At 40.6% G+C, this 278,632-nt stretch overlaps 2 protein-coding genes and 2 long non-coding RNA genes across 9 annotated transcripts; 1 reads left to right on the top strand and 3 right to left on the bottom strand.

Annotated features, from left to right (window-relative positions):
* Positions 1-45,673: 45,673 nt before the first annotated feature.
* C1H5orf47 (chromosome 1 C5orf47 homolog) lies at positions 45,674-94,231 on the bottom strand. The gene is made up of 5 exons (XM_036995121.2): positions 93,924-94,231; positions 69,423-69,508; positions 67,920-68,019; positions 66,563-66,598; positions 45,674-46,004 (listed from the first exon to the last, which is right to left on the bottom strand). The coding sequence occupies exons 1-4, from the start codon at positions 94,213-94,215 to the stop codon at positions 66,579-66,581; spliced, it is 498 nt and encodes a 165-aa protein (XP_036851016.2). The 5' UTR covers positions 94,216-94,231; the 3' UTR covers positions 45,674-46,004; positions 66,563-66,578.
* A 22,067-nt stretch (positions 94,232-116,298) lies between these two features.
* On the bottom strand, positions 116,299-192,100 carry CPEB4 (cytoplasmic polyadenylation element binding protein 4). Of its 3 annotated transcripts, XM_036995079.2 has the most exons (10): positions 189,577-192,100; positions 165,817-165,898; positions 147,891-147,941; positions 132,992-133,015; positions 131,092-131,265; positions 126,695-126,784; positions 126,218-126,336; positions 124,660-124,774; positions 123,404-123,585; positions 116,299-120,678 (listed from the first exon to the last, which is right to left on the bottom strand). In XM_036995079.2, the coding sequence occupies exons 1-10, from the start codon at positions 190,699-190,701 to the stop codon at positions 120,451-120,453; spliced, it is 2,190 nt and encodes a 729-aa protein (XP_036850974.1). In that variant the 5' UTR covers positions 190,702-192,100; the 3' UTR covers positions 116,299-120,450. The 3 variants fall into 3 exon arrangements, with proteins under 3 accessions (XP_036850974.1, XP_036850975.1, XP_036850976.1); XM_036995080.2 differs by lacking the exon at positions 132,992-133,015; XM_036995081.2 differs by lacking the exons at positions 132,992-133,015; positions 147,891-147,941.
* A 146-nt stretch (positions 192,101-192,246) lies between these two features.
* LOC108406392 (uncharacterized) lies at positions 192,247-248,730 on the top strand. 4 transcript variants are annotated; one of them, XR_012129518.1, is made up of 5 exons: positions 192,247-192,530; positions 197,073-197,251; positions 209,186-209,318; positions 242,537-242,595; positions 248,617-248,724. It is a non-coding gene; the product is annotated as an uncharacterized lncRNA (long non-coding RNA). The 4 variants fall into 4 exon arrangements; XR_012129523.1 differs by lacking the exon at positions 209,186-209,318; XR_012129520.1 differs by lacking the exon at positions 242,537-242,595 and having other exon boundaries at positions 248,617-248,703.
* On the bottom strand, positions 238,539-269,891 carry LOC140848507 (uncharacterized). The gene is made up of 4 exons (XR_012129528.1): positions 269,464-269,891; positions 269,058-269,122; positions 241,401-241,557; positions 238,539-239,994 (listed from the first exon to the last, which is right to left on the bottom strand). It is a non-coding gene; the product is annotated as an uncharacterized lncRNA (long non-coding RNA).
* Between the last annotated feature and the right edge of the window lie 8,741 nt (positions 269,892-278,632).

Genomic DNA, 278,632 nt, shown 5'->3' with positions numbered 1-278,632 from the left:
AAAATTCTAGATTGGCAGTTAATTTTTTTTTTTTTTTTTTTTTTTTTTTGAGAGGGCATCTCTCATATTTATTGATCAAATGGTTGTTAACAACAATAAAATTCAGTATAGGGGGGTCAATGCTCAATGTACAATCATTAATCCATCTCAAGCCTAATTCTCGTCAGTCTCCAATCTTCTGAAGCATAACGAACAAGTTCTTACATGGTGAACGAATTCTTACAGAGTGAATAAATTCTTACATGGTGAACAGTACAAGGGCATTCATCACAGAAACTTTCGGTTTTGATCATGCAATATGACCTATAAACCATCAGGTCAAATATGAATATTCATTTGATTTTTGTACTTGATTTATATGTTGATCCCACATTTCTCCTATTATTATTATTATTTTTCTTTTTAATAAAATGCTGAAGTGGTAGGTAGATGCAAGATAAAGGTAGAAAACATAGTTTAGTGCTGTAAGAAGGCAAATATAGATGATCAGATGATCAGGTGTGTGCCTATGGACTAAGTATTAATCCAGGCTAGACAAGGGCAGCAAGACATCCACGGATGCAGAAGATTTCTCTCAAAGCAGGGGGGGTGAGGTTCTGAGCCTCACCTCTGTTGATCCCCAAATTCTCACCTGATGGCCCCCCTGCGACTGTGCCTGTCTTAGGTTGTTCCTCCCTTGAGGAATCTTACCCGTCTCTGGCTAACCAGTCATCTTCCGGGGCCATACAGGGAAATGTAAAGTTGGTAAGTGAGAGAGAAGCCATATTGTTTGCAAAGGTTAGCTTTTTACTTCTTTGCAGATTTATGCCCTGTGGCTTCTATGCCCAGCACTTGTCTCGAGGTATCTTTACCACCTGGAGGAATTATGATACTCGGTAAATTCGATATGAGGCACGAATTCTATTTAAGGTTTGTAATTAGGAAGGAAGAAGAAAAGCTATAGATGTAGCATATGAAGGAAACTTGGGAGGATTGATTATTTCTTTGACATATCTTCTTGTATAGTACCTTAAGTATGTATAGGTTTTAAACTACTAACTAATTTGCACACACATATTAACATAATAGGAATACGGTGACATAAACAAAGCAAATCTATAATTACCAGCCATCTCCAGTGAAGCCAAGAAAACCATTTAGGCACCCTAGGCATTTGTGAAAATTTATCTATGATATGATGGATATTGTCCAACTGTACTTGAACCATCAGACAAATTAAAGCAGCCCATTTCTGGGATCTGTTCACATCCCATATGTTCTTTTAACCATAGATAGTCTATAGTCATGAGATTTTGGGGTGCTACAACTTGCACCCCTCCCAACTCTTGGTTGAGTTCCAACAGTACAGATCCAGTCAAATTCGTTGTCTCACTGTATGCACATGCCAGCCTAGACATCTCCTTCCTCCTTCTTATGGCAAGTCCAGGAGACGGTGGGCTGGATGCAGCCACAACCGCAGCATCGTCCGGATCCCTGTGGAGGCTTTTTGATGATCATCCCCCGGCACGAGTCCTCCAGAGAGTGCTGATGCCGGAAGCTCCTCCTCATATCGTATCTTAGTTCATTTTCTGGGTATCCAAGCTAGGCCTTGATCTTCTGCGTAGAAACAAACAGACCCTTTGCCCACACTTTGACATGCCCTCTATACCACTGTGCAGAACTCATTGGAGGTCAGCACACAGTAACTGCTTTTTTTTTTTTTTTTTTTTAATTAAGAGAAAGGAATATTATCAGAAAAGAGTACCTCCATAGCTGATCATCTGACACCCTTTAAGTGATCAACATTAAGGATATTTAAAGCATGCGTTGATCTTTGATTTACCAATAGTTTTATCCTGTTAAGGAGTAATCCCTCTTTTCTTTCTTTCTTTCTTTTTTTTTTTAAAATTTTTAATCTACACTTACCTGAAGAATACTATGTTTACTATGCTCTCCCCTATATCAGGTCCCCCCTAACAACCACATTACGGTTACTGTCCATCAGCTTAGCAAAATGTGGTAGAGTCACTACTTGTCCTCTCTGTGTTGTGCAGCCCACCCTCCCCTTTCTCCCTCCCCCCCATGCATGCTAATCTTAATACCCCCCTTCTTCTTCCCCCCCCCTTATCCCTCCCTGCCCACCCATCCTCCCCAGTTCCTTTCCCTTTGGTACCTGTTAGTCCATTTTTGGGTTCTGTAATTCTGCTGCTGTTTTGTTCCTTCAGTTTTTCCTTTGTTCCTATACTCCTCAGATGAGTGAAATCATTTGGTATTTCTCTTTCTCCGCTTGGCTTATTTCACTGAGCATAATACTCTCCAGCTCCATCCATGTTGCTGCAAATGGTTGGATTTTTCCACTTCTTATGGCTGAGTAGTATTCCATTGTGTATATGTACCACATCTTCTTTATCCATTCATCTACAGATGGACATTTAGGTTGCTTCCAATTCTTGGCTATTGTAAATAGTGCTGCGATAAACATAGGAGTGCATCTGTCTTTCTCAAACTTGATTGCTGCGTTCTTAGGGTAAATTCCTAGGAGTGGAATTCCTGGGTCAAATGGTAGGTCTGTTTTGAGCATTTTGATGCACCTCCATACTGCTTTCCACAATGGTTGAACTAATTTACATTCCCACCAGCAGTGTAGGAGGGTTCCCCTTTCTCCACAGCCTCGCCAACATTTGTTGTTGTTTGTCTTTTGGATGGCAGCTATCCTTACTGGTGTGAGGTGATACCTCATTGTAGTTTTAATTTGCATTTCTCTGATAATTAGCGATGTGGAGCATCTTTTCATGTGTCTCTTGGCCATCTGTATTTCTTTTTTGGAGAACTGTCTGTTCAGTTCCTCTGCCCATTTTTTAATTGGGTTATTTTTTGTTTGTTTGTTGAGGCGTGTGAGCTCTTTATATATTCTGGACGTCAAGCCTTTATCAGATCTGTCATTTTCAAATATGTTCTCCCATACTGTAGGGTTCCTTTTTGTTCTATTGATGGTGTCTTTCGCTGTACAGAAGCTTTTCAGCTTAATGTAGTCCCACTTGCTCATTTTTGCTGTTGTTTTCCTTGCCCGGGGAGATATGTTCAAGAAGAGATCACTCATGTTTACATCTAAGAGGTTTTTGCCTATGTTTTTTTCCAAGAGTTTAATGGTTTCGTGACTTACATTCAGGTCTTTGATCCATTTTGAGTTTACCTTTGTATATGGGGTTAGACAATGGTCCAGTTTCATTCTTCTACATGTAGCTGTCCAGTTTTGCCAGCACCATCTGTTGAAGAGACTGTCATTTTGCCATTGTATGTCCATGGCTCCTTTATCAAATATTAATTGACCATATATGTTTGGGTTAATTTCTGGGGTCTCTAATCTGTTCCACTGGTCTGTGGCTCTGTTCTTGTGCCAGTACCAAATTGTCTTGATTACTATGGCTTTGTAGTAGAGCTTGAAGTTGGGGAGTGAGATCCCCCCTACTTTATTCTTCTTTTTCAGGATTGCTTTGGCTATTCGGGGTCTTTGGTGTTTCCATATGAATTTTTGAATTATTTGTTCCAATTCATTGAAGAATGTTGCTGGTAATTTGAGAGGGATTGCATCAAATCTGTATATTGCTTTGGGCAGGATGGCCATTTTGACGATATTAATTCTTCCTAGCCATGAGCATGGGATGAGTTTCCATTTATTAGTGTCCCCTTTAATTTCTCTTAAGAGTGACTTGTAGTTTTCAGAGTATAAGTCTTTCACTTCCTTGGTTAGGTTTATTCCTAGGTATTTTATTCTTTTTGATGCAATGGTGAATGGAATTGTTTTCCTGATTTCTCTTTCTATTGATTCGTTGTTAGTGTATAGGAAAGCTACAGATTTCTGTGTGTTGATTTTGTATCTTGCAACTTTGCTGTATTCCGATATCAGTTCTAGTAGTTTTGGAGTGGAGTCTTTAGGGTTTTTTATGTACAGTATCATATCATCTGCAAATAGTGACAGTTTAACTTCTTCTTTACCAATCTGGATTCCTTGTATTTCTTTGTTTTGTCTGATTGCCGTGGCTAGGACCTCCAGTACTATGTTAAATAACAGTGGGGAGAGTGGGCATCCCTGTCTGGTTCCCGATCTCAGTGGAAATGCTTTCAGCTTCTCGCTGTTCAGTATAATGCTGGCTGTGGGTTTATCATATATGGCCTTTATTATGTTGAGGTACTTGCCCTCTATTCCCATTTTGCTGAGAGTTTTTATCATGAATGGATGTTGAATTTTGTCAAATGCTTTTTCAGCATCTATGGAGATGATCATGTGGTTTTTGTCTTTCTTTTTGTTGATGTGGTGGATGATGTTGATGGATTTTCGAATGTTGTACCATCCTTGCATCCCTGGGATGAACCCCACTTGGTCATGGTGTATGATCCTTTTGATATACTGTTGAATTCTGTTTGCTAATATTTTATTGAGTATTTTTGCATCTACATTCATCAGGGATATTGGTCTGTAATTTTCTTTTTTGGTGGGGTCTTTGCCTGGTTTTGGTATTAGGGTGATGTTGGCTTCATAGAATGAGTTTGGGAGTATTCCCTCTTCTTCTATTTTGTGGAACGCTTTAAGGAGAATGGGTATTATGTCTTCTCTGTGTGTCTGATAAAATTCCGAGGTAAATCCGTCCGGCCCCGGGGTTTTGTTCTTGGGTAGTTTTTTGATTACTGTTTCAATTTCTTTGCTTGTAATTGGTTTGTTTAACTTTTGTGTTTCTTCCTTGGTCAGTCTTGGGAGGTTGTATTTTTCTAGGAAGTTGTCCATTTCTTCTAGGTTTTCCAGCTTGTTGGCATATAGGTTTTCATAGTAGTCTTTAATAATTCTTTGTATTTCTGTGGAGTCTGTCGTGATTTTTCCATTCTCATTTCTGATTATGTTGATTTGTGTTGACTCTCTTTTTCTCTTAATAAGTTGGGCTAGAGGCTTATCTATTTTGTTTATTTTCTCAAAGAACCAGCTCTTGGTTTCGTTGATTTTTGCTATTGTTTTATTCTTCTCAATTTTGTTTATTTCTTCTCTGATCTTTATTATGTCCCTCCTTCTGCTGACTTTAGGCCTCATTTGTTCTTCTTTTTCCAGTTTTAATAGTTGTGATGTTAGACTATTCATTTGGGATTGTTCTTCCTTCTTCAAGTGTGCCTGGATTGCTATATACTTTCCTCTTAAGACTGCTTTCGCTGCATCCCACAGAAGTTGGGGCTTAGTGTTGTTGTTGTCATTTGTTTCTATATATTCCTTGATCTCTATTTTGATTTGTTCATTGATCCATTGATTATTTAGTAGCATGTTGTTAAGCCTCCATGTGTTTGTGAGCCTTTTTGTTTTCTTTGTAGAATTTATTTCTACTTTCATACCTTTGTGGTCTGAAAAATTGGTTGGTAGAATTTCAATATTGTGGAATTTACTGAGGCTCTTTTTGTGAGCTAGTATGTGGTCTATTCTGGAGAATGTTCCATGTGCACTTGAGAAGAATGTATATCCTGTTGCTTTTGGATGTAAAGTTCTATAGATGTCTATTAGGTCCATCTGTTCTAGTGTGTTGTTCAGTGCCTGTGTGTCTTTACTTATTTTCTGCCCGGTGGATCTATCCTTTGGGGTGAGTGGTGTGTTGAAGTCTCCTACAATGAATGCATTGCAGTCTATTTCCCTCTTTAGTTCTGTTAGTATTTGCTTCACATATGCTGGTGCTCCTGTATTGGGTGCATATATATTTAGAATGGTTATATCCTCTTGTTGGACTAAGCCCTTTATCATTATGTAGTGGCCTTCTTTATCTCTTGTTACTTTCTTTGTTTTGAAGTCTATTTTGTCTGATATTAGTACTGCAACCCCTGCTTTCTTCTCACTGTTGTTTGCCTGAAATATGTTTTTCCATCCCTTGACTTTTAGTCTATGCTTATCTTTGGGTTTAAGGTGAGTTTCTTGTAAGCAGCATATAGATGGGTCTTGCTTTTTTATCCATTCTATTACTCTATGTCTTTTGATTGGTGCATTAAGTCCATTTACATTTAGGGTGACTATTGAAAGATATGTACTTATTGCCATTGCAGGCTTTAGATTCGTGGTTACCAAAGGTTCAAGGTTAGCTTCTTTAGTATCTTACTGCCTAACTTAGCTCGCTTATTGAGCTGTTATATACACTGTCTGGAGAGTCTTTTCTTCTCTCCCTTCTTATTCCTCCTCCTCCTTTCTTCATATGTTGTGTGTTTTGTTCTGTGCTCTTTTTAGGGGTGCTCCCATCTAGAGCAGTCCCTGTAGGATGCCCTGTAGAGGTGGTTTGTGGGAAGCAAATTCCCTCAGCTTTTGCTTGTCTGGGAATTGTTTGATCCCACCATCATATTTAAATGATAGTCGTGCTGGATACAGTATCCTTGGTTCAAGGCCCTTCTGTTTCATTGCATTAAGTATATCATGCCATTCTCTTCTGGCCTGTAGGGTTTCTGTTGAGAAGTCTGATGTTAGCCTGATTGGTTTTCCTTTATAGGTGACCTTTTTCTCTCTAGCTGCCTTTAAAACTCTTTCCTTGTCCTTGATCCTTGCCATTTTAATTATTATGTGTCTTGGTGTTGTCCTCCTTGGATCCTTTCTGTTGGGGGTTCTGTATAATTCCATGGTCTGTTCGATTATTTCCTCCCCCAGTTTGGGGAAGTTTTCAGCAATTATTTCTTCAAAGACACTTTCTATCCCTTTTCCTCCTTCTTCCTCTTCTGGTATCCCTATAATACGAATGTTTTTCCTTTTGTATTGGTCACATATTTCTCTTAGTGTTGTTTCATTCCTGGAGATCCTTTTATCTCTCTCTATGTCAGCTTCTATACGTTCCTGTTCTCTGGCTTCTATTCCTTCAATGGTCTCTTGCATCTTATCCATTCTGCTTATAAATCCTTCCAGGGATTGTTTCACTTCAGTGATCTCTTTCCTGACATCTGTGATCTCCTTCCGGACTTCATCCCACTGCTCTTGCATTTTTCTCTGCATCTCATCCCATTGCTCTTGCATTTTTTTCTGCATCTCTGTCAGCATGTTCATGATTTTTATTTTGAATTCTTTTTCAGGAAGACTAGTTAGGTCTGTCTCCTTCTCAGGTGTTGTCTCTGTGATCTTTGTCTGCCTGTAGTTTTGCCTTTTCATGGTGATAGAGATAGTTTGCAGAGCTGGTACAAGTGACCGCTGGAAGAGCTTCCCTTCTTGTTGGTTTGTAGCCTTTTCCTGGGAGAATAGCGACCTCTAGTGGCTTGTGCTGGGCAGCTGTGCGCAGACAGGGCTTCTGCTTCCTGCCCAGTTGCTTTGGGGTTTATCTCCGCTGTTGCTGTGGGCTTGGCCTGGCTGGGGCTGTTCCTCCAAAATGGTGGAGCCCCGTTGGAGGGGGAGCAGCCAGGAGACTATTTATCTCCGTAAGGGGCCTCTGTGCTCCCTGCTGCCCAGGGGGTTAGAGTGCCCAGAGATCCCCAGATTCCCTGCTTCTGGTCTAAGTGACCTGTCCTGCCCCTTTAAGGTTTCCAAAAAGCACTCTCCAAACCAAAACAACAGCAGCAACAATGAGAGAGGGAACAGAAACAAAGAGAAAAAAAAAAGGAAAAAAAAGGAAAAAAACAAGCGATTTTTTTTTTTTTTTTTTTTTTTTTGTCCTCAGGTGCCGGTCCCAGGCACCCGCTCACTGGTCCTGCTGCCCTGTCTCCCTAGCACCAGGGTCCCTGTCCTTTCAAGGCTTCCAAAAAGCACCCACCCACCGGTCCCGCAGGGAAGGAATGCTCAATATTCTTTGTCCTCAGGCACTGGTCCCACGCACCCGCTCACCAGTCCCGCCGCCCTGCCTCCCTAGCACCGGGGTCCCTGTCCCTTCAAGGCTTCCAAAAAGCACTCGGCAAAAAGAGAGAAAAAAAAGGGGAAAAATGCGCGATTTCTTCCGTCCTCAGGTGCTGGTCTCAGGCACCCACCCACCGGTCCCACAGGGAAAAATGCGGGATATTCTTTGTCCTCAGGTGCCGGTCCCAGGCACCCGCTCACCAGTCCCGCCGCCCTGCCTCCCTAGCACCGGGGTCCCTGTCCCTTTTAGGCTTCCAAAAAGCACTCGCAGAAAAGAGAAAAAAAAAAGGGTAAAAACGCGCGATTTCCTCTGTCCTCAAGTGCCGGTCTCAGGCACCCGCCCACCGGTCCCGCAGGGAAAAACGGGGGATATTCTTTGTCCTCAGGCGCCGGTCCCAGCCACCCGCTCACCAGTCCCGCCACCGTGCCTCCCTAGCACTGGGGTCCCCGTCCCTTCAAGGCTTCCAAAAAGCGCTCGCCAAAAAGAGAAAAAAAAAAAAAAAGGGGAAAAACGCGCGACCTCCTCCGTCCTCAGGCACCGGTCTCAGGCACCCGCCCCCAGGTCTCGCAGGGAGAAACGCGGGATATTCTTTGTCCTCCGGCGCCGTTCCCAGGCACCTCCTCACCGGTCCCGCCACCCTGCCTCCCCAGCAACGGGGGCCCGTCCCTCTAAGGCTTCCAAAAAGCGCTCGCCAAAAAAAAAAAAAAAAAAAAAAAAACCGCTCCGGTTTCTCTCCACCCGCCGGGAGCCAGGGGGAGGGGCGCTCGGGTCCCGCCGGGCTGGGGCTTGTATCTTACCCCCTTCACAAGGCGCTGGGTTCTTGCAGGTGTGGATGTGGTCTGGATGTTGTCCTGTGTCCTGTGGTCTCTATTTTAGGAAGATTTTTCTTTGTTATATTTTCATAGCTCTATGTGTTTTTGGGAGGAGATTTCCACTGCTCTACTCACGCCGCCATCTTGGCTCCTGCCGATTGGCAGTTAATTTTACTTATCAGCACTTTAAAAGATGGCATACACTATTTTTATGTTTCTTGAAAAATCTTTTCACCGTTTCCATAGGTCTGCCTTTTCTGGAATATCATATAGTTGGAATCATATATATGTAACCTTTGTGATAGGTTCTTCTATTTTTTTCAAAATTTTCCACACATTTATTTTATTTCTTATACAATTTTTTATTAAGGTATTATTGATACACACTCTTATGAAGGTTTCACATGAAAAACAATGAATGTGCTTACTACATTCACTCCCTCAAAACCCCATTGCAGTCACTGTCCATCAGTGTAGAAAGATGCCAGTCACTACTTGTCTTCTCTGTGCTACACTGTCTTCCCCATGACTCCCCCCACACCATGTGTAATAATCATAATACCCTTCAATCCCCTTCTTCCTCCCTCCCCACCCAACCTCCCCCTCACCTCCTTTGCTAACTGCTAGTCCCTTCTTGGAGTTTGTAAGTCTGCTGCTGTTCTGTTCCTTCAGTTTTGCTTCATTGTTATATTCCACAAATAGGGGAAATAATTTGGTACTTGTCTTTCTCTGCCTGGCTTATTTCACTGAGCATAATACCCTCCAGCTCCATCCATTTTGTTGCAAATGGTAGAATTTGTTTCTTCCTTCTGGCTTTCTGGCTGAATAGTATTCCACTGTGCATATGTACCACATCTTTTTTATCCATTCATCTACTGATAAGACACTTAGGTTGCTTCCCTATCTTTGCTATTGTAAATAGTGCTGCAATAAACATAGGAGTTCATATGTCTTTTTTTTTTTTAAACTCCAAATACATCAGACATTTAATATAAAATATGACAACATACCGGTTCAAAAAAGGTAAATTTTTACATAACCTGTGTGTATGGAAACGCTTTCTAAATATGAGTAAAACGTCCTGAATCAACAAAAAACCTAACTAATTTAACAGTATCAGAAAATCTTTTTTACATGGCTAAATCATAGTTAAGTGGGGTCTAATACCAATTAACAAGTGGTAGGAAAAATTTTATAACATACATCCAACATAAAGGACTACTACTCCTAATATTTTTAAAAATCTATTAAAATTGAGGAATGAAGCTATGGACATGCACACACAGGAAGAGCAGGCAGCTATAAGATGCGATGAGCAAGACAACTACAAACTAATCTTTAGTGAATACTGATATTACTAAGTAAATAGAGCAAAGTACATAGCATGCTGACTTTTTTTTTTTTTTTTGAGAGGGCATCTCTCATATTTATTGATCAAATGGTTGTTAACAACAATAAAATTCAGTATAGGGGGGGCCAACGCTCAATGTACAATCATTAATCCATCTCAAGCCTAAATCTCGTCAGTCTCCAATCTTCTGAAGCATAACGAACAAGTTCTTACATGGTGAACGAATTCTTACATAGTGAATAAGTTCTTACATGGTGAACAGTGCAAGGGCAATCATCACAGAAACTTTCGGTTTTGATCACGCATTATGACCTATAAACCATCAGGTCAAATATGAATATTCGTTTGATTTTTGTACTTGATTTATATGTTGATCCCACATTTCTCCTATTATTATTATTATTTTTATTTTTAATAAAATGCTGAAGTGGTAGGTAGATGCAAGATAAAGGTAGAAAACATAGTTTAGTGCTGTAAGAGGGCAAATGTAGATGATCAGATGATCAGGTGTGTGCCTATGGACTAAGTATTAATCCAGGCTAGACAAGGGCAGCAAGACATCCGCGGATGCAGAAGATTTCTCTCAAAGCAGGGGGGATGAGGTTCTGAGCCTCACCTATGTTGATCCCCAAATTCTCACCTGATGGCCTCCCTGTGACTGTGCCTGTCTTAGGTTGTTCCTCCCTTGAGGAATCTTACCCGTCTCTGGCTAACCAGTCATCTTCCGGGGCCATACAGGGAAATGTAAAGTTGGTAAGTGAGAGAGAAGCCATATTGATTGCAAAGGTTAGCTTTTCACTTCTTGGCAGATTTATGCCCTGTGGCTTCTATGCCCAGCACTTGTCTCGAGGTATCTTTACCACCTGGAGGAATTATGATACTCGGTAAATTTGATATGAGGCACGAATTCTATTTAAGGGTTGTAATTAGGAAGGAAGAAGAAAAGCTATAGAGTAGCATATGAAGGAAACATGGGAGGATTGATTATTTCTTTGACATATCTTCTTGTAGAGTACCTTAAGTATGTATAGGTTTTAAACTACTAACTACTTTGCACACACATATTAACATAATAGGAATACCGTGACATAAACAAAGCAAATCTATAATTACCATCCATCTCCAGTGAAGCCAAGAAAACCATTTAGGCACCCTAGGCATTTGTGAAAATTTATCTATGATATGATGGATATTGTCCAACTGTACTTGAACCATCAGACAAATTAAAGCAGCCCATTTCTGGGATCTGTTCACATCCCATATGTTCTTTTAACCATAGATAGTCTATAGTCATGAGATTTTGGAGTGCTACAACTTGCACCCCTCCCAACTCCTGGTTGAGTTCCAATAGTACAGATCTGGTCAAATTCGTTGTCTCACTGTATGCACATGCCAGCCTAGACATCTCCCTCCTCATTCCTATGGCAAGTCCAGGAGACGGTGGGCTGGATGCAGCCACAACCTCAGCATCGTCCCGATGCCTGTGGAGGCTTTTTGATGATCATCCCCCGGCACAAGTCCTCCAGAGAGTGCTGATGCCGGAAGCTCCTCCTCATATCCTATCTTAGTTCATTTTCTGGGTATCCAAGCTAGGCCTTGATCTTCTGCATAGAAACAAACAGACCCTTTGCCCACACTTTGACATGCCCTCTATACCACTGTGCAGAACTCATTGGAGGTCAGCACACAGTAACTGCTTTTATTTTTTATTTATTTATTTTTTAATTAAGAGAAAGGAATATTATCAGAAAAGAGTACCTCCATAGCTGATCATCTGACACCCTTTAAGTGATCAACATTAAGGATATTTAAAGCATGCGTTGATCTTTGATTTACCAATAGTTTTATCCTGTCAAGGAGTAATCCCCCTTTTCTTTCTTTCTTTCTTTCTTTCTTTTTTTTAATTTTTAATCTACACTTACATGAAGAATAATATGTTTACTATGCTCTCCCCTATATCAGGTCTCCCTTAACAACCACATTACGGTTACTGTCCATCAGCTTAGCAAAATGTTGTAGAGTCACTACTTGTCCTCTCTGTGTTGTGCAGCCCACCCTCCCCTTTCTCCCTCGCTCCCATGCATGCTAATCTTAATACCCCCCTTCTTCTTACCCCCCCTATCCCTCCCTGCCCGCCCATCCTCCCCAGTTCCTTTCCCTTTGGTACCTGTTAGTCCATTTTTGGGTTCTGTAATTCCACTGCTGTTTTGTTCCTTCAGTTTTTCCTTTGTTCCTATACTCCTCAGATGAGTGAAATCATTTGGTATTTCTCTTTCTCCGCTTGGCTTATTTCACTGAGCATAATACTCTCCAGCTCCATCCATGTTGCTGCAAATGGTTGGATTTTTCCACTTCTTATGGCTGAGTAGTATTCCATTGTGTATATGTACCACATCTTCTTTATCCATTCATCTACCGATGGACATTTAGGTTGCTTCCAATTCTTGGCTATTGTAAATAGTGCTGCGATAAACATAGGGGTGCATCTGTCTTTCTCAAACTTGATTGCTGCGTTCTTAGGGTAAATTCCTAGGAGTGGAATTCCTGGGTCAAATGGTAGGTCTGTTTTGAGCATTTTGATGAACCTCCATACTGCTTTCCACAATGGTTGAACTAATTTACATTCCCACCAGCAGTGTAGGAGGGTTCCCCTTTCTCCACAGCCTCGCCAACATTTGTTGTTGTTTGTCTTTTGGATGGCAGCTATCCTTACTGGTGTGAGGTGATATCTCATTGTAGTTTTAATTTGCATTTCTCTGATAATTAGCGATGTGGAGCATCTTTTCATGTGTCTCTTGGCCATCTGTATTTCTTTTTTGGAGAACTGTCTGTTCAGTTCCTCGACCCATTTTTTAATTGGGTTATTTGTTTTTTGTTTGTTGAGGCGTGTGAGCTCTTTATATATTCTGGATGTCAAGCCCTTATCGGATCTGTCATTTTCAAATATATTCTCCCATACTGTAGGGTTCCTTTTTGTTCTATTGATGGTGTCTTTCGCTGTACAGAAGCTTTTCAGCTTAATGTGGTCCCACTTGCTAATTTTTGCTGTTGTTTTCCTTGCCCGGGGAGATATGTTCAAGAAGAGGTCACTCATGTCTATGTCTAAGAGGTTTTTCCCTATGTTTTTTTCCAAGAGTTTAATGGTTTCATGACTTATATTCAGGTCTTTGATCCATTTTGAGTTTACGTTTGTATATGGGGTTGGACAATGGTCCAGTTTCATTCCCCTACATGTAGCTGTCCAGTTTTGCCAGCACCATCTGTTGAAGAGACTGTCATTTTGCCATTGTATGTCCATGGCTCCTTTATCAAATATTAATTGACCATATATGTTTGGGTTAATGTCTGGGGTCTCTAATCTGTTTCACTGGTCTGTGGCTCTGTTCTTGTGCCAGTACCAAATTGTCTTGATTACTATGGCTTTGTAGTAGAGCTTGAAGTTGGGGAGTGCGATCCCCCCTACTTTATTCTTCTTTTTCAGGATTGCTTTGGCTATTCGGGGTCTTTGGTGTTTCCATATGAATTTTTGAATTATTTGTTCCAATTCATTGAAGAATGTTGCTGGTAATTTGAGAGGGATTGCATCAAATCTGTATATTGCTTTGGGCAGGATGGCCATTTTGACGATATTAATTCTTCCTAGCCATGAGCATGGGATGAGTTTCCATTTATTAGTGTCCCCTTTAATTTCTCTTAAGAGTGACTTGTAGTTTTCAGAGTATAAGTCTTTCACTTCTTTGGTTAGGTTTATTCCTAGGTATTTTATTCTTTTTGATGCAATGGTGAATGGAATTGTTTTCCTGATTTCTCTTTCTATTGATTCGTTGTTACTGTATAGGAAAGCTACAGATTTCTGTGTGTTAATTTTGTATCTTGCAACTTTGCTGTATTCCGATATCAGTTCTAGTAGTTTTGGAGTGGAGTCTTTAGGGTTTTTTATGTACAGTATCATATCATCTGCAAATAGTGACAGTTTAACTTCTTCTTTACCAATCTGGATTCCTTGTATTTCTTTGTTTTGTCTGATTGCCGTGGCTAGGACCTCCAGTACTATGTTAAATAACACTGGGGAGAGTGGGCATCCCTGTCTAGTTCCCGATCTCAGAGGAAATGCTTTCAGCTTCTCGCTGTTCAGTATAATGTTGGCTGTGGGTTTATCATATATGGCCTTTATTATGTTGAGGTACCTCTATTCCCATTTTGCTGAGAGTTTTTATCATGAATGGATGTTGAATTTTGTCAAATGCTTTTTCAGCATCTATGGAGATGATCATGTGGTTTTTGTCTTTCTTTTTGTTGATGTGGTGGATGATGTTGGTGGATTTTCAAATGTACCATCCTTGCATCCCTGGGATTAACCCCACTTGGTCATGGTGTATGATTCTTTTGATATGCTGTTGAATTCTGTTTGCCAATATTTTATTGAGTATTTTTGCATCTACATTCATCAGGGATATTGGTCTGTAATTTTCTTTTTTGGTGGGGTCTTTGCCTGGTTTTGGTATTAGGGTGATGTTGGCTTCATAGAATGAGTTTGGGAGTATTCCCTCCTCTTCTATTTTGTGGAAAACTTTAAGGAGAATGGGTATTTTGTCTTCTCTGTGTGTGTGATAAAATTCCGAGGTAAATCCGTCCGGCCCCGGGGTTTTGTTCTTGGGTAGTTTTTTGATTACTGTTTCAATTTCTTTGCTTGTAATTGGTTTGTTTAACTTTTGTGTTTCTTCCTTGGTCAGTCTTGGGAGGTTGTATTTTTCTAGGAAGTTGTCCATTTCTTCTAGGTTTTCCAGCTTGTTGGCATATAGGTTTTCATAGTAGTCTTTAAGAATTCTTTGTATTTCTGTGGAGTCTGTCGTGATTTTTCCATTCTCATTTCTGATTATGTTGATTTGTGTTGACTCTCTTTTTCTCTTAATAAGTTGGGCTAGAGGCTTATCTATTTTGTTTATTTTCTCAAAGAACCAGCTCTTGGTTTCATTGATTTTTGCTATTGTTTTATTCTTCTCAATTTTGTTTATTTCTTCTCTGATCTTCATTATGTCCCTCCTTCTGCTGACTTTAGGCCTCATTTGTTCTTCTTTTTCCAGTTTTAATAATTGTGATGTTAGATTATTCACTTGGGATTGTTCTTCCTTCTTCAAGTGTGCCTGGATTGCTATATACTGTCCTCTTAAGACTGCTTTCGCTGCATCCCACAGAAGTTGGGGCTTAGTGTTGTTGTTGTCATTTGTTTCTATATATTCCTTGATCTCTATTTTGATTTGTTCATTGATCCATTGATTATTTAGTAGCATGTTGTTAAGCCTCCATGTGTTTGTGAGCCTTTTTGTTTTCTTTGTAGAATTTACATCTAGTTTTATACCTTTGTGGTCTGAAAAATTGGTTGGTAGAATTTCAATATTTTGGAATTTACTGAGGCTCTTTTTGTGAGCTAGTATGTGGTCTATTCTGGAGAATGTTCCATGTGCACTTGAGAAGAATGTATATCCTGTTGCTTTTGGATGTAGAGTTCTATAGATGTCTATTAGGTCCATCTGTTCTAGTGTGTTGTTCAGTGCCTGTGTGTCTTTACTTATTTTCTGCCCGGTGGATCTATCCTTTGGGGTGAGTGGTGTGTTGAAGTCTCCTACAATGAATGCATTGCAGTCTATTTCCCTCTTAAGTTCTGTTAGTATTTGCTTCACATATGCTGGTGCTCCTGTATTGGGTGCATATATATTTAGAATGGTTATATCCTCTTGTTGGACTGAGCCCTTTATCATTATGTAGTATCCTTCTTTATCTCTTGTTACTTTCTGTGTTTTGAAGTCTATTTTGTCTGATATTAGTACTGCAACCCCTGCTTTCTTCTCACTGTTGTTTGCCTGAAATATGTTTTTCCATCCCTTGACTTTTAGTCTATGCTTATCTTTGGGTTTAAGGTGAGTTTCTTGTAAGCAGCATATAGATGGGTCTTGCTTTTTTATCCATTCTATTACTCTATGTCTTTTGATTGGTGCATTAAGTCCATTTACATTTAGGGTGACTATTGAAAGATATGTACTTATTGCCATTGCAGGCTTTAGATTCGTGGTTACCAAAGGTTCAAGGTTAGCTTCTTTAGTATCTTACTGCCTAACTTAGTTCACTTATTGAGCTGTTATATACACTGACTGGAGCTTCTTTTCTTCTCTCCCTTCTTACTCCTCCTCCTCCATTCTTCATATGTTGTGTGTTTTGTTCTGTGCTCTTTTTAGGGGTGCTCCCATCTAGAGCAGTCCCTGTAGGATGCCCTGTAGAGGTGGTTTGTGGGAAGCAAATTCCCTCAGCTTTTGCTTGTCTGGGAATTGTTTAATCCCTCCATCATATTTAAATGATAGTCGTGCTGGATACAGTATCCTTGGTTCAAGGCCCTTCTGTTTCATTGCATTAAGTATACCATGCCATTCTCTTCTGGACTGTAGGGTTTCTGTCGAGAAGTCTGATGTTAGCCTGATGGGTTTTCCTTTATAGGTGACCTTTTTCTCTCTAGCTGCCTTTAAAACTCTTTCCTTGTCCTTCATCCTTGCCATTTTAATTACTATGTGTCTTGGTGTTGTCCTCCTTGGATCCTTTCTGTTGGGAGTTCTGTTTAATTCCATGGTCTGTTTGATTATTTCCTCCCCCAGTTTGGGGAAGTTTTCAGCAATTATTTCTTCAAAGAGACTTTCTATCCCTTTTTCTCTTTCTTCTTCTTCTGGTATCCCTATAATACGAATATTATTCCTTTGACTTGGTCACATATTTCTCTTAGTGTTGTTTCATTCCTGGAGATCCTTTTATCTCTCTCTATGTCAGCTTCTATACGTTCCTGTTCTCTGGCTTCTATTCCTTCAATGGCCTCTTGCATCTTATCCATTCTGCTTATAAATCCTTCCAGGGATTGTTTCACTTCAGTGATCTCTTTCCTGACATCTGTGATCTCCTTCCGGACTTCATCCCACTGCTCTTGCATTTTTCTCTGCATCTCATCCCATTGCTCTTGCATATTTCTCTGCATCTCTGTCAGCATGTTCATGATTTTTATTTTGAATTCTTTTTCAGGAGGACTAGTTAGGTCTGTCTCCCTCTCAGGTGTTGTCTCTGTGATCTTTTTCTGCCTGTAGTTTTGCCTTTTCATGGTGATAGAGATTGTTTGCAGAGCTGTTACAAGTGACCACTGGAAGAGCTTCCCTTCTTGTTGGTTTGTGGCCTTCTCCTGGGAGAATAGCGACCTCTAGTGGCTTGTGCTGGGCAGCTGTGTGCAGACAGGGCTTCTGCTTCCTGCCCAGTTGCTATGGGGTTTATCTCCACTGTTGCTGTGGGCTTGGCCTGGCTGGGGCTGTTCCTCCAAAATGGTGGAGCCCCGTTGGAGGGGGAGCGGCTGGGAGGCTATTTATCTCCGTAAGGGGCCTCTGTGCTCCCTGCTGTCCAGGGGGTTAGGTGCCCAGAGATCCCCAGATTCCCTGCCTCTGGTCTAAGTGACCTGTCCTGCCCCTTTAAGACTTCCAAAAAGCACTCTCCAAACCAAAACAACAACAGCAACAATGAGAGAGGGAACAGAAAGAAAAAAAAAAGGAAAAAACACGCGATTTTTTTTTTGTCCTCAGGTGCCGGTCCCAGGCACCCACTCACTGGTCCTGCTGCCCTGTCTCCCTAGCACCAGGGTCCCTGTCCTTTCAAGGCTTCCAAAAAGCACCCACCCACTGGTCCCGCAGGGAAAGAACGCTCGATATTCTTTGTCCTCAGGCGCTGGTCCCAGGCACCCGCTCACCAGTCCCGCCACCCTGCCTCCCTAGCACTGGGGTCCCTGTCCCTTTAAGGCTTCCAAAAAGCACTCGCCAAAAAGAGAAAAAAAAAAGGGGAAAAATGCGCGATTTCCTCCGTCCTCAGGCGCCGGTCTCAGGCACCCGCCCGCCAGTCCCGCAGGGAGAAACGCTGGATATTCTTTGTCCTCAGGCGCCAGTCCCAGGCACCTGCTCACTGGTCCCACCACCCTGCCTCCCTAGCAACGGGGGCCCGTCCCTTTAAGGCTTCCAAAAAGCACTCGCCAAAAAAAACCCGCTCCGGTTTCTTTCCACCCGCCGGGAGTACAGGGGGAGGGGCGCTCAGGTCCCGCCGGGCCGGGGCTTGTATCTTACCCCCTTCGCAAGGCGCTGGGTTCTTGCAGGTGTGGATGTGGTCTGGATGTTGTCCTGTGTCCTGTGGTCTCTATTTTAGGAAGATTTTTCTTTGTTATATTTTCATAGCTCTATGTGTTTTGGGGAGGAGATTTCCACTGCTCTACTCATGCTGCCATCCTGGCTCCGCCCCCCCATATGTCTTTTTGAATCTGATAAATTATATTCTTTGGGCAAATTCCTAGGAGTGGAATTCTGGGGTCAATGGTATTTCTATTTTTAGTTTTGTGAGGAACCTCCATAATGCTTTCCACAATGGTTGAACTAGTTTACATTCCTAGCAGCAGTGTAGAAAGGTTCCCCTTTCTCCACATCTTCTCCAGCATTTGTTGTTCAGTCTTTTCGATGCTGGCCACCCTAACTGGTATGAGGTGATATCTCATTGTGGTTTTTATTTGCATTTCCCAGATAATTAGGATGTGGAAGATCTTTTCTTGTGCCTGTTGGCCATCTGAATTTCTTCTTTGGAGAATTGTCTGTTCATATCCTCCACCCATTTTTTAATAGGGTTATTTGTTTTTTGGTTGTTGAGGCATGTGAGTTCTTTATATATTTTGGATGTTAACCCCTTATCAGATATGTCATTTACAAATATATTCTCCCATACTGTAGGATGCCTTTTTGTTCTGCTGATGTTGTCCTATGCTGTACAGAAGCTTTTTAGCTTGATGTAGTCCCATTTGTTCATTTTTGCTTTTGTTTCCCCTGAGGAGATGCATTCAGGAAAAAGTTGCTCATGTTTATATTCAGGAGATTCTTACCTATGTTGTCTTCTAAGAGTTTTATGCTTTCATGACTTACATTCAGGTCTTGATCCATTTCAAGTTTACTTTTGTGTATGGGGTTAGACAATATATGATTGGTTCTTTCACATAGTAATGTGCATTGAAATGTCTTTTCATGGCTTGATAGCTCATCTCTTTTTAGTGTTCAATATTTCATTATCTAGATATACCACAGTTTATCCAAAGGGCATCTTGGTTGTTTCCAAGTTTTGGCAATTATGAATGAAGCTCTATAAATATCTATTTTTGTGTAGACATGTTTTCAGCTCCTTTGAGGAAATACAAAGGAATGCAATTGCTGGATCATATGATACAAGTATGTTGTTTTGTAAGATACTGCCAAACTGCCTTCCAAAGTGTTTGTACTATTTTGCATTCCCAGGAGCAGTGAGTGAGTGTTCTTATTACTCCATTTTTTTGTTTGTTTTCTTATGGTTCAGTTTTAGGAATTCTTTGTATATTTTGGATAACAGTCCTTATCATATATGTCTTTTGAAAGTACTTTCTCCCATTCTGTGGCTTATCTTTCCATTCTCTTAACATTGTCTTTTGCAGAGCAGGAATTTTTAGTTTTGATGGATTTCAGCTATCAATTCTTTCTCTCATGGGTCATGCTTTTGATGTTGTATCTAAAATGTCACCACCAATCCCAAGATCATCGAGGTTTTCTCCTATGTTATCTTCTAGGAGTTTTATAGTTTTGCATTTTACATTTAGGTCTACAATCCATTTGAGGTAATCTTTGTGAAGAATGTTAGGCCTGTGTCTAGATAAAATTTTTAGCATATGGATGTCTAGTTGTTCCAGCACTTGTTGAAAAAACTACTTTTATCCATTACATCACCTTTGCTCCTTTATCAAAGATTAGTTGGTTATATTTATATAGGCCTATTTCTGGGCTCTCTGTTCCATTGATCTATTTGGCTGTTCTTTCACCAGTACTATACTGTCATGATTATCACATCTTTATACTAAGTCTTGAAGTCAGGTAGTGTCAGTCCTCCAACTTAGATCTCTTATTGTGTTGGCTGTTCTGGGTCTTTTGTTTCTCCATATAAACATTACATTAAATTTGTTGATATCCACAAAATATCATTTTGTGACATTTTGACTGGGGTTGCATTGAATCTATAGACCAATAGATTTGATATCTTGGGAAGAAGTAACATATTTATAATATTGAGTCTTCCTACACATGAACATGGAATCTCTCTCCATTTATTTGGATACCTTAATTTCTTTAATCATATTTTTATCACTTTCTTCACATAGATCTTGTACATATTTTGTTACTTTATACCTAAGCATTTGGTTTTTTTTGGTGATACTGTAAATGGCATTGCATTTTTTATTTCAAATTATGCTTGTTCATTGATAGTGTATAGGAAAACAATTGACTTTTGTATATTAGCCTTGCATCCTGCAATCTTGCTATACTTGCTTATTAGTTACAGGAGTTGTTATTGTTGCTGTTGATTTTTTCAGATTTTCTACATAGAGTATCATGTCATCTATGAACAAAAAGTTTTATTATTTCCCAGTCTATATACTTCTATTTACTTTTCATATCTTGTTGCATTTTCTAGGACTTCCAGTATGATGTTGAATGGCAGTGATGAGAAAAGACATCTTTGCCTTGTTCCTGATCTTAGTGGGCAAGCTTCAATTTTCTCACCATTAAGGATGGTGGTAGCTGTAGGTTACTTGAAGATGTTCTTAATCAAGCTAAGGAAGTCCCCTTCTATCCCTAGTTTACTGAGAATTTTTATTATGAATGGATTTTGTATCTTTTCAAATTCTTTTTCTGCACCTATTGAAATGAACATGTAATTTTTCTTCTGTAACCGATTGATATGATGGACTACTTTAAGTGATTTCCAAATGTTGAACTAGCCTTGCATACCCAGGATAAATCCTACATGGTTGCATGTATAATTATTTTTACACATGGTTGAATTGTTTGCAAATATTTTGTTGAGGATTTTTGCATCTGTGAGAGATATTCTGTAGTTTTTCTTCCTTTTTTTTTTAAATGTCTTTGTGTGACTTTGGTATTAGGGTAACACTGGACTCATAAAATGAGGATGTATTCCCTCTGTTTCTATCTTCTGATAGAGATTATAGATAATTGGTATTTTTTTCTTCTGATATATGGTAGAAAGCACCAGAAAGCATCTGGCGCTGGTGTTTCTGTTTTGAAAGGTTGTTAATTATTGATTTAACTGCTTTAAGAGATATGGGCTTATTCATATTGTTTATTTCTTCTTGTATGAATTTTGGCAGATTGTCTTTCTAGGAACTGACCCATTTCATTTATGTAATCAAATCTGTGGCATAGACTTGTTCATAGTATGCCTTTATTATTCTTTTAATGTCTATGGGATTGTAATGATGTCTTCTTCTTCATTTCTGATATTAATAATTTGTGTCCTCCTTTTTTTTTTGTTTGTCAAAGACTTAACAAGTTTACTAATCTTTTCAAAGAACTGGCTCTTGGTTTTATTGATTTCCTATTACTTTATTTCAGATATTCATTGGCCCCTGTATTCTCTTTTCTCTTCTTTGGGGATGCTAATCCCATGTATGTCAGATCTTGCCCCAACATCACTTATGGCCTTTTTTGTATTGTCCACATATTTTTCTTTTTCCTTTCCATGCTTTACTGTATGTATTTCCTATTTTATCTATCTTCCACTTCTCTAATCTGATCATCTGTTTAATCTTTATGGGGTTTTTAAAATTTGTATGTTTAATGGTAAATTGTCTATTAAATTTTAAGTTTAATTATTTTCTTTAATTTCGTAGATAACCTTTATAGTTCTTTTTATAGATTTCAGGACATTGTGCATTTGTTATCTGTTTTCTTCTACCATTCACAGATACTTTGAAGTTCATGTTTGATTATTCTAATACCTTGGTCACATGTAGATCTGGGTCTATTATCCTTTTTTTTCTTCCATGGTTTTTAGCGATTTGATTCTGGCATGCCTGTTGATTTTTTATTGACTATTTTACATTGCTTATGAAAAAAATTTAGACACTCTAAATAACGTTATCTGCCTACAAAGATAATATACTTTTATTGTGTCAGGCAGTTAAATAGTAGCAGATTCACCTTAATCCAATTAGGGATTGAGATAATTACAGGCCAGGCTTCAGTCCTTGTATGATCCATTGGGGGTCTCAAATGTAAGCCAAGAGTATTTACCAGGACCCCTACTCCATGGCAGATACTGAACTCCAACTTTGTTTCTTTGTAGCACCTTGAGACTTCAAAAATTCTGTTTAGGTTTCTTAGCCTCTTCATATCCATTTTCTATTTGGGTCATCAGACTCAGGTACTGATTAGGAATCAGAAAACATCTCAAAGGGTAAAATGGTAGAGAAAGTTGGGCTTACTTCTCAGCAGTTCCCTTTTCTCTGGGATCTTGTCCCTTCCATTCCTAGATATCATGTCCCTTTTAGTCCTGGATATCTTGGTAGCAGTTAACTCCAGTGTTTGTCTCCACAGCCCCAGTAGACTACTGAAAGCTTTGAGCCACTGCTTTCTGCTCAGCTTGTAGGTCTACCATGAAGACTTCACAGTGTGAAGGGGAAAATCAGTGGACAATTTGAGGCTTGCCCCAATCCATTATTAACTAGTCTCCAGAACTGTAGCTCCTTAAGTGTTTGCTTCATTGTTCCTGACTGTCAAACACCTGTTTGTTTGTTTTTTAATTAACAAAATTTTTAGAGAATTTGTAGGTCTGTGGCATATTTCAGAGGAAAAGTACAGAGTTTCCATATACCTGCTCTATTGCCACGACTGGCCCCAAGCCCTTCAAACATGCACAGTTTCTTCTGTTATTAATATCTGACATTAGTGTGGTACATTTGTTACAATTGATACATGATTAATTAAAATCCACAGTTTACATTATAATTTACTTTGTGCTGTACATTCTATGAGTTTTGGCAAATGTATAATATATCCACCATTACATGTATGTAGTATTTCCATCATTATAGTATCACACAGATTTCACTGCCGTAAAAATCCTTTATATTCTATCTATTCATCCTTCTTTCCCTCCAAACCTCTGGCAACCAATGATTATAAATTTGCCTTTTTCAGTATGTCATATAATTAGAATCATATAGTAGTAGCCTTTTCAGATTGGCTTCTTTCACTTAGCCATATGCATTTGGGGTTCCTCCATGTCTTTTCATGACTTGATAGCTCATTTGTTTTGCCACTGAATAATAGTCCATTGTCTGAATGTACCACAGTATTCCATTGTCTGGACATAGCATATTTATTTATCCATTCACCCCATGAAAGATATCTTAGTTGCTTCCAAGTTTTGGCAATTACAATTCACATTTACTCTTCCTAGCCTTCAGAATTGGACTTATTTCTTGACTAAGTCATTGTAAGTAACCTTTTAAATATGGGAATTAAACTCTTTAAAATTAATTCTTATGATGACATATACTGTCCTATATTTGTCATAATTTTATGACTCCTTGCTATTTCCTTCATTTCCTTCACTTTTTTCCATGTAAATTTTTCCACTAATAATTTGGAATGCACACAGATGTTTTAAAACTACATCTTCAATCAATTTTTAATATGTCAGAAACATATTTTAATCACTATTCATCTCCTAGCCTCAGAATAGAACAAACTCTTTTTACCGCCTACCATGTAAAATGAAATAATTAGAACACATTTCTTTCTCCTCCTTTTCCTTCCTCTCATTTCTCCCATATTTATCAGATGTCAAACCCAAGTCTTTATTTTCACTGATGCACATTTTCATGTGTTACTTCCATTCCCTGAGACACTTTTATCAGAACTGGCAGTGGGAGAAAAGTAAACACAATATGAGTATTTTTCCAAAGCACTCAATGATGCTTTACCTGAAAGAAATTACTTTACATACGTAAGTTTCCTTAAGATCTGTGATGCTTCTGTGATTGATTTCCATTACATCTTAACATTTAATGTTTTGTTTTGTTGCCATGCATATATAGATAAACCTCCAATGAAAGAGATGATAAAAGCATGTTAAATGTCTTATTATAAATCTTATTGTCAGTTTTAAAATGTTATTCAAAATGTAATGGCATGATAGGAATACAAGCTTTTCTGAAACCTGTTCTCAGAATCTCCCAGTGGCAGGCATAAAAGAAGCTATGTTCATACTTTTGCTAAGTGCTCTATATTTAAATTTCAAATAATAGTAGTCAGAAAGTTATGAAAAGCATGACATTCTCTTTCTTCTTAAAAAGGGAAGAGGGCTTTGCCCATATTTGATTTAAAAGAAAAAAAGGACAATAGAGAGTCAGAAAGGCAAGGCCAAATTTCTCCTCTGATTGGCTAGAAATAGATAAAGAAAGAGACTCTAAATAAAGAAGGCAAGTCCTGGGGGTGAAACTGACATCAGCTTAATCCAAGCAGGATGATTTACAAAGAACCCCTCCAATGAAGGTCTGGGGATCCACTTAGAAAGAAATAAGCTGATATAAATAAAGACTTGGAGAAAGTTTTTAATTTTTGCCTAGAAATTTGTTGTTTTTTTCACAATTCCGACCAGATTTTATTTATTTATTTATTTTTCCTGTAGATTATCTTTTTCTTTTCCTCTTTTTAAAAAAATTTTGGTATCATTAATATACAGTTACATGAGCAACACTGTGGTTACGAGATTCCCCCCACTATCAAGTCCCCACCACGTACCTCATTATAGTCACTGTCTATCAGCGTAGTAAGATGCTATAGAAACACTATTTGTCTTCTCTGTGCTATACTGCCTTTCCCGTGCCCCCACGCTACATATGTGTGCCAATCATAATGTCCATTATTCCCCTTCTCCCTCCATTCCCACTCACACCACCAGTCCCTTTACCTTTGGCAACTGTCAATCCATTCTCAGGTTCTTTGAGTCTGCTGCTGTTTTGTTCCTTCAGTTTTTGCTTTGCTCTTATGCTCCACAGATGAGTGAAATCATTTGGTACTTGTCTTTCTCTGCCTGGCTTATTTCACTGAGCATAATACCCTCCAGCTCCATCCATGTTGTTGCAAATGGTGGGATTTGTTTTCTTCTTATGGCTGAATAATACTCCATTGTGTATATGTACCACATCTTCTTTATCCATTCACCTACTGATGGACACTTAGGTTGCTTCCATTTCTTGGCTATTGTATATAGTGCTACAATAAACATAGGGCTGCTTATGTCTTTTTGAGACTGGGAAACTGCATTCTTAGGGTAAATTTCTAGGAGTGGAATTCCTGGGTCAAATGGTATTTCTAGTTTTAGTTTTTTGAGGAACCTCCATATGACTTTCCACAATGGTTAAACTAATTTACATTCCCAACACGCAGTGTAGGAGGGTTCCCCTTTCTCCACATCCTCACAAACATTTGTTGTTGTTTGTCTTTTGGATGTTGGCCATCCTAACTGGTGTGAGGTGATATCTCATTGTGGCTTTAATTGCATTTCCCTGATAATTAGGATGTGGAGCATCTTTTCTTGTGCCTGTTGGCCATCTGAATTTCTTCTTTGGAGAATTGTCTGTTCATATCCTCTACCCATTTTTTAATAGGGTTATTTGCTTTTTGAGTGTTGAGGCATATGAGTTCTTTATACATTTTGGATGTTAACCCCTTGTCAGATATGTCATTTACAAATATATTCTCCCATACTGTAGGATGCCTTTTTGTTCTGCTGATTGTGTCCTTTGTTGTACAGAAACTTTTTAGCATGATGTAGTCCCATTTGTTCATTTTTTATTTTGTTTCCCTTGCCTGAGGAGATGCATTCAGGAAAAAGTTGCTCATGTTTATATTCAAGAGATTTGTGCCTATGTTTTCTTCTAAGAGTTTTATGGTTTCATGACTTACATTCAAGTCTTTGATCCATTTTGTTTTTTTGTAGAAATTTGTTTTTAAAACACATTCCAAGGGACTATTTTCCTGTTAAGTGATCCATTCATCTAACTCTCCTAACAAAAGATCTCCCAGTCCATGTTGTAAAGTAAGCCACAATTGAGTGGAAATTTTCAGTTGTAGGAAGGAGAATTAGTTCTCCTCCATACTATTTTCCATAATGGCTCTATCAATTTACATTCCCATCAACAGTGTGCAAGGGTTCCCTTTTCTCCATATGCTCACCAATACTTGTTATCTTTTGTCTTTTTGATGGCAGCCTAACAGGTGTGAGGTGATATCTCATTGTGGTTCTGATTTGCATGTCCCTGATTATTAGTAATGTTTAGTATTTTTCATATACCTTTTGTTCTCAAACAAAGTACAACAAGGATATGAGTGTGCCTTCCCAGAAGATGGACTATACGTCTCTGCCAAGGAATGAGAAATTACCGTATTAGCAAATTTCCTGTGAGAAATCCCTTTTTGTAGAGAATTTTCACTTACTTGATTTTTTATGTTAATATTAAAGAGTGGGGTGTGGGAAACATCCTTCACTGACTCATATAAAGTAAGAAGACGCTTGCCTCCTTTCAATGCATTCTCAGAACAGTCGCCAAAGTAGTTCTGTTAAGTTTAAGTTGGTTCGTGTCAATCCTCTGCTCAAAAACCTCTACCAGTTTCCCATCTAACTCTGAAGAAAAGAATCCTCCTCGAAGTAGCATAATATAATCTGGTCACTGATACCCTCTCACCTCAACTCCTGCTACTCTGTTACTCACTCCACTGGATCTTTTTTTTTCTTTTTCCGGTTATCCAGCCTCAGGACCCTGACTTCTACCCAGAATATTATTGTGCCCTTTCTTCATATATCTGTGCATTTGGCTTCCTACTTGAAGTTTTCATATAAATGTCACCTTCTGTGTGAGGCCTTCCCTTCACCAGCCTACTTAACACTGCATCCTTTGACATATCCTCATCTCCTTTATTTTTCTCCCTAGCATTTCTTTTCAAACATACTGTATATTTTAGTTATTTATTTCATTATCTCTCTTTTTTGAGGAAAGGGGTTTTTGCATATTTTGTTCACTTTTGTACCCCTAGTACTTAGAACCAAATCTAGAACATATGTACTCAATAAATGTTCTGTAATCTCTCACTAGAATCCAACTCACACAAGGTGAGAGACTTGTAACTGGATATTACCACTCCTCCACAATCTCTGCCTTAAAAGACTTATATAACTGAAGACTTCCACCTTCAGGCAGAAGTAGGTAGAACATGTATGCTAACTACTTGGCATTGCCTTTTGTTAGGGTAATTTCTATTTTAATTTGGTCTCTGTCCTTTGGAGTCCAAAATATTCTAATTCATAGTGATTGTTACAAAAGGAAATACAAGGTCAGACTCAAAGAGGATATTTCTTCTCTGATAAACACTAGATTACATAATACATATACTACAATGACATATACTAAAATACTGGGACTAATGAAGTCACCCACAGTCAACTAAGCTATTTATCATTGTTTGAAACATTCCTCTCAACTTTACCAGATTCCTGCAATGACAGGTTCCAATGAAGACACATTAGGTTCACAGGAAGACCAACAAGACAACTGACAACTAAATGGACTCATTTGAGATCATATTGGAACACTTCCAGAAATATGAAAAATATCCCTCTCAAATTCTTAGGAAGCATAAAACATGGATAAATGAGGATATTTCATGAAGCCATGAGTCAGGGCCTTCAACTAGGAGTCTACAGATAAATTTGATTCATACTGTAACTTTTCTAGGAACACAAAATATTTCTGTACACACAATCAGATTTCTAAAAGTCTAAGGATCAGAGGACTCATTTAGGATTATTATCACTTATTGTTAATAAAATTAAACAGATTAAGCAAGTGATTAATGAGTTTGCTATGAGGAAAAGTGGAGTAATCTGGGCTCAAACTGTGTTATTCCCAGGAATGTGGATATTTCCCCATACTTTACTTGACTTTCAGGAAGTACATAAAACATATGAATCACAATGACAGTCAACAATATGCATGAATTTTAGCAATGTAATATTTAAAAAATAATGTTAATGTAATGTTAAAAGTTCAAAAAGATTATATGCAACATAAATCCTTGTTAGAAGTTAAATACCTTAGTTTTATAATGCTTTAGGAAGACATCTATCTGTAATAAAACTGTACATAAAGGAAAGTAAAAATCATATGCATGAACTAAAAATAGAAGTACCATTTGACCCAGGAATTCCACTCCTAGGCATTTACCCAAAGAAAACAACTTCTCAGATTCAAAAAGACATATGCACCCCTATGTTTATCACAGCATTATTTACAATAGCCAAGATAGGGAAGCAACCCAAGTGTCCATCAGTAGATGAATGGATAAAGAAGATGTGGTGCATAGACACAATGGAATATTATTCAGCCATAAGAAAGAAACAAATCCTACCATTTGCAACAACATGGATGGAGCTAGAGGGTATTATGCTCAGTGAAATAAGTCAGGCAGAGAAAGACAAATACCAAATAATTTCCCTCATTTGTGGAGTATAACAACAAAGCAAAACTGAAGGAACAGAACAGCAGCAGACTTAGAGACTCCAAGAAGGGACTAGTGGTTACCAAAGGGGAGGGGTGGGGGAAGGTGGGTCGAGAAGGAAAAGGGGATTGTGGGGTATCATGATTGGTGCACCATGGGGACACAGGGAAGACATTGTAGCTCAGAGAAGACAAATAGGGACTCTGTGGCATCTTACTATACTGATGGGCAGTGACTGCAATGGGGTATGGTGGGGGGACTCAATAATAAGTGTGAACATAATAACCACATTGTTTTTCTTGTGAAACCTTCATAAGAGTGTATATCAATGATAGCTTAATAAGAAAATCATATGCATGGATTCAGTATGATGGCTATCTTGAGAAGAAAGTCAGGGAGGAAAGGTTGGGAATTTTTAAGCAATATAATTAGGTATAATTTATTTTTAAGATACTGTACTGGGAGTAGGTTCATAGTTGCTTATTGCATTATTTAAAATAACTAAATAAAATCAGATCAATGAGAATGTCATGAACCAAGGTTGAATGCTTAATCCAATCTCTATACTTAGATACATAAATTTGATGGGGGACAGACATGATGGTCATAATTTCACAATGACATGAAATTAATTATAGTCAATGGGTCAAATTTCTGGATTCACCTTAGTATGTACCAAACTGGAAAGAGTCTCACTCCCACCCTAACAAAAAGAAAGCTGGATATCTACAAAATCACAACTTTTCTTTAATTTGTCAGAATGCTGAGGTCACAGTACAACCAACTTAAGTGAAATCTAAGGAAAGACAGGCACCTCCAAAGACAGACAGGATGCCAGCACTTGCTTACCTAGGATAGATGGCAGACACTGTACAAGTTGGTGAGAATAAGTCAGCTAAAACTTGAATGGATTGCTAAAAGCTGAATGTGAGCCTGTGTGAGAGTACAGAATTCCCAGGAACCACAAACATGAGAATTTTCACCTATTCACAGGTCTTCTTCACAAATCTCTAAGGCACCCATAAGAAAAACTACAGACAGAGCAATACTAGAGAAAGTCTTTCTCATGGTGTAGAACTTGATAGAAAAATAACCCTGCAGGAAAGGCACAAAGTTCTGTTCAGATTCTTTTTCCCTATCTCCCTTACAAATAAAAAAGTTAAGTACTGGTGGGTTGAAAATTAAGACACACAAAGAAGCCAAAAAAAAAAAGTCAGTGTGAAAAGCAATTGACAACATGCATGACAAGACAGGAATTTCAACAAAGGAATAAAAAATAATCAAGTGGAGATGCTAGGAATAAAAAATACTAGAATAAAAAAATTTTTCAATTCTAATAATAGAGGTGAAGAAAGCCTTCCAAAGGCTCAACAGTAGATGTGAGAAAGAATAAATGGACTTGAAGATAAGTCAATAGAAATTGCCCAGACTGAAGAAAAAAATATACAAAAGAATAGAAAAAACTAAAACAGAGCATATGCAGTTGTGGGACGATATCAAATTTCTAACATATGTGTAAATGGAATACCAAAAGGAGAAGAAAGAATGGAATGGAAGAAATATTTGAAGGGCCCACAGCCAGAAGTTTCCAAAAGTAATAAAAGACACCAAACCAAATATTCAAAAAGTTCAGAGGATACTAAGAAGGATAAAAACAAAATAAATTACCACCAACTAGACATACCATATTCAACCTACTGAAAGCCAAAAACAGAGGGAAATTCTTAAAAGCAGCCAAAGACAACAGAAATTTTACATATAAAGGACTTAAGACAGAAATAATAGCAGACTTCCCATTTACAACTAAGCAAGATAGGAGACAATAGAATGTCATCCCTGATGTCCTTATAAAGTTAACCCAGAGATAGACGCAGGGAAAATACTCTCCAAAAATGAAAAGAAATTTTCAGGGAATTTTTCAGAGAAACAGAAGAGTAATAATTACCAGTGCACAAGCACTACAAGAAATGTTAAAGGAAGTTCTTGAGTCAGGATGATAGCAGACACTTCAGCTTACACAGATAAATGAAGATCACTACAAATAACATAAATGAAAGTAAATATATAATTCATTTGCTATTTTTAAAAACTGCTGGAGATCATTTGAGGGTAGACTGAACAATTTTAAATGTATATGGAAACCCTAAGGAGACCACTCATTTTTTCTAAAGGGGTAAATAATAAGCTGTGGTAGGTAGACTTCAAAGATGACTTGCAATGAACCCTTCTGCTAGCAGTCACATCCTTATGTAATTGCTTCCTCTTGAATATGGGCGGAACCTAGTGACTTGCTTCAGACTAATTTGACCAAAGCAATGTAATATCACTTCTGTGATTAGATTATAAAAGATGATGACTTTCGTGTTGCTAGACTTCCTATTTTTGAGGAGACCCAGATGGCAAGAAATTAAGGGTGGCCACAAGCCAACAACTAGCAAGGAACCAAATGCTGCCAATAACCAATGAGTAAACTTGAAAGTAGATCTTTCTCCAGTTGAGTCTTCAGATAAGACTACAGATGCTGAGCTGATACTCTGCAGCCTTGGGAAAGACTAGGAAGCAGAGGACTCAGTTCAGAAGTGTCTGTATTCCTGACCCATAGAAACTGTAAGATAATAAATGTGTGTGATTTTTAAGCCACTATGTTTTGGAATTCTTTTCTATGTAGCAATAGATAACTAATACTTAAGCCAATAGTTGAGATAAAATGGAATAATTAAAAAGTCCAATCCAAAGGAAGAGAAAAAGAAAACCAGAAGACACAATCAATAGAAAATAGCTACCAAGGTGGTAGACTTTACTCCAACCATATCAGTAGCTGTATTTTTTGTAAATTACCTAAACATAGCTTTCAAAAGACAAAATTGGTCAAATTGGATTGAAAAAACAACTGTAGGCTTTCTATAAGAAATAGACTTAAAAATATAAACACAAACATGTTAGAGGTAATTACATGATAAAATATTTATCATTGAAGTAGGGAGCCAAGATGGCAGTGTGAGTAGAGCAGCAGAAATCTCCTCCCAAAACCACATATATCTATGAAAATATAACAAAGACAACTCTTCCTAAAATACAGACGAGAGGACACAGGAAAACATCCAGACCACATCCACACCTGCGAGAACCCAGCACCTCACGAAGGGGGTAAGATACAAGCCCCAGCCCGGTGGGTCCCGAGCGCCCCTCCCCCCAACTCCCAGCAGCTGGAAAAGAGTCAGCAGGGAGGGAGAGGGAGCCCAGGACTGCTGAACACCCAGCCCCAGCCATCCGGACCAGAGCACAGACACAGTGCATGCGTGGACTACTGGATACTAGGGAAACAGGGCAGCAGGACTGGTGAGCGGGTGCCTGAGGCTGATGCTGGAGAAGAAAGAAACGGGAGCAGCCATTTTTTTTTTCTTTTTTTTTTTTGGCGAGTGCTTTTTTGGGAGTCTTAAAGGGACAGGGACCCCAATACTAAGGAAACAGGGAAGCAAGATTGGTGAGCGGGTGCCTGAGACCGGCACCTGAGGACAAAGAAAATCGTGCATTTTTCTTTATTTCTTTCTTTTTTTTTTTTTTAATAATTTATATAAATTTTTTTTCTTTTGTTGTTCCTGTTGTTGTTTTGGCTTGGAGAGTGCTTTTTGGAAGTCTTAAAGGGGCAGGGCAGGACACTTAGTCCAGAGGCAGGGAATCTGGGGATCTCTGGGCATGCTAACCCCCTGGGCAGCAGGAAGCCCACAGGCCCCTTACAGAGATAAATAGCCTCCCGGCCGCTCCCCCTCCAACGGGGCTCCACCATTTTGGAGCAGCAGCCCGAGCCAGGCCACACCCATAGCAACAGCAGAGATAAACTCCATAGCACCCAGGCAGGAAGCAGAAGCCCTGTCTGTGCACAGCTGCCCAGTACAAGCCACTAGAGGTCGCTATTCTCCCAGGAGAGGAAGGCCACATACCAACAAGAAGGAAAGCTCTTCCAGCTGTCACTCGTGCCAGCTCAGCAAACTATCTCTATCGCCATGAAAAGGTAAAACTACAGGCAGACAAAGATCACAGAGACAACACCTGAGAAGGAGACAGACCTAACCAGTCTTCCTGAAAAAGAATTCAAAATAAAAATCATAAACATGCTGACGGAGATGCAGAGAAATATACGAGAGCTAAGAGATGAAGTCCAGAGGGAGATCACAGATGCCAGGAAGGAGATCACAGAAGTGAAAAAACCCTGGAAGGATTTATAAGCAGAATGGATAAGATGCAAGAGGCCATTGAAGGAATAGAAACCAGAGAACAGGAACGTATAGAAGATGACATAGAGAGAGATAAAAGGATCTCCAGGAACAAAACAATACTAAGAGAACTATGTGACCAATCCAAAAGGAACAATATACGTATTATAGGGGTACAAGAAGAAGAAGAGAAATAAAAAGGGATAGAAAGTCTCTTTGAAGAAATAATTGCTGAAAACTTCCCCAAACTGGGGGAGGAAATAATCAAACAGACCACGGAAATACACAGAACTCCCAACAGAAAGGATCCAAGGAGGACAACACCAAGACACATAATAATTAAAATGGCAAGGATCAAGGACAAGGAAAGAGTTTTAAAGGCAGCTAGAGAGAAAAAGGTCACCTATAAAGGAAAACCCATCAGGCTAACATCAGACTTCTCGACAGAAACCCTACAGGCCAGAAGAGAATGGCATGATATATTCAATGCAATGAAACAGAAGGGCCTTGAACCAAGGATACTGTATCCAGCACGATTATCATTTAAATATGATGGCGGGATTAAACAATTCCCAGACAAGCAAAAGCTGAGGGAATTTGCTTCCCACAAACCACCTCTACAGGGCATCCTACAGGGACTGCTCTAGATGGGAGCACCCCTAAAAAGAGCACAGAACAAAACACACAACATATGAAGAATGGAGGAGGAGGAGTAAGAAGGGAGAGAAGAAAAGAATCTCCAGACAGTGTATATAATAGCTCAATAAGCAAGCTAAGTTAGGCAGTAAGATACTAAAGAGGCTAACCTTGAACCTTTGGTAACCACGAATTTAAAGCCTGCAATGGCAATAAGTACATATCTCTCAATAGTCACCCTAAATGTAAATGGACTGAATGCACCAACCAAAAGACATAGAGTAATAGAATGGATAAAAAAGCAAGACCCATCTATATGCTGCTTACAAGAAACTCACCTTAAACCCAAAGACAAGCACAGACTAAAAGTCAAGGGATGGAAAAACATATTTCAGGCAAACAACAGTGAGAAGAAAGCAGGGGTTGCAGTACTAATATCAGACAAATAGACTTCAAAAGTAAGAAAGTAACAAGAGATAAAGAAGGACACTACATAATGATAAAGGGCTCAGTCCAACAAGAGGATATAACCATTCTAAATATATATGCACCTAACACAGGAGCACCAGCATATGTGAAACAAATACTAACAGAACTAAAGAGGGAAATAGACTGCAATGTATTCATTTTAGGAGACTTCAACACACCACTCACCACAAAGGATAGATCCACCGGGCAGAAAATAAGTAAGGACACACAGGCACTGAACAACACACTAGAACAGATGGACCTAATAGACATCTATAGAACTCTACATCCAAAAGAAACAGGATATACATTCTTCTCAAGTGCACATGGAACAGTCTCAAGAATAGACCACATACTAGCTCACAAAAAGAGCCTCAGTAAATTCCAAAATATTGAAATTCTACCAACCAATTTTTCAGACCACACAGGTATAAAACTAGATGTAAATTCTACAAAGAAAACAAAAAGGCTCACAAACACATGGAGGCTTAACAACATGCCTCTAAATAATCAATGGATCAATGAACAAATCAAAATAGAGATCAAGGAATATACAGAAACAAATGACAACAACAACACTAAGCCCCAACTTCTGTGGGATGCAGCAAAAGCAGTCTTAAGAGGAAAGTATATAGCGATCCAGGCACATTTGAAGAAGGAAGAACAATCCCAAATGAATAGTCTAATATCACAATAATCGAAACTGGAAAAAGAAGAACAAATGAGGCCTAAAGTCAGCAGAAGGAGGGACATAATAAAGATCAGAGAAGAAATAAACAAAATTGAGAAGAATAAAACAATAGCAAAAATCAACAAAACCAAGAGCTGGTTCTTTGAGAAAATAAACAAAATAGAGAAACCTCTAGCCAAACTTATTAAGAGAAAAAGAGAATCAACACAAATCAACAGAATCAGAAATGAGAATGGAAAAATCACGACAGACTCCACAGAAATACAAAGAATTATTAAAGAATACTATGAAAACCTATATGCCAACAAGCTGGAAAACCTCGAAGAAATGGACAACTTCCTAGAAAAATACAACCTCCCAAGACTGACCAAGGAATAAACACAAAAGTTAAACAAACCAATTACCAGCAAAGAAATTGAAACGGTAATCAAAAAACTACCCAAGAACAAAACCCCGGGGCCGGATAGATTTACCTCGGAATTTTATCAGACACACAGAGAAGACATAATACCCATTCTCCTTAAAGTTTTCCACAAAATAGAAGAGGAGGGAATACTCCCAAACTCATTCTATGAAGCCAACATCACCCTAATACCAAAACCAGGCAAAGACCCCACCAAAAAAGAAAATTACAGACCAATATCCCTGATGAATGTAGATGCAAAAATACTCAATAAAATATTGGCAAACAGAATTCAACAGTATATCAAAAGGATCATACACCATGACCAAGTGGGGTTCATCCCAGGGGTGCAAGGATGGTACAACATTCGAAAATCCATCAACATCATCCACCACATCAACAAAAAGAAAGACAAAAACCACATGATCATCTCCATAGATGCTGAAAAAGCATTTGACAAAATTCAACATCCATTCATGATAAAAACTCTCGGCAAAATGGGAATAGAGGATAAGTACCTCAACATAATAAAGGCCATATATGATAAACCCACAGCCAACATTATACTGAACAGCGAGAAGCTGAAAGCATTTCCTCTGAGTTCAGGAACTAGACAGGGATGCCCACTCTCCCCAGTGTTATTTAACATAGTACTAGAGGTCCTAGCCATGGCAATCAGACAAAACAAAGAAATACAAGGAATCCAGATTGGTAAAGAAGAAGTTAAACTGTCACTATTTGCAGATGACATGATACTGTACATAAAAAACCCTAAAGACTCCACTCCAAAACTACTAGAACTGATATCGGAATACAGCAAAGTTGCAGGATACAAAATTAACACACAGAAATCTGTGGCTTTCCTATACACTAACAATGAACCAATAGAAAGAGAAATCAGGAAAACAACTCCGTTCACAATTGCATCAAAAAGAATAAAATACCTAGGAATAAACCTAACCAAAGAAGTGAAAGACCTATACCCTGAAAACTACAAGTCACTCTTAAGAGAAATTAAAGGGGACACTAACAAATGGAAACTCATCCCATGCTCATGGCTAGGAAGAATTAATATCGTCAAAATGGCCATCCTGCCCAAAGCAATATACAGATTTGATGCAATCCCTATCAAATTACCAGCAACATTCTTCAATGAACTGGAGCAAATAATTCAAAACTTCATATGGAAACACCAAAGACCCTGAATAGCCAAAGCAATCCTGAAAAAGAAGAATAAAGTAGGGGGGGTTCTCACTCCCCAACTTCAAGCTCTACTACAAAGCCATAGTAATCAAGATAATTTTGTACTGGCACAAGAACAGAGCCACAGACCAATGGAACAGAATAGAGACTCCAGACATTAACCCAAACATATACGGTCAATTAATATTTGATAAAGGAGCCATGGACATACAATGGCAAAATGACAGTCTCTTCAACAGATGGTGCTGGCAAAACTGGACAGCTACATGTAGGAGAATGAAACTGGACCATTGTCTAACCCCATACACAAAAGTAAATTCAAAATGGATCAAAGACCTGAATTAAGTCATGAAACCATAAAACTCTTGGAAAAAAACATAGGCAAAAACATTTCAGACATAAACATGAGTGACTTCTTCAACATATCTCCCTGGGCAAGGAAAACAACAGCAAAAATGAACAAGTGGGACTATATTAAGCTGAAAAGCTTCTGTACAGCAAAAGACACCATCAATAGAATAAAAAGGAACCCTACAGTATGGGAGAATATATTTGTAAACGACAGATCCGATAAAGGCTTGACATCCAAAATATATAAAGAGCTCATACGCCTCAACAAACAAAAAACAAATAATCCAATTAAAAAATGGGCAGAGGAACTGAACAGACAGTTCTCCAAAAAAGAAATACAGATGGCCAACAGACACATGAAAAGATGCTCCACATAGCTAATTATCTGAGAAATGCAAATTAAAACTACAATGAGATATCACCTCACACCAGTAAGGATGGCTGCCATCCAAAAGACAAACAACAACAAATGTTGGCGAGGCTGTGGAGAAAGAGGAACCCTCCTACACTGCTGGTGGGAATGTAAATTAGTTCAACCATTGTGGAAAGCAGTATGGAGGTTCATCAAAATGCTCAAAACAGACCTACCATTTGACCCAGGAATTCCACTCTTAGGAATTTACCCTAAGAACACAGCAATCAAGTTTGAGAAAGACAGATGCACCCCTATGTTTATCGCAGCACTATTTACAATAGCCAAGAATTGGACGCAACCTAAATGTCCATCGGTAGATGAATGGATAAAGAAGATGTGGTACATACACACAATGGAATACTACTCAGCCATAAGAAGTGGAAAAATCCTACCATTTGCAGCAACATGGATGGAGCTGGAGGGTATTATGCTCAGTGAAATAAGCCAAGTGGAGAAAGAGAAATACCAAATGATTTCACTCATCTGTGGAGTATAAGAACAAAGGAAAAACTGAAGGAACAAAACAGCAGCGGAATTACAGAACCCAAAAATGGACTAACAGGTACCAAAGGGAAAGGGACTGGGGAGGATGGGTGGGTAGGGAGGGATAAGGGGGGGAAAGAAGAAAGGGGGTATTAAGATAGCATGCATAGGGGGGGAGGGAGAAAGGGGAGGGCTGTACAACACAGAGAGGACAAGTAGTGATTCTACAACATTTTGCTACGCTGATGGACAGTGACTGTAAAGGGGTATATAGGGGGGACCTGGTATAGGGGAGAGCCTAGTAAACATAATATTCTTCATGTAAGTGTAGATTAAAGAATAAAAAAAAAGAGATAGAAAGAAAAGGGGGATTACTCCTTGATAGGATAAAACTAATGGTAAATCAATGATTAATGCATGCTTTAAATTTCCTTAATTTTGATCACTTAAAGGGTGTCAGATATCAGCTATGGAGGTACACTTTTCTGATAATATTCCTTTCTTTTAAAAAAAAAAAAGCAGTTCTTGTGCGGTGACCTCCAATGAGTTCTACACAATGGTATAAAGGGCATATCAAAGTGTGGGCAAAGGGTCTGGTTGTGTTTATACAGAGGATCAAAGCCTAATTTGGCTACCCAGAAAATGAACTAAGATACGATATGAAGAAGAATTTCCAACATCAGCACTCTCTGGAAGATTCATACCAGAAGATGATCATCAAAAAACATCAACAAAGATCCAGGCGATGCTGCAGTTGTAGCTGCATCCATCCCACTGGTTCCTGGACTTGCCATTGGAATGAAGAAGGAGATATCTAAGCTGGCCTGTGCATACAGTAAAACAACAAATTTGACTGGATCTATACTGTTGGAACTCAAACAAGAATTAGGAGAAGTGCAAGTTGCAGCACTCCAAAATCTTACAACTACAGACTGTCTACTGTTAAAAGAACATATGGGATGTAAACAGTTCCCAGAAATGGGTTGTTTTAATTTGTCTGATTTCTCTCAGACTGTTCAAGTACAGTTGGACAATATCCTTCATATCATAGACAAATTTTCACAAATGCCTAGGGTGCCTAACTGGTTTTCTTGTCTTCACTGGAGATGGCTGGTAATTATAGATCTGCTTTGGTTATGTAACTGTATTCCTATTATGTTAATGTGTGTACGCAATTTAGTTAGTAGTTTTAAACCTATACATGCGTAAGTTACTCTACAAGAAGATATGTCAAAGAAATAATCAATCTTCCCATGTTTTCTTCCATCTGCTACCTCTATAGCTTTTCTTCTTCCTTCCTAATTACAACCCTTATATAGAATTCGTGCCTCATATCGAATTTACCAAGTATCATAATTCCTCCAAGTGGTAAAGATACCTCAAGACAAATGCTGGGCATAGAAGTCACAGGGCATAAATCTGCAAAGAAGTAAAAAGCTAACCTTTTCAAACAATATGGCTTCTCTCTCACTTACAAACTTTACATCTCCCTGTATGGCCCCGGAAGATGACTGGTTAGCCAGTCGGGTAAGATTCCTCAAGGGAGGAACAACCTAAGACAGGCACAGTCGCAGGGAGGCCATCAGGTGAGAAATTGGGGATCAACAGAGGTGAGACTTAGAACCTCACCTCCCCTGTTTTGAGAGAAATCTTCTGCATCCGTGGATGTTTTAATGCCCTTGTCTAGCGTGGATTAGCACATAGTCTACAGGCACACACCTGATCATCTACAATTGCTCTCTTACAACACTAAACTATGTTTTCTACCTTTATCTTGCATCTACCTACCACTTCAGCATTTTATTAAAAATAAAAATAATAATAAAAATAAGGGAGAAATGTGGGATCCACATATAAAGCAAGTATAAAAATCAAACGAATATTCATATTTGACCTGATTGTTTATAGTTCATAATGCGTGATCAAAACCGAAAGTTTCTGTGATGAATGCCCTTGTACTGTTCACCATGTAAGAACTTATTCACTATGTAAGAATTTGTTCACCATGTAAGAACTTGTTTGTTATGCTTCAGAAGATTGGAGACTGACAAGAATTAGGTTTGAAATGGAGTAATGATTGTGCATTGAGCATTGACTCCCCTATACAGAATTTTATTGTTGTTAACAACCATTTGGTAAATAAATATGAGAGATGCCCTCTCAAAAAAATAAATAAATAAATAAAAAGTACAGACTTCCAATTGTAAAATAAATAATAACTGGGATGTAAAGTATAGCATAAGGAATATAGGCAAAATATTGTAACAACTTTGTATGGTGATAGCTGGTAGCTAGAATTATCATGTATATAAATGTTGAATCCCTGTGTTGTACACCTGAAACTAATGTAATACTGTGTGTCAACTATCCCTCAATAAAAAATAATTATATACAAAAAAAAAGATTTATCATTGAAATGCTAATCAAAAGAAGGTTGATGTAGCTATGTTAATATCAAAATAGACTTCAGAACAGGGAATTCTACCAGGAATAATGAAAGACATTATCTAATAATAAAGTTATAAATTGACCTTTGTCATAGGTCCTAATTATTCTAAATGTGTATGTACCTAATAATATTACATGAAAACAGCATTACCCTAATACCCAAACAAGACAAAACATTACAATAAAAAAAACCTATAGACCAATGTGTTGGCAAAAATCCTCAAAAGAATAATTGCAAATCAATTCCAGTAATATAAAAAAGGATACAACATCATAACCAAGCAAGGTTTATCTCAGGAATGCAAAGCTTGCTCAAAATTTGAAGACGAATGTACTTCCCTTTATTATAGCTGCATGAACTTCTCTCAAGTCCCCATCCCCTCCGTAATTCCTGGAAACCACTAATCTGTTCTTCATTTATATAATTTTCCCATTTCAAAATGTTATGTAAATGAAATAATACACTACATATCCTTTTTTTTAACTCAGCATAATTTCTGCAGATTCATCCAAGTTGTTTTAGTTATCAGTAGTTTGTTTCTTTTTAATTGCTGAATAGTATTCTATGGTATGGAGACCACAGTTTAATTATTCATGCACTGAAAGACATATGGATCATTTTCAGTTTTTGGCTATTACAAATAAAGCTTCTATATATATCCAGGTACTATTTTTTTAAATTTGATGGTATCAGACTTACCCACTTTGAACTCTTTGCTTAATCCTATGTCATAAAGACTTTCTCTTATGTTTTCTTCTAAATATTTTATGGTTTTACATTTTACATTTAGATCTCTGATCCATTTTGAGTTATTCTTTTATATAAGATATGAGGTTTAGGTAGGGGTTCATATTTTTGTACATGGCTACCCAGTTGTTTCAGTACCATTTATTGAGAGAATATCCTTTCTTCACTGAACTGCCTTTGCACATTTCCTTCATAAATTATCAATTGAGATATACTTCCAGGAAGATGAAATAGATATAATTTTCCCTGTTTGTCCCATTAAGTATTAAAAACTAAAAACTTTAGCTATTCTATATTAAAAGCAAAAGTAAGAAGACTCTTAAAGATGTAAAGAAAAGCCAGTGAAGGACAACAGAGTCGTAAGTTCCTTAGGTTTTCTTTTTGCCTCATATATTCCAGACTTGCAGCTGAAGAAGTCAGCACCCTGGAAATGCAGGTGGGCACAAACAAAAAATCCCAATAAAAGTGTTTTTCACTACGGGTATCGCCAACACCATAGGGCCTTCCAACTAATATGAACCAAGCAGCAGGACTGTTTACACTATATATTGGACCTACTGCAGCGCTTTTTCACTCAAAGCTGGCAACTTTCTATGTCACCTAATATATGAGCCTGGTCAATATTTCTAATGAGGAATGTATTGTCTCTAGTATGAAAAAGATCTACTATGCATATGCTTCAGTTTTTGTGGTAAGGGATTAAGGATGCATGTACTTTTTTTTCCACTTTGAAGGGAATATCCTGGCATACCCTTGACCACTGGACCCTAAAACACCACAACGTTTTCTTCATCGGACTCCTAAAATTGTCACTAAAATTTCAAGCAGGTCCTTGAAACTTTGTAGGCTTTATTTCCCATCCTCTGGGGCACAGATGTATTATCAAGGCCTCCAGTATACTATCTACCTCTTGCTTGACCTGCCTGATCAGCATTATTAATGTAATAGATCATTATGGTGTTCTATGGGATAGCCAAGTAGTTTAGATCTCTCTGGACCATATTATGGGGAAAGGCAGGAGAGCTGACATAGCCCAAAAGCAAAATTAAATGAATACTGTCTGCCCCACATGAATGCAACTTGTCCTGATCTTTTTCTGATTGGATTGGGAAAGAAGCATTGTGACATCAATGGCTGCATATCATGTTCCTGCTCTACCAGTGAATCTCATCTAGCATAACAGCTGCAAGCAGGGCTACTACTTAGTTAAGTCTGTGACAGTCTACAATCATTCTTAAGGATCCATCCAGTTTCTTCACGGACAAGACTGGCAAATTTAATGGAGGTATGATAGGGACCACCATCCTTGGATCCTTTAAGTCTTTAATAGTGGCACTAATCTCTGCCACTCTACCCCAGTCCCACAGAACATGATCATGTTTTTTTATTTAGTATCTTGGCTTAGAGAAGGGGTAAGTTTCAGACATTTCTGCTTGTCCTTCCCCACTACAAAAACCCTAACTCCACAGGAAAAGTGTCCAATGTAGGAGTTACTCCAACTACCAGGTATATCAGTTGTATACCTGGAGACTGAGGCAATGACTACTGGGTAGTTTGCAGATGCAGTGGCCCACTGCAAGACAGACTTTAACCAGGATTCCCTTTATTACTTGGTCCCAAGAAGGCCCCACTCTAATAGGAGTGCAGTGAAGATGCTGCGGGGCTCCGGGTATCAATGTAGACTCAGAACCTGTGTCCAGTAATCCTGGGTGTTCCTCTTTTCCCATGTATCCCATGACAGTGTGCCCAAGACTATGAATTCTTGATTATCTACAGTCTTATATTTCAGTTCTTTTGATTAAGCACTCTCAAAATCCAATCCCTGGGGTACGTTCCTTACTCATGAAAATACATGTTAGCTAAGAACTCTAAAGAGTTCTTTCTGTGTATAACCTTTCTCCTCCTTATCTGGCCTACCACTTTCTCAGCTGGGTTACACTAGGATTTCACCTTGTGGCCCCAGAGCTGGGAGAGATGGGGAGGCAGAGGCCCAAGGAGGGTACCTGTTGCCCTGAAGCAGAGGGGTTTCGGCAGTGCTTTCAGCAGAGGAGAAGAATGGGCCACCTCTGGAGACTCCAAGTTTATGAGGGAATCTGCAGAGCCAGTACTTTGAGAGAAATTCATCCACATATTGTCATTACACATTCCAACGTCTCAGCTTTTCCCATCCTGGGCCTTGACTTTGTCATGCAACCTCCCCTGGCTGACCATCTACACATCTCTGGAGCTCTGCAACTTTAGCTGTTAGATCTATTTGCCACTTGCCTGGGTCTGTTCTTCCACTGCAACAGAGAAGGGCCTTTTTAATTTTACTACCAGAGAGACCTTCTGCTCCTCATACTTATTCTTTAACTGCCTATGTACATCAGTTTCGTACTGTCTTCTCTGTAGGGTGTTAATACAACTTGGCAGTAATCAACCAGCTGAACTATCTTTGAAAGTGCTGCTTGCCCCACATCTTTAAAGTCCTCGATTATCACACCTGCAAGAGCCTTCCACTCCACTGGGAAGTTTCCCAAGAGACCTCAAGTGAGCTCTTTAAGAATATAACACAACCATGTGTCAGGGACTGTCTATACCACATGTGCCACTCAAAAAGGCATCTAATTGCTTGATGGATGGTGAATGAACATCTCCAGTGTCCCATCTTACTGCCTGCTTTATCAAACCATTTCTGACATCATTTGCGACAGTTTGAGTCCTCTCAGAAGCAGAAACCAAGGCAGAGTTAGATATGCAAGGTATTTAATGGGGAAATACCTATGAGGGAAAACAGAGAAAGAGCCAGGGGCATATAGGACAGGCATCCCACAATGAAGGACTGCTCTCTGTAGGGGTGAGAGGTAAGGAATGAAGGTTGGGTAGAAAAAGCCTTACCCTCTGTCTCTGGTGTAGTTCTAAGGAAGTTTCAACAAAGCAAATGGGAAGTCTTTGAGTTGTGTCTCAACAGAATTGTGCCTGCCTTAATATCCCTACCATGCTTAATCATAGGCTAGAAGCAACTAGCTGGGAAGTAGGGCCTCATACAAATGCAGTAATCAATTCACAATGCAGCACAGGTGGGCCATCAGTCAATTATGTTCCCTGTGGTAGGAAATCTGAGAAGCATTTTTATGTAGCTGACTTAGGAACTTGGGGTACTGTGGTAATATGCCGCTGCCTAGCTAAGCATTCTCCCTATAACAAAATCATGCATAGCGCTGTTTCCATATCCACTCCCAGCATTTTTAGCCTCCCTCTTCCCAAAGACCTGGCTCCCAAACTGAAAACTAGTATCTCACCATTTTATTACAATCTGACTCCCAAAGACTCCTAAGTTACCCAATACAAGACTTTTCCCAAATTAACCTTTCTTCAGTTTACACTAGGTGTGAAAATATCCTGAATTTTGGTTAGTAAGTTTGCTAAAGATCCCATTGGTTTTTCATCACAATTCCAAAGCTCACCTGAAATCTTCCTGAATAATATTTTGAGATACTGACATATTTCTCCTCTATTCTACACTCACCCAAATCCTTACTTTGAACCCCTAGAAGATCTCTTCCCTCCCTGTCCTGCACCTCTTAGAACACCCATTGCAGACCCCAAAACAGAAGTTGTAAATACTAGACTATTAGGCTAAAATATAATGCCTTTGGTCTAACCAGAGAAAAGGAGGAGTCAGGAATATATTTGGTGAGTGAGTGTTTCTACTCATGGAGACTAGAGAAAAGACCCTCTGGACTGGAGATCAGGGAAGACAGGACATCATAGTAGTCTGAGGTCATTTAATGTAGAGGTCATTAACCCCCTCTGGAATTACAGAACCAAAAATAAATCACTGTAGCATAGCTAATATTCAGTGCTAATGTGTCAGCAAAGAAAAGCTGTATTATGTTTATTTAACAAGACAGCAATTTAATGTTTTCTCCAGAATTATTAAATAAAAATTAGAAGATTTAAAGGCAAACACCTAGAGCATTCATTTCAGTAAGAGTATTCATTACTCCACGGTTCTAGAACAGTGAAACAAACTAAGTTTGTACCCAGCATTAGACTCATATTTTAAATCTAATAAATATTTCACACTTGATAAATTGAAACAGACTGGTTTACTATGTCAAGTAATATAAGTCACACAAACATAAACCTATATTGAAGTGAACCTAGCATCCTTATTCATATTCACTACAAAACTTTACGCAGCATAAATTACAGTTAAAGAAGTACATGTCTCATTTTACAGTGACTGAAGTTGTATAAGCTAAAATTTGAAGCTTTACTCAAGAATTAAGCAGCCTGAAAACTTACCCAGTACACTCCAAAGACACTGCATGACCCTCCCTGCTGCCAGAGGAACCTTTGGACACTGCTTGGTGGGCAAGGCCTAAGCCATTTTACCAGGCAATGTGTCCTTCAACTGGAAACAGGTGTATATGGTAAACTGTCACTAGAAGAACATTACCACAAATCCTAGGTTGTTCTAGTCTCATGAAGTAATTAACTTTTAAATAGAGGAAGAAACAAAACTATGAGTTATTGTACAATCCTTACATCTTGGACTATTTCATGAGAAATTTGTATTACTGCCACTTTGTAATGCCATTATAAGAGAAAAGAAGAATCCCACATTCTCAATGTCCCCCACCCACCAGCCAAAAACAGATGTCATCACTGTTATCATCCTGGAGAAAAGAGGACCTTCCATCTCAAGGGATCAAGCAAGGAGTATACATGGAGTTTTATCACAAGCAAACCTTTTTGACTTTCCCTCCTAAGTTTTCAGTTCTACCTAGGCCTTTGATACACTTTAAGGGAGAATGATCAACAAAAAGCAGAAAACTGGTATGGCTAATAGTTAATTACTACTTAATACTCAGTAGAAAATGAGGGGACTATACTGAAAAACACCTCTAAATTATTTTCAGAGCTCTAAAACTCTCATTCATTGACTTAAAAACAATGTACATGCTAATTAGGGGCCTGGACAGAAGAATATCTCTGATATTTTCCTAGAATACTCCATACTATAATATAGGTTTTACATTACTAAATTTCCTTAGGATGAAAAGGTTGCTTGAATAACCATTAGTTTTAATACCCAAAATAACTGTTACTGTGCAAACTGTATGTTTTTTATTATAAAATAGTTGACAAAAATGAGGGAGCCAAAAATAATTTAAATGAAGCCAAGTTTAATTTAGAAGTTACAGCTAAATGAAGGGATGAATAAATGACAGTTGTAGAATTAATAAATAAAAATGTCATCAATTTGAAATACATGCAGTGTACTGACATAATTTTATGTATAAGATTAATTTATAAGAACATGGAATAAGTATTCTGAAAATAATGTATACATATTATAACAATATTTAACTAAAATTTTTATCAATTTGCAAAGAAATACTATTAATTTATAAAGAATGGAGTTTTTCTATTCAACTCAGTCTCAATTCCAACAAAGCACACCAAAATTAACATATAATTATCATTCAAAGTTCCATCTTTACACTCTTCATAATCTTCTTTAGTAAACAGATCCAAAGATAGGTTAATCCTAAATAAAAGATGAAAAAATTGAATCTTACTAATATAAAATGTCATAATCAGTAGTCACTGAAAAATTTACATTTCTAAGACCGTAAAGTAACACTTAGCCACTTGCTGTATTTATTCTGTTGATAACTTCTTCTTTCTCTAGTTGGCCATAAAAAGCTTCTGATGGGCTCAATGTGTACCTCTTACTTTTATGTATTCCAATTCCTGCCAATAACCGTGGTGACTTCAACAGCCCCATCTACAGGAGCTGTGCCATAAAAACAACATATCACAGGCCTTTTTCTCCAGGCCACTTCAGCTACTCATAAGCAAGTCATTGCTTGGACACTGTCACTACTTAGAACTTCTGCTTTACTTCTAGGTCCAGGAATTAAAAGTATTCCTCACTGACATTTCTATACTCCTACTTTTTGTATGCCTCAACCCTACACTCTCACATTGCTCTCCTTTGAACTGTCAGTCTCCTGCAAACTTCATTTGTATGTCCCTCAGCCCTACAATCATGACTCTCATTTAGTCCTGATTAAGTCCCTAAAACCCCTTTTTGAAATTGAGAATTCCTTTTCATCCTGGCAATTGCCCAACATTCAGTTTTCAGTCCTCTCCTCTCCCTTCATCCTCCATTGAGGTTTTCATCTACATCTGCTTCTAGAACTGCATATGACCTTTATGCAGCACAGATATCACACTGGCTTCAATATACTTCCAAATGCTTGCTCAGAATTTTCACCTGAGTACCTCACTATCACCTAAAAGTCAACTTGCTGCAATAAAACTCAATAGCTTCACAAAATCAGTTCTTTCTCTTGACTTATTTCTTATCTACTCATTCTCAAAACTCAGGAACATCTCATTCCCTACATCTAATCATTTCTTTCCTCACCACCCCCTCTGCTACTCTCATTTAAGTGTATTTCACTTCTGACTTGAACTGTTGTTACAATCCACAGATTTTCTTTTTTACCTCCTGTCTTGCCTCCATTCCAAACCTTTCCAAATGAGATCAGATTCTTTCTAAAATGCACATCTGATTAATCCACTGTTTTAAAATGTTCTATACTGATGATGTACAAGATATCTGCATAGTCTCTTATTATCTTTCCTTAAAACAGTAATTACAGAGGCGGAGCCAAGATGTTGGCGTGAGTAGAGCAGTGGAAATCTCCTCCCAAAAACACATAGAGCTATGAAAATATAACAAAGAAAAATCTTCCTAAAATAGAGACCACAGGACACAGGACAACATCCAGACCACATCCACACCTGCAAGAACCCAGCGCCTTGCGAAGGGGGTAAGATACAAGCCCCGGCCCGGCGGGACCCGAGCGCCCCTCCCCCCGGCTCCCGGCGGGTGGAAAGAAACCAGAGCGGTTTTTTTTTTTTTTTTTGGTGAGTACTTTTTGGAAGCCTTAAAGGTACAGGGACCCCGGTGCTAGGGAGGCAGGGCAGCGGGACTGGTGAGCGGGTGCCTGGGACCTGCGCCTGAGGACAAAGAATATCCCGTGTTTTCCCCTGCGGGACCGGTGGGCGGGTGCCTGAGACCGGCACCTGAGGACGAAGGAAATCGCATGTTTTTCCCCCTTTTTTTTTTTTTTCTCTTTTTGGCGAGTGCTTTTTGGAAGCCTTAAAGGGACAGGGACCCTGGTGCTAGGGAGGCAGAACAGCAGGACCGGTGAGCGGGTGCCTGGGACCGGCGCCTGAGGAGAAAGAATATCGCGCGTTTTTCCCTGTGGGACCGGTGGGCGGGTGCCTGAGACCGGCACCTGAGGACGGAGGAAATCGCGCGTTTTTCCCCTTTTTTTTCTCTTTTTGGTGAGTGCTTTTTGGAAGCCTTAAAGGGACAGGGACCCCGGTGCTAGGGAGGCAGGGCGGTGGGACTGCTGAGCGGGTGCCTGGGAGCGGCGCCTCAGGACAAAGAATATCACGTGTTTTTCCCTGCGGGACCAGTGGGCGGGTGCTTTTTGGAAGCCTTGAAGGGACAGGGACCCTGGTGCTAGGGACGCAGGGCAGCAGGACCAGTGAGCAGGTGCCTGGGACCGGCACCTGAGGACAAAAAAAAACGCGTGTTTTTTCCTTTTTTTTTTTCTGTTCCCTCTCTCATTGTTGCTGTTGTTGTTTTGGTTTGGAGAGTGCTTTTTGGAAGTCTTAAAGGGGCAGGACAGGTCACTTAGACCAGAGGCAGGGAATCTGGGGATCTCTGGGCACTCTAACCCCCTAGGCAGCAGGGAGCACAGAGGCCCCTTACGGAGATAAATAGCCTCCCAGCCGCTCCACCTCCAACGGGGCTCCACCACTTTGGAGGAGCAGCCCCAGCGAGGCCACGCCCACAGCAACATCGGAGATAAACCCCATAGCAACCGGGCAGGAAGCAGAAACCCTGTCTGCAAACAGCTGCCCAGAACAAGCCACTAGAGGTCGCTATTCTCCCAGGAGAGGAAGGCCACAAACCAAGAGGAAGGGAAGCTCTTCCAGCGGTTACTTGTACCAGCTCTGCAAACTATCTCTATCACCATGAAAAGACAAAACTACAGGCAGACAAAGATCACAGAGACAACACCTGAGAAGGAGACAGACCTAACCAGTCCTACTGAAAAAGAATTCAAAATAAAAATCATGAACATGCTGACAGAGATGCAGAGAAAAATGCAAGAGCAATGGGATGAGATGCAGAGAAAAATGCAAGAGCAGTGGGATGAAGTCCAGAGGGAGATCACAGATGTCAGGAAGGAGATCACAGAAGTGAAAAAATCCCTGGAAGGATTTATAAGCAGAATGGATAAGATGCAAGAGGCCATTGAAGGAATAGAAGCCAGAGAACAGGAACATATAGAAGCTGACATAGAGAGAGATAAAAGGATCTCCAGGAATGAAACAACACTAAGAGAACTATGTGACCAAGCCAAAAGGAATAATATTGGTATTATAGGGATACCAGAAGAAGAAGAAAGAGAAAAAGGGATAGAAAGTCTCTTTGAAGAAATAATTGCTGAAAACTTCCCCAAACTGGGGGAGGAAATAATCGAACAGACCATGGAATTACACAGAACTCCCAACAGAAAGGATCCAAGGAGGACAACACCAAGACACATAGTAATTAAAATGGCAAGGATCAAGGACAAGGAAAGAGTTTCAAAGGCAACTAGAAAGAAAAAGGTCACCTATAAAGGAAAACCCATCAGGCTAACATCAGACTTCTCGACAGAAACCCTACAGGCCAGAAGAGAATGGCATGGTATACTTAAAGCAATGAAACAGAAGGGCCTTGAACCAAGGATACTGTATCCAGCACGATTATCATTTAAATATGATGGCGGGATTAAACAATTCCCAGACAAGCAAAAGCTGAGGGAATTTGCTTCCCACAAACCACCTCTACAGGGCATCCTACAGGGACTGCTCTAGATGGGAGCACCCCTAAAAAGAGCACAGAACAAAACACACAACATATGAAGAATGGAGGAGGAGGAATAAGAAGGGAGAGAAGAAAAGAATCTCCAGACAGTGTATATAACAGCTCAATAAGCGAGCTAAGTTAGGCAGTAAGATACTAAAGAAGCTAACCTTGAACCTTTGGTAACCACGAATCTAAAGCCTGCAATGGCAATAAGTACATATCTCTCAATAGTCACCCTAAAAGTAAATGGACTGAATGCACCAACCAAAAGACACAGAGTAACAGAATGGATAAAAAAGCAAGACCCATCTATATGCTACTTACAAGAAACTCACCTTAAACCCAAAGACAAGCACAGAATAAAGTCAAGGGATGGAAAAACATATTTCAGGCAAACAACAGTGAGAAGAAAGCAGGGGTTGCAGTACTAATATCAGACAAAATAGACTTCAAAACACAGAAAGTAACAAGAGATAAAGAAGGATACTACATAATGATAAAGGGCTCAGTCCAACAAGAGGATATAACCATTCTAAATATATATGCACCCAATACAGAAGCACCAGCATATGGGAAGCAAATACTAACAGAACTAAAGAGGGAAATAGACTGCAATGCATTCATTTTAGGAGACTTCAACACACCACTCACCCCGAAGGATAGATCCACCAGGTAGAAAATCAGTAAGGACACACAGGCACTGAACAACACACTAGAACAGATGGACCTAATAGACATCTATAGAACTCTACATCCAAAAGCAACAGGATATACATTCTTCTCAAGTGCACATGGAACATTCTCCAGAATAGACCACATACTAGCTCACAAAAAGAGCCTCAGTAAACTCTAAAATATTGAAATTCTACCAACCAATTTTTCAGACCACAAAGGTATAAAAGTAGAAATAAATTCTACAAAGAAAACAAAAAGGCTCACAAACACATGGAGGCTTAACAACATGCTACTAAATAATCAATGGATCAATGAACAAATCAAAATAGAGATCAAGGAATATAAGGAAACAAATGACAACAACAACACTAAGCCCCAACTTCTGTGGGACGCAGCGAAAGCAGTCTTAAGAAGAAAGTATATAGCAATCCAGGCACAATTGAAGAAGGAAGAACAATCCCAAATGAATAGTCTAACATCACGATTATCAAAACTGGAAAAAGAAGAACAAATGAGGCCTAAAGTCAGCATAAGGAGGGACATAATAAAGATCAGAGAAGAAATAAACAAAATTGAGAAGAATAAAACAATAGCAAAAATCAACAAAACCAAGAACTGGTTCTTCGAGAAAATAAACAAAATAGATAAGCCTCTAGCCCAACTTATTAAGAGAAAAAGAGAATCAACCCAAATCAACATAATCAGAAATGAGAATGGAAAAATCACGACAGACTCCACAGAAATACAAAGAATTCTTAAAGACTACTATGAAAACCTATATGCCAACAAGCTGGAAAACCTAGAAGAAATGGACAACTTCCTAGAAAAATACAACCTCCCAAGACTGACCAAGGAAGAAACACAAAAGTTAAACAAACCAATTACCAGCAAAGAAATTGAAACAGTAATCAAAAAACTACCCAAGAACAAAACCCCGGGGCCGGACGGATTTACCTCGGAATTTTATCAGACACACAGAGAAGACATAATACCCATTCTCCTTAAAGTGTTCCACAAAATAGAAGAAGAGGGAATACTCCCAAACTCATTCTATGAAGCCAACATCACCCTAATACCAAAACCAGGCAAAGACCGCACCAAAAAAGAAAATTACAGACCAATATCCCTGATGAATGTAGATGCAAAAATACTCAATAAAATATTGGCAAACAGAATTCAACAGTATATCAAAAGGATCATACACCATGACCAAGTGGGGTTCATCCCAGGGGTGCAAGGATGGTACAACATTCGAAAATCCATCAACATCATCCACCACATCAACAAAAAGAAAGACAAAAACCACATGATCATCTCCATAGATGCTGAAAAAGCATTTGACAAAATTCAACATCCATTCATGATAAAAACTCTCGGCAAAATGGGAATAGAGGATAAGTACCTCAACATAATAAAGGCCATATATGATAAACCCACAGCCAACATTATACTGAACAGCGAGAAGCTGAAAGCATTTCCTCTGAGATCGGGAACTAGACAGGGATGCCCACTCTCCCCACTGTTATTTAACATAGTACTGGAGGTCCTAGCCACGGCAATCAGACAAAACAAAGAAATACAAGGAATCCAGATTGGTAAAGAAGAAGTTAAACTGTCACTATTTGCAGATGATATGATACTGTACATAAAAAAACCCTAAAGACTCCACTCCAAAATTACTAGAACTGATATCGGAATACAGCAAAGTTGCAGGATACAAAATTGACACAGAAATCTGTAGCTTTCCTATACACTAACAATGAATCAATAGAAAGAGAAATCAGGAAAACAATTCTATTCACCATTGCATCAAAAAGAATAAAATACCTAGGAATAAACCTAACCAAAGAAGTGAAAGACTTATACTCTGAAAACTACAAGTCACTCTTAAGAGAAATTAAAGGGGACACTAATAAATGGAAACTCATCCCATGCTCATGGCTAGGAAGAATTAATATCGTCAAAATGGCCATCCTGCCCAAAGCAATATACAGATTTGATGCAATCCCTATCAAATTACCAGCAACATTCTTCAATGAACTGGAGCAAATAATTCAAAAATTCATATGGAAACACCAAAGACCCTGAATAGCCAAAGCAATCCTGAAAAAGAAGAATAAAGTAGGGGGGATCTCACTCCCCAACTTCAAGCTCTACTACAAAGCCATAGTAACCAAGACAATTTTGTACTGGCACAAGAACAGAGCCACAGACCAGTGGAACAGATTTAATAAAAAAGAGACTCCAGAGGGGAGCCAAGATGGCGGCGTGAGTAGAGCAGTGGAAATCTCCTCCCAAAAACACATAGAGCTATGAAAATATAACAAAGAAAAATCTTCCTAAAATAGAGACCACAGGACACAGGACAACATCCAGACCACATCCACACCTGCAAGAACCCAGCGCCTTGTGAAGGGGGTAAGATACAAGCCCCAGCCCGGCGGGACCCGAGCGCCCCTCCCCCCGGCTCCCGGCGGGTGGAGAGAAACCGGAGCAGTTTTTTTTTTGGCGAGCGCTTTTTGGAAGCCTTAGAGGGACGGGCCCCCGTTGCTGGGGAGGCAGGGTGGCGGGACCGGTGAGGAGGTGCCTGGGAACAGCGCCGGAGGACAAAGAATATCCCGCGTTTCTCCCTGCGAGACCTGGGGGCCGGTGCCTGAGACCGGTGCCTGAGGACGGAGGAGGTCGCGCGTTTTTCCCCTTTTTTTTTTTCTCTTTATGGCAAGCGCTTTTTGGAAGCCTTGAAGGGACGGGGACCCCAGTGCTAGGGAGGCACGGTGGCGGGACTGGTGAGCGGGTGGCTGGGACCGGCGCCTGAGGACAAAGAATATCCCCCGTTTTTCCCTGCGGGACCGGTGGGCGGGTGCCTGAGACCGGCACTTGAGGACAGAGGAAATCGCGCGTTTTTCCCCTTTTTTTTTTCTCTTTTCTGCGAGTGCTTTTTGGAAGCCTAAAAGGGACAGGGACCCCGGTGCTAGGGAGGCAGGGCGGCGGGACTGGTGAGCGGGTGCCTGGGACCGGCACCTGAGGACAAAGAATATCCCGCATTTTTCCCTGTGGGACCGGTGGGTGGGTGCCTGAGACCAGCACCTGAGGACGGAAGAAATCGCGCGTTTTTCCCCTTTTTTTTCTCTCTTTTTGCCAAGTGCTTTTTGGAAGCCTTGAAGGGACAGGGACCCCGGTGCTAGGGAGGCAGGGCGGCAGGACTGGTGAGCGGGTGCGTGGGACCAGTGCCTGAGGACAAAGAATATTGAGCGTTCCTTCCCTGCGGGACCGGTGGGTGGGTGCTTTTTGGAAGCCTTGAAAGGACAGGGACCCTGGTGCTAGGGAGACAGGGCAGCAGGACCAGTGCGCGGGTGCCTGGGACCGGCACCTGAGGAAAAAAAAAAAAAAAAATCGCGTGTTTTTTCTTTTTTTTTTCCTTTCTGTTCCCTCTCTCATTGTTGCTGTTGTTGTTTTGGTTTGGAGAGTGCTTTTTGGAAATCTTAAAGGGGCAGGACAGGTCACTTAGACCAGAAGCAGGGAATCTGGGGATCTCTGGGCACTCTAACCCCCTGGGCAGCAGGGAGCACAGAGGCCCCTTACGGAGATAAATAGTCTCCTGGCTGCTCCCCCTCTAACGGGGCTCCACCATTTTGGAGGAACAGCCCCAGCCAGGCCAAGCCCACAGCAACAGTGGAGATAAACCCCAAAGCAACTGGGCAGGAAGCAGAAGCCCTGTCTGCGCACAGCTGCCCAGCACAAGCCACTAGAGGTCGCTATTCTCCCAGGAAAAGGCTACAAACCAACAAGAAGGGAAGCTCTTCCAGCGGTCACTTGTACCAGCTCTGCAGACTATCTCTATCACCATGAAAAGGCAAAACTACAGGCAGACAAAGATCACAGAGACAACACCTGAGAAGGAGACAGACCTAACTAGTCCTCCTGAAAAAGAATTCAAAATAAAAATCATGAACATGCTGACAGAGATGCAGAAAAAAATGCAAGAGCAATGGGATGAGATGCAGAGAAAAATGCAAGAGCAGTGGGATGAGATGCAGAGAAAAATGCAAGAGCAGTGGGATGAAGTCCGGAAGGAGATCACAGATGTCAGGAAAGAGATCACAGAAGTGAAACAATCCCTGGAAGGATTTATAAGCAGAATGGATAAGATGCAAGAGGCCATTGAAGGAATAGAAGCCAGAGAACAGGAACGTATAGAAGCTGACATAGAGAGAGATAAAAGGATCTCCAGGAATGAAACAACACTAAGAGAAATATGTGACCAATACAAAAGGAAAAACATTCGTATTATAGGGATACCAGAAGAGGAAGAAAGAGGAAAAGGGATAGAAAGGGTCTTTGAAGAAATAATTGCTGAAAACTTCCCCAAACTGGGGGAGGAAATAATCGAACAGACCATGGAATTATACAGAACCCCCAACAGAAAGGATCCAAGGAGGACAACACCAAGACACATAATAATTAAAATGGCAAGGATCAAGGACAAGGAAAGAGTTTTAAAGGCAGCTAGAGAGAAAAAGGTCACCTATAAAGGAAAACCAATCAGGCTAACATCAGACTTCTCAACAGAAACCCTACAGGCCAGAAGAGAATGGCATGATATACTTAATGCAATGAAACAGAAGGGCCTTGAACCAAGGATACTGTATCCAGCACGACTATCATTTAAATATGATGGTGGGATCAAACAATTCCCAGACAAGCAAAAGCTGAGGGAATTTGCTTCCCACAAACCACCTCTACAGGGCATCCTACAGGGACTGCTCTAGATGGGAGCACCCCTAAAAAGAGCACAGAACAAAACACACAACATATGAAGAAGGGAGGAGGAGGAATAAGAAGGGAGAGAAGAAAAGACTCTCCAGACAGTGTATATAACAGCTCAATAAGCGAGCTAAGTTAGGCAGTAAGATACTAAAGAAGCTAACCTTGAACCTTTGGTAACCACGAATCTAAAGCCTGCAATGGCAATAAGTACATATCTTTCAATAGTCACCCTAAATGTAAACGGACTTAATGCACCAATCAAAAGACATAGAGTAATAGAATGGATAAAAAAGCAAGACCCATCTATATGCTGCTTACAAGAAACTCACCTTAAACCCAAAGATAAGCATAAGTCAAGGGATGGAAAAACATATTTCAGGCAAACAACAGTGAGAAGAAAGCAGGGGTTGCAGTACTAATATCAGACAAAATAGACTTCAAAACAAAGAAAGTAACAAGAGATAAACAAGGCCACTACATAATGATAAAGGGCTTAGTCCAACAAGAGGATATAACCATTCTAAATATATATGCACCCAATACAGGAGCACCAGCATATGTGAAGCAAATACTAACAGAACTAAAGAGGGAAATAGACTGCAATGCATTCATTGTAGGAGACTTCAACACACCACTCACCCCAAAGGATAGATCCACCGGGCAGAAAATAAGTAAAGACACACAGGCACTGAACAACACACTAGAACAGATGGACCTAATAGACATCTATAGAACTTTACATCCAAAAGCAACAGGATATACATTCTTCTCAAGTGCACATGGAACATTCTCCAGAATAGACCACATACTAGCTCACAAAAAGAGCCTCAGTAAATTCCACAATATTGAAATTCTACCAACCAATTTTTCAGACCACAAAGGTATGAAAGTAGAAATAAATTCTACAAAGAAAACAAAAAGGCTCACAAACACATGGAGGCTTAACAACATGCTACTAAATAATCAATGGATCAATGAACAAATCAAAATAGAGATCAAGGAATATATAGAAACAAATGACAACAACAACACTAAGCCCCAACTTCTGTGGGATGCAGCGAAAGCAGTCTTAAGAGGAAAGTATATAGCAATCCAGGCACACTTGAAGAAGGAAGAACAATCCCAAATGAATAGTCTAACATCACAATTATTAAAACTGGAAAAAGAAGAACAAATGAGGCCTAAAGTCAGCAGAAGGAGGGACATAATAAAGATCAGAGAAGAAATAAACAAAATTGAGAAGAATAAAACAATAGCAAAAATCAACGAAACCAAGAGCTGGTTCTTTGAGAAAATAAACAAAATAGATAAGCCTCTAGCCCAACTTATTAAGAGAAAAAGAGAGTCAACACAAATCAACATAATCAGAAATGAGAATGGAAAAATCACGACAGACTCCACAGAAATACAAAGAATTATTAAAGACTACTATGAAAACCTATATGCCAACAAGCTGGAAAACCTAGAAGAAATGGACAACTTCCTAGAAAAATACAACCTCCCAAGACTGACCAAGGAAGAAACACAAAAGTTAAACAAACCAATTACAAGCAAAGAAATTGAAACAGTAATCAAAAAACTACCCAAGAACAAAACCCCGGGGCCGGACGGATTTACCTCGGAATTTTATCAGACACACAGAGAAGACATAATACCCATTCTCCTTAAAGTGTTCCACAAAATAGAAGAGGGAATACTCCCAAACTCATTCTATGAAGCCAACATCACCCTAATACCAAAACCAGGCAAAGACCCCACCAAAAAAGAAAATTACAGACCAATATCCCTGATGAACGTAGATGCAAAAATACTCAATAAAATATTAGCAAACAGAATTCAACAGTATATCAAAAGGATCATACACCATGACCAAGTGGGGTTCATCCCAGGGATGCAAGGATGGTACAACATTCGAAAATCCATCAACATCATCCACCACATCAACAAAAAGAAAGACAAAAACCACATGATCATCTCCATAGATGCTGAAAAAGCATTTGACAAAATTCAACATCCATTCATGATAAAAACTCTCAGCAAAATGGGAATAGAGGGCAAGTACCTCAACATAATAAAGGCCATATATGATAAACCCACAGCCAACATTATACTGAACAGCGAGAAGCTGAAAGCATTTCCTCTGAGATCGGGAACTAGACAGGGATGCCCACTCTCCCCACTGTTATTTAACATAGTACTGGAGGTCCTAGCCACGGCAATCAGACAAAACAAAGAAATACAAGGAATCCAGATTGGTAAAGAAGAAGTTAAACTGTCACTATTTGCAGATGATATGATACTGTACATAAAAAACCCTAAAGACTCCACTCCAAAACTACTAGAACTGATATCGGAATACAGCAAAGTTGCAGGATACAAAATCAACACACAGAAATCTGTAGCTTTCCTATACACTAACAACGAATCAATAGAAAGAGAAATCAGGAAAACAATTCCATTCACCATTGCATCAAAAAGAATAAAATACCTAGGAATAAACCTAACCAAGGAAGTGAAAGACTTATACTCTGAAAACTACAAGTCACTCTTAAGAGAAATTAAAGGGGACACTAATAAATGGAAACTCATCCCATGCTCATGGCTAGGAAGAATTAATATCGTCAAAATGGCCATCCTGCCCAAAGCAATATACAAATTTGATGCAATCCCTCTCAAATTACCAGCAACATTCTTCAATGAATTGGAACAAATAATTCAAAAATTCATATGGAAACACCAAAGACCCCGAATAGCCAAAGCAATCCTGAAAAAGAAGAATAAAGTAGGGGGGATCTCACTCCCCAACTTCAAGCTCTACTACAAAGCCATAGTAATCAAGACAATTTGGTACTGGCACAAGAACAGAGCCACAGACCAGTGGAACAGATTAGAGACCCCAGAAATTAACCCAAACATATATGGTCAATTAATATTTGATAAAGGAGCCATGGACATACAATGGCAAAATGACAGTCTCTTCAACAGATGGTGCTGGCAAAACTGGACAGCTACATGTAGGAGAATGAAACTGGACCATTGTCTAACCCCATATACAAAGGTAAACTCAAAATGGATCAAAGACCTGAATGTAAGTCACGAAACCATTAAACTCTTGGAAAAAAACATAGGCAAAAACCTCTTAGACATAAACATGAGTGATCTCTTCTTGAACATATCTCCCCGGGCAAGGAAAACAACAGCAAAAATGAGCAAGTGGGACTACATTAAGCTGAAAAGCTTCTGTACAGCGAAAGACACCATCAATAGAACAAAAAGGAACCCTACAGTATGGGAGAATATATTTGAAAATGACAGATCTGATAAAGGCTTGACGTCCAGAATATATAAAGAGCTCACACGCCTCAACAAACAAAAAACAAATAACCCAATTAAAAAATGGGCAGAGGAACTGAACACAGTTCTCCAAAAAAGAAATACAGATGGCCAAGAGACACATGAAAAGATGCTCCACATCGCTAATTATCAGAGAAATGCAAATTAAAACTACAATGAGGTATCACCTCACACCAGTAAGGATAGCTGCCATCCAAAAGACAAACAACAACAAATGTTGGCGAGGCTGTGGAGAAAGGGGAACCCTCCTACACTGCTGGTGGGAATGTAAATTAGTTCAACCATTGTGGAAAGCAGTATGGAGGTGCATCAAAATGCTCAAAACAGACCTACCATTTGACCCAGGAATTCCACTCCTAGGAATTTACCCTAAGAACGCAGCAATCAAGTTTGAGAAAGACAGATGCACTCCTATGTTTATCGCAGCACTATTTACAATAGCCAAGAATTGGAAGCAACCTAAATGTCCATCTGTAGATGAATGGATAAAGAAGATGTGGTACATATACACAATGGAATACTACTCAGCCATAAGAAGTGGAAAAATCCAACCATTTGCAGCAACATGGATGGAGCTGGAGAGTATTATGCTCAGTGAAATAAGCCAAGCGGAGAAAGAGAAATACCAAATGATTTCACTCATCTGAGGAGTATAGGAACAAAGGAAAAACTGAAGGAACAAAACAGCAGCAGAATTACAGAACCCAAAAATGGACTAACAGGTACCAAAGGGAAAGGAACTGGGGAGGATGGGTGGGCAGGGAGGGATAAGGGGGGGGAAGAAGAAGGGGGGTATTAAGATTAGCATGCATGGGGGGGAGGGAGAAAGGGGAGGGTGGGCTGCACAACACAGAGAGGACAAGTAGTGACTCTACAACATTTTGCTAAGCTGATGGACAGTAACCGTAATGTGGTTGTTAGGGGGGACCTGATATAGGGGAGAGCATAGTAAACATAGTATTCTTCAGGTAAGTGTAGATTAAAAATTTAAAAAAAAAAAAAAAGAAAGAAAGAAAGAAAAGGGGGATTACTCCTTAACAGGATAAAACTATTGGTAAATCAAAGATCAACGCATGCTTTAAATATCCTTAATGTTGATCACTTAAAGGGTGTCAGATGATCAGCTATGGAGGTACTCTTTTCTGATAATATTCCTTTCTCTTAATTAAAAAAAAAAAAAAAAAGCAGTTACTGTGTGCTGACCTCCAATGAGTTCTGCACAGTGGTATAGAGGGCATGTCAAAGTGTGGGCAAAGGGTCTGTTTGTTTCTACGCAGAAGATCAAGGCCTAGCTTGGATACCCAGAAAATGAACTAAGATACGATATGAGGAGGAGCTTCCGGCATCAGCACTCTCTGGAGGACTCGTGCCGGGGGATGATCATCAAAAAGCCTCCACAGGGATCCGGACGATGCTGCGGTTGTGGCTGCATCCAGCCCACCATCTCCTGGACTTGCCATGAGAAGGAGGAGGGAGATGTCTAGGCTGGCATGTGCATACAGTGAGACAACGAATTTGACCGGATCTGTCTGTTGGAACTCAACCAGGAGTTGGGAGGGGTGCAAGTTGTAGCACCCCAAAATCTCATGACTATAGACTATCTATGGTTAAAAGAACATATGGGATGTGAACAGATCCCAGAAATGGGCTGCTTTAATTTGTCTGATGGTTCAAGTACAGTTGGAAAATATCCATCATATCATAGATAAATTTTCACAAATGCCTAGGGTGCCTAAATGGTTTTCTTGGCTTCACTGGAGATGGCTGGTAATTATAGATTTGCTTTGTTTATGTCACCGTATTCCTATTATGTCAATATGTGTGTGCAAATTAGTTAGTAGTTTAAAACCTATACATACTTAAGGTACTATACAAGAAGATATGTCAAAGAAATAATCAATCCTCCCAAGTTTCCTTCATATGCTACATCTATAGCTTTTCTTCTTCCTTCCTAATTACAAACTTTAAATAGAATTCGTGCCTCATATCGAATTTACCGAGTATCATAATTCCTCCAGGTGGTAAAGATACCTCGAGACAAGTGCTGGGCATAGAAGCCACAGGGCATAAATCTGCAAAGAAGTAAAAAGCTAACCTTTGCAAACAATATGGCTTCTCTCTCACTTACCAACTTTACATTTCCCTCTATGGCCCCGGAAGATGACTGGTTAGCCAGAGACGGGTAAGATTCCTCAAGGGAGGAACAACCTAAGACAGGCACAGTCGCAGGGGGGCCATCAGGTGAGAATTTGGGGATCAACAGAGGTGAGGCTCAGAACCTCACCCCCCCTGTTTTGAGAGAAATCTTCTGCATCCGTGGATGTTTTGCTGCCCTTGTCTAGCCTGGATTAATACTTAGTCCATAGGCACACACCTGATCATCTGATCATCTACATTTGCCTTCTTACAGCACTAAACTATGTTTTCTACCTTTATCTTGCATCTACCTACCACTTCAGCATTTTATTAAAAAGAAAAATAATAATAATAATAGGAGAAATGTGGGATCAACATATAAATCAAGTACAAAAATCAAATGAATATTCATATTTGACCTGATGGTTTATAGGTCATATTGCATGATCAAAACCGAAAGTTTCTGTGATGACTGCCCTTGTACTGTTCACCATGTAAGAATTTATTCACTCTGTAAGAATTCGTTCACCATGTAAGAACTTGTTCGTTATGCTTCAGAAGATTGGAGACTGACGAGAATTAGGCTTGAGATGGATTAATGATTGTACATTGAGCATTGACCCCCCTATACTGAATTTTATTGTTGTTAACAACCATTTGATCAATAAATATGAGAGATGCCCTCTCAAAAAAAAAAAAAAAAAAAAATTGGAATTCTAAAAAAAAAAAAAAAAAAAAAAAAAAAAGAGACTCCAGAAATGAACCCAAACATATATGGTCAATTAATATTTGATAAAGGAGCCATGGACATACAATGGCAAAATGACAGTCTCTTCAACAGATGGTGCTGGCAAAACTGGACAGCTACATGTAGGGGAATGAAACTGGACCATTGTCTAACCCCATATACAAAGGTAAACTCAAAATGGATCAAAGACCTGAATATAAGTCATGAAACCATTAAACTCTTGGAAAAAAACATAGGGAAAAACCTCTTAGACATAAACATGAGTGACCTCTTCTTGAACATATCTCCCCGGGGCAAGGAAAACAACAGCAAAAATTAGCAAGTGGGACCACATTAAGCTGAAAAGCTTCTGTACAGCGAAAGACACCATCAATAGAACAAAAAGGAACCCTACAGTATGGGAGAATATATTTGAAAATGACAGATCTGATAAAGGCTTGACGTCCAGAATATATAAAGAGCTCACACGCCTCAACAAACAAAAAACAAATAACCCAATTAAAAAATGGGCAGAGGAACTGAACAGACAGTTCTCTAAAAAAGAAATACAGATGGCCAACAGACACATGAAAAGATGCTACACATCGCTAATTATCAGAGAAATGCAAATTAAAACTACAATGAGGTATCACCTCACACCAGTAAGGATAGCTGCCATCCAAAAGACAAACAACAACAAATGTTGGCGAGGCTGTGGAGAAAGGGGAATCCTCCTACACTGCTGGTCGGAATGTAAATTAGTTCAACCATTGTGGAAAGCAGTATGGAGGTTCATCAATATGCTCAAAACAGACCTACCATTTGACCCAGGAATTCCACTCCTAGGAATTTACCCTAAGAACGTAGCAATCAAGTTTGAGAAAGACAGATGCACCCCTATGTTTATCGCAGCACTATTTACAATAGCCAAGAATTGGAAGCAACCTAAATGTCCATCATTAGATGAATGGATAAAGATGTGGTACATATACACAATGGAATACTACTCAGCCATAAGAAGTGGAAAAATCCAACCATTTGCAGCAACATGGATGGAGCTGGAGAGTATTATGCTCAGTGAAATAAGCCAAGCGGAGAAAGAGAAATACCAAATGATTTCACTCATCTGAGGAGTATAGGAACAAAGGAAAAACTGAAGGAACAAAACAGCAGTGGAATTACAGAACCCAAAAATGGACTAACAGGTACCAAAGGGAAAGGAACTGGGGAGGATGGGTGGGCAGGGAGGGATAAGGGCGGGAAGAAGAAGGGGGGTATTAAGATTAGCATTCATGGGGGGGAGTGAGAAAGGGGAGGGTGGGCTGCACAACACAGAGAGGACAAGTAGTGACTCTACAACATTTTGCTAAGCTGATGGACAGTAACCGTAATGTGGTTGTTAGGGGGGACCTGATATAGGGGAGAGCATAGTAAACATAGTATTCTTCATGTACGTGTAGATTAAAAATTTGAAAAAAAAAGAAAGAAAGAAAGAAAGAAAAGGGGGATTACTCCTTGATAGGATAAAACTATTGGTAAATCAAAGATCAACGCATGCTTTAAATATCCTTAATGTTGATCACTTAAAGGGTGTCAGATGATCAGCTATGGAGGTACTCTTTTCTGATAATATTCCTTTCTCTTAATAAAATTTAAAAAAAAAAGCAGTTACTGTGTGCTGACCTCCAATGAGTTCTGCACAGTGGTATAGAGGGCATGTCAAAGTGTGGGCAAAGGGTCTGTTTGTTTCTATGCAGAAGATCAAGGCCTAGCTTGGATACCCAGAAAATGAACTAAGATACGATATGAGGAGGAGCTTCCGGCATCAGCACTCTCTGGAGGACTTGTGCCGGGGGATGATCATCAAAAAGCCTCCACAGGGATCCGGACGATGCTGCGGTTGTGGCTGCATCCAGCCCACCGTCTCCTGGACTTGCCATAGGAAATGAGGAGGGAGATGTCTAGGCTGGCATGTGCATACAGTGAGACAACGAATTTGACCGGATCTGTACTGTTGGAACTCAACCAGGAGTTGGGAGGGGTGCAAGTTGTAGCACTTCAAAATCTTATGACTATAGACTATCTATGGTTAAAAGAACATATGGGATGTGAACAGATCCCAGAAATGGGCTGCTTTAATTTGTCTGATTTCTCTCAGACTGTTCAAGTACAGTTGGACAATAGCCATCATATCGTAGACAAATTTTCACAAATGCCTAGGGTGCCTAAATGGTTTTCTTGGCTTCACTGGAGATGGATGGTAATTATAGATTTGCTTTGTTAATGTCAGCCTATTCCTATTATGTTAATATGTGTGTGCAAATTAGTTAGTAGTTTAAAACCTATACATACTTAAGGTACTCTACAAGAAGATATGTCAAAGAAATAATCAATCCTCCCATATGCTACATCTATAGCTTTTCTTCTTTCTTCCTAATTACAACCCTTAAATAGAATTCGTGCCTCATATCGAATTTACCAATTATCATAATTCCTCCAGGTGGTAAAGATACCTCGAGACAAGTGCTGGGCATAGAAGCCACAGGGCATAAATCTGCAAAGAAGTAAAAAGCTAACCTTTTCAAACAATATGGCTTCTCTCTCACTTACCAACTTTACATTTCCCTCTATGGCCCCGGAAGATGACTGGTTAGCCAGAGACGGGTAAGATTCCTCAAGGGAGGAACAACCTAAGACAGGCACAGTCGCAGGGGGGCCATCAGGTGAGAATTTGGGGATCAACAGAGGTGAGGCTCAGAACCTCACCCTCCCCCCCGCTTTGAGAGAAATCTTCTGCATCCATGGATGTTTTGCTGCCCTTGTCTAGCCTGGATTAATACTTAGTCCATAGGCACACACCTGATCATCTGATCATCTACATTTGCCCTCTTACAGCACTAAACTATGTTTTCTACCTTTATCTTGCATCTACCTACCATTTCAGCATTTTATTAAAAATAAAAATAATAATAATAATAAAGGGAGAAATGTGGGATCAACATATAAATCAAGTACAAAAATCAAATGAATATTCATATTTGACCTGATTGTTTATAGGTCATAATGCGTGATCAAAACCGAAAGTTTCTGTGATGAATGCCCTTGTACTGTTCACCATGTAAGAATTTATTCACTATGTAAGAATTCGTTCACCATGTAAGAACTTGTTTGTTATGCTTCAGAAGATTGGAGACTGACGAGAATTAGGCTTGAGATGGATTAATGATTGTACATTGAGCATTGACCCCCCCCTATACTGAATTTTATGGTTGTTAACAACCATGTGAACAATAAATATGAGAGATGCCCTCTCAAAAAAAAAAAAAACAGTAATTACAAAAGGAAAAATAGTGACTAGTGGAGAAATGGACAATTTAACTAAAAGATCCAAGTTACCGTAATCAATAAGGGATAAATGAAGATCTCATGACTCCAGATGCGATCCTCTAAGAAAGAAGCAACATTACTTTTATAGTTTTCCCGCCAAAAATGCAAAATATGGATCAAATCATGAGAAGGTACAGCAAGTTCACAGAAATAGGGGTGGTCTGAAAAATAATTGGCATGTATTCTTCAAAAATGTCAATATCATAAAAGACAAAGAAAGATTAAAGAAGACTAAAGAGACATGACAACTAAATGCAATATCCTGGACTGGCCCTGGTAACAGGAAAAAAAACTCCTCTCAAAGACATTATGGGACAACTGAAAAAAAATTGGACTGTAGACTTTAGATCATAGAAAAGTTTTACAGGTATCCCTCACTTTTCAAAAGTCCACATGCCACTTTGCTTTTAGGAAAGACCTACATAGTACCTGTTTTAGCTCACCAAAAGAAATCTGAAGAGGATTTTCACTTTTGAAAAAAAAAACATAAAGAGCAAAAACCTTGGCAGCATTTGTCTGAGCGAGCCATTACAGAGGTACGTGCACCCTGAGCAGTGGGAGTGGCACCACCAAGCTCCTTCCCCAGAAACTACACTCAGCCTCTCAGCATCAAACTACCAGAGCTTTAAACTGTGCCTGTGAGCATCTGTGCTTTATGTCAATTTATTTTGTGCCTCCATTAGCAAGATGTGTCCTAAGGTATCAGAAAAGCCTGAGAGAGGTTATTTTGGGGTCTGGGAATAGTCAAAATCTTTTCCATATAAATTACTGGTAGCTTCCTCCCAGCTCTGTAACACTTCAGTTTATAGAAGTTTTCACAGGAACACTACTTTCAGAAAGAGGGAAATACTTGTATATCAATGTTAAATTTCCTGAACATGATAACTGTAATATGGTTATATAAAAGATACACTTCCTCACATACACATTAATGTATTTAGGGGTAATACTTTATACACATACACTTATACATGGAGAGAGAGTATGAAAATGGTGAAGGAAATGTGACAAGATGTTAAAAATCAGTGAATGTAGGTAGGTAAAGGGTGTTCTGGAGTTCTTTGTGTTATTCTTGCAACTTTTCTATATATTTGAAATAATTTAGAATAATAGTTAAGACACGTTCCATGTTTTCTCATTGCCTACTGAATGTACAAATCCTTGACTCAGTATTCACATGAGATCACTTGAAATACAGTCTCAGGATACTTTTGTACCTTTCTTCACTGTGACTACAAGCTTTAATCAAACTGTACATTCTTAAACATTTTCTTGGACTCCATGAACTTGCCCACAACCATGTCTAAAATATATTCCCCTCTTCTACATTCCCACTTATAAAAGTCTAATTTCTCTTTTCCAATACCTATCTTCCTTACTTTTTCTATTACCTGGATGTAATCTTTCCTTAAGAATTTAACGAATCCAGATGATTAGCAAATCAGGCCACAATTTAAAAGAAGAGGAAGGCTGATATGCTCAGTATAAAACATGTAGCATTTAAAAGTAACTGCAGAATAGTCTAAAAAAATTCAGAGGTATATGACCAGAGATCAGGGAGAGAATAGAGATGTAAGGGTCATATACTCAGAAAGAGTAACTGAAGCTATAAAAATGGGTGAGTTACCTCAGAATAAATATGTAAAGAGAGAGTAGGAACAACAATTGCACCTAGGAGAACATTTGTTATTAAGGATAGCAAGAGGGACAAAGAAAAATACACAGAAAATATGGTCAGAGAGGCAGAAAGAGAACCATGACATAGCCTCCAGGACACTAGGAAAGAGGAAAACTTGAAGCAGTGGTAGTAAGGTAATACTGCATGTGATAGCATATTCAAAGAGAAAAGAGAACTAAGAAGAGATATGAACAAAAAGAAAAAGGAAAAAATGAGCCATGCAGGGAGTAGTTTCAATGACATTGTGAAGATAAGGCCCAATGAAGTTTATTAAAATTTAACGAATATTTAATGAATGTCTACTATGTGCCAAACACTGGATTTAAGGAAAGAAACAGACTGGGATTAGCAATGGATATACATTAAAGGTTGGAGAAAGCAGAATGTAAAAGGGAAGGAAAAAAAGTCTATATAATTGTTATCTAAATGGATTCTTACCGGAAGATGATAAGATTCATCCTGTGTAATTTGAGTCTAAGAACAACATAAAATGTAAGGAAAATTCAAGTTGCCTGTAGCACTGGTTTTTCTATTAATAAATGTATATTAAGTAATAAGAATTATAATACATTTTTAAAACATAATTGTTAGTTTTTATAAGTTGGTTTAAAACTGTAATCAAAATAATAAATTGTAAGGAAACCTTTTGTTTATAAGAGGCTATTTATAACACAGCATGTTATTTTAAATTGTTAAATAATTGTTACAAGATTACTTGATGTCTAGTAGAAGGACTCTTGCTGAGCACAAGAAAATCTGGCAAATTTAAGATTCTGGCCAGAGCAAAATTAAACATAATCTAGTATGTTTATTAAAGTGATTGGATCTAGATTAACACTCAGAACTGCGTCCAGGTTTTTTGCACACTGCTCTGCTTATTCAAATATTCTTTTCACCTAAGAAACCACTGACTACTTTTTCCTCCTAATCCCCTTTGCTGCCATATTCTTCTTAATTGGGTAAGTAAAATAGAGTATCACTAATCTGAACATTGGTTTATATGTCATTATTACAAACAATTTATGCTATTACTATTGCAATATTACATGAACAGTAATGAGTTTCCAATGTTACACTGCATGTTAATATATATTGGGACATGCATGTGAAGGAAAAAAACAACTATTACGATTTATCAATTCATGTGGCATTGTTAGTTACATAAATTTTACTTAACTTAATTGTTGGAGAATCCAGAACTTCCAATTATTTTAATATTTAAAACATTAAATTACATCTAATTTTGCTCTGGTCACAATATCAACTCAGTGTTGATGCAGCTTGAGAACATGGTTTAATTTATGAGTTGTTTTCCAGGAATGAAATAATGACATCAAGGCCATAACTCAAAGCAGATTTTGTTAAATACACTAAATTGGACTAGCATCCATAGAATGGAGGTGACTATATGAAGTAACAAAGAATGTATAATTTTATATTGCAGTTAAAATGATTATCTTCATAAGTATGGATGAGTTCTGTAATCTGCATTAAAAAGTTGGCATTAAAGTGCAGATTTAACAGACAACTGTAATCCCTTTGCTCAGTAAATTTCAGTCAACATTCACCTTCTGCACTCCTCCACTCATCCCTACACCTGTGGTTTACTCTACACACTATTTTAAGGTATTTTGTACTTTTAATTATGACAAACAGTTATAGCATGGTAGCCTCATTTCTATAGCTCTGTACATTTAATGTGACAGTAAAACTAGTGGTCTAATATGATCCTAGGGTAACTAAATTGTTAGGGAAGCCAGTCTTTTTTAATAAAACAAAAACTGTGTTAACTTACTTTTACTAGGTAATTGTTGGCATTTCAGCCTGAGTCTGTATTTTTCATTTTCTTCAAGCATTTTAGAAATGACTTTGTATACTTTATTCCATACTGAAACCTTAAAAAGATAAGCACAGTTAAGGAACACTGAGCAGAAAACCAGGAATATATTAAAACGGAGGCAACTGGGATGACAACTACATAGCATGTCAATTGATATTGTTATGAAGCAATATTAGCAGTAAATGTTATTGTTTTCCCATGATCACTGAATTCCCTGATATTTCTCTCAACTTCCTATCATTTTCTCTCTGTATTATTTGAATTAACTGCCCTGGATGAAGTTTCCTTTCAAAGACAATGTCTATGAAGTCCTACCTAAAATGAATTCCAACACACTCAATTTTGTTCTGAAAGGTGATAATAGTGAATTTCTATTCCTATGTCTAAACCACAGGGCAATAATTTGACTTGTTAATGTATTTTATTCTAGCTAAGAATTAAGCATTCCTTCTAGAACATACCAAAGTGAAATTACTAGAAAGCATGATTATACTAGAATAGAAAGAATGAGGACTATGAAAGCAAACAGATAGATGTAGGCTCAAATTCTGGCTTTGCCACATACCAGCTGCCTGACACTGGGAAAATGTTTAAATCTCATCTAAGAATAACATACATTGGATCATCAGAATTATGTAAGGCACTTACCCCAGTGTCTGGCACACTGTAGTTATAAGTAAATATTAACTGTTGCTCTTTTCTTCCCACCCAAGAGAAATTGGTTTTTAGGAGAAATATGTCTTAGTAAAGTGGGAAGATGAGATGCACATTCAAAATCATTTGCTGCAAGTCTTAGTCATCTTGAATGCTATCTTATACTATACATGATTATAAATCAAACAAACTTAAAGCTCAGAAACTATACAATTTTATGTGTCATCAATTAACAATTTCTTTGAACTGAACCGTAAAATATGCGGTGGAAAACAAAGGTTAGTAGAGCAACTGATTTTGAATATGTTAAAACACTTAAGTTACCATGACATTTGGACAACCAGAGATGAAAATGGCAGTAAAGGTTCGTCTTTGTCAGCTTTCCCACTAGAAAATTTAATGTACATTCCTTGTCTTTAAAAGAGCAGTATGACACTAATATAGATACATTATTCTTTTCTGCGAAATCCATGGTTTTCTTCTTATATTACACTATCTGCCAGAGCTTGTTATATTCTATGGAGCATATATTTTCACGGCTTGAAAAAATCTCCCAGTGGGTTATATTTTGCTAAAAATGTGTTTTGTACTTTGAAACACTAAAAGGACTATTCCATATGGTTACCAAATATTTCCAAACCCAGTTCCATTTCTGCTACATTAATTCTATTTTCTCATTTCAGTAAATTAAATTTTTCAAAAGATGAAACTATTTTTACTCTCTTGAGTATCCTCACACATTTGTATTTAAAAAGGGTTAATCTAAAAATACAAATATTGTTATTCCCCATTACAATAATATACCTTTTTCTTTTTCTTCATTATTTTGGAAGCCTCATTCAAAGGAATGGGAAAGTCATACTTCTTAGCTAAATTCTCCTTGGCTAAACCTAATTTTTAAAAAAGAGAATGAGAAGGTAAAATATCAAGGCAAGTGCATATTTTAAATGATTCACTATCCTGAGAATAGTGACAATTATCAATGTCTCTTGAGCTCTCTCTGGGGACTTTTATACTTCTTGTTATATTTCTGATCACTAGACAATACCAGTTTACCGATTAGCTTATATTATGAAGAAAGAAAACTAGAGATAAAGTACCTTGGAAGAGTCTAGGAAATCTCATTCCTTTTCTAATTCAAAAAGCAAGTTCCCAAATGGTTAGCAATAGAGTAAACAAATACCAGAAACTACAGTTTGCCCCAGTGTATCTCTATCATCTCCTTTCTTCCTCGTTCAACTCCAGATATGCATTATGCTTCCAGCTACACAAAATAGCATGTGGGTCCTCAAATAGGACCCAGAGCCTTTGCGCATGCTGTTCCATCTGGCTAGAACACTGTTTTCTCTGGAATACCATCTTACCTGAGCCTTTCTCCATCTCATTTCTGCTCTACCACCAATCTATACCTGTCTCTCTTCTACTCATTTAACATTTAACTTTCCCGTTGCCTTCTCTGCTATCACAAAGCACCCTATACTCAGTTGTCATAGGATTTATCCCACTGTTTATTTGAGAAGTGTTTTATTCTCCATTAGAAATCTAGTATCTAATATAATACTAGATATCATAGATATTAGATACTCAAAAAGTATTCCATTTGTTAGTGAATTAGAGCATGTTCTCAAATGGCATTTCCCAATTTGTGAGAAGGATGCCATTGATTCTGGGAGGTGTACAGATATAGCACTAAAGAACATTAACTCACATGGTAAGAAACTCATTTCTTCTACAATTATTTTCAGTCTTCTGATGCATCAATAAGAAAGTTGGAGTTTGGAACTAGTATATTATTAAGACTTCTCTAAGACTTACTTATGACCATAGACAATCTATGACCACAGGCAACCTTCAGTAGACAACCTATTTGGCTAGAATTTAATAATATTATTTTGCCTTTATTAGATTTCTTAAATTAATTTCTATTTATGACAAATGGTACAGATTTTCCACTGAGGTGATGATGTAAAGTTCTTTAAAAAGAAAGTCAAGAGGAAGAACTGCACCTATTTAAACAAATACACTAAGTAAATATAGTACAGATGCTAGGCAGATATGGCATAGAAAACTAACTCAAATTTGGAGAACTCTGCTTTTCATATAACCATATGTATCTTTACCTCCAAATGCCTACAATCAATACTACACTTGCATCATTCCCAAATGTTTTCTGTAAGTCTTACCTAACCTAGACATATACTCCTTGAGGTCAGGATAGGAGCCAACAAATTTATATGTGATTAGTTGGAAATATATAATATGTCCAGGAATACAAAAGATGTGTAAAAGAAGAAAGACAAAATTTATTCTTCCACTTACTTTGTGTACCTCACTGAGGCAAGAGACAGTGCATACCATAGACTTTGTCCCAATGTGTATTTCAAATCTTTCTCTAGTCCTCTTTCTACGTAGTCTCACCCAGTCAAAATCTCCTTCTGGTTCTTCCCTAACCACTGTCCATCACTGATCCATACTTGGGGCTTTGCTCACAAACTTTTCCATCTATAATTCCTGCCTATCTCAGCAACATGTAAATCTCAAGGAGCTCCCACCACCATCAAGCCTTCCCTGATTTCCTCATCCCCAAAATAGTCAGCACTTCCAAAGCATTATTTGTACCTCACAATAGCATTCACCATCCTCTATTACATACAAATCACAAATATATCTGTGAGAACAGTTCTGTGAGAACAGGGAGCCAGCCTGACTTATTAGTCTTGTTTGAGATGTTAAAAGGGTTACCTGATTTGCCTGCCCTTGAATTTCTTAACTTCATAGCATCTTACAAACAGCTTACAAATTGATCTTCCCAAAGTGGCCCTTGCTCTGATAACTTCACTCCACCATTCAAAATCTTCAATGACCACAAAATGATAGTCTCCTACACATTCCATAATCTGGTCCAAAACTTATTTTTTATTCACTCAGTAAATATTTAGTGCATACCCACCATCCACTGGAATAAGCACCCCCTCCCTTCAAGCCATCTCTGCTGAATGTGCCAACATTTACTGGGTATTTATTCTATACCAAACACTGTGCAAAGCACTCTGGATTCATTACCTCACTTAATCTTCACAGCAACTTGTAAAGGTAGGAACTATTATCCCCATTTTTCAGATAAGGAAACTGAGAAAAAGATTCATTAACTACCATGGCCAACATTATACTGCTAATAAATGATGAGCCAAGATTATGTCTTTCTGACCCTTGATAATCTCTACTGTCCCAGTCATAATTTCTCCATTCATGTCTCTTGACTTCCTGCCTCTAGGCCTCTCCTTTCCCTGAACTATCAAGGAAGGCACTTACAAGGTGCTTCTTTTACAGCATTCATGCCCACCAGCTTATATTCCCATTATTCATGGATAAGTCCCTTGAGAGCAGGATATCTTGTCCATCTGTGTCACTAGCACCTAATCTAGTGCCCACAAGGTGGTGAATGTTAAACAAATGCTGTTGTATGGATAAATAACTCACCTTTGTTCCCCATAGAGAACCAGGCATGAGCATTTAATGAATGTCCACTTAATATTAATATTAAATACACCTAAAACTGGGTAAACCTTTAACACTTTTGGCTTGATTTAAATATAAGTCTATTCTATCCCAGGACATCCTCCCATTGACTCTATGCCTGGTTTCGCAAGCACAGCAGGGTGTACATTGGGGTTAATGGCTCTATCATCTGCCCAGTTGCCTAGCATACAGACTTCAAACCTGGCTTCAACCCTTCCTTCTCCCTCTTTTAGTCATTCATTTATCCTGTCCATTCTGTCTCCACTGTCATTGCCTTAGTTCAAGCCCTTTATCTTTCCACTGGACTAATACAACTGTCTGGTAACTGGCCTCCGGCCTCCAATCTCTCCCATCCTGACTCCCTTCCAGTTCTCCTTCATCCAGATCTGATCATGTCACCTCTGACACAAAGGAATAGCAAAAAATTACAAAATTTCAAAACTAAACCTCAGAACAAACTCATTATTGTCATTTCCTACCCCAACGAAGTAGCCAACTAGGAGAAAACCACCATAGGTCAGCACAGCCTAAAGTTTCAACAACAAAATGCTGGTTTCATAATCTCAGCTCTTTGCTACCCAGTAATTTCTACCTGCCATGTGTGGGAATCTCCAGTAGTAATTCTTCCATCCTGTCAGTTCCCCCTATTAGCTTCTTCAATTGTTTTTCAGTGTTCTTCACTTCCTGTCCACTACCTTAGTGCTGGACTGTTATGTGTCTCTTTGACCTGTGGTGCTAAAGCAATAGAGGCTCTCTATCTGATCCATTTAATCCTTCCCTCGATTCCTGCTCTCTTGCGTTTCTTTAAGGCTGAAGAGCTCCCCACCACCACCCCACCACTATCACCATTATTCCTAGAATAAACCTTTTAACTTGTTTTTATTATTGAAAGAAGCTGGAAAGCCAGGGTAAAGTGTCTTCTACTATTTCTGGATATTTTAATCTCCAGCACAGGGTCCAGAAATAAAACCTGAGTGCCTTTTAACAATGGGACACTCAGAGGGACATGGAATCCAAAATAATGCCCCTGCTTGAGAATTTCTGAAGGCTTCCCACTACAGATCATTCTCAGGAGTCAACCAACTTGTACAGGATTCTAGGAAGACGGTGGAGTAGAGAGAGCCTGAATCCTCCTTCTCCCACCTAGACACTGAATCTACACCTACACACAGAGCACTTCACCCAGAAGAAGATCAGAGACTGAAAACAACACTTCCTATACAAGGAGGAACAAAAGGATCACCAAAAAAAAAAAAAAAAAAGAAATCAAAATGGCAGAAGAGATGGTAACCACAGGAACCCCACCCCACCAGCAGAGGGGAGGAGGACAGATAGCATTGAGAGAACCAGGCATGGACTCCCTGCCCTGAGGAGTAGGAAGAAGCCTTGCAGTTTAAAGCATGACTAGACCATAGTGAAAGAACCCAAGTTTCAGAACTAAACATCCACCACTTGGCAAGGAAACCATTGGAGGTAATCCAGGATTGGAGGAGCTGGCCAGAGCCACTGTTTGTGCTCCTTCAACACATCTTAGTGCAGCTAAGAGCAGGATCTTGGTGCACACACCAATCTCAGACTTTGTCTATGCAAGACCCCTGTGCCCATACCTGGGTGTGCCTGCAGGAAATCCAGCAGTCCTACATTGCTGCCTGTTGCCATTCACTACCCAGCGCCCATCAGCAGTACCAGTAAGTTCCCCAGCACACAAGGAGGGTGTATGAATCTGCTGGTTCCACCAACTCCCCAGTGCACTGTGGGAGAACACACATTCAGGGATGACCCCTGGCCACCAGTGTGATCCAGCGGACACTGAAGCAGGAATTCCCCAGAGCAGCCCAGAGTGCACAGGTGCCTCAGGGAAATACACATACCAGTGTCTGATTCTGGCTTCCAGCAGACTGGGAGGTGCCAATGCAGAAATTTCCTAGCATAACCCAGAGTGCAAGGAGGCTGCAGGAAACATGTGCATGCATGGTGTCTGATCCTGGCCACCAATGGGATTGATGGGCACCAACGTGAGAATTTCCCAGAACAATCCAGAGTACATAAGGGCCAAGGGAGAATGCATACACACAGTGCCTGATCCTAGCTGCCACCAGGACTGTGGACACCAAAGCAGAAATACCTGGGAGCAGCCTAGAACTGCAGAGTCTAAGGGAGAACATACACAGAGCCTAACTCCACATAGCCAGCAGGATCTGGTATGTGCCCAACACAGGAATCAGGAATCTTCTGGAGTGGTCCCAGAGTATGCATGGGTATATGGGTGAGAATGCACAGGGGACTCAGGTGGCACCAATCTAGGAGTTACCTTCAGTGCACTCCTGGCATCCTACTGGCCCACCACACTCCCCCAACCAATGCAGAATCCACAGATGTCCACCCAGGATCTTCTCCAACTGCCCCCAAGGCCACACCTCCAAGAACATGCCCTGTGAGCCTCAGTACCATGAAAAGCCTGTCTCATACTTGCTCAGCCTCCAGCTTGCCAAACCATGAGTCACATGTAGTCTACACAGGGGACTTTCCCACACAAGGCCAATTCCTCAAGACTGGGAGAGTGAGCCCTTTCAAACTATTCATAGAACCAAGCACAGAAAATCATAAAAATGAAGAAACAGAGGAATATGCTGCAAATAACAGAACAAGAAAAAAAAAAGGAAAAAACCCTAAATTAAAGAGAATTAATCAATCTACCTGATAAAGAGTTTAAAGCAGTTAGAAAGATACTGGACTTAAGAAAACAATAGCAGAACTCAAGGCAGACCTTAACAGAGAGATAGAAAACCTAAAAGGGAACCAGTCAGAGATGAATTCAATACATGAAATAAAAAATGCACTGGAGGGGATGAACAGCAGACAAGAGGATGCAGAAGAACAGATCAGTGACTTGGAATATAGAGTAATAGAAAGCTCTCAAGCTGAAAAGCAGAAGGAAGAAAGAATTAAAAGAAATGAGAATAGGGTAGCTTTGGGACAGCAACCAACATCCTAGCATGCATATTATAGCAGTCACAGAAGGAGAAGAGAAAGAGTAGAACGGAAACTTTATTTGAAGAGAAAACAGCTGAAAACTTCCCTAACCTGGGGAAGGAAACAGTCTATCAGGTCTAGGAAGTGCAGAAAGCTCCAAACAAGATGAACCCAAGGAGGTTCACACCAAGACACATCATAATCAAAATATCAAAGATCAAAGACAAAGATAGAATATTAAGAACAGCAAGAGAAAAGTAATGAATTTTAAGGGAAACCTCATAAGATTATCTGCTGATTTTTCCATAGAAACTCTACAGGCCATAAGGGCATGTAGTACATGATATATTTAAAGTGCTGAACAGAATAATCTACAACCAAGAATACTGTACCCAAAAAAAGTTATCATTCAGTATTGGAGGAGAGACAAAGAGCTTCACAGATAAACACAAGTTAAAAGAATTCACCACTCCACCACTAAACCAGCCTTATAAAATAGAAGCAAGAAATTTAAGAAAGGGAAAAAATTCCACTAGTAAAACAAACATATAGCAGAGGTAGTAGATCAATTACTTAAAAGCTATCATGAAGGTAAAAAAGAAAGTAGCAAAAGCAATTACACAATTATAAAAGTAGTGAAAAAAATTAGTTAAGGGAATCACTTAAAAAGGTGTAAAAGAAGATATACATAAAACAATGAGGAGGGCAATTAAGAAATGTAGTGCTTTTAGAATGCATTCAAACTTAAATGACCATCACTTTATTATAAATTGTTATATTCATAGGGTATCATTTAAGAACCCTTTGGTAACCACAAACCAAAAGCTTATAATAGTTACATAAGAAAGAGTAGGGAACCCAACCATAACACTAAAGAAAGTGATAAAACACAAGAGAAGAGAGCAAGAGAGGAAGAAAGGATCAGAGAAGAGCAACAACAACAACAAAACAGGAAACATTTAACAAAATGGCAATAAGTACATATATATCAATAATTACTTCAAATGTTAATGGTCTAAATGCTCCAACCAAATGACACAGGGTGACTGAATGGATAAAAAAATCAAGACCCATCTATTTGCTGCCCACAAGAGGCTCACTTCACACCTAAAGACACACAAAGACTAATACTGAAGGGATGGAAAAAGATATACCATGCAAACAGGGATTTTAAATAGCTGGAATTTCAATACTTATATCAAACAAAATAGTCTACAATACAAAGAAAGTAACAGGAGACAAAGAAGTACACTACATAATGATAAAGACATAAGTCCAACAAGTGGATGTAATAGCACCCAACATAGAAGCACCTAAATATATAAACCAAATACCAACAAACCTAAAGGGAGAAACTGACAGTTAACACAATAATAGCAGGGACTTTAATACTCCACTTATATCAATGGATAGATCATCCAGATAGAAAATAAAAATAGAAATAGAGATGTTGAATTACACATTAGACCAGATGGAGTTAACAGATATATACAGAACATTTTACCCCAAAGCAATGGAACACACATTTTTCTCAAGTGCACATGGGATGTTCACCAAAACAGATCACATATCAGGACACAAAACAAGTCTCAACAAATTTAAGAAAGTCGAAATTGCATCAAGCATCTTCTCAGACCACCATGGTATGAAACCAGAAATCAATTATAAGAAAAAACAAGAAAAAACACAAACATATGGAGGCTAAACAACACGCTTCTAAGTAATCAATGGATCAAGGAACAGTCAAAGAGGAAATCAAACAATATATGTAAACAAATGAAAACAAACACAACAGTTCAAAATATGTGGGATGCAGCAAAATCAGTTCTAAGAGGGACATTTATAGCAATATAGGTCTACCTGAAGAAACAAGAACAATCTCAAACAATTTAACCCTATGACTAAAGTAACTGGAGAAAGAAGAACAAATAAAACCCAAAATTGGTAGAAGAAGGGATATAATAAAGATCCAAGTGAAAATAAATAAAATAGAGACAATAGAAAAATCAATGAAACCAAGAGCTGGTTCGTCGAGAAGATGAATACAGCACAAAACACTTAGCCAGACTTATCATGAAAAGAAGAGAGAGGACACAAACAAAATCAGAATGAAAAGGAGACGTTACAACTAACACCACAGAAATTCAAAGAATGTATGAGAATTCTATGAAAAATTATATGCCAACAAACTGGACAACCTAGAAGAGATGGATATACTCCTAGAAACATACAATCTCCCAAGACTGACCCAGGAAGAAACAGATAATCTGATCAGATCAATTACTAGTAATGAAATTGAATCAATAATCAAAAATCTCCCAACAAACAAAATTCCAGGACCAGGTGGCTTCATGGGTGAATTTTATGAAACATTCAAAGACAAGCTAATACCTTTCCTTAGAGTCTTTCAAAAAATAGAAGAGGAGGGAATACTTCCAAACTCATTCTATAAGGCCAGTATTACTTTAATACAAAACCAAAGACACTACAAAAAAAGAAAACTACAAATATCCCTGGTGAACACAGACACAAAAATCCTCAACAAAATACTAGCAAATCAAATTAAAAAAAAATAAAAAGGATCATTCATCATGACCAAATGGGATTTATTCTAGTAATACAAGGGTATAATATCGGCAAATCAGTCAATGTGATACACCACATTGACAAAAGGAAGGATAAAAACCGTATGATCATATTAAAAGATGCTGAAAAAGCATGTGACAAAATTCAACATCCATTCATGATAAAAACTCTCAATAAAGTGGATACAGAGGGAACATACCTCAACATAATAAAGGCCACACATGGCAAACCCACAGCCAATATCATACTCAACTGTGAAAAGCTGAAAGCTTTTCTTCTAAGATCAGGAATAAAACAAGGATGCTCACTCTCACCACTTTAATTCAACATAAGTACTGAAGGTCCTAGCCCTATCAATCAGACAAGAAAAAGAAATAAAAGACATCCAAATAAGTAAGGAAGAAGTAAAACTGTCACTGTTTGGAGATGACATGACACTACATATAGAACACCCTACAGATCCCATAAAAAAAAACTATTAGAACTAATAAATTGATTCAGCCAAGTTGCAGGATACAAAATCCACTTACAGAAATCTGTTGTATTCCTATATATTAACAATAAACTAGCAGAAAGAGAAATCAAGAAAACAATTCCATTTAAAATTGCATCAAAAAGAATAAAATACCTGGGGATAAACCTAATGGAGGAGCTGAAACACCTGTACGCTCTGAAAACTGTAAAACACTGAAAAAAGAAACTGAAAAAGACACAAATAAATGGACATCTATTCCATGCTCATGAAAAGGAAGAATCAATACTGTCAAAATGGCCATCCTGCCTAAAGCGATTTACAGATTCAGTGCAATCCCTATCAAAATACTAATGGCATTTCTTGTGAAGTAGAGCAGAAAATCCTAAAAATTCATATGGAATTAAAAAGGACCCTGAATAGCCAAAGCAATTTTGAGAAAGAAGAATGAAACTGGGGGTATTTTGCTCCCTGATTTCAAGCTATACCTCAAAGCTACAGATTAAAACAGCATGGTTCTGACACAAGAACAGACCAATAAATCAAGGAACAGAATAGAGAGACCAGAAATAAACCCACACACATATGGTCAATTAATATATGACAAAGGAGCCATGAATATACAATGGAGAAAAAACAGTAAATGGTGTTGGGAAAACTAGACAGCTATATGTAAGAGAATGAAACTAGATCACTGTCTTGCATAACACCATACTCAAAGTACACATACACAAAAGTAAATACCATACAAAAAAGTAAACTCTAAATGGATTAAAGAACTAAATGTTAGAAATGAAACCATAAAACTCTAAGAAGAGAACACAGGCAAGAATCTCATGAACATCAATATGAGAAATTTCTTTTTGGATAAGTCTCCACAGGCAAGGGAAACAAAAGCAAAAATAAACAAGTGGGACTTCATCAAACTAAAAAGTTTCTGTACAACAAAGAAAACCCTCAACAAAACAAAAAGGCAACCTACCGTATGGAAGAATATATTTGCAAGTAATATACCTAATGATAAGAGGCTAATATCCAAAATATATAAAGAACTCATACAACTCAACACCAAGAAAAATAATCCAATTAAAAAATGGGCAGAGGACCTGAAGAGGCATTTTTCCAAACAAAACATACAGACAGCCAACATATAAAAAGATGCTCCACATCACTAATCACCAGGGAAATGCAAATCAAAACCACAAAGAGATACCACCTCATACCAGTCAGAATGGCTAGTATCCAAAATATAAGAAATAACAAGTATTGACAAGGATGTAGAGAGAAGGGAACCCTCTTACACTGTTGGTGGGAATGTAAATTGGTCCAGCCACTGTAGAAAACAATATGGAGGTTCCTTAAAAAACTAAAAATAGAAATACCATACAACCCAGAAGTTCCACTTCAGGGAATTTACCCAAAGAAAACAAAATCCTTGACTTGAAAAGATATATGCATCCCTATGTTTATTGCCCCATTATTTATAATAGCCAAGATATGGAAGCAACCAAAGTGCTCATCAATAGATGAATACATAAAGAAGATGTGGCATATATATACAGTGAAATATTACTCAGCCATAAAAGGGTATCTTGCCATTTGGGACAACATGGATGGACCTAGAAGGTATTATGCTAAGTGAAATAAGCCAGGCAGAGAAAGACAAATACCATATGATTTCACTTATATGTGGAATCTAAAAAACAAAACAAACAACAAAAAAGAAATAGACTTTGGTTACCAAAGGGAGAAGGGGTGGGAGAATGGGTGAAATAGGTGAAGGGAATAAAGAGGTACAAATTGCAAATTGTAAAATAAGTTAGCCATAGGAATAGAAATACAAGAAAAAGAATATAACCAATAATATTGTAGTATCTTGGTCTATAACAGGGGGAACTACACTCACTGTGGTAAGTAAGCATCTAGTAATGCAGATAATTATCGAGTCACTATGTTGTAGATCTGAAACCAATATGATTTTGTATCTCAATCGACCCAATAAAAACACAGCTTATGCAAAGTACCATTTTATATGTTTAAATATCAAAGCAAATTTAGTTCTGGAAGGATACCAAACAAATCATTTATATATTTTTTAACTTGAGCATTAGTCTTGCCTGCCTCCAATTCAATCTCCACTATACAGCATGACCGATGTAAATCTGACCCTATTGTTTTTCTTGTTCAAAACCTGTCAATGCAGGACTTGAGGAGCTGAAGACAACGCTGGGTATGCAGTAATCAACTTCCCAAAATTTCACCCCAAACAACTTCACATTACAAAATTTGTACACAAAACCACACCCTCAGCATTACTTTAAGACAAAGAATGCTGAAATTACAAAATAACTGTAAGTAAAATAAGAAAAGTCATTAAATCATGGTGCTATGATCCTATATGCTCCAGCCCCACTGCAGGCAGGCTTTGTGGCCAGTGGGGAAGAAAAAGAAAGAACACTAGAAAAGATACCTTCAGGAAAGATGGAGTGACCAATACAAAGATTAATCAATCCTAAATCTAAAAACACTAAAACATAACCAAAGCCATCTTAGTACAAATTCTGTGTTCAATGTAGGGAAGGGATTCCAATGTGCAATTTAAAGGGTCAGGCACACATAAAAAACCAAGCATGCAATTTAATGGGACTAACTCGTTTTAAGAGGCTAGCATGATTTAAAGGGACAGTCTACCAATCACATGGCTTCTGGTGTAGAAAAAGAACATAACAAAAAGGAAAACTCCTAAGTTAGGTCACAAAGAAAATATCAGTAACATCCATAAAGTGGAGATGTTACAAACAGCACTGATTACAGTGCCATAAAAAGAGTTTACTAACAAAAACAAAATAGAAAAGTCCTCGAAATTAAAATTTTTTAATCTATTAAGCAACTATAGGATGAGAGAGGTAATAAAAATTGAAATTACAGAATTAAAAAAAAATAGTGACAATGAACACACTACATATTAGAATCTATGGGATTTAAAGTAGTGGTTACTTACAAGAAAATTCACTGCTCTAAACACTTTTATGAATAAAAAGGAAGAATAAAAATAAGTGCATGAAATACTCCTCAATATAAAGTATAAAAAGAACAAAGTAAATCAAAAGAAAGGACAATAAAGTTTCTTTATCATTCATCTTTTTTAATAAGGAATAAACTAAAAAACTAACATGTCTCACTCATAAATCAAAACCCTGTTTTAAAAAAACTTTCATAAAATAGGCACTGGCTAACTTGATCAAGAAAAAGGGAGAAAGGGAGCATTTCATAATGCTCATGCTTATGAAAAAAGGAAAGATCAAGGGAGAAATTACCATTGAAACACAAGAAATTTTCAAAAAATCATAAGACAACACTTTGCAGACCTCTGCAGATAAATTTGGAAATCTAGATGAAATGGATAATTTCCTAGGGAAATGCAGATTACTAAAATTGACCCATTAGAGTTAGAAAGCTTAAAGAGACAATTTCCATAGGAGATACAAAGTTATTATGGAATTATCCCACAAAAAAATACTAGACCCAGATAGTTTCACAGAAGAATTCTATCAAACCTTCAAACACCAGTCTCAGTGGTCTATAAATTATTCCAGAGCACTGAAAAGGAAGGAAAGGTTCCTAATTTCTTTCATGCAGTATTAACTCTGATACCTAAACTACGTGAAAAAGGACAAAGAGAAAAACTACAGATCACTATCTCTCACAACTACTGATGTAAAAATTCTTAACAAATTATTAGCAGAGTCCAATACTACTTTAAGAAAGTAATATATCATAACAAAGCAGGATTTATTTCAGGAATGAAAGGTTGGTTTGATATTAGGAAATCCATTATATCATATGTCATATTAATAGCTCTAAGGAAAAAATCTTATATTTCCATGGATCTGAGAAAGTCTGAAAAAATTCAACACCTAATTATGATAAAAACACTGAAGAAAATAAAAATTGAGAAATACTTTTTAATATTTTATATAATATAGCTGACCCTTGAATGCAATGGATTTGAACTGTACAGGTCCACTTCAATGCATATATTTTTCAATAAGTATTTTGGAAGTTGAAGATTTGTGACAATTTTCTTTTCTCAGTGTACTTTATTGCAAGAGTACAGTATATAGTACATATAACATACAAAATAGGTGTTATTCAACTGTGGTTATCAGTAAGATTCCCAGTCAATAGCAGGCTATTAGCAGTTAAATTTTGTGGGAGTAAAAGTTATATACAGATTTTTCTACTGCAGTGCAGTGTGTGCCTCTAATCCTGGCATTATTCAAAGGTCACCTGCATATACCTTAGCCCTAAAGCCAGGACCTTACACAATGACAAACACTAGAAGCATTTCTCCTAAGATCAGGAAAAAGGCAAAGATACCCACAATCTCCAAAGCTGTTCAACATTGTACTCCAGGTATTAGCCAGTGCAATAAGAGATAATAAATTTATTACAAGCATAAGAATGGATAAAAAAGAAATAAAATTATCTCTCCTTACAATAGGACATCTGGAGAACAGTGAATATCAATGATAAAACTAACAATAAGGTGATGCCAGGATGGCGGTGTGAGTAGAGCAGTGGAAATCTCCTCCCAAAAACACATAGAGCTATGAAAATATAACAAAGAAAAATCTTCCTAAAATAGAGACCACAGGGCACAGGACAACATCCAGACCACATCCACACCTGCAAGAACACAGCGCCTTGCGAAGGGGGTAAGATACAAGCCCCGGCCCGGCGGGACCCGAGCGCCCCTCCCCCCGGCTCCCGGCAGGTGGAAAGAAACCGGTGCAGGTTTTTTTTGGCGAGTGCTTTTTGGAAGCCTTAAAGGGACGGGCCCCCGTTGCTAGGGAGGCAGGGTGGCGGACCGGTGAGCAGGTGCCTGGGACCGGCGCCTGAGGACAAAGAATATCCCGCGTTTCTCCCTGCGGGACCGGCGGGCAGGTGCCTGAGACCGGCGCCTGAGGACGGAGGAAATCGCGCGTTTTTCCCCTTTTTTTTCCTCTCTTTTTGGCGAGTGCTTTTTGGAAGCCTTAAAGGGACAGGGACCCCAGTGCTAGGGAGGCAGGGTGGCGGGACTGGTGAGCGGGTGCCTGGGACCGGCGCCTGAGGACAAAGAATATCCCACGTTTTTCCCTGCGGGACCGGGGGGCGGGTGCCTGAGACCGGCACTTGAGGACAGAGGAAATCGCGTGTTTTTCCCCTTTTTTTTTTCTTTTTTGCGAGTGCTTTTTGGAAGCCTAAAAGGGACAGGGACCCCGGTGCTAGGGAGGCAGGGCAGCGGGACTGGTGAGCGGGTGCCTGGGACCGGTGCCTGAGGACAAAGAATATCCCACGTTTTTCCCTGCGGGACCGGGGGTCAGGTGCCTGAGACCGGCACTTGAGGACAGAGGAAATCGCGCGTTTTTCCCCTTTTTTTTTCCTCTTTTTTGCGAGTGCTTTTTGGAAGCCTAAAAGGGACAGGGACCCCGGTGCTAGGGAGGCAGGGCGGTGGGACTGGTGAGCGGGTGCCTGGGACCAGCACCTGAGGACAAAGAATATCGAGCGTTCCTTCGTGCGGGACCGGTGGGTGGGTGCTTTTTGGAAGCCTTGAAAAGACAGGCACCCTGGTGCTAGGGAGACAGGGCAGCAGGACCAGTGAGCGGGTGCCTGGGACCGGCACTGAGGACAAAAAAAAAAAAAAAAAAATCGCATGTTTTTTCCTTTTTTTTTTCCTTTCTGTTCCCTCTCTCATTGTTGCTGTTGTTGTTTTGGTTTGGAGAGTGTTTTTTGGAAGTCTTAAAGGGGCAGGACAGGTCACTTAGACAAGAGGCAGGGAATTTGGGGATCTCTGGGCATTCTAACCCCCTGGGCAGCAGGGAGCACAGAGGCCCCTTATGGGGATAAATAGCCTCCCGGCCGCTCCCCCTCCAACGGGGCTCCACCATTTTGGAGGAACAGCCCCAGCCAGGCCAAGCCCACAGCAACAGCGGAGATAAACCCCAAAGCAACTGGGCAGGAAGCAGAAGCCCTGTCTGCGCACAGCTGCCCATCACAAGCCACTAGAGGTCGCTATTCTCCCAGGAAAAGGCCACAAACCAACAAGAAGGGAAGCTCTTCCAGCGGTCACTTGTACCAGCTCTGCAAACTATCTCTATCACCATGAAAAGGCAAAACTACAGGTAGACAAAGATCACAGAGACAACACCTGAGAGGGAGACAGACCTAACCAGTCCTCCTGAAAAAGAATTCAAAATAAAAATCATGAACATGCTGACAGAGATGCAGAGAAAAATGCAAGAGCAATGGGATGAGATGCAGAGAAAAATGCAACAGCAGTGGGATGAGATGCAGAGAAAAATGCAAGAGCAGTGGGATGAAGTCCGGAAGGAGATCACAGATGTCAGGAAGGAGATCACAGAGTGAAACAATCCCTGAAAGGATTTATAAGCAGAATGGATAAGATGCAAGAGGCCATTGAAGGAATAGAAGCCAGAGAACAGGAATGTATAGAAGCTGACATAGAGAGAGATAAAGGATCTCCAGGATTGAAACAACACTAAGAGAAATATGTGACCAATACAAAAGGAATAATATTCGTATTATACGGATACCAGAAGAGGAAGAAAGAGGAAAAGGGATAGAAAGTCTCTTTGAAGAAATAATTGCTGAAAACTTCCCCAAACTGGGGGAGGAAATAATCGAACAGACCATGGAATTACACAGAGCTCCCAACAGAAAGGATCCAAGGAGGACAACACCAAGACACATAGTAATTAAAATGGCAAGGATCAAGGACAAGGAAAGAGTTTTAAAGGCAGCTAGAGAGAAAAAGGTCACCTATAAAGGAAAACCCATCAGGCTAACATCAGACTTCTCGACAGAAACCCTACAGGCCAGAAGAGAATGGCATGATATACTTAATGCAATGAAACAGAAGGGCCTTGAACCAAGGATACTGTATCCAGCACGATTATCATTTAAATATGATGGCGGGATTAAACAATTCCCAGACAAGCAAAAGCTGAGGGAATTTGCTTCTCACAAACCACCTCTACAGGGCATCCTACAGGGACTGCTCTAGATGGGAGCACCCCTAAAAAGAGCACAGAACAAAACACACAACATATGAAGAATGGAGGAGGAGGAATAAGAAGGGAGAGAACAGAATCTCCAGACAGTGTATATAAGAGCTCAATAAGCAAGCTAAATTAGGCAGTAATATACTAAAGAAGCTAACCTTGAACCTCTGGTAACCACTAATCTAAAGCCTGCAATGGCAATAAGTACATATCTCTCAATAGTCACCCTAAATGTAAATGGACTGAATGCACCAACCAAAAGACACAGAGTAATAGAATGGATAAAAAAGCAAGACCCATCTATATGCTGCTTACAAGAAACTCACCTTAAACCCAAAGACAAGCACAGACTAAAAGTCAAGGGATGGAAAAACATATTTCAGGCAAACAACAGTGAGAAGAAAGCAGGGGTTACAGTACTAATATCAGACAAAATAGACTTCAAAACACAGAAAGTAACAAGAGATAAAGAAGGATACTACATAATGATAAAGGGCTCAGTCCAACAAGAGGATATAACCATTCTAAATATATATGCACCCAATACAGGAGCACAAGCATATGTGAAGCAAATACTAACAGAACTTAAGAGGGAAATAGACTGCAATGCATTCATTTTAGGAGACTTCAACACACCACTCACCCCAAAGGATAGATCCACCGGGCAGAAAATAAGTAAAGACACACAGGCACTGAACAACACACTAGAACAGATGGACCTAATAGACATCTATAGAACTCTACATCCAAAAGCAACAGGATATACATTCTTCTCAAGTGCACATGGAACATTCTCCAGAATCGACCACATACTAGCTCACAAAAAGAGCCTCAGGAAATTCCAAAATATTGAAATTCTACCAACCAATTTTTCAGACCACAAAGGTATGAAAGTAGAAATAAATTCTACAAAGAAAACAAAAAGGCTCACAAACACATGGAGGCTTAACAACATGCTACTAAATAATCAATGGATCAATGAACAAATCAAAATATAGATCAAGGAATATAAAGAAACAAATGACAACAACAACACTAAGCCCCAACTTCTGTGGGATGCAGCGAGAGCAGTCTTAAGAGGAAAGTATATAGCAATCCAGGCACACTTGAAGAAGGAAGAACAATCCCAAATGAATAGTCTAACATCACAATTATTAAAACTGGAAAAAGAAGAACAAATGAGGCCTAAAGTCAGCAGAAGGAGGGACATAATGAAGATCAGAGAAGAAATAAACAAAATTGAGAAGAATAAAACAATAGCAAAAATCAACGAAACCAAGAGCTGGTTCTTTGAGAAAATAAACAAAATAGATAAGCCTCTAGCCCAACTTATTAAGAGAAAAAGAGAGTCAACACAAATCAACATAATCAGAAATGAGAATGGAAAAATCACAACAGACTCCACAGAAATACAAAGAATTCTTAAAGACTACTATGAAAACCTATATGCCAACAAGCTGGAAACCCTAGAAGAAATGGACAACTTCCTAGAAAAATACAACCTCCCAAGACTGACCAAGGAAGAAACACAAAAGTTAAACAAACCAATTACAAGCAAAGAAATTGAAACAGTAATCAAAAAACTACCCAAGAACAAAACCCCGGGGCCGGACGGATTTACCTCGGAATTTTATCAGACACACAGAGAAGACATAATACCCATTCCCCTTAAAGTGTTCCACAAAATAGAAGAAGAGGGAATACTCCCAAACTCATTCTATGAAGTCAACATCACCCTAATACCAAAACCAGGCAAAGACCCCACCAAAAAAGAAAATTACAGACCAATATCCCTGATGAATGTAGATGCAAAAATACTCAATAAAATATTGGCAAACAGAATTCAACAGTATATCAAAAGGATCATACACCATGACCAAGTGGGGTTCATCCCAGGGATGCAAGGATGGTACAACATTCGAAAATCCATCAACATCATCCACCACATCAACAAAAAGAAAGACAAAAACCACATGATCATCTCCATAGATGCTGAAAAAGCATTCGACAAAATTCAACATCCATTCATGATAAAAACTCTCAGCAAAATGGGAATAGAGGGCAAGTACCTCAACATAATAAAGGCCATATATGATAAACCCACAGCCAGCATTATACTGAACAGTGAGAAGCTGAAAGCATTTCCTCTGAGATCGGGAACTAGACAGGGATGCCCACTCTCCCCACTGTTATTTAACATAGTACTGGAGGTCCTAGCCACGGCAATCAGACAAAACAAAGAAATACAAGGAATCCAGATTGGTAAAGAAGAAGTTAAACTGTCACTATTTGCAGATTATATGATACTGTACATAAAAAACCCTAAAGACTCCACTCCAAAACTACTAGAACTGATATCGGAATACAGCAAAGTTGCAGGATACAAAATTAACACACAGAAATCTGTAGCTTTCCTATACACTAACAACGAATCAATAGAAAGAGAAATCAGGAAAACAATTCCATTCACCATTGCATCAAAAAGAATAAAATACCTAGGAATAAACCTAACCAAAGAAGTGAAAGACTTATACTCTGAAAACTACAAGTCACTCTTAAGAGAAATTAAAGGGGACACTAATAAATGGAAACTCATTCCATGCTCATGGCTAGGAAGAATTAATATCGTCAAAATGGCCATCCTGCCCAAAGCAATATACAGATTTGATGCAATCCCTCTCAAATTACCAGCAACATTCTTCAATGAATTGGAACAAATAATTCAAAAATTCATATGGAAACACCAAAGACCCCGAATAGCCAAAGCAATCCTGAAAAAGAAGAATAAAGTAGGGGGGATCTCACTCCCCAACTTCAAGCTCTACTACAAAGCCATAGTAATCAAGACAATTTGGTACTGGCACAAGAACAGAGCCACAGACCAGTGGAACAGATTAGAGACCCCAGAAATTAACCCAAACATAGATGGTCAATTAATATTTGATAAAGGAGCCATGGACATACAATGGCAAAATGACAGTCTCTTCAACAGATGGTGCTGGCAAAACTGGACAGCTACATTCAGGAGAATGAAACTGGACCATTGTCTAACCCCATATACAAAGGTAAACTCAAAATGGATCAAAGACCTGAATGTAAGTCATGAAACCATTAAACTCTTGGAAAAAATCATAGGCAAAAACCTCTTAGACATAAACATGAGTGATCTCTTCTTGAACATATCTCCCCAGGCAAGGATAACAACAGCAAAAATTAGCAAGTGGGACCACATTAAGCTGAAAAACTTCTGTACAGTGAAAGACACCATCAATAGAACAAAAAGGAACCCTACAGTATGGGAGAATATATTTGAAAATGACAGATCCGATAAAGGCTTGACGTCCAGAATATATAAAGAGCTCACTCACATGCCTCAACAAACAAAAAACAAATAACCCAATTAAAAAATGGGCACAGGAACTGAACAGACAGTTCTCCAAAAAAGAAATACAGATGGCCAAGAGACACATGAAAAGATGCTCCACATCGCTAATTATCAGAGAAATGCAAATTAAAACTACAATGAAGTATCACCTCACACCAGTAAGGACAGCTGCCATCCAAAAGACAAACTACAACAAATGTTGGCAAGGCTGTGGAGAAAGGGGAACCCTCCTACACTGCTGGTGGGAATGTAAATTAGTTCAACCATTGTGGAAAGCAGTACGGAGGTGCATCAAAATGCTCAAAACAGACCTACCATTTGACCCAGGAATTCCACTCCTAGGAATTTACCCTAAGAACGCAGCAATCAAGTTTAAGAAAGATAGATGCACTCCTATGTTTATCGCAGCACTATTTACAATAGCCAAGAATTGGAAGCAACCTAAATGTCCATCGGTAGATGAATGGATAAAGAAGATGTGGTACATATACACAATGGAATACTACTCAGCCATAAGAAGTGGAAAAATCCAACCATTTGCAGCAACATGGATGGAGCTGGAGAGTATTATGCTCAGTGAAATAAGCCAAGCGGAGAAAGAGAAATACCAAATGATTTCACTCATCTGAGGAGTATAGGAACAAAGGAAAAACTGAAGGAACAAAACAGCAGTGGAATTACAGAACCCAAAAATGGACTAACAGGTACCAAAGGGAAAGGAACTGGGGAGGATGGGTGGGCAGGGAGGGATAAGGGGGGGGAAGAAGAAGGGGGGTATTAAGATTAGCATGCATGGGGGGGAGGGAGAAAGGGGAGGGTGGGCTGCACAACACAGAGAGGACAAGTAGTGACTCTACAACATTTTGCTAAGCTGATGGACAGTAACCGTAATGTGGTTGTTAGGGGGGACCTGATATAGGGGAGAGCATAGTAAACATAGTATTCTTCATGTAAGTGTAGATTAAAAATTAAAAAAAAAAAAGAAAGAAAGAAAGAAAAGGGGGATTACTCCTTGACAGGATAAAACTATTGGTAAATCAAAGATCAACGCATGCTTTAAATATCCTTAATGTTGATCACTTAAAGGGTGTCAGATGATCAGCTATGGAGGTACTCTTTTCTGATAATATTCCTTTCTCTTAATTAAAAAAAAAAAAAAAAGCAGTTACTGTGTGCTGACCTCCAATGAGTTCTGCACAGTGGTATAGAGGGCATGTCAAAGTGTGGGCAAAGGGTCTGTTTGTTTCTATGCAGAAGATCAAGGCCTAGCTTGGATTCCCAGAAAATGAACTAAGACAGGATATGAGGAGGAGCTTCCGGCATCAGCACTCTCTGGAGGACTTGTGCCGGGGGATGATCATCAAAAAGCCTCCACAGGGATCCGGACGATGCTGCGGTTGTGGCTGCATCCAGCCCACCGTCTCCTGGACTTGCCATAGGAATGAGGAGGGAGATGTCTAGGCTGGCATGTGCATACAGTGAGACAACGAATTTGACCAGATCTGTACTGTTGGAACTCAACCAGGAGTTGGGAGGGGTGCAAGTTGTAGCACTCCAAAATCTCATGACTATAGACTATCTATGGTTAAAAGAACATATGGGATGTGAACAGATCCCAGAAATGGGCTGCTTTAATTTGTCTGATGGTTCAAGTACAGTTGGACAATATCCATCATATCATAGATAAATTTTCACAAATGCCTAGGGTGCCTAAATGGTTTTCTTGGCTTCACTGGAGATGGATGGTAATTATAGATTTGCTTTGTTTATGTCACCATATTCCTATTATGTTAATACGTGTGGGCAAATTAGTAGTTTAAAACCTATACATACTTAAGGTACTATACAAGAAGATATGTCAAAGAAATAATCAATCCTCCCATGTTTCCTTCATATGCTACTCTATAGCTTTTCTTCTTCCTTCCTAATTACAACCCTTAAATAGAATTCATGCCTCATATCGAATTTACCGAGTATCATAATTCCTCCAGGTGGTAAAGATACCTCGAGACAAGTGCTGGGCTTAGAAGCCACAGGGCATAAATCTGCAAAGAAGTAAAAAGCTAACCTTTGCAAACAATATGGCTTCTCTCTCACTTACCAACTTTACATTTCCCTGTATGGCCCCGGAAGATGACTGGTTAGCCAGAGACGGGTAAGATTCCTCAAGGGAGGAACAACCTAAGACAGGCACAGTCGCAGGGGGGCCATCAGGTGAGAATTTAGGGATCAACAGAGGTGAGGCTCAGAACCTCACCCCCCCTGCTTTGAGAGAAATCTTCTGCATCCGTGGATGTCTTGCTGCCCTTGTCTAGCCTGGATTAATACTTAGTCCATAGGCACACACCTGATCATCTGATCATCTACATTTGCCTTCTTACAGCACTAAACTATGTTTTCTACCTTTATCTTGCATCTACCTACCACTTCAGCATTTTATTAAAAATAAAAATAATAATAATAATAGGAGAAATGTGGGATCAACATATAAACCAAGTACAAAAATCAAACGAATATTCATATTTGACCTGATTGTTTATAGGTCATAATGCATGATCAAAACCGAAAGTTTCTGTGATGAATGCCCTTGTACTGTTCACCATGTAAGAATTTATTCACTATGTAAGAATTCGTTCACCATGTAAGAACTTGTTTGTTATGCTTCAGAAGATTGGAGACTGACGAGAATTAGGCTTGAGATGGATTAATGATTGTACATTGAGCGTTGACCCCCCTATACTGAATTTTATTGTTGTTAACAACCATTTGATCAATAAATATGAGAGATGCCCTCTCAAAAAAAAAAAAAACTAACAATAAAAGAGTTCAGGAAAGTAAGAGGATCTAACATTAACATACAAAAACCCACAGGCTAAGTGAAAGATGCCAATCAGGAAAGCTCACATATTGTATGATATCATTTATATGAAATACCCACAATACGCAAATAAATGGAGACAGAAAACAGTCTGGTGCTGGCTTAAAGCTAGAGTTAGGGGTAGGACAGGGCAGTAAGGGAAGAATAGTGAGCACTGGCAAGTAGAGAGTTTCGCTATGGAGTAATAAAAATGTTCCAAAATTTATTGTGAAGATTGCAGAAGTCTGTAGAAACACTGAACTGTGCACTTGAAAGAGGTGATTTACACAGAGTATGATTATATCCCAATAAAGCTAAAAAAGACAGCAAAACTTTCTTGAATATAAACATGAGCAACTTTTTCATGAACATATCTCCTTGGGCAAGGGAAACAAAATGGGACTACGTCAAGCTAAAAAGCTTCGGTGCAGCAAAGGACACCATCAATAGAAAAGTCATCCTACAGTATGGGAGAATATATTCATAAAAGACATATCTGATAAGGGGTTAACATCCGAAATATATAAAGAGCTAATAACCCTAATAAAATATGGGCAGAGCATCTGAACAAACACTTCTCTAAAGAAGAAATCCAGATGGCCAACAGGGACATGAAAAGATGCTCCACATCGCTAATCATCAGGGAAATGCAAATTAAAACCACAATGAGATACCACCTCACACCAGTTAGGATGGCCAACATCCAAAAGCAACAACAAATGCTGGTGAGGATGCGGAGAAAGGGGAACCCTCCTACACTGTTGGTGGGGGTGTAAATTAATTCAACCATTGTGGAAAGCAATATGGAGGTTCCTCAAAAGCTAAACATAGAAATACCATGACCCAGGAATTTCACTCCTAGGAATTTATCTGAAGAAACAAGATCCCAGATTCAAAAAGACATATGCACCCCCATGTTTACTGCAGCACTATTTACAATAGCCAAGATATGGAAGCAACCTAAGTGTCCATCACTAGATGAATGGATAAAGAAAATGTGATACATATATACAATGGAATATTATTCAGCCATAAGAAAAAAAATCCTACCATTTGCAACAACATGGATGGAGCTAGAGGGTCTTATGCTCAGTGAAATAAACCAGGCAGAGAAAGACAAGTACCAGATGATTTCACTCATTTGTGGAGTATAACAACAAAGCAAAAACTGAAAGAAGAAAAAAGCAGCAGAGTCACAGAACCCAAGAATGAACTAGCGGTTACCAAATGGAAAGGGACTGGGGAGGGTGGGTGGGGAGGGATAAGGGGATTAAGGGGCATTGTGATTAGCACTCATAAAGTAGGGGGGGCACAAGGAAGGCAGTATAGCACAGAGAAGACAAGTAGTGACTCTATAGCATCTTAATACCCTGATGGACAGTGACTGTAATGGGGTATGTGGTGGGGACTTGATAATAGGGGGAATCTAATAACCACAATGTTGTTAATGTGAAACCCGAGCATAAGATTGTATATCAATGATACCTTAATAAAAAATAAAATAAAAAACAGCACGCACAGAGGGGTGGGACCTCAAAAGAGAGAACTTTCTGAGGTGAAGGAAATGCTCTGTATCTTCACTGTGGTGGTGTGTCACTAGGGTGTATAACTTTGTCCAAATGTATGTAAAATCAACTCTAAATAAAGTTGGTCTTTTTGGAGACCAAGAGGCTTCATATACACACAAAATAAAGATCTAGAGGACAGTATGGAAAATCCCATTGACAACATCAGAGAAGATCAAATACTTACAAATTTAACAAGATAATACACAAAACCTATAGGAAGAAACATTTCAATACAAAATATTCCTGAAACATACAAAAGTAAATTGAACAAATGGAAAAACACACGCTGTTGTTAGGGGGTAAGTGACTAAACATTTAAAGACGTCAGTTCGCCTTAAGTTAATTTATAAATTCGGTGAATGTCAGTAGGAACACCACCAAGCATGCCAAGGTCCCATCATTCCGCGGGACCTAAGTGGCTCCACGCAGTAACACTCCTCGCATTCTCTGGCTTATCTTACATGGCACTTCGGCGTCCTTTCTGGGGCACACCCGTCCCTGCACCACCACCACCACCACCCCCACCACCACCCCCACCCCCCCGCACAGGCTGCTAGAGGCCCGAGCCGCTGTAGCCGGCCCGAGGGGCCCGCGGGCCCTGGGGCGGCGGCGGCGGCGGCCTGCCGGCCCCGGCGGAACCAAGGCCTGGCGGCTGCTGAGCAAAACCGCGAGGTCGCGAGACCGCGAGCCCGGAGCCGCCGCCCCCGCGGCGGGCGAGCCGCCAGGAAGCTGACAGGGAGGCAACCGACCGGCCAAGGTGAGGCGCCCGAGGGCGGCCGCCAAGGAGCGGAGGAAGGCGGAGTGCTAACCCAGCGGCCCACGCCAGGCGGCGAGCCTCGGGTCCCGCCCTCTCCCGCCCGCCGTCGCCCCCTTCGCGCCACCTGCACGCGCCGCCCGTCTGGGCCCGCTCCGCGCGTTCGACGGCCGCGCCTGTGAGGAGGCCGCGGGGGCCGTGGGTGGCGAGCCGAGGGACGGCTCCCCGCCGCCCCGGGGCTCCGCAGCCGCCTCCCGCCGCGGCTCCTCCTGGCAGCAGCCGGCTGCGAACCCAGGGCTCCCACGGCCCTGGGCCCGGCCGCCCAGCCGCCAGACGCGGCCACACTGGTGCGAGCCGAATTGGGTCACGTAGACGAAGCGCGCCAGGTCTCGCTCCGGCCCTCGACCTGCCGCTGCCATCGCAGCCTTTGTGGTACAGCCCTCCTGAGCACGACCAGCCGCTGCGCGGGACGGATGACGGGCAACTGCGACGGGTCGGGGAGAACTGAGGGCCGGACCACCGTGCATGCGTGGGGGTGGCGGGCGGGACCACTGTGCACTGTGGGGGTGAGGCCCCAGCCGTGGGGTGGGGCAGGACCACGAGTGGGGCGTGGGCAGGAGGGGTGGGGAAGGAATGAGGGAAGAAGTAGGGGGCTGAGGGAGGCTACAAGCCGGATCACTGTGGGCAGGGGGCGGAGGGGAGTCTAGGGCAGTGAGGCGGGAGCAGGAAGGTGTCGGGTTCGCAAAATGGTGGACCACTTGTCTGGAAAGTGGTATTAGAGTTTGGGAACCAGATAACTTTGGGGTGAGGAGCAGATCATGAGGGGCAGAGCTCTCTGAGGAAATGATCTGAACTCAGAAGAGGGTGGAGGAAAGTGACCAGGTCACTGAGGCACCCCTACCCATGGTTGGGTGTGGGGAAGATCTCAGAGTGAGAAGCCAACCCTGGACTTGACCAATCTGGGCTATCAGCCTGATGAACCTGGGGTCCTGGGGAGTAGGAGGTGGCAGCCCTTTTGCTACCATAGGGTTCTGGTAAGACCTCGGCTTGGTATATGTTGGTGCTGGGCCATGGGCTTAAAGACTCCCTGTGCAGGAAGAACATGGGCCTGAGGCCAGCTTCTTACTCAGACATATCTGAGGCCCATACTGGTTCAGCAGGTGACCAACTGGGTTATATGGGCCAGCCATTTTCCTTCTCTGAGCTTCCTGTTTCCTCAGATGTAAACTCAGGATAATTGAGTTGTGTAGATAAATCAAAATGAGGACATTAATTAAGCATATGGCACATGGTAAGAGTTAGACTTTATTTTACGTTTATTGAGTACACACTCTGTTAAGTGCACATAGTAATATCTCTACTTGTATACTTTAGAAATAGCTTTCCCATTGACCATCTCTTTAAATCCATCAGCATTTCACAGTAGAGGACCTGGGGCTCCAAAATGTGGGGTGACTTCCCCAAACTAATAGACAGTAATGGAGATACACTTTATTAAAATAAAAATTTTTTAATTGAATTATAAATATGTGCAGAATAGTGCACCAAATTATCAGTATAAAGAAGGATGAATTTTCACACAGTGAATATACCCATGTAATAACGGACTCAGCTTAAGAAATGGTGGTGCATTACAGAAACACCTCATGTCTTTGCCTAGCCCCAATCCCTTTCCTTTCTTTCATGATTTTGAACAGCTTCAATTAGATTTGCCCATTGCATTTGAGTTTTTTCTCTCAAGTTAAGTCTGTTACAAATTATTGCATGATTTTGTACATCATCTGACTATACCACCATGTATTCATCTGTTCTACTGTTGATAGACATTTGGTTGTTTCCAATTTGGGGCCATTATTAATAGTGCTGCTGGGGACATTCTTGTATATATCTTTTGTTAAAAATATGTTATAAGGTATATATGTTAGTATGTGTCTTGCCAGTGGGTTTCAGCCCTGGACAAGTTCATTACGGATTCAATGTGACCAAAGAAATGACAGTAGAACATTCTTGGGGTGAAAGGGTTATACCCAACTTTATTTCCATGTGGCAGGTCAATCACTAAAATCCTGTTCAGTCAGAGTGAGTCTGCACGAAGCAGGCTGGTCTCTGCCTCTGTGCCTCTCTGCCTGCACAGCTGTCCTCTTGGCTTCTCTACCCACACAGCCATCCTCTGGCCGAGAGAGAGAGAGAGAGAGAGAGAGAGAGAGAGAGAGAGAGAGAGAGAGAGGATAGGCTGGAAACCAGGGAAGAGTTGATGCTATGAATTACTCCTTAGAGCATAGCTCATCAAGTGTCTCAATTTAAAGTCTAGGCCATTTAATAGGGCCTTCCTCAGCTAGCCCGAACTCTAGTTGTTACCCCTTAAGCCCCATGAGACTTTTTAAAATTATACTCAACTTCTCAACCTCTAGGCTGCCACTCATAGACTAGCCAGTGTCTGGTAGAGGAAAGCTTTGCTGAATTTTGAGCCATCTTGGCTCTTTTCTTGTCCCCGGAATCTTGGCTTCTCAAGTCTTACAACCCCAGTCACTCTTCAATTCTTTTGAACAGAGATTTTTTTTCTCCAGTGTTTGATTTTTTTTCTTGGCAGGAGAGACCATTGATCCAACACAAACTAGTTTCTCTGGTGTGGGGAAGTTGGGGCTCCTATGGCCAGGATCCTCACTGAACTTAAACCACCTGATGATGTAACTGGCCTGTGGCTGGGCTGCCACTTCCATGCCTTTAGGCAATAAGCTATTATTGTGCTATATAGAGAGCTCGGCCCGGCGGAGGCAGAGATGCTAGTGCTCGACCTCCCACAGGGAGAACAAGCCGGATAATAAACCCTTTCACCCCAAACGACGTTTTGCTGCCAATTTCTTTGGTTACACTGAATCCATAGCGAACTTGTCCAGGGCTGAAACCCACTGGCAAGACAATTGGCAAAAGTCAGCAGGGTTCACTGTTGACCAAGGAAAAAGACAGGGTGCCCTTATGGGAGGGGTGCTTCAGTGGGCTGCCCCTGTGAATGGGGAGACAGTGGATTGTCCCCCAGTGGGTATGTGGTCTGAGGTGGGTTGCCTCTTAGAGGACTGGGCGCCACCCCAGGACTGGAGGCAAGTGGAGGTGACACCTGAGGCTGTAGAGGTGGCTCTTGGTATAGTAAGCGGATCCTTTGAGAAACAGAGTGCCCGTGAGGCAGCGGGGACTGTGGGTTGGCTGCTTCTCACAGTATTAAAAGTGTCTACAGAGGAGACCCAAGAAATGGTGGCCCAAGAATGTGAGCTGCAAACCTCTGTGGATTCCCTGAGGAGGGAAATGGCATTGATGGAAGAGAAAGGTGCCATCAGCCCCAGAAATGGAGGAGCTGGAAAAGGATGAAGGGGTGGTGTGGAGGCACTGGCGCCTCCTGTATTGAAAGCACACCCAGTGGTTGTAAAGAAAATTAAGACCCAGCAGCTCAAAGTTCCCCAAGGAGAGGAGCAGCCCCCTCCCCAGGTCATGGGGCACTCTATGCTCCACCCCTATACTCAGGCTGAGCTGGTGGATTTGGGCTCTGAGTTTAGGCAGAAGCCCTTGGAGTAAATATCAGCTTGGCTCCTGCGTCTGTGGGACTTAGGGGTGGATGGAATTGTTCTGTTGGGATCAGAGTGATGCCCCATTCAACAAGGCCCGAGACAAGCCTTGCAAGGGCTCTACACCTACACCTGGGGTGACAAAATTCCTGCCCCACACTTATATGGGCAAGGACATCAAGTGAGTTCTCAAAGGATGGGAAAGCTGTCTTCCCTGACAGTGCAGCCTGCCTTGAGGCAGCGATTACAAAATGTACATCAGACCCCAGGGAGTCACTCCCTCCTTGATTGGCTTATAGCTGCACTTCATGCTGTGTGGCCCAATCTGGTGATGTGCCGTCCTCTCCTGTTAGATGGCAGAGGTATGCTGAGCTCCAACAGGCGCTATGAGAGCCAGGCATAAGAAATGCCATCTATAGTCCAGAGAATTATGACCCAGATGAAGAGATTTTCACTACTAGGATGCGAAATATTGTGCTTCAAACGGCTCCGACATCCCTCTTTGGGTCTCTAGTGGCCATTCTTTCCCCTCACTTAGGGCAGCCCATAAGCAAGGTGACATGTACAGTAGCAGACTTAGGAGAGGCAGAAGCAAGGAGAATCTGGAAAGAAAAAAGACCTGTTACTCACAAGAAGAATTTACAGGGCCCCATGAAGATTACAAGGACCCAGATGTGGGTTGATTTAATACAGGCAGGAGCACATGGGAGGAAATTAGATGGGAAGTCTAATAGGATCTTACTGGAGCTATGGCAACAGCTGAAACCAGAGCAGCAGTTCCAGCCATTAAGACCAAAGAGGGAGAGATCAGAGACAGAGCCACAAGTCCAGCCTGTGTGTCTGCAAGACTTCCTGCTGGAGAGTGAGCCAGCCTCACTTGAGCCCACACAGGAAGGTGATTGGGGAACACGGTTTGACTGACGGGAAGGTCAAAGTATCTGCCCTGAGGGACTGGGGGGGACCGGAGGACACATGTTGAAATAGCTATCCATTGGTCCCCAGTGAACATACAACCTGTCCTGGCTCTGGTGGACACAGGGACTGAATGTTTACTGATTCATGGTAACCCTGAGCAGTTCCCCAGGACCCCCACTACCATAGATGGATACAGGGGGAAAGCTATCAGAGTGAAAAAAGCCCAAATCCCTTTGGGAATAGGGCATCTACCCCCAAAGGAGGATACTGTGTATATATCTCCTATCCCTGAGTATATTTTGAGGATTGATATCCTGTGGGGTCTATGGCTGCAGACCACTGCATGTGAGTTCAGACCGAGAGTACGTGTGGTGAAGGCAGTTATGAGAGGACATGCTAGGCACCCACCCATAGCTTTGCCTGTGCCCCAGCAGGTGACTAATACCAAACAATACAAACTGCCTGGAGGGCATAAAGAGACTGGAGAAACTCTCCAGTAGCTGGAAAAGGTGGATATTATAAAGCCTACCCATGGTCCTTTCAGTTCCCCAGTGTGGCCAGTGAGAAAGCCAGATGGCTCCTGACGTATGACTGTGAATTACAGAGAACTGAATAGAGTCATACCCCCTATGCATGCTGCTGCCCCCTCTATTGCAGGCCTGATGGATACCCTCAGTCATGAACCAGGAACATACCAAAATGTGGTGGATCTTGCTAATGCCTTCTTTTCCACTCACATTGAGCAGGGAAGTCAGGAACAGTTTGCCTTCACATGGGGAGGACAGCAATGGACTTTCACTGTCCTTCCACAGGGATACCTCCACAGCCCCACCATCTGTCATGGACTTGTAGCCCAGGACTTGGCTACATGGGAGAACCGCCAATGGTGCAGCTGTACCATTATATTGATGATGTCATGCTCACGTCCGATTCTCATTCAGATCTAGAAGGTGCAGCACCTAGACTGCTGCAACATCTACAGGAGAAAGGATGGGCTGTGAACAGTACCAAGGTTCAGGGACCTGGTTTGTCTGTCAGATTCTTGGGGGTCATCTGGTTGGGTAAGACCAAAGTTATACCAGAAACAGTTATAAAGTCCAGGCCTTTCCTACCCCTACAACTGTAGCATTGCTACAGGAGTTTCTGGGTCTTCTAGGCTACTGGAGAGTGTTTATCCCGCACTTGGCACAAATTCTGAAGCCCTTATACCAGTTGGTACAAAGGGCATCAGGTGGGACTGGGATGAAACATGTGCATCTGCCTTTACTACAGCAAAGCGGGCAGTCAAGGCCATGCAGGCCTTGAGTGTGACAGACCCATCAAGGCCCTGTGAGCTGCATGTTCATGTGACTGAAGACGGTTATGGCTGGGGTCTCTGGCAGCGGCTTGGATGAACTCGCCAACCTGTTGGATTCTGGTCACAACGCTGGAAAAAGGGCAGAGGTATGATACACTTTGATAGAAAAACAACTGGCTGCCTTGTATCACACCTTGCTGGCTACAGAACCCATCACTGGAATGGCCCCGATAAAGGTAATAACCACCTATCCCATCTTGGGGTGGGTACGAGACTGGATCCAAAAGCCAAGGAGTGGTGTGGCACAAATGCCCACACTAGCCAATTGGGGTACTTACTACAGCAGCATAGTGCCCTCTCTAGTAGCCCCTTGAGTGAAGAACTCCAGTGTTTGTTGGGGCCAGTGACATATACTAGTGAAAAGCAAGAATAACTTGCTTTTGAACCATTAGTAGCAGAGAGTTCCTATCGGGAGGGAAGAGCCCCATACCCAAAGATGTATGGTACACAGATGGCTCCAACTGTGGGCAGCCCCCAAAATGGAGGGCCATTGCTTTCCACCCTAAGACTGAGACAATATGGATGGAAGATGGAGAGGGGAAGAGCAGCCAATGGGCAGAGTTGCGGGCTGTGTTGCTTGTGATCAGCCAGGAGCCCTCCCCTATAGTTGTTTGCACTGATAGCTGGGCTGTCCATCAGGGCTTGACCCTGTGGCTACCAACCTGGTACCATGCCAACTGGCTGGTTGGTCACTGACTCCTTTGGGGGCAAGAATTGTACAAGACTTATGGGCCTGTGATCAGACTAAAATAATTACAGTATACCATGTGACAGGTCATTTGCCACTGGCACCCCCAGGAAATGATGAAGCAGATAAATTGGCCCAGATATGTTGGTTAGAAGGAAAGCCTGCCTCTGATGTAGCCCAATGGCTATATCAGCATTTGTAGTGTTTGTTGCATGCAGGGCAAAAGACAATGTGAGCTATAGCCCATCGGTGGGGCTTGCCTTTGACCTTTGAGGAAGTTAGTAGAGCCTGGCAGGAGTGTGTCATGTGCTCCAAAAGGGACTAACACTGAGTTCCACAGCAACATGGGACAATAGCTAAGGGGCCGCCTATACATCAGGTGACAGATAGACTACATTGGGCCTCTACCTGTGTCAGAAGGATATCGGTATGCTATGAGCTGTGTGGACACAGCTACTAGACTTCTGGTTGCTTTTCCTACCCATTGTACAGACCAGTGGGCAATCAAAAGAGGCCTGGAGGGTCTCTGCTGCCTATGGCCGACCACAGGTAATTGAGAGTGATCAGGGCACTCATTTTACTGGACATACACTGCAGGAATCGGTATGACAGCTGGGAATCAAATGGAAGTTTCATGTGCCATACAATCCTACTGCAGCAGGCATGATAGAGAGGCACAATGGCTTGTTAAAATCCGGACTAAAGTCAGATACCAATAGTCTGCAGGAATGGTCAGTCTGCTTATGGACTGTGCTACGGCATTTAAACGAAAGACCCAGAAAGGGAGCCCTGAGCCCTGTAGACATGTTAACACATACGGCTGCCTCCCCTATTCAACTGCAAGTACAAACCAAGGAAGAATCCCTGAAGCGAGGTTCGGCCACCAGAATAACATCTTGCTGCCAGCACCAACTGCACTGAACCCCGGAGACTCCATTGAGTGGACGTGGGCTTTGACCTTTCGACACATGGACCAACGATGGCTGTCTCTCCTGGCACCTTGAGAACAAGGCCTGGAAGCTGGCCTCCTGTGTATTCCTGGAATAACAGCAGAGTGGCTGCCAGAGGTCACAGTAGTATATCCTGAATGGCCAGAAGGTAGGAGCATCTTACCAGGGAGTTTTGTTTTATCATTATGGCCAGTGCATGCACCTCCAGTAGCACTATATATAGACCCTTCAGTAACCCCCACAGGGAAAGGAGTAAAAGTATGGTATACTAGACCTGGAAGGGACCCCCTTCCTGCTACAATCCTATCACAGGACCACTCTCTTGCATGCATCCTACCTGATGGACAAGATTTGCCTATGTTGGTGTCATTAAAACATGTGTCTTATCACCTAAAGTCTTTGTGGATTGGGAACTTCCTCTGGTTTGAGGATTATTATAATTTTTGTTATTAGGAACCTCCTCTGGCTTGAGGATTATTATAATTTTTGTTATTAGGACCTTCCTCTGGCTTGAGGATTATTATAATTTTTGTTACCTGTATCAAAATCTTGCTGTATCTTAATTTTTATTATCTCTAAGTTGTTATCCTCTGTTGCTATTGTGGAATCTGGTTACAGTGCTCAGCTTTCTTGCACAGGGACCATTGCTGAAGATTGAAAGTGTGTAGATTGTAAGGCGAGAATCCTGAGGGGTGTAGTGTGGGGAGGTTGGGGTTCCTATGGCCAGGATCCTCACTGAACTTAAACCAGCTGATGGTGTAACTGACCTGTTGCTAGTCTCCTGCTTCCACACCTTGAGGCAGTAGGCTATTATTGCGCTATATAGAGAGCTCTGCCCAGTGCTCTGGGCGGAGGCAGAGACGCTAGTGCTTGACTTACCACCGGGGGAACAAGCCAGGTAATAAACCCTTTCATCCCAAAGAACGTTTTGCAGTCAATTTCTTTGGGCACACTGAATCCATAGCGAGGTTGCCCGGGGCTGAAACCCATTGGCAAGACATCTGGCCAGGTCAGAGATGGGAAAAATGTAGGGAACTGACAATACAGACAATGTGGGTTGTAGCCCATCAGTGGGGCTTGGGCCTCCTGGGCCTTGTTGGCCCACCCACGTGGAACAGACTCAGAGTTCACTCACTGTCCCAGCACCGGGGGCCTTCCCAGTGCTCCAGTGGCATGGGTGGCTGCTGACAAGGGGACCAGCAGTGACGGGAAAGCCTGGTAGGTGAAAGAGTTCACATAGCCAGAACCTTCTCAGGGTTCAGATCTTAGCCCAAAGGCCCCTTCTGAGAGCAGCCACCCTGGAACCCTCTCTCCAAAGCAGCCTCTGTCCCCAGTCCTTCCCCCTCACATTGTCTTCAGCAAGATCTGAAATTATCTTTGTTATTTAGTGGTTACTTGTTTATTGAGTATCACCCCCACAGCCCCCGTAATTGTTACATGAAAGTAAAGACCTTGACCCTTTTGTCCCCGCAGTATGTTCCCAGTGCCTGACACCCACAGGCATGCCACACCCATCTACCATATTCATAAAGAAATAACTAAACAAATGATCAGACATATTACAAAAGGCTAAGAGTAGAAGGAATAAAGGGAAAAAGTTGCATGAGAATCATATCTTCCACACAAGACCTTTGCAAAGAGCACATTTCCTCCTTTCCTGACTTCTGACTTCCAGCCCACCCCTCCCTACATGCAGCCTTTTACTCATAGCTCCCAGACCTCACCTTCTCCCTCAGAAAACTCCACCATTCCCGGGAGAGGCTCAAAACTTGGTCCCTTCTTGTGTCTCCAAAACACAAGCAATGTCTTTGGTGTCTGCCAGGCAGGCAGTGGCCTTCTCCACTCTGTCCTCACAGCTGGAGGGGTTGGTGGCTGGACTTGAAGCCTAAGAATGCAGGTGAATGTGAGTGCTCCAGTTCCAGGTGGGTCTATCAGAACAGCCGTTTCTCCCTATGAAGTCACTTAGTGAGGACAGACATTCATTTTCCATGCCTGCATACAGGTCAAACTCCTACGGAGAAAGAGCTATTTATTTCTCCTCTTAGCATGTTGGGGCCCAACCTTTAAGAGCAATTGTCTCCTGTCCTCCCTCCCACTGTTGGTGCCATTTCAAAAGAAACCACCCCTGAATAACTATGCCACCTGTGGAGAAGTGTGTTTTCAATGAGTGGTACCAGCTTCCCCATGTTAGCTCCCACCAGATTCCTTTGACCCTAGTCTTTTGATAAAGGGGAGAGAACTTGCTGGTTCATCCCATCACTTACGTAGCCAACATTTCCTTCTCCCTGCAGCAGTAATCATCCCTCTGTACCAGCGTGTGTCACTCCACTGTTCCACTGAGGTGATGAGGAGAATGTTCCACTGTGACCCTAGCTCTCCCATACTTAAAAACCTTTTATGCCTCCCCATTGTTCTAAGAACAAGCTGCAATCCTCTTCACTGGCCCTATAGGGCCCTCAGGTATCTGGCCCTACCTGCCTCTTCGGCCTCATTTCAGCACTGCCGTGGCCTCCAGCACTACCCAACCACTTTCTGTTCTTCACAGGTGTTGTGGCTGATTTCATCTATGCCACTGCCAACAGCAGTCTATCTGCCCAAACCCTCTTCTCCTTGCGTCAGTTGACTGACTCCTTCTGTCCTTTCAGAACTCAGCTTATAAGGTCTCTTCCTCACAAAGCATCTCCCTCCCAGGTAGGTTAGTTGCTCCTTATGTGCTCCGATGGCACTGAGTTCCATCCCTGAATAAACTTACTACGAATTAGAACCACCGTTTACAGGTCCAAACCCCCAGCTAGACTGGTGGCAGAGCCATGTCTATTTTACTCTTCATTTGTGTGTTTACTTGCTCGTGCCCAGTCTCCCTTAGCAGACTATGAACTTGATGAGATCAGGGGCAATGTTTCTGTTCACCATCATAGCCCCAGTGAGCCACAGCACTCCTGGCACATAGTAGGTCCCAAGGTGCCCACAGCCCACTTTCTTCCATACCACCAACTAACTTTTAATGAATATTTCTATGAGCCAGATCTGTGGTAAGCATTTATAGAGTATATAATTTAATTCTCACAATCACCCTATGAGATAGGGACTGTTATTCTATGATGTTGGGACTGTTATCAGCCCCATTTTGCAGATAAGAAAGTAGAGGCACCAGGGAGGGTTAGCACCTCAGCCAAAGTTACAGCGGGAAAGCCCTAAAGAAGGGATTCAAACCCAGGCCATGTGCCTCCTGCATTCATGCCTTTAACTCCTCCTCAAGACTGTCCCTGTTGCAACCTCTGTCACAGTGTGAGCTGTCCCTCTCCTCCTCTCAACGGAGCTTCACCACAACAGAAACATTTGAACAAAGAGTGAAGAAATGAATGAATGGCTGACTCTTAAAGCCACACGCTTTTTAACTGCTCAGTTATCATCAACCACCAGGTGGCAGTCACAGCTTTCAGATAAAATTGTCTCTCTTTTCTCCCCCCTTTCTAAAAAAAAACTGGGTTTTTTTTTGTTGTTTTTTTTTTTTAAACAAGGAGTGAATAGCCTGAATTCAAACCAAGACTCTTTCAGTTGAGCTTTTTGAAAATGGCACTTGGAGAAAGTGTGATTCCAACCCATATGCCCCATAGGGTGAGTGGCCCTGGCTACCAGGGCCAGGGTGTGGGACGTGCAGTTCGTGCTTGGGTGGGGCACTGCATAGGAAGACCAGGAGCAATTGTGTAAGATGTCATTTCAGCCCACAAAAGAGAGATTTCCTCTTCCTTCCCCAGTACTTCATCAGACAGCTGCAGGAGCTGAGAGAAAAACCAATGGATGCATATTCCTAGTCATGAATTCCACTTGGCCAGCCATAGGCATGGGGACATATGGTGCCCCCAGGAAATAGCTGCAGATGACTACCAGAAAGGGGCCTTCCCACCTCATCTGCGCCTGAAATGCTGTTTCTTCACTCTCTACTGGTTCTGCCACATGCTTCTGGCAGCTTCCACTGTGTTCCTGGGAGTGGAAAAGGAGTCGGGGGCTGGCTTGGAATAGTCTTTGCAGCTAAGCCAGCTCCAGCTTTCAAAAAGCAAACCCCAGGATTTCTCCAAGAGAGAAAGAGGCCCAAGCCAATTCCATAGCAGGGGGAAGGAGGAAAGAGGGAACATATTTTTTTAAATGAAGAAATTGTGATATATTTTAAATATTTAAATAAATGCTTTTTACCCCCAAAATACAATGTAATAGAATTATGCTTTTCTCAAGAAATTAAAGGAATTATTTTTATTTCAGACTGGATTCTTTATGTGTTACAGGCAGTGGATGTGATAATGGTACCCTAGCTTAAAGGTGTGTGATGGCTCAATTCTATTCTCACACCTGTCAGTGGATTTCTGTGGCCGTTGTTTAACCTGGAGATGTCATCATCTCCATTTTCAGTCCTTTATGAATATGAAGACTTTGGACCCCAGTGGACCCAGCCTAACACTGAGTTTGTGGGACTGAATAGATGAGAAGACTCTGCCCTATAAGGAACCCAGAGAAAGTTCTCTATACCTCGTAGCAGGGAAATGGAGCCTTCCCTTCCTTCCCAGTTGCCTGACCACCACTAAATCAACACACACACAAATACACATGAGCATTCCTCAGCCCCAGGATTTTGGGCCCCATCTCTAAGATTAATTAAACTGTCTGTATCACCCAACTATCTTATCTTCTTTCCATAAACCCCCTCCGGATTAGAATACTGTTTAATCAGCATTAGAGCCTGTTCAAGGCATCTAAGTGCCACTCATTGCTTGTTAAAGCAGGATCTCCCGAGGCCTTTCAAACCAGTGATGAATTTCAATGAGACTTCAGAGAACAAGGAGGGGGCTGGGGTAGAAGTCCCCCTTTGTAATGGACACCCTCCTTTGAAGCTTCTGTGCATCTAGGTAGGATTAGAGCTGCCTGTTTCCTTCTGGTTTCACAAACGTTTTGCTTTCACTGCAGTGTTCCAAGGGGTTGGGATGAGTACTGCAGCTAAACTGCAATTTACCAAAACTAGTAGAGTATGTGGGATTTTTGCCAAAACCCAAACTATTCTCGTGTGTCTCCCTCATTCCCCATGTTCTCTCCAACATGTAGCTCTAACGGTCCCACCTCTCTGCATTCTGCTGCCATCATCCGGGCCCAGGCCAATGTCATCCACTGAAATTGTTCACAAAGCCACTGCCATCCCCTCACATGGTTCTTCAGCCCCCACACTTGCTTCCCTACAATCTGCTCTCCATACAAATGCCAGAGTGACCGCACATAGTTCCCAGCCCTCCCCTGCAGCTACTCTTCAGTGGCTCTCCTAGACACCTCTGAGCTCATCTCTTAAGCTCACCCCCTTGTCACTGCGTCCAGTTGTACTGCTCTTCCTTGAATATATCAAGCTCACTCTTGTCTCAGGACTTTTGCATGTGCTGTTCCCTCTACCCAGAATACTCTTCCCTCAGATTTCAGCAGGGCTTATTCTTCTCTTGTTATTCAGAGCTCAGCATAAATCTCACCTGTCAGATGCCTTCTCTAATCTCCCAATTAAAGTAGCCCCCCTCTCAGTCTCTATCAAATTACCCAGTTTTACACTCTTTTTTCCCTCCTAACACTCAGCACTAACATTCTCTTGTTTGTATATGTGTTCACTTGTCTACTATCTTGATTTCCCAGTGCAAATGACAACAGGACTGACTTTGCTGGCTTTGTCCCCACAACACACACACACACACACACACACACACACACACACACGCCCCCCTGAGGGCTCAAATCCAGGCCTTTGTCTCTATAATGTAAACCTCAAGGGGACAGAGACTTTGCCTGTTTTGTCCCCCACAGTGTGCAAATATTTGTTGAAGAAATGAATGAGCAAACTCTTGGATAGAATTCTCTCTCTGAGACTAAGGTAAACTCTAAAAAACAGCAGATTGCGGCTCCCAGCCTACCTGGCTGTCCTGCTGTGGCATGGGGAGGAGCTAGCTCTTTGCTGCGCCTCTCCCTGCCCAGGGGGCCTGGGTCAAAGGAAGCAGCCTCCAGTTCAGGAGGCACACCCACAAGCCAGCCAGGCTCTTTTCTCCCCGCACCTATGCTCACCCTGTCCTTACTCCAAGGCACAAAAATCCAAGGCTTTCACAGGGACCAAGTTTTTGCTTCAGCGTGGTCTCAGAAGCAGCAAGATGGGAGCTTATTAGAAATGCAGTCCCAGGCTCCCAGCGGAGCTGAATCAGCACCTGAAGCTGAACAACATCCCCAGGTGAACCTGAGGCACATTAGCGTTTGAGGGCTCTGAGCTACCTTTATCAGGCATTCCAATCTCTGTTCTGCTTAGGAAATACCTGAGCCTTGGGGCCCTATTAGCTGTCAGGCCCTCCTAAAAGCACAATGACCTCTTGTGGCAGTTTGAGAGCAGGCCTAGGAAAGAGAACTAAAGTCAGGATCCTGTGAGTCACACATTCAGCAAACATTTATTTAGCACTTATGATGTGCAAGGCACATAACAGGTCCTGAGGACACAAATTTGAGTAAGATAATCGTCTCCCTGCCCCCCCTAAAATACCAGGGAAACAAATTCGATGTACTGCTAATTACACATTGTAAGAAGTGGTGGTCAGAAGGAGTGCTTCTGATCACAAAGTGTTATGATGGGGGCTGGGGGCTTGGAGAGAGTGATCCAGGATGTTCTCCTGGAGATCCAAGCCAAGTCCTGAAGGACAAATGAGGAGCCATCTCTGTTCTAAGTTGAATTGAAGCTGGGGAGAGGGTAGAGCAGGGTAGGCAGATAATTTCTCCCTGAGGAAGTAATCAGTGAGAAGCCCCTACCCCAGGAGGAGGCCTTGCACTAGAGGAACAGAGAGAGGTCCACAGTGTGGTGGGAGCACATGATGGCAAGGGAGAGGAGGGGGCATTGGGGTGGGGCCAGGCCTAGACCAGCAGGGCATACATGCGAAAACAAATGCACATTTTCTCTCCAGGACCTTGGGAAGCTGTTGGAAGGTTTTAGCAAGGCAGGGGCAGAGCCAGATTTTTATTCCACTCTAGGGGCAGGGGCGAGGAACAAACGCAGAAGGGTGAGGGTGGCAGCAGCGAGGTCAGGGCGAGCAGCAGACAGGGCCCTAGGCACTCACCTGACTTGATCTTCACCACTGTCCAGGGAGGTAAATGTCATGGTCCCTTCTGCACAGAGATGGTGGGGTTGGACTGGATGGTGGATATAGTATCTCAGGGGTGGGCTTTCCTAAAGTAGTTGTGGCCAGCAGTTGACTGATCTGGGACAATAATGGGAATGATAATGAACATTTCCAATGTTTATTGTTTAAGTGCTCTTTTCATGATTGCCTCATGGAATCCTTACCTCAGCCTGATGGTGAAGATACAATTTGCCCCTTCTGACTGATGAGGCAACTGATACTCAGAGGTTACCTAACATGGCCAAGGTCACTTGGTCAGAGGCAGCGAGGGAGGAGAAGACCCAGCGTTCTCACCCCAGAGTCATGTCCCTAACCACAGTGATCCCTGCCTGGGCTATGAGCCCAACGCTTCCTGGCTCAAAAGCCAAGCTGCCTCTGCTCTCCCACACTGTACCTGAGTCCACCTTCACCTATAGTTTACGTTTATTACAGCAAAGGGGAAATGATTGAGGGACTAACCATATTTCCTGAAAGGTTTATTATACAATTAAACTGTCAGCCGAGGGACACAGTGCCTAATTTCCAGCTCTTGCTTCCCTTCTCCTATTTCTTTCCCTGAAGAGAAAGATTGCTGGCTCATCTAAAAGTCTCCAGAAAACCAGGGGCCCAGGTCACAGTCCCTTGGAGTTTCTGTTCCAACTGGTAACACAGACTCAATCTCCTGTGCTGCAGTGTGTGGGTCCCGCCGTAGGAGGAATCCTGTTCCTAAGAATGAAAGAGCGAGAACTGGGCACCACAGCAGCAGGCACTGCCTGGATTCTCTGTGCTTTCTCCATCGCAAAGGCTGGACGGGGAGGATCCCCTAGAACACGCCTTGTGCAGGCAGGCAGGCCGGGACAGGGGAAGCAGCAGCACAGGGTTCCTGCAGCCCCCTCCTGCCCCGACCCAGCAGGGACTGGCACTTTGTAAGTGCATAGGTAATGAGAGCAACAAGGGCAGTCATTGTGATGCTAATAATAGCTAACATGTCTGGAGTACTTACTCTGTACTAACTGCTATCAGAAACAGATTGACACATATAGACCCCCATTTCCCAAGATTATGGAGCTCACTATACACGTGACTCAAAGGAAAAGTAATATAACCAAGAGCCAAGCAAGATTCTAGTTTTCTCCCATTATGGGTGGCTGCTGCCGTCACAGCAAAACTGTCTTGAGAAAGAGATGACACTGCACTGAAAAACGTAGAAGAGGATGTGCCCCACTGCGGGATCTGGGTGTGGAGGGAGGTTCTATTGGCTTCTGGACACGAAATGGTATTTGATCATTGAATTCCACTTCCAGCTTCTCTAACTGTCCTTCCTATTTCCCTACTGTCCTCCTTAACCCACCCTCTCCTACCTGACCCTGTGACCCCCGCCTTGGGGAGAACTGCTGTTGATCCTGACTTAAGTAGGACACCTTGGGGGACCATATCTGAGTTCTCATTTGCGTCCCTTCTGTGGGCAAAACTGTAACATTTCCAGAATATCTCGCCTGGCTTTAGTACATATGCATATCAACAGGCGCTCAAGGGTAGAAGGAAGTATGGCTTTAGTGCGTTTGCATCATTCCTCAGGGGTGGAGAGAAGTTCATCTCCATATCAGTGGGTAATTACCTGGGCAAGGAGGGCTTATCTGTACCTGGGAGGTGAGGGGAGGGCTGGTTTTGCTTCGGCTGGAGCAGGAAAGAGAGAAGGGCCCGGACTGCAGTTTGTAAGCAATAAACGGGTTTTAAAGTTTATTTCTCCCTTTGACTGATTTCGGTTTTTAGAGGTATTTTGCCCCAGGATTTCCTTTCCCTGGACTTACACCTTCTAATTTTAGAATGTTGTGTTTGGTCTTTGTTAGTTTTGAATTCTTTGTGTGGCAAAGAAAAAGGAGGTTGCAGATGACTGTATTTGGCTGTGGCCTTAATGTCTCCCGCAGAAGGGCGTTTTGCAGCAAATCTATGTTCAAACATTCTAAGCTGGTTCTTCGGGCTCTTCAGCATCACATCTGTTCAGGAACAGCTGTTCCTGCTGCAGCAATGATCAAAGCTGTGCATCCAAGTTCCAGTGTTCTAAAAATGGCAAACGTTTCTTCTCCTTTTCTCTTTAAATATGTACATGAAATCAGGAATATAAATTCTCCGCAGAAACCTAGTTTTAATGATTCTAACATGTCAGTCCAGAAGCAAAATGTTCAAGTACAGTTTTAAAATTCACCAGAGAAATTCATCACTAACAGTCTCTCCCCGTTCCTTTGGATTTCAGGGCTGTTTTTGTGAGATTACAGAGACCAGGCAGATAGTCTCAAAGGATGAGATGTGTGGGAAGAGGCTTCATTTCTATGTGGAATGTATTTGTTCAATTATAGTTTTATAGAAAAAAGCAAAACCCTTTCTCCTTGGGATTTTCCTTGAATCTAAAAAAAACACAAAATCTGCTGTATATATGTATATACCTATGGAGGTATATATATGTACACACATGTGAATCTGCCTGTCCACCCACCCATCCATTCATCTGCTAGTCCATCTGAGACAGGGACTGTGGGCGTAATCAGAGTAGAATGAGGGCCTCTGGAAAAAGCAAGGCAGGATATTTGCAGTCAGCAATGAAACTACATGCAAGGAAACCCCCTACTAAAACTCTGTGTTAAACATTCAGCTTTAGAGTCATTCTTCAGTGAGATCAGTGAATATTCCCCAGATAAAGAAGAGTAGCACATGTTTTATTATGCTAATCATTTATAATCATGTGTAAGATTCACCTTAGCATGCTAAAAGACCCAGGCCTATGTGCTGTCTTTCCTCCTTCAGATCTGATGAGGTGATTTTGCAAACTGGGCAACTAATTTAGCATGCAGATACAGCTGTAAACAACATAGTAAAAGGCAGGAAGGATTCCACCTTAAAGATAAGATTGCATTTTAATACCCAAGAAGTTAAGATGTTAAAAATTCCCAACTTACTCTTTAACAAACAATACCTCAGCCCACCCTGGGGGTTGAGCAGGTGGCCTTGTTTCATATGCCCCCAGACCAAGATGCTGGTATCTCCGGGAGAAATCAACAGAGCAGGAAGTTATTTGTGTTAATTCTAAATATTCTGGGCCCACTTAATAAGTCCACACTCCTAAGCTTTTTTCATGTTCTCAAAAAAGCCTCATCTGCCTATAAAACCCCTAGACAACACGCCACCCCGGACTCTCTTGTCCCCATCCCAGGAGCTCTGTCCTTGAACGTTATCTCTAAATAAAAGCCTGTGCCTTGCTCTCCTACCTTGAGTGTGAAGCTCATTCTTTGGCTCATGAACAAGAACCCCGGCATCACATCCATCTGTCCATTCATCCACCAGCTAACTACCCTTTCTTGGCACCCATGTGACTTGGGTTGGTTGGGTCACTTAGTCCTCTGACAATTTAGGTGGCAACATAACTATCACAATAAATAACTGTCACATAATCGTTAGACAGTTTTGTCAGAATGAAATGATTTTCCAGTGGGTTTGTAAAATGGCATGTACCCTTTCAGTATAGCTTATTGGTGATTTCTTAGTTAATACAGAGGAAAAATGAAATTTCTCTTTGTTTGGTTAGTGAAAGGAAAGGAGCGACACATAGCAGCAATTCACCGGAGAGTTCCGCTTTATTAGGGAAAGGTGCTGGGTTATATAGGAGGGGGCATGAATTGATTGAGGTGTCACTTCTACGGGGCTGGTGGCTGTTGGCTAGGTGCTGGGATTGGGAGGGGGGCGAGAGGTGATTGGGCTTCAGGTGGCGCCGGCGGGAACTGAGGACCCGAAGAGAAGCCGGAAGTTTGCCTTCTTACTGGTGGGGACCCTTCAGTTAGAAACTTATATGGGGTGAAAAAGGACCTGGAATCTGTGTGCCTGCATTTGAATCCTGGCTTTGCAAATTAGCTGAACTTTTTAAATCTTCTCCACCTTAATATGACTGTCTAGAGGTTTGGGAGAAGGTTGGACAGGAAACGCCTAGCAGGATGCCAGGCACTTGGCAAGCCGTCTCTGAGTGCTAATTGTTGTTTCTGACTGCCAGACCTATTTGTGTCTCTGGAATTAGAGGGTTAATAGCTCTGGAGAAAAAGGTCCTCCTTTTTCCTTGTTTTCTGCCCCAAACTGATGTGTATCTTTCACTGGTGGTTGAGTCAAAGAGAAAGGATATAGGCACTAAAGCACTGAGAAGTCTGCAGTTTCTCAGAGAATAAAAAAGACATTTCAACTCCCTTGCCCCATACTCCTGGAAATGTACACTCAAGGCTGACCACTGAACCACAAACAGAAGTTTAAGGAGAGTCAGCAAGGCAGACGACCTGTGAGTTCACCTGAGCCCCTGGGCCCGACAGACTGAAGAGCTTCAATCTGGCCCCCAATAGCTTCATGTTAGGATTTGCACTCAGAACTCACACTCTCTTGCAACTTTTGCTTCATCTTCCTATCTATATACTTTCAAATATGATACCCAGACTAGGCATAGGAAGTAAACTTTTCTTTGAAAAACAAAACCCAACTTTAAAAACAGTCCTGTCCATTGCTATTCTAGTGGCAGTGAGGTTTCTAGAGACAGAATTTGACATTTGGTAGATGGGGATTAGAATCCAGTCTTCACCACATACTAGCTGTGTAGCCTTGCAAGTTGCCCAACTTTTCCGGGAGACAATTCTATATTCTGTTCAGCACCTCACAGGGGTGTTAACCATATTAAGGCATCTAAGTGCCTGATGCACCAAGATGATCAGCAATGACTAGTTTCCCCTTCCAGAACCAAACCATCATTCCATCATTGCAGTTAAGAGAGCTGAAAGCCACCTGACAGATGAGTTCCACATTCCATCCCCACCCCCACCGCTCCCACCGGGATCAATCTTAGACCAACAGTTACACACAAGGGGTCACTTCACTTTTCTCTCAAAAGGAGAGGCAAATAATTTACACTTTCATTCATTCAAATAAGGTGGCTCAGGTCTTTACTGGATCCTGCCTAAACCTTTTAAGCAGTTTCACAGATTTATATTACCACCTAGGTACCTCATTTCAGAACAAGTTTTAAATGTCCTATTGTCTTTAGGGTATGGGGGGTCATTCCTGGGTAGGTTGGGTTCTTTCCTCTCTTGGTGTTGGAGGGGGCTGAGAGAAGAGCTGAAAATAATCTCTTCAAAATGGTGACATTTGCTCGATCACATTGACATTTTTATGGTATCAAAGCCCCGCTTACTGAAATAGAACTGCAATGAAAAGGATAAAGAAAGCTCAAGCTTAGCTTTTGGCATTTGTAGTCACTGATTCACCACCCTCCACACCCCCATCCACCCACAAGCAGCTTTTCACTGACAATCAGATTGTACCCAACAGAAAACATTGGTGGTTTGCGCACACACTGGATTTGAGTGCTGCTGATCATTTTTAACTTCTTGAGACAAACTGTACTTTTCCAACTCTGGTCACCACACTGAATCACAATAAGACACTTTTTCCAGACTGCCAACAAGGACACCCAATTTGACTAGAAAAAAATTTGAACTTAAAATATCCTGACAAGACTCAGGCATGCCAAAACAAAATGTTCTTCCAATAAGAGAGACTTGAATTGGTACTGCTAGATAAAAGAGTTCATAGTAGGGCACAAATGTTCATTTTCTGAGTTCTTGAGTTTATTCAAAGCCTGTGGTACCTATTCTCAGAGCATGGGGGTGGTAGGCTGGGGGATGTTTGCAAAGGAAAATTTTTGAAGGAGAGAAATTACATGAATTATCATAAAGATAGAAAGCATATCATGGAATGGTAGGCAGAGCACAGGTTGCTTGCTTGTCTGATGTATTTGTGGCACTCATGAGAATGGAGAGCTAGTCTAAGCTGGAGAATAGCATAATCATAGTAACTTTGCAAGGACGCGGTTCATTCTGCAGAGCAGCTTCTTTTTTTCCTTCTGGGGTGGGAGTAGAGGGAGAAGTGAATTAAGGAGCTGAATTGGATATAGGGCAGGGGTTAGAAGCTAGGCAACTATGTTGAACCCCAGTAAGATTAAATATGGACAACAGCAATAGGCTCGGATTAAGACTCAGGAGGGACGTGTTCAAGCGCCCTTGCAGGGCAAAAAAACAAAGTGAGGTTCTAAGGCTTTGATACCAGCAAACAGACTAAAATGCAGAGCAGTGTATCCCAAGTACATCCCATGGGATTCTGTGTTATCTGTAAACAGCCTATAGTCTAAGAAATTTGGTGGGGGGACACTTTAAACAAAGTAAATAGGTTTCTTCCCTATAGAACTCCTCAGAGCCTTAATAAGCTAATTGTACATTTTGCCTTTTCAAGAAACAAGGTGTCTTATTTGCCTATTTAATGACAGAACTTTCTATTTCTAGTGCTCTGAGGATCACAATTTGGGGAAAAAAAATATTGGAGTTTCAAGTTATTATGTCATTACATACTTCAGGGAAACAACTTACCGGTTAAGTGTTTTTAACTTACTTCATTGACATCTTCAAAGTTTCTTAGTTTTTAAAATCAGAAATTTACTTTTCCCATGACTTTTGATCAGACTTTGAGGGAGTATGTTAAAAAAAAAAATCCCTTAAATAATTACTTTTCTTTTTAACTGGGTGTGGATCCAAGCCCTTTACCAAAAGAGGTTATGAAATAACTTTGTTGTTAAGAATGGCTAGGAATGGGGTAGAGAACTTTCCTTTCTGGGTGGGTTTAAGTGAACTACCAGTGAATGAGGAAATGCAGTCTCTCACTCTTTCCAGATTCACCATTCTGGACTTAAAACACCAGTATTTCACCTACATAATAGTTCATGATATAGTTGTTACTTGCCTAAAATAAGTATTTCCTGAGAAAGAGAAACTAAATCTACTTGTGTCTTCCTCTCTACTTTAAGTGCCAAAACCGTCCCAAAATGACTAGAGGTATTGTAAAGGTCACACCTCCAGTGTCCCTGGGGCTTCCTCAGGGGCCTTTCACTGAACTATTGCCAGCCAAAGGTCCTGTGACCTAACCCTTCTGGAGGACCCTAAGCACTGCTGCTTCAGCCTGTACCCTCAGGAAACCCTACAGGTAGAATTGTAGATTGGGAGACTATCTAGAAGCAAAAGACCTCTGTAAACCCATTTGTCTCAGGGCAAGAACTGCTTCTTCTAGTCTTAAGAATACTATACTACTCAATGTAAGAAAGAACAGAAATTAAATATAACAAAACAGGATATTCTCAGATGGCATTATATTTTATGCGATAAATCCTTAAGACAAAAATTTTTAAATGCAGTTTAAAATACTAACACATTATAGTTCTCCATAGTCCACATAATTAATGGACCAGATCAAAGATATTACTTTCAAATTCATATGCTGCAGAGATTATCATCCCAGAGGCCATATCCTGTGATGTTAAGATCTAGTGAGGAGCTGGGGTTGAAAGTTAAGAGACCTGTCAATCAAGGTACTCTTGTAGAGTGGCCAAAAATCAAGGCTTTTCATTGACAAAGACCCAAAACTAGACCTCCAAGATACTGACCTTCCCTATTAAATAAGCATTTGTTCCATTACTTATTCAGGACATTTGGCCTTAAGCAGGTGACTGAAGGCATGGATCCTGAGCTCAGGCCTTGTATACATACCAAAGGCTACAAATGGAAAAACACTGCAGGGCAGCATGTGAACTACATAGCTGGCTAAAGACAATAACCCACAACTGCTCATGAGCTGATGCGTGCAATGCAGGCTTACCACCGCTAGTACTTAGGTGACTGGGTCTCCTATCATAGGGGTTTGTTCTGCCTTGGCTTAGTTAGAGTAGGTTCCCAGTATTTTTGAAATGTTATATTCCCAACCATGGAAGCATAATCTACTTAAGTTGAAAATAAATATGTTAAAAGAAAGCTGAGTTAAAAGTTTTATTCATTCAACATCTCACATTACAAATATTTAAAAATTATATGCATACTGGTATAAATAGTCATTTGCAAACTATTTAATAACATTAATTTTCCACTAGCACTTCAACAAATGAACTCTTTTAAAAAAGGAACTGTGTTATATAACTTAAGAATAGAACATACAAAAATAGGAACTTAACGTGAAAATGACTTCAATAAAAAATGAATTACCCTTATTTAAAATGCTATAATAAATACTACAACCTCCCCATACACAGTAAAAACTATATGGAAATTCAGCCAAGTAGTACAATTAACTGACATACTTAAATAACTTTTCCTTCTGATAATATGAGCAATACACTGGGAAAAAAAAACAAACATTAGGGATTAGTAAAAACTAGACACCCACTTGCTAAAAGTTTCACTTCCAAAAAATATAACAAAAATCTGATGAAAATTATAAAAACTAATTATACTTTAAATTTTAAAAATATAAAAAATAAAACAGTTGAATACAATATTGTCCCAATTCTTACAATGCTATCAATCACAGTAGCTTTAAAATAAGATAATAAAATAAAGCAAATGACCAAAACCTTTTATTACATTTTTAAAAATAATCTCAAATTTACATTAGTAGAAAGATTGATTTCTGATTCTTCTCTTTAGAAACACCAGCAAGAAAGAGGATTACTCTTAACAGTAGAAAATGACATTTTTAAATGTCTGCAATTAAAAACAAAGAATTACACTGCAAAGATCTTTCAAAAGTTTGAAATAAGTATTGCACATAACTTGAAGTTAACTTGCCACAATTCATCACATTCAAGTTTTAAATCACCTTTTAACAGAAGATTCAACTCTTCAAAACAAAAGGGGTGAATTATCAAGTCTTTCCAACAGCACTCTCATAAAATGCTAATTCATTCACTACAAGTTTTATTTTGCATTCTGCAGAGGTCTGTGTATGGAGAAGTATATATATTATACCAAAGCGTGGGGACCAGAAGGGAAGGGAGAGGGTTCCTTTACATAGAAAATAATCAGAAACACTTTATTTTACATTGCAAAAATAACCATGTAATTACTCTGTAACTACATTGTAAGTACATGGCTGGTGCCATGCTAGTGCGCTAGAACTACATGCTTGGTAAATTGAAGTGATACCCTAAAATCTGTAAACTAATTACATGTTAATTATGTTTTGAGTTACATGGTAACTCCCAACTACAATCCCATGTAATCTGAAGGACATGTAATCAATAAAGTTCAGAGTAATAGATAATAATTGTTTATGCCCTGTAAATTGAAGTGTAACCAAATAATCTGTAAACACGCTTGTCACACAATCACAAGTAAATATTAGTAGAATAACAATTTCTTACATTAGTCATGCATACTAACATTACACACCTGTCCCACGGCAGGCTATTTTTTTCTTTATATGTAATTAAAAGAGCAGACATCTTTGAATCAAACACTTAACATCAATTTATTAATATTAAAAATGGCTAAACATTCACCAAAAATGTCTGCATTATGAATAATTTTAAAAACTTAGTAAGAAGCTGTAGACAATTTTGTTATTTTAAATTTCTACCCTATGTTTATGCATTTTAATTTTTTTTTTTTAGGAACTACAGTGTTATCTGTCATTTTCATGCGAATTTTTTTCATTAATTTGTGACTTTACATAGATTATTTCTTAAATTATAGGTACACCAATAGCTGGTGCTGGGGAAGGATGTTTAAGCAACATGCTTTCTCTTCTCTGCAGACTCTAAAATAGCATTGCCAGTGCACAACATTCATAATTTAAAATGTATGCAGAGCACTGAAATGTATAAAAAGCAGAATATAAGAAAATAAAATTTATTAAAATTATTTATATTAAAAAATGAAGTATATGAAGATCTCTCAGTAATAAAAGTACAAAAAGCTACTCTTTGCAATATGAAAAATTGAGGTATTGCATAAAGAGATATCCCGTCAGTGAAAAGTGTGCCTAAAAATGTTCACTGTTGGAAAAACAAGATATACAAAAGTAGTGCATAACAAATATACATTATGTGCATGACAAAATAAGTTAGCTACAAAACACTGTACCGAAATTCAGCAGGTCATGTACAAAGGGAGAAATTATTATTCAAAGCTAGTTCTCAAACAGTGTTATTTCTTGTTAACTCATCACACCTGTTTACTGAGTAGGAACAGCACAATAGCACACCCCAAGCCACCTACAAGCATTAAAAGAATAAAAAGAGGCAAATGAACATTCCAATTAGAATTATGTAGTTCAGGAGAAAAGAAAAAAAGTCCCTGACCAGCTACACAAGAGCACCCTCCATTTGCATGACTGCTTTCAATATTTGCAGGGAATCCTTTAAAAGCAGCTCCCTTTCTGTTTGACTATTAGACAGCAAATGCCTCCATTTTGACCTTTGGAACTTAACAGGTATACAGTTCATTAAAGCCTGTATTAAAAATAAAGGACTGCTTTTCCTAAAGATAATCCATAGGGGTCATCAGGCAGGTGGTTCCACCGTAGTACTGGGGCAAGTCTTTGGTTTAGAAGGACCCAAGATGGTACTGTTAGGTAGCACAACTAGCAAGATTGCCATCAGATTTTTTTTAATGTTTTGCACACTGATGATAATCCTTTTAGTGGCAGATAGGGCATTTAATAAGATAATGTCAATTAAAATAAAAGTTACCTCCATGACCAGGGCTTCAAGAAACTATTTTAAATTTACCCCTGAAGCATACTTTTCAACATATAATAACGCCTTTCAAAGCTAGAATGTTATTTATAATAAAGCATGCATTACTTGATGAAGTTGGCACTTCCAACACTGACTATGTCCCATGCTAAGTTCTGAAACTGTAATGTTATTTTAGTTTATAGGAAGAGTAAGATAAACATACGTACCTTTGCAGATTTACACAGTTATTTAGTTCAACAGTGCAAAACACTTTGCAACTACTTAAATTTTTTTTTACTTTTTTTTCATTTCCTATGTTACAACTAAATTACAGGATACCCAAAGTAACTTTAAATGTAAAAGTAAGCCAATCAGCAGCCAATTTGTATACTGGTTTTATCTTCCATTTTTGGCTACAAGTGTACAATAACACAAAATCAAGAATGATATCCTTGAGGTATCTCTAGATCTGTTTTTAATGTCAAAATGGAGAGCAAAGGCTGACACCTGATGAGTATAGAATTTATATATAACATCAAAAATAAGATCTATACATTTGTTCTTCAGGAGAGGAAATGCTAGTTTTCCCACCAGTTGTCATTAATTCTGGCTTTGGTAGGTTTCCTGGGGCTGTGACCAGATAAGTAAGTTTAAAAATAAATAAGTGCACTCTCCTCAGTAGTAAATTTACCCAATTTTTACATTCTACGTTTTAAAAACTGTTTAAAAGAAAATAAACCTAGCTCTGCCTACTTTACTGTTTTTTTTTTTCTGATGTGGTGGTAACTGAGGCATAATGAAATTATATTCAGCCTCTAAACCCTTAAAATTAGTTATAATGCTGCTTCAATCTTGCTCATGCATGTGTGTTTGCTTTAACATGCTCTTTCCTGTTAATAATTGTTAACTTCCTCCATTGCTGTTAAAAGAATAAAAAGGGGGATGGAAAAAAGAGAAAGTCAAAAAAGAATGAAAGACAAGAGAGGAAAAGGCAAAGCACTTCCCTGGGGGAAACTGTGTCAGGACAGACTGATAGTGTTATTGGTGCATGGTTAGTTTAATAAAAGTATTCTTATAGGTTATATTATTAACAATAATTTAATTAAAAACCCAAAATACTCTATTGTTTCATTTCTCTTTCAATATTACTCTCTCCTCTAAGAAAATGTTGTGGGAAGTTTGGACCCTCTTGTTTCCAACAAAACAAGAGAATAAAACTTCCATGCAACATGATGGCAATAAGAAAAAGGAGTCCATACATACTGTTTTCAGTGACACAAGAATCTACAAAACACCTATATTATAGGTCATTCTTTTCATTACACTACTGTTAAATTACAGACTGCTACAAAAGGACATGCCAGCATGAAGAGGTTGAGGAAGGGGTCAGAATTAACAGAAGAGTGCACTTATTCTGAGGCCTGAAAATGAGCACTGTAGTTAGTTATCCTTTAATTCCAGCGGAATGAAATATGTCGAGGACGGTCACCACCTTCCTTGACCAGGGGCTTATGGAATTCCCTGCCAGCACGAGAATGGATAGCAGCCCAGCAATATTCACAGTAATACTGCAGACAGGTAACATTAGCACAGAAAAATGGAGCAAATTTTCCCCCACAACGGGCCCCCTGACATTCATCACACAGCTGATCATCCAAGACATATGGCTTAACTTCCACCTGTAATCAAAAATAAAAGAAAGGAGTTTACATTATTCAGTGAATGGCCCAGGCAACTCTTTGTGTATGTATACATTTCCATCCACTGTCTGAATGAATCTGTGCCAAGGTGCCCAAAAGGAGTGATCAATAATTCTTTTGTTGAAATTAAGCGAGTCCACCTTTTAAGAACCTGGCCAGGTTTTTATACCCATCATTTTATATTTTCATCTTATTAATAAACATTTTCCAAAGGAAAACATGATTCCACCAGAAAAAAAAGAGTGAAGCCAGTTTTTTAAAAACTGGAGATTAAACCCACCAGAGAGTTTTCATAGACACAAACCATCACTTTAATTAGTGGATCTGGATTTTTGTCATCTGTAGAATTATCATTTAAACAAAACCAACAAAGAGCCCAGTTCCACAAAATAACACTTCAACACTGAAATAAGAGGGAAGATGCCTGACTTCTGCATCATAAGTTTCTGAGTTGTAATAAAGCCTGAATCATAGTTGTCATTTACAATGCACACATCTTGGAAACCCGGGTAAAACAAGATGCAGCGGTAGCAGTCACTATCTAAAACCCTGCTTTGTTCTTTGTCTGTAAGAATGGTTTAGATAAGTCTAAAAGCCAGAGGTGAATTTATAAAACTGGGCCTGTTCCAGGGTTCAATAGGCGAACCTGTCATTTGAACCTCTAAAGCATTAAAAATAACCTGGCTATTAATTCACCAGCAAGAAAAGAGTTGTTTATTTTTAGTCTTGGAGAGACTCATGGTTGAAACTCCTATACCAGGCTATCACTACCATTGGTGCCATCCAGTTCTGACAAGGAATCCTGACAAGGGTTAGCTGGAAACAAAAGGAGAAGAGTGACATGGAAGACAGGAGGAGCAGACATAACCAGCGCATTAGGTTTCTGGCCCTGAGGCCAATTCCACATCTTCAGAGTGGTCAAAACTGTGATCACAGAGGAATACAAATGAAGTCTGAATTTCTGATGATTAATCTTACAACTCTTACAACTACGTTGGAACTGGGGAAGATGGGTGGGAAGGGAGGGATAAGGGGGAAAAAGGGGTACTACAATTAGCATATATAATGAAGCCCGGGGGGTTGGGGGAGGACATGGGGAAGGCAGTACAACACAGAGAAGACAAGCAGTGATTCTATAGCATCTTACTACACTGGTGGACAATGACTGTAATGGGGTATGTGGTGGGGACTTGATAATAGGGGGAGTCTAGTAACCATAATATTGCTCATGTAATTGTACATCAATAATAGCAAAAAAAAAGTATGTTGGAATGAAGCAGTGAGGCAGGAAATGTGTACTCAAATGTAGATATTTCTTAGCATCTATAAAAAACAAGTAGACATATTAACATACACTGCAGCTAATCTTGCCCTCTTCCTCCATTTTTGTAATAGAATTTGTACCTTTCTAATATATTCACAGAGTAGTGGGATGGCCACTACGATCTTAAATTTTAGACTACCAGTGAAGTAGAATAAACATGAAATGAAAGATAAGCTGTAAGTATAAGCCACTACTGACAGTTTCTACATAATAAATTGAGAACAGCACAAAACAATAAGGACTTTTTTGAGCACAATGCCTCTGTGTTGGATACCTAAGTCAGTCCTAATGAAAGTGCTAGTCTGCCATGAAACAAGCAGCTGACACCAGAATATTTCTTCTTTCATCAAGAAGGTCTTTCTATGAAAAAATAAAGGTCAGTTGAACTAAACATTGTGCTTACTAATACAGTCAATTCACATTCTAGTGTAAATTTCTATCTCACCACAAGCTAGTAACAACCCATTTGCTGATGGCAGTTGGTTCACAGGCCACACTCAGAGGTATGAACATAAGTGTATGAATATAGTATTAATAAGACAAAGTAGTAGATAGAATTCTATCTACCAGGGCATGAACTCATAAGGAAAGGGACTTCTTGTCCTAACACTAAAACATTTGTTGAATGCATAAAATACACAGAAAATAAATAAATCTGTGAATGCAAAGAAAAAAGACATATAATGAAACAGTGTTTCACATATAATACCTTAGAAAGGAAAGAGCTATCTTTGAGGTTTTCTCCAGCCTTTTGATTCAGAGGATAAACTCAACAAAGAGGAATTTAAAGTGCTGAAAATGTTCATTACCTAATTTCAGGCACAGACTAGAGGGAAGAATAGACTACAAACAAAAGATTATGATTTCTGTTACTTAAAACTGTTACAATGAAATATTTCTAAGACATGCAGTCCTAGTAGAGAATTTACTCAATCATTTGTTACACAGTGTACTGGAAAACAGGGCTTGCTGAGGTATTCATGATGTCCCAGGATTAAACAAAAAAACAAAAAAATGTCAGGAGATCTCAAAGGCATTCATGTTTATATACTTGATATAACATAGTACAAAGGGTTCGGTAAATATTTATCAAATGACTAACTGAATAAACGAATGGATGGAAGTGATAGCTTGGGAAAGATCACATTGACTCAAGGAAATTGATATAGTGTTCTGCTTACCCTACTCAAAAAACTAAAAGGTAGAAGAAACTCACAGGAAATTCTTAGATGCATTATACAGCATACATCTCATCGGTCTACCATGCGTAATTGCTAGCTGTCAATTAATTGTCATGTAAAATTCCTCCATTCCAATCTTGGTAATAATACATTTAGAGGGCCATTTCTGGAACTTCCCAGAATGTAGTCTAGGACTTACCCGTTTATCTATCTCTCCGTGCTGCAGCTGAACAAAGCGGGCACTGATAGCAGCTATGTAACTCTGTTGATTAGAGAATGCAACTCGCCCAGCTCCTTTTGGGTATTTCAGCTCAGGGTCAGTATCAATCCCAGCATAGCACACACCTCCATACAGCCGATCCATTATCATGGCAAGCTCCACTAAACAAGGAAAGAGCAAGGAGAGCATGTGAAATCAAGAAAATTCATCTGTCTCACCAAAGGGTTTCTTAAAAGCAGTTCACCTGTACTCTGAGCTCATGTCATTATAATATTTATTAAAATCAAACTTGTTATTATAACCAGTAGTCCATTGTGTTTATCTTTAATCTTTTAACTAAGGGCAGGGACTCTGCTGGGTGTTTTACATATGTTTTCTTTTAATCTTCGCAACAACCCTATGAAGTAGGTGATAACTTCCTGGGGACACCAAGGCCCAGAGAGGCTGATCAATCTGTCCAAGGTCCCAGATAGTTTAGTGGTAGTGCTGGGTGTGGTACCCTGGTCTGTCTGCTCTGCACCATGTTACCACTATATATTTATCAGTTAACAATGTTCTGCTTGATATAATCATTTGAACACTAGAAAATGGGTTGGTAGAGTCTTCGGAGGTCCTTCTAGCTTATCTCCATCAATTCCTTGTTACTCTTCCCCACAGTATAGGCGTTTGCCAATTTTTTCATATAAAACTTGAAATCATTAATGTATTTTCTTCTCTGTGAAATGTTTTAACTTTGAAACTGCATTCTTGTTCGTTTTATGTTCTTTATTTCTCTTATACTATTAAACCTCAAGTTATCTGACGCTGGGGATATAATTTCTTCTCTAAGTCATGATACACTGCCATGGGAAACGAACACTGAACATCTCAAAATGTAAACTGTTCTTGAAGGGCTTTGTTTTTGTTTTTTCAGATGATGAGAGTGATGATCACCAGTATTAAGAGACACTAGGCTAAGCACTCTGCCTTGCTTATGTCATTTAATCCTCAAAACAACTCTGTAAAAAGTAGACACACTTATTACTCTTAGAGAAATTAAGTAATTTGTCCAAGGTCACTCAGTTATTAACTGGGAGCAGAGTACATGAATTCAAACCCAGACACTTGAAGTCTAGAACCCTCACCCTTGGACATTAATTAATTCAAACGCTTATGGAGAATTCATGCTGAAAAACCCTCGTATTTCTCTAAAGGATAAAGAGAGGGGTTTTTTTGTTGGTTTGTTTAAGTCATACCAGCTCGTAATGGTCGTGGAACACCACCAACAAATATAGTTTTTCGTGGGTCAAGAGGCTGTGAACCATCCATCACAAAGTCACTGTCACTAAGATTCCAAGGCCGAATCTGTACCTAGGGAGGGTGCAAACCAAAACATCTCATTCTCAATACAGACAATTTATGGGGCAAGACGTTTAAAATTATCACAGAGTATTTTCATTTTTAAAAAGCAAAACTCTGTATCATTACAAATCAATAAAGCTGTCAAACTAGGAAAGACTTAAAAAAACAGTGTACTCCAACCTTTCATTTCATTTTTAAGAGTAAACTGAAGCAAGATAGAAACAAGTTTAATTGCCTATTATAAACTAAAGCACTTAACACATCTTTAATTATCTGTTAGTTAGCTGTTTTTTAACTTATTAGACCTCTATCCTACCTAATCCTCCAATATCCACAATTTAAATTTAGCATGGTATTTGATATTGATCAGAATTCAGTGCTAAGTAAACTAGGAATCTGTGCCCAATCCTATAAATGCAAATTAACTACTGATCCAACAAATCTATTGCACTATTTCAAAAAGCATTTCCTAGCAAAAATACTGGTATTTGCAGTCAACTTTTTGATGTTAAAACACTTCAATGTATCCATCAGCTCAGTCAACCAAGAATAATGTACTTTATTTTAACTGTTACAAATACCCACACCAGAGGCAAAGGGTTGATAGTTGGGTATTTCTAATATGCAGACCAACCAAGTCCTAGGCCAGAGGTCCCAAATTCAAATACTTATGGGGCCTGGCAGGGAACATAAATCAAGTAGAAAGAGTCTAGGCCACAGGAACTCTGGGAAGACTGTTTCTGATCTAGATGACCCCAACACACCAAAAGGAGCTCCACAAATTATTATTTGAGCTGAGCCCATTGACACTTCTATTATGCTGTCTGAGTGATAATAAATTGCTGATTTGCCAGATTCGTCAAAACACGCCAGCTATTACTATTCCTAAAAGGCTAAATTTTATGACTAAAGAAAAACATTTTTAAAAAGAAAAAGCAGTACACAATGTACATTTATGTATATACATGATCCACTTTACTTCGGAGGTCCTTCTAGCTTATCTCCATCAATTCCTTGTTACTCTTCCCCACAGTATAGGCGTTTGCCAATTTTTTCATATAAAACTTGAAATAATTAATGTTTTATTATGCAAAAAGTTAGGAACATTATTGGGCAAAATGTTGATCACAGAAAGGAAAGAAATAGAAAGACATCTGTGATATCAGTTCTACTATTCAAAGGAAATTCAGCTATTTGTCAAATGCAATATTTAGTCAAGTCTTTTAGTAGTAAAGATTTATAATATTTTAATTACTAAAAATTCAATGTCAAAATAACATGCACAAATATACAAAATGTCAATAATAATAAAATTGACAATAATAATAAAACTTTATTTTGATTCTACTTACAAACTTGTCAACAGACACACATCTGTATTTGTGGGTTTTTCAAACAGAGCAGAGATGGAGGCAAAAACAAGAAGTTATTCTCCTGCTAGACTGCACTTACTGGCTTATCTTTGATAGTGGGACTTGATACACACAGGTAGAGTTTTCCATCTTCTTCAATACATGCATCAATGAGAGCCTGAACAGAGCTTTCATCTTGAAATAGCAGGAATGCATAGCCTGATGAAAAGGACAAAAAGGCTTATTTGGTTTCCTAATTTTTTTTCTTCTTCAAGGGAAAGGAAGCATAAAACTAAGGAAGGGAAAAGAAGTAAAAAAAACAATGAAAACTTAATATTCCTACCAAAGTCTGATAATAGTATCCATATTAAGTTTGGTTTGATATCTTGAATCACCTTTTAGAGTAAAATTGTATTTGAATTGAAAGAGTGTGTTAGGTAGAAATTTTAAAGGCACATTTGGGAAAATACAAGTTTAACAATGAAAATTTTACAGTGAAGGTAAACATTTATGAAAAGGCTAAACATTAAATAATATAAGAATAAACTATACATGCATATTGAATCTTGAGAATTACCTTTAGGAGGAAAATAGGATTTGCTCTCTGCTTTATGAGGCCAATCCACAATCAAAGGGCCAAAGCGACGAAAACTGGCTGTGATCTCATCTAATGAACAACAAAGCAAAAGAGTAGATTTAAAAATTTTTATGATCATTTTTGGGAAATAGTTCCAAATCTACTATTTATAAGAACAGTACAAAGAACTCCTGCATCCCCTTCATCTAGATTCCCCAACTGTTAATACTCTGCACCATTGTCCTTACCTTTCTTCCTTCTCTCTACTCCTTCCCTATCTGTATGTATGCACCAAGCAACGTATCTATCCGTTTACTTACCTAACCGATCCATCATCTTTTTCTGATACAATGCTCTATAACCCTAAAACACAGCTGTTGGTACCTGTTCATTTCCTTATATACCACCATTTAACCCTCCCAATCAGGAAGTCAATATTGATACAATACTACTACCCAATTCACAGACTCCATCCCAACATTATCTCTTTTTTCCTTTCTGATCCAGAATCCAATCCAAAACATGATGCATATAGATGTCATCTCTGTAGGGCACCAGTCTTCAGTTTGGAACTTCTCCTCATCCCTTCCTATATTTTACATCTTAAGTATACACACAGTCCATTCATTTTGCAGGATGGCTCTCAGCCTGACCTGTTTCCTCTGTTTCCTCATGCCCAAACCCACATGATGCACTCTCAACAGGATTACACCATAATGATGTTATGTCATCCAGTCCTAGCTAAGCATGACAATCTTGATCACCTGGGCAAGTTTGGTATCTATATGGTTTCTCTACCAAAAGCAAATCATATTTGATAAGAATTTTGTGGGGAAATACAGAATTATCCACCAGCATCCTGTTCCCTAATCAGCCTTAGCATCCACTGAAGTCTCTTGCCTGTGATACTTGCCAAATGGTGATTATCTATTTCCATCATTCCTTCTACATTTACTAGTTAGGATTATACAATAAAAGCTCCCCCTTCTCCCCCATTTAGTCATGTATATATTTATTATAATGGTATAGACCTATTCTATTCAGTGAGTTGAAATCCAATCCTCTCCTTATTTCTCTTGATGCTCTGTTCTATCTGTCTCAAAAGTGTCCCTGATTTGGCCAATGGGAGTTCCTATGTCCCTCTGACCTATTCCCATCACCTCTGAGTGCTTCCATACTTTCTGACCCAGAAGACACATCAGGTTCTCATCTTGCTCTTTCTCCATCCTAGCCCTAGAATCAGCCATTTATTTCCCTTTTCAAGAAGTCCTGGTTCCTTTCAGTGACAAGAGATATTTAGAAACTAAGATCTAGATACTCTATATGCTAATGGTTAGTGGGTATTTGTTAGATTTCTAAGTCTTCTCAATAGATTAAGCTAGCAAATATATTAAACGTGCAGAGATATATTGATAATTATTTCTTATATCTGTGTATTTATAAAAATGAGTTCATATTGATACTTCTAATTCCATTACAACATTTCATGGTTTTCTCTAGTCTTCCCTTTTCTATGTTTGTAAAGCCACTCCTCACTGTGAGAAACCTAGCTTCTATTATCCTCAATAGCTTTACTTACTTGCTCAATGTAACCAATCTTTCAGCCACCCTGGCGTGGTCTCCTTTACCTTTCACCTCTGCACCCAAGCCTGGTTGCCCTAGTTTACTGGACACCATGCACAGTGCTACCTAGGCCTCTGAGCAGGCCTCCTCCACATACATAAATACACACTCACCCTTTACTTGGCACCCTTTTCCCCCTCACCAACCCACTTCCTTGGACACTAATATCTCTGAACCTGGTGAGGAAGGAAAAGGAAGGGAACATAGGATGGGAGGGGAAGACTTGATCATATTTGCTATTAATTTAAATGATTCTAGTTATGTTGTATTATATATTTAGACAATTAATGAGTAGACTATAGGAAGAGAAACTTCTGAGAAGAGTAGGTAAGAATGTGTAAAAGACCTGGGAGTAAAGTAGGACAGAGGAACAGAAAAGAGAGATGGGGAATATGTTCACATTCCAATCCAGCAGAACTCTTTTCACATCCTCTAGATTGTAAAACAGTAAAGTCTACTCTGCTGTAATACCTGTTTCTGTAATACTGCTTAGCCCATGTAGGACTGGTAAATAGGGGAATGATTGTAATCTGGAAAATGAGTGTAATCTGGGAGATGTACTCACAGATTTGTTCACAAATGATTTTTCCTAGGCAAGGTGAGAGAGCACCATGGGAGTAGAATTACGATCTTCATCAGGAAAGGGAAAAGCCTCCAGCTTGTCTGATGTGCATGCAGGAGCCCTGCCAGCTCTCTACGACAATTAAAAATGAGCACAGCAACTAGACCTCTCTTGCCAGAGAGGTGTACCCCTAACCTTGCAGGGCTCTCGTCCCCTCAGAGTGCTCCTCCTTAGTTGCTCAGACATCCACTCTGATCTGTTCTGCCTCAATGCCAGCAAGCCAGAATTTCTGCTCTATCCCTTTTGTGCATTTTCAGTATTCCTTGAGGCACCCTCTAACCAGCCTAAGCTACTCGCCTGAAATGTCCAAGTTATTTCCAAGCTACTACTTTTTTGTTTATACTTCTGGCACAAAGCTCATTAGGTTCTAAATGATCTGCCTCTAGCCCTATTTCCCTCCCCAAACCCTATAATTTTTAGTGCACAATTCTGAAGAACACAATATTCTTCAGGAATACATACTTCACGTTATAGAAAAGCCTATCTAAATTTCAACTGACTTAACAAAATATTTTGGTCTTAAGGATAAGGCAGGATGACTACTATGATTCCCATTAATTTTGCTCAGTTTAAACCATCTCCTTTGCCAAACTGGTCAAATTTGTCTGTGCCTCTAAGACTTTTAGGAACTGTACATGTAAGGTTTATCAGTAATTTTCCAAGAAGATGTAGATTATTTAGGCCAAAGAAATTATCCCAGGCAAGGTCAGAAAAATTTAGTCTTCTTTCCTCTCTTTTTGTATGTAAGTGCATAATCTACTCATCAAAGATCATCTCAGCTAAAGATTTTGCAATACTAATGAAAATGAGGATTCCAGGTAAAGAAAAGTCCACACTAAGAGTTACTAGAGATGCAATATTGAGACCAGATGAACACTTTGAACACAAACTATGCCCTCTGAGAAAAGATGGAGATGGAGTCAATCTAGCCTGAAATTTTAGCAAAAGCTTCTACCAAGACATTTTATTGTAGATTAAAACAAACAAACAAATAAAAACAACTGTTTACTTCAATCTTTTGGCTTATTGAAACCAGTTTTGTCTCAACCTTCCAAAAGACTTATTATCTTAAGGAAAATTAAGTGGATCAATAAATTTAATCTCAGTCTAAATAGGAAGTTATTAATCTTTATCATTAGACCTTATAGATTTTTGGAGAAAACTCTCCTATTCTCCACAACATGACTGAGTTTATTTCCATTTCCCTTCAGGAAACCAAGACAAAAGAGACTAGGGACAAAAAAAAAAAAAAAAAAAAAAATCCATGGATACATGGTTGTTATGTGGTCTTTTCACTTTGCTTTATTAGAGTCACTTAGATCCAGAGATAAATAAAATATTATTGGATAACCAGTCCCCTAAATCTTTGTATGGCTGGCTCCTTATTCAGGTCTCAGCAAAAATGTCACTTCTCCAAAGAGGACTGCCTTAACAACCTAACCTAAGAGGACTCCCAGTACAGCTATAAGCATCACCCTGTTTTCTTTTCATCACTTATTCTCTGATATTTTCTTGCATGTTTACACATTTTTTTATCTGCCTCCCCCAACTAGAATGTAAACTCAATGTGAGCAGGGACTTTCTATCTTGGTTACCACTGTAAACAAGCCTAAGAACAGTGCATGGCATTTTAAAAGCATGTAAATATTTGACAAGTGAAAATATACTCACAAAATGATAGAACTCTAAAATTTCCTTTCTTGCTACAGCTGCAGCTGTATTTTTCAAAAGTTCATGCTTAATCGCAGATTTTAAACTTTTAAACAATTAACTACACATTTATGGAACACTCATAAAAGGTAGGAAAATACATAATTGATTTGCCATGGCAGCACACACAGACAAAAATACAGTTAGTGCCCATGTTTGCCTACAACAGAATCTGAAACGTTTTTCCAGTAACATTTGCTCTTTCTCATTTAGTCTGATCACTTGTTTTAGCTGGTTCCCAAAGTCTTGCTCCCCTTCCTTCCTTCAATGAACTAATTTTATATGCTATGATAGGAAGATACGATGAGAACAATGTAATTGAAACAGAATACCTGGAGCCAGATATGACTGTTACTATAATAACAGCAACCACTATCTATGAGTTGCTTACTCTGGGCCACAGTCTGGGCACCCTGCTATTAACAATTCTTTCTAAACATACCTTCATCGATGTCAGGAGGTAATCCACCCACAAACACTTTGCGAGAATATCGTTCCACTCTTTCTCCATTCTGGTGAGTGAAACAATGAGGTGAACCCAGGCCGCTGTGAAGAGGTTGATCCCCACGGCCATCATCCAAGAATCCATCTTCCATTGGAAACAGTGAAGACTGACCTGGAATAGAAAGCAGGAAAAAAAGCTAACAGAAAGTGTTCCTTGCCACTAATCATCTCACAAGGTAATGACATTTAGTAAACAAGGAAACAAGGAAACAAGGAAAATGACATTTAGTAAAACTGCTGCTTTTATTTTTCTCACTGAATAACGAATCACTTAGGTACAGTCTTAAATTCCCAATATCTTAAAATCCTAATTGAGCCAGAGAGAAATTACATGGTTAAATAGAGGGCTGCTCAACTATCCTGCTGTGATTCAGAAACTTCAGGGAGATAAAATGAAGCACAGTAGAAGATAACACTCTTTGGAAAGCAGTTGGCAGCAGACTGCACTGCCTTGGCAGGACCCCATTGCCATTGGCAGCCTAGACGTACACCAAGTATTAAATTTGACTATCAGATGCTAGATCACTTACATTTAAAAAAAACACTGAATAATATAGCCTGTGCAATTCCTCTAAGAATGTCCTTAAAATGAACAAGTCAGTTTTTACAGTGAGCACTCATTTTAGTTTACCTTAACTAATGGAATACAGTCAAAACCCAATTAATGCTGTTGTCCAACTTCTTATAGAATTTAAGATTTTTAGGCATCCTAAAGATATTTTATATATTACCAGCTGCTATAGATGCTAATTCTAAAAACTAGTCATTTAAGTTTGATGTTTGAAAATTCGATTATATAGAATATATAAGCAGAAAAGACCAGAGATACCACTGTGATTAATCTTATCCCCATACTTACCTGATAATAAAATGTGAACTTTTGACTCATAAGCAAAACACACAGCTACAAATAACTACAGAATCCCTCAAGCACTGTTTTATTACTTTTCAGGCTGCCAATTTACTTCAAGGTACTACATAACAAATTTGTTAATGGATCTTGCAAAACTGTATCTTCAATGCTCTTCCTTTATTGAAACATTGCTAATATCCTTTTGTTGCCACACTTGTCTTTCTTTCAACTTTCATTATGAAACATAAATAATAACGGTATATATGCTACAAATTTAACCTACAAAACTATAGGTCAAAAGAGTTACATAATGAAGATAAAAAATGACTATAAAGTTGGAGGTTATTTCTTGAATGATCTTTAAAAGTCACTCATATTTTAAAGTTGAGCTCTTTGACAGGTTATATTACTTTCTTATAAAAAGGCAAAACTATCACAGACAGGAAAAATAAAATGTATTCACTAGAAAATGATTCTCTAAAATTCTCTAAAGTTTCTAGAGCTTTTTTCCCACAATGTTTGAAATTTATAGAATTAGACATTTATTTAGCTAATCTCAATTTAAATCAAATGTATTATGCTGACTAGGAAAAACTATACATAAGTCATTCAAGTATACTTGAACCTCAAATATAATCAGATATTTTGAGATTAGTCAGACCATATTTTCTTTTTTAAAGATCTAATTTTTTTCTCCTAGGAAATTCCTTTCAGAGAAGAAAAGAAGGAAACAAATCTTTAGATAAAAATGAATTGAGTTTATAATACAGGAAATTATGTTGATTCAAATCCAAATTCTACCATTTTGATTCGTACAAAGTAGAAATGTGTCTACAGTGTTAACCATAACACATAGAGTAATGTATGGATCAAAGCTATGTTTCATTCCCACTCCCCCTTTCCCAACAAAGGTCAGAAATTGAGCAAACTTGGGTCCTTGCCAAATACAACTGATACAGTCAAAAGTTAGAAATAATAATGTTACCTCTCCTTCGCCCATATGTCCTTGCTGCATGTCAAATGAGGAAAAAAAAAAAAAAACAACCTTTCAAACATTGTCAAAAGAATCAACTGTGATTTCATCTCCCAGTTTTTGAAACTGGAAAAATTTGGTTCTTTCTCATTTCCTAGTAAATATCTCAAAAAAAAAAAAAAAAAAAGGAATTTGGATGGTGAGAGGTCAATTTAATGTCTCTCCTTCTTTCCTTCCCTCCTTCCTTTATTTCTTTCTAAAGTTCTTCAAGGACACTGTCAGGCTGTACTAAATCTTGTTTGTTTTAAGGGAAGTTTTCTGTTAAAATTGTCACCCAAGGTCCAAACCAGTAGGAAACTATAGGAGTGTGTAACATGATCTAAAAGAAGTCCTACCAGATTATCTTAATTTTTCCAAGAATTCTCTAACTAGCAATTCAGTAAATATTTCAATATTTAATTCATGATTTTTTTTGCTACTACAGGATAAACAGTAATTTTATACAATTTCTTGATTAATCCCCAATAAAGAAAATCATAATAAATGAAATCTTTGGATAATTTATAACTTTTTAGCAAAGGTTTTTTGTCTCTAATCAAATCTTTCACCATGTCCCAAATGTTAAAAAGTAAAAGGTTTGGCATTTTATTGCCAAGTAGGTTACACCCGAGTTGAGAAGGAAAGTACAAGCATTTCCCTAAATACTAAGGAAATGGCAGTATAAACTTTAAATCAGGAAACCTTTGCGAAAATGTCTTCCCTCAAACAAACTAGCACTTATAAGCCCAGCTTGTCTAAATACCTCAATTCTATTCAACAAACATTTCTTGAATGCTTCATCTTGCAAGGCACAAGGGATAAATAGCACATGGTCCTGACTACATGGAGCTAGCAAACTTAAATACCAGACAGCCACATAAGCAAATGATGATAATGTAGCATGCCTATTACTATAATAGTTATGTGTTAGGTGCAACAGAAACAGAGGAGGAGCAACTAGTTCTGTTAAAGAGGTGGAAGCAGGGTGTGGCAGTTGAGACGGACCTTAAAGGAAAAACAGAGAGTCTGGCAATGCCACGCACAAAAAGGGGTGCTGTAATAATCTGGGAAAGGTGCCCAGAATGCAGAAGCATATGGAACAAGTGGGGACTTGGCTGGAGAGGAGGTTTAAACAGGAAGCTGGGATAGGTTTTGAGTTAGAAGGTGTAGCACCTTTAAGAAGTCATAAAACAAACTAGTCAAGATTTTAATTCTTAGCCCACTAGATGAATGCTAAATAAGTATAATTCAGTTATAACTGAGCTAAAGGTATAACTTAGAAGTACCATGTGCATATGTTCCAAAATGAAATTAAGTCTCATACTAAAACATATTTCTACCATTACTAGATAACACTGGATTTCATCGAAGTACCTGAACAAATGTTTTACGTGGACTACAACCACATAAAATCTCCCTCAGGCAGTTAGGTTTTCATTTTAACAGGCCTTAAATTTGGGGTGTGCTGGTGGGGAGGGTGGTTTTCCAGTCAACCTGACAGAGGTTGTAAAGACAAAAGATATCAAAAAAATCAGACAGTTGTTTAAGAACAATTTATTCACATAATTGCTTCAAAGACAAGGAAATTTGGGGAAATGAATGACTTGAAAACCTTAGTTCTGTCAATCTTAAAAAGTTGACTGATGCTGCTTCGTTTTATGAGAAAATAGATGTTTGAAAAGAGCGGGCTTTTAAAAGCTACAAAATAAACATAAAAACTCACAATTTCCATTTATCAAAAATAAATATAGTTTCGGGGACAGTAAAGGCTATAGATCAAAAAGCAAAACTCAAATAAATCATGGTCTTCAAATGCATATTTTCAAACTTTGATTTTGTGCCACAAAATTAAACTGGTTAATATAAGACAATTTATGGCTAAATTCTGAAAATAATTTAGAAAAAACTTCCCACATTTAGGGAAAATAGGTTACAAGTATACAATGTTTAAAACTAAAAAAACTGCCAATTCCTACTAAAAAAATTAACATAAAGTATTACAGAAAAAATAAAAATGACATTCTGGAACACAGAATATGAGAATGTTTAAATTTTTTATCTCCCTTTATTATAATGTTGTTAATTCTATACATTATTTACAGGAAAGTACATAAATCTTAAGTGTATAGTTCAATGAATTTTCTATAATGTGAATTATGTAACCAGTACCCAAATATTAACAGGTTGGCAAACAGTGCCACTTCATCCATGCATGAAAGATGTACCAAGCACCTTTTTTTCACCAACATCAAATCATATTTGGTGCAAACAAATGATGAAATACTTGTAACACAGATCCTCACTGCTTTCCTCAGGAAAATGTCAGTGACATTTCTGAGCTCATGATTATTAAGTGTTGCAATTATTTGATGTTTCTCAAACACCCAAGGAAGTAGAAAGCAAAAAAAAAAAAAAAAAATCAATTTAAGTATGTCTAAGGACATCTATATTTTGGAAAACTTCTAGATAAGCTGGCTGAAATAAATTCTACTCAGAATTTTTCTTTAATTACCAAAGAATCTTTTTAACACTGCTAAAATATTTTTAAAATGCATGCTATTATTAAATAAAAATCTTCTACCCTCCATCAGAGTTAAAGTGAGTACTATTTGTATGTCTGTTTATTTTATCTTTGTTTCATAGTTCTGATTAATAAAGTCCTCAATAATATAATATTCAGTGCTAACATGATATGAGAATGTTCTAAATGGGCTGGAAACTTTATGGCTATAAATTTTTGTAACTTCTGGATGCATATTCTTACTAGATCTACTGATAAATAATTTATTTCTAAAATGCCTTTACAGGATTACTTACAAATACCCCATATTTATCATTGTCATCATTAAATTACCTTTAGTAAAGCATTCCACTTCTCTGAGATGTTAGAGTTGCAAAGAAGGCAGAGAAAGACTTAGGTGTTTTTAATATACATATTATATATATATATATTTTATAAAAATGAAAACATTTGGAGATTCTCAAGATGGCAGCAAGAGTAGGGTGACAGAAGTCTCCTACCAAAACCATGTATGTTTTGAAAATGCAGTGAATACAACTATTCTTAAAAGAGTGATCAGAAAATGCAGTGCACCAGTCAGGCTACATCTACATCTCCAAATACTCAACATCTCACATAAAAGGGTAAGATCAAAGCTGTGACCTGGTGGGACCTGAGCATTCTCCCCACCCCAGCTCACTGTGGGAGGAAAAGAGTCAGAGTGGGGAGGGAGTGGAAGCACAGAACCGCGAAATAACCAGCCCTAGTAATCTGCACTAGGAGCACAGACACACATTACATGGTGTACTGGATATAAGAGGAACGGAAAAGCAAAATCTGAGACTAAGACTGTGAACAGGTTCCCACAGCTGGCTGCCCTGGGACAAAAGAAAAGTGGGAGCTTTAAAAGTTTTAAAGGGACAAGGGTTTAACAGGTAGACAAAATCATCCTGGCACACTCAGTTCAGCAATCTGGGAACTTTAAGGAACTTCAGGCACCCTAAACCTCCAGGTGTCTGTGCAGCTCCAAACCTGCTCATGGCGATAAGTAGCCTGCATGACCCGCCATTGCTGCGGAACAGGCAGGGAGCAGCCCCACCCACAGTAACCACACAAAGGCTTCTCCCTGTACACAGCTAATCGGCCCAGACGTAGAGGCTGCCACCTGCGTGTGGTTGACCAGCACAGACAGCAGAGACCAGCGCAGAGTCCAGGAGGCACAAAGGGGCTCTGTTCTTGCGGTAAACATGCACTGGTCACCTGCAACCCCCACCCGTGCCATGGGCCATCCCGAGGACCACCCCGCCCATGGCAGCTCAGGGGATTAACCCAGAGGCTGCTCCCTATGTGCGGTTGACTGGCACAGGCAGTGGAGATGGGCAAGGCGACTGGCAAGCAGGAAGGGACTTTGTTCTCCCAGCTGACACATGTGCCACTTGCCAGTGACCACTCCAATTGCCATGAAAAGGCACAAGAACCTTGTTAAGTCCAAAATGCTTTGAACACCAGACAGAGGGCCTGGTGAGACTGAAATCACCAATCTTCCTGAAAAAGAATTTAAAAATATAGTCATAAGCATGCTGATGGACCTGCAGAGAAATATTCAAGAGCTAAGGGATGAATTCTAGAGGGAGATAACAGAAATGAAACAAACAATGGAAGGATTTAAGAGCAGACTAGATGAGGTGGAAGAACCTGTTAATGGAATATAATTCAGAGAACAGTAATACAGAGAAGCTGAGGCAGAAAAAGATAAAACAATCTCTAGGAATGAAAGAATATTAAGAGAACTGTGTGACCAATCCAAATGGAACAATATGTGCATTATAGGGGTACCAAAAGAAGAAGAAGAGAGAAAAAGGGATACAAAGTGTCTTTGAGGAAATAATTGCTGAACACTTCCCCAACCTGGGGAAAGAAATAGTCTCTCAGACCATGGAAGTCCACAGATCGCCCAACACAAGGGACCCAAGGAGGACAACACCAAGACATATAATAATTAAAATGGCAAAGATCAGAGTCAAGGACAGAGTATTAAAAGCACCAGAGAGAGAGAAAATATCACCTATAAAGGAAAATCAATCAGACTATCATCAGACTTCTCAGCAGAAACCTTACAGTCCAGAAGGGAATGGCATGATATATTGAATGCAATGAAACAGAGGGGCCTCAAACCAAGACTACTGTAGCCAGCAAGATTATCATTTAAATTTGAAGGAGGGATTAAACAATGCCCAGATAAGCAAAAGTTGAGGGAATTTACCTCCCACAAACCATCTCTACAGTATATTTTAAAGAGACTGCTCCAGATGGAAGTATGCCTAAGGCTAAATAGCTGTCACGAGAGAAAATAAAACCACAGCAAAGAAAGTAGACCAACCAAATACTAACTAAATGCAAAATAAAATCAGCTATCCACAAAATCAGTCAAGGGAAACACAAAGAGTACAGAATAAAACACCTAACATATAAAGAGTGGAGGACAAAGAAAAAGAAGGGAGAGAAATGAAGAATCATCAGACTGTGTTTATAATAGCATAATAAGTGAGTTGAGTTAGATGGTTAGATGATAAAGAAGCTACCCTTGAATCTTTGGTAACCATGAATCCAAAGCCTGCAATGGCAATAAGTACATACCTATTGATAATCATCCTAAATGTAAATAGACTGAATGCACCAATCAAAAGACACAGAGTAACAGAATGGATAAAAAGGCAAGACCCATCTATATGCTGCCTACAAGAGACTCACTTCAAATCCAGACATACACAGAATAAAAGTGAAGGGATGGAAAAAGATATTCCATGCAAACAATAGGGAGAAAAAAGCAGGTGTTACAGTACTACTATCAGACAAAATAGACTTCAAAACAAAGACAGTAACAAGAGACAAAAAAGGACATTACATAATGATAAAGGGCTCAGTCCAACAAGAGGATATAACCATTATAAATATCTATGCACCCAACACAGGAGCACCTACATATGTGAAACAAATACTAATAGAATTAAAAGAGGAAATAGAATGCAATGCATTCATTTTAGGAGACTTTAACACACAACTCACTTGAAAGGACAGATCAACCAGACAGAAAATAAGTAAGGACACAGAAGCACTGAACAACACATTAGAACAGATGGACCTAACAGACATCTACAGAAGTCTACACCCAAAAGCAGCCAGATACACATTGTTCTCAAGTGCATATTTTCCAGAATAGGTCGCATACTAGGCCACAAAAACAGGCTCAGTAAATTCAAAAAGATTGAAATTGTACCAACCAACTTCTCAGATCACAAAGGTATAAAACTTGAAATAAATTATACAAAGCAAACAAAAAGGCTCACAAACACATGGAGGCTTAACAACATGCTCCTAAATAATCAATGAATCAATGAAGAAATTAAAACAAAGATCAAGCAATATATGAAGACAAATGAAAATAACAGTACAATGTCCCAACTTCTGTGGGACACAGAGAGGCAGTTCTAAGAAGAAAGTATATAGCAATCCAGGCCTATTTAAAGAAGGAAGAACAATCCCAAATGAATAGTCTAAAGTCACAATTATTGAAACTGGAAAAAGAACAACAAATGAGGCCCAAAGTCAGCAGAAGGAAGGATATAATAAAGATCAGAGAAGAAATAAATAAAATTGAGAAGAATAAAACAATAGAAAAAAATTAATGAAGCCAAGAGCTGGTTCTTTGAGAAAATAAACCCCTAGCCAGACTTATTAAGAGAAAAAAGAGAATCTACACACATAAACAGAATCAGAAATGAGAAAGGAAAAATCATGACAGACACCACAGAAATACAAAGAATTATTAGAGAATACTATGAAAATCTATATGCTGACAAACTGGATAACCTAGAAGAAATGGACAACTTTCTAGAAAAATACAACCTTCCAAGACTGACCAACGATGAATAGAAAAATACAACCTTCCAAGACTGACCAAGGATGAAACAGAAAATCTAAACTGACCAATTACCAGCAATGAAATTGAATCAGTAATCAAAAAACTACCCAAGAACAAAATCCCTGAACCAGATGGATTCACGTTGAATTTTATCAGATATCTAGAGAAGACATAATACCCATTCTCCTTAAAGTTTTCCAAAAAATAGAAGAGGAGGAAATACTTTCAAACTCATGCTATGAAGCCAACATTGCTCTAATACCAAACAAGGCAAAGACACCATAAAAAAAGAAAACTACAGACCAATATTCCTGATTAACATAGATGCAAAAATACTCCACAAAATATTAGCAAACAGAATTCAAAAATACATCAAGAGGATCATACACCATGATCAAGTGGGATGCAACTCAGGAATGCAAGGATGGTACATTCGAAAACATCAACATCATCCACCACATCAACAAAAAGAAGGACAAAAATGACATGATCATCTCCATAGACTCTGAAAAAGCATTTGACAAAATTCAACATCCATTCATGACAAAAACTCTAAACAAAATGGGTATAGAGGGCAAGTACCTCAACATAATAAAAGTCATATATGACAAACCCACAGCCAACATCATATTTAACAGCAAGAAGCTGAAAGCTTTTCCTCTAAGATAGGGAACAAGACACGGATGCCCACTCTTCCTGCTTTTATTCAACATAATACTGGAGGTTCTAGCCACAGCAATCAGACAACACAAAGAAATAAAAGGCATCCAGAATGGTATGGAACAAGCCAAACTGTCACTGTTTGCAGATGACATGATATTGTACATAAAAAACCCTAAAGAATCCACTCCAAAACTACTAAAACTAACATCTGAGTTCAGCAAGTTGCAGGATACAAAATTAATACACAGAAATCTGTTGCTTTCCTATACACTAATGATGAACTAGCAGAAAAAGAAATCAGGAAAACAATTCCATTCATAATTGCATCAAAAAAGAATCAAATACCTAGGAATAAACCTAACCAAGGAAGTGAAAGACCTATACCCTGAAAACCATAACACATTCTTAAGAGAAATTAAAGAGGATACTAATAAATTGAAATTCATCCCATGCTCTTGGGTAGGAAGAATTAATATTGTCAAAATGGCCATCTTACCTAAAGCAATCTATAGATTCAATGCAATCCCTATCAAAATACCAACAGCATTCTTCAACAAACTGGAACAAATAGTTCTAAAATTCATATGGAACCACAAAAGATCCCGAATAGCCAAAGCAATACTGAGAAGGAAGAATAAAGCAGGGGAGATCTTGCTTCCCAACTTCAAGCTCTACTACAAAGCCACAGTAATCAACACAATTTGGTACTGGCCCAAAAACAGACCCATAGACCAGTGGAACAGAATAGAGAGTCCAGATATTAACCCAAGCATACATGGTCAATTAATATACCATAAAGGAGCCATGGATATACAATGGGGAAATGACAGCCTCTTCAAAAGCTGGTGTCAGCAACCCTGGACAGCTACATGTAAGAGAATAAAACTGAATTACTGTCTAACTCCATACACAAAAGTAAACTCGAAATGAATCAAAGACCTGAATGTAAGTCATGAAACCATGAAACTCTTAGAAGAAAATGTAGGCAAAACTCTCTTGGACATAAACATGAGCAACTTCATCATGAATATATCTCCCCGGGCAAGGGAAACAAAAGCAAAAATGAACAAGTGGGATTATATCAAGCTAAAAAGCTTCTGTACAGCAAAGGACACAACTAATAGAACAAAAAGGCATCCTACAGTATGGGAGAATATATTCATAAATGACATATCCAATAAGGGGTTGACATCCAAAATATATAAAGAGCTCACGCACCTCAACAAACAAAATACAAATAATCCAATTAAAAAATGGGCAGAGGATCTGAATAGACACTTGTCCAAAGAAGAAATTCAGATGGCCAGCAAGCATATGAAAAGATGCTCCACATCACTAATCATCAGAGAAATGAAAATTAAAACCACAGTGAGATATCACCTCACACCAGTTAGGATGGTCACCATCCAAAAGACAAACAACAACAAATGTTGGCAAGGATGTGGAGAAAGGGGAATCCTCCTATACTGCTGGTGGGAATACAAATTAGTTTAACCATTGTGGAAAGTAGTATGGAGCAGTTTCCTCAGAAAACTAAAAATAGAAATACCATTTGACCTAGGAATTTACCCTAAGAATGCAGGAGCCCAGTCTGAAAAAGACATATGCACACCTATGTTTATCGCAGCACTATTTACAATAGCCAAATATGGAAGCAATCTAAGCGTCCATCAGTAGATGAATGGATAAAGGATATGTGGTACATATATCAATGGAATATTATTCAACCATAAGAAGAAAAGAAATCCTACTATTCACAACAACATGGATGGAGCTAGAGGGTATTATGCTCAGTGAAATAAGCCAGGTGGAGAAAGACAAGTATCAAATGATTTCACTCATCTGTGGAGTATAAGAACAAAGGAAAAACTGAAGGAATAAAACAGCAGCAGACTCACAGAACCCAAAAATGGACTAACAGTTAGCAAAAGAAAAGGGACTGGGAAGGATGGGTGGGAAGGGAGGGAGGGATAAGGGGACAAAGGGGCTTTATGATTAGCACACATAATGTACGGGGGTGGAGGCCATGAGGAAGGCAGTATAACACAGAGAAGATAAGTAGTGATTCTATAGCATCTTATTATGCTGATTGACAGTGACTGTAATGGGGTATGTGGTGAGGGCTTGATCATGGGGGGAGTCTAGTAACCATAATGTTGCTAATATAATTGTATATTAATGATACATAAAAAAAAAAGGTAGTGTATCCTCCAAAAAAACCTGAAAACATTTATCTCCCAGTAAGTTAAATTATTTATCTTAAAGTCTTAAAATTTTTATCTCTTGTTCTCATTTGTTAGACAAAAAAGAAACAAAATATCCATAATAGTGATATGTGCATAAGAATACCAAGTATGCAGCCATTTTAAAAAAGTGAAACATATTCATGTGCTGATATCTAAAGCTCTCTAAGATGTAGCTTGCATGAGGTTCCAAAGTGTGTCTAATATGATTCTTGTGTAAATTTAAAAATTAATAAAATGTAAATAGATATGTGGGGGATGCATAAATCTTTTTTCTGGAAAGAATCACAGAACCTTTGGGGAGAGGAGCTGTGACGGGGAAAGAAAGAAAGATTTCATGTCTTGTTTATCCTTTTCTGTACTATTTCTGTACCGAACAATCCGTTCATGTTACTCTGGCCTACCTAAATGCTCTCCATGTATCTCTCATTGCCCCTATGCCCCTATGTTAAGAAGGTAGAGAGCAATCCTATTTGGAAAAACAAGGAGAGGCTCAAATTAAAAATGTTATCAAATAAGCACTTTTTCCAGGAGGACTAAAAAGAAAAGTACATGGGGGAATTAGTCAAACTAGTAAATCAATTAAAAAGACCCAAAACAAAGGCTGAAAGATAAAAGGCGTCAATCTGTTAACAAAAAAACAAAGATGGTAGAACAAAAAAGCACACAGTCATCACAAAGACCCAGGCATACAATTCAACAAAGACTCAAAGAATCATTTTAAAGAATTTTATGAAATTAACCCCTAATTTAATAAACTCATTATCACAGAATTATTCTAGATACATGCTTACTAGTTAGGATTACCTATGTCATATTGTTTTATGTTTATATTAGCTTGTTGATACGACATTCAAAGATTGTTGATAAAATATAGTAAAGATATGAGAGTATTATTTGTAAGAGCTATCTTAGATAAAGGCAGAGAATATAACTCTAGTTTCTGTATATGTTCTTATTTATAAGAAAGGAGAGCTGATGAGAGAATAACAAAGTATACTGGTCAGATAATCAGATGCTTGGTAAATTAGTAATTTTCTCCTTCGCTCAGAAGTAAACTAAGGCTAGCAATTGTAGAGCACTTTAGAGTTTACAGTAGGATTTCATCTTTTTCACAAAGGGATCTTTCAACATGCTCCTTATTGTGGCAGTAAGAACCATATCATATACGTTTTCTGTAAGTGACTATAATCTACATTTCTCCTGGGTAAATTATACCCTCTCCTTTCATAGATTTCTGCCCCTCCCCCCCTTGCCCAATCCTTAAGCAAATAACCTTTCTCCTTTCATTCCAAAGACCTGTACCTAAAAGATGCTAACCTTCTATACTAACCTTTAAAGATCTGTTACTAATCTCCTCCTCTAAGACAAGCAAATATTTTAGCTGATGCTTCTAAGTGAAAGACATTCACATACATACATAAGTTTATTAAGAGCTAACATACTTTGTTACTGTTCTATAATTTTCCCAGCCACAAGATTCATTTTTGAAGCAACTAATCTTAAGGGCTAAAGCAATTGAATGAGAAGTTGAGAAAAGAGTACATAAGCATTTTTATACAGATGTGGTGGGGAGGGTTTACATGTTAGTTTTCTCAGACAAAGTAAATTTTCAAGATGGGTAAGAGGAAAAATTAATCTTTTAATCTGATACCTACCTCAAAGCTAAACCAAGATACACAAAAGGTATCTGAGGTAAGTCTGGCCTATGCCTAGCACTCCTTTCTGACTTAGCTGAGAATCTAAGTTTCAGGCTTGCTTTTCATAAGTATAAAATTGATATTTTTACTGTATTTCTATTATAAGAAATTTACTCAGAAGAGGTATCAGTTATGGGATGAACTGTGTTTCTGCCTCAAATACCTATGCTGAAGTCCTAACCCCCTAGAACCTCATAATGTGACTGTATTTGGATACAGAGTCTTTAAAGAGGTAATTAGGGTTAAATGATGTCAGAGGTGTAAACCCTAATCCAGTATGACTGATGTCTTAATACAAAAAGATTAAGACACAGACATTCACAGAGGAAAAATCACACGAAGACACAAGTAGAAGGCAGCCATCTACAGGGCAAGGAGAGAGGTCTCGGAGGAAATCAACCCTGCTGACACCTTGATCTTGGACTTCTAGCCTCCAGGACTGGAGGCTGTTTAAGCCACCAATCTGGGTACCTGTTATGGCAGCCCTAGAAAATTAACATAGCATTCAAAAAGTAGCTAGAAAGTCTGTTTTTTTATATATTTAAAATTCAAGGATTTTTCCCAAGAATGCCCCTCAAAAAAGTCTCCACAACTAGTAACACAGCAATACACTGAGTAATTTCCTAGAATGTACAGTACAACATTCTTAACACAGTTTAATTATTATTTGCTGAATTATACTGATAATGTCCTTTAAAAGTCACGAGTGGCATATGAAGGTTAGTGGATAGCACTGAAAACTAATGATTGAGCATGGCCAAGAAAAAAGAAGTAATTGATCCCCTGGATGAGTAAGCCCTTTTTATCTTTGTACATGCAAATTCCAGTATTATTCCAATATAAATTGCTGAAGCTGGTAGACTACTCTGAATCTTTTTCCTTTTTATTTATTTAGGGTTTAAACTCACTTCTTTCTAAAAAATTTTGAGACTGCTTGAAAATTCAAAACAAAGTATACATAAAAATCATAGTCAAAATTAAAATGTTCACGCCAGAAAGAGAGTAAACAGTTCTTCCATATTTTTATTCCAAACAAAACAAGAATGGCTTTCGACTCAACAGGGGCTGGAAAAGAAACTCGAAAGTTACAGTTGAAAACAAAGTAGAATAGTTATATAATCACCTTCCTAAAAGTTTTTAAAAGCCTGCTATTTGTGGTAGACACGGGAGAAGAGGCCCTTATAGTTCCTTAAGGTCATAAAAATGAAATAATGAATGTAAAGCAACACAACGTATTAGAGGCTTTTATTCTCAGTTTTAAGAAAAGGCTGCATGGATGTAAGATGCCAAAGGACTGCATTTAAAAGTGAATAAAGGAAGTTTTAGGTTATCCATCTCAATAATAGACAAAGAAAGTACAATCAACCCTACAGTTTTTACAAGCTCATCCTTAGTACCTTATTTTTTGTTTTTTTCCTTATAAATTCTTAGCGTTAATATTCCGAATCAAAAAAAGAGACAGTCTAATTATTTTAATTTGCCTGAGTGCCAGGTGCTATGCTAAGTGATTCACATGCATTCAATCTTCCCCACTAATCCTATGAGATGGGTAATATTTATGATTCTTGAATTTATCTTCATTAAGTACAATTAATGCTTTACACTAGATTTGCAAGATGGGTGCCCCCAAATCCTGGGCTAAATTGAGAACAAGGCTAGAAAGAATCAATTTATCTATAGAAGCAATCCACCACAGGATATGTTTCATGAACTTGACTGAAGAGAATGGCAATGCTTTCACCTAAGTCAAGGAGACTAAGAAATTGTCTTAACATCCCTCCACCTCTACCTTGCTTTAATTTCATCATTTTCAAGCAATCTTCTGCTATAGTTTAGGCTTTACTATTGGAGAAAGAATGAGTCGTTCAGTCAGCTTTGGCATCTGGTCTGCCTAGAATTTTTATTCCTTATTAAAAATGTATAAATTGGCATCTGGTCCTAGTTGGTTGGTTATTAAGAACAAGTCTGATAAAATCAAGTTCTGGGACCCTCTGAAGCTGAATATTAGATCTGAGACCATGGCAGTCATAACCCCACACTCTGGGGTCTTGCTTGGAGTCAGCAAGTATCCCCTTTTTGACATCAATTTGTACCCTCCTATCTTTCAGTTTGAGATTATATTAACCTCAGCTAGTATATCTACCTAATAAACAAAATTTCCATGTACACAACAATAAAAACCATGTAGTCCCCTTCTAGAGTCTATGGACCAGTAAAATTTTTAAATGTAAGATATATGGAGGGAAGTTACCTTTACTTTTTTTCTTTGCCAAATAATGGTCATCAAAAAATAGTCTAGTCATAAAAGAAACAATATTAATGGGGGAGGGAAGGAAGAGACAACCTTGTAATAATAGCCTTTTAAAAATATATATATGAATTTACCTTTAAGGAAAACCCACGAGAAAGTGTTTATTTTTCTCACCTCAACTAAGATGGACCCAGAAGCAACTGATCTAATTTGGCAACTGCATGAGGGAATTGGGAAAAAAAAAGTGTTGATCACTTTGCCCAAGATCACACGGCAGTATCCCCAACCTTGGTTCACTGCAATTTCCAACACATGGACTATGGAACTCCTTCCACCAGAAAACCTAAAACCCTGCTAGGAATGGCAATCATTTTATTATTCCCCCTTATTCTGATGCCACTGTAACCACTGGGTTTCATTTTTGGTCTACACGCATTTATGGTGGAATATTATATTTTGACATTATTTGTGGCAGCTGTAACACAAAAAGACCGTCTGATGATGAACAAGTAAGGTTTTTATAAACTGTTTAGAGTGTCCCAAAATCCTATGCACCCACAGCAACTCTCATAAATCAAATCTCCTTCTAACTTTACCTGGCTCAACAATCCTATGCTCTACATAACACTAATTTCAAACACTAACCAAAAATAGATCTAGTCATAAAAATAAATTTTAATCCCCCAATCACAATGTACCATAGACAAAGAATAGGTGGGGTTTTTTTGGTTTTGTTTTGCTTTTGGAGTGGTGAGACTATAGCTATTTAGTAAAGAACACTTCTTAGGGATGGTGGGAATCAAAATGAGCTTTGACAAATGAAAGGCATTATAAATACACAAATGTGAAATCTCTATTCAATAGTAAATGAACAGAAAAGAAGTGAAGAAAACCTTTGTATTCTACCCAATTAAACTATACCAGAAACTACATACTTTTTGATTCTTTAATTCCTTCCGTAAGTAGATGGCCCCTCCTCCCCTGTGGGAGTTAGTTTATTTCAGCATATGCACATGAAAAGGGGAACTTAAAAGCACATTGGTAATATTTAGAATAGGCAAGGAGAATTTACCAAGGGCACAGTAAAGGCCAGTAAAACTTCATTTCTCTGGTTCTCATTAGACAGCAAACAGTGAATGACCTTGTCCTTTGCAATGTTAAGCCTTGTGGTCTCAGGCTGCTTTTTCTGGTTTCAGATCTCTGATTACTTTCTGTTTCTCCTGGAACATTTTTCCAACTACATGGAAATGGTTTTCATGTTGACATTTCAAAGGTCACTCTACAGAAGCTAATGTTAGATTAAGCCATTCTTTAGGTATCATTATGGGATTTTTATTTATCTTATTGTCCACAATTTCAAGACAGAGAATTAATTGGCACTCAAAGTTTAAAACAAGTTCCTGCCACAATTTGATGGACAAATAATTATTCATAAATTAGCTGACAGATTAATAGAAACTTGTAATTATTATTACAGAACAAACTAATGTCATTTCTCTATTTATTAGAAAATCTAACTACTGTATTTTCTCACCTAGTACTAGCATGTTTCATTCTGCAAACTTCCACTAGGGTAAATCAATTATCACTTACCATTAATAAGCAGAGAGCTATCGGATCCTGGATATGAATAGTTTAGACGACCTGAAGGTAAAAGAAGGCCGTTACTAAATTTATTTTTTTCATGGATGGTTTAAACGTATTCAATAACAAAGCTGAATTAATTGCTTTAATAGATGAAATATTAAAAATCTTTATTATGGGATAAAACTTTGCTGTGCTAATGAACACAATGAGTCAGAGGACATATCAATAAGCATGTTCACAAACATTAAAGAAGGTAAAGATTGAAAGTGAGAAATAAAATACCCACCACGTTTAACTGTTCAGTCACTCTTATTTCCAAATCCCCATAATGAAGAAATTTCCTTTATAACATTATGTTCTAATACCAACTCATAATAACAATCATCACCTTTTCTGCCCATGTGTGTATTTTTTGTTGTTGTTTTTTAAAAGTATGTCATTAGCAGGATTATTTTCCTATATAAATCATAACAAAAGTGCCAGGTTTATGCCTACATGTACAGGCATGACAATGCGTCTAAATTCACATTTGGGTGGGGGGAAAGCACAGAAGGTAAAGAAAAACATTATTGTATTTACATATGACAAAATATCAAAGCACAGAGTACAGGAGGCACTCAATAAATGCTAGGTTAGTTTCTTTTCAGTTTTGAAGTGGTTCAAAAACTAGTTTTGAACCTAAAATGGGCACCCAAATGCCTATCACAAAAGAATTTGTGACGGGACTAAAATTTTTGGAGGATGCACCGTCTTCCAAACTGGTAGCCACAAATAAAAGGCAGAAATGGCACTGGGCTTTCTCCATTTATAAAGAATCCCATTTCTGTTTTGGAGTTTTTATAAGTAAGCTGAAGTATCTAGACCACATATCATTACCTACTTCTGAGTGTATAACACATACACATACTGTGATGCATATCTGAGTTCTATGCTCTAAGTTATAAAAATCACTATGGTAATACTTTTAAATCTCCATATTCCACATGCTCATCTACATCCACCTTCATAGGAATGGTGGCAAACCCTAAACAAGTCTTGCTCATTTAAGGAATGGATAGGGGAACTTGATTATTAATTATCTACCACAGTCCAGCACTCTATAAATCAGTAGTAATGTGAGAATCTCAAATTGACTTAGAATTACCAACATTCCATTAGGAAACAGCAATCCAAACTCTGATCTCACAGAATCTTAGCAGACTTTGTAAAGCTATAGAAAAGAGGGTCCGCAGAGGTTCTCTAATGTCATAAGGCTAAGGCAAGCCTTCCAGATACCAGGAAGCCTATCTAGCTCCAGTAAACACTACGGGAATCAGAGCTAATATAGAGCCCCATCATTCCAACAGTCTTGTATTTACAACTATTTAGAAAGACACTTTTGGCTTCAAATATCCTTCAATGTCTCAAAATTCTGCGTCTTTCAAATAGTCTCCAAAGAAATGAACTCAAGCCATAAATGTTCTCTACTCCTAATAGTTTTAATTAATCCATATCTAAGCTTACATGAAGCCTAATATGAAACAAAACCTAAACTTAATAATTTTCCTATACTTTAAAATGAAATACAAGAATTTATTATTATTATTATTAAGTTGTTAAGTTTTCCACTTAAATTTCAGCTTGTTCTTATTTAGACAATGGAGGTAGGGATGGAGATGGGAAAAGAGGATGTAAAATCTAACTCTGATATTTCAATTTCTCCCTAAAAATTGACTTCATGTTTTAATGCTAATATATATGGCCAAGTATAACTAAAACCAGTGAATTCCATTTGAACTGCTTTAATTACAAGCCCATATCATATATCCTATTACAAGTATATATTTTTTTAATCATAGACTTGAGATGCTGGAATAAGAACTTGACCTTAACTGCTAAAAACTTAAGAGGTAGTGAGTATTGTATCTGAATCAGTTAGCTCAAAGCAGCAGCTGATTTTCTGTAATGGAACATATGTATAAATTTTATGGCTATAAAACCCTCAAGTAAATGGTAGCTATCACACATACCATTTTTATTTACCATAAAACATTTTTTAAAAGCTGATATAAGTCGATTCAGAAGCAAAAATATTTAACTATATTAATTGAAGGAAAGAGGAAATGTTTTATTTCTAAGCAGATATTCTAATATTTTTAATGCTAACATTCTAGTTGAAACCAAAGCTATTCCATATGAACTATAATGCTTTTTATTAGATGCCAAGAAGGGATAATTAATAATGACAATCTAAAAGATAAATTACCAAATTTATTTACTGGCTGGCCCAGTTGAACAAATCAAGTTCCACCTTACCAGAAATTCACCTTTTGGGTACCTTTTCAGGAGACATATAAGAAGAATATTTCAACTTGACAGGCACAAAAATGTCCCTTAAGTCAAGTTTTCAGAGTTTGCCTCACAGCACATCTCCTAAAGAGATGACATCCTCTATCCCCAAGATAGGTGACCTTTTGTACTTTTTCTGTTCTTTAGACTTCTGATTACAGTAATTCTACCCTTCATCTAAGACAATAGGGCACTAAAGAATCATTGGCAAAGTTCAGTTTAACTCTGAAAGTGATACTTGTTTTTAATTTTTTAACCTGGTCTTGTGATATGAGTCCTGTCAGGTTGGAATCCATTTTGGCCTCTGAGTAGCAAATACACCGTGACATTTTGTTAATCATTAATAATGCTTTCTACTTCAATTTTAAGTACAAGCAATGATACTTAAAACTTTAAAAAAAAAAACTTTGATAATGCTTTCTTAACATGTCTGCCCTATCCTTCTATAAATTCTTTCTACAATTAAAATATCTAGAGTCATCCATTCATGAAATCTATTATGGATAATACATATCAATTTCTTTCTGGAAATGTGAAGCTCCCATTTAAGTGCCATGGGACTTTACAGTCTTCTACAAACCTTTCATATGTTCTTGTACTCCTTTCATCTCTGCTCTAATGTCCTCTCTGCATGCCAATTTACACTGTCATTTCTGCTTTATTCCATGGCTAGACTACTGACAATCCTCCTCCCTTGTCTGAGACAGTACCTCTCTTTCTCTGTTCCCAATGGAGGGTATTTTTCAATTTCACCCCTCTCCTCAGGGCACCTTTCCCAAAGAGGAAACTCCCTTTTTAAATTAACTAACCAAATTTAAATTTTTATTTCTAGCTGTGTTGCAACAGCCAACCTTCTTAGATAATCATTTCAGCCACAGGCAGCTAAATTTCTTTTCTATATTACACAATACCCACCTCCCCCCTTTTGAATTGGAACTCTTTTACCTAGGTACCATGAGTCTCCTGCTTGGGCACCAGGTAAGCATTCAATGAGTTCATTCCACTGAACTTAAAACACCAGCATTTCACAAAGGAATAAAGCAAAATAAAATAAAAATAACTGAGCTATCGGAATTTAATATAACCCAGAGTTTGGGGTTTTTGGTTGGTTTTTGATAACTCGTCTATCCAAAAACATAATCTAGGTTTTGGCATATTTAGAACTGAATTCCTCAAGGGAAAAGAAGGGCATTTGGATTTCAGGCACATGAACCTATTTGATGGATGAAATTCAATCTTTGAAGCCTCTTGCTATTGACTGTGTTATAAATAAAAAGAAATCTACCTGATCAGCAGTCCTAATCTTAAGGGACAATATGACAGGAAAGTAGTAGTCTCTGGAGGTCAGTTGTGGCATTTGGAGAAGTCTGGCATACATCATGCAAAAGGCATAGACTATATTTGGTGACATGACTCAACCTAGCCAAATACAGGCAACTGATACAGTGTTACTCTGGAGAACCAGACTACCAGATTCTATAGCATAGAAAAGATCATGCTCCAACCAGGCAATTCTATGCTAGGTATTTTTGAGTTGGAGAGAACCAATATTTACACCAACCACACTGACTAAGAATTGCTGGGGGAAGAAGGTGCTCAAAAGAACAGTATGTACTATCACATTCTTTTAAGGCATTAACTAAAGCAACCTAGTCAGTGAGATGAAGGGAGAAGAGACTAGAAAGAAATACTCTAATATATTAGTAGTATATGTACGTACTACTTTCAAAATTAGACAAAATAGTTATTTTCTAAAACGTAAGCCAGATATTGACAGTGATAATTCAGCAGGAATGATATAATAAATACTGCTATTTCAAATACACAAACACACACCAAAAAATATTAAATGTTCTACAGTGCTATTAGAGTTCATGTGATGACCTTCTCTTTTTCAGTCATGCCAGTATTGTTGGTGACATGGTATAGGCCAAGGAATGATATTAGGGGATAACTCTGCAAGGTTGTCCAAAATATAGCCATGCAGTCCTATAAAATGAAAGCAGTATGAAATTCTAAGTTAATTTTTTGATTGACACCAAAAAAAGTTAGATACCCCAAAGAAAGGGAGGGAATTTCAGTGCACACCATTAAAAATTCCTAATAGGAAAAGGTAAGTATGGCTTAGGCCCATTTTTAAGGTAGATCAAAGATTTATACACACAACACACACATGCATATATACATACACATAAATTTGCTGCTGTTGCTGAAGTATGAGAGGTACTCCTCTTACTTCTATTCCTGCTAATTTCATTTAGTTCATGGGTAAGTCGAAACTGAACTGCCATAAATAATTTTTTAAGGAGGTGCTCCACCTGCCTTTTTCTGCATGTTGCTTTTACCAACACTGCCTGAGTTTTGCAGCAAGATGGCGCTGTGGGGACCTGGACAAAGCATAGCATGCATGGCTCAAGAAATGTGTAATAAATTCAGTTTTTGAACACCAACTTTATACTTATACAAATGAAGACCACATAGAAATATGAATAAAAATGTATACAATATGTTCTGTCATTTAATGACAGAAAGATAACTATTTTTAATAATTTATTCTATTGACCTAAAAACAATTCTCCAAATCAGTATCAGTAACCATCAGTAACCCCAACTATCCCCTGACCTATCTGTGATACAACCAACTTCTGGTAAAGACACTGCCATACAAAATCACAAGGGAGGAACTGGCTGGGACTGACATCAACTGGAGAGTCTTGCTCCTTCTCACAAAGAGACATTTAAGTTATGCACACACACAGAGTTTAGGCTAAACAAAACCCCTGAGACAGACCTGGCTTTCAGTTAAAAAGCGAGGGCTTACAAATACTTGAATTCTCCTGCCTCTCTCTCCAGGTCCATCTCTCCATACTGCCATTTCCCCTCCTCACATTAGGTAGTCCAGACATTCAGAACTACTGGCCCATTAACTTTTACTTCTGGGTTCCTTCCCCTGCCTGGAATGCCTCCTCTCTCTCTCTGCTCCCAATGTCTCACCACTTAAGTCCCCACCCTTTTGTTCTCTCTTAGGCCTCATCCTATGGAAAGTCTTCCCTGCCCCAAGCCAACTGCTCTCTGGTTCAGATACCCCTCAGTACTCCATGCCACACACTTTATACTTATTATATTATGTTTAAGTTACCTATTTCTAAACTCTCTCTTTCTACAGGGCAACAAATCATTGAAGACAGATTTTGGATCTTGCATCCAGTGCTTGGAATAAAGAAAGGTGCTCAATAAATAGCTCTGAATGACTGAAGCAAAGCCAACAATTGGTGAGCTTTCTGCTGTGGAACATGCAGTGAAAAGGGTAGAGGGTCAGACCAATCCCACAGTGTGAGTGAGGTCAAATTACTTACTATCTCTGAACCTCAGTAAAACAGTTACTTCCATTTACTTCACAAGGCTGTTGTGAGAATTTCATGAGACAATTTTTACAGAATGCCCAGAAAAGTCCCTCTGTATAGAGTAGGTGCTCAATTAATTTTAACTCCTTTTCCCCTCCACAACTATGAGCCAGAGATTAACCAACAATTTTCCATTTGTCAGAGAAAGAGGAAGGATTTTTTTAATCAAATGAGGTCCAACTGGAATCTAGGAGAAGGGTGTGGCCATCTGGGAGATTTTTTTCAGCTTCAGAGAAATCAGTTTGCTAATATTCTTGGTTACAAACAGGAATATAATTCTTCTCTGGGGGAGAGAAGAGAAAAAAACCTAATTCCTCACTTTCATAATAGCTAAACTGGCAAAGTAGCACAAATATTTTAGGAAATGAAAATGTTGAAAATTTAATTAGAAATTTTTCCTTTTTGATAAAAACCAGGGAGTATCTTCCTTTTGTACCAAAGTCTCAAAATTAATTTTTCATTTGTGTTTATGATAGTTGAAAAACAGATGTTGACAGTGGCAAAAGAAAATAATATTTATCTATAAGTAAAGTCAATGGGAGAAATATCTATAGATTGTGGAAGGTTTCAGATAGAAAAAGACTGTCCTTAATTTGCACCAGGGCAGGTGCAAAGTTGCAAGATCTGAAAGCATCTAATAAAAATTTCAGGCAGAAGGAACTGTTTTGAGAGAAACTGCAGAGAGCTGACCCAATTAAGGAATTCAAAAGATTTCCTACTGCCAGTAAACCTAACAACAAACCAGCAAGCAGGAAGGCTATTTTTATCCCTGCCAGAGGCCTTCTGACTCTGGATGCTACATTTAGAGGACAGAGCAACAAGATAACTTGCCTTAAGAGGATGTTATGATACTAGTGATTAATGGCAATTTTTTAAAGCTTTTAGAAACTAGGCATTGTTTTTGTCCAAATTTAATCCACCCAAAACCAGTTAAAAAAAGAAAGAAACAATAATATTAGGGAAAGAAACATGGAAAACAGACTAACAGGTAGTAGAAAAGTTTTAATTAATCTAGAAAAAAAGCCAAGGCAGTGAATGAAAATTCTCTTACCTTGCTAACAGGTTTATTTAAAAGAAGCATGTGTTACAAGAGACATATTTTAACAGAACCAGTGAATAAACATAAAAGACTGTAGGACTGGCCCCAAGGTAAAAATGATTTTGAGAAATGGCTCTCTGTTATGACTCTGAACATAGAAGAAGATAAAGACACACTTAAGAAATCCCTATAGACCATAAACTAAGTTGCTGGCAAATGACTGAAAACTAGAGGTAAGAGAGATAACCTGCTCTTAAAACTGGTAACATAAGTCCAAAACCCAAAAAGCAATCATCAAAGACACTGGTTGGCTTTCTACATACATACTTACCCTATCATCAACTCTAAGCATTTACTTAATATAAATTCTGATGACTTATTGAACCTTAATAAAGAATGTGCTTGAATTTCATATCTAACCTAATCTCATGTTTTGTTATTTCTCAGAAGGCCCAGTTCCTGTTTTCTCCTATCAATACTCAAGGCACTGAGTCTTCCTCTTATTTATTAGACTTCAAAATGAAATAATAAACAGGCTGTTCAAAGATATCTGCTAATTGTTTAGAGAATAAGCTGAATGAGGCCAGGAGTTTTTGTTTTTCTTTTCTGCTATATCCCCATGGCCTAAAATAGTGCCTTGCACACAGTAGCTGCTTGATATGTATCTGTTGGATGAATGGCCTCCCACAGCTTTAAATATTGCATACATATCCAAAGTGGTTTTCAAAGCGAAGATGGGGGTCGAGAGGGAGCACAGTGTATCTGAATCACTTCAGGAATACACACGCTTAAGTCTCATGACAGCCCTGGTGAATCAGAGTCAGGGAAAAGAACAAGACAGCTTGGAAAAGTTCCCTCAGTGAATCTATCTGACCTCAGTGCCCAAAAAGGCACCCTTCAATAAGAAACTAGGAGGTTTGAAACCTGAATCTTTTATAGAGCATTATGATAAAATACAGATCTGAAATTCTGTACCTAGTCTCCTAAAAAGAAATTAAGAAACTTTACTGCTTACTCTCTATCTAAAGTTTTTGCTGTTTCCCTCTTAAATACTACACAATAAATGCCTAAGCTATTGAAACAGGAGCGAAGGCTATATGTTCCTATCCTGATCTTCTCGATACCTATTAGTTGAGCGACTTTACAGAAGCTGTTGTATCTCTCCGAACTTCAATTTCTTCAATTAAATGGAGATCACAAAACTCCCATAAAAGGTTACTGCAAGGATCTAAATTAGAGATAAATCTCAGAAGAGGCACAAAATACAAGTCAGAGAAATGGTTTCAGAAGAAAGCACCCTTTCACTTGTAACTGATTGTTAACACTGCTTCCTATATAAGATGTCTCAAAAAAGGAAAATGTAAAACCCCCCAAAATTAAATCTGTCCTTTGATCTACCACTACTACTTGATATGTGGAATATACTCAAATGTTTGTGGAACTGGGATATAAATGTAAGATACTTTAAACTATGTACTTGAAAGAAGGCTGTCTCCTCCTCTTAACAAGGGCTGCCCTGTTACTCAACCTCACGGTGCACCTCTCATTACATGGCTCCCTGTCCCCTGGTGGTGTGCTAGATATAACCTAAATAGCCCACTGTCCTAGACCTGCCTCAAAGGGCAAAAAGATGGCTTCAGATGTCAAAGACAAACTTCCAAAATGCTACTGGGGGGTGGCAGGGGCATGATAATCTAGTATAAGTGATCTCTTCATTCATCTCCATCCTCCTCACCATTTCGTCTATTAAATTTCTTTCTGTACTATGTTCTTTTTGGTAATGGAGAACATTTTAATGGCAGGAGTTTAAAGCAGAACAATTAGAGAAGTTCTCTAGAACCATGTTTCATAAACTTTTTAATTTTTAAGCCCTATTTTGATCAAAATACTTCAGAGGCTCACCACCATGATACAACTAACAACTGAAGCTCCCAACCCCAACTCCAGTGACTATTACAAGCAAAACACCAACCAAAAAAACAACCTTAATAATAAAAGGTTACTGTGAATTCAGCAACACCTTTAAATGTATTTTAGTTACATCAGCAAACACATGCTTTTGGAAGATAATCATGCATATGTAAAAATCTATCTAACTGGAATGTTTGGTCCTAAAAGGTTCATATGCTTGGTCCTCATCACATGATTCCCATGACTGAAGAGGCCTGTGGTCCACAAATTGAGAACAGAGTGATTTCATAAGGCCAACTTCAAACAACTGCCTCCTAAACATAATAGTTTTAAACCTATTTCAGAAAGAAAAGATGCAGTCTAGGAGCAAAGCCTTCATTTAATCAATTGAATTTCATTGATTTCTGATTATAACCCTTCTACAAGCTACTCAGTATTAAATACTGCCACACCCAAACTCACATGAAATTCCTATGCTTTTTCAGTCATTAAACTATAAAAACCTTCAATTTTGTCACTTATGAATAGCTTGGCAGAGACACTGGATGGAAATGCTGATTGCAATTTAAAACTAAATTCAGTCTCTCCATTTACAGATGAAGAATCCAAGATTAAGAGAGAAGTGACTGACTGAAGGCCTCGTAACTGCTAATGGCAGAGTCAGGTTGAACATAATCCTAAATGCTTCTCTTTTTATTTCTTAAAATTTGGGAAAGTCTTTTATAAGTTAGTAATTTCTGCTCACTTACAATAAATAAATCAAGTGGCTAATTTAAATATCTCAATTTAATTAACCATGCCAGATATTTATTATTTGGAATATTTTAGCCAGTATAAATTAATTTTTTTCTTTTGTTTATACTTCAATTATCACAGCTGCTCTTTAGAATTAAGATTTGTACTTTATTACTGGCTTCTCAAGAATTCAAAAAGGGTCCTCTAAGTGGTTGATTCCTCCTCCTCTTTCCCAATGTATATAGTATAGCAACTGGCATCAGCCCAGTTGGACTCCAAAGAGATTATGGAACTGCTTTCCTTTCAGAGTTCCACTAATGTTAATTGACTGGTTACCAGGTAATACCCAGAATAAAACAAAGCCTTGCTTTCAGAACAGTGTGCACTAATTCAGAAATTAGTTCAATTAGGCAAAATAATGAAGCCCAGAGCAAGCCTGGACTTCTCAAATATCTGATTCAAAAAGTAGTGACTAGTTTAAAATTATTTTAAAAGTATTCCTTTTACAAATATTTACAGCTGAACAGCAACAAAATCACTGAGTTTTCTCTTATTTCCCTCTTTTCATTTTGATAGAATAGTAGCAACACGAAGGGAAAAAATAAGGAGCAGTGGGTAGAGAAATTCATAAACAGACATATAACAGCTGATAAATGAATCAATTACATACGGTATTAAGGTAGAAATTCGTTGGGTATCAAGGAAGACATAATATTGTGGAACTATTGTGCAACTGTTCACTCCTTCCTATTGCTAAACTGAATCCAAAGAGAATCTTGGATATTTTTATGACTGCTACAAATCAGGTGACATTTCTTCCCTACCCTCAAAAGTCAGCAAATAACATATTCCAGGATTCTATAACAGAATCAAGGAAAGTCTTAACACCTTCATGGACAAGTCTTTATTGTATTAATCCATTATCAAAAGGGCTTTCATTAGGCAGATATTAGTATAAGTATATAGAGCTGTTCTAGTAAGCTGTCAGGAAATGATACAGTAAGTTACCTCTCTATAGATTTTTATAACATAGAAGGAGAAAAACAGAAAAATCAGTGACACTATCAGAAGGTACACAATACGCTATTATTAATTTGGTTGTGAAGCAGGAACAAAACAGAGTTTTATATATGTTCTGGACCCCCTTCTACTTTTTTATAATGTAGGGAGGTCTCTAATATTTAAGTGCTGACAACTACTGGCAAAGTCTGAAAACCTTACTACTTAATGTCATTCAGATTTCATTTCTGAATGGAAAATAGTATCTGTCCACCTGGTAATACCTATACTTATTAAGCTGTACACAATACTTCAAAGTGAAAATGTAAGACATTACAGAATAAGCACTTTTTAATTTGATAGCTGATTGTTGCTTGTTTTCTGATTTGTTATTTCAGAGTATTAACTGTTACATATAGTTTATTCCTTTACCAATCCCTGCCCTCAAGGTATGTCAAACAAAATTAAGTCACAACAGCCAGAAAATATGTGAGCCTTAATATATTTGTAAAGAAAAAAAAAAAGATAAGTTAAAACAATCTTTCAAAATGTTTAGTCTCTTCAGCCTTTTAGTAACATAAATTTACTGTCACTTCCCCCCTTACTCCTAATACCTTCAACTCTCACCTAGGTAAATCAGAGTTTCAACAATGTTTTAAGATGACTACTCAATTTTTAAGCACTTGAAATAAGATTCTTTTTGCTCAGCATTCCGGATAGAGGGGACTGCTTAAAGAAGTACGGATCCACATCATAGATGACGTTAAGACAAATTCCCCCTTTGTGACAACTGCTTATATAATTTTCAGAACAAATAAAAACAAGGGTCAATATTCTATCACAATGTGTGGAGGACAGAGGGAAGAAGATCACTACTTTCTACTTAGAAGTACATGGTATGGAAATAAACTGTGTGGATGAGGATCTGGACTAGGTACAAGGAGAATTTAGTACGAACTGAGTTGGTTTCAGTTCAGAGGCTAGAGAAAGGAAGACTTCAATCCAATGCTATCAGCACATCAATGTTCACAAACATCACATTTTGTTCTCCCAGACACTTCCCTTTCTCTTTATTCCCTTAAAAAAACAAAACAAAACAAAAACACAATTCCCAGTGTAAAAAGTACACTCACACTGTTCAAAATTCCCACCTTTGTAAACTTTGCCACAGTGCTGTGAGAAATCTGACAAATCCTGACCAATAGTAAACCAGAAAGGAGATGATGGTTCAAAATTAAAAATACACCTGGCACCAGTAATACAAAGAAAATCTTGCCCTATTACTTTGCCTTCTTCTTCCTCACAAAGGAAGTTACCTCAACACAGAAGCCCAGGTCCCATCCTCCGGCACAACTAGTCCGTGCAGAAGAGAAAGACTGTTTAGGATGTTCCATTTCAGCAGTCAGGAAGGGGAGAGTGCAGAAGAAGAGTAAACCATTTCATTTCTAAATAGCCACAAATAAAGTTCATTGTAGGTGAATTTGAACTGCATTCTTTGCTATCAACTTTTCTCCATTACTCATGAGGCTTCTAGAAGTAAGGCAATTTTCTACTCTCTAGAGACCCCAGTCACTCCCCTGCTGTGCTGCTTTGAATTACTTGGTACCATCCAAACAGAGCAAGAAACAACCAGCAGAGTTTAGGAAGGCTCCAGCCAGGATAGTAGAGCAGCTGCCTGGTGGGCTCTGAATCTTCAATACTTGCAATATTTAAAGATCCCCCAGTTCATCAGAAGACATCTGACACCAAGTAATGGTAATTTACATGGAAGGAGAAATTTGATTATGGATCCAAGTAAAAGTAGCCAGTTTGCTTTACCCATTTCTTCTTTAAGGCACTTGGTATCATGTGCCATTGTATCTCCCTTAACAGAAAATGTCTATTTAATGCTTTAAAAAAGGCAGTGGGGCAGTGGGGTGCAGAGTGGCGCACAGCAGTCTTTTCCCATATTGCCACAAGCAAACTGATTTAACTAGAAAAAGGTAAATATGTAAGAAATGATACCCTTACACCATTTGAAATAAATCATTTTAACACAGCAACAGAATTTATTTTTGTAAGAGTGCCTTTTGTTTCTTAAAATTTTATTTACTCTAGAATTCAAATTTATAACTGAATGATATCAAATTTAGTCTTATTTTTAGTAATTCTCATAGAGGGTTTCTAGAGTTAGCTCAGTCTACATAAAGTCAGTATGCAGTATCTGTTCTCAAACATCTGTATCAGTATGCAACATCTGTTCTTTAAAATAGAGAACTATGTGACTGCAATTTGCAATATAGGACTATTAAGAGAACTGTTTATCAAAGGAAAAGGTTTCCTGATTATTATATATGGTATTTTTTTTAAGTAGCACTAACTTCATTCTCCCCCTACTATAAAATACAGGATTTAAATAATTACTCTGATACTCCCTTACAATGATATAAAAAAAAACTTACATAAAATTAATGGAACAAGCTTTGTGTATTACACTTTCCACTGAGTTTCATGATTTTCTTCTAGAGAGATTATAAATTCTTTTGCTTAGCAACAAAGAAACAAGGCACAGATGGAATCATCACTTGCCCACTCATATAAGCATTTGTTTCAAACCCACAGTAATGAAAAACTATGGGGGAAGGGCCCCCAATTTAATGTGTAGATAAAGAAAAAAATATCAGAAGTATTTTAAAATGCAAAGTCGCAATACCTTCAGCAGTCAGGAATTAAATGCATAGAATTTTTGGAGTAGATTCAGCTCTTAAAATAAATTCTTATTAAATTAATGCATGAGGCAAGTGAGGCAGAAATATCTGACTATGTAACATACTACCACTACTTATTCTATGTATGCAATAGGTTCCTTAGGCTCCATGGGGATATGCAGAAGCCTGGCACTTTAAATAACTTTCATTTCTGAATGAAATCATCATTGCTTACATTCAAATTAAGTATTTAAAATGCCTGAAACATAGATAGATTGAGGTGGATATGTTGAGTTCCTCCTTCCAAACACTGAAAGCAAGATTCATTCCATAACAATATGAAGAGAAAAAGACTCAACTTCACAACATTCTGAGGAAAAATAAGATGAAATTCTGACTCATAGTTTAATTAATATCTGAAGAACAACTGTAATGTTTTGACAATTTACAGACTGCCTTTGTTCTCCCAATAATTTTGCTGTCTCATTTGGCTTTCTAGTGTAATGGAGCAAATTAGATATTTAATTGCTTTCATATATGGGATTTAAAATATTCAACCATTATTATGAAATTTTGGATTTTTCTACTCTGATATGTAATCATTTTCAAGTACTATTTTTTCTCTTTATTCCAGTGCTGTCTCCCTCTGCTTGCATTCCATAAACTACTACTTCTTAGTTTTTATCTGTAGTCCCTTATTCCCTTCATACACAGAAAAGAAACAAAGGTTCCTTAATTTTCAGAGGTCTCTCCTGCTTACACTGAATATAATACTGCTTCATGAACCTTTATTTCACTGTATCCAACCTATGCTGAAGGCTGAAAACAGATAAACTTGCATGTGGTTTTAATATATTTCTTGCTGCTCCATTTCTAAACAGTATCAATTTCATGGGCAAGAAAACAAAAACAAATAACAGTAAGGTACACTATTCTCCATTAAACATCTGAGCATTTACAACAATACAAGATTTTTCTGCCCAGGTGAAGAAAACATTTGATAAGCCTAATAACATTGTAGCAATGTGCAAGCTGCCAGCTGGGAGATCAAAATTCAAAATTAGTTTGTAGCTCAGGCTCTTAGCTTATGAGACTGGGTGTGCAGTAAAGAAAATGAAATCAGTCTCTGGGGAAGAGCTTCTGCAGATTGTCACTAGCGTTGATTATGGAGAAGGCAATACACAATTTTGTGGATAAAAATAACATACAGACATACCAGCTGATGAGAGAAAGAACATGGAGATAAGGTGGAGGGAGGACACTTTACCTCACAAAGAGCTAAACCTCTTCACATGGAGAAAATGATAGTAACCTTAAAATTCTTAAAAAGTTATTTAAAAATGAACTATAAGAAAAAACTAATATGAATTATGAAATGAAAGCTAGGTACTTCTTTTAAACATTTGTTAAAATGTTAAAAAAAAAAAAGATAAAAGGTTTCCAACAAGCCAACTGGAATCAACAACAGATTCATAAAGAAACTTGAAAACCATTATTTGCAGGTTCTTATGCATATTAAGCATCTTGTTTGTTGATGACAAAAATAAAATTTTTAACCCCACTACATTAAGGGAGATTTTTTTTCCCAAAAGGAAAAGGCAAATTCAGTTTTCTGTTTCTTTGTTTTTTTAAAAAATATAATTTAATAATATAGCCATATCGATTCATTCAACTTATAATTCTTATATCAACTTTAGGTTTCATTATTATAAGATATACATACAAATCATATTTCTATGAGGAACTGAAAATGAAAGATAAAAATAAATGAGGTTATGCATAATATATTTTATGAAATTATTTTTAAGACAAAAGGAGCCCAAATATAAAATTTGCTTCCATATGGTAGAGTTTTTTAAAACATTTCTCAAATTAATTATTTCAACTGAATTTTCATACTTTTTTGTCTGACAGACATATTATTCTCTACTAGTTTCATGGAATTAATGCCCATTTTCTGTTTTCTCTGTTTCTAAGGAAGCAGAACACATGAAGAAGCTATTTATTTATTGTCAAAATAGATAAGCAGGTTTTACATACTTTTTTTAAAGGATGATGTATTTTATTTTTAAGATATTCAACTTTTATTAGCACTCCTTAAACAAAATCTCACAATAGAACTGTTAAAAATTAAACATAGTTTTCCTAACAGCCATCTAAATCTGAAAAGAGTTTGATGAGAAATTAAGTATTCCTCTGAGCAAAATTCCATTTTAGTAGTGATAAGACTATAGTGATATAAAGTCCATCATCTTGGTTAAAAAAAAATCAAGCATAACTATAATCTGGAATTTTAGGGCCATAAATTAATCTGTGGACTCTTTAATGCTCTTCGAAGGAAAAAATACACAAAATTCATTTAACATACTTTAGTTACCTTGGCACTTAAACTTAAATTGAAACTGGCTTTCTCATTTGATAAGTATGAGAACAGACTTAATATTTGTTTAGTAATAATTGATACCATTTATTGAGCATCTTCTATGAACTAGGCAGTATTCTGCTCTTTATAGATACATCATGTCATTTAATTCTCACAACCACCATAAAGTGTAGTGGAAGAGTGGCAATTTAAATATAGATCTATTTGACTCCAAAACCCATGGTCTTCCCATTCTGCCACACTTCCTCTTATAAATCACAGTTTTACAAAAGCTTATGTTCCTAGACGAGGCCCATGAAATTGAAATTTTTCTGTCATCAGACTTAATTTTTCATTATACTACAGAATCAGCTTTAAAAAACTTAGGTAAAAATTGTTGGGAAGTTATTAAAGAGGGAATATAGAATAAAAGCAGAACTTCACACAGTAATTTAGCAAACTAGAAGAGAAGATGTTCTGGCTATATCTGACTTTAAAAAAAAAAGGGAATGCTACCATTAATCCTATTAGAATAATATGTGCAAACTTTTATACACAACTAAGTGCTAGTTAGAGACATGCTTCTTAGAAGAAACACATAAAAATAGTTTATATCTGTTGCTGTTTATAAATTGTGTTTTATCTGATAAAAGAAATAAGCACTTATCATGAAAATGAGTTCTAATTATTTATTATCCCTGGTATCTAGTACATAAGAAGCTTTAGGAATCAAATATGTTAAGAATAAACAAATGTTGTTTAGTAACTTATCCTGCACTTTTCATTTTGAAATAATTATAGATTCAGAGCAAGTTGCAAAAAAAAAGAAAAAATAGTACAGAGAGATCCCCTGTACCCTTCATCCACTGCCCCCAAATGGTAACATCTTACATCACTTCAGTACAAAACCAGAAAACTGACACAGGTATCATTCACAGACTCAGATTTTTCCTTTAGCTACTTTTTAAAGAGTATGTGGTTTTTCTAGTACCAGAAAGGGGCTTGGACTCTCCTCATTTTTCTGAGGAGAGAATGAAAAGAAGAGTGAAAGAGGCTGAATGTCTACCCAACGTCAGAGTGCTAAGAAGTGGCAAAAATAAAACCAGTTCTGAGTGAGACATCATCTCTCCTTAGAAACAGAGTGCATCTGGATTAGAGTGAGCCATCAGAATTCCATGTGTAATTCAATAAAGATCTTCAAAATATTCTTATTTCAAAGTTATCTCATCAGATGGATGCATATTTTTACACATATATATTATTTTTCATCTCTCCAGACCTCAAAAAGCTTTCCTCATTAAAAAATGTACCATTATTGGTCTGTTGAGAAATACTTAAACTTTTACCACATCAGTAATATGATAAACCAAACGCTGAGGAAAGTTAAGCCAGTCAGGCTGGTTACCACTTGAAGCAAGAGGCTGCCTTGTCACCTTTGATGCCAGTGCAAAGCTGTGTCTGTCACAAAGCAATCTCATGAATGAATGAATGAATGAATGAACGAACAAATGAACAACTTAAGTGCGAGAACCAATATATCAAACATTCCAAATTTCTTTTTTTTTTTTTAAATCCTGCTTTCTAGTAAACAGATTTTTGTACAGAAAAATATTTTGTGGGGCATCTTTCACAAAATCAGAGCTGGGAAAGGTCCTCAGAGAACATATAGTCTGGCAATTCTCAATTCTGGTTATACATGAGGATCACCTAAGACATTAAAAACCATTTCAAGCCCCACCCCGCAAATGGGATAGGGCCCAGGCATCTGTATTTTACTTTTAAAGTTCCCCATTTTAAGTCCTTTATTATGAGGGTAATTCTAAGTTCCTTATTATTAAGATGAAGAAACTGAGGCCTAGTCAAACTGAAATGTCTTATTCCAGATAACACAGCTAGTTAGTAATAGAATTGAGACCAAAATAGTATTACTACTTAAGTGGTAATAGAATTAAGACCAGAATCCAAGTAGGAATAGCACTATTTTTTTCTTAACATAACAAACAGGAAATATTTCAAGAATGACAAACTTTATTTTAACTTTGAAACTGTTGGCCACTTTTTAAAATGTGAACTAGGCCACAAATATCTATCAGCATTTGAACTCTTCCTAGCATCTGAACAGTCCCTGTCATGGGTGGATAGACATACAGGTTTGAGGCACTAAACGGTTTTTGCCCGAGATAAAAAATGAGGTATGTGGTTCATGTCTTTCCAGTTAACTGCCCACCCTTAGCAGGTAGTATTCTTGGAGTTCTACAGTCGGTACTGTGGACAGCCTACAGTGGATATCCATCAAATATGCTTGATTTTTTAACAAAAAGAGGAATATGTATAAAATTGATGCACCTGACTAGATATGAAATATGAATCCATGATATTTGCCATATTGCTCATCAGATTACAAAGACAGTACAAGTTTTTAACTATTTACTAAAAATCAAATATATAGTTACATTTTAAAAATTACCTTTAATGGAATCATTTTCAGCTCTCATTATGTCAATGAGTGAACTCTCCAGTGAGTGCATGTCAAATGTCCTGGGGCGATCCTGTCAACACAAACAGCCACAAACCACTTTTAAAATCACATTTAATTATCAAAGAAGACAATAAGCTACATTCAAGGGGACATAGATCAAAAAATGGCAATTTTACTCCCTCTCTGTACATTATAACTATATTTTAATATTTAAAAAACATCAAACCACAAAAATAAGTACCTCAGGGCTCAGTAAGGGTTATTTCATTTTTAATAGTATCATTGCTTTTACTAATAAAGCAGAAACTATTAAAACTAATTTCCATATAAAGTTAAGAACAAAAAATGCAAAAATAAAATTCATAATCTTTCCCTGCCTAAAGATCACAGTAATATGGCAAAGCTTTCTAAACTTGTTCCAGTAGTTATGTACTAAACTGGCATGTACACATGCCATTAAGAATAGCTATATTTTCTTATAAGCCGAGGTTTGAAAATAGTCATAAAATATCTGTAAGACCAGTAAGTGGCAAAGTATTCTTTTCTGCTGCCATTAAAATTAAAGGGAAGTAAGGGTGTGGAGAACACTGCTGGTCTAAACCCTGGCTTAACAAAATGCATTTCAAGAGTGGGTGAGGAATCTTAAAATATACAGTGACCCAACTGCTTTGGCATTCTTCTGGATGAAAAGTACTAGAGATAATATTAAAAGTTAGCTTGATAGAGAAGTAGGGGATGAAGACATTTAAAACTTAAACACTGAAACACAGCAGTAATACCTGTTTCTGAACCACCTTAAGAATGAACACATGCAAGACCACTGCAAGAGCAGTAAAGAAAAAGGGGCTTCCAAAGGAAATGTGACATGCAGGATTCTATAACTTCTTCAATTATATTTTCTTCTACATTACTGTTCAACTCAAAGCTTTGGCTTTTAGAAAAAAATCACCTCATCTTATTCCCCCTTTTTAAAAACTTGCTGGGATCTCATTTTTTTTTACTTTCCTAGCTAATGTCTAGAACCTGAAGGCTGAAAGAGCATTTTTTTAAATCAACCTGACATTTCTCCTCTGTCCTTCCATAACACTACTCACCATGTGCTATTATTATACTTCCCTGAAATAAGGGACCACACCTCCTGAAGACCCCATGAAGACACTCAGGAATGTTCCTTTAGTGAACTGTTTTATGATACAAACATTTTTACCTCTGCAACTTGAGGCCCCCAAGCACAATTATATTTGGATATAATCCAATATTTAAAATAGAGGATATTACAGGTTTTCTCTGGGAGTGGGAGTCAGGGTGAAGATGGGGATGGGGAGTAGGTGCCTCAATGCACTACTCTGCTCTAAATTTGTATGGCTCACTGCAGAACATCCTTTCTATGTTCCCTCCTGATTCTTTCCTAGTCATCATCATCTTCTCAACCTGGTCTATAGAGACCCAAGAGGACATGCGGCCAGAATCAGAATCTCTAAGGGTTCATGTTCAAAAAGGGAGAGACTCTTCTATTTTTACCTTACTCATATCAAGAGCTATAATTAAATCAAAATCCTTCTGCATATCCTTTTGGAAGCAAAGTGGATTTGAGGCCTAACTTGAGAAAGAAGTTAATACAATATTCTACTATCTCATTCTACGAAAGCTGGATTTGTCCTCTTTTCAGAAATCTATGAACCACCCCATTAACACCCACTATTTCTACCTCCAATACAAAGCCAGACTTGGAAGCAATAATTCCCAGTGTCTGTCCACTTGTCTATATCCTATGACTGTCAGCTTCCCAAGGGCAGGATTATGCCATGTGTCTAAATCTAAAGGGTGATGATGTGCTGAAATATTCATCTTTTCAGCACATATGACTGCCCAGAGTGCCTGATGTGGCAGAAACTTCCTAGCAGAATTTATCTGTTTCAACATTATCACTTTCTATGTGTGCTATGATGTGAAATGGTTGAGAAGCCCTGTCCTACATTTCTATATCACTGTGCGTCACACGGGAGCTGGCAAGTAGAAAGCACACCTTTGCTAAATCAAAGAAGGAATGCCTTCCAGTATTTTTAAATGTTTAAAATATTTCTTCTCTCCTACCTCCTTATCTTACGGTTTTTTTATATTTCTCCTTTCCCACTGTAGAACTGTACATTTTCTTTTGCCAGAATAACTGTAATAGAGGGGGAGGAAGACTCAGTATTTTTTTTTAATGCAGTGAAAATAGCAAGCAACCTTCTGAATTTTCAGAACTTTCATTTTGACAATCATTGAATGACAAGAGCACCAAAGAGTAGCAGTTCAGAAAGAATATTACACAGTGTTTTTTGGTTTGTTTTATGACTGCTGTTTCCAGTAAGTGAAGAAGCCTCCTTTTTACCTGTGTTTCTAAATGTAGTACTGTAAATTAGCAAAGCCACTCATTACCCTGCCTCCTCCTACCTTGGTATATTGCCTAGAACATAAAGATATTTGCTAAAATAAGAACCACTGATTTACTGGTGGATTGCATTAAAACTAAAATCCTAAATAAAATTTAAAATTTCCAGTAATGTTTTATGGGATTAAAAAGAAAACAACTTTATCCTTTTTTCACTTATACTAATTTTCCTTTCATTTGTCATGATTTAATACAAGAGTGACAAATAAATACCAATATATGGATTATAATCAACTGGTACTAAGTTGGTACTGACCCAATGTGTTGAGAAGGATTTTCAGGCTCTGTATGGATTCAGAAAGAAACAGTGTCTCAACAGATTGCTGATGTATACTAACTGTAAGGTACAAGTCCCAGTGGCACAAATACTACATTCTTGCCAATCCTGGCCTAATACGTCCACAGTCCAACCTTATTAGCAGTCATAATTATAATAAACTACTTTACATTTGTTTAACGTTTCATTTCTTATGGGCTTTAGTAATTCAAAGAGGTCAGAAATGACATATTTTGTCAAATTAACATTTTGCTTCTCAAAGAGGGTCTAAAGTTTATCATTCTTGATTTACTTCTTCTCATTGATCTTCTCCATACATCTTTAACCACTAATTTAAAAAAATAACTAATATGTTAAGTGTCTGTGCCATTAGGAAGTAGGTAGTAGACACAAATAAATAAATCCAAGAACTAAAAACAGCACAAACAGTGCTGGTTTTCCTACCCAACAACCAAAGTGTCAAACCCAGAGTGCTTTCGTGTCCATATTTCATTCTTGATTTTTGCCTTTTTTGATTGCTAATTGAGCCAAATATCATAGCCACTGATCTATTTCTAGGATCCATTTCCCAGAAAGTAAACTATAAAATAGAAACCCTGTTAAGTGGCAGCTCTTCTTAACTGAACTTGAGCTAATGACCAAAATATGAGCATAAACACAAATCAGTTAGAATGAGCATTAGACACTCAGAAGCCCTAACTCTGCCACCGGAGTGTTATGTGAGCTGGAGCACTTTCTTTCTCCAGACCTCTTTCCTGATCTGAAAAAGGAAAGAGTTTGATTAGATCTCTAATGTCCCTTTCCTAGCTCCAAAATACATTTATATTCTAGCTCTCCGATATTCTTAGTTTGTGCTCTTCCAAGATTTATAGTTTAAATGGTGACGATTATGGCAGGAACCAAAAATGTAAACGTGAATGGCTGACTAATCAAAGTTTATCACTTTCTGCCTACAAAAAAGTGGAGGTCAATGTCAGATTAATAAGGAAATGAACTCTTGGAGTCTTAAAAGAACACTTACTGTATTTTCATTATGCTATACATAATATAAAATAAGCTTTTTAAAAATATTTACTTGAAACAATTCATTGAGGGGGGAATGTCCTGACTTCAAATAAAAGATCAAAGAAACTATTATAAAAGAAAAAATACTGACAACTATATTTGCTTCAACCCATTACTGCCAATTTCTCTTGGCAGCCTAAAGGGAAGAAATATAGAAAAGTAAACTACTCTTTTTTTGAGCATCTACTAAGTACCTTACATATTTCTAGGTAATTTATTAATACTGTCTCAGTTAATCCTCAAGCCTCCTTACAAGTTAGACTGTATTATCCCCCTTTTAGTGATAAAAATTAAGACAAAGGAAAATTCACAGTTTACTGCACACACAGGTTACTGCACAGCTTAGTCAGGACTTAAGCTCAAGTCCCCTCCAAAGCAGACAATGATTCCTTGGGTAAGGTAAGGATCATGGCAGTCCAAAGACCACACTAATTCAGACATACATTTGAATAAATGAGACACTCTGCTGTAAAGATCCTGGGGGCAGGAACATGCTGGCTAGTGCCTGGCAAACAGCAGGCACTCAAATGTTACTCAATAAATGAAAATGTATCTATACGAGTAATAAAGAATGATATCAGAGATTCTAAAATATAAGAAAAGAAGCCTATTTTCCTTCTCCCTGTTAGGATGACAATAGATATTGCACACAAAATAGACATATCACAAATGTATCTATATATTATCTACTCTCAACCACAGAGTAGAAGTGGTAGTAAAAATACTTATATCAGTGGCTAACATTTTTCAAGTTCTAATGCTTTACAATGGTTTACATAATCTTACTTATTCCTCACCAATTTCTTATGCAATTATGTATCTTTAGTATTATCCCATTTTACAAATGAAGAAATAGAAGCTTATAGTGATTCAATGACTTTATCAATATCAGGTATGTGGAGGTGAGAGAATTTGAACCTAGACCTTCTGACTCTAAAAAATGTGAGCTTAATAATCATGAATGAAATAAAAGAGCATCAATTATTTTCAAGGCTCAGCAAAGCAAACTTGATTACAATGCTTAGACCTCACTTTGCTTTGTAACCTTAATTGTTATATTTAATATATTGAATTGCATGTCAGTAACTGGTTGGTTTAAGTTTCTGTCACCTCAACTTCACAGGACAATTTCTAAAGGAAAAACCATATAAGCCACTGGAAAGTCAAAGCTGATCAAGATAACCTTTTGACAAAACAAATCAGTAATGTCAAAGAGCAGGACCCCATCGTTTTGATACACAATTGACAGCCATGACAAAATAGGAAGACCTATACCAGCATATAATTGATGACATGGCTTTTCCTAACATTCCAGAAGTAGCCACAAGAAGCACATGAACCTATTGATCTACTTACTAACAGAAAGAACAACAAGATTACAATTATGCCACAAACCAATATTATCATTCATAGTTTTTTTATTGAACATCCAGATGGATAACCTGAGCCAGTGTCTTTCATACTTAAGAGTATATCAGAATCATCTAGAGCTCTTGTCAAAACATAGATTACTTATAGTGGAGCCAAGATGGCGGCGCGAGTAGAGCAGTGGAAATCTCCTCCCAAAACCACATATATTATGAAAATATAACAAAGACAACTCTTCCTAGAATAGAGACCAGAGGACACAGGACAACATCCAGACCACATCCACACCTGCGAGAACCCAGCGCCTCACGAAGGGGGTAAGATACAAGCCCCAGCCCAGCTGGGCCCAAGTGCCCCTCCCCCCAACGCCCGGCGGGAGGAGAGGAGTCAGAGTGGGGAGGGAGAGGGAGCCCAGGACTGTTAAACACCCAGCCCCAGCCATCCACACCAGAGCACAGACACAGTGCATGCATGGGGTCCTGGACACTAGGGAAACAGGACAGCAAGACCTGTGAGTGGGTCCCTGAGGCTGGCGCCCGGGGACAAAGAAAAGTGAGCGGCTTTTTTTTTTGCGAGTGCTTTTTGGAAGTCTTAAAGGGACAGGGACCCCAAAACGGGACGGAAGCATCCTGGGACACTTAGTCCAGAAGCAGGGAATCAGGGGAACTCTGGGCACTCTAACCCCCTGGGCAGCAGGGAGCACAGAGACCCCTCACGGAAATAAATAGCCTCCCTGCCGCTCCCCCTCCAATGCGGCTCCACCATATCGGAGCAGCATCCTGAGGCAAGCCACGCCCACAGCAACAGCGGAGATAAACTCCATAGCAGCCCAGCAGGAATCAGAAGCCCTGTCTGCACGCAGCTGGTCAGCAAAAGCCACTAGAGGTTGCTGTTCTCCCAGGAGAGGAAGGCCACAACCAACAAGAAGGAAAGTTCTTCCAGCCATCACTTGTGCCAGCTCTGCAAACTATCTCTATCACCATGAAAAGGCAAAATTACAGGCATACAAAGATCACAGAGTCAACACCTGAGAAGGACACAGACCTAACCAGTCTTCCTGAAAAAGAATTCAAAATAAAAATCATAAACATGCTGATGGAGATGCAGAGAAATATATAAGAGCTAAGGGATGAAGTCCAGAGGGAGATTACAGATGCCCAGAAAGAGATTACAGAAGTGAAACAAACTCTGGAAGGATTTATGAACAGAATGGATGCAAGATGCAAGAGGCCATTGATGGAATAGAAACCAGAGAACAGGAATGCACAGAAGCTGACAGAGAGAGAGAGACAAAAGGATCTCCAGGAATGAAACAATATTAAGAGAACTGTGTGACCAATCCAAAAGGAACAATATCTGTATTATAGGGGTACCAGAAGAAGAAGAGAGAGGAAAAGGGATAGAAAGTGTCTTTGAAGAAATAATTGCTGAAAACTTCCCCAAACTGGGGGAGGAAATAATTGAACAGACCACGGAAATACACAGAACTCCCAACAGAAAGGATCCAAGGAGGACAAAACCAAGACACATAATAATTAAAATGACAAAGATCAAGGACAAGGAAAGAGTTTTAAAGGCAGCTAGAGAGAAAAAGGTCACCTATAAAGGAAAACCCATCAGGCTATCATCAGACTTCTCGACAGAAACCTCACAGGTCAGAAGAGAATGGCATGATATATTTAATGCAATGAAACACAAGGGCCTTGAACTACGGATACTGTATCCAGCATGATTATCACTTAAATATGATGGAGGGATTAAACAATTCCCAGACAAGCAAAAGTTGAGGGAATTTGCCTCCCACAAACCACCTCTACAGGGAATTTTAGAGGGACTGTTCTAGATGGGAGCACTCCTAAAACTAAACAGATGTCATCAGAGAAAATAAAATCACAGCAAAGAAAGCAGACCAACCAAATACTAACTAAAGGCAAAAAAATAAAATCAACTACCCACTAAAAGCAGTTAAAGGAAACACGAAAGAGCACAGAATAAAACAACCAACATATAAAGAATGGAAGAGGAGGAATAAGAAGGGAGAGAAGAAAAGAATCTCCAGACAGTGTATATAACAGCTCAATAAGCAAGCTAAGTTAGGCAGTAAGATACTAAAGAAGCTAACCTTGAATCTTTGGTAACCATGAATCTAAAGCCTGCAATGGCAATAAGTACATATCTTTCAATAGTCACCCTAAATGTAAATGGACTGAATGCACCAACCAAAAGACACAGAGTAATAGAATGGATAAAAAAGCAACACCCATCTATATGGTCTTACAAGAAACTCACCTCAAACCCAAAGACTTGCACAGACTAAAAGTCAAGGGATGGAAAAACATATTTCAGGCAAACAACAGAGAGAAGAAAGCAGGGGTTGCAGTACTAATATCAGACAAAATAGACTTCAAAACAAAGAAAGTAACAAGAGATAAAGAAGGACACTACATAATGATAAAGGCCTCAGTCTAACAAGAGGATATAACCATTCTAAATATATATGTACCCAACACAGGAGCACCAGCATATGTGAAACAAATACTAACAGAACTAAAGGGGGAAATAGACTGCAATGCATTCATTTTAAGAGACTTCAACATGCCACTCACCCCAAAGGATAGATCCACTGGGCAGAAAATAAGTAAGGACACGGAGGCACTGAACAACACAGTAGAACAGATGGACCTAATAGACATCTATAGAACTCTACATCCAAAAGCAAGGATATACATTCTTCTCAAGTGTACATGGAACATTCTCAAGAATAGACCACATGCTAGCTCATAAAAAGAGCCCCAGTAAATTCCAAAATATTGAAATTCTACCAACCAACTTTTCAGACCACAAAGGTATAAAACTAGAAACATATTCTACAAAGAAAACAAAAAGGCTCACAAACACATGGAGGCTTAACAACATACTCTAAATAATCAATGGATCAACGAACAAATTAAAATAGAAATCAAGGAATATATGGAAACAAATGACAACAACAACACAAAGCCCCAACTTCTGTGGGATGCAGCAAAAGCAGTCTTAAGAGGAAAGTATATAGCGATCCAGGCACATTTGAAGAAGGAAGAACAATCCTAAATGAATAGTCTAACATCACAATTATCGAAACTGGAAAAAGAAGAACAAATGAAGCCTAAAGTCAGCAGAAGGAGAGACATAATAAAGATCAGAGAAGAAATAAACAAAATTGAGAAGAATAAAACAATAGCAAAAATCAACGAAACCAAGAGCTGGTTCTTTGAGAAAATAAACAAAATAGATAAGCCTCTAGCCAAACTTATTAAGAGAAAAAGAGAATCAACACAAATCAACAGAATCAGAAATAAGAATGGAAAAATCACGACAGACTCCACAGAAATACAAAGAATTATTAAAGACTACTATGAAAACCTATATGCCAACAAGTTGGAAAATCTAGAAGAAATGGAGAACTTTCTAGAAAAATACAACCAATTACGAGTTAAACAAACCAATTACGAGCAAAGAAATTGAAACGGTAATCAAAAACTACCCAAGAACAAAACCCCTGGGCCAGACGGATTTACCGCGGAATTTTATCAGACACACAGGGAAGACATAATACCCATTCTCCTTAAAGTTTTCCAAAAAATAGAAGAGGAGGGAATACTCCCAAACTCAATCTATGAAGTCAACATCACCCTAATACCAAAACCAGGCAAAGACCCCACCAAAAAAGAAAATCACAGACCAATATCCCTGATGAATGTAGATGCAAAAATACTCAATAAAATATTAGCAAACAGAATTCAACAGCATATCAAAAGGATCATACACCATGACCAAGTGGGATTCATCCCAGGGATGCAAGGATGGTACAACATTCGAAAATCCATCAACATCATCCACCACATCAACAAAAAGAAAGACAAAAACCACATGATCATCTCCATAGATGCTGAAAAAGCATTTGACAAAATTCAACATCCATTCATGATAAAAACTCTCAGCAAAATGGGAATAGAGGGCAAGTACCTCAACATAATAAAAGCCATATATGATAAACCCACAGCCAACATTATACTGAACAGCAAGAAGCTGAAAGCTTTTCCTCTGAGATTGGGAACAAGACAGAGATGCCCACTCTCCCCACTGTTATTTAACATAGTACTGGAGGTCCTAGCCATGGCAATCAGACAAAACAAAGAAATACAAGGAATCAGATTGGTAAAGAAGAAGTTAAACTGTCACTATTTGCAGATGACATGATATTGTACATAAAAAACCCTAAAGACTTCACTTCAAAACTACTAGAACTGATATCGGAATACAGCAAAGTTGCAGGATACAAAACTAACACACAGAAATCTGTGGCTTGCCTATACACTAACAATGAACCAATAGAAAGAGAAATCAGGAAAACAACTCCATTCACAATTGCATCAAAAAGAATAAAATACCTAGGAATAAACCTAACCAAAGAAGTGAAAGACCTATACCCTGAAAACTACAAGTCACTCTTAAGAGAAATTAAAGGGGACACTAACAAATGGAAACTCATCCCATGCTCGTGGCTAGTAAGAATTAATATCATCAAAAAGGCCATCCCGCCCAAAGCAATATACAGATTTGATGCAATCCCTATCAAATTACCAACAACATTCTTCAATGAACTGGAACAAATAGTTCAAAAATTCATATGGAAACACCAAAGACCCTGAATAGCCAAAGCAATCCTGAAAAAGAAGAATAAAGTAGGGGGGATCTCACTCCCCAACTTCAAGCTCTACTACAAAGCCATAGTAACCAAGACAATTTGGTACTGGCACAAGAACAGAGCCACAGACCAATGGAACAGAATAGAGACTCCAGACATTAACCCAAACATATACGGTCAATTAATATTTGATAAAGGAGCCATGGACATACAATGGGGAAATGACAGTCTGTTCAACAGATGGTGCTGGCAAATCTGGACAGCTACATGTAGGAGAATGAAACTGGACCATTGTCTAACCCCATACTCAAAATGGATCAAAGACCTGAATGTAAGTCATGAAACCATAAAACTCTTAGAAAAAAACATAGGCAAAAATCTCTTAGACAGAAACATGACTGACCTCTTCTTGAACATATCTCCCCAGGCAAGGAAAACAACAGCAAAAATGAACAAGTGGGACTATATTAAGCTGAAAAGCTTCTGTACAGCAAAAGACACCATCAATAGAACAAAAAGGTACCCTACAGTATGGGAGAACATATTTGTAAATGACAGATCCTATAAAGGCTTGATGTCCAAAATATATAAAGAGCTCACCCACCTCAACAAACAAAATACAAATAATCCAATTAAAAAATGGGCAGAGGAACTGAACAGACAGTTCTCCAAAAAAGAAATACAGATGGCCAACATACACATGAAAAGATGCTCCACATTGCTAATTATCAGAGAAATGCAAATTCAAACCACAATGACGTATCACTCACACCAGTAAGGATGGCTACCATCCAAAAGACAAACAACAACAAATGTTGGCAAGGTTGTGGAGAAAGGGGAACCCTCCTACACTGCTGGTGGTAATGTAAATTAGTTCAACCATTGTGGAAAGCAGTATGGAGGTTCCTCAAAATGCTCAAAATAGACTTACCATTTGACCCAGGAATTCCATTCCTAGGAATTTACCCTAAGAATGCAGCACTCAAGTTTGAAAAAGACAGATGTACCCCTATGTTTATTGCAGCACTATTTACAATAGCCAAGAATTGGAAGCAACCTAAGTGTCCATCAGCAGATGAATGGATAAAGAAGATGTGGTACATATACACAATGGAATATTATTCAGCCATAAGAAGAAAACAAATCCTACCATTTGCAACAACATGGATGGAGCTAGAGGGTATTATGCTCAGTGAAATAAGCCAAGCAGAGAAAGAGAAATACCAAGTGATTTCACTCATCTGTGGAGTATAAGAACAAAGGAAAAACTGAAGGAACAAAACAGCAGCAGAATCACAGAACCCAAGAATGGACTAACAGGTACCAAAGGGAAAGGGACTGGGGAGGATGGGTGGGTAGGGAGGGATAAGTGGGGGGAAGAAGAAAGGGGGTATTATGATGAGCATGCATAATGCGGGGGTGGGAGAAAGGGGAGGGCTGTACAACACAGAGAAGACAAGTAGTGATTATACAACATTTTCCTATGCTGATGGACAGTGACTGTAAGGGGGTTTGTGAGGGGGGGATCTGGTATAGGGGAGAGCCTAGTAAACATAATGTTCTTCATGTAATTGTAGATTAATGATAAAAAAAAAGAAAAGGGGGATTACTCCCTGTTAGGATAAAACTAACTGGAAATCACGGATTAATGCATGCTTTAAATATCCTTAATTTTGATCATTTAAAGGGTGTCAGATGATCAGCTATGGAAGTACATTTTTCTGATAATATTTCTTTCTCTTAAAAAAAAGCAGTTCCTGTGTGGTGATCTCCAATAAGTTCTTCACAATGGTATAAAGGGCATATCAAAGTGTGTGCAAAGGGTTTGTTTGTGTTTATACAGAGGATCAAAGCCTAATTTGGCTACCCAGAAAACAAATTAAGATACGATATGAAGAAGAACTGCCAACATCAACATTCTCTGGAAGAGTCATTCCAGAAGATGATCATCAAAAAACTTCAACAAAGATCCTGGTGCTGTTGCAGTTGTAGCTGCATTCATCCCACCGGTTCCTGGACTTGCCATTGGAATGAAGAAGGAGATATCTAAGCTGGCCTGTGCAAACAGTAAAACAACAAATTTGACTGAATCTATACTGTCGGAACTCAACCAAGAATTAGGAGAAGTGCAAGTTGCAGCGCTCCAAAATCTTGCGACTATAGACTATCTACTGTTAAAAGAACATATGGGATGTGAACAGTTCCCAGGAATGTGTTGTTTTAATTTGTCTGATTTTTCTCAAAATATTCAAATTCAGTTAGACAATATCCATCATATCATTGATAAGTTTTCACAAATGCCTAGGGTGCCTAACTGGTTTTGTTGGTTTCACTGGATATGGCTGGTAATTGTAGGTCTGCTTTGGTTATGTAGCTGTATTCCTATTATGTTCATGTGTGCACACAATTTAATTAGTAATTTAAAACCTATACAAGTTTATGTTATGCTACAAGAAGATATGTCAAAGAAATAATCTTCCCATGTTTTCTTCCATCTGCTACTTCTATAGCTTCTCTTCTTCCTTCATAATTACAACCCCTAAGTAGAATTCGTGCCTCATATCAAAATTACCAAGTATCATAATTCTTCCAAGTGGTAAAGATACCTCAAGACAAATGCTGGGCATAGAAGCCACAGGGCATAAATCTGCAAAGAAGTAAAAAGCTAACCTTTTCAAACAATATTGCTTCTCTCTCACTTACCAATTTTACATTTCCCTGTATGGCTCCGGAAGATGACTGGTTAGCCAGAGACGGGTAAGATTCCTCAAGGGAGGAACAACCTAAGACAGGCACAGTCACAGGGGGGCCATCAGGTGAGAAATTGGGGATCAACAGAAGTGAGGCTTAGAACCTCACTCCCCCCTGTTTAGAGAGAAATCTTCTGCATCTGTGGATGTTTTGTTGCCCTTGTCTAGCTTGGATTAATACTTAGTCTATAGGCACACACCTGATCAACTACATTTGCCCTTGTACAGCACTAAACTATGTTTTCTACTTTTATCTTGCATCTACCTACCACTTCAGCATTTTATTAATAATAATAATAATAATAAGGGAGAAATGTGGGATTCACATATAAATCAAGTATAAAAATCAAACGAATAATCATAATTGACCTGATTGTTTATAGTTCATTATGCATGACCAAAACCGAAAGTTTCTGTGATGACTGCCCTTGCACTGTTCACCATGTAAGAACTTATTCACTATGTAAGACCTTGTTCACCATGTAAAAACTTGTTCATTATGCTTCAGAAGATTGGAGACTGTTGAGAATTAGGCTTGGGGTTGATTAATGATTGTGCATTGAGTCCCCTATACAGAATTTTACTGTTGTTAACAACCATATGATCAATAAATATGACAGATGCCCTCTCAAAAATAAAAAAAAATAAAAAGAACACAGATTACTGGGCCCAAAGTTTCTCATTCAGTAATCTGGGTAAGATCCAAAAATTCACATTTCTAACAAGTTTCCAAGTGAAGCCAGGGAGCACACTTTGAGAACCAATGAATGAAAAACAATTTCATTCAACAGGCTAACTTCATTAGATACTTGGCAATGTGATTTTTAGTTTACATTCTGGCTGACCCACTGTGATGCAGTCCGTCTTAAATATTCTACACCAACCAATTAAAAATTTCTTATGAAGGGAAGATTTTTGCTCTCAAAACCCAAAACAAGGCTTTCTTCCAAGCTCTAAGGTGCATAACTTGGAAAAAAATTACAATGAAGTTCAATTTCAATAAATCAACCACCAGAGTCACTCTATTATTGTTTCTTCTCTTTTCTTACTTGAGTTAGTGTGTTTTAGCACTACTAGGCTGCATCTGAAACACAAAATGTACTTAACTGAATATAACTACATTATTAAGAAACAAAGCCAAAATTCAACTACTCCCTTGACTCATTCTCTTTCTATAAGAACAGACGTTACTGTGGTCGGTCATTACTTCTCAGACAGCTATACATCATGATCAGCCAATGGAAGTTTCTCTTTCTCGCTTAAACTTCCCCTGGTGAAAAAGGGATAGGAAATTATTTTGGTTTGAAAGGGAAGTCTATGCCAGTGTGTCTGCTGCCAAAATAAATATGAAGTTCAAGATGCAAGTAGAGTCCATAACTAATGAACGGTACTTTGGAAGTTTTAATCCAAGATTTGCCAAAATACAAATATTCTTCTTGGATTAAATATTTAAGACCACAAACATCAAAAGATGACTATATAGTTGACTTTTAAGATTCCACTTCCACATGGCCCTCACATCCCTATGCAGGTACAAGTCCCTTTCTCCCTGTGCCCCCTAACACACTGACATCCCACATGCATTGACAAGCCCTGTTATGGCTATCCCCCACTTGAGTGTGAGTTCCACTCACCTCCATGACCACCGATGGCAGCATGTGTGCAGCGTACAGTAAGTCCATCATTGTCACTGCCCTTATTAAGATGACTAACATGTTCCTCCTGGCTGTGTTGTGTCTCTTATATGAATTATGTATGATTTACATACATTGTGTAAAGTGGGTACAATTATCATCCCCATTTTAGGCAAATGAAGCTATGAGAAATTAACTAATTGCCCTCAAAGTTACACAGTAAGTGGTGGAATCAAACTTCAGAGTAGCTCAGAAAAATAGACTATTTAAATGAGCTTTGTCATAACCTACAAATTTCAATCATTAATACCTGTGAGGTATAAACTCCTTCATTATATACAGGGCTTCAATGCAGAAAACAAGCGTCATACCTAAAGTAGGAGAAGTCACATAGAATTTCATATTTCTTAACAGGTTCCCTCTTCAGTCAGTACTTTCTCATATGACCACTTTGTAATGAAGGCAAAGAGTCTTAAAGGTTACCAAATGCTCCCTAATAGAATAATAAACTATAATTAAATGAATGAATGTCTTCAGTGTACTACCCTGACTGGATCAATAGTTCCATTTGCTCCTGTACTAACTAATGAATCAGATCTCTCCCGGAAGCCTTTGAGAAAATTTTCTTCTATTCCATCTTTACTAAAAAAATCACACTCATTTTGAGATTTAGAAATCAAAGTGGTAAATATTTCTTGTCACCACTTAACTGCATTAAAAAAAACAAACTGCCATTCTAGACCTAATTAGTCAGATCTGGGATCAATAGGCCCCTTCTTCATGTTCACTATTTGTTCATTCTTACCTTGCCTGACAGAGAGAAATAATTAACATCTATTCCAAGACCTGAGTTTAAATCACCCCTTACTAGACAAGTGATCTTGACACTGAGGTATCTCTGAACCTTGATTTCATCAGCAAAATGAGTATAACACCTGCCTTATAAAACTGTGGTGAGGAGAAATGAGATAAGGTATGTGACAGGCAGTACACAATGCCTAACAGTTGGTAACCCATTCAATAAACATTCCCTCTGCCCCTTCTCTCTGATGAAATGGCAAAAGAGCCTAAAATTAACATTTTAAATTAGGTATTGTCTGTATCTGAATAATTCACCTGTTCTGTACTATTCCCTGTAGCCCATTTTCATAGAGAAATGAAACAGAAAAAAACCAAACTTTTCTCTTACCTAATAAGCTACTCAGGGCAAGAGGTTATTCGTTTAAGGAAAGTAGGTACATACAACTAGCAGCCATTCTTCCATCTTTGGCTACTTACTGGCTGTCGAGTTCTCCTCATCTGCCAGGCTGATCAGGGTCCACAGTAAGCAGAGAGAATGGTCACCCAAATGCACCATCTTTATTCCTTAACAGAGGCTTGTGTTTTAAAACTCATGACATCTCTTCCCTTCTGGGAGCCTTGACAGCAATGTCAAAGAGCAGCCCATGCCCAGTGGCAGCCTTTCTGGGCCCTCACAGCTCCCACCCCCACCTCCTTCTCTCCAATATCCTGAGCAGAAGGCACTTCTCAACACTCAGGCACAAAGCAAGGGGTCACCAGACTGTACACTTCATTAGGAGGAGAAGCACACTTGCCTTAGTCATATACTCTCAGCACATGGGCCATAGAAAGCATCAAACATTTGTGGGTTGAAAGACAGAGAGAGAGGAAAAAGTCTGATGCAATCCAACGGCCCACAAAAACCCCCAAAATCTCTAGATTCTTCTTAAAAAAACAAAAACAGACAAGCAAAAACACAACCAAAAATTTCTTGGTCCTTCTTGTTCTCTCTCCTTTCTTCTAGAAATCCTTCTCACAAGTGCACAGATGCCTGATCCTGGGGAAAGGCTGAGATGGAGAGAGGAAAACTGGGCAATCTCCTCCCAAGTTTTTGGTCACTGACTGATGTTTTCGTGCTTTTGCTGGATCTCTTTTTTTCTGATGGCCATGTGACCACCAGCAGCCTTCCCCACCCAGAAGGGACATGAGAGGTCAGTAGTGGTTTCCTTAGAAATTACCATGAGCTTGAGTGGTGAAACAGGCTAAGCAGGTGCAAGAGAAATGTGGGCCTTGCTTCAGCTTCTTACTATCTTTAAAAAAACAACTAGAAAATATTTTTTTATGTTTTCAAGAGAAAAAAGACTCTATCGTTTAGAGATACATACTAAACAATTTACAGATGAAATGATATGATATCTGGGAACTTCTTCAAAGTAATATGAAAGTGGAGCAAGAAAGTTAGGAAGATAAAAGAAAAAGGATTGTTCAGGAGCTGATTACTGTTGAAGCCAGTTGACATGTACGGGGGCAGTGGTGGGGGTGGGGGAGTTACTACACTATTTTATTTGTTGTTGAATATGTTTAAAATTTTCCATAATAAGAAATTTAAAAGACATGGGGGAAAAACTTTCCCAAGAGAAAAAAAAGTTTATCACTAAATTTTTCAGAATGGTTCAAGAAAATAAGAGCATCATCTAGCCTGATACTCACTATTACTTAAGTACAGTGACTTTGTATTTTAAAGAATTATAGTTCAGTTTATAATTCTTCTTTACAATTGAGCTCAAAATAACACACATCAGTTATACAGTGGTTTTTGCATTTTAGCAATCTGTGCTTTTTGCAAGATTTTGTATTAATATTTCTATTTGATGACTTGCTTTCTTACAAGAACAGAATCTTTTGGAAGCCAACTTTAGACATTTTTCATTTTATCCTCAAAAAGACCAGACAAAAGAAATGAGAAATGAAGGATAAGGAATGTTCAGTAGCTTCCCCAGGCCACATAGCTAGTAAGTGACAGAGACATATTTGGAACCCAGATCTGACTTTCCATACTGTAATTAGCTTTTTCTGAGCAGCAGAGTTTTTATATTGACTTTTTGGGTTTTTTGCTTTTTTTTTAAGGTTCTTTCAGACAGTAAGATGACAGCAGCTATTTTACTTATTAGTACTAGATGCATTCTTTAAAAACACCTGGAAGAACTATAATTAAAAGAATGTTACATAGTATTAAAGTATAAATGTGGCTTTAAAATGTATTAATACTGAGGAATTAACTATTACTTAGTTTAGATCTATTAAAAAATGATGATTGGAGTATTTCTGGTAAATATTTAGCAAATAGAAATTGCCCAATCTAAGTATTCTACAAAGTGAAAAGAATTTGTGCAGCTTAAGGCTTTAAACTTTAATAATTCAGTTTGTAAACATGAGAGAGGACCTGGAAGTAGCTGATGGAGTTTCCTTGACATGTAATGAGACCTGAATTCTGTTACTTATAGGTTGAAGTTTACCTTTCATGGTACCATTTTGTCACAGAACTTAAATCAGCACATTGTATAAAGTGTATATTCATAAATGTGACCACTGATAAAAAATGCCACTTAAACATTGTTTTTGTTATATCTAACGTTGAATCTGTTAGTTGCCTGAAAATTTAAACAGCTCATGGATGAAAATGAAACTACTGGGCTAGCTGCTTTACTGGTTTATAATGAGGAAGAAAACACATGTTCAGTATCAAAGATTAGCACAGATCAGAAATACATTATAAATCAAATCAGAACAATTTTTATGACATAGTCTAGCTCCGTGCCTAATCCATAACATAGCAGGCACTCGATAAATATGTGTCAAATAATTAATTAAAACATAAAAAACAAAACTCAACTCCAGGAAAAAAGCTAAATAAACCCAATTCAAATCTATGGCACCTTTACCTAGCTTTTACCAAAAAAACCACAACTTCCCCACTAAAATAGAGTCTCCTTTAATGTATACAAAAGCAATCAAATGTTCTAAATTTCTTTAAGTAACTATAAGCAAATCTTTCAAAATAATGAAGGGTACAAGCTGTCAATACTAATGAAAGTTTAGGTATACATATAATTGTGAAACTTCTCTTCAGGAAAGTGTATAATTCTGCTAGATATTTTACCTGTCCTGTGCTTCATCTAGCTTATTCAAAAAAGGTACTTGAAGTAAAGCATATATATAAAATAAGCAATACTAAGGACTGTTCAAAATCTTTCATGGATACCCAAACTATATTAGTTAATTATTTTAACTTCATGATTTTATTCAATATTAGAAAACCATATTGAAAATTTTAAAAAATTAGGCTACTTAATACAACCACATACTTTAAGTATCTTACCATAAGCCTTCACTGTTAGGTATTATTATCTTGATGAGGTATTGTCTTTCTGAATTTAAGTGATTTGCTCAAGGTCACACAGCTAATTAGAGTTCAGAGTCAAACTTAAGTCTGTTTGGATCCAGAGCCTGTACTTCACTGCACTACATTTTTGGCCTCACAAAAAGCCTTTCTCAGTAATTATTCAAGTTTCACCTTCAGAAGCAAATTAAAAATAGAACTACACCTTCACCTTTCTATCTACTGAAAATCTGAAAATGGAACTCTTATTTCAATAATATAAAATGTGATGAGAATCCACAGTAAATTTTTTATACACTAAATTTGATGTAAAAAATTATATACTGCTATAATTTATCATGAAAAAAACATAGTTTAATTTCTGCAAGAACAATTTTCTTTGAACAATTAAATACAAAATAAAATAAGTTTTGTCAGGAAAAATTAAAATGAATGCTCATAAGCTTCCTGCCTTAAAGAGAAACACATTATAAAATTATGTGATGGGACCAAAAACCAAGGTACAATATAGTCCTGAAAAAAAAGTGATAATGGATCTTCAAGCCTGTTCCCCTTACAGCAAGATAGAGAAAAGTTGTAAGGAAAATATATTTAGGCTGTAAAATTCAAATTAGCACATATTAACCTTAAGACTACTTTTCCATTTCTTTCTCATGAACACCAAAAGAATTATTCTCAAAAGCATACTCTTGAACTAAGTAGCATCTTTCTAGTTATAACCAGCCACAACTATATTCACTAGGCTTATAATAAACAGGTTTTTCCTGAAAAATGTTAGAACAATGTGTTGATCATTATCCGTGGCTTTTCTGAAATAACCACAAAAAAAGCAATAAAAAAACTCTACCCTACCCAAGTTTCAATTCCATCAGAAAAGCAATTAAACCTTGTTACAAGCCTTTCTACAAAAAGGCATAAAATTGTATCTGGTAGACTTTTCCCAGAGTTTTTCCAATATCAGTTCCGCTGGAGACAGAACCATCCAACCCATACTTTACAGTTAAAAAATTAGTTTCCCTTCTTCTATTATGAACAAATACAAAGTCAAACAAAATGTTTTCTAGGCAAAGATCCTTTTCGGGACTATATAAAAAAGTTAAAAATGTAGTAAGTTGCACTTTAGACAATTCTGATAATTCCCCATAACTTTCAGAACTGAAGCAATGCAATAACTTTGTTTTCAAATATAAGAAGCTATACATAATTTTAAGGATCAATGAACTGACAGCACAAGAGAAGTTATTAAAGTGACATGAATTATTTGCCTGGTTAAAACAACTTAACAAATCTGTGGTGGCTGTCTGAAGTAAGAACAAATGGGCTCTTGAGTCCTAAAATGTCTCCCTATCAATCAAGTTTTAGGATCATCTTTGTGACTAATTATGTCCCTTTTTTTTTCTTTTTGCCTACTTCCTGGTTCTTAGCATAACTGAGCTAAAGATAAGAGAGTATCAGAATATATAGTACACAATTCTCCTTTACTTTCCGTTAAGGACAGAAGATCTAGGACCTCTCTACATAAGTGTTACAGCAAAATATAATTATTACTAGGGTCCTACCATATTACTTGATTTGGACACCAGAATTATGGGTTGTATCTGGCAGAACAGGGAGGATTTTCCCCCTTAATGTAAGGGTCAAATCATGCTTTAGTCACATGAAAATGGACCTTGACTCTTCATTTTGAAATTGGGACAATAAAACCAAACCTCAGGGGGTTGAGAAATACTACATAGGAAGTGAGGCGACATGTGAAGGCACCTACCACCTAGGTAGATGGTGTGTACTCAAAACAAACTAGAAAATACTGATTTTGATATTATCTATGGTTAGCATTTAAAGTTGATAAATATATTCTATTATTTTCCACTTTCAAAACTATTTAAAATCAACTTTTGATAATGTATCAGTTACTCACTGCAAAATTTTTCCTTACATCTTACATGCTTGTGGGAGGCATTACCCACCTCTCTCACATCTGTTTATGTCTATGTGAAGAGGCAGTGTAGAATAATGGTTAATTATTTCTACCTCAGAAGACTGCATAAAATGGGTTAATACATATAAAGCACACAATATCATAAGCATGTTAGTTATTATTAAATATCTGACAATTTTGTTGTATCTGAAAACAGGACTTGAGGTATGTCATTTGAATTCATGTAATAAAAGCTTTAGGCTGAGCAAAAAAAATACTTAGAAAACACACTTATTTTTTGTACTGTAAGAAACATTCCCAAGACATAATACCTTGCCATATCAATTACTTAGAGGGTTATTCACATATTTGGCATTTCTGTTCCTGCTCCATAAACATGGATAAAAGAGAATGTAAAGATTGGGTAAAACACTAAAATGTTGTCATTAATTTTAATTCACCATTAAGTACCCACACCTGCATTAAACTAATATAAAACCATTCTGATTCATTTCAAATTAAAATAAACACTGCCCAGTATTAGTTATATATCAGGTAAATAATTTCCTTTCAATATAACAATACCATACTAGCCTTTGATTGAATACTAATATTATAATGTAATCACGTAAACTGAATCCTATAATTTCTGTGGTATATTTCAAGATTTCTCTATAACACCTAAGGAATTCTAATAGCATCTGGAATTGAATTACTAATACCGATAAAATTTCTTTCCCAAAATTAATAGTGCTTAAGGTAATAAACCTAAATAAAATAGTGGTTAGGAGAGTGTAGATGGTGGTTGCAGCAGTTTAAATGTCACAGTAGCTTGTTTTAGGGTTATGAGAAACTTAGGAATTGCCTAGGTCACTTTCAACATTGTATGAAGAAAGTGAGGCCCTCAAATGCTGTGATGCTAAGAGGGCTAAGACCACAACCTACAACTCCTGGTTCCAGTCAAATAAATATTCCTTCTGGTTCTGCATATGAAATTTATCCAAGTAATTTATATCGACCCAAAACAGTGTTTTTTTTTTTTGCCAAAAAACTAATTCAAAAGAATAATTGTTACACACACACACACACACAGAATTGCCTTCAGTTAGGTAAGAACCACAGTAGTCCATTTACTAACTTCTTACGACTTTTTCAAAACCTAAATAGGAATTTCTTGTCATAAAGGTATTTTCAAGTCACTTATTTCTATTGTGACTTTCAAATCATCCCAATGCTTGCTCTCGGCTCCCTGTCCCCCACCTGTCTCACACACAGACACACATACACACACTTACACTTTCCTAAAAATGGTGGGGATAATGAGCAGAAATCAAATTTACTTTCTAATCCTACCACATTTGAGCCAGGTATATTTACTCATCCTTTTTCCATTCTCAGCATAATAATTCTAAAAGAGTTAGTTTCTAACAACATATTTTTGTATCAATCTTAGTCTTATTATTATTTCATAAACCAGTTTAATCTCTAAAGAAAACCATTTGACCTGAAAGATTTCATTTTAAACATATTCCACTAGCCCCATAAAAATATTAGTAATGTGCATACACATATAGGTTACTCATTTTCTGAATTTTTTATTTATCCCAAAGCAAACCTTCATCAAAAGTCAGTAAAGTGAAAATGGAAAATAAACCATGAGGTCACCTAAGTTCATTCTGTCAGCATATAGTGGCAAAAGAAAACTATATTCAATTCTGGGCCAACCTTAATCCAGTTAAAATGTATAGAATGCCATCTTAGAGTTTTAAAGTTAGCAATGTTTGAATAATTCACATCACCCTTGCATTAAATTTTCTTTAAATTTATACACAAAAGAATATCAAAAGCAACTTTTTAAAAGTAGACTTCATGGATTGCCAATGTCTTAAACAGCCTTGTATCTGACCACTAAAGCAAGATAATTGCTCTTCAGTTTCAGTAAAAACCTTTCGAAAAGCAAATACCAATGGCTTTTTGATTCTTAGGCAAAAAAAACCTTTTTAATCTAAAACTAAATTTAAGCAAATATTTTAAGATACATCCCAACCATTACACCTGAATCCTGAGGGAAAGGATATTTAATTCCTTGAAATGACAGAGGATTCTCTTAGCAAACATCCCCTCCCACTAAGCAAATTATTTCTATAAAAAGATAATTCTGCTTGTGCTGACATCATGTTTGGGGACACGGCAACTATTTTGTAATCTGTTTTTACTATTGCAGGAAGCTCTCTAAAATAACTCTCTAGATGTAGCACATGTGTATGTGTAAATGAATATATATGCCTGTATATAGATGTATTTTTACTCCTTGTTTTTTTTAACCTCAAGTTTGTACTCTTGTCAGCTGTGCTGTTCTTGGGGAAGTTACTGTATCTTTCTTATATTAAATTTTCTCATCTGCAAAATGGGGATAATAAACTTACCTCATGGGGTTGTTATGAGGACTGATGCAATGTTAGCTTATTATCCCATATAAATTTCCTAAACACATACAGATGATCATACTTCCAGAGTATATAAATGTATTGGGGCATCTGGTGTTCAGTTAACTATGAAATTCTCTTTAATTCACTCTATCAAGTAGACTGGCTGTTCCTTCACTCAAAAACATCAAACAATGTGACTCTTGCAGAATAATGATATGCACTGCTGGCAAGAAAGACAAGTGATATTTGCCTGGGTCTACTTTTAGGGGTGGTTTAATTATCTACACCCTAGTGTTAACACTGGAAAATAAACAAATGGGTGAAAGGCATCAAAAAGAGTCACTCTGATATCAAAAATTTAATGGTATTCAAAAATAAATGGTGATGATGAAGAAAATACTTGCATCATTTCTCTAGTAGCCCTTAGTGACACAAGGCAGGCCAGAATTTCCAAAGATATTTAAGAGGTATTGCCAAATTGATGAATTCAGACTGTTCAGACTGCAAGGTTCAGCGAGGTTCCAGATTTAAAATGTAACCCATGAAAAAACTATACTTCGGTAATTTGTTTTCAGTGAATCACTACCTTATCTGGAAAAAGAAATGAATGTTTTTGTTACGTAGTTACTTCACTTTAGCAGAAAATCATTAGTTTCTATGATGAAATATATTTATATATTATCTATTCTCACCTAAATAAATAGTGGAAAATGAAACCTGATTCTCTTTTCAGGCCAGAAAGGTATTACAGTTAATAGTTATGACATCACTAGCTACCTGGTATTTATAATTACGCAGTTCCTAAGATTACAATTTGAAATTTACCAAAAAAATAGCTGAATATTTCATTCCATATCACACTTCCTGCCAAAATAATGTCTGGTAATTAACTCAATTTCTAAGAAGAGCTCTGTTATGAATATGGGCAATTCAAACCCCCTTAGTTAGATATTACACTATGCCATTTCCTTATTCATCTTTATCTATCAATGGAACATACTCTTACCGGAAAAGGAAAAATGTTGTCAGCCCTGTTCAAGCTATCTTCCATCCAGGATTTAGGAGCAAAGGCAGAGCTGGGGCGAGCGTACTTCTGGAGCTGAATATGATTGCTTGCAAAATTTTTCTTCAAAGGAGAAATGGAATTCAGGGGTGTTATTCCTCCATTCAGCCCTCTGCGATGATCTCGGCCTTGGGAACCTCCCCAGCCACCGTATCCACCGCCTCCCGGGCTCCAGGAAGACGATGGTGTCGGAGAGGGGCTCTGGTAGCTGCTCCACGGTGAGGGGGGTTTGTTAAGATTATTCGCCAAATGAGGCAGCTGGTTAAAAGCAGCATTTCTATGTGTGAAAGGTGGGGGATGGGGACTGGCGGGAGACCTCCTCTGCTGCTGATGCTGGCTGTGATGATGCTGGAAATGAGGGTGATGAGGGTGGTGCTGCGAGAGAGGCCCGATCTGAGGGGTGAAGCTGCCTCCGAAGCCGGGGCTGACATGATGGGGAAAATTTTGAAATAACAGAGCACCGTTATTAGCCGAAGCAGCCGGGACCCCTCCCTGGTGAAAGAAACTTGCATCTTCATTGATGATCGTAGAGGAAGAAGGTGCTATCGCTGCTGACCAGTTACTGAAACCAGTAAGAGACGATGCACTAGACGTCAAGGGTTGGGTCGAAGTACCTAGCCCCGTGGCTTCTTGATAATCAAACCCTGTCAACACTGGTGATTCGATTCTTATTTTCTCCTTCCCACTGCCATTTTCTGAAGAACTGTCCCCTTGATTTTCTTCAGATTTTGCCTTCTCAGGTTCGGGCAGTATTCCAGCCTCCTGGCCTGGACTGGGGGAGAGTTGCTGCTTTTCTAAAGGGTCTTGCTGCTCTTGTTGCTGACTTTTTGCTTTTTCTGACCCCAAGATCTCATCCTGAATGTTATGAGTAGCCGGAGCAGGAAAGAGCCAAGCTGACCCGGCATTACTGCCATTAGCAGCTGTGTTATTATTTATAAAAGCAGCAGGGCTGGGGGTGGCATTTTGGTGATGGTGTGGAGGCTGCAGATGTGGATGGAATCTGACTGGAAAAGCAGATTTATTCCCAGTATTGCTTTGCACTAGCACTCCAAACCCGTAATCCCCCATTTATTATTTTTAGGATCAGAATCTTACAATAAGAAATGACAACCTGATGTCTTACGCCTTTGTATCCTCTACCCGAAATTTAAGTTGCTTGTTTGTTTGAAATGTCTTATTAATAGCTAACTCAAAGATCCCAGCTTATCACCTTAAATAGTTCTGATTTAGAATTCTGGTCTCTGAAAGAAAAAAAAAACTAAAACAAAAATCTCTTAAAACACTGACATGAATTCAATTGGGCTTATTTCTAGGAGGGAATAAAAACGAAGAGGGTAAAAATCAAGTCTTTGGTTAGTAAAATAGGTGCTTTCTTTTTCCAAAGGAAAATGTACATGAATGACAAAAAAACAGCTTCTGAAGCATCTATGGATGTAGAAGAATAAGCATTGCGTGGAGTAAAAATATATATATATAATTTAACAATCACATATGGTCTTTCTCAGCAGTTTAGATTCACACACATAAAAATTAGAATAGGGCCAAAGGGAGAATACGTTTTTCTTGGCAGCTTGGTTAAAAAAAATCAGGAATAATTTAAGAACATTATATATTATATATTTATATATATAGATTATATTAGGTTATCTGGGGTGGGAGGTGAATTCCTGGTTGCGGGAGAAGAAATCAGCATTGACTAATGGAAAGATGATTGCAGGGTGGTTTCTGCTGTTCCTGGTCCTGTTTCTGCTCTTTCAGTGGGTGCAGTTCTGGCCTCTGGAGCTGTTTCTGAGGCTCCGGGTGCAGATCTTGCTGCGGTCGCTCTTCCTGGGCTCCCCCTGACCTCCTCTCCCCCATGAAATGGATTGGAAACAGTTTCTCCCTCTTGTTGGGGGTGGGGGGTTGCGATCAGGAGGAATTAGCGAGACTCGGCGAGGGCGAGCTGGCGGCCGGGGGGTGCGGGGACCAAGGGGGCGACCTGGAAGGTCCTGCGGTTTCGGCCTCTTCCCCTCTCTGCGGCTCCGCGATTTTTTTCCCTCATGGGACCCAGGGGCGGTTTGTTCAGTTCTCTCAGTTCGATTCTCCGCAGGGGATAAAAAAGAGGAAAGAAAGGAATAACCCACTAGTGTAGTTATTCTAAAAGAGAAGGGCCTCCCCCCTTTGCTCTCTCTCTTTTTCCTCCCAGATTTTTTTTTTTTTTAATTATAATTTAGAAGGCTTTTGTTTCTCCTCACGGTTGCTGGGCCGTCGCGGTCGCCGCCGCCGTCGCTTTACCCCAGTTCCGCAGTTCCCGTTGTCGTTGCGGACTCCGCCTGGCTCTTCTTTTTCTCTCCTTCTTCCTCTTCTTCCTCCTCTGCTGTCGCCGCCGCCGCCGCCGCCGCCGCCGCCACCGCCTCCCGGTGTCCGGGTCCCGCAGCCGCGGCTGAGTCCTTCTCCTCAGGACCCAGCCGAGTGAAATGACAACCAGCTGGAAAGACCAATAGACACTTCCGGTTCGATGAGGGAGGGGTGGGGTACCGAGGACACCCCGCCCACCTGCAGAAAAACCAATCATATGGTACAATTTAGACTAGGCCACGCCCCTGACTCAAGTCCCCTCCCAGGAAGGTCGAAAAGTAACCTCGAGAGACGCCCCTTCCTTCTGCACCTCGCCCGGTGAAGCCTGGAGCCTGGAACCCACTCCTCCACCCAGAATGAGCGTACCAGGTCGCCATCTTTAGTGCGGGCAAAGGACCCCTTCACCGTTTATCTCCCCTAACCATGCTTTAAAGGAGGAGCACTTAGGGGCGCACCGAAGAGAACTGATTCCTTGAGCACTACAAAAAAGAGTCAATGTGTTGTGGATCCTAGTGGCAACACGTGAAGCCGCGGATGAAGGGGCGATGCCCACAGTAAAGGTGGGTCCCCACGCGTCACGTGCTTTGATCTGAGCTCCGCCCCAGAGGGATCTGGAAGGGGGGTGGATCTTCCCAACAGCTGTGTGGTGCTTAAAACTGCGTATGTCCTTGTCCTGAATGGAGATCTCACTTGAGATTCTCCATTCGCCTTCCGTTCCCTCGCCCGCATCCCCCGGCCTGGCTTAGGCTCCCGTCTGGTGCAGCCTCAGCCACAAAGATAACAGCCGCTGTAGGCGTACGTGGCTGAGCCCTCATCTCCAGCCCGTTCTAGTCCATCCTACACGTTGTACAGAGGGGTATCTCCCACGCAAAAAATCTTATCGTGGTTTTCTCAGATCTTTTCTAGGGCTGCCCATTACCTCGATGAAAAAGGCCAAACTCCTTAGCCTGGTATTCAAGGCGTTTCCACTGCGTAGGCAGTATATCTCAACACCTCATCTCAGTCCAGACGCCCTACACCAGGTTGCGTCAAACATATGCTCAGTGCCTTTTAACATGACTTTTCCTCACTTCTCCACTCGGTAAACTGTTTAGTTTTAGGAATCGGTTCAAAAGCTACAAACTCTACTCTCCGCATTTCACGAGCGTCCATGGCCCTGCGTATATGTCTTGTATTTGTTTCCCACGCTAGTGTAACGGTCGCCTATGTCTGTCAGACTTGTGCTCAACTGCGGGCTCTTTGAGAAGAGCACCTTGTAGATGGCAGGCATCAGTGAACGAATGTTGAAGAAGTGAATGAGCAACCCAACTACCGTGAAGTCTTTCCCAAATGATGTAACCTTTCCAAGTTTGAAATATTTCATTCCTTCTGCTATTTGGTTTGGAGTTCACATCTCTCAAACTTGCATCATCTAGTTTATTCAGTTGCAGTTCGAGGACATGTCTTGTTCATCTTTGTACATTCTCAGTACTATGACCACCATCAGGGGTGAGGGTCATGCTTTGTTCTCAGCACAAGCTCTAAAGATGTTGAATAAGTGTTTTCCTTCAGTAGGAAATAAAAAATGAAAAGAAACAGAGTCGAGCTAGAAGTAACTATAGCAAGAGTAGGAAAAACAGATCAAAGACTTTTAAGAAAAATCTTATAAACAAAGGTGGCTTCCATTTCATATCTACAGCATTTCCTCAATAGTCCTAATTTCTGCTGCCTCAGTTTCTCATTCTTCCAACACTGCCATGTGAAACACCTGTTTGGGGCCTTAATCAGTGATTGAATTCTCTGTCATTGTATCATGAACATGAGTCTTGTCTCTGCAATTCTCTCTTGAGTCCCTTGAGTATGGAGATTGGGTCTTACCCTGCTGTTTATTTCCCACAACTGGATATCTTGAGACTTTGCTGGTTCAGTTATGTGCCACTTCCTCCAGAATGGTTTCCTTGACTGACCCTTTCCCTAGCATCTTGTAGATTCCTCTCATTTAATTACTGCTGTTTGTCTTTGTGTTCGTTTCTTGAGGGCAGAGGTTATGTCTGATTTATCTTTGTGTCCCCAGTGGCCAACAGAGGGTTGGGCACAGAGCACATTCAGGGCATGTTTGTTAAATGAACGAATAAGTATTCAGTATTCAGCAGATGGTTGAGAGTTTTTGGAGCTACCAATTCTCAGCAGCTAAAATGGCAGCCATGACTTAGAGGAAAGAGGACTGTCTTTGAAACCAAACAGCCTAATTTGAATCCCAGCTCTGCTGCTTCCTAGTTGTGTAGCTCTGGGCATCACCTGTACAAGCCGCTGGTTCCTCATAGATAAAATGTGAATATTTCCTCCCTCATTAGGTTGGAGATTACAAGATACATGTGAAGTGCTGGGTTCATAAGAGGTTTTCAAAAATGTCAGTTCCTTCTTAACATACTAAATGCAGAGAACAACTTCACAAATGTGTTTTGCCTTGAAGCTGTTGTGTGCATGAGTGAATCCAGAAACCTGTGTTAGTTGGTAGAGGGAGGAGGCATGCTTAAGCCACAGTCAGGGTGCTAATAGGTCAGCCCAATTTTTTAAGGCTTAATTAAGTGTGGGCAGTAGGTTTAGGCTGGGCTAAAGCTAAGATGATCACTGTAGAATCATGCTCCTGGTTAGAGACCAGAAGCATAGGAGAAGGAAGGGGGAAGCAATTCTCTTGGGTCGGTTGCCTACTCAGAAACCCAGGATACTCAGCTGAGAGCCGCCCTGCTTGAAAACATTCTGACCTCAGAAACTGTCCCAAGTAACCATGACAACAATTCAGCAGCTCCCTTTAGGATCTCCAAAGGGATCTACAGTTGCTGATGAGTGCTGGCTTGAATACTACTTGCAGAAGAGAGCCTCTCCCATGAAGTATGCTCATTGGGATGCTCTTGGGTTACAGGGAAAACAAGCTCTGCCCAAATATTAAGGTGCTACCAGATTAGAATAAAACAAAAACAAAACTCCCTCCCTGTCGAGGAGGGCTGACACTCCTTCAGAGAAACTTGAAGGCTAGTAAATGCATGTACCCTGCTGTCTACAGCCCAGCTCTCTCTGGAGTTTGAGGTCAACCACACCCCAAACCTGGAGCCTCCCAGGAAGCATCACCCTAATATCTCCTTCACCAGCCTCTTTTAAAGCTTTGCAGAAGATACACATCTCACCCCATAATCACAGAGTGAACTCTGCCCCACTCCAGTTCTAATGTCCTCCACCACTGCCTTGAAGCATACATTGCCAGCCTTCTCCCAACAGCACACACCCAGGCTTCCCAGGGGCCTGTTTGATGACCTTAGCAATCAGAGCCACCACCCAAGGGCACCCAGGTTGTGCACTGTGCAACTCCATAAGTCACCACAGACTATTTGGTGAATGCCACCCTTGGAATTGTACAATGCAATGGCCCTGCTTCAGTTCATTTCAGTAAGACAGAGAGACACATTGTGGAAATATGATACACATATAAAAACCTACTAGATACAACCATAAATTATATGAGCACATGCTCATCACATGCAGGGATATTTAAAGCAGTTGATGTTTTTAGAGTTGATAGCCCAGGAGCTTTCTGTAATGGAATTGAAGGACACAGTGTCCTTGGTCTTGTTTTGGGTAGTGAGCTGTAGAGAGTAGACAAGTCTGGGCAGGCATATGGTCCAGTCCCCTAAGAGATTAATGCCTAGCATTACTTTGCTAGCAGCATTAATAAGCATTCCAATGTAATGGTGGAATATATAGTTTACTGAAACTGAAAAAATATAATAATAATATTCAAAGGCAGGGAAACAGAGAAGAGTGGAATTACTTTTGGACTATCGTCTTTTCCAAGAATACCTGTAAGCTCACAATCAGAAGGCAAACTACACAGAAACTAAACCAAGCCCTGAAAGCAGGTTTTTTAAAATCCCACCTCTGATCTTCACCCTGTGTCAATACTGGAAAGAGTGCATGTTTACTTAAAAAGCACCATTGTCTTTTTTACAGTTAATTGCTGGGCTACAGTTTCTCCTTTTGTTTGTCATTTTCTAATCTGTGCAAACCCTCTGCTTTCCCATTTAAGGCATTATCATTAACATAGAGTCCATAGTTAATAAGCCACTTTGGGAGTGGTGAAGTGAATTCCTCCAGTGTATTGTTACTGAACAAATGGTTTGGAAAAGTCCAAGACACAGACATGCTTCACTTGAGATTGCCCTATCCTGGCAAAGATTTAGGTGAGCTAGAACAGGAGATAGACCTTCCAAAATGTGACATGCATCCCCTGGGATGACTTGGATTCTTTTGTGGCTCCAGCCACCTATGTGGACAGGCTCCTGACCTAGATTACCCCTTGCTGTTTTGATTGGACACACTTCGCTTCTCTGTATCAAAACTGTAGTCATGCTGCCGTACAGCTACTATCTCACACTCTGTGTCTAGGCTGTAGGATTTTCACCTATGATGCTGGAAAAAGAATGGCTTTTCAGAGCTTGCAAGGAAGCTGAAGTGTCCCGAGGTCACAGAGTTGGGAGTCAGAGACCAAAATTTTAGCTCCAACATAGCCATAAACTCACGGGCACTGGTCCAATTTGTCTGACAGTTTCCTTTTAGCCAGAATTTTTACTACCAACAGAGTTTCACGTTGGAACCCTTAAGCAATAAAGGTTCAAAGAAAGTCATCTATCTAAAAAAAACCACTAAAGATGCTCCTTTCATGTTGAGATTTTTTGCTCCTCCATTCTTGGAGTATACATGTTATTAAGGAACAGTCATGAGAGTTGATTCATAAGCATCCAACCTCAAACTTTAGGATGCATTAGTCCCCATGGAAGCCTATCAAATGCAGATTCCCAGACCCTGCCTCCCAAGATATTCTGATTACATTTTCTCATAGTATTTTCTCATGAAGTTATAAATTACTAGAAATTTTCTCAAAATAATGTCAGAATACAGAAAAATCAAAGGAAGAATAGCAAAAACAAACAAGTTCCTTTCTCACATAAAAGAAGTTTGGGAAAGTCAATACGGGGCTGGTGGGGCAGTTTCAAGAAGTCATCAGAAACTGGACTTCTCCCATTTATTGTTCTTCCCTCCTTAAATGTAACTTCTGCTTATCATCCAAGATAGTTGATCAAGCTCCAGCCATCACGTCTGTATTCCAGACTGAAGGAAGGAGGAAAAGATGAAGAAGGATATAACTCTTCTCCTTGAGGAGACTTTGAGAAGACATGCACTTCATTTCCATTCTCTTCCCATTGGCCAGAACTTACCTATATGGTCATATCTAGTGGCAAAAAGGTTGGTAAGTATGGTCTTTATTTCACACTCCTATACTTAGTTAAAAATTAACATTCTATTACCAAGAGGAAAACAAAGGTGGGTATTGGGGGGTGGGGCACTTAGGCCCAGAATGGTTTAGTGACTTACCTAAGCTCTTACAGTGAAGTCAATGCCCTCATTTTGCAATTGAGGAAACCTGTCCAGGGAAGAGCCTTGTCTAAAATAACTCAGTTACTTTTCCCATGTATCTTGTCTCAGAACTCTTTCCTTTACCCAATGGTTCTTATATTTCAGCATGCATAAGAATCACCTAGAAGACAAGTAAAACCAGAATTTCTGATTGATAGGTATGGGGGAAAGCCAAGAATTTTCATTTCTAACATATTTTCAGGTGGGATGCTGATGCTACTGATTTAAAGTATGTACTTTGAGAACCAGTGGTCCACAGGACATCCCCATCTGAGTTGACTAAGGGCCTTCAGTGCAATGTAACTGGCTTTAGTTCTCCTCCTGCTTTCTGTAGCTTACACAGTGGTGCCCTGATTCATTCTCTTGGTTGCCTAAGCCAAGCTTAGGAGTCATCCGAAAATCTGCCCTCTCCTTCTCCAGCCTCTTCAGGTCCCCACGTTTTCTTCATTTCTCTCTTCAGCATCTCTTCTTTCTGTCTGTCCTCTGCTTTGGTTCAAGCTTGATCATTTCTTACCTGGATTTTTTTTTTGTAAACACTAATTTTAGGCTTAATACCTAGTCTTCCTCACTGAATATTTCTAAATGGGGAGACTAATTACATTACTCCATTGCTTAGACACTTTCAGTGGCTTCCAGTTGTATTCAGCTGTATTTTTCAAACTTCAGTGATTTTCACCCCAGCATCACAATTTTTGCCATATTGGTGTAGCTCTTTTGATATTTTTTCATTCATTTGATGTTTTTTCTATGAGTTGCTTGCCTTTTAAAAGAACTTAAAAAGTTGTTCAAGGCAACTTGATAAAAAACTATTATCACTTGCTATAACCAAAAGGTAATTGTCAACCATTTAAGAAAAATGAAATAATGGTATTGAATTTCTCCAAAGGCCTCTATTCATATCCAGGGCCCTAGGTCTGAGGTCTTCTATCTCTTTATTAAAAAGTAACATTAATAAGGTTAGAACATTGCTAAAGACTTACTAGACCAATCTTGAAAGGTCTTCTTTACGTAATTAGAACTGAGAGAAAATGGCAAATGAACTGAATTTCTCATTGTGTGTTTGGAGAATATGTTCTGCCTTTGTCTGTGTGCCACCTGCTGTACTCCACTGGGGAGGGACTCATCTGAAAAGCACTGTCAGGCTCCTTAATGTGGCATCCCACACACTTGATGAACTGGCACCTGCATGATATTTCAGTATCATCTCTTGCAAGTCTCCAAGAGCATTGTTCTGTAGCATCCTGAAAAACTTGAGGTTCCATGAATTTACAACCAGTCATGAATACTGACTATGGCAAGTAACTATGCATAAGTGTGACTTAAAGGTAATTTTTCTCACACATCAAGAAGTCTAGAGGTGGGTGGTTGCTTGAGCTGGCTAGTCAGTGATGTCGGGGCTCTGGATTGGAATCTGAATTTCTTGGCCTTCCCTTCAGACTCTTAAGATGTCTACCCCAGCCTCAGTCATCATACTGTGGCTTTAAGAAGCAGGAAACCAAGGGCATCAAAAAGTTGAGTTTCCACCCGTGAGCTTTCTTTCTATCAGGGAGGAAAGGTCTTTCCCATGGGCACACTTTCTGTTATATCTTTTTGATCAAAACTGGATCACATGCCTGTATCTAGAAAAGACATGGGCCCACCTTTCCTGAGACCAGACAACCCCAACATAAAAAAAAAAAATCAGGATTCTGACCCCCCAGGGTTGGCACAGACACTTGGCCACAAAATTGGCTGTTATGCAACTGACTATTTAGATCCCACCCACTAGAGTTACTCCTCCAACTCAGGTGCTCTTTTCTTTTCTCTTTTTTATCCTTTGGACCCGTGATTATGCCTAGCACATAGTAGGCCTCTAATGAGTGGTTGTTGAAGGAAGGTTGTAATTATCAATTTTTTCTTTCTTATATACAAGTCATAACTAAGTCCAAAATAATAAATGTTATGTTGAATTTAACAGTAAACATACTTCAAAAAAATTTTACAAGTAGTACTCCAGATTTTATTGTTGTTGTTTTGGGTTGTTTTGGGGGAAGGAACAGCAATCTCCTAATAGCATACATCAGGTTACTGTTATCACAGAACTTCTACCATACTGCTGGTCTGGAAAATCAGTCACTGTAAATGCTGGAGAGTGGTTTTATAAACCTAGTAAACTATTTCAATCTTGTGTAAAACACATTATACAGGGTAATAGCTTCATTTGGCTGAGTCATCTTAGGTACAATTCTACGATTGCATTAAGCTAGTCTTTATTGATATACCCTCAATGTTAAACAGCTTTTTAATGAAGTGGATTGCCTTGAAGCCATTGGATAGTACATGTACACATGCACACACACATACACACAAAGTTACCCCAAAACAACTGGAGAGGCAGTAATTATATAATATTAATGAGCAATATCACATACAATTGAATGTGCCGGTTTCTAATGGAGCTGAGTTGAATCTCAGTAACAGGTTTCTTGAAATGACCTGGCCCCCACAGAAGTACCTTCAGGTTCAACAACCCATGTAAAATATAATAAATGCATAAATACTTTAGCAAGGGAAATAGGTAGCATTATGGCCACACTTCTGTGCTGCTGTTATTTAAAAGCTTGGCAGCTTGGTAGTTAGAAACCACTATGTCCAGGGGTGTTGTAATTTACCATTTGCTCAGAGTTGAAATGAGGCAGAGGAGAGCTCCAGGTCCCTGGCTCATTTTTTATTTAGAGGCAATTTTTTAAATCCATCCGCCATTGAAGTTCCAAAAATAGAAAGAGGATAAAGAAATAAACACACTTCAAATTTAGAAGTAGAGGCTGATTGGAGTCTTTCTTAGGCAGGGGCTGGGATGCATTTTTAAAGCAACATTCTACAAACTTGTAAGTGCATTGTGAGAGTCTAAAAATTAGTGTCATTGTGTGTTTGTGTTTCTTTTTAATCCATATATGGTGGTTTATGAGGCAGTGTTTTTCAAAGTCTAGTCCTTTTTATATACTCAGACATAATTTTGCTGTATTATTATACTACTATATTATTATTATTCATCCAACATTATTTGTAAATGGACTTGATTCTTTTAGAATTTCAACTAAATAAGTTTAAAAGGGAATTTTGTATAACTAGTGTAAATGGACAAATTAACACATCATGCCACAAACAGATGCTGTCACTTATTTTTTCCTTGCATACACTGAAATAAATATATATTGAGTCAAACAAATGCCTAGTAATTCAGTTTCTTGAGTACTACCTGAAAGCATCTAGAGGACTGTCAGGGACACTGTTATGGAAGCACTGGCTTACTGGCTAGGAACACAGACCTTTCAAATCAGGTAAGATTGGTTCAAGTCCTACCAATGTTATTTGCCAGCTGAATGACACATGAGCAGGTCTTTTTGTCTCTCTGAGCCTCAGTTTCTGCATCTGGAAAACGGTGATAAAAATTGTGGTGCAGTTCATTGGGAGGATGATATGAGGTCATACATGTAAAGCCCTTAGCACAGTGTCTGACCTATAGCAAACATCCAAGAAATGTCAGAAATTAGGAATTTGTGATTGGGGAGACATGGATCATGATGGGGAACCAACCACCAATGAATTCGGTTCAGAACAAACCAAATGTACTAGGTGTCTATCATATCTCAGGCTCTATGAGAGGCCCTGGGGACACGGAGAAAATTCCTGAAGTGGCAGACATGTAAAGAGCCAATGACAGCAGTAGATGGGAAGTGCAGTAGGAGGTATGTGCCCCCAATTACTACCAAAGGCCAGAGGAGAATATGAGGAAAGTCTGCATCAGGGAAAAAAACACAGAGATCCGTGCATCCGATCATTCCTGATGGCTTATGGGGATGTACATCAGTGCTGGAAAGACCAAGTGAATCGGATTTCTGCGGGGGGAACAGAAGATGCATGAAATTCAAACATATAAACAGCAATGGAGACATATTATTTACTTATGGGTTTAAGTGACATTAATAAATTGGTGAATATCATTTTCAAAACCAAACAGTGGTCAAGCAACATGTAAATGGAATTTTAATTTTCTTTCCTTCCATAGAGGTCACAGGCAGCTGCTTCACAAATATTTTAAATTTAGCCTGCAGAGTGCTGAACTTTCTAAAAAAATTATTGTTTGCTAACATGTAAAAATAATGCAGTTTCATAAGAAAACCCAGACTTATGTCTTCCTTTTTAAAAAGTGGAATATATGGCCATCTGGATTCTCCCTTATGGCAATTTGGGGCTGGAGTTGAGTAGCTGCTGCACTGGTAAATGGGGCATTCGCTCTCCAGTTTACCATACCCCCTTCCACCCACATGAAGGGACTGCCTGATGGCCAGGCACCTGGGGCCCCTGCCTTTGGCCCCACGCTTTAGAGGCCTCACTCTGGACCCTCTCCAAATGTGCCCTTTCCCATGCAGCCAGGAGTACATGCACCCTAAGGATGCCTGCACTTCTAGACTGTGCCACCAGTGCTGAGAGACCCTGGAATTCCCTGTTCGTGTGATCTGAACCTGCTCCCAGAGCCTGCAGAGACCTTTTTCTCAGTTAGTTCTCCCAAGGATGAATAGCATTGCTTGGGCGCACACTCCATCCTGGAGGGTGGCCAAGAGAAAGCCGAGCTGCTTTTGGTGGGGATGGAAGGAAATGGAGCTTGAATGTGCAGGTCAGGGTGTCCCTCCACCTGCATAAAGCCCCTTGCTGTGTGAGCTGGGGTCAGGCTTGAGAAGACCAGAGCAGATGGTATATTTTGTGGGACGGTGGGGTGAGAGTGAGGGAAGTGCTGGGTTGGGGACCAGTTCTCCCTGTGTCATCGTCTTCAGGTAAGGAAGTCTGAGGAGTTGAATTCTAACTTTGAACTTGGCCTTCCAGATCATTATAAAGGCATATTTGTCAAGGTAGGAGATTGGAGTTACTTATTTATACAATTTAGTAACTCAATTGGTAACTTATAAATATGTAGACATATGGTAGATGGACTTCCATTTATACTCTTTCCCTGGGCCTACAAATGTTAGCATATATTAGAAGTGGGCCTGCTAGTGGATTTCATTCCTTTCTCTTTGCTGCCCAGCCCCCATCAGTACTTGGGTTTGTGGTTCCCACCAGACTGTGAGCTTGATGAGGGTGGGAAGTGTGTGTGATGTTCACCACTACATCCTCTCCCCTAGTTCAGTCCTTGGCATGTCCCAGGGTACACAACTCATACTGAATGAGTGACTAGGCCATCTGAGAGTTGATATTTCAGGTTGGTCCTCTTGGAATTCTTTTCTCCTCTTGTGTATGTACACACATCACAATTATTTAAAATTTTCTCCATAGAAACTTCATTAATTGCTAGAAATTCTTTTGGTTATTTATATTTTTCTGATTTAAAAAGAATTTACATATGTGATAAAATCATCTGAAAGGTTGAAAAAGTAAAAATAAGCCAAGAACATCACATGCCGCCCTAATTCCAATGGCATAACCATTATTAATATTTAAATATATTTATTTCCAGTCTTTTTACCTCTGTTTCTTTTCATTGTTGGAATCCTACCTAGAGATTTATGGCTGTAAGCTGCCATGCTGCCACCATCTGCATAGCTTTTGTGCTGCTCTTTGTCATTCATTCCTTGTGATGCATTTTTAAAGATAAATTGCCTAAGAAACTTCTGGATTTCATGGAGAAATATTGAAGTGAGAAATATTATAAACACTTTCTGGAGAGGTGAATGACATTATTCTAAATTTTTGTGTGCATGAGAGTATGTGATTAACCTGACTTACCAATTGTTCATTTTTATCAACATTATGATCACCACCAAAGGGTCAACTATAATGATTTAGCCATCTAATTTTTTACAATCTTTTTCTGTTAAACTGTGCATAAAGAATTCTGCATACACTTGGCCCCTTCCCTTTTGAAACTGACAACTGCCATGCATATACGCTTGTTGTTCAGTTAGCAATCCACTGACATTGATCTTGATTGGGCAGTGCCCAGATATCCTGCACCATGCACCCGAGACCACCCAGTGTAGCAGGAGAGAGATGACTGAATTCCAAATCGTAATAGCATGACAGGCCAATAAATGAGGGTGGCGTGGGGACATGGAAGAAAGGTTGGTTTACTCAGCCTAGGCTCCAGAAAGGGCTTCCAAGAAGAGGGGATATTTGAGTGCTGTCTGGAAAGTTGAGCTATGGGTTGGCAGGTGCAGAAAGGAATCAGGTGTCAGGTTGAGGCCCCTCAAGGGTGTGGCTGGTGAAGAGGAGAGCACCTCACCCACATTCACTGGCTGTGTACTATATATCAGGGCCCATTCTAGGGCCTCACAAGATAGAGACAGATGGGCTAATGAACAGAACTTTGGGTGATATTCTACCTAATAGAACACTTCAGAGCTACCTACACTCAAGCCTAAACCCAAGGCATTCTACAACATCCCTAATCAAAGTAATTTGAATGCCCTCTACCAAGTCTAGTCAGTGGTATGTCTAGTCCATGACCCAGGAATTCTATTTTCTGGTTTCCACTGTAGAGAAAAATTTGCTCAAATCACTGGCTTATGTAAAAGGGTATATATACATTGCAGCACTCTTTGTAAAAATGAAAAAAATTGGGACCAGCCCAAATATTTATGCATAAATGAATGGCTGTCAAAACTAGGCTGTATCTATCCCTTGGAAATGTATGGAAAGTTAGAAAGGGAGAAGTACATTTATATATACACAGTAAAGCTTCCAAAACAGACAAATGAAGGGAGAAAAACAAGTCATGGAATATACATATATGATACCATTCATGTAAAAAATGAGTTTTACATTTTGTGGACACAAAAAATACCATGTTTTTCTACAGTTACAGAGATATGCAAGATCTTATTAGTTCATAGATGTACTTTTATATAAGCAGTCAGATAACCACCTACTTCATTGGCAGAGGACTCTTGCTGAGCTGAAAACCCTGGCTTCCTCTGAAAGGTTCAGAGATTAGAAGGAGGTGGTTAAAAGATAATTTAGGCCTTACCTTTTAAAATCTTTTACCAGGAGGGTGTATTCTGTGAATTACCTCTACAATTAAAGATTAAAACAATGAAAATGTTCTAGCTTTCAGGGTAAATCAGTACCACCTATTTAGAAACAAATTGAGCAATGTGAAACAAGACAGCAAAATGTTCCTACCCTGTGACCCAGTAATTTTCCTTTTAGGAATCCATCCAAAGGAAATAATCCCAGAGAGTTGCAAAGATTTTCATGTAAGAATGTTCAATGCAGTATTATTTATCATAGTGAAAAAAGAATCATCTGGAATGTTCAGTAACGAGTGAAAGCCTAAGTGGTAAGTTTATATAATAGAATGCTGGGTAGCCATCAAAACCTCATTACAGAAGAAATTTTATTGACTTGTAAACATGTTAACAAAACAATATTATTAAGTCAGAACATAGGAATATGAAGGCAGTATTATCTCAAATATATAAGCACAAAGACACATACACAAGACTAATGGGGGTAGGTAGGGAACCCAGGGGAGCATTTTGACTGGGCCTCATGTTCGCCTAAGGTCTCAAATTCTGACTTTTGGTATGATCTCTAAATGCAGTTATATAAGTAATCGGGGATACTCTGAAAAAGTTACAGTCACACATGTACTCTTGCCATTTTTCCTGTGACTCTGATTGTTGCCTGTAAACATTTAAAATATAGCACAATCTTTTCCATCCCACTTTAATATTGCTTCACAAATAGAGGGAAGCCCAGACTGCTCTCACTCACTGGGGCGACCTCTGCTGCAGGCAAAGGGGTCAGAAGGAAATACCCTAAATGGGATTATATATGATGGTTGTCTCTTGGTGGTGGGATTATAGATTTTTGTAATGGATAGTTTTCTGCATTTTCTACGGTTTCTACACTAAACATACATATTTCTTTCAAAATTTAAAAATAGCTCCTAGAGTAAAACTTAATAAAACAAAAACACCAGAAGAGGAAATGGCCTCTTTTAAAACACAAATGCAGTGCCCAGCTCTAGAATGTGCCACATCAGGATGTCCCCAGGCAGAACCTCGGCAGGCTGACACCAGGGCAAGACAAAAGGAATGCAGCTGGACTCAGCTCCAGTGTGTCCCAGAGAGGCAGCAGTGACTCCTGCCCCCACCCGTCCCCACACTTGCTTCTAGGTAAGGCCAGAGCAGTTCTACCAGCCAGAGGGGCAAGATGATTCTGGTTCAAAGTTGGACCTGATGGTCGGAGTGGGTGGGAAGATAAAACAGGCCCCTGATAAGCTGAGTGAATTTGGGGCCCTGGTTCCATGGCTCTAAATCAGTGTGCAAGAGCACGGAGGGGCCACTCATTTGCAGGAACAAATGGATACTCAGGTCAGGCTGATAAATAAATCTCTTTATCAGAGGACCTCAGAACAGGATTTATTTGCATGACAGACAAGCTGCACTTGGGATGGCAAAACAAGACGGTGAAAGGAGACACGAAGCACTGGATTAGGGTGGAATTGTAGTAATGGATTGGGGCCCTACTTTTGACAGGTTCAAGGTGTGCATGTGCATGTGTGTTTGTGTGTGGGTGTTTATAGCCAACAAAAGTGAACACTTCTCCCACCATTCTCCAGCTCCACACCCAGGTTTTTTCTTCCCACTAACAAAGCGGGTGTAACTGGTTTTGTCAGCAGAACAAACACAGGGCCTTCAGTTTTTCCCGTTGTGAGGAAATCGCTCCTGCCTCCTCACCAAAGGAACACAGGCACTGATAGGTCAGGGAGCAGAGTGACTAGTGGCGAACAGCTGGGACCGGGAGCCTGCACCTCATTAGAGGAAGCTGCTACTATTTCCAGCCTGCTTCTATTCAGTGAAAGCAGGTCATTACAAACACAGTGCGTTTTTGCATATTAACCAAATTAAAATAATAATATGTTCTCTCCTTTCATGTGCTATACTGATAAATCCCAATTTGTGAATGAAACATGCTGATTAGTTAGTTAAAAAGTAATTAGTTCCAGAATGTGTTTCTGAGTTGGAGACTTAATGAATGCACACAAATACATTTTCCCAAGTCCTCAGCACATCAATCTTTTAAAGGAAAATATTCATAAGATACATTCATGACAGACAAATGATAAAGTAGCCTGATTTTATTTTTTGTTCTTTTTTGCTGTATGGGGTAAAATTTGGATGTTACTTGGTGACTGTCAGGCTGAGTCACTTTGGAAATACAGATCCAAGCAATGGTTGTTATACTTGACCGAGTTTTAATGTCCAGATTGTCAAGAGAAAAGGTCTCAGCTCAGAAGAGCCTCCTTGCCCTGGAGAGGATCTTTCAACTCCTTCATTTCTTGGGGTTCAAAGGCCAATAACAGCCAGCAGAGGCAGTGGAGAATTAGGGAGGGAGCATCTGCAAGACCAGAGTCGGGTCTATGAGACTTTCATTGGGTTCCCACAGCTGGGAAAACCAGTACTGGGTTTCAAACATCTGGGTGCTTTGGCCCCTGAGACTCAGAAGGTTCCAGACACTCCAAGGGCAAACAGGCTTAAGGATGACTGCCAAGCCAAGGGCCTTTAACCCAAAGGCCAGTTGACCATCCCTAACCTGGGAGATTATACATGGCACAGCTGTACCTCACCAGGGCATGAAATCCAACAGCTTGGACCACATTGTGTATTGTAAAAACCACCCTTAATAATGCCTTCACTTGCTTACCAGCTGTGTGTCACACAGTAAGATTGGTTAATTTCCATTGTTGGACCAGATCATTGTTTCCCTGATTGAGTCCCAAATGAAGTATAGGTCTGCACATAGGAACCTGTTGTATGGGAATCACACACAACACACTCATCCCCATGAGGCCATAGGAACAGAGGTGAGTGACAGACTGCATGCAGTTCAGGCTTCTGCCCCATGGTTACTCCAGGACACAGGCCATTGAGAATTATGATGAGAGGAATGGCCCAGGTTCTTGAAATTTTGGCTTTTTTTCCAAGTGTGTATACTGAAATTCACATTAACTTGTCCTATTCTCCTGTAGGGTGTGGCTAAGAGAATGGGATTTGGTGTCAGACAGACTTGGCTGTGCAAACAGTTATCTTATTTCTCTGAGTTTCAACGTGGGTATCTGTAACTTTGGGATAAGAATAACTAACACCTACATAGCACTTAGTATGTGCCAGAGACTCTTTTAGGTGTTTCAGATATATCTTCTCTCTTTTCATCTTGGCAATTTATCTACCTCTGACAGGGAGGATGGGAAAATAACCTGTGTCAAAGCCTGACACATAGAAAACCGCAATAAATGATAGCTATTTTATTTGTTGCTTTATGATTATCCTTCAATTTTATCCTCTATGACACTGCCTCCACTTCATTCATTCATTCATTCATCATTCTTTCCTTCATTTGGCAAAAACCTCCTGACCATTGTGGGCCTGTAAGGGATCAGAGACAGAAGGATCCAGTAGCTCCCCTAACTGTCTCTCTCTCCTGTCCCCCTGCCTTTACTGCTCCTTCAACCTGGAGTCTCTCCCTCTTGAAGTTCGTCTCTCTAAGGTACGTGCCCTCCCAGCTCAGCTCAGGCATATCCTTCTCTGTGAAAGCTTCCCTCAGTCTGCTCTGAGCTGACAGTCACCCAATTCCACGCAAAGCCTGGGATCTGCTCTGAGAACTTAGGCAACCATTCTTCCTGGTTGGCCAGAACCAGTCATAAAATGTCTTGAAGATCTGCTCGGATCCCTCCTGCCCCCTCCCCATCCTGGGACCCCACTGCACTGTGCAGGTATCTCCATCTTTGCTCTATTATCCTGTTTTTTCACTATGGTTTTCTCCTCTCCTCTCTCCCCTACCTGACTGTGGGCCCCTAGAGGGCAGGTTTGAATATCATTCATCTCTGTAGCTAGCCCAGGACAGGCCACTCAAAGTTATCAATAATGGAGAGAGAGGAAGAAGGAGAGAGGAAGATGGGTAGATAAGAAACATGGGGGAAAAGAGAGCCAATGTATTTTTGGCCCATGTGCTGTTCACCATGAGGAAATGGCCACAGGCTATAAAGCTGTCTTTATAGACACCTCCCCCAGCCATCTGCCCCCAAAACTCTGGCACAAGAAATCTGCCTTTCCTATAAAAATTTCAGCTCATATGCAAATTGTATATGTGTTGAGTGTTATCTGGGCTTTGCATTTGGAAAGAAAAAACAATCTCTTGCTCTGGCCTGTGTCTGTTTCATTGTCCGGCCCTTTGAGGCTCTGGTCTGTGAGTGTCTGGGCCAGTGTGTATGGCTGAGAATGGACGCTTTATGTGCAAAGGAAGCAAGGCTTTTCTTTGGCTGGGTCTCTGAACCCAGCTGCCAGTCACAGGGCTGACTGCCGTGATCTGCTTCAAGGAAGTCTCACGTCTGTGTTTTAGCACTGTATTGAAGAGGCTGCTGCCTTCCCAGGCAGGCCTCTAGGACATCCCTTGAATCGGGAGGACCCTGAGACCAGAGAAGACCCACAGCCCAAGTGCCAGGTAACACAGAGCAAAAGCATGAGTCCTTATATGCCTTCCTCCTCAGGAAGCTATGTGCTGCAGTGGAAAGCAGTCAGGCAGATAGTACAAATTTGGCTTAAGTCTCCTGTGTGACTTCAGACAAGCTTTTTGACTTCTCTGTGCCATAATTTCTTCTTCTGTAAAATAGGGAAAGCAGAATCACCACCTCAGTAGAGTTCTGGGAGGAATAGGTGAGATAATACACTTGATCACATTTTGTCAACAGAAGGGTTATAAGTACATTTTGATTTGTTATTAACAGGAGGTAAAAGTGGAAGTTCCAGCAGAGGCTCCTAGGAAGGGCAAGACCAGTCAAGTGCAGGATTTACAAAAGAAAAATCCCCAAACCAGTCGCACACTTCTCAAAGCGCTTCTCCAGCTTAGAGGAAAAAAAGGTATGGGTTGCTGAAATTTAGGGAAGACTTTGTGAAGACTTCTTTGGGAAAGGACTTGTGCCCTCACCCTTAGCCCCAATCCTTTGGGACTCTCAGAGAGTTTGTTTTGTGTGCCCTGAAGCTGGGGGATGTGGTGGGTCTGGTTCTGACTCATGCTCAAGGAAGCTACAGAGGCTGGTGGAAGCCCAGGAGGGGAAGTGGGGTCATGACCCTACAAGGGTAGGTCAGAGGTAGGCGACGATGGGGTTGTGCTCATAGGTGGCCCAGCAGGGATGTCTCCAGAAAATGTGGGTGAAAAATCATCTACTTAAAACATCTGTCAGACTCAGAGAGTGCAAAGCCAAACTTTGACAGTACCAAACAGCTGAGAACTTTCCCATCCCCCTTGCCTTCCTTCTCCATCCCCACATGATCCTTGGAGGATCCAGAAAATAGGTTATCAAGTTAGTGGAGGAACAGAAATACCTGCTGGCAGCAGGCCCTAGTGGGAAGAGGAGAGAAGATGCAAGTAGTAAATTGAGGCAGTGTCCCTAACTTAAAGTGACCATAGGACCTTTTGTTAACTAACAGTGATGAGGAATCTCATCAATCTGGCCATATTCTTATTCTGGAGCAAGGAACAGATTGCATACAATGAACAGGTTTAAAGGGAGATGGTAGACACAAACCAAGTTGCTTTTACACAAATCCTGCTTGTTCAGTGTATTGGTTACATTATTATTACTTACCCAGCACTAACTCCTACGTGCTAAGCACTATGCGAGCACTTTATGTTTTCATAATAACCTGTGGAGGTAGGTGCTATCATAATGCCCATTTTGCAAAGGAAGAAATTGAGGTTCAGGAAAGTTAGATAGCCTGCCATGGTTGTAGGTTGGTTGGGAAGAAGGTAGGATTGGGAGCTAGGCAGTCAGTCTCCAGAGTTACCACATTCCCACCTCACAGGCAGATCAGACAAGGTATTTGGGAAAGAACTAATGTTATGCCTCCATGTCTCCAAGTGCACTCACCTGAAAATACTTAAAATTGAGTTCATAGGAATTCTCACCAAGACCTTTGGGGAAGGACTCAGGGAGACACGCTGTTTGGGTTAGAATGATTTGGTTTTAAACATCAAGATGCACTCAAGCTAGGTTAAGGAGAAAAGGGAACATTATAAAAACAAGATGTGTTCTGGAAGCCTGTCTGGCCCCTCTGTGCCCCCATCCCTCTTGTTTCTGCTTCGTACTCCTTCTTTTCCCTTTGCACATTCTTTAATCCATTTTGCAGAATGTGGCACCTAGGCTCCTGCCTTAGGGCACCTCAGTGCCAGCCCTGCAGAAACCAGTTGGCTGAATCCTGATTCAAAGTACAGAAAAAGATTCAGTTAAATATATACTGAGTACCTACTACATGCTAGACATTACCTTAGGTACTGGGGATATAGCAGTGCACAAAAATAGGGAAAAAAGAAACAAAACAAACCCTGCCTTTATGGGGCACTCCTTCCAATGAGATTCTGATTGGTCTACGTCTGGTAGGCTGACTTCTTCCTCTGGCCCAATTGAATTGCCCCTGGGGTGGGGTCACAGAGTACAGCCTGGTGGCTGGAAGCTCAACCAGGGCCCTGAGCTAAGTGTGGAATTTGAGGCTGACTGTCCCCAAAGCCATTTAGCCCAGAAGATTTCAACCTACAGTTGAGTTGGTTCTAGTAAGGCTTCAGCCCACCATAGCGGCACCCGCCCACCGTTAGGTCCTGCAGGCCATCTCTCTCAGGAGAGTCCTCAGATCATCAGCCTGCTACCCAGTGTCTTTAATTCTGGGTTTGACATGCACTGTTCTTTATCCCATCCCCTTTTGTGCTGGGTGAAGCCAGATCTTATTTTCCTTTGCTTTTTGTCCATCTCTCCTCCCTGAGTGAATGCCTTTCAGGGGGATATGGGGCAGGCCTTCCTGCCTTGGTGCAGGCAGTGAGCGGAGCAGAGCCGGGCAATGACAGCACACTCAGAGGACAAACTATATACTGGGGTTCTTGTCCCCCCAGATGGTCTCCTCTGAGGCAGTGACACTGCTTTGTACAGCGGGTCCTGGCTGTGGGAGTCTGCCTGAACAGGGCCTTGTTAAAGTGCCCTCATCCTTCATCGTCCTCCAGATGAGAATGGTGACAACCTGCACAGTTAAGGTCCTCTCCTGCTTCCTGTTTGATAGCCACTGTGATCAGCTTTGGTAATGCCACCTGCTGTTTTTCAATTGGCTGAGTTCTGGGCCTATTTCTGCATTTCCTACCATTTCTACAACTTTTTCTTTCTTTCCTTTTCATTTTTTTTAAAACATGAGCTAATGCACATTCAGTAGTGGAATAGATGACATCAGATGCTGCGTTTGCCAGCCTCAGCACTAACCTACCACGCTTCTTACAGCCGGATCAGAGAATACCAACCTGATTTGCACAGTGCACAGTGCCCCGGTCAGCTTTCTGTGGGATTCCTGAGTTTTGTCAGTTGAAAAGCGTGGTACTCTGTCTTCTGGTGGTTAAGAACATGAATGTCTGATCCAGGGGAGACCAGGATTCAAGCTTGCCAGAGCCACATACTGTGCAGGACCCCATGTGTGTAACTTGGCCCTTGGTGCTCCTGTTTCCTCTTGTGAAATGAGGTTCACATTGGTTTCCCCCAGCATTGTTTTAAGTTGAAACAGGGATAATGTGTGAAGGTGCTTAGCATGGCTCCTGGCACTTGGTAATGACCCAACACACAAGAGCCATTGTTATTATATTTGTTACACCCGTTCTTGAACTCTGCACCCCAGCAGAATCTCCCTGGCCATAGAGACAGTGTGCTGGAACCAGGCTTTGGAGTCAGACAGTTGTGACAATCATATATAGCTCTAGGATTGTTATGGGTATTAAATGAGATAACATGCATCATCATAATAAACATGTATAAGTGCTTTATACATCTCATTTAATCTGCATAGCAACTCTAAGAGGCAGGTTCCATTATTGTGTGCATTTGACACATGGAAGGACTAAGGCATTAACAGGGGCCTTTAGTAACTGGTTCAAGGTCACAAGCTGGTAAGTGGATAAGGCAGGAAGTGGGTGGAAGAAGCATGTCTATTCACTCTGTCAATCCCACTCTTTTCCTTATGGTCTGAGGTACCTGCCACCTAGTAAGAGTTCAAAAAGATGTGAATTACATGTGTATTCATTGCAGATGTATAAATGATAAGGCTACAGAGCAAAATGGATGTTTGGGACAGTGTCTGTGTGAATCATTAGGGAATAAAGTCAAGCCAATGATTAGAGTACCTACTGTAAGCCAGGTGTTCTCCTGAGGGGTTGGCATTGAATTGTGGATTAATCCCGAGAACCACCATGTGTCTGCTGTATATGAATAGGCCATGTTCATTCATGTAATTTCTGTCCACACATAAATCTGAGGTTCCTGATCTCAGATTAAACCCAAAAGCAATTTTTCTTAGAACTGGAAGGAAAAATACCTCTTGTGGCTTGTCCAAACAGAACAACAAACAGGATGCTCAGAGATCTGGAAGGACAACCTTGTCATAGCCAAATTTCCAGCCTTATTTTCCACTGGCCCAGAAAAATATATGCACAGAGTGAAGCAGTCTCCAGGCGAAGGACCTGGAGCTGTCAGTCAGGGGCTGGCAGGAAACAGATGGCATGTTCAAATTAGGCAATTTGGGGAGAGCTTAATAAAGGAGCTATTTACAAAGGTGCGGGAGGACCACAGGGATCATGCTGTTCCCTGGGGCTGATAAGAGTGGAGTGCTGTCACCTCCCTAGGCTTGAAGGGAGATGGGATGGAGTGGTGACCTGGGCCCTGAGACAGAGACTGTGTGGCGAGTGCCTGGCAGGAGCTGTGGCAGCTGGTCGAGGGAACCAGCCATCGCACAGTGGCCCAGCAAGGTGAGGAAGGGGAAAAAACTCCCGAACCTTGCTGTCCTCCTTTCTTCCCATCTCCTGCTCAGGCTCTTCATTATTTGAGCCCAATCAGGAATCAGAGGGCAAGGGGGTTCCATTGACTCAGTCCACCAAGATCAGCCTCCCCAGGGCACAGGGCAGGGTGGAAAAGAGTGAAGTGTGGGACTGCACAGTTGAAGGGAAGATTTCGGAACACTGATTCTCAACTAGAATGTCGTTGCCCTCCTAGGTTGGAAGATGAAAGGCAAAGAGAAGTTTGGGGTCTCAGTGATGGTGGCTTGTCTCTGGGATTGTGGAGTGGGTTGGCTGTCCCATGACTAAACTTGTGCTGGCCAAACCAGGAGCCTGGCTTCACCTTCTGTACCTCTATACTTTGGATGGGGTCTCATAACCATTTTGAACTGGACTAAGTATTAAATCTCATTTTCCTCTATGGTTACACTCTTTAAAACCAGAAATATCCAGAGAGGACTTTGCAAGCTCAGGGGTGTCTCTGACTGCAAACCCATTCATGTCCTTCAAACCTGGCATAAATTGAACTTCTTATATAATGTCTTTCCTGATGTTTGTGTGTGTCTGTCCCACTGTTTAAAACATAGACCCCACAATGGCATGTTTTATTCATCTCCATATGCCCAGAACTTGACACAACACTGATAATACTACAGGATCCCAATAAATACTTGTTAAATCTTTATGTCCCTGTAGTCCTCAGCAGATTCCAATTTAACCAGCATTTATTAAGCCCTTACTACCTTCCAAGCACTGTGTCAGGACATTTTCATATCCAATCTCTAATTTAAAATCCCCAATAGCCTGGTTATTTTACCCCCACTTTTACAAATTAGGAAACTGAGGCTCAGAGAGATAAAAGAGGCAGAGCCTAGACTTGAGCAGAGTTCTGCTTCCTTGGTCTAATGCTCTTTCCTTTCCTGTTCAGAAGATATCCCTTGATTGGTCATTGAACAGTTACTTCATGCATATGCATGAGCTGGCTGCCTGAATGAGCCCAGTGGAGCTGTGTGTGTGTGTGTGCGCGCTCTGGAAAGCTCTGAACACCATTGATGGTGTCAGTGCTCATCCCAGTTGGATGGATACTGCCAACTGAAGTTCTCATGGGTATGCTTCCCAGAAAGCCTACCTTAAACCCACCGTGCAATATGAGCATGAGATCAAGTCAGATGCTGTTCCTGAACTTGGCTTTACATTGGATGCAGGAGCATGGCTCTCTCATAGTTGGCTTGCCCCCATTGATTCAAAACACACATATTTCTGACAGTTTTATCCATTGAGTAGTGAAAAAATGAAATTGTCCAGTGCCTACCCTTCCGTTGTTCTACAATGGAGCTGCCAAAATTCTAATTGACCAATTAAGTCCACCTACCTCAGAAAGGCCCCAAACACAACTCCACTTACCAGAAAAAGAACAGAAGTTAAACACTGGTTCTTACTATACATATTCCACATGCCCTGAACTTGCATATAGTTTTCCCAGTTTTCATAATGGCCCTGAAAATAGGAACCATTGTTAGCCCCACGTTATATGCACACAGCAGGAGCAGCAGCTGCTAAGGGTAATCTTTTTAAAATTTGTATCAGGTCATGTCACCTCCATGCCTAAACTCTAAACCTGAGGCTGCTGGGTGGGGGGGAGGGGCACTTGTCCAAAGTCACACAACTAGGAAGTGGCAGAGCAGAACACAGGGCAGACCTGGAATTCTGGCTCTTGCCCATGGATGGGCCCAGCTCCAGCGAGCTTTCCACTGCTTCTAAGCCTGCTGGCCTCAGTCACAGGCAGTGTCACCTCAATTCTTTCTCATTACCTTCTGCCCTATTTTACTGAGGATTCAGGGCAGATTCGGATCTGGCCTAGAAAAACATCTTCCTGACCCCTCAGAGAGCCAGCGAGAGAGAGAGAAAAACAGGAATGTGTTTCTAGGCTGTTCTGTAGAACCTAAGGCATTTCATGACAAGCTTTCCTCCCTCCAGCTAGTCCTAGGGACACTTTATCTGCCCCTTCCTGTGGCCCTTGTCACAGTCTGCCTTATCTCTGCTCTATCTCCCCCTCTAGGCAGGGAGCTCTTCTAGGACAGGGTCTGCATGTGATCCCTCAGTCTCCTCTCCCCCACAGAGCCTCAGCATCCATCACCAGTTACGGATCACCAATTATGCACCAAGTTCCAGATCAAACACTTTCACATCTGTGGCCATGTTTCATCTTTGCAGCAGCTCATGTGGAGTACTTTGTAGGACTAGCCCATTTTACAGATGAGGGTACTAAGGCTAGGAGCATGAGATAACTTACCCAAGGTCACATAGCTAGTAAAGGGGGAAGCTGGGATATGAGTACAGGCCTGTTTGGCTCCCGAATCGGTGATCTTTCACTGTGAACATCAGTGCTGCCGGGCAAGTGCTCAATAAACTGTTGGTTGTACGATGAAGGAAACGAGGGAGGAAAAGAAGGAGGAAAATTGAAAAAAGTTCAAAGACAGCAAAATAAAGAGAAATGAGAGAATATTTGAAAGCAGTAAATTGTGGAAGATTAGAGAAATGCATGTATCTAGGGTCTAACTTCCTTTCTTCTGAGGTCACAAAAAGAAAGGCACACATCCAAGATCAGAGAAAGAAAAACACAGAAGCAGCTGAAATTTTAGCTTCAGAGTGGCTCTTTCAATGGCTTTCTGTGGGGATAAAAATGCTCAGATGATGGTTCCAAATCTCGATGCACTGCATAGCATGTGTGTTCTTTGTTGAAACAGTAATATTTTTTTCCAGTCAACTTGAGCAGTTTATATATACAGTTTACATGTAGGTATATGCACGGTGATGCTGCAGAAGTCACTGCCCTTGGAGTTAAATGAGCAAGGTTCAAATTCCAGGCCCATTCTTATCTAGCTGCCCAGCCCTAGGTATAGCCTCTCATCTCTCTGAACATCAGTTTTCTCATCTGTAAAATGGATATGACAAGATTCCTCATTTCCTAGGGATCTAGTAACTCAAATTATGTAAAAGCAGTGACTATAAGCCCCTATATTTAAATGTTTCCCACATTGTTCTATCTAATTAATTCATATTAAACAAGGAAAGACCCCCTCTGCCACCAGCTCCAGCTCCTCACCTGGGGTAGCACATGGAGACAGTTTAGAGTGGTGGGGTTTCCATGGACTCTGAAGCCAGACCGTTTGGGGCTTAAACCTGGCTTTGCCATTTCCAAGCTGGCTGACCTGGGGCAACTTGCTTAACCTCCTTTTATATATCTCAGTTTTCTCACTTTTTATTAAAGTGGTAATAATTACAGGACTTCCCTCTTATTAGAGCTCTTAGGAAGAGTATGGTCCCTTGGAACCCAGCCTGGCACACAGCAAGGGTTCAGAACATGTTATTACAATATAGTCATTATTATTATTGTTATGTGTTGAGTGTTTTTCTTATGGCTGCATGTCAACTGTTGCTCTGTCCCTTCACCTTCCTCCCCCACATTTCCACTGCTGAGCTGGAGGATCCAGATCTGCAGGACCCAGATCTGCAGGGAAGAGGCATTACTTAAGCTAGGAGAGCTTGTCTTTCAATGATGTCACACAGGCTCCTTATCAATAATTGAACAGCTTTTCCAGGAACCCAATCTAGAGAGTGCAGGGCCCTGGCTGCAGCAGGCCCCAGCCACTGGGGCTCCGGGGCGGGCTCCAGGCACCATGGGGCCTGTTATCTGCCTGCTCTGGCGGGGGAGGGGTCTGGCTGCTGCTGGAAGGGCTCCCGCTGCAGGGTGGGACTCAAGGCTGAAGCCTCACCACTGGGCTCTTGATCTTCCCCCAGGCCCTGCCCTCACAGTCCTATTCCAACAGCCCCAGAATAGACGGCCCAGTTCTTCTGGCGCACTCGAGCCTGGAGCCTGGAGCCTGGAAGTCATTTTGAACACCTCCCCCTCCCTCACTGCTTCCTTTCAAGCCATCCGTAAGTTTTGTTGATTTTTTCAACGTGACCAAAATCTGCCCCCTTCCTCCATGGTCATTGCCACCACCCTAGTCTGGGCATTCTGGGGCTCCCACAGCAGCTCCCTGGTTTTCCTGATTCCCACTTGTACTGACCTCCCCCAGTGGGCCTCCCCCACCCCCCCGCACTCCACCCCACACACATGCACACAGCAGTAGTAGCAGCTGCTAAAGGTAATCTTTCTAAAATTCAGATCAGGTCATGTCACCTCCATGCCTAAACCCCTCAGTGCTTCATTGCTCATAGAAAAATATTCAGCCCTTCCACATGTCCTCAAGGCCTGTGACTGACCCCTGCCCGGCTTCACCTTGAGCCCTCTGTCTTCATTTATGAACTTCCTGCCATACCACTTTTGTATCAGTCCCTGTGACAGAGACTTCACAGCTCCAAGCTCTTGCTCATTTTGCCCATTTTATTCTCTCTTCCATGCCTGCCTCTACTTAGCATGCAGTTCTTAGGTATCTTCACCTCCTCAGAGAAGCCTTCCCTGATCCTCCTGTCTAAATCGGTGACCCCAGCCCTTCTTCCCCCAAAGGCCTTGAATATTTCTACCATGAGACTCATGCCAACCAGAACGATCTGTCAGTCCATGAACTTCCTCATTTATCGTCCATCTTCCTCAGTAGACATTGAGCCCACAGGGACACAGATCCTGTTTGTCTTGCTCACAGTTATATCCCTAGGACCTCTGATAGCTCCTGCTGCCTGGCAGGTGGGCAGTAAATATTTATTAAATGGATGGTTGGAAGCTGGGAGGCTGTGTAGTATTGTGGGGTGAGCAGTAGACTCGGAACTAGAGTCCTGGGTTTGACTGCCATCCCTGTGACCTGCTCTCTGTGTGTAATTAAGCATGAAATTGCACCCCTGAAGCCGTATTTGGAGTCAGGAGACCAGGGATCTAGCCCAGTCTCTGCCACTTGCTGTGAGCCTGGGCAGCTCACTTTATCTCTCTGAGCCTCCTTTTCCTCATCTGTCAAATGGGAATTGTAATGTCAGAGAGTTAAGATTCCATGAGATGGATCGTGTGGAATCCATGCATGTATACAGGGTCTGGCACATTTAAGAGTGGTGCAAGAGGACTCTAGAGCCTGACAAATCTTAAGGGTATTCAGCACTGAGTGGGGCCAACAAATACCATGTTCACCCAACAGAAGCTACAACCAGAGAGGGGAAAAGCAACCATTCAGCCCAAAGCTGGTTAGATGGTGCCCTGCTTCAAAGGAACCAAGTTAAAGCAGCAATACCCAAAGGGGATGCTTCCTGCCTTTAGGAAGAGAGAGCTACCTCCAGACTGTACTGAGTTTCCCTTTTGGAAGGGACTGCCAGGGAGCTCAGAGACACCATTGATCCTCCCATCACAAGCTTTTCTCCTGCAGTATAAATGTCCAGTATGCAAATTGGATATAACCCAATGGATAATTTATTATCCATTGAACTCAGAGGGTCCCCTGAGGGAAACACAAGGGCAAAAGGAGAAAAACTTGAAGTTGTAACATGTGCTTTGAGAAATATGATCATAACACTGGCTGGAAAAGATGCTAAAGAGGATAAAAAATACATAAGATGCTTTTCTTGGCACTGATGTCAGAGTCGGTGGCCATCAGAGGGGGTGGTGTGCAATGTAACACTGTGGGAGCCTCTGACAGTGAGATTTTATGGCTATGAATCCCAGCTGCAGAAACACCTTTACTACTGGGACTCCTGTAGGAAAAATTATTTTTGTTATCGTGACTCTGAAGCTTTCTTGTCCAGCCCTCTTTTTATTTTTGCTCCCACTGAAACAATTTATTGTAGAACCATGACCCAGAACTCAGCGTTGTACTGGCATTAGTCAGAAAGGGCTGTCAGAAAGGGCTTAAGAGATATGCTTCCACCTGCTTGCCAGAAGTTGCATTTTTTTAAAAATCTTTGAGAAAACATTAATGTGGGCAAGGCACTTAACTTATTACCTAGTATACAGTACACATTCTGTAAACATTATTCCTATCCCTGTTGTTTAACAGTAGCATATCTAAATGCACTTTGTAGCCAACAGCCTCAGATCCTTGTTTTCTGGAATGAGATGAATGGTAAAGAAATTCTAGGAGTTGGATATGTTCTAAGTGCCTGGATAGAGTGAATTTGGTTCCTGTGTCAGATGACCCTTAATACAGTCACCCTATATCCATCAGATGATGCCTGGCTGTCTCTCACTCCTGAAGTTGACCTAGATAAGAAGCCCCTGATTGGATGAGAGGAAGAAACTTGCATAAAGTAAGCACCTACCAGGTACTTCCAAATATCACATTTAACTCTCATGGCAACCTTGGAAGGGAGGGCTTATTGTCCCCAATTTACAGGTGGAGAACAAGGCTCAGTGTAATTCAGTAACTCACCAAAGGAATGAAAGTTAGAAAGTGGCCATGCTGGATTTGAACCCAGATCTACAAGACTCTAAAGACTGCAGTCCTCCACTGTCTGCAAGTGGTTCTTTAGCTACTTCTTTAGGAACCTGTGGCAAGTTTGAACTCACCAAGCTTGTATTTGTTTTAAAAGTTGCTTTCTAAGTTGTGATTTATTTTTTAGTGTTCATTCCCCATTTATCAGGCAGCCATGCTTCAGACCTCTGACTTCTCTTAGCTGGTCAGACCTCTCATCTGTAACACAATCCACAATCCTTGTAGAATCCAGGCAAACTAAGTTATCTGCTGTCAGGGTGGCTTAAATATTTCATGGTGGCTTGGATGGAGGTGGAGGACAGATCACTCTGGTCTGGGGATGGGCAAAGCAGCTAATGGATCAGCCGCAGACACCAGATGTCCAGGGCCTGGGATAGATGGCCCAGTCCATCAGGCAAGGAGAGCAGACGATGGATGCTTCAGATTAAGCATCTTGCTAAGGACAGGGCTGTGTATTTACAAGAGGTCAAATTTTTAAATGCCTGATTGAGATAGACCCATGAACCTGGACTTAGAGGAAAAGCTATTTTAACGTTTTTATAACCCTTATATCTGCCCTTGCATGATCTGAGAAATGTACACACACACCATGAGGAGGTTGGCTGAGCACTCCAATCTGCAGATGGGTCAATTGGGGATCACAGAATTCTGAGCTGGGTCCTGGGGACATGAGATAAATAAGACAGACAAGTTCCTGCCCTCTTGGGGCCTGTGTTCTAGTGGGTGGTAGGGGCGTGCTGTCCCTAAACCAGAGAAGCTCAATGAGTCCCAAGGGCCCTTCAGGAAACAGAACAGGATGGGGCAGAGGGACTGGCAGAAGGCACATCCGACAGGTAGGTGATGGGGCGTGACCTCAGAGCTAGACCTGAAGGAATGAGGTGGAGCCTGCTGTGAGGGAGGGTCAGGCAAGAATGAAAGGCTGTATGCATACATTAGGAGGTGTTCAGCTGGAAGCAATAGGAAACCCAAACTCAAGGTGGTTTAAATGATAAGGAAATTTCTGACCTCCCTGACCTGGGAGGGACTCTCAAGTAGGGGACACAGCAATGCTCAGCCATGTCATCAGGACCTGGGGTCCTTTCATGTGTTACTGCTCGGCTGGTCCCAGCATCCGAAGGCTGGATAGAGTCATAGCTCTCAGATGGCTGCCTATAATCTAGGCATATTCAGGGCTAACTGTGACTAGAGGACAGGAAAATTTCTCTCATGCTTTTTAAAAGAGAGGAGGGTGCCCACTAACATACTTTTCCTTAGACCTTAACTGGCTCAAGCTGGCGGCAAACCAATCACAAGTGAGAGTATGACATTGTCTGTAACTAGATTGGGCTACTAACTGGCTGGGATGGGGGAGGATAGCCCCCCACCCCAACAGGCAGACATGTCTATCAAATCAGGGTTCCGTTAGCCAGGAAAGAAGGGGAGAGAGTGTTAACAGGGCAACCGACAGTACCTAGTATAAATAGGAACAAGCTGGTGGTGAGAAGTGGGAAGAGAAGGTGAATGTGGGAAGAACAAGGTATCCTAAGCTCAGGGAGATGAACAGAAGATGCCCGATTCACCTAAGAACAGGCTGAAGTACTCATCCATGAGAAGTGAAGATGATAATAATGTATTTCATTATATATTTTGTGTGTGTATAAAAATTTGTATTTCATCATATATTCTGTAAATATTAGGCACCAACAATAAAGCACACCATTATGTCATGAACCACTAAGCAACAATACCACTTCAAACCATGGCATGCTACCAATTGTAACTTATGCTCTGATTTCTGTTAAAAATGTAAAAAAAAAAGAATGCATGGATTAGAATCCTTGAAATGTGGTAATACTGACCTCCAGGGCAGAGGCAGGACTGGAATTTAAAGCCAGGCCCTCTGTTTCTATTCCTGTATTGTTGGATTTCTGTTTTTCTTCCAGTATGGTGATAAAGATTCTATGGGGTTTGTTATAACCAGACCATAAGAGTAGGGCCAATGTATTTGGCTCTTGGTGGGGTGGAAAACATACATGGTAGAGAGTGAAAACCATCTAAGTTTGAATTCCTCTTGGGCCACTCAGCCGTGTTGGGACCCTGGACAAGACCCCTGCCCTCCCTGAGCCTATTTCCTCTTATGCCTCTCCTCTCTCCTGGCTGCTGTGAGGATTCCAGAAGCAATGTGCAGGACCATTCCAGCCTGCTCCAAACACATTAGTACATGCCCTGTCTATTCCCCTCTTTTCTCTCTTGCAACGGGGGAAAGGTTTGAACATAGTTGTCAAACATAGAAAGAATCTCTGGTTTCAACTCCCTTTCCACACCCACTGGCCCTAATGAAGCTCCATCTTAAATTTTGCCTTTGAGTCAACAGCCCCTAGAAGTGGACATCATGTTGGATCGCTCTGGTTGGTGGCTGAATCAGCTTTGTCCAGACCACATGCCATTTCAGTTATACTCACTACACTAAATGCTTCCATCTAAACCTCTTGAGGCTACAAGGTACCAAACATTTTCAATTAATTGGCTTCTATTTTCCTTCCTGTACATGTGTCTTGGTGCCTTTTTAGGGCAAGATTGACTGGAGGAATCCTTCCTGGATTCTGGCAGTCCTGATTCGACTTGGAGTTAATTATCTCTGAAATTCTGTACAATTCCCTCTGTACCTTTTACGACATGGAATGCAGATATAATTTGTCCAAGTCTATCATTTGAGACTTTATTTTATTTAAAAAAAATGATTTTGTCTGTGTGCCTTATAAAAATATTCATTCAGTTGGTCACTGTTTAGTCACGCGATGTTTATTGAGGACACCCCCCTGTGCCAAGCATTGTGCTAATTCCCTTATCATTCATTACCAGGTTAATTCACAAGCCTATAAGGTCAGTAGTCTTATCCCCATTTGGCAGAGAGAAAAACTAAGTTCAGAATGAAGAAAGAAGTTGAAATCTTTCATCCCCACCTCTATCTGCTTGGATGTCATGCATCTGACATGCAGATGTCATGCATCTGTCAGGCCAGAAAGATTGTGTCTTTCCATGACTGCAATTCTCAATAGACTTTAACAGCATTATTTTCTCCCTTGTCCTCTTGGCCCTAGGGCTGCACCCAGCTTCCTTCCATTGCCTCACCACCCCTGGTTTGTCCCCTAGTCCTTCCACACCTTTGTATGTGGTCCCTTCCTCCGGGTCTCTTCATCAGAACCATGTGTAGTGACTGGCCTTTCCTGTAGGACCCTAACGGATCCAGTTGTCCCAGAGCATGCAGCTGATCATAAAGTGGTGCCTCTGAGATTCCACATTCTCCTTCTGTTCCCTACCTGTGTCATGCAGCCCTCTGGCCCCTATTATCCTGAGAGCTTATTTTTTGAGCATAGGGAAAAGACAGTTGTGTTGTATCTTCAAACGTCTGTGTATTTTTGGATAGGACATTTAGAATCCGACAGGCCTTTTTAGAATTCAGTGAGAGCATGTGTTTCACCTACAAAATTCTATTCAGATTGACCCAGTTGAAATCCTGGTTCCTTTTGAAAGAATCTTACCTAGCCAAAGAGTCAAAGACCACTGTGGGGAGCTGTGTTAAGTTCCCAGGGGGTTGCTGTAACACAGTACACACAATGGGTGCTCAAAATAACAGAAATTTATTCTCTCCCAACAAGAGAAGGAGGCCAGAAGTCCAAAATCATGGTGTCAGTGGGCCATGTTCTCTCTGAGAACTCTGGTTAGAATCCTCCCTTGCCTCTTCTTTGCTTCTGATGGTGGCCAGCAATCTTTGGTGCTCTTGGCTGGAAGCTGTACCACTTTAATCTCTGCCTCTGTCATTCCATGGCATTCTCCCAGTATGCCTGTGTGTCTCTGTGTCTTCTCTTCTTCTTATAAGGCCCTGGTCCTATTGGATTAAGGGCCCACGCTATTGCAGTTTGACGTCATCTTAACTAATTGCATCTTCAACAGCCCTATTTCCAAATAGGCTCACTTTTGAAGGTACTGGGGGTCAGGGCCTCACATACTTTTCGAAAGACCTAATTCAACCAATAACAGAGTGATCACTGAAGACTGGGGATCAACTTGGTGGGGATCCGACTACCACTTGGAAACTAGCTTGGCCAGAAAGATTTAAGAAAAACAGATAAGGAGCTACAAAAAACATTAAGAGCAACTTTTTCCTTTTTTTTTGAATGACCACAACATTTACATACATCAGCTCATATCAATTCATGTTCCTGTTTGGAGTGATGATGATGGTGATGGTGGAGACTCGGAGAGGTGAACAGTTAGATCATCATGTTCACAGAACAGGACCTGTGGATGCGTTCAGTGTGTACATAGTGTGTGCTGGTGACTAGGGGATGATGGCAGGCTTTCTTTTAATCCTCTTTTTTGTCTTGCAGAGTAGTATTTATTGATCCTCACTCATCTGTACAATATGCAAGAGCAAGAGACTGTAATGGTAGAGGGAACAAAAGAGGCTTGGGGCAAGGGCAGAAGGATCTGGAAGAAGAGAGGCTTTGCAGAAGCTTCTACAAAACTGCAACAATCAGCCTCACCCTCTTCCTGCCTCCCGCCCTCCCTCCTTCCTTCTACCTATTTCTCTTCCAGGCTTCCTCTCCCTTCCTTGACTTCCAGTATGTCCCATAACATGATCTTGCTAAAATGAACAAACACACAAAATAAAACACGGGCATTAGGCTTTCTGGAAGTCACAGACTAAATGATTAAGCCAAGCAGAAGCGGGGGACCATCAAAGCAGGTTTGGGGCATGGAGGCGTAGGGCCAGTGAGTGTGTAGAATACATCGTGTTCAGCAATGACAGGACGTTGCCTGAGCTGTCTCCAATCCTAGCAGGCATTTAATGCACAAATGTAAAAGCATTCCAGGGATAGAGGGTTCAGGAGGAAACTGAGTCAGGGTGGAAAGAGAAAAAACACTTCTTATTATAGGAAAAATTGGATTGACACTTTTTAATTTCAGCTGTGAAGTATATTCATATATTCATGACCAACTATTTGCTCATCAAAGTAATTGTGACCAGGAAGAGATTATTGCAGCAGTGTTTGAATTTCTCACATTTAAATTTTTTTGAGAGAGAAAAAAATACTCAGATAGTGCCAAAAAGTAAACAGTAAGACATCGATTTCCCCTCCATTTGTAATTCCTGGTCCCCTGGAGGCAACCTCTGTTATGGGTTTTCTTCAATTAGCTATCTTTGTAAAACAAAAAGACGGTGTCTTCTTGCTGGTAGTGTTCTATCTGTTCCAAATGAAAGTGTTCTAAAGTAATACAAGAGGTTTGTTTTTTGCTTTTGTTTTCTTCCCCAATATGAACCTTGTTTCTCTGGGGACTGACTAAGCTTTTCCTTTACTAGGTCATACCATCTCAAGGTTAATCAGAAGGGCTACAACACATAACCAATTAAACATGGAAATACCTTGTGAGCTGGGTGCTGTTACTCTAACCTGTAGGTATCATTATCCCCATTTTATTGATGAGCAAACAGAGTTCCAGAAAGACTAAGTGGCTTACCTAAGGTCATAGGAGAGACTGGTCTGACCACAAGACTGACCGGCTCTCTCCTACCCTCTGTATTGCTAAGATGTATGGATATATCTCTTCAGTACAAGGCACTACCTTCTCCGTTATTGCAAAATGACTACTTATTTATATCATGGTCAGTGATTCTCACATAAATAAGTAAATGATTGAGTTGACTGATCAATCCCCAACTAATACTTATGAGGCACCTATTATATATCCTATTCTGTACCAGATGATTGAAGAAGACATGCAAGTACGGGATGGTATGTACAATGGTGGCTGCAAATTTTTTGCCTCTTCTCGCACGAAAAGGTGAAGTCTAGACTCTGGACTGACCTGTGACTTACTTTAACTAATAGAATTCTGCAGAAGTGATGCTGTATAATGCCTGAGGCTGGGCCTTAGGAGATCTGCAGCTTCACCTTCAAACCTTTGGAATACTTCCTTTTGGAATCCAGATGCCCGTGCCACAGGGAAACACCACATGGGGAACTGAGAAGCTCTGGTTGACAGCCCTCCTGAGCTCCCAGCTGATAGCCAGGAAAAACAACCAACCATGGCCGCGAGCCATCTCAGCCTCTAGATGACACCAGACCCTGCCAACCTCACGTGGAACATAACTGCCCAGCAGAGCCCAGAGCCCAATCTACCCACAGAATCTTGCAAGATAATATATGGTTGTTCTTTTAAACCACTGAATTTTGGGGTGCTTTGTTATGCAGTATTGGGTGACCAAAATATAAGGCATGTCCTTTGCCATACATAGGCTTACAAACAAAATTCTGGTGATTTCATATGCTGCACTATACACCTTTTATAAATTTGCTTTCTGTTTAAATATACTAGAGAAATGATTATAGTAGGAACCCTAACTGACAGAAGCTGCTAAAGGGGTTTTTGCTAAGGAGTGTCAGGGTCAGTCTGCATTTTGGAAAGACTACTTGGCTGTGACTCAGAGAACAGCTGGGAGAGAGAGAAGCTGAAGGCAGCATGGCCAGTTAGGAAGCCAGAGGGGATGACAGTGATGTCAAGTTGGCAATAATGGGGAAAATGAGCACACTAGGGAGATACATGTGTATGTCTTAGATGTATGCAAAAATAAATATTTGTTGGGTAGTGATTGATAAGGTGACTCAATCATTTACTTGTTCACTTATGTGGGAACCAGTGACCTTGAAATAGATCAATATTCTTGGAATAAGATAGAAGGCAGCTCCATGTACTAAAGAGATGTATCTGTACATCTTAGTAATACAGAGTGTGAGAGAGGTAGAGTTAAGGAGGATGTACAAGTTTCTGACTTGATCTGTGTGTGGCTGCAAGTACCGATTGCAGTGCTCAAGAACTCTGGCGCAGAGGGCAAGTATTAGCTCCCTCCTTTCCTTATTGGGTAATAGTACTGAGCAGCTGCTGGGTTCGAATCCACCCTCCAATCTGTCTTCTACCCTTAGGAGATCTCAAGTCTTGGTGACCATTTCAATAAGCATGTGTGATCATGTCGCATCTCTACTTAAGACCCTTCGTGGCATCCCCATTCTCCCTGGATGCACCCACAGTCGTCATGGCTTGCTCCTTTCTCCTCCAGCCGCTTCCATCCCCTCCCCCGTAACCTTTCTCATGAGTCTCAGGAACATGCTGGTGCCACCGTGCACCGTGCTTTTCCCCAGCCTTTGTTCCCAGGACTCCTTTTAGCTGATTGCCCCACCCCTCTTCTTTGCTTAGCTGATTCTTATGTGAAGATTCAGTCATCATCACCCCATCCAGAAGCTCTCCCATCTCAGGGTAAGTGCTGGTCCTCCAAGATCTGAGAACACCCTCTGCCTCCTTCCCAAGCCACCCTGATCAGATTCCATTGTAATGGCCTGTTTATGTGTCTGGCTCTCCCACTGGGCAGGTGGAGAATTCCCTGTGTATTTGTGTCCTCAGGGCTGGCGCAGAGCTGAGTTAAGGCTCTTCCCACGCATTACCTCATTTCTCAGCTATACTGTCATCAGCAGCATTTGTATTATGGTTGTTACTTCTCCCTTTGTAATGCAGTGCTTCAGAAGCAACATTGTCCCAACAAATTCATAAATGTATTTAAGAAAAAACAAACAGAATTTCAGAACTGAGAAACAAAACAAAGAAATAGGCCCCAAAATTTATACACAACTTCCTCTTGCAGTGGTTTAAGTGAGAAGACAATTAGTCCCCAGGTAGTGTTTTACAACTAAAACAAGTACTGGGGATATATGGAGTCTCTGAGGGGTATGAAGTTGCCCAGGAAAATTGGGGAGTTTCAACAGAAATCAGCTTCTGAGGTCAAGCAGCCCAGCTTGTCCCCATCTCCTTGATTCCAGATCTTTTACCCCAACTGTCTGCAGGCCTGGGGTCCCCACCCACACTGTACACCCAGGGGATTATGCCCCATGCCCCCCTCTTGGGGCCATGTCTTAGGCTGCAGAGCAGTGACTGCAGAGAAATCCCATAGAGTCTGAGTGCTATTGGCCCCATGAGAAAACTCAGATTCCCTCCAAAAGCTCCCACCATCCTATCCCTGCCCTTCCTCAAAGGCTCTTGGCTGCAGATTTGGGGGTTGGAGCAGGGAATAGATGCTTTTAGATCCCACTGTCAACACTATAGATATTGACCCCAGGGGGCAGGGCTGGGGTATGAAAGGGGAGCAAAATGCCAACTGAGACAAGGCCAGTGATACAAACAGATTAACTGGGCCTGCAGTAAGGCAGTAGAGAATGGTAGGGAGTGAGGATAATTAAGATGCCTTATTCCATCTAAATGGAGCAGCTATCCCTCAGTTCCCATTTATTCTTGCCACAAGGGAATGTCAGGCCAGATTAGCCAGATCTTCCCATATTTCTTCTGATAGACCTAGACCACAGATGCTGGCCTAGCAAAGTTCTAGACCTGAACTGCCAAATAAGGTGGCCACTAGCTGTTGAGTGGCTTTTGAGCACCTGAAATGTGGTTAGACCTAATTGAGATGCGCTGTCAACACAGAATACATGCTGGATATCAAAGATTTTAGTATAAGAAAAACATGTCAAATATTTCTCATGAATAATTTTTTTATAATCAATTACATGTAAAAATGATAGTATTTTGAATATATATATATATATATTACTAGTACTAATTTCACCTGTTTCTTTTCATTTATTTTTTTCTAATGTGAGCTAAGAGTAAATTTTGAATTCCACATGTGGCTGGCAACTGGGGCTCATATGTATCATGAAAAATGTGGGTTTGAACTAAGCAGGTCCACTTATATTGGATTTTTTTAAATAAATATATTGGAAAATGCCTGAGATTTGTAACAATTTGAAAAAAACATTTTCTTTTCTCTAGCTTACTTTTGCAAGAATACAGCATATAATACATGTTATACAAATATGTGCTAATCAACTGTTAATGTTATCAGTAAGGCTTCTAGTAAGCAGTACGCTATTAGTAGTTAAGTTCTTGGAGAGTCAAAATTATATACAGATTTTTGATGGTGCAGGGGGTTGGTGACCCTAACCCTTGCATTGTAAAAGGTCAACTGTATTTCTAGAAGATAACACTGTTGTAGATAATGCTCCATGCACATATACTGGGGACCAAGTGGCTAAAAGCCTATTTCTGGAAACTGTATAGATTCCTTCCCCAGCTCTTCCCTCCCAATGGCTGAGCAAACTACCTCTGTACAAACCTCGAATCCTAAGGGGGGCCAAAGGGGAGCTGTTGGTAGGGAGAGAGTAGACAGCGGAGCTTGAACATGAGGCTGGTGTCTGCCTGCACAAGGCCCATCTCAGTACAGGACAGAGACCAAGGTGGGGCATGGGCCAGGCCTGGGGTGAGGACGAGCTCTCCTATGCCACCAGACTCAGTTACAGAATTCTGAAGCATCTGAGATTTCTACATTCCATCTTGGACTTTCAGATCATTAGATAAATCTATGTATCAAGGTATATGGACAGAACATATTTTATTTAACAGTTTATTAGCTTGACTTATAACTTCTAATATTTAGACATATGATATGTGGGCCTCTATTTGTACTCTGGCCCTAGGCAAGGAAGGTAATTACCATCCAGCTTTGTAAGGGCCATGATTCAGGATGTACACAGTACAGTGGGAGCCCAGGGGAGGGACATTCTCTGCCTGGGATGCAGTGGTCTTTGAATAATATTAGAATCTGGAGGAAAGGGTCATAGCTGAGGGCACCCCAGTACAGTGGGAAGACGTTAAGCCCAATTATTTTTCCATGGCTGAAAAACTTGAGGAATACCTCTGGTACCTAGCTGCTGGGTTTAGGATTCTGGTGAGCAACACAGCCAACCAGCTTCACCTCTCCATTGCCTCACATTTGCAGCCATAGAGCATCTGGTTACAACACTATCTGTCTGCTTCCTTAAGGTAAACAGGAGATTGATTAAATATTATGAGGGCCCAGGCTGAGGCCTCATTCTTTTAAGCCTCCAAACAGCAGCATCACACACAAGATTCAAGACTGCTTGGATTTAAATTCTAGGTAACCCCCATGGATCTCAGTTTCCCTTTCAGTAAAATGAACTTCATAATAATAGCCTATAAGAGGGTTCATAGGCAGATGACTTGAACTACTATTTCTGAAGGATCTAAAATAATGTCTGGCTCAGTGTAATTGCCATACAAACCCTAGTTCTCATTAACTCCATCTTACAGATTGGACACCCATATGTAGAGAGGTGAGGTAATCTTATGTAAGGACAACACCTTTAGTGGCAGAGCTGAGGTTCAAACCCAGCTTCCCTTTACTTCAAAGTCCATGCTTTTTCCTGCTGTCACATTGCCTCTCACGTGGAAACATTTCTCAACCACAGAGATAAATTTGTCTCCTTTTTCATGTGAGGTGCATTTGCTGAGCTGGAAAGAGAAGGCTAAAAATACCACTGGGTGTAAACCTGATCCCGCGAGCAGGGGTGAACCTTGCTTGGATTGGGCATGGAAGGAAAGGCCCTGCTCCCCAGCTCCTCCTCAGTTTTCAATGTAGGCTTTTGGTCTGAGAATGCACCTGGACCTGTGACAAGCTTCTGAAATCTGCATTGTGATGACAGAGCAGGAGATCTTGCTGTGGCCTTGCTGTCCTCTTCAATCTCCCCTGCTGCCTGAGCTCCGGCCCTGCTAAAGCATGTTTCCCATCAAGCCAAGCCCTCTTTGGGTCTCCTACATACTCCCAGACATATGCCCAGACCCAGATCTTCCCTGGGCTGGCTGCTGGGGTTCATGTCCCAGGCAGAACAGCCCTTGCAGCCACCAAATGTCCAGCAGCCTCTGCACCTCCCCACACCCATCCATTCTCTCTCCAGCATGTTGCCCCTCTGTAGCCTGTGTCCCACTTAGCACAATCTGAAATTTCTAGAATGGGAGCCTGAAGATGGCAGGCACATTGTCACCCCTGCCCACTGCTGCCTCTCTGGGGCCTACAGCGCACCTGAGGCCTACTGGTCTGCAAAAAATTATTTTTTGAGTCAATTAATGTCTGCGTGTAGGAACGAATGAACAAAGGAGCGAAGTTTCAGTGCTGTTCCCCACTGGGCCACCCGTTTGCTATGTGACCTCAGGGAAATCTCTACCTCTCTGGGTCTTTCTTCTCAATTATAAAATGAGGGGTTTGCACTAGTTTAAGAAATTTTCAGGTTTACTTCGTGGGTTACGGTAAAAGTTTTAAGCAAGAGAATCATGTGCTCATGTTTGCATTAGAAGCAAAAGGACACTACTCTGGGGCCCGGCAGGAAGTGGGTTGAAGGTGCCCATTCTGGAGTCCAGGGATGGCCAGGAGGCTGTGACAGATGTACAGTCCAGAGAGAAATGAGCTCCCCAGTCTTATCAGAGGATAGAGATAAAGCTCAAGAACTGTTCCAGGTGACAAGCTATCACCAGGGACTCAAGCCAATTATAGTTATATGCACTGTGGTTGAAGCCTTTCTCTCTGTATGTCTCTGTCCTGTCTGCCTTTCTCTTTCTTGTCACACACACACACACACACACACACACACACACACACACACACCCTTTCCTTCCCCACCCCCAGACCCTGATTTGTTACCATCTGGGTTTACCAGATTATGTGAGTGTGGCAGATTTTAAAAATACTTAATATTTTGATAAATTATCTTCCCAATACCTATTTGTATATAATCAACCCCTTTCTATATGCATCTTACAATAATATAGATAATATTATACATGTATAATAACATAATGCAATACAATAATATAGTAACCTAGAAAATTATAAATAAAGGTCAAATTAAGATTAGGGAAAGATATAATAGATCAAAACCAGGAAGGAAGTTAGAACATAAACAAGCAAATGAAGGATTTTAGGCTTCTATCAAAGTTGAGCCACAAATTTGGCTTTGGACTTCCTAGTGGGCAGAGCAAAAAAGGAAAACATGACCATCTATATTATCTGCATCATATGAGGAGAAAGTATATACTAATATCTCAGGAGAAAATCTTTCCTTGGCACCTAAATTGGAAAGAAGTATTTTATGTGAATTTTTTTATATAGAGAGAACCAAGTAATGTCATGTGCATTTTTCCAACTAAAAATATAGAAATCAGTTGTATTAGCAATCTTTTTATGAGAGAAATATTTTTTTTCATTAAGAAAGGGAGACAGAAGGAGGAAGGACTGGGCTGCTTATGTACCAGCAACTTGTGTTTGGATTGGGGCATGTAAATTAATTAATCCAATAATCATGAGTTTTTAAATCAACTCTTCCTCTCAGTAGAAAAATGAATAAAATGAGCTACAATTCATTAAGTATTATTTTCTAGGCCCTATGCTAAGCAGGTGACCTAAATGAGCTCAGTTCTCAAGCAGACCCAAGAGGCGGGATTGTCCCATCGACTGATGGGTGTATCTGGTCCCTGTACCTTGCTTGGAGATGAGACAGCTCCTAACACTGGTCTTTCTGCCCCCATATTCCTGCCCAGAGCACAAGACCCTTCCTCTCTCTGAGGGAGTCTGTTAAATGGATTGAACATATAAGAAATGGTCACAAAGCCAACTTTATTTTGTATCAAACCAAAAAGGAAGAATTGTGCAGGAGATTTCATCCAGGGATGAATGCACAAAAAAACGTCCACCTCAGTTTCAGAGGGAAAAAACATACCAGTCCACCAATATACACCAATATCCATCGGATTGTTATAATGTGGCATTTTCATCCAGGAAAAATAATATGCCCATTATCATAAGATGGTAAATATATTGTCCTTACACTATTGGTAAAAAGGAGAGGGGGATAAGCCCCAGGCAGCCAGGCTGTTCACAGGGACTCTATTTTCCTTGATTTTAGCTGCATTGTACCATAATGCTGGCCTCACTAGAAGACAGATACTTACAGTTAAAAATACTATTGTGTAGAGAAAACATCTACAGAGTGCTCCATCTCCATACTCACACTTATGTGGAAGCTTGGGTTCTGGAGGCAGAAACAATTGAGCTCAGTTTTTTGACTGTACCCTCACTGAATTCCTCTGGCAAGTTACCTCCTCTAATAATAATAGCACTGGCCCCATGGGATGATTGTGAGGGTGAGGAAGTAAGAGGCTGGTGATTTTTTTGTTCCATGTCAGGCACACAACAAGTGCTTCATAGATGAGTTGTAATTATTCACTAGTTTGAATTACAGCCCATCCCAGAAACCATGTGCACTGGCCAGGGGGAAGTTGTGCCCTGATTGGTCAGTCCAGGTCACAGGGTTTCATTCTGAGAGATGACGGTGACTGCTTCGTGGACTAAGGTTGCAGGAGGGCAAGGGTGAAAGCGTGGGCAGCTGTGATTAGGAGACTGTTGTAGGTATCCAGGCAAGAGATGATGGCTGCTTGGAAGAGGGTGGTGGCTGTGTCACTGGAGTTGAGATACAGGCATTGTGCTTCTGTCAAGCTGTGGGTAATGAGTAATGCGTTCTCCAGCTGTTCTTGTAGCCCTGCCTCTTCTTATCCATGTGGATAGGGAAGGAAAACACCAGAGAGGCAAAGGTGGAGTAACATAGACCATGGCCTCATGGTGGACCAAATAACATGCTATCTTTCCTACACCAAGTCAGACCACCAAATAATGCCTTTCATGAATATTGGATTTCTAAGAAAACGCACCCCATGGAGGGAGGGCATACCGTTACGCCAGAAGCAGTCTCAAGAGCTCATTGCCAATCATGCTAACCACAGGTGACAGGCAGCCCTTTATGCATGGGGTGTTGGGAACTGTCTTCCCCAACCCTCTACTGCTCATCCTTGATTGCAAGCAAGTCCCTGGGTTTCAAAACAGGAAGTCACCCAACTTGGGTTGCTGCTCTTCCTGGCAGCTTCCCTTCCTGGCAGCTCCTCCTTGAGACAGGGGCAAGTAGCTGTTCCGCAAAGAGTAAGACAACACTCTTTATGAAGCTCTGGCGTAGGAGACAGGATGTGCAATGGCACTGGGCAGGGGACCTGGGGAGTAGGTAGCACGGCAGAGCTTCAGCATGGCCCACAGCCTCTGCACAAGGCACATTTAGGATTGATAAAGTGAGAATCATCCAAGATAGGAGGGCTACGACAGATGTGGGGAGCTGGCCAAGTGCCAGGCATTGGGTTCAGATATTTTATCTTGGAAATGCCTCTCCATGACCCTGGGCACTGTGTCTGTCATTTGACACGCTTAGAGTTAGTCAGTGGCAAGGCGGGACTCAACACCTCTGTCAGACTCTAAAAGTCCATAGTTTCTTAGTCAATCACCTGGTTGTTTTCACCTCCGCACTAACCCCCTGACTCCAGCTGTTTTTCCCGTGATTTGGATGACACAGTAGAAGAGCAGTCAGAGACCACCAGCATCTATTGCCAGGAAATATGAATACCTGTGTAGCTAGCTGTGTGTACACATGCACATATATGCATGTACTTCGCGTATTGTATAGGATAATGAAAACATTTGGGTTTATCACTGTGAGCAGCTCTACCATTTATCACACTGATTCCCCTCTTAGGTTAAGACAGTCTAATTTCCTTGAATTCAGGAAGCACCCCTATCTGCTTCATCTTGTTTACCCAAAGAATGGTACCCCATCCATACCTTCTACATGGCAGGTGCTCACTGTATATTGCTTAACTGGAAATGAATTGAATTATACATTTTATCTGTGCCTCACAGTTCTTTGGAATTTAAAGGAGGCTGGTACTCCACAAATTTTATTGCCTTGTCAATGTTAAAGAGCGTTTCAAAAGGGAACATTCTCTTTATACTCCAGAGGGGTTGGTAAACATTAAATTGAAGGATTATAAGGGCATGATATTTGGGTTCATTTCTCAGAAGGGGGTTTCATGTCTAACATGTACACAATTGTGCTGTGTCCAAGGCACTTATTATGCTTTTCAATTTGGCTTTAACAAGAGCCTGACCAATACCCAAAGGCCTTTCTAGCTTAAACTAAGCCTTGTCTTGCCAAGAACCAAATTTCTCAGCCATTAATCAATGTCTAGTCCCCACCAGTCTGAGAATAGACCACTTGCCTGTAAAGATGTTCAAGGAAACTGCCAGTGGCTTCCGGTAATAGCGAGTGTGAGTAGGAAAGATATAAATTATCAAGGGGGTGGGGTTGAGTGGACAGAAAATGAGGGACCATTGTCAATGGTTTCATCTAAAACAGGGTATGATTTTAAGAAATGTGAATAAATAAATAAATAAAATTAAAAACAACATAGAAAAGTCAACATTACTTCCCAGTTCACCCTGAGGTGGACTTCAGTGATTCTTTGTTTTCAGTCTTTTCCATGAGGCAAGATGTGATTGCAACTGAAGTACATTGATTAACCCAAAATAACTTTCCCTCAATTTGCTAGCTGCTCAAGAACACTCTGGAGACCCTGCTCTTGTTTTGAGTTAGCCATTTGGGAGCATGGTGCCAATCCTTGTACAACCATTCAAACTGCGTGAACCAGAAAAATGTCAGGAACTACACAAGGACATATAGTACAGTTTAATTAGTTTAGAGAGAGGGTGGGTCTCCCCCCAACCCCCACCAGATTCTCCCTAAACATCACTCAAGCAAATTGTTTTTTTTATGGTCTTGTTAAAATAATTTCATGGTTGCAGTTTTGTTCTCATGCTAACTGAGCAGGACCGCGTGGGTTATTAAAAAGGGTAGTCAGCCTGGTGAAGGTGGGTGCATTCTCTTTGCTTTTAAAAAGCATAGGGGTTTAATCACCTGGCTTGTGCAATGACATATTAAAAAACCCAATCTTGAATGTCAGCACAAGGCTGAAGCTTCTATTAATAATAGTCACTAGCTAGGAAATTCTTCTGCTGACTTTAATGAGGAATTTTCCATAGTAACCGAGACTGCCCACGGGTGGCCGGGCAGTGGGGATTTTCATTCCATCACACACACTTTTCTGTTCATCATGGCAAGGAGAACATTACTTACTGGAACACGTGAGCAGAGCTATGCTCTCTGGGAGGGGGAACCTTGCTGTTCCTCCTCCTTGGGACAATTCTCAAAGATATTGTAGAACTGTTCTCTTTAAAGCATGGCATGACTGTTCTATATGTCCTTGTGTAGTTCCTGACATTTTTCTGGTTCATGCAGTTTGAATGGTTGTACAGGAGCCAAGCTCCCAAATGACTAACTTCAAAATACTGGTCTGTTGCATTTCATTCCAAACTCCCAAGTCTTTCTTGTATCACTGTGTCTCACCATATAAATCTTCTGACTGTGATGGCATTCAGGGTAGCTTCCCACCTTCTGGGGCAACCAGGTTCTGGTTGCACCGAGATGCCACTACCCTGCCGACGAGTCTTCCATGGTTCCCTGTGGCCCATGGGATAAAATTCAGACTTTTTAGCCTGATGTTCAAGGCTATTCATAATCTCACCATGTACCATTTCTGGCTTCATTTCCCTTTCCCCATGCTGACCTGGCCACACTGAGTAGCTCTTTTGGGCTTCCTTAACAAGGCTATTCCTTCCCTTGGCCTTAGAATGCCACTCTTCAACCTCACACCCCTTAAGGTGGCTACAATCAAATAAATAGAAAATAACAAGTGTTGGTGAAGAAGTGGAGGAATTGAAACCCTTGTGCACTGTTGGTCGGAATGTACAATGGGAGAGCTGCTGTGGAAAATGGCAAGGCAGTTCCTCAAAAAATTTAAAATAGCATTACCATATGATCCAGCAATTCCACTTCTGGGTATATACCCCCAAAAGAATTGGAAGCAAGGTCTAGAGAGATATTTGTATGGTGTGTTCATGGCAGCATTACTCACAATAGCTAAAACATGGAAGCAGCAATTTTATGCACATGTATATAGCACATTTTGTTTATCCATCCGTTGATGTATGAATGGATAAACAAAATGTGCTATATACATGTGCATAAAATGGAATATTATTCAACTTTAAAAAGGAAGGAAATTCTGACACCATGCTATGACATGGATGACACTTAAGGATATTATGCTAAGTGAAATAAACCAGTCATAAAAGGACAAATACTCTACTTACACGAAGTACTTAGAGTAGTCAGAATCATAGACAGAAAGCAGAATGGTGGTTGCTAGGGACTGGGGCCTGGGGAAGATGGGGAGACAGAGAGTTCATGAGTCTAGGTGTAAAAAATGAAAAGAATTATGAAGATGGACGTTGGTGATGGTAGCACAACATAAATGTATTTAATACCATTGAACTGTATACTCAAAAGTGGTTAAGATGGTAAATTTTATGTGTAGTTTACCAAAAAAACTGGAAAAAAGAATGTCCCACTCCACGTCTGTGGGACAGAATCTTTTTTGCCTTTCATCTTTTGAGGCAAAGCTCAAATGGCATCTCCTCTAGGGGCTGGAAGACTGCAGGTGGGGCACTGAGCCCGTCCCAGTGGTACTCCACAATGCTGCCTCCAACTGAGGCTTTATAGAAGGGTGTGTGGGTTTCTGTGTCTGTACATGTAATGTAAAACTGCCTTTTAAGCCACTTACCCTTCAGAGACTCCCAAGAGCTTTGCTGCTCCAAGTGAGGTTTGTCAGCTGGTAGTTTATTAGAAATGCATAACCTCAGGCCCCTCCCCAGATCTACTGAATCAGAATCTGCTCTTTTACCAAAGTTTCAGGTAAATCATTTATGCATCTATGCAGTAAGCCCTGGTCTACAAGGCCCAGCTTTATGAGGATCATCCTTAATGCCTCCAGGGTACCTGGCTGCACAGCAGAGTCAGGATGGGACTCTTTAAACCCCGCGCATACCTTGGCCTTCCCTGATCCAGTAGGTCTGGGGTGAGCCCTGAGCGAGTGTATATGTTTGAAGTGCACAGGTCAGTAAGATGCACAGTGAGGGTAGAAAACCATTGGCTGAGGCCAGTGGTTCTTAACTTTGAATGCTGCTGCAGAACAACCCAAAAGGCTGGTCACGCAGGTTTCCAGGCCTTACCCCAGGATCTGCGATTCAGTAGATCTGAGGTAGGGCCCAGAATTTACCTGTCTACCAAGTTCCTGGGTGATGCTGATGCCACTGGTGTAGCCACCACTCTAAGGGCCACTGGCTTAACACGCAGGAAAGGTTTGCTGGGTGTAGAAATGAGGCTGCCTTCCACTGGAAGCCTGGCTGGAGCTACAATGCCTCAGATGGCCTCTCACTCATTTTCCACGCCGTGGCCTCATACCCCTCAGTAGTCTGGACCAAATTTCTTGGAAGCAGCTGACTTCCAAGAGGGAGAACACAGAAGCTCTCAATCTTCCTTTTAAGGCCTCAGCTTGGAAGCCCTAGAATGTCACTGTGGCCACAGTCATTTGTAAGTCTCAAGGCCAGCTTAGATTCAAGGGACAGGACATTAGACGTCACCTCTTAATGGGAGGATCAGCAAAGAATTTGAGACCATCATTAACTCACCATATCTAGTTGATTACTAAGGACAGATAAAGGGACTTAATGAAAATACCTAAAATCCCAGTAATCTGTCAGTCGGTCATATTAGCAATATCTATTGCAACCATCTATTGCTCTCCGTGCTGCACCTCCATGGCTGGGAATTCAGTGGTGGGTGTCAGCTTTGCTCAGCATTCCTGCTCAGTCACGCTCTCATTGTGATCTCATTTATTTTGGACCCAGGCTTTCTTCCTGTTTTGTCTATTATGCCAAAGATGGAAGGGACTTGAGAGAATCAGTTTGTGGGTATAAAACAACACGTCACAGAGAGTTCTGTAAGACTCAGAAGCTGAGGTAGTGAAAGCTCCTAATTACAGCAATAAAACGCTGAGGAATCTTTGAGTCCTTGATCAATGGATGGTAAAAAAATAAATAAAAATATTATTTGGGGAATGAATAAAAAACTGAATGGGTATGACTCAGAACTCTATCAATGGTCCATTCCCTTGGGAGTTGTTAATATTATTTTGTTTTTATTATTTAATAAGTTCCTTTCTGTACAGTCAAAAGAGCTCTTTTTCAGGGGCATTATCACATCTGATCCTTCATAATAATCTATCATGTGGTGCTATTAGCCTCAGCCTGCAGACAAGGAATCTGAGTTTCTAAGAGTGAAAGTTGCCCAAGGTCAGGATAACTAAATATTGCTGGAATTCAAATCCAGGACTCCTAGGCATGAACCTTTTCCATGGCTCTATTTTAGGAAATTCCTTCCAGGAAAGAACTTAATTGAACATCCTGTAGTCAACCTAACATAGCAGGAGGAAATAATAGTGTGATTTAGATCTGCACTTCTCAAAGTCTGTGCTTGGATCAGCAGCATCAATATCACATGAGAGCTTCTTAGAAATGCTAAATCCAACCCAGAGCCTGCATTTTAACAAGGTCACCAAGTGATTTGTATGCCCCCAAAAGTTTGAGAAGCACAGATTAAGGGCATAGTTTTGGAATCAGACAGGCTAGGGTCCAGTCCTGCCTTTGTCACTTAGTAGCTGCATGACTTGGGTAAGTATCTCTAAGCTGCAGTCTCTTTAGCTGTGAAATCGTGATTCAAAAGCACCTGCCCTCCCAAGGTTATTGTGAACATTCTGCAAGTTAATTCACATAAAATGCTTCTCAGACTGCCTGGCTTATACTAGGTGCTCAGTAAATGTGAGCTACTACTATTATTGTTAAAAATAATATCCTCCCTGATCAGCTAGCCAGCTGGCCCACGATTCCCCCCTGTGAAAAGCAAAATGGTCCACACATACACACACACTGCAAAAGAGAGAAAGGATAGAGCCTTTGCCCTTGAGATGCTCTCAGAGCACTGAGAAAGCATGGACGGATGCATGGCGAAACACGCAAGCAAACTTCTCTCGCAGAACTATTCCCACAGGGCTCGCCCTCCCGCAGGCGAGATGGGCTGTCTGATGAGGTGCCACAGGGAAGAGGAATGGTTCTGGAGCTTGTTAACTAACTGGTGAGTCAGGGGCGACAGCAACTGGAGCGTGAAGGTGGAAATACGCAAACAAGGCTCAGCATGGCCGGGCCTGCCAGGGCACACTTCTCCCCTCCCTTGCCACCCGCCTCCCCCAGGAGAGCACAGAGAGGGGTGGCAGGTTGGGAGCAAGGCAGAGGAGCGGGGGCAGTGTGGGGTCAAGGCTGGTCCTACCTGGGACAACAGGGGACACTGGGTCTGAAGGGCTGACAAAGCCTGGATCTATAACAGAATGCTGGGCCCCAAGTCCTGAGGGCAAGAAAATTGATTCCCAATCCAGCGACAGCAATGGCAGGGTAGATGTCAGTAGTCAGGAGCACACTGGCAAAGACGGGAGATAGGAGTACTATAAGCCCCATGAGCTGGAATGGGGTCCATGTGAGGGTCCGGGTCCTGAGTGCTGCCTAGAATCATAATGATAATCACAATAGTAACAACTGATATAATAATAATAATATACCAATGATAACATTTATCAAGTGCTTAATACATGTCAGCATTTTGCATTATTAACTCACTTCATCCTCAAAGTATATGAAATCAATACTTTCTTAGAGGAGAGATCTAACACATAGAGATGGTAAACTAGTTGCCAGTAGTCACACAGCTAGTAAATGGCAGCAGGCCATTTGATTCTCAGAACTGGCCCTCTTTACTGTTAAACTGGATTGAATATCAGCCAGTGTTTGAAGTTGGTTTTTTTTTTTGGTTGGGAGCCTGATGTGTGAGTTGGGTCTACCTGGCTTAATAAGGACCCTGGGAGGCAAAAAAAATGGCATGTGACACTGTCTTCTGAGGAGGTGGCTACCCAAGAGATGAAGTCACCCTTAATTTCATTTTGTCTTAAGTCTCAGTCCACATGGGGCAGACACTGATAAGTCTCCTTCTGGGTCACACACTATGCCAGGCTCTGAGGGACTCAGCTGTGCTGGGACTGTCCTGGCCCTGAGGAGCTCAGGAGCTCCTAGATGCCCGTTGGAGTACCACGTGTCAGAGAGGTGCACACTACAGGGACAGGGAATGTTGCTGTGCCTGTAACCTTCATCTCAGCCAGTGAAACCAAGACAGTGAAAGGGTTGGCACCATCCTTCCTCTTTCTAGTTCCCACCATATCCTGGGGCTTTGTGAGTCCTTCCCCCAAGCCCAGTTTGGCCCTAAGTTGCTTTACCTTCTCCCCATCTCTGGTTTACCCACACACCTCCTCAAGTCTCCTTCTTTACGAAATTCACAGATCTGGTCCCAAATTAGTAAGAAGCTTTAGCAAAATCTCAACTTATGCAACATGCAGTTAGAAATGACATGTGGGCTGAAACAAGCCATGAGCAAGCCTCTCTGCAGGGACTGCCTAGGACCATTCAGCTGAGGAAGCGAAATGCCCTTCACAGCAATGGAAGAGCCCTGGTCTTAGCTTGGAAGATCTCTGTGAAAATCCCAGTTGTGATACCTCTTAGCAGTGGGATCCTAGGTAGTGACTTACCCCCTTTAAGCCTGAGTTTTCCTTCCCATACAACATAACTCACCCTTATTGCCATTAGGGACCCTGAATGATTTGGACCTGCTAACCTCTCCACCCTCATTCTCACAACTCCCCTATCAGTTAATATACCTAGTCAAGAGCATCAAAATAACAAATGAGCTGCCACTTAAACCACAAGAATGTACATTTTTTCTTATCAAGAAGTGTAGGGGTACATACTTTCAGGGTTGCAGCAGATGCAGGTTCATATATTGGTTCCCTGTCTTCCCAGTTTTCTTGGCTTACCCCTTATTATCACAAGATGGCTGCCGCAGCTCCAGGCATTATACTCACACATAGCATAGAGGAGATCTCTTCACTGGCTTTCTTACTTTAATCTGAAGATCCTCAGGAGACTTCTCTTGACATTTTTTTTGGATGAGACTGTGTCATATGGCCATCTCTAGCTGCAAGGGAGGCTGGTAAAGCATGTATCTTGCCTCTCTCCATACTGTAAAGTAGATGGGTAAGAAGTACATTGCAAATGTCTGTTGAATGGCCAAACAACACTGTCTATTATATCCCTAACCAAAATTTTGTCCCTTTAACACACCAGTCTGCTCAATGTTCCCCCAAAAGAACATGTATTTTCAGCTTCTGTGTCATTGCATATGCTGGTTCCCTCTGCCCTGAATGACTTTCCTTCCCTTCTCTATCTGGTAAACTTCTACTTACCTTCCAAGATTCAGCTCTGAGATGCCTTCCTTTAATATCACTTCTACTCTGTTGGGTTAGATAAACCTCCCCTCTATGAACCAAAAACTTCTCTGATTTATTTCTATATCCTGGAGTCTAGAATATTACCTAACATAAAATAGGTGTCCTTTAATTGCCCACTGAATAAATAAATTAAGAAAATAGTCACCACCCCTAGTTATTGTGAAGTGAAAATGCAGTAACTTGTGAAAAATAGTATACATGTGTATTAATAATAATTGACATAATATTAGTAATTTTCATTAACACTTACTTCATTAAGTACTTACTAAATGCCAGCTACTTTCTAACTCACCTAATCCTAACAAAAACCCTATGAAGTGGGTCAGTTGATTAGTGTAAGCTGAAATAACAAACAATGCTCAAATCTCAGGGGTTTAAACACCAAAGTTTTACTTCTCACTCATGCTAAATCCATCCTTTGTGAGTTGAGGGGACCATTATTCATGTTAATCATTTGGGAATCCCACTGACCATCCTGCAGTTGCAGCATCCAGAGCACATGGCCTCCTTAGTCAATGTGTCAGAGGGAGAGCACAGAAAACCCAGACCAGCTCGCATGCCTGCTGTGTAGAGGTGATGTACATCACTTCCACTTACATGTAATTGCTCAAGGTGAGTCCCCTGGTCATGCCTAAGCTTAAGAGAGTATGTATAACTGAAGGAGTTGGTGAGTGCTGGTAGCATGTACTATTGTTATCTTTGGTTAACAGATGAAGATACTGAAGCAGAGAATGCAGATAAGGTAATTTGCTCAAGATTCACACAGCTGGTGAGTAGCTGATCCAGGATTCAACCTTGGCATTTGTGAAGTAGAGCACAGGTCAGCAAATATGTTCTGTTAAGGCTCAGATATTGAATATTCAGGCTTCTCAGGCCACATGATCTCTGAGGCAACTACTCAGCCCGATTGTTGTAGTGCAAAAGCAGCCCTAGATGATATATACATGAATGGGCACAGGTGTATGGCAATAAAACTTTACTGGCAGAAATATGGGATGGGCCAGATTTGGTTGGTGCACCATGGTTTTTTGACCAGAGAGAATCCTTTCTCATGACCTCAAAGTTACTCTGAGCTCTGAAGATTGTGAAATGATGAACAAATATGGGTTATAAACATTTTCTACCAAATATCTGCTACATTACCTCCCTAGGCAGTCAGAGTTAAATGACTTCACAGACTTTAACGGTCACTGAGCTTTCATCTAGCCAAGGTTAAGGGTAACCAGCTTTTCGTTGGGGCCTGGCTAATTATTACAGTACAAATTTAAAGGGAATGATAGACAGGTAATTAGTAAAAATGAGAACAGGAACCATACCAATGATCATGCAAGCCAGTATTAACCCCCCATTAGTTGTGTGGGGTCATTTCTAATGACACATTCACTGATGGGACAATTGTTCTGCTGGCCTGTGCTAACCAGCAATTGAAATCAATGGGAGGCTCTGGGCACCAAAGCAGGTTTCTTTCTGGGCCACCTAACCCAGACCTTGTTTTTCCAGCTGACACTCTGCCTGGGTCAGCTAATTCCTGCTTTGGAAAATGCATTCCAGGGCTAATAAAGACTTTAAAGTCACACTATTTTCTCACCATGTTATTAAAACCCAAATGGCTTTGCTTATTCCTGATGTGACCAGGGATTCCTGGCTAGCTTAGAAATGTCCTGAATGTCACAGAGTCTGGGTTTCCGACTGAAAAGACAAAGCCTGAGGTTTGTGTGTGGATTAATTGTTTCTAAATAATTCAAGAATTGCAAGACAAGGCAGTGAATTAGGTGCAATAAAAGAGGAACACGGAGAGCACAATTTTGCTAAAATGCACATGTGTTTAAAAATCTGTAAGTCAACATTCATGTTTACCACTCACTACCTGCGGGAACCTGGACAAGTCAGCCTGCCTCACTGACCCTCAGGTCCCTCGTTTGTAAAATGGCAACAATGAAACCAGTTTCACAGTGTTTCATGAAGATGGTGATGTGGTAAGCGCCCAGAAGGCCCTCCCTGAATGACAGCTAACATGGACGCAGAAAGGCCCTGGATCTGGCCAAGTCAGAAATAGCTGAGAACTGGCTCCAGAGAACTGGCAGAATCAAACCCAAGCTGGGCTCCCCAGTGATAATTGGAAATTAATCAGGGGAAACAATAACCAGCCAGAACAATTAGGAGAATGAGCTAATGGAACCTGCCCACCCTGAGCTTTGCCATTCCGGGATGGCAACCAGTTCTCCCCCGGGCCAGTCTGCAGCTGCCTGGGGGGTGGAAGGCTGCATGGGGGCAGGAAGAGAGTGTGCTTCATTTCACCAGGTCTGTCTTTATCTCCTCCATCAGTTCTTACAAATGCTGCACTTAGCTCACCAGAGAGGGCAGCTGGGGCCATCCGTCGGGGGCCTGGGGAGACGTGCAGATGTCCCCCGCAAGAACAGACCACTGAGGTGCAGGGAAGGGTCAGAACTTTACCCGGGCACCAGCTCTTCCTTAGCAGAACTGCAGGCAGGGGGCCAGGCTAGAAGTTTTAGAAGCATGGATGGCCTCTTGGAGCTCATCCAGACTTTACATACTCCTTTTGCAGATTAAAAAACTGAGGTCCAGAGATAGTCATCTGCCTAAGGTTGGGCAGCAGGGTTGTAACCAGGCTAGGAACTCACCTCAGATCCTATCCCATAGACCTATCCACCTTGAAACCCCTTTAGACACCAGAGTTGGGTTGGGAAGGCTGGGGGGGCTGTGTTTGAACAGTGGAGGACAGTGTGAGGTTAGGAAATCAGACTTTTAGAATTTTGAACTAGATAAAAAGAAAAATCTTTCCCTACCATGACCACACCCACACTGGAACAAGGGACACTTTCACTCCCCCACCCCCCAAGATTGTGTTCAAGTCAAGTGTCCTCAACCAGAAAGAAGGGTTAGCTGCCAATCTAAAGAACTGAGCACAGCTACTATTTTTCCTGATTTGCTTTGTGGAAAATTTTCAAATCTTAGCCTTGCTGTTTCCTGGCTGTGTGTCCTTGGGTAACTCACTTCCCCTCTCTGAGCTCCAATTTCCCCACCTACAAACCTAGAATGGTGGTAGAATTGAGAATCTTTGTAAGCTGAAAAGCATTAGAAAAATGTAAGGCTTTGACCAAGAGGCTTTTATTTCTTTGTAAATCAAATTGAGGCAGAGAATTCCCATTTGGTAGCAGATGTCTCCTCTCCTTCAAAAAGGCTAGAGAAAAATGCCAAGCAGCCACCCTGCAGAGCTTGGAAACTCCTTCCTGTTTTAACAACCTCCCTGTAAACTGCCCAGGGGGTGACCAACTCTCCTCCATTGAAATCTGCAGTAAACTGCATTCCAGGCCAACTCACCAATCATTAGCCAGATGATCGTGTTTATCCTGCACCAGCCTGGAATTTGGCCTCTTACAAAACCCCAGCTACGAAAGAACAGGTTGGTCCAAAACTGCATAGCAAGTGAAGAAAGCCTTCCAGGAGGCTGGGGGATGTTTATTAAACAGACGCCAGGCCAGGGCCCAGCCATCAGGTCTCAGTCCAAAAGTCACAGCTGACTTTTCTGTTGACACTAACTTGAGAGTTTGAGGTGTGATCTGACCCCCAGAAAGCACAGCTCCCAAGTTCAGATAATCGTCTAGCCCCAGCCAAAAGTTAAGTCTTTACTGCCAATGACGGCAGCATTGCCATAAATTATTTGCTGGTCACCTTCACTGAGGCAGGGATTGCATAATCCTTACAATTTCTCTAGGAAGATTTTGCAGAAGCAGAAGTTGGGCTTCTGATCCATTGAGTCACTTGCCCAAGGTCATAGGGCCAGGAGGGTGGAGTAGACAGGGCAGCTGCTGTTTGTGTCTGCTGGTACACTGCCCTGCCTCTCCCCTTTCCTGGGGTGACAGACCCAGCTGCCTGTTCACCTGGTCTGCGCACAAGACCTAGACTAATCCAATCATATGATCACATCCTTCTGGCAAAATGAGAGAGGAGCATGTGACCAAGCAGGACCAAACAGACACTGTTTTAAGCACTTTATATCTGAACACATTTAAGCTTCCTGATGATTTAGATCCCCATTTTACAGAAGAATAAACAGACACAGTTTATTAATAAGCAAAGTTAAGTAACTTGCTTAAGGTCACACAGGTAGTTAGTGGAAGGGTTAGGAATCAAACCAAGCAGTCTAGCTCTAAAGTGCATGCTCATAACCTCTAGGCCAGCCTGAGCCTGAGCATACTGGGTACAAACTTGGGCCATGTGATTGTCAGCTGGCTCCTCCTCATTCAGTTCCACTGAATTGCTTCTCAAGGCTTTGTTTTTGTGAGACCTCTCAGTCTTCCCTCCACTCTGCTTTTAGGTGTCATTCTAAACAATGTAATCGGGTCAATCTGCCTCTCACAGCTTCTGAATCACTGTCTCTTACAGGTTCTAGTCCAAGCACTTGGCCTATCACGGGGTCTGCTCTGCCTACCCTGAGTGGTTCAACTACATACAACACACACACATACATGTACGCACATACCTGCGCCCCCACACACATGCGCATACACACACGCACGAACACACACACACACACACACACACACAGCACCCTTGCAGACAGACTAAACTACTTACAGTTTCTGGAAAATGTTAACTTTCTTTCCAGAGCAGCACTGTCCATACACACAATGGAAGCCACATACGTGATTTAAAATTTTCTAGTAGCCACATTAAAAAGTAAAATAATTTTAGTAGCATATTTAATGTATTAAAATATTAGCATTTCAGCATGTAATCATTGTAAAACAACTTATTAATGAGTGTCTGACTTTTGTTCTAAGTTTTCACAATCTGGTATGTGTTTTACACTTAGGACACATCTAAATTTGTACTAGATGCATGTTCCTAGGGGCTATCAGATTGGACAATGCAGCTTTAGGGTGAGGCTTCTCAAATGTTTTCAAATCAGACTGCGTGTAGCAAATGATCGTTCTTGTATGTTTTTCTGGGGCAAATTGCTGAGCCTGATAGAGGCAGGAGGCAACAGGCTAGATACCCTAGCTTCTCCACCACACACACACACACACACACACACACACACACACACACACACAACCCTAAGGGCTGAAAAAGGCATCTTGTGTGGGGATTTCAGCTCCATTGGCCCTTGAAACTGAAGCTGGATGCCTTTGCTCTGTGTGCAGCCTGTATAGTTGTCTTCAGGGGCTGTGGCAGGATGAGGGATCAGGTTCTGGGCACACACAAACCCAGCTGTGATACGCAGACCGGGAAGCTCTGTGATGAATTTGCAAGTTTTTGTTGCCCTTGTTCCTTCGCGTTTTTGCTCCTCTTCACCGCCGCTGCCAAGCACAGCCCGTGCTCTGGTCTCACAGGCAGTAGGTCAGGCAGCAGTTCTCAGGCTAGTAGCACCAGCCTCACCTGGATCCTGGTAGAATGCAGGTCATGGACCCTCACGCTGACCTAGGAAATCAGAAACTCTGGGGTCGGGGCCCAGCCATCTTTGCTGAACAAGCCACTGCTCTGTAGACACAATAGTAATAATAACAGCAGCACTTTCCCTCCCCTGGCCTTCTGTGGCTAGGCCATCACTTACTGAATGGCGGACAGCCAATCCCATGAGGGTGCCAGAACTAGCCCCGTTTCACAGAAGGGGACGCTGAGGCATGGGAACGAGTGGCCAGCTAGGCCACACAGCTAACTTATGTTATGGCGGAGAGAGCATTCGAACTGAGTTCTCTTGATGCTAGAGCCCGTGGTCATAACTGTTCAGCCATTCGATTTCCTTCTCCAACTCTAGCACTCCTGAAGTTTTTAAGACTTTGGCTTTAAAATATGCTGTCCTAATCTCTTTCTCGCTCTCATTCATTCATTCACTCAGTCTACATTGCTCTCTTAATCTGGGCCAATACTGGGTGCAAGGGCTACAGAGAGAAATAAGATTTGGTCATCCCTTTTAAGGAGCTCCTGGAGTAGTCACCTTGGACCTCAGGGGAGCGAGACAGGCCAGGACTAGTCTGGATTAGGGGTGAACTGTGGGAAACAGAATACTGGAGAATTTGGTAATGGTGGGAATCCTTAGTAGGAACACAAGTGCTTGGATTTTTCAGGATTTAATCCTCACAACAATCCTAGGAAATTAGTGCTCTTATTACCCCCTCATGCACATGAAAGAATAAGATTAAGAATACGTGACCTGCCCAATGTCAGCTCCTAAGAGGGAGAAGCGGGGTTCAGATCTAGACTGCATGTTGCCAGAGCCCACACGTTCTTTACCATTTCATGAGACTGGCTCGGAGAAATGGGCATCTCTGGGCTGGAGCAACCCAGGATCACCATACTGAGAGCCCACAGCCCCTCTCCACCCATTTTTGTGATTTCTCTGTGGCTATGCCTGCCTGAGCCTCAGTATCCCCAGCTTCTGCATGCCCGCCTGATGCCTATTTCAAGTCCATTTTGTCTGGCAACTCAGTCTTCATATTGGTTTTCATTAAATATCAACTGACAACAAGCAGCCAGGTTAGCTAAGTAGATTTTAATGGACATCTGGGGCTCAAAGGAAGGAGGATCACCTCAGAGCAAAGCACATAGCCTTCTGCCATCTTGGTGGCACTCCGGTTCCTTCCCTTCTGTAGCGGCCCAAATGTGTGTGTCCTCCCAAATTCACGTGTTGAAATCCTGACTCCCAATGAGATGGTACCAGGAGGTGGGGTTGAGCAGTGGTTAGGTCATAATGAGGGAGCCCTAAAATGGGATTAGTATCTTTAGAAGAATCTTTACAAGAGAGCTTCTCTGCTCTCCACCACAGGAGGATACAGCAAGAAGACAGCAAACCAGAAAGAGGACTTTATCAGAACCTGACCATGCTGACACCCTGAACTTGGACTTCTCAGCCTCCAGTCTGTGAGAAATAAATGTTTGCTGTTTAAGCCCCCCAGTTGATGGCATTGTGTCACAGTAGCCTGAGTAGTCTGATGGTTGAGGCAGGTCCCTGGGCTGGGAGCAGAAGGAGCAGGCCTCCCCTTCCTCACCTCCTTCTGCTCAGGACTTCGTGGACGCCTAACCCTTTCCACTATCATGGGATGGCCATCACCCTGCCCCTTCCCTGAGGCCATGGTAGATACACTTCAGGCAGACAGAAACAACCCCAGTAACTTGCCAGCCCGTAATGGAAATTCCACAAATATCCTGTTTTCAACTGCTTTTCCAAACCTTTCACAGTGGTCAGTGGAATAAAGGGTCCCCATCTAATACTCACCCACCTCCTGAAAAGGCAGCCAGGGTTACAAATGACCACTTTTACCCTTTGGTACATGCATTTAGTGGTGATTACTATGATGTTAATTATTCATTTAATCAGCCACAAAAGAGAGGTGAAATACAAACAATTAAGGTGAATTGCAATTAAGAAATGCAATTTATGTCAGCATGCAAACCTCATCCTCCCCCTGCACCTCCCAAAGTCCAGACCTATACTCAAAATTTCCTGCACTTTTCTTTTCTTATATCCACCCCAGATATTCATTGAAATTCAATTTTCTCCACCAAACAGCTCGTCAAAGACATGGAAACTGAAACAACCCTGAAGTATCAATTTTACCTATTCTGACAAAACACAGAAAATTAGGATAATATCCAGTGTGTGAACCCTTTGACAACCAGGCAGTGAGTTGCAAAGGCTATTAAAAAGTGTTTATACCCTTTGACCTAGAATTTATCCCGCAGAAACAATTCCTGAAAGGAAAAACTGTCACGTGCCTGCTCATTGTGGTGAATCTCTAATAGCTCCAAATTGGTGACCTCAGAAATGAATGACAGGGGAAAGGTGAAGGAAAATACAGTATCTCAAAGCAGCATAATACTATGCAGTCACTAAAAATGACAGCAAGATTATGTAGCAACATCAAACGTGCTTGCAATTTGATGTTCAGTATAAAAAGGCAGAATACCACATTGTCTCTCTGGAAGTTCTCCCAGGCCCCCCACAGCCTGTGTTAACCAAATCCTGACCAGCCTGGCCTTTCCTTCCCATCTTCCTGTCAGCCCACATCAGGCCCCACCATTGCTAGCACCCACACTGTGGCCATTCTTAGACCTAGACCCTCATTGCCTGCCGAGACATCTACCTCTGGCCCTAGATGATGCATTTCTGGAGGACAGGTCTTCTGTTTTATTTTTTCCTGCTGCTTGACACTTAGTAAATGTTTCTTAAATTAAAAAATCAATGACAATCATTTTTGGCTACTGTTTATTGAGCACCTACTATGTGGCAGACATTGTGATTGGCATTGCCCATATACTACTTCACAGTATTTTATTCTGAAATAATTGTTTGAAGTTCATACTATTATTATTCGTTTTGTATAGATAAGAAATGAGCTCAGAGAAATGGGCACCTAACCGAGGCCATGCACTTGTTAATTAAGAGAGACGGGATTTGACCACAGCTCCGACCTTCAAGCCAGTGTTCTATTTATTTCAAGATATATACAGGTGTGTGTGTGTGTGTGTGTGTGTGTGTGTGTGTGTGTGTGTGTGTGCCTATAATTATGTGGATAGATAGAAAGAAAACATGGAAAAATAAAAAAGGATAATTTACTTGGCTGGTGAGTAGTGAAACAGTGGATTATTAATTTTTTCTTGTTTTGTATATACTTTCTTGAAATGTTAGGGTGGGTTGGATAAAGAAGAATCTGTCTAGGGTCTAAGCCCTTCTAGAGTTGAGCCTAGGTAGCCTGAACATCTTTAAGGAGACTGGCCCTGTTTGGTCAGTCAGTTCCTTTGTATTTACCGGTCAGGGCCCTGGAGACATTCCATTCCAGAGATGTGGTCATGTGCAAGACCTGGGCCTGTGGCTAGCATCTGGAGCAGAAATTATTGGCTGCAAGGTGGTGTGCTGCTGACCCACCTGGCCTGCCGTGCAGGGGCCAGCATGGGGTAGCATTTGCCTGCACTTCTGCCACTCTGCTCTCACTGCCTGTGGTGGAAGCTGCACAGATGATGCTCCAGGAACCACATTGTCACAGGGATGTGTGTGCTGGGTGGAAGCAGGGGCACGCAGAGGATGGGAGTGTATGCCTTGAACACCATATCCATGGAAATCCTAAGACTTTAGAAGATGGATGTTATCACAAACTTAGTTGAGATAGAATTCAAAGAAAATATTCATCACACTGCTTTAAGTTTGTACCTCCTTATTGTACTACTCTGCCTATGTATTATGAATTAATATTTTAAATAAATCCTGTAATTATCTTGTGAATAGCATAATTACATTGCTTTGCAATTTTTTTCAGTATTGAAAGCATGAGTTTGATAAATGCAAATGTTTAAAAGATATCTCAGATTTCCTAAATTTGTTTCAGCATGCCTTTGTTTTTAAAAAACATACTCAGAAATACTAAAAAATTGAATTGGCCCAGACCCTTTTTATTCCCTGAGAAATCCAGACCCCTGGTGTCTGAGTTTGTTTGGATACAGACAAGTTCATAGCTCTTAGCACATTTTGGAATGTTCAATGCTCTGACAAATGGAACCTATTCTTCATATTGAAAATAAAATATAAAGGGAAAAAGCAGAAAATAAGATAGAATGAGGCAAAATTTAGGTTTTTAAAAGGGCAGTAGGGAATTGCCATTTTTAAATGGAGACCAAACCTATTCATTTATATCTGCTTCTTTCTCAAACACCACTAAAATGACAAAGGAATATAAAAAAATATGTTCACAAAAACAAAAAGAATAGGAGCTTAGATATGTCAATTAATTTAATGAAAAAAGAAAGCAGATGGGTGAGTAACAACTGGGTTGTCAACTAGAGAAAGCTTTAACCTGAGTCTAAAAGAGGGAAACTACAGGATGCCAGAACATCTCAAGAATTGGGATGCCAAGTACCTTGAAGGTAGGGTGAAGAGCAGATCTTAAAATAGTAAAAATGGTTGAGGACGCAGAAGATAGCAAGTACCATCACCACTGTGAACACCATTACCACCATGAACACCTCACCACCACCACCGTCACCATCATCATCACAACCAGCACCACCAGCACCACCACCATCACCACCGCCACCACTGCCACCATCACCACTACCACCACCATCACCACCATCATCCTTACCATCACCACCACCATTACCGACATCACCACCACCATCATCCCTACCACCACCACCATCACCATCACCACCACTACTACTGACATCACCATCATCACCACCACCATCCCTACTACCACCACTACTACCGACATCACCACCATCACCACCACTACTACCTACATCACCACAATCACCACCGCCATCATCCCTACCACCACCACCATCACCACTATCACCTCATCATACTTACCACCATCACTATCATGATCACCATCATCACCATCACAATTATCACCACCACCACCACCGCACCACCAGCACCACCACCACCACCATCACCAACACCATCACCACTATCACCACCCTCACTATCATGATCACCATCATCACCATCACAATTATCACCATCACCACCACCACCACCGCACCATCACCACCACACCATCACCACCGCTGCCGCTGCCATCAACACCACCATCATCCCTACCACCACCACCATCATCCCTACCACCACCACCATCACCACTATCACCTCATCATCCTTACCACCACCATCATATCATGATCACCATCATCACCATCACAATTATCACCACCACCACCACCGCACCACCAGCACCACCACCACCACCATCACCAACACCATCACCACTATCACCACCATCATTCCTACCACCACCATCGCTATCATGATAACCATCATCACTATCACAATTATCACCATCACCATTACCACTTCCTCCCTTAACCAATAAATTCAGACAAATGTCCCTCCTTTATTACAGCAAAAGCCTGGATGCTTTTTGATGGAGAAAGATGAACCACAGAGACAGTGTCAGCCTAGAATAGAGTCAAATGACTATTTTACATGCGTATGAAATGAAAGTCTCTGTTTTGAATACAGAGATCTGTACTGGGAGCCAGGGTAGTAGCCCCCAGGCAGGAGCTTAGGGGACTCCTCTCTAGAGAAGCTGACCAGCCTAAGAGCAAAACCAGTTCACCACTTTTTTACACAATAGGGAAGCTCCACACTCAACAAGCCTCACTGATGAGCTTCCAAACAGCTCTTCAGCTCTTCAGGCCGAGCAGCAGCCAAAGCCACTAGACAACCAACCGAAGCTCCTGAAACAAACCAGACAGAAAATGGGACCCAAAGGTGACAGAGACAGAGCAGAAGCAAACTGCCAAAAACCACGAGAAAAGCAGCAGCAATAATTTCCTCAGAACAAGACGAGTGACATCCCTATGATTAAAGCCTATAAAGATGAAAGGTTAGAGGATAAGAGAGAGCTCTCGTGAACAGAGAAGCAGATGAGGGCCCTAAAGTCCTTTGCCCTTCCAGAGTCCAGGGAGGAGCATGTCAGAGAACTGAGCAACAAGCTTTAGGCATCAGGGCACCTCCTTCCTGTAGATCGGTGGCAAAGACACGTTTGAAAACTGGTGGATTTGTCCACCAGCGTAGGTCCTAACATCTGTTGTTCATTTAATCTCCACAACAACCCTGCTAGGTACGAATTATGCCCTCATTTTATGCACAGAATCCCAAAAAGGTAGAGTATTAGGTCAATATCTATAAAATAGTTTTGCAGGCCATTGCAATTTCTATGGTCCAATCTAACATATGGTATAAGGTTATACTGCAACTTTCTTTGGCCTGATACAAAATGTTGAAAGATAAGACATCATCATCTGCTATTTTTTTTCATATGTTACCCCTAAATCTCAAAGAAAAAGAATATGTATTTTCGTAGTGGTTGCTGAAGTCCTCTTCCCTAGGTCGGCTACAGCCAATTTGCAGCAAAACCACAGTGTGAATGGTGAGTGAGTGAGTGACTGAGTGAGTGTGTGTGTGTGGTTTAGGTGAAGAAATCAAATTCCTGTATCAACCAAAGTCCAAAGAGACAGAGTGTGCATATTAGTAGGAGTGTGGGTTGGAAACAAAAGGCTCATTGCTGGGTCTTTTCACCAGGCTGCCTCTGTGCACAGGTGTAGCTCTTGGTGGAAAAGCACAACTCCTTAGGGTCCAGGCACCCATCTAGGAGCTTTATTTGTTCTTATGTCTGCCCTTGCTAACTGCTAGCTTGACTCCTTTCTCCCTGCCACCTTAAATGAAATCTTTGAGGGATGGAAATTCGGCCATAATTTCTTTGGTCACTCATCTCACATAATAACAAATCCTCCCTAGACACTTACAGTCTCCATAATAGTCTCATTTCCATAATTAAAATTTCCAGTCTGGGTAATTGAAGAAACTCCAAATTTTTTTCAAGTGAATATATGTCTCCTCCCCCAACTGGGGCATGCTTAGGGCTGGGAGGTCACTATCCACCCCTCCTCTGGCTTCTCCAGGTGAAACGGAGGGTGGGGCTGGGGAGAGCTGATCTCCCCAGCACCCATGTCCCTGGCTGTGGTTTTCTCTGGCTTTGGCAGAGGGGTAAGCTTGACTCTTTCCCTCCTGGGTACTCTGTAGGTTCTTAGAAACCCTTAGCATTGGGGGTCTCCTAACTAATGCCTGTAAGGCAGGAATTGTCTCTGCTGGCTGGCTCTATACCAGTCCCCTCACCCTTGTAGACTAATCACGGGAGTCATGGCCTTTTGGGTAAACTTTCCAGCCATCTCTCTCTGCTGCACGGTCCACATACCCATGGAAGATGCTCATGCACTGTGTACCCCAGCACAGCTGGAGTGCTGGCCGTTCCCAATCAGTGCCCCTCCTCTCCCCACGTCTCTCCTCAGCCCAGCCTCCTCTTGTTTGTAGACTTCTCCAATGGGGGGCAAACTCCAGCCCATATGTTCCCCCAAACTTCAGGGACATAGGCCAAGATCTCTAAGTGAAAGGGAGTGCTCCCATCTTCTGCCTTGGGATGGGGCCAAGAGAAAATGCCATGGCATTCTAGCAGATTTTCCCAAGAATGTCTTTCCCCTTAAGCTCTTCATTCTCGGTACTTTTATACCATCAAGTGGGTGTGGGGCTCAGCAATCTTGAAAAGCTGGGTTTTGTCCCCCACCTTTGTAAGTCCTGCATAGGTGAAGTAGCTTCTCACTTTGCAATGGGTGGAAAACATGCCACCTATTGTTTATTTTCAACTTTTTGGATCTTTGTAAAATTATTGCGAGAAGGGTCCCATTTTGGTATAGTTACATGAATATGCTACACAGGCAGATATATGACTGGTAGATATAGAGGAAGAAGGTACTTGGGTGTGTGTCTGTCTGTGCCTGTGGAGAGTATGTGGGGCTGAGATATATGTAGGTGACATACACCTGTGTGTGTGGTGCGGGGAAACGATCTCTGTAGGTGTTTGCCTGGCGTGTGCATGCACATGCATGTGCATGGGTTTGAAGCACATACTTGTGCGGTATGTGCAGGTACAGATCTCATGTGTAATTCCTTAGTTTTCCCCATGGTTCCATTTGCTCCAGGACACAAGTTTTCCTCCACAACCTCGAAAGCCTCTCTGGTAAGTACAGACCAGAGCACAGGCCTTTACCAGCCTGGGAAGCAAGCATGACACGCCCTTCTCACAGCTGCATGAGGACCTAGCAGGCAGGTTGTGAGGGAAAGGTGATCAGAGCTGCCCTTCAGTAGAGCAAGGTATTGGCCTTTCAGCTCCCCGTTGAGGAGACAGAGAACAATGATCTGATTTGCCTTAAAGCCAAAGCCCCTTTCCAGGTTTTGCCTCTTAGCTGAATGCCAAGGGGGAGGGAGGGAAGATTCCTGCAAAGCTTATCACATTTGTGAATCAAGATGATTTCCCCTTCATTTTTGTACATGAACCACATGAGGAGCCCATGTGAGTCTTACTTAAGTACCTGCATGTGACTCACTCATCCTCCTGTCTGTGGTGTCACGAGGCAGAGTGATTGCATGCACCGAGGTCACCGTGAGTGTAGGTACACGTGTGCGTGTGCTCAGGCCCTCAGTGAGGGCAATCAGATGAGTGAATGAACATCACTGGAATAGGCCTTCGGTAGTGCCAGGGGCCTGTTTCCATGGCAACGCACAGAGAAAGCCAGAGAATCAGGGAGAAGTTGCCAGATGCCATGGTCACGGCAGGGCCGCCACAGCACACAGGAAGGAAAAATCCTGGCCTGAGTGGAGTGGGGGAGGGAGGTTTGTTCCCTTCTTGTGAAGAATTTGCTGTTCATTCTGCTGCATGTAACCAGTAAACAACAGCCTCCCAGGAATAAGCAATTGCACTTCCACTGCCCTTTCCCCAGAGGATCCAGGAGTCCACCCTTGTACCTGGACAAGCAACATCCCTGTGAGTAAAGGCACTAGCCAGAAGGGCTGGCTGTTGGGCAAGGACTTGAATTGGTCATTGCAGAAGTAAGGAAAAGACCCAATAAGTCTCATTCTCCTAATTGGGCCAGGGTCATGAGATGACCCAGTAAACACCCAAAGCAGTTGGTTTTGAGGTGATTAAGACAGTGATGCTCTTTCTTCTAGGAAACAATCACACCATTCATGAACTTTTAGTTTGAGAATCCCTGCAGGTCACTGACTCTTTACAGATCAGTCCATGAGTCCATTCATTCCTTCACTGGGTATATGTCTACTAAGGACCTACTATGTGCTTGAGATGTGCTCTGGAAAGGCAGCAGTTCAAGAGTTCAGCAGGATCCCTGCCCTCAAAGATCTGACATTTAAAGGGGGTATTGACAATGAACAAGATTAATAACAGGCATATAGCATCTGAGATGTTGATAGATGCACGGAGAAAAATACAGCGAGGAAAAAGCCACAGAGGGAGGTGGGTAACTGGGGTGGGATATTTCTCCTTATAAAGGAGACAGATTGTTGATAAGATGACCTATGAGCAGAGATATGAAGAAATGGAGGGAGTACACCATGGAGATACTAGTGGGTAAGAAGGTTCTGGGCAGAGAGAGTGCAAGAGCAAAGGCCCTGGGGCAGGGGCCTGCAAAGCTTATTCAGATAACTGCAGGAAGGCCAGAGAGAAGCAGAGCTGGCCAGTGGGAGCATAAGAGGAGTTAAGGTCACAGAAATAACAATGCCAAATTTTGTGGGTCTTGAAGGCCTCTTCAAGATCTTTACTCTTGCCCTAGTGAAAGGAGAAGTCTCTTGGGATTTTTGATCACAGAAGAGACAATGATCTTATTTGTACTTTTTTTCTATTTTTTTTATTGTGCTAAAATAAACATTAAAAAATTACCATCTAGACCATTTTTAAGTGTACAATTCAGTAGTATTAAGTGTATTCATAGTGTTGTACAACCATTACCACCATCTCCACAATTCTTTTCATTTTTTAAAACGGAAACTCTATACACGTTAAGCAACTCCTTATTCCCCCCATCCCTATCCCCTAGCAACCACCATCCTACTTTGTGTCTCTAGGATTTTGTATACCACAATTATAGGTAAGAATATATGAAAACCTGAGAATGAATATTACACTTAATGGTGAAAGACTGAAAGCTTTTCCTCTAAGATCAGGAACAAGGCAAGGATTCCAAATTTTATTCAACATTATAGTCAAAAGTTCTAGCCAGACAAATTAGGCAAAAGAAAGAAATAAAAGGCATCCAAATTGGAAATGAACAAGCAAATATCTCTCTAAGACCCTGCTCTCAATTTTTTTGGGTATATACCCAGAAGTGGACTGGCTGAATCCTACAGTATTTCTATTTTTAATTTTTTGAGGAACTGTCATACTGTTTTCCACAGCAGCTGTCCCATTTTACATTGCCACCAACAGTATCCTAACGGTCCAATTTCTCTACAACCTCACCAACATATGTTTTCTGGGATTTGTTTTGGGAGTGCATTTTTTTACAGTCATTTTGAGTGTGAGGTATTATCCAATTATTCTTTTTTGATAGGCATTTCCCTAATGATAAGTATTTTAGTTCATTTAGTCTACTATACCAAAGTACCACAGACTCTGTAGCTTACAAACAACCAAAGTTTATTGCTCACAGTTCTGGAGGCTGAATGTCTGAGATCAGGGGGTAGCATGGTCAGGTGAGGGCTCTCTTCCAGGCAAGGAGTGTTGGAGCTTGTAGCAAAATGGTAGTAGTGGAAGGAAGTGGGTAGATTCCAGAAATATTTAAAACCTGAATAGATGGTATTTCCTGACAAATTGAATGTGGGGTATGAAAGAAAGAGAAATTAAGGACGACTTAAAGATTGTTGGTCTGAACAATTGGAAGTGGACTTACCATTTACTAATATAGGAAGTTTATCTTGGACATATTAAATTGGATCTCTTCTATTTTTTTCACCAAAATATTAAGTTAGACAACCATCTAGGTATATAGAGGCATTGAATAAGGAGGGGAAATATGAGTCTGAATTTCAAGGGAGAGGTCCAGGGTAGAGACATAAATGTAGGAGTCATCAGTGTGTTGATGGTCTGTGAAGCCATAAGTCTGGCTGAGGTCCCCTAGGGAGTGAGAGGAAAAAGAAAGGAAGGGAAGGGAGGAGGGGAGGGGAGGGGACAGGAGAGGAGAGGCAAAGGGAAGCAGTCACCAGGATCTGGGCACTTTTGCATCAAGAGATCAGACCAATGAGAGAAAACAAAGGAAAAAGACTAAGACATTCAGCGGTATCCCTAAGTCAGGTGGAGAACGAGTTTCAGAAAAGAAAGAATGATCAAACATGACAAATGCCATTGCCATTCAAAATGGGACCACTGGGTTAGCAATGGGGAGGCCATCCTGAGGGTACAGGGAGGACCTTACTGAGAATGGGAGACACTGACAATGGCTCCAAGCACAGTCCCCTTGTGAAGAACAAGAGCTACTTACTCTTCAAATGTTTGCTTCATGCATTCTTTCCAACCGATGTATATGAGCAAATAATAATAAAAATAATAAAAAGCAAAGATTGCACTTATTAACTACACACCATGTGCCAGCCACTGGGCTTTACATGAGGGTCTCTTCCACCCTAACGCATTGGTATAATTGTTGTTCCCATTTATGTTGAAGTCCAGGTGGCAACCTTAGCCTCTCCTCAGAAGCCTGAGTCTATTTTTTTTGTGTGATAAAAAACACATAACATAAAATATACCATTATAACCATTTTAAGTGCACAGCCCAGTAGTGTTAAGTATATTCTCACTGTTGTGCAAAAGATCTCCAGATCTTTTTCACCTTGCAACCCTGAAAGTGTCCCCATTATACAATTCCCCATTTCCTCCTCCCCCAAGCCTGTGGCAACGACTATTCTAATTTCTGTTTCTGTGAATTTGACTACACTAGGAAGCTTGTATAGGTGTAATTACACAGTATTTGCTGATGTTGTGCATGGCTTACTTCCCTTAACACAGTGTCCTCAAGGTTCATCCATGTTATAGCACATGTCTTCCTTTCTAGCAGAATAATTGTATATATCACATTTCATTTATCCATTCATCTCTCAGTGGTCACTTGAGTTGCTTCTGTCTCTCTGCTATTCTCATAAAGTTGCTATGAACATGCATGTGCAAATCCTACTTTGAATTATTTTGGAGATATGTGTGTGTGTGTGTGTGTGTGTGTGTGTGTGTGTGTGTGTGTGTGTGTGAGTGTGTGTGTGTGTGTGTGTGTATGGGGTAAAGGGGGTGGCGGTGCAGTCCTGCCTTAATGGAGCATGTCATCAGGGAACAGAGACAACTGTACCTGTAACTCCAGGTGTTTTGAATGCACGAAGACCAGGGTGTTAAGGGACATCGATGGCAGAGCCTACTGACCCAAAGGAGGAGAAAAAGAGGAAGAAGATCCAGATCCTGCCCCTAAGGTGCACAGACTACAAAAGAAAAGTTATTAATCAAAGGGACTTAGCACTGGGTTTATAGCCTTCAGATGGGGAAATCTCATGATCTTAATGCAACCAGAACAGATTGAATAAATGTTTTAGATTTACAATAGCAAAATAATAATGATGATGATGTTGATGATGACTAACCTTTACTGAGAGTTTAACCTGTGCTAGACACTGTGCAAAGAGCCTGACACATTTTATCATATTGAGTCCTTGCAATATAAGTACTATTACTATCCTGCTTCTACAGATGAGGAAACTGAGGCTGAGGAGGTGAGGCCATTTGCCAGACTCTCAGGCCCGTGGTCTGGTAAGCCACCATTCAATTGCCGCCTGCCGACAGCCCCTGCCCTCAGGTCAACGCCAGTCCCTCCTCCCCTGGGCTGGGTGAGCCAGATTTATGCAGGGGCCGTGGGGGGCCCCAGCAGCATGGGGCCTTTGCCACTGACACAGGCAGCAGCAGATTTCAACACACAGATTTCCTCACCTTCCTTTCCCAACATGTGACCCTCTAACCCCGCACTGCAGGAACGACAGGCAGAGGAGGAGAGGGGGCTGAGCCCTGGAAGGGGTAGACCTCACCTCTTGGTACCCCATGGGCTCCCCACGGCTCTCCGGTGTCCCCTGGCAAGCTCTGTCACACAGCAGCCTGAGTGGTCTTTTCAAAAGTGTAAGGTTGATTCTGTCACTCCCACCACTACGACTACAACCTTCTGCAGTTTCCCACTGCTCCTAATAGAAGTTGTGCTCCCTATCCCGGCCTGCCAGACCCCTGGGCCACTGCGCCTGCCACCACTCCCACGTGACCTCAGCCCACTGCCTCCCCAAATCTGGCCAAGCTGGCTGAATCCTGTCTCTTGTCCATTCATTGATCAAATGTCCCTTTTCCAGAAAGGCCTTCCCTAGCCATTTTAGGTATATTAACCCTATCCTTCCCTGCTTACTCTCTATCACATAAACTATTTTTTTTTATTTTACTGGGATAAAATTTAACATAACATAGCAACATAAAGTTACCATTTTAACAATTTTTAAGTGTACACTTCAGTAGCTCTAAGTACATTCACAGTGTTGTGCAACCATCCATTTCCAGAACTTTTTCATCATCCCAAGGAGAAATTTGATACCCATTAAACAACAATTCCCTAGTCCACCTGCCCTCCCAGCCCCTGATAAGCTCTATTCTAGTTTCCAGCTCCAAGAACGTTCCTGTTCTAAGTACCTCATGTTCGTGGAGTCCTATAGTGTTCGTCCTTTCATGTCTGACTTAGCATAATACCCTCAAGGCTCATCCATGCCAGAGCCTGTGTCAGAATGTCCTTCCTTTTTAAGGTTGAATCATACACCATTGTATGTACATAGCACACTTTGTTTATTCATCTGTTGATGGATATTTGGGTTGTTTCCACCATTTGGCTGTTTTAAGTAGAGCTGTTACAAACACTGGCATACAAATATTGATTTGAGGCCTTGCTTGCAATACTTTTGGGGGCCACATAACCTGACAATGGCCCTTCTAATACACCACTACCTCAAATGCTGTTTCTTGTTCCTTCAATGGCTGACTTGTTTTCCATTTCCCCCCAGAAGCCTCCTTTGATGTGGGAACCTTGCCTGTTTGGTTTGTAGTCATTATCACAGTGGCTATAGTGTCTCACTCACAGTAGGGGCTCCAAAAACATTTTTTAAATGATTGAATGTATAAGTAACAGTTGAGCCACCAGACTAGCCACTTTTAAAATGAGGACATGTTCGAAACGCTAAAATGCTGACAGATATTCACAGGCATGATTTCTAACGTTTTCTTTTTAAAACAATCAACTTCAATACTACATGTACAAAAGTAACATGTGTCCCACAGTTAATGGAAATGAAAGGCACCTGAACGACCCACAAAGCCTCGGGGGGTTGGAGGCTGAGCTTAAATGAAGGAGTAATGAAAGAAAGTGTTCCAGCCACCTGTCAGCATGCAGCGTCAGATAAGGTGGAGGTTTGGGGTGTCCTGGGACAAAGGCCCAGTGACCCCCTCCCTGCAGGGACCACTATCTACCCCGGTGGAGCGCAAGCTGTTTGCAGGCCCTGATCCCCAGCACTGATGGGCAGAGGGGAGAAAGCAACTCTGTAAGTCTCAGTGAAACAGTGGCATCAGTGCAGCAGGCTGCCAGGAGGCTCTGCTCCTAAACTGAGCTAGCTCTCCCCTCCCTCAGGGGCACCGGAGCTGTGTCACTTGCTCTCTTCACTATTCATGCCTTCCTCTTTCTAAGCAAGCCATAGATCCCTAGGTCCCATCACCTATGTATCCTGTGTACCCTCCTTTTGTGAGTGTTTGTGGGTGTGGGTATGTGTATATATGTGTAGACATATGTGCAAGCATGTGGGTGTGCATGTGTATATGAGTATATGTCTGTGATATTGTGATCGACAATTACAAATATATATTTGGGTTACATCCGCATTTCTGGCACAGAGCTCCTAAAACTCTTCGGATGTCCTAAGTGAAAAACATGATTGAAGTATCTCCTGTTATTCATAATAAGCCACTTTCAACCACACATGAATTTGTTGATAAGGTGACTTCCAGAAAGCCCCTAAGGATGGAGGTTGGTTGCCAGGGAACCAAACATGATTAGAGGTTTGGAAATTTCAGTCCAAATCCCTGACCTCCTGGGAGGAGAGAAGAACTAGAGGGAGGTTCAATCAATCACCAATGGCCCAGTGATTTAATGAATCATGCCTATGTAAGGAAGGTGCTATAAAAACCAAAAGGATGGAGGCTGGAGAGCTTCTTGGTTGAACCCTGAGATCTGGGGAGAGTAGCACATTCTGACGGCATGCGAGCACCACACCCTGTCCCCATACCCTACCCTATGCCTCTATTCCACCTATTTCTAAGCTATATCCTTTTACAATAAACTGGTGATCTCTTAAGTAAGATGTTTTCCTGAGTTCTGTGAGCTGCTCTAGCAAACTAATGGAGCCCAAGGAGGAGGTTGTGGGAACCTCTGATTTACAGCCTGTCGGTCAGCCCAGCTGACAACCTGGACTTGTGAATGGTATCTCAAGAGGGGAGCAGTCTCGTGGGACTGAGCCCTTCACCTATGGGATCTGATGCTATCTCTAGGTAGATAGTGTCAGAATTGAGCTGAATTGTAGAACATACAGTCAATGTTCACTAAGAATTGAGTTAATTGACTGGTGGTGTTGAAAAAGACACAATGGGATATGTGAGTGTGTGTGTGTATATGTGGGTGTAGAAGTGTGTGTATGTGTGTACTGTAGGGGAGAAAAACTTCCTTTCTTCCATTCTAGGTTCTTTGGTTGATCTAATAATTAAATGGACATTAGATTAAGAGGAGTAAACCAAATTTAATTTCATTCATCTGGGAGCTTATAAAATTATGAGACTCAGAGAAGTGATCAAAATAAGCAATTTTATACCTTTTAGACAAAGAAACAATAAATTTGTGAAGAATTGATGAGACAAAGAAGTTTGGGTTTGAGGTAGTAAATTAGTTAGAAGTAACAGGAGTGTCTCTACAGCCTTCTCTGCCCCACACCCTATCTCTGTGATAAGGATGTCTCTTTACCTCCTGGTGCAGGGAGGGTGCCTTTCACATGGGAAATTTATTTCCTGCTTCCAGGGAGACAAAGAAGGGTCAGTGTGTCCTTCTTGTACTGGCTGTTTCTTAAGTAATTTTAATTCAAAAGAACCAGTATGCCAAAATGGCATATTTGGGGGCAGCATGCCCTGAACCCCATCAGCACACATGTGTGGGTGTGTTTAACTGTATGATCTTTGGACTCAGGTCTGGATTTAATGTCAACAAGACTGTGCCACTTATAAGCTGCAGGACTTTAGATAACTCACACAAACTCCCTGATCCTCTGTTTTATCGTTTATAAAAACAGATGAAAAGTCAAAACTCCCTGCTCCTGGGGGATTTGTGCGTAAACTGACCTAATGTCTTCAAGCATTCCACACAGTACCTGCTCACAATAAGTGCTAATAAAGTGTGACTGTTACTTTCATTCTTTTTATTTTACTGTTCAAACTGCTGACTAAGATTCTCATTGTCGGTCACCTCTTATGCCCAATAAACTATACTCTGCTTTTTTGCAGCTAAGAGTCCTGTACAAAGGGATGGTATTCATCAAAGAAATGAGTTTTATTCGCCAAGCACATAGCAGAGTGGCACATAATTCCAATCACTCTTGTGTCTTTCACCCATTTCCTAACTGAATCCTCACCCTGACCCTCATTTAATGTCCAGTGTACAGATGAGACAATTGTGGCTCAGAGAATGGAAGGTCACACATCCAGCCACTAGTGGAGCTGCTATCTGAACCCAAGTCTAGGCACTTCAGGGTCATGTTCCCTGCTCTCTCTAACACTGTGGATGGCTACAGGGTCAGCCCACCAGGCTGCTGGAGAGAGTATCCCAGCAGAGGACACAGGATAACCAAAGGCCCAGGGAAGAAAGTACATGTGTGATTCTGGGGTCAGAGCAAATGTGAAGAGGGTGAGGGTGAGGCTAGAGGCTAGAAAGGTGAGTGAAGACCAAGTAAGACCAGATCATAAGGAGGCCTTGAAAGCCGCAGGAGGAGTGGGGGATTGCCCAAGCCTGCGGGTGTGAAGCAAGGAAACCAGAAGGTCAATTTTGAGCTTAAGCAAAGTGACTGTTGCACATCCCATAAAAATAAACCCAGAGCTGCTCCAGGGAAGAATTCAGGAGAAATGGCAGTGGCCTGGGCTGGAAAGCATGTCTCAGGAAGCAGCAACCTGCTGGGAGCCTGCTGGGTCCTCATGCTTACTTTACATGCCAAAGCGCCTCTGTCCCTGGCGGGCGGGCCAGGGGCTGGGGCTCAGCAGCAGTCTCCCCATCTCACCGTTCAGAGCCAGTGGGACTTATGCTGCAGGTGGGAATTCCAGGAGCCCACAGAGATGTCAGGGAGGGTCTGACAGGGCCCTTTTGGAGCAGGGAGGTCGCCAAAAGCAGCGGTGTCATGGCCATTAGAACACACACTAGCAGAGCGCCAGGATGACCCCCCGGGGTGTTACTTTGCGTTTTGTACTCCTGTGCTCACTCCTCCTCCAGTACAAACAGGTCGCGCCATGCTATAGCAGGATGCTCCATGACAAGCTCCTTTCCTGGCTTTTGCATGTTAAAAGCCCGAACTTAACATTATTATGCTGCAGGGAAAAGAAAAAGAGCCAAGTGCATTTGAGTGCCATGAGACAGGGGAGAGTCCCCAAGGCTGGGATGCATGGAGGCTGGCAGTGCCAGTGGAGGTGGCTGGGTGGCACATTTAACTAAGGGAGGCCAGAGCCTGGCATAACAAAAACAGATATGCCTTCCTTCTGGGGACCCCACAGGAGGAGAGCAAGCAGAGGCCTGGGCTGGGAAGTGTGTCTGAGGAGGCAGCAACCCACTAGGACCTGCTGCGTCCGCACACTTGTCTTCAGATAGGGAGGGAGGGCCACAGTAGCCACGGCTGCGGGGTGGGACTAATGACCCATTTCAGATGGGAAACCCCCAGATTGTGGGCTGCCCAAAAGAAGGGTCCTATCACCTCACTGAGATCAACTTTATAGCCACCTCAGCAAAAATGTGGACTGCAGGTCAGATTTAATTAAAATTCAAGGAAATAAAATAATGTAACATTTCTTGCACAGTCAAGTTTATGGAGTGGGAATCACATACCACATTTATTAACAGGACATAAAACACTGAGGTTTTCATCAGGAATTGTCTGCTTGCTAGGAACAGAGTTTTCCTCAGAAAATTCACATAAAAAGGAGCTGTAAGAAGTGCACCAGGCTTCACGGCCACCACAGCCAGTCAGCTGTGTTTCTCTGGCTTCAAGGCTTAGCCCTGCTTCTCTCTGGTCACGTGCTCTGCTCTCTTTCTCTGCAGACCCCCACTGTTGGCAAGTTTTCCCTTTCGGCTTCAAACTCTGGTCCAGTGCTTAACCACTACCGGGGACCAGAACATGAAAAAATAAAGGCCCAAGTCATGTCCTATCGTGGAATTTTGTTAGTACATTAGCCAATAGGATAATATTGCAGACAAATTGCAGCAAGGTAGACAAATTCTACACCCACATCCCTTGCCCTGCTAAATATATCCAATGGGTCCCTATTATTGATGAGAGGTCAAAAATGAAGGCCTGAAATAACAGATAGACCCAATGGCACATACACCAATGGAGTCCTTCCCAGTATACAAAACACGTACTAGAGTCATTTCTTAAATTCTTTATCTTTTTTATTAATTCCAGGAAACAATTTGTTTCAGGATCAGCAGAACTTTTTAGGAATTTCCTACTGGAATTTCAGTATACTGTATATTGTATTTATAAGAAGAAAATATTATGGTTTCTTTTACAAATATCTTATAATTACTTTCAATATATGTACAATGAAAAATATTTCCAACATTTTTCCTACGAAAATTGGGATTATAGTACCAATACCCCAACTGGCAGCATGCCATAATATGACAAATGTGGTACTTCACTGAAACTCAGTTTCCCCACCTGTAAACAGGGATATCAAGAGAGTCTACTGTGCAGGACTGGTGTGAGAATGAAAGGAAGTACACAGGAGTATATAAGTGTTCAATACATATTAGTTATTCTTCTTAAAACATTGCAGCTAGGGGCTAACACTATCTAATTGATCCAGGGCCTCTTGGTTTAAATTCTCCAAAAGATTAATCTGATTGTTATGGAGTGTGTCCCTCCAGGGTCAGGAATCTTCTGGAATCTGGTCCATTTAGCTTGGCCAGGGGAGAGGGGTCGTGCCACATAAACATGGCCACTTAGGCCAAACTGCTCCCTCGTGAGGAGGGTAATTACCAAGAAAACAGATGACTAGGTCTGCAATGACTGTGTCTGGAATCAACAATAAGAGGATTTTAAGTCCCAGAGCTAGAAGGGTAATTGAGATGATCCGGCCCAGTTGCTCCAATTTCACATGTTTAGAAACTGAGGGTTTAAGAAACACACTGAACTACCTGAGCCCACATAGTAGATTGGAGGCAGAGGCTGCTCCAGGAACCAGGAAGGAGTTTTCTTCCCAACCCATGTCCTCTCCAGTGGGGCGGGAGGCCTGCCAGGCATGGAGGGGAGCCCACTGCTGACCCATCCGCCACATTACTTCCCCCTTTCTTCTTTAGAGCCCATGAGCTCAATGGTGACACAGCCTTGTCCATAGCCTGGAATCCCAGCTCAGTCTCCTGGCCTTCTGCTGCCCAGAGCCCCAACCTGCACAACCGGATTCCACAGGTTCCATCCAGCCAAGCATGTCTGAGTCCCACATGTATTCCTCCTCTGCTCAGTGAGCAGGTCCCTCTACCTGGAATACCCGCCTTCTCCTCCCCACCCACCCATATGACCTCCACAGACCCTGTAGCAGACTACCACCTCTGAGAGGGCTTCCCTAATGCCTGCCCCTACCACACCTCCCAATTTCTGTGTACTTTCCTCTCTCTGAGGAAAGACCCTTCCCTGCCTCATCCATGGGACACATAATGCATACTGCCTGCTAATTTTAATTCTCTTATATGTTCTCTCTTGAGGTTTAGAAACTGTGTCTTAAACATCTTTATCAACAAATCACCCAGTGCTGTGCTGGCTGTTTCAGAGATGCTCAGTGACATTTATTGAATGAGTAAGTGAGTGAGTGCGTGAGTGCGTGCGTGCGTAGAGTGAACAAATAAGTGAATGATTGGCATGACTGTCAGTCAGGATCCCTTCTGTCCCTCAGATTCCTGTGAGTTGGACCAGCAGCAGCCTTTCTGGCCCCCGGATTCCTGGAAAGGTGGTGAGGGTCCTGGTCTATTCACACCAGTGAGAGCAGCCCATTAAGGAGGACTTACTGGGGTGGGTCAGGCTGGAGGGTGGCAGAGTGACCCTGTTATCACTCCCATTTCACCAATGAGGAAACTGAGTCTCAGAGATGAATTTGTCTGCTGCTGGGGGGAGGGGGTGTCACATGAGTGGCCTGCACCTGACTGGTAATTCAGTCTGGGTTGAGGCTGATCCCATAGTTGGTGCACTGACCACAGACCACTTACCTCCTGGACAGGCCATGTGCAGACTGGGCCCCCGGGATGCAAACGAGAAGGTCCCACCACCAATTTCCAGGAGTACCTCAGGGGCCTGGTGGGCTCTGACCAGAGGCCAGCCCTGAGGAGGCAACGGAAACCCAGGGTCCCACGTGCCAACCAGGAGCAAGGCTGAACAGCGGTCATGTGAGCACAAAGGAAAGGTCCCTAACTGAGGGAAGCAAGTAGCCCCTCCCTCTGCATAACAAAATCTCTGGTCTCTTTGACCTTTAAACTTTCCTATAAGACAAGTGGGTTGAGGGTCATTAAACCTGACTTAACTGAGTAGCAAACTGAGTAGCAGAGAGCTAGGTGAACAACCCAAGGCCGCTCAGGGGCCACCGGAGAACCTTCTTTCCTGGCTCCCTCCCTGACTGACCACATGCCTTCCCACTGTCCTGCAGGGAAATCTTGTTGCAGGCTGTCAGCTCTTAGCTCCCAAACACACCCTTCTTTCCTCGGCTGCCCAGGCTTTGCTCAAGCTGTTCTCCGGCCTGAATGCCCTTTCCCCACCCTAAACTTTCCAGAGCCTCCAGCTTTGCAGATCCACCCAGATCTCCTTCTCAAAATTTCTCCAGATCTTCTCCAATCTGAATAAACTAAACCCCTCTACCACCCCAAAGAATCTCTCCCTATATCAGTCTCTGATTTAATACCTCTTTAAATAAGAACACAAGTGCCTGGAACAACGCCTGGCACATCTTATGTGTTAATCAGACCATATTCTTTGCAACAATATGGTGTTCAGCAGCTTTTGACTAAATTAAGGTGAGAGTGACTGAATGAACAAATAAAGGACCTCCTGCCTGCCTTTCATCACTGTTGAGAGGGTTCATTTCAGTGAGATGACCTCTGGTTCCCAGCACAGAGTAGGTGCCTATAACCTGATCACCAGCATGAGTTGTTTTGAAGCAATGCTGTCTTCCAGGCCGCACCCAGCCAGCATAGCTGGATTTCCTGAATGGGGCAAATGCCAACACAAAGGCCCCAGCAGGCCTGGCACCAAGAGCTGCCCACTGATCTCTAGAAAGGAGCAAAGTCTACAGCCCCACCCACCCACCCTCAGTCCTGCTTGTTCAGTGGCTGTCCACTTCCCTGCAGTTTGGGGAAGAAAAAGAAGGAGGGGAAATCAGGTTCAACCAGATGGTCAAGCTGTTCTTTTAATCAGCTGTTGTGGAGACCTGGGGCCATGGTCAGGGGGTGTGGCTGCAAAGCAGGCCAGGGTGGCTCCTGGTTACAGCACAGGCCCTGGATCTGCATGCAAATACTGACCTTGTGGGGACAGCTGTTGTGACCCTGGCAAGGCTCCCTCCCTCTCTGAGGCTCAGATTCCTCACCTGCAAAATGCAGTAATAATCAGTTGCCAAAGATTAACCTGCAGACAGATACTGACTTGGGACATGTTCTTACCCTTGCATGGCATAACAAGAAAAATAATAGCAATGAACATCGATACCTATATCACCACATATAGATAAATATGGACATACATACATATATATATATACCATAATAGGTTATACAATTGTCCTCTCTTAAGGGGGACTGGCCTTTATTGTGAAATTATATCCCTCCTCTATTTCTAGTTTTGTAGTACCAAGGGCTAAAGGTCTCTGCTCTTGCTGTTCCTTCTGCCTAGATTCCTTAACCCACCCCACCCACCCACCACAAGACTCACCCTCTCACCAGCTTCAGAGCTTTGCTCAAATGTCCCCTTCCCAAGGACACCTTCTGTGACTGCCTATTTAAAATACAACCCACCCACGATGTGCCCTGTCCCCTGCCCTGTCCTGTTTTCCTCCATAGCACTTAACCACCACTGAACCTGTTATTTATTTCCTGTTTTGGTCCATTGTCTGACTTGCCCCACGAGGGCAGGGATTTTTGTCTACCTTGTTCACAGCTGTATCTTGGGACCTGAAATAACGCCTGACACATAGCAGGCCCTCAACAAACATTTGTCAAATAAATAAACAATTGAATGGATATTTGTTTTCCAATGTCTTTCGATGGCGAAATAAAAAGCGAGCAACTCAAACACTTTGCAGCTCCCCAGATCAGGCATTGGAAAGGGGGGTGGATTTTACTGGTCTATGAAATTTCTGAATTCACTGAGAAAATGCGTGTAAAGGGAAAACTCAGGAGATGGTAACGGTGATTCCTCTCCTCCTCCCCTTCTCCCCCTCCTCCTCTGATCTTATCTGTCCTCACTGGGACTGTCCCCAAGCCCTGCACAACCGCAGGAACTCTCTGTCCTCTCAATTTACCCAATTCACTTACTTTCTTTAAAGATCCTGATTAGAGACTGGCTTGGGAGAACCACCTGGGGAAAACAGGTATAATGAAGGGTTGGCCATCCTGGGAGACCTGGAAACCTGTATCAGCAACGCCGGTCAGGATTTGGTTGCTTTTATGATGCCAGGTCACAAATGAAACAAATAAAGGTTTGTTTGTTTGCTTCTCAGTTCTGGGTCTGCTGTTCAGGAAAGTCAAAAGTGCTTATAGGATAACTGCAGCCCTGGAGGTGTTGGCACCAGGCAGGAAGGCCTAGAGAAGCTGAGGACAAATACCTACTGCCTGAAGGAGGGCAGGGTGAGCCCCAGGACCCCAGGCCAGAGCCAGAAGAAAGCTCAGAGACCAAACAGACTGGGGAGTCTGAGGCCCAGAGAGGTGCTGGGACTGACTCAAGACCTCACTAGGAAACAACAAAACCAAGACGCTGGAGTTTTTCCTGTCTCCCTGTCCAGCCCCATCTGACCAGAGCAAGAGGGCCTCCAGCCCTGGGCTCTGCACTTCAGAGAACCTCCACTCTGGCCCTCCCACTGCCCACAAGTGAGGAATCTTGGGGAATAAGAGGATGTGTCCAGTTGGAGCCCTGAACCTCCCCTCAGGTGACGCTCCAGGTTCCCAGAACCCTGGGATCCCCTGTTAAATTCCCAGGCCTCCACAGACCCTCTCCCCTGTCCCACTCTCCCTCGGGTGGGCCCCACAGCCAGTGGGTGCTGCTTGCTGGAGGTGGGGGGATGTGAGGGCTGCCTGCGTGGGGGCCCCTTCCAGTGTAGGAAGATGTGGGGACTAGGGAGAGCAGCTGGCAGTTGCCGGTGTGAAACTCTGCAGTTGGGCCTAATTCCACGTTATTAGGAAGTTCTGTTTGTCACTTTAAGTGATAAAATACACTTTATTTAACAGTTTGTCTGCTGGATTTATAACTTCTGAACTATTTAGACTATGGTTTGTGACCCCATCTGGGGCGAGCCTGTTGTCAGGGGCGTGCTCTGCCGCAGAAGGCGGCCTGCAGCACGGGCCGGTGGGGCAGGGGCGAGCCACGGGGCTCCGCACCGAGGGAGGGTGGCTGCCGCCTCGCGCAGGCGCTTTGCTTGCTGGGTCTAGGGCCATCTTCGCATCCCTTTTTCAGCTGCGGAAACTCAAGCTCGCAAAGCTTTGGCCAAGGTCCCACAGCCGGGACAGATGACCCAGGGGCTCTGGCCACTCCCAAATGAATGGCAATTTTGAAATAACAAAAGAAGGGGACAGGGAGAGATGTTTCTTCCCCTCCAGAAAGGCCCCTTCAGCAGCCATGGGCTGTCCTGACTGGGCATCCGGGGGCTGCTTTCCCCTGCTGGCGGGGGTGGGCAGGTGCTGTGGCTACTGCTAGGATCCAAGCGTCCACTGTGCCGTGACTTCTCAGGGGGAAGCTTGATTTAGGGGCGGTGAGGGAAGCACCCAGAAAGTAGAAACTGGCACCGGGATGTGCCAGCGGATATGAGGCTGGGATGAGGTTTCCTGGGAAGTCAGCCTTCCCTGTATCTTTCCCAGGGAGCCCCACATCTTCATTAAGTTGACTTTCTGCAAAAGGGAGACCCCCCCCCCCACCCTGCCAGAGCTTCTGTTTAATTGCGTCTGATGAAATGACCTGAACCAGAAGTCTCCGTCTGCCCTGAACACTCACCCATTTAGGACTCTAAACACTGCTCCCCTCAGCCACTCACCTCATCTCTCCCCATGTCCTCTCCTGGCTCCCTGGGCCCCACTTACAGCTTCCTAAGCTGCCTCTTTTTCTTTGCACATGCAGCTCCCCCAGAATGCCCTTTCCCCTCTTTCTTTACCCGGCCCGCCAGCTTTTTCTCCTTCTGGAGCCAGCTCAGCTCCAGTTCCTCTGGCCTCTCCCAGTTGCCTCTAGGATGTGTTCTCTACTCCCTAGTCCTCTATGCCTCCTTCTATAAAGGACTCCAAACACCATAGGCTGAATCCTACTGTTTGTCCCCTATAGTAATTTGGGGACAGGGACTGGATATTATTCTTTTCTCTGTCCCAGTGCACATCTCAGGACTGGAACCCAGAAGGTGCTCAGGAAAGGTGGGCTGAGGGCAGAGTCCCCCTCAAAGGGTATGTTCTCAGCATGACCTTATTTGCTATTTACTTACTGAGGAGGACTGACCAGGACCCGCTCTTATTATTCTCATTTTATCACTGGGGAGGCTGAGCGGCACTTGGTCACACACGTGTCTGGGGGCTGAGGCATCTGCAAAGCAGGCCTGGTCTTTGCTCTGCTTGGCTGGGGCCAGGGAGTCACAGCAGCACAGCTATGGGATGCCCAGCGGAGTGCAAGGTGGCCTCTGGCCTTTCTCTCAACAATGGCCGGACTTTGCCCTGGGGAGTTTGGGTGAGGACAGCAGGGACCCTCCCTCTCCCAGGACTGGCAGAAGCCCAGGCTGGGGGCATTTCCAGCAGTAGCTGAGTGCAGCCTCAGGAGTACACCAATGCAGGGTAGGGAGGAGGGCAAAAGTCAATTGCAAAACCCCATATGTGACAGCCTCACTGCTGAGTCAACTCCTGAGGCCTGCTGGTGACCAAAATCAGGGGCCACAAACTCAGAATTGCCAATTCAGTACAGATGCTGTTGAGTCTCTGGCCTCCGACATCCAGTTCTTCTTTGGGCCTTCCTAATCCCCTTCTGTAGGGCACAGATGTTATTTTTGCTTTTTTTCTAACATACCCCCCTTTCTTTGGGTGACAGCTCTCCAGTTGTCCTTGGAGATTTTCTTCCCCACTCTCAACCCAGGGGACACTGGACTCTCTCCCCATCCCGAAACACCAAAGACGGTCATCTGTCCTGAGCCTATCCAATCAGAACATTCTCTCTCTCCAGGATGAGAACATGATGGAAGCATAGCAAATGAGATTCAGTTCCAAGAATTTCGCCAGAAATGTTGGAAAAGAGACCTTCTCTTTTCTACAGGGATTGCTTAGCTATGCAAATATGTCAGCCTGGAGTAACTGGGGCCTCCACATGCCTGGCAGCCACCTGAGAATAAGACCACCCCAGAGGAAAGCAGGAGTAAGAGAGGGTGCAAGGAGAAGACCCAACCTTCAAGCCACCTACAAAACTCAAAATGTACCTCTCACTTTCCATCTATGTAGACTAATACTTTCCTCTTTGCTTAAGCACATTTTAAATTTGGTTTTTTGTCACTTGTAAACAAAAGATTTCTGACTAACACCACCTGGTTAATCATATTTATTCTATCTTCTGCTCTAGTCTCACTCTCTATGCCCTAGTTTAAGCCTCATCATTGGTCTTGACATCTTTACTCTGGATTATTGTACCAGACCACCAACTGATAATTACAACAGAGTAACTGTGGAAGTTGAATAATTGCTACTTGTGTGCACTTCATATTTATTACAGTGACCCTGCAAATTATTTTCACGTCATAACTAACAAAGAGACCAAGGGTCAGAGAGATAAGGGACTTGTACACAGTAAGCAGTGGGGCTGAGATTTGAACTCAGATGGTCTGGCTACAAAGCACATGCTCTTTGACCTCAGCCTCATCCTGCTTCATTTAACTCAAGGTGGCTCTTATTTCTCTCCCCAAAATAGCAGACTTTTAGGTGGGGACACTTTGCTCCTTCAGAAGCACAGAGCCATGAGTGTAGCCAGATTCTGTCAGATCTAGACTTGATGGACACTTTTTAGGAGCACTAACTGTACTTTTGACCCACCATTTTTCTTCTGCCTTCATTTTCCTTTCTCCTATTCCATATTCATCCTTATTTTGCTGCCGTTTACTCATTGGCTAGACTTAGGTCATGTGACCATCACTGCCCAATCACTGAGGCCAGGAGACAAGTTATCTGATTGGGTTGCCTTGGGTCACATGCTTTGCCCTGGGTCTTATTTCCACCTAAACCAGGTGGATGGAAAGGGGGAGATCTCCAGAGATAAATCAAGGTGCTGGTGTCAGAGGCGTGGCCCCTCCTTCTCATCCCTTGCCCAAGACCTCAGCCACCCACAGCAACAATCATTTATTTGATTTTACAGTGTGCCAAACCCAAGGCTGAGCAAATGGAAGGACAAAGAGTGATTGGGCACGGACTTGTTGCTGACCCAGATGGTGAGGAGCTCACTATCTGAGAGTAAGAGGACCATGGATGAACTGTCATGGGATGTCATGGGATGAAGCCACAGCCAAGGAAGCACAGAGCACAACAGAAACGGTTCATTTTGCTTGGGGTGGGGGAGGGGGCATGGAAGAAACAGTATTGAGTAGGAAATGAGAGGTGGGCTTCAAAGAGTATGGCAGCTTTTTTTCAGGAAGGATGGTAGGGGAAAAGCATTTCTAGCAGAGGGGAACAGCATGTGCAGAGGTACAGAAGCATGAGAAATCTGCTGCGTTCTTGGAAGAGAGTGTAGTTGGGAGACAATGCAAGACAAGGAAGGGTGGGAGGGGGTTAGCCTAAGGAATAAAGGAAAATAAAAGCAGAAAATCAACTTCTAGTGTTTGGATGACTTTTTCTGGCCTTTCTCTAAGCTTTGCTTAGACAACCCAAGAGAAAGTTGGTTCTTCCCCTCTCCACAGTTTCCCTCAGGAGAAAAAAGGTTCATTCAGAACCAGATGAAGAAATGCCTAGGGAGCTGAGTGTGGAATGGAGAGATCAAGCCAGCCTGAGACTTGAGCAAGGGAAGAGAGGCTGGGGAGGAGGGCCACTTCCAAGAAAGACACAGGTAGGTCGCTAAACTCAGTAAGAACTTCCATGCCAAGCCCTACACTGGACCTTGGGGATACAGACATTAATAAGACAGGACTCCTGTCTCTACAGGCACACAGGCTGGCGGGAGAGACACACAGGAGATGGCAAAGACAACAGAGTGGACTGAGTTCTGTGGCTCGGTCTGTGTAGTAAGAGTCTGTGGGAGCAGTAGGAGCACCTGCCCCAGCTCAGAGGCCTGAAGGAAGCTTCCTAGAGGATGTGACATTGGAGCTGGGCCTTAAAGGATGAATAGCAGTTTGTCACCTAAAGACTGAGGAACTCTCATAGTTCCCCACATCCTCCTTCTATTAAGACTGACCATACCTTAGCTACTTGGCCAATGTCTGTCTTTTCTGCTGAGCTCCATGGGGCAGAGACACCATCTGTGTCTGTTGATTTATCTCCTATACCTATACAAGATTCCCTGATACAGAGTAAGTGCTCAATAGATGTGTGTACACGAATGAGCAGCCTGTGCAAGGCTAACAGAGGGTGCAGAATGAGCAGCAGCACAGTGTGGTTTGAGACAAGTTGGGTGGGGCAACAAAATCCAGGGTAGAAATGGCCTTGATTGCTAGATCTGAGTAGTTTGGATTTTATCCTCTAAACAGGGAGGAACACAATCAAATTTGTATTCATTCATTTATTTGACAGGTATTTATTGAGCACTTACTATGTGCCAAGTATTGTGTTAGACCTAGAGATATCCTGGGACAAGATTAACTTCTTCCCCATGTGGGGAGACCTACATTCTCATTGGAAAACAGCAAACATGTGAACAATTAAGAATAACATCTTTTCAGCTAGTGATGAAACACGAAGTATAGAAATGAAGATGGATAAGGTGTTAGAAAGTGATCTTAAGTGGGAGGCTCAGTGCTAGATGGGGAGTGTGTCACATTGGACTGTATTCAGCTGCATGCACCAGAACACCTGACTCACAATAGCCTAACATATAGGAGTTTATTTATATCTCGCAACAGGAAGTCTAAGAGGTAAGCAGTCCAGGGCTGGATGGTCACTCAGTGGTGATGTCAAGAATCATGTTCCACCATCTTCCTGTGCCACTTCCTTACATTATCTCAGATGCTTTAACTTTCTTTTTTTAATGAAGAGAATGAGTTCATGCATTTCATGTTTATTTAAAAATGCATAATGAAAATCACTTCAGCTGATGCCTTACTGACATGTAAATTTCTACATCCAGAAAAATTCAGAAAAGTCTGATGTTCACAAAGATGACTGATTTGAATTTTCTGGGGTGGGAAATAGGGAAAAGGGTCAAAGCCATAACTGGGTTGATGTGATGTATGATTAGATGGCACCGGTGTGTGTGTGTGTGCAAGGTATTCAGTTCCTATAGAGTGAGTAATTCTGTGGAAGCAGGTATTCACAGCAAAAAATAGCCATGAGAGTATAATCACCTCTCCTGCCTTCTCCCACTAAGAAACTTAGAAATATTTTAGGAAGAGCATCGGGCTTCTAAAATGTCACAGAATGGGAGATGTGGGACAAGCTGACTGCAACTGGCACTTGGCTTACTAAAGGATCACCCATCTCTCTGGGGTAGTAGGAAAGATGGGTTTGAGGAGGAAAGTCTGGAAGCAATAGCTGAGGGAGGGATGGGGAAGCTGAATTAGGGCAGGTGACAGGAATGGAGAAGAGAGGACAGCTTTGACAACTGTGGGGGAGAATGTTGAAATAGTTACAGTTAATGCAGATCTGTATGAAGGACTACCCTGAGGTAAGGGGACCCAAATGCAGCTGCAAGAACTGGGGAGTCGCTCCCAAATCACCAACCATGTCAGGTTCCACCATTCAAGAGCTGCTTCTAAGAGGCAGATCCCAAGATGTCCCTTTGGGCCTTCTGGACACTAAGAATTTCCTGCAGTCAGTCTGCCCTTTCTTTATTAGTGGAGCCAGGCAATCACAGAAGCCAAGCACTCAGTGGGTACTGGACATTCATTAATGTCTTGTTAGCCAATGAAAATTCATTAAAAAAACAAAACCATACAGCAGATCTTTCGGGAGTTTGGGGAAATACAGACTAAGCAATCCAGCCCTTGGGCCCTAGTTACTGGACACTTGAGCTAGTCACTAAATGGGGGAAGTTCGGTAGAGAGGCAGTAAAAGTTCCTCTAAAAACTTGGTGCTATGACTTGTTAATTATGCTTCAGAAGATTGGAGACTAATGAAAATTAGGCTTGGGGTGGATTAATGATTGCGCATTGAGCATTGACTTCCCTATACAGAATTTTATTGTTGTTAACAACCATTTGATCAATAAATATGAGAGATGCCCTCTCAAAAAACAAAACAAAACAAAACAAAAAAGTACAGACTTCCAATTGTAAAATAAATAAGTAACCGGGATGTAATGTATAGCATAAGGAATATAGTCAAAATATTGTAACAACTTTGTATGGTGATAGCTGGTAGCTAGAATTATCATGTATATAAATGTTGAATCACTGTGTTGTATACCTGAAACTAATGTAATACTGTGTGTCAACTACCCTTCAATAAAAAAAAAAAAACTTGGTGCTATGACTATCATCTTCTTAGCAAGGAAATGAAGTTGACTGGCTTCAGGAAAGTTCCCTTACAACAGACTATGAATGCACCCATTTTTCTTTAACATAGCTACTAGTTAAACTGGTTTCAGGTCATCAAATATTCCACCCTCCCTGTGCCAGGCACTGTTTTAAGGACTAGGGAACCAGCCGCACGGAAGAAGTCCCTCTCCTCACAGAATTCTGGCAGGAAGAGACACCCGAAGCCCAAATAAACAAGTCCTCCATATGCAGGCTGCCAGGGGTTCCCTTGTATTTTTCTATGTTAAGCTGCGCTCGTGAACATCTTGGTGCCGAACACACCCTTCACTACATAATTCATGTATAAGTCATGCTTTCTTCTTCACTAACCACATCATCTTAAAGACTCGGTCCAGACAGATATGTGCCAGTCCATCAGCAATAGGCAACCTTCTGAGTACATGTCTCATTCCAGCATTTGGCAGAATTAAAGATGGCGAAATGTCCAAACACCAGCCAGTTGACAAACAAAGCCCAGGTGTCTCAACTCACAGGCTGAGACGGTACACATTTCCCATCACCTGGCCTTAAAGCTACCCATTCCAAGCTCCAGCCCAAGCTGGTGGTCCATGGCCAAGTATGCATATATCTCATGATAAAGATATATTAAGTGTACAGCTCTTGATAGGTGACAAAGCACTTTCACATTTGTTATGTCACTCCATACTCCACAAAAGAGAGTTGCTAAATTTGGCAAATGAAGTTCCAGGACACCCAGTTAAATTTGAATGTAATATTTGGGATATATTTATACTTACAAAAATCACTGTGTATCCGAAATTCAAATGTAAACTGGATGTCTTAATGCATTCAGGTTGCTCTAACAAAATACGGTAACTAGGTGGCTTAAAAACAAAATTCTATCTCTCATCGTTCTGAGGAAGTCTGAGATGAACATGCGGGCAGATTTAGCATGAGAACCCTTGTCCTCATCCACAGATGGCTGCCTTTCTGCTGTGTTCTCGCAGGGTGGAAGGGGTGAGGAAGCTCTCTGGGGTCCCTTTTCTCAGGACATTAATTGCATTCATGAGAACTCTGCTCTCATGGCCAAGGCACCTACCAAAGGCTCCACCTTCTAATACCATCACATTGGGTGTTAGGATTTAACACATGAGTTTTGGTGAGACATAAGCATTCAGTCTATAGCATGGGGGACAGTCTGTATTTTATCTAGCAACCCTAACTCTCCCGTCTTCAGAGGTAGGCAATACCAGTGTC

The sequence above is a fragment of the Manis javanica genome, chromosome 1 (genome assembly GCF_040802235.1).
Source record: "Manis javanica isolate MJ-LG chromosome 1, MJ_LKY, whole genome shotgun sequence".
Lineage (NCBI taxonomy): Eukaryota > Metazoa > Chordata > Mammalia > Pholidota > Manidae > Manis > Manis javanica.
Note: the sequence above shows the minus strand (reverse complement) of the source record. Positions and strands in the feature narration are given on the sequence as shown.

Bases quoted from the DNA above. Each gene is read 5' to 3' on its own strand.
- CPEB4 (XM_036995079.2), bottom strand. From the start codon at position 190,701: ATGGGGGATTACGGGTTTGGAGTGCTAGTGCAAAGCAATACTGGGAAT. The intron at 147,942-165,816 runs GTAATTTTTAAA...TTTTACCTTCAG, and splicing joins TGAAAATGATTCCATTAAAG to GTCGTCTAAACTATTCATAT. The intron at 133,016-147,890 runs GTAAGTGATAAT...TTTGACATGCAG, and splicing joins TAGCTCTCTGCTTATTAATG to CAAGGACATATGGGCGAAGG.
- C1H5orf47 (XM_036995121.2), bottom strand. From the start codon at position 94,215: ATGGCAGCGGCAGGTCGAGGGCCGGAGCGAGACCTGGCGCGCTTCGTC. The intron at 69,509-93,923 runs GTGGCGCGAAGG...TTTAAAAATTAG, and splicing joins CAGACGGGCGGCGCGTGCAG to GTTTAGCCAAGGAGAATTTA. The intron at 66,599-67,919 runs GTAAGTTAACAC...TGTTGTTCTTAG, and splicing joins CCAACAATTACCTAGTAAAA to ACTCAAATTACACAGGATGA.